Here is a 288,358-nt window from a genome sequence, read left to right on the forward strand (position 1 = left end):
TGCTTGCGGTGCACAGCAAGTTACCCTTTTGGGCTGCCCTATGCCAATGTGAAAGGGAAGGAATGCACAATATTGTTTTGCAATACGGTGTATTTCTGTTATTTCTCTATGCGCTGTCTTTGTTTTGGCAGTCCAGCACCAACGTAGGCACCCTTGTACCATAGTGCAAGGGTACCTCTGTAGCATACAGGATTGTGTTTGTGCTGGATGGGGCAACTACATGCACAAAGACAATCATGTGACCCTTCCTCCTCTTTCTATGTGTGCTGCAGAATGCAGCACATATGGAAAGAGGACACAATCTGGAGAAATCAAGTCATCTCCTAAGTGTGCCTCCCCTAAAGACTTTGCACATCCCCAAGTCTGCATTGTTTAGAAAATCTAGAAAAGTGAAAATATACATGGATGTTGCATGGGAACAGCTACTCCAAGCACCATGGAAGACCTCCCTATCGCAGTGTGAGGTAAGGCAACTCTTTGTACTGACTTGACTTATTCCAGATTTATGAGGCTATTTAAACCCACCAAAAGTTGTTTTGATTGACCGCATTCCAATGATTCATTGTTTAGCACCACTGATGTATCACTAAATGTTACACTAGTGCAGTGCAAGGACCGCATTATTATGACCCTTATTTACTTCTAAGTTCAATCATGCCACCCATGTGTCATGCTACAGCTGGCTCTGCCATTATACTCCCCAGTATTACTCAATCTATCACATCCTTGACGCATGCTCCAGGCATGTCATGATGGATACAACTCAAGTCGACCATCCAGCCTGATCTGGGCTGCAAATGTACAAGATGCGTGTAATGAGTTGGGCATACTGCCTATTTGTGTGCTTGTGCTGTTGTGTACTTGTGCCATGTCCTCTTTCATAGGGAGAGGTGCAATCATTCTAGGGCCCCAATGCTACCAGAAAGTGGAATTAGTACTAACCCTTAGCATAAAACTCCGCTCCACTAACGGAGTTTGTGGATTGTTGCCAACTCCGCATTCCACTTAGAATGCTGAGTTGCCAGAAAATCCCGCAACCGAGCAGAGTGTTTTTATGTTCGCACGCTCAAAATGCGTTTTTGCGTATGCAGGAGTGCCTTATTGGGTGCCTGCGATCGCCGAAAAGTTTGCCATCCGTTCGCTAACGCCATGAGATTTGGTAGCCGGCCGCATGGCCCTGCAACAGAATACGATCGCTAACATGTCATTTGGGCGCGCTATTGGACTTTCGGTGGAGTTTTGTGAAGAACGCAATCCCGAACATGCAGAATCTGCAATCTGGAGAAGGTTCTCTCCCCAGAAGCATCAAAACCTTCTCGAAATGACCATTTTGAATAATAAAAACTCCTCAGAGTGACATTTGGCTGTGCTTTTTATGTGCAAAGAGTCCTCTTTCTTTTTTTTCTTTTTTTATTAAGAGGAAGGAAGTGTCCCAGAGTCTCCAACTTACTGTCCCTGTCCAGCAGGCTCCTCCCAGTGCTATTTCTATCTCCTGTTCACTTTTCATTTGGATTTGGAGCTGGAAGGATCACTCCTTGTGTCTGTTGCATCATATATATCGTTAGATTTGAGGACTTCTGAATTTGTGATTTCACAAGTAAGTTTGAAAATTGGTGTCGTTTGTTTGACTGGGGTATTGCATCTACTTTTTTGTACTGTTTATCATTTTTTGAAAATGTATTGTGGTGGGTGGCCTGTAGTTTCAGTAGGGACATAGTTGTTTCTCTGTAAGTAGCTTTTCTTCTTTTTATAAAGAAAACATGTTGATCAGTTGACTACATTTTCTCCAACTTTTGAAATCAATTTTCAATATTTATTTAATTCACTAGCTGAGTAATCTGCCAGTAGGGCTTTCAGCCATTAGGCCCATACCTTCTTGTGGGTGCATGAAGCAGCTGGTTCTGTGGTGTCTGTTGATTTGAAACATCATTTAAGGCATGGATTGCATTGGATTGAAATCCAAAATGTATTTTTTTGCTTTTTCACTTTTTTTCAATTGTGTTAAATAAATGCCTTTGTTGTATTTGTGTAGATGTAACTTGCAAACCTTTTTTTAGCCCTGTGGATTTTTGTTTTGGCATTGTTGAATTAAAGCTGTGTTGTTGAACATGTCTCCTTTAACTGGCCAGTGTGTGAGTGTGTTTGTAATTGTGGGCCAGCATTTCCTTTGGATGAGCCTCACCGTGTGGCCAGGGGCCATTTTGTAAAGCCTGTGCCCATATTGGCCTGCTTGAGTGTATTGTATTCCAGGCCTCCTTCTTGTTGTGGTAGACTGGCCATGTGGCTGTCGGATATTTTGTGAAGGCAGCCAGTGTGCTTTTGCCATAGACCTGCATTGTCTGTCTTCCCTTTCTTGTTGCTGTGGCCTGGCCATGTGGCTGATGGCCATTTTGTGAAGGCAGCTAGTGTGCTTTTGCCATAGGCCTGCATTGTCTGTCTTCCCTTTTTTGTTGATGTGGCCTGCCCATTTGGCTGGTGGCTATTTTGTGAAGGCAGCCAGTGTCCTTTTGCCATAGGCCTGCATTGTCTTTCTTCCCTTTCTTGTTGTTGTGGCGTGGCCATGTGGCTAGCGGCCATTTTGTGAAGGTGCAGCCAGTGTGCTTATGCATTAGGCCTGCAAGCCTTATTTGTGGTGACCATGCCATATTGTTGGTTGTTGTTTTGCAACCATTTTTTTCTTCTTTTATCCAGCAAAAATTGTAGCACAGTTCACTACAATTTATACTAAATATGCAACATTATTGATTTGAATTGGTTCACTTTGTGGCCTAGTCTGCCAATGGGGTTTCCTACCAATAGACCCAGAGCTACTGTCATGGTTACATGAAACAACTATTTCTGCGGTGTCTGTTGAATTTAAACATCATTTAGGGGATAGATGGCAATGGACTAAAATTCTAAATGTGGTGTTTTTTTGGGAATTTCACCTCTTTTACGTGTGTTACATAAATCCCGTTGTTGGATGTGTGTCGTTATTGTAAGTTAGAAACCTCTTTTAGCCCTGTGGATTTTCGTTTTTGGCATTGTTTTGTTAAAGCTGTGTTGTTTAGCATGCCTCTTTTGTCTGGCCCGTGTGTGAGTGTGTTTGTAATAGTGGACGAGGATTTGCCTTGGCTGAGCCTACTCATGCTGCCAAGGGCCATTTTGTAAAGACAGTGTGTAGTAATGAATGTCCACACGTGGTAGAATTCAAGAGCCTTTATTAAGTTCTATATAACACAGGTGCCCCCAGCTTGACAGGATAGTCACAACAGAACATTCTACTGCTGCCTTCAAGTGACAGCACGGGCCATACCAAGTGGGAAAGAGGCAAGGGGGGAACAGGGAGGAATGGGTGAAACCAAGGGTAAATTACAACACATCATCCTCCCTAGGGAGACAACAAAGGGATGGGGAGATGGGCAGGAGACACGGAGGTGGGTGCGGAATGGAGAATGGGGAAGAGCGGGGAAAGGAGAGACGAGTAAGAGAGAGAGAGAGAGAGAGAGAGAGAATGAGAGAGAGAAAGGCAGGTGTACACAGGAGGACATCATAGCGCCAAAACCAAAGGTGGGTCCTACAAGGAGGACCCAGGCCCCGGTGGGACACCGGGATCTACCCTATATGATAAACCATGGCCTCTACCAGGCTTGGCAGAGTGCCCCTTGATAACTATAACAATGTCTATGACAGGGCGGGTGATAGTATCCTGAGAAACCAGGTTCCCTGCCCCCCCTTTCCTACCAATAGTAAACTTGACTGCAAGTCCCCTTCACCCTCCTAGTCATATCTAATGGTGACGGGAAGAAACTTGGCCAAAAGCCCCAACTTCCCGTATGCCCCGGCCACCCCTCAATTCTAAACAACAGAACGGTAAACAACATGCTCCTAGTAGTACATCTGTCTGTAATTGAGGAATCATGTAGACTCGGGTTACCATGGTTCTCATCCGTTTTAAGTTAGCAAGGAGGGTTACTTTAACCAATGTTCGTTAGATCAGTGTAGGCCCCTCCCATAGTCTGTCCCTTCCATTTACAAGGAAGGGAACGTATAATTAGGAAACGCAAGGGCCTGACGATGAACAGAACTTGTGCTCAATAGCAATTTCTAAATGCATCAGTGCACCCCTTAAGTTTGCTTCATGGTGAGGGTGAGATCCTCAGGCTGCCACTGGCCACGGCGGTCACTTTTACTATTTAGCTCTAGTCCGCCATGACTTGTACCCTTCTCCACTCAGGTGGGTGCCCACCCTTACAGATTTTTTTTTTTTCTTAGGAAATTTCCTGGACCATGTAACGCTGCGTTTACACCACTCAAATGTCCAGTTTCCTTCTCATCATAAGGATCAGCATCGGGTCTAACGACAGTTCTCTTACTGCTCTCAGCCTTTATACTCTCTCTTTGGTTCGCTCACACTTAAGTCCACTTTTCTTTCCTGTTGGCCATTGACCACATAATCCTCCACCACTTTAGTCTTGAACTCAGGCGACATGGTTCTTCGCCCCGTCTCTTTGCACTTGAATAGGTTACTCTTGCATTTTAACTTCTTCCTCTCTTTAGCTGTGGCACTTATGCGTTCTCCCTTCCTTTCGAATACTTCTTCTTCTCCAACTACGTCTTCACTGCTTATAATTTCCTGTTTCTTACGTACTTCCCTCTCATCCACCAAACATTGGTAAGATTCACGTTTTCCTTTCAGGTTGCCCTTGGCTATATATTCCCCACGTTCTTCAATACTTGCTGCACCTTCAACCATGGTGATCAGCGTGAGGACCTTCAATGCACCACCCTTAGTTATGCTCATGCTTTGCTTCTGTGCTTGCTTCTTCACTTGTTCTATTCTGCTTCCATCAAATGATATTCTCAATTTCTTTTGATCCTCCCACCCTAGCATGGTGGGTCCACTTTCTGTTATATATATGGCACTCCTAGTATAATTTCCCTTGTGCATTAAATCCATGACTTGGAATCCTATTACTTTGATGTCCTCCCCTGTATACGTCTTCAGGGATATGTTCGCCTCTTTCAATACATTTCCATGTTTTTTAACTAATTTACTATTCCATTCGCTCTTGCTTACCAAGCTTTGACGTGATCCTGAATCTAATATCATATCTGTCATTACTCCGCCTATGCAGATAGTACACCCCGGCTCTGTTTTACTTAGATTGACTTCCACGTTGCTCCCCGTTCTTTCCTTGCACACTTCTTCTCTTGTTACTTTTCTCCACGAGGCATGTGCATAGTATTCATCCAGCACACTCAAGATGTTCTCGTAAATATTACTGACGTTTGCTAATGACTGAACGCTAGGGAAACTTAATTCCGGATCTAAAGAGTCACCTTCCCCCTTTCCTTCCTTTTGTTAAGAATATGGCACTATAATGTCTCTTTATGGTGCTTCCTCTCGCCGTGCTATTTGTTCGAAGGCTTAATTATCCTTTTCCAAAATGTGCCCCGTCGCACTCTTATTAAGTCTACATCTCAGAGAAAAACAGCTGTTTTATGACAGATACTCACCTATTTTAATTTAAATACTCCTTGCGCATTGACCTCGCGCTGCGCGTTTTAAATGTGACTGCTCAAAGTCTCTTTACCACCCTGCGCAGTCCCACGCACCTGGCAGCTTCTGCTCTTGTTTATTTTCTGCACCCCTCAGTCCACGCACCTGGCAGCTTCTACTCTTGTTTATTTTCTGCACACTTCAGTCTACGTGGTTTTTACTTCTCAATAGAGCTGCTCCCCCTCGCACTCTGCCTTGCTTCACGTAAACTCAAAAATGCCGTCTCAGAGATACATCGCTCCCTGCCTCTCACACTTCTCCTCCTCCCAGCCACCAAGACTCACCAGATAAGCCTTGCTCAGTACAGTGTGCATACACTCCGGGTCTTCCTAATGCTGTTAGTCGACACCTCCTCCGCTAAGCGCCGAGGTGAGTCTCACTTCTTTCCTTCCGGCCGTTTTCCCCTGCGAGGGAATCTGCCCCTCAAGTGTGCCTCAGCTTTCCTTAACCCCGTTGAGTTGTCATGCGCCGTCCTATTCTTCCTGGAGATTTACATACTGCTTTATGTTCACAATGGACACCAGGTGGCAGTGCAATATCCCGTAAGCTATTGGGTATGCGCTGTAAAAATGAGAAAAATATCACCTCACACGCTCCTGAATGACGACGTTTATTTTGGCTGCACTTTGTTGATGTGTGGAGAATTTCACTTAGAACGCTGTTTGCGCTGAATCACCTCAAAATCACTTGCGGTACCAGAGAACACTTCGTACCACTGTCTTGCTAATTTCACAACTCAGAGACCGATGCTCTTCACCTTTGTTTTGCGCAAATTCCTTCCTTTATGAACTAGGTTTCCATATCATCACTGAAGCTTTTCTCACGATAAACCCCAGTCCAATTTTTTTTTTTCCTTCTTTGACTGTCACGTTTCTTATGCAACACATTCAAGGCTCATTTTATCAACTTTATAACCCAGTGTCCGAGATTTTTAATTCATTCCTTTCTCCGCTCAGCTCCTCTCACTAAGCTCAATCTGGTCACTTCATTAACTTTCGCCTTCTCTTGTGTTCAACTACCTGGGTCTTACTTTTCTTTAATATTTCTTTCCACACGAACGCCCAAGGTAAATCATTAATTCGTTATATCATATTTTCTTGTTCCTCGCCCCAGCTCATATCATTTCAAGGGAGAACACCACACTGGCTCTGGCTCACCAGTATTCAACAACTCGGGTCTTACCTCTCTTCAATTTCTCATATTCCATTAGAGCGCCCCAGTCACTTCATCAAATGATTTCCTCATGTTTTAATGCTCTGCTTTCCACATTTGCATCACCTGCTCACCTCACCAACTTTCGCTTAGTTCAAAGTGCGTCAGCTTATCAACTCGGGTCTTACTCCTCATCAGCTTCTATCTCCTCAGAACGCCCGACGTAGCACATCAAATCTTTTCTTCCCCAGGTTTTACCTTCATTAGTTTCAACTGCTCACCTCACGAGCTTTCGCCTCTTCCGATGCTCTTCAACTCGGGTCTTACTCCTCCTCACAAACTCACTTTTCATAAGAACGCCCGAAGTATATCATCTCTTAATATGCTTCAGCTGCTTTTTTCATGGATTAACTTCTACAGAGCTCATTTCACATTTTTTCACCAAGGCTTTTAATATCCCTTCAAAACGCGGTGGGAGCGATTCACTGCAATTTCGTCTCCCGCTCCGCTCAGCCTTCCTAATTAGCTTCAGCTGTTCTCCTCGCTATATTTCGTCGATTTCACTGCTCTACCATTCGGGTCTTACTCCTCTTCACCAACACATTTTCATCAGAACGCCCGACATAGATTTTCACTTTACATGCCTCAGTTGCTCATTTCACGGACTTTCTCCTTCAGTGCTCTTTTTCAACTTCATCACCAAGGCTCATAATTTCAACATCAAAACGCGGTGGGAACGATTAACAGCAAATTCGTCTCCCGCTCCGCTCCTTTCCTCATTATCTTCGGCTGCTCACCTGACGAACTTTCTCTCCGTTCAAAGTTCATCCACTCGGGACTTACTCCTCTTAAGCTTCTAAATCTCCTTGGAACGCCCGACGCAGCTTATCACCTCATTTCTTCATCTTATTTTCCTTGTCCAAGCTCAACTCACTCCAGGGGAGAGCACCCCACTGACCCTGGCTCAGCTCCGTTTCCTTCGTCGCCACAAATGTAGTAATGAATGTCCACACGTGGTAGAATTCAAGAACCTTTATTAAGTTCTATATAACACAGGTGCCCCCAGCTTGACAGGATAGTCACAACAGAACATTCTACTGCTGCCTTCAAGTGACAGCACGGGCCATACCAAGTGGGAAAGAGGCAAGGGGGGAACAGGGAGGAATGGGTGAAACCAAGGGTAAATTACAACACAGTGTCAGTATAGGCATGCTTGAGTTGATTGTTTTCTACGTCCCCTGCTTGTTGTGAGTGAATATGTGGGTAGTGGCCATTTGGTGGTGGCAGTTAGTGTGCTTTTGCTGTAGGCCTGCAAGTCTTTTCCTTTGTTCCCCTTTGCTTACTGCTTCTATCCATTGTTATTTGTCAGCTCCCTTAATGCTGCATCCCACCTGATGCACAATGCCAAACCGTTACATTTGTATTTTTGTTGTTCTTCTTCTTTCCTATCCTTCCTGAGTGTACTGTACAGCACACCATGAAAGCTCTTGTTGTTGTCAAAGTCTCACAAATAGCTACACTGTATTGTGAATTGTTTTAATCACTGAGGTAATAAATTCAATGATATTATTTATAACACTAACAAGTTAGACCACAGACTAAGTTATATTATATTTGTATGGACTAGTAGTAATTGATTCACACCAATGAATGCCACATTTCACTGATGTCCTTGCTTCTTTGCTTTTAGGTGCACAAAAGAGGGGGAGACAACATGACCCACTGTACTGCCAGACAGAAGGCCTGCGCACACCATCACGTGACATGTGACCACAGACATCTCTTCAACTTGTGCCACTGCGTGCTGACATCTTCAAGATGGCAACAAAGAAAGGTACCACGTCCAGTACCAAGAAAGTTCCCAGTGAGGAGAATGCACTGCCACTTACCAAGACCGATTTGTCGCCTAAGACCTTTTTCGGGAAACCAAAAGTTGCGCATGCAGCAGTGGTGTCCGGGGAGCAAACTGGGAGAAGCACCCCAGCATTAGTGGACCCACCCCACCAACCTAGGCCTAAGTCTGTCGCAGAGGCAGCCAGTTTAATCACGAGTCCAATGCCGAAGAGCAGTGATGTTGAAATTGACTTATTGTTATGGCAAAGTAGTACCCAATCAATGCAGACAACTCAGATAAGTGGGCAACAACAGCCGCAACCATCCCCAATAGTAGTTGTTCTTCCCGAAGTAGGAGCAGTTCACAAAATCGAGCTTCCTGCAGAGGAAGAAGAAGAGCAAGCCACTCTTTCAGAAGAGCCATTGTCTTCCAGATCTGCAGCAAGGAAAAGGAGGGTTAGTCTATCATCTTCTTCTGCAAGCCCCCCTTCTGATGATTTTGAGGCCACCCCAGTCTAAGAGTAAGACACGCCACGAGACAATGCTAGGGAAAAGGAAGGTTCCAGAAATCCTCAGAGCTATGGAGGTAGATGTAGAAGAGGAGGATGATGATGAGCCAGTCATCATGGACATTATTGCCGCCCCAATGGACACTGACATTACCCCATTCCAAATTGCTGTGAGGGATATGGCATGGATACCACCATCACAGATGATACCACCAACACCACCTCCAGCTTTCATATTTCGGCAGCAGCGACCTACATCCACCACAACCACCTCAGTAGAACTAGGTACTGCAGAGAGTCAAACTTCATGCCGACCTACCAGTTCATCTGACATTGCAAGTGTCCCCAGTAGTGCCAGAAAGTTGGTCTCCCCGGTTTGGGACTTCTTTTCGGTTAGCAGGAAGGAGGTGAATATTGCCATATGCTTAATTTGTGGACAAGTTGTTATTCAGAGTTAGCGTGGTTCAGACTATGGTACTGTACACCAAACAACCCATCTGAGAAAACACCACTTCATCCAGTGGGAGGCGCACCTTAGTGGCCAAAAAACTGCACGTGTTGTTGGTGGAGGCGATTAAGAAGAAGAAGATCCGATAAAGGTGGAAGGTGAACAAGAGGGAGAAATTGTATCTGTTACACAAAGCAGCCCTGTCCCCAGCAGTGCAGTGGTACCACTCACATCATCATTAGCAACATCGCACTGGCACAAGAGTCAGGCTGAGACACCAAGGGTTCCCAGGCAAGAGGGTACCGCAACAAAAACATTTGCATTGAGCCTAACATCTGGTGTCAAGAAGTCACCTGCATCATTGGCACCAGAAAAGAAAAAAATCCAGGCAATCATTCTCAGCATGTTTAGGTCAGAGGGGCAGTATGAAGGCAACCACCCAACGGCACGTTTGTACAATGCAAAGCTGGCTAAAATGTTAGCGCTCGACCTCCTCCCTTTTTCTTTTGTGGAAGGGGGGGTTCTTGAATCTGTGTCAGCCATCTGCCTGAAATGAAATGGACTCGCTGGAATTGGTTAGACCAGCTCCACAGTGTTCACAGTGTTCACACTAATCACCTGACAACAGACATGTGGACCAGTTACCAAGCCACATGTTCACCACTGCACACTGGATCTCTTTTGAGTGCCGCTCGGAGGCTTAGTTTGGCAGAGACTTTGTTTGGGGAATTTTACCCGCGGGACTGCGAGGACCGGCAGCCCGCGCGGCAACGTTACGTCCTCTTCCCGCGCCCACCGCCATTTCCCTATATCACTGGGTCTCCACCCCGCTTAGCGGGACGCGCGCGGGCACGCGCCGGGCGAAGCTCGGGCCAAGGATGGGCCCATTTCAGCCCGTTACAGACCGAGCAAGACCGGACCGGGCCATCTCTCTTGGCTGCTGCACTTTTGATCTCGTGTACCACAGGCACCTGTTCTTCTCTAGCTGGAGGATCTTCGTGGAACAAGCACTATGTCAACCCGGTAACCCAGAAGCAGAGCTACGGCGTCGAGTACCATGGTGGCAGGTACTTTGGACAATTTTTTGCTCAGAGCGAACTCTATCTTGACTAATGAACTAACTGTTCTAGAAAGACGTCTCTCGCAGGGAATTGAAAATGTTAGAAGATCTTCATTGGGCGTAATTGCTAATGCCAAAACCCCTGAAAAGCTTGGGGAATCCCCTACTGCTTTTCTTAATACTATTGATGAAACAATAACAACTGTACTTCAAGAGCTTAGGTCTAGCCCGTTATGCATAGAGATTCCCTAGCGGCTATACCTGAGGTTATTTCTGTACAACCGAACGATAATAATGTGTTACCAGGAGATAGCAATGATTCCAACTCTCTTCACCTACAAGGAATCCGGGAGGGGGCTGTCCCAAAAAGAAAACGCGGGGCACAGGCAAGGGGTGGAAAAAAGGCAAAACTAGACAAAGTTTCCACCAATAAAGATTCCTTAGGTTCCACAGAAGCTAGTGTGATTCCCGAAGCAACTAATGCTATTACCAATCCACCTCCTAAACATTGCCTATTGTGCAGCCTACTGCATTTAGATTTGGGGATGTCGCTCATGCCGGGGGTGAACCATTTACTCTCGCCCTCGCAAATACTTTGAACATTTTGATTGACCCCCTGGTTGCTAGACTCGATCGAATTGATCTTAAGCTGCAAACTATAGAAACGGCCACTCAGGCTATGGTACTCCAGTTGAAGTCTGTGGAAAATACCCAGAGGGCCCCTGATGCTAATAGGGTAGGTTCTTTAACATCCAATCCACCTCCTTTAGTAAATATCCCTGCACAAGTAATTCCTACCATTCCATCACAGAGCATCGAGTCTGCTGTATCGAATAATTCTCATAGGTCGGCCAGTAAACCTACTGCGAATGATGAGCTGACTAATGCTGATGGTAATAGACTGAGGTTAAAAAAGGTAGTTAATTTACCCCCTGAGGCTGCTCCTCATGTAGTGGTTCTTACTGGTGCCCCTGAGCTTAGCAACCCTACGGCAGAATCATTTCCATCTCTCAGGAATAAAGTTGCTAGCTGGTTGAGCACCTTTAGACCCCTTCCCCCCATGCCTCAAGCGAAATTTTAATGGTTAGAAGGGTTCAGTGGGTGGGCCATACCAACAAAACAATTAAGGGTGACTGCATCCTGGCAAATTTTAGGAATCCAGGCATTGTCTCACATATCTGCAATTGGCCGGGCAGTATGGATGACACTGCAATCCAGTGGCTCCCATTGTCGTTCTTTTACCCGCCTGTTAATACCCATCCTGAACCTGGGCTTGAAGAGGGTTGGTCAAGTGCGGGACCCAGGGGTCACACTAGAGGGTACAGGACCAATTTGTATGAACCTTTTATGACTGCCCACTACTCCCACACCAATAGGTATAGTTGCTTGGACCAGGTAGACTGACTGCGTCGTGATGTTACTGTAGGGAGTTGTCCTGGGGGGAGGGGTGCCTTGAACCATCATAGCGGTTGGGAAGAAGATAGTGTGAGGAACATTCAACCAGGGATGTTCGAGGCGGCATCATCTGAGCATTCTTCCAATAGTAAAGCTATGGGGCAAGTAAAAACCGATAGGGCTCTTACTCCAGCGACTGTTGCTGAAGGCACCTCCCCAGCCCAAGGATTGCGAGCTGATCACACCCCACTAAAAATCCTTTCCTGGAATGTGGCAGGTCTGAGCAACAAAGTGGCCTGTCCTGAGTGGGGTTCCTTTATAGACGCGAATGATGTCTGCCTCTTCCAGGAAACCTGGGCTAGGGAAGATCAATTCCAATCTGGCTTTGCATCATTCTCAGTCCCAGCCAGGTGGGGGGGAAAGGGCAGACCGTCAGGAGGGCTAACAATCTGGGTGGGAGCCCATCTGGGTTGCAGTGCGAGGGTTATGGATACTAGATCGGAGGATGTGCAATGTGTGGTCCTAGAGTGGCTGAATGGCTCTAGACTCGCTCTGGTCAATATCTACTCAAGACCTGTGAGTATTTCATCTGAGTCTAGAACCATTGAAGAGCTCTCTTTTTTTCTAAACAAGATCCCAAGAGGGGATCACAGTTGTGATAGGGGGTGATTTCAACTCTCACTTTGAGCCACTGACGGGTCTATTGGAAGGTGGAATTCAGGAGGAGGATGAGCACTGGAAAATCCCTCAAGTGGTGGGTCCCCCTCCAAGGTCATGGGTGCCGTTGGCAGTGCAGATTATGGCCCTGACTCTGAATCATTCAATCAGGGCCTGCAATGGCAGTGTAAAATCAGATATTCCCTCAAAGTGCACTTACAATAAACCAGGGCAAGAATCACGCCTGGATTACGTATTTGTCGAGTGCTCTGCTTGGCATAAGGTGCTTGATTTTAGGGTGGTACCTAGGGGCGAAAGTGATCACAATGCGTTGATCCTAGACTTTCCATCCCCAGGTATCCCCGTAGATAGCTGCAGCGAAGAGTGAGGTTTAGGTAACAGGGTTCTCCTATCAAACAATAGGCGTAGGGTGAGATGGGACAAACTGATTGCCCATCCGGACTTTGTGGCAGAGCTATATGCATGGATAATTCCGGTACTGGAAGCCGTTGGTGCCCTAAAGCTGCAACACCCCCCCACCCGAAGTGCATGTAAAGTTAGGAGAATTGAATAAGAATCTAGTTAATAGCTTAGCTGAAATTCTTAACCCCCCCAGAGTCTAGAGGGAGAAGAGCCGGTAATAAACCTACCTGGTATAATAAGGCCTGTAGAACGGCGAAAACAGAACTCCTCGAGGCTGTGAAACAAAATATTAACAGGGCATTGATAAAAACAAAGGAGGGTAGCATATCGCCACCTAATCCATCATGCCAAGGTCGAGTGGGGTAACGAGAACTGGGCAAACCTAACATCTCTAAGAGATGCTCGGAAATTCTGGCTGATTGTGAACACGGGGTCCGTCTACCCTGTATTGGCTGTAGCCACTAATATCTCTGCGGATGTGTGGGAAGAACATTTCCACACTCTGTACCAGGGGGAAAATATTACTGAGGACCTGGCACAAGGCGGATTTGTTCCATGTTCTAATCCTGAAATGATTGAGCCTGAATTCACAGAGGGAGAAGTGAGGGCTGCTATCTCCAAACTCCCGCTTGGTAAAGCCCCTGGGCAGGATAAGGTGCCTGGCGATCTTTTTAAGCATGAACCCAGGGTCTGAGCCCCTTACCTAACTGTTATTTTTAATGCCATTCTGGGAGGTATGGCGGTTCCTAGTACTTGGCTGGAAGCAGAGATAGTCCCTATCATCAAGAAGGGCTCTCCTCTGCTCCCAGCCAACTACAGGCCAATCAGCCTCATTGATGTGTCACAAAAGCTATTCTCTAGGTTGATTTTAGATCGCCTTTTAGATTGGATGGAGGAATTTGACATCTTAAGCCCTTATCAAGCTGGATTTAGAAAGAATGTGTCCACTACGGAGCAGATCTTTCGCTTAACCATGCTCTACTGGAAAACTGTTAAGATCGACGGCGGCTCACTCTACACTGTCTTTATGGACCTTCGTGCGGCTTTCGATTTAGTTCCACGCTGGAAACTGTGGAGTGTGCTCTCGGAGTTGGATATTCCTCCTGCTCTCTTGAATATAATATTCCGACTGCACACTGAGAACTTCGCACAGGTCAGGTGTAGGAAAAATCGTTCTTTGACATCTAGATTCCCCGTTGGCAGGGGGGTAAGACAGGGGTGCGTTTTGGCACCTACCCTGTTTTGCCTCTTCGTCAACAGGGTAATATCCCACCTGAATGCGGTTCCCAACAGTGATGATACCTTATTACTCTCTAAGACCCCTATGGGCATCCAGCGAGTCCTGGATGGTTTTGGGCTTTTCTGCCAGGAGCGGGGGTTGGAAATAAACACTATGAAAACTAAATATATAAATTTCAACCCCCCAATAACAACTCGTCCAAGCCCTGTGATAGGTGGAATTCGCCTTGAAAGAGTCCAGACGTTTGAGTACCTGGGTCTCACCATAAATGAAAATATGACATGGGGGCAACATCAAATAAAACTGCAACTTAAGGTGTCCCAAAAAGTGGGGGCCATTATCAAGCTTTTAAATAAATAAATCCGCCGTTAAACCAATTGGTCCACATCTGGAAATTTATAAATTGCAGGCACGAGGGGCTGTGATCCATGGTGGCGAACTGTGGGGTCATAAGTGTGCACCCGCGTTTGCCGCCGTGGAGAATATATTTTTAAGACAGTTGACAGCACTGCCACCCAGTACACCATTGCTGTCGCTCAGGCTGGACCTGGGCCTTAGACCCATAAATGAAGAACTGGGCCTCAAACCTTTAACTTTCTGGAGGAGACTCTGGCTTACCCCAGAGTTAAAGATCTATAGGCAAGAGCTCTCGGATGTTCTAAGATTTTCAAATGCTCGGAAACTTCCATGGTTAAAGTATATAAGAGAGGAATTTCAGAGACTAGGCCTTGCGCCCATGTGGTCTGACCCGGAACATGCTTGCAGAAGTTTATCGCGCAAGTATCTAGCCAATCTGTATCATGAAAGCAACTTAACTGCTTGTCTCGTGAATGTCAAAACTGGTACTCTGTCTGCCACGTTTTTAATGACTAAAGACTTTTATAAATTTGAGTCTGTTCTCGATGATGTTAGTCCAGTTATTTCCAGGAAGTTGTTTCTCCAATGGAGACACGGTTCTCTGCCAATCAGAGATTTCACGAGTAAGTGGTGTCCGTCGTCACTTAAAAATTGCCCTGGTTGCTCCTCGGACCTTGAAAATGAATTGCATGTCATGTTTTTCTGCCCTTTGTATCAAAGAGCCAGAAAGAAGTGGATTATCCCACTGTGCAAAAATTTGGGGATCACGCACTGTTTACAAGTATATAGAATACTCAAAACAGATCTTTCTCCTCTAACTGTTTTTGCTGTAACAAAATTTCTAGCAGCCATGTGGATCATTAGAAGGAAATTGGTGAACCCTGTTTGAAATAGGATCCAGTGGGAACAATTCCATAGTTCTTAGGAAGCATGATCTCGGATATTGAGATGGGCAGGGGATGTTAGTTGATCACATATTTATATATGTCTATTATTAGCTTAAAGACTGTGATGAAATAGCTCCCTGGTTATGTGATGATATAGACTATTTTTTATACTGTATTTGAATGTAATGTATTTCTTTTTTTAAACTGCTTAATCAAATGTGATTTCTTTTATGACAACATTGTCGAAATAAAGACGGAAATGATGAGGATCTCTTTTGTGGGGGTTAGAGAAAAGATATTTGCAAGTGTTGACACTGCGGAGATTTTTAATGCCACTCAGAAACATGCAACTGTAGCCATATTTCCAATGGAGAAATTTCATACTGCTGGAAACATTTAGCAAGACTTTGACAGCAAGGTCTTTGAATGGCAGTGACCAAGAGGGCTTAACATTGGTTTTGTTGCCATAGGCAAAGGCAGTAATATTGTTAAGGCCATGGTCGATGGTGGCTATTTCAGGGTCCTGTGTTTGGTGCACTGCATTAACATCATTGTTCAAGACTTTCTGAAAAAAGAAAACCGAGTCAGGAACTTTCTGAACACCTGCAGAAGAATATGCACAAATTTCAGCCAATCTTTTAAAGCCAGGAAGCAGCTGAGGATCTTTCATTGTGATAGTACAATGTCAGTTAAAGCTCTCATTCAGGAGGTGCTAACACTTTCTTGAACGTCTGTTTGAGCAGTACAGACTAGTCAATAAATATGTCATGAAAAGAGGGGATGCTACTGTGAAAGGCATGATCATTGAGATGGACCAATGGGAACCTAGTTAAATGCCTGACAGAGATGGCTGTACTATGGGCCAAGCTATCACATTGTTGCACATGCTACAAGAACAGCTGAAGGGGGTGTCTGCAATGTATGCAGGTGTTTAGGAAAAAAAGGGAGCATATGCGTTGAGAAATAGAAAGGGTGCAAAGAGGCATTGTGTCATCCAACCATTACATTTGTGCCAAAACTCTGGATCCAAGGTACAAACCATTACTTTTTCAGACAAGGATGTTGCCATCTACAAAAACTTGGATAGCTGTGGAAGGCAGTCAGCTGCAAAAAGAATGGCTGGGAATTAGAGGCCCGCTACTCCAGGACACAAGTACTGCAGGGTAGCCCGCTTCAAGTTCAACTTCAGAGCCTGAGGGCAGTGCAGTTGGCTCGCTGCAGCCAAAAACAACAACAACACCAAGATCAACATCAACAACAACAAGAACAGGAGAATCAACCCTAAAACAGGAACAGGAATGGTTTCTATAGCAAGGGCTTAAGTGCACTGCTGAGGCAAAGGCAAAAGAGGCCGAGCAAAGTGGAGCACCCATGACCATTGAGCGGATGGTCCAGGCCTATCTGGATGACGCTACAGAGGTCTACTTTGATCAAACCCCATTGCTGTATTGGTATGGGAAAAGGCACCAAGGGCCAGTGCTCAGCAGGCTGGTGATTAACTATCTGGCTTACCTGTCAAAAGAGTCTCTTCTGAGCGTGTTTTCAGTGCTGCTGGTGCCATTCTGACAGTGAGAAGGACCAGTCTCTCGCCCCAAAATGTGGAGAGGTTAACCATGTTCAAAATGAATCAGCACTTTATACCATCGGATTACACCATACCTGTAGTAGCGTAGCAGGAAGATGATGTAGGCGACTCAGGTCATGGAAATAGTGTGTTAGGTGATTTATTTTTATTTTTATTTATTTATATTTGAAAAGTGCAACAGCTACCCAACAAAGGGTTTCCCGGCGCTTTCCTGACTCGGTGGTATGCTATTACTGGATATAAGTTAGATGTTAAACCGCCAGGTCTTTAAGGCTTTTCTGAAGTTCATGTAGCTAGTCTCGTTTCGTATTGAGAGTGGTATTGAATTCCATAATGTGGGTCCAAGAAAAGAAAAAGATTTGCCACCCATGCGTGACAATTTGACCTTGGGGATCACAAAATGCTTAGCTGTAGCAGATCGAAGGGCTCGAGCAGGACAGTATGGGGACCCTAGACTTTGCAGGTATTTTGGGGCATTTTTGTAGAGATTTTATACATAAAACAAAGTGATTTAAATTTAATCCGATTTTCCACTCTTAGCCAGTGTAAATCACGAATATATTTAGAAGCCGATGTCATATTTGGAATTTTACATAACAGTCTGGCCGCAGCGTTTTGGACTGTCTGCAGCCTGCGAAACGTTGCCTTCGTTGCCCCTAGATATAATACATTACCGTAATCAAGCCTTGATGTGATTAAAGCATTGATTACAGTTCTCTTAGTGGCTTCTGGCAGCATCCAACAGATCTTTTTAAGCCATTTTAAGATGGCAAAGCAGGTAGCCGACGTCTTCACTGCTTGCTGATGCATATTAAGAGCGTCATCTATAATGATGCCTAGGTTGCGAGCCTGCATTACAGGAACCGGAAGAAGGCCCATTTCTTGTGGCCAATGTTGGGGGCCCCATAAGTCTTTGTCTTTGCCAAGAATCATCACCTCGGTCTTATCACCGTTTAATTTAAGAACATTTTCTTGCATCCAACCTGCAATTTTCACAAGTCCCTGTTTTAAAATGGATGAGTTTTCGTTTTTTTGCCGAGGAAAGCGAAAAGAACAGCTGAGAATCATCAGCATAGGAGAACATTTGTAGTCCCGTCTCTTCCACTACCTTTGCCAGCGGGCTCATATAAAGATTAAATAGAAGCGGGCTAAATATAGAGCCCTGGGGTACTCCATGTTTAAAAGTCTGAATGTCAGAGCACGCTGATCGGGAACAAACTTGAAAAGTGCGTTTTTCCAGCAGTGATTTAATCCAGTTAATAGCCGAACCTCTAATGCCCATTTCGTGTAGTGTCCTCATTAATACAGTGAGATACCGTATCAAATGCCGCACTAAGGTCCAATAACACTAGTGCAACCGTTTCGCCTCTGTCCAGCATGGCCCGAATATTCTCCGTGACACCGAGTAAAGTTGTCTTCGTGGAGAAACCTGTTCGAAAACCTGACTTTTGAGAGGGCAGCAGACCTTGGGCTGTAATAAATTCCGTTAAAGAACGGTGTACATGTTTCTCTAAGATTTTTGCAAATATGGATAGAAGAGAGATCGGTCTGAAATTTGATGGTAGATCCACTGCTGGATGAACCACCAGAGTTTGAAGATGAGCTCTACTTCCCTGACAACTGGGCTTTCGAGTTACTTTCTTCCTTGCTTTGATACCCCTAAAAAAGCCTCCCAAAAAGATATAGCTAAGGAATATTATTTACTTTAATTGTTTGTGTGTGTCATTGTCTTTCTGGTTTGAATAACAACAAATCCATCACCACCGACTTACTCTTTTATTGCTGGACTGGAGTTGTAACTGTATGAAGTCAGTGAAGAAGTAAGTCCACTCCTCCGAGTCCTGACTTGCCCTAAATCCATTTCCATCAAGCCAGACGTTGGAGAGAGAACAGTACAACACATGTGAAATATGTGCCTGCCTCGAATCCCTCCAAAGAACCTGACAATAATCTATCCTCCTTTGCGAGCCTAGAGGGACTGCCTCGGAAAAACAGTTAAATGATGGCATGCATTGAACGCTGACTCTGAGTGATTGGTGTTTGAGTTGGTGTGCATGATGTCTACTATTATTTAATCTATACACCAAAAAAGTGACTCATGTCAAAGTTTCCCTTCTTATTTATTTATTTATAAAGTTTTATATAGCGCACACATGATCCCGAAGGATATCAGAGCGCTTTACAATTGGAGAGATAGGAAGGTAACAATTGCAGTACAGGCATCAAAAGGAATACAAACCCAAACACATATCAAATAGGTATCCCAAACAAAAAGGTTACAGTCAAAAGGGTGAACAAATATTAAGATAATAACTGGTACATAGCGAACTGGGAGGGGAGCAAATGAGGAAGAATAACAACCAGCGCAGGGCTTAGGGTGTCCAAAGCATTAGAGCAGATGATCCGAAACCCTTTTAAGGTAAGAACTTGTTCATAAGGAATCTTTTTACTTCCAATTTGAAGACAACCTTGGAGAAGATTGTGTGTATTTCTGGTGGGAGAGAGCTCCAGATCTTCGGCATAAGAGCCAGAGAAACCTCAGTGACACGTTCTCTTTTTGAGAAAGTCTGTGGTTTCAGGAGCAGAGAGTTACCACTCCTCGAAGGCCTACCTCCTTCGCTAGATAACTGGGGTTTTTGAAATGGAGGGCTTTGTGAGACAGTCAGGCAATCATGAGCTGTATTCTTGCTTCATAGGGTAACCAATTTAGGGATTTTAAGACTGGGGAGATGTGCGCAGTTCTTTTGATACCCGTAACCAATCTGGCTGCAGCATTCAGTGAGGCCCTTAGTGAGGCCAAGGTATAGTTGGGGAGGTTGTTCAATACAAAAATTGTACTACTGCAGGCCGATGCATTGCATTTTTTATTCTGGACTCACTCGGGAAACTACAGAGTTGGACACCATGCCCATATCATACTCGCAGTCAGTCAGTAGGATCGGAGATGATTGATAGAATAACTCTGGGTTTTTCATGAAGTGGCCAAAAAGGTAAACAAAAACAACACCATCAGACCTACATGTCTGTGTAGTGGTGGAGGCGAGTGTGGTTGTATGATTGACAGCGAGGCATTGATTTTGTTACTTAATTTGGAAAATGCTATGTTGATGTGTGTGTGTATGTTTGTTAAGTGCAAAATCTAAGCTAAATGGAGGTTGGGTGGGCGGGCCTGCTCCTGTTTTTGGCGTTGACTGCTGGAAAAAGTGTAGGTATGATTTAGCCATGCATGCCGCCTCTGAAAGTTTTCTTTTTGCACTCCTCCTAAATTTATGCAGTATAACTTTTCTTTTCTCCTTGATTTTTCAATATCCTTTATGTTTTTACATCTACACTTACAGCCCAGCCTTTACCCTGTGCTATACTGGGAAAAGCAACTCACACTTACCTTACCAAACCTCATCCACCTGGCAGGCACCAAAGATTGACAGACGGACAGTCCATGAAAGGACCAAGAGGAATGCCAAGATGCAACTCCCAATTTGACAATAATTATAGTTTTATTTCATTTGATTCATTTTTTCTCTTCAATCATTATGACAGTGTGTGTTGCTTATATTTGACTCCTACAGATATTTTTTAATTTTCTTTGCTAGCTTTAAAAGGAAGCCCGGTACAACAAAACATAAAATGTATGTAATTTTGGTCTCTCTGGGGGCAGACAAGCAAGGCAATTCCATAAAAATTATTATTATTACTCTGCTGCCCTGTATTACTAGTCTTGTACTACTCATCAGGTAATCATCATGCATGCATTTCCTTTTCCTCCCTTAACAGATTTATGATGGCTGGTTGCCAAGATTATGTGTTGTCCATGTGTAGGGTTTGCCTTTGTCAAACCTTTCCCTCAAATCCCTCTTCCCAACCATTCTTCAAACCCTAACCCTCTTCCCCTGGGCTGTGTGATTTATATTGAGGTGTGAATAAATTAGATTTACACCAATTATTGATCACACACTTGCTGGCACAGATGTGGTGAAAGGAACACAAACTCAAAGCAGGGCGAGGATCTTCTTCTGCTCTAAGTTTATATACTTCACTTTAGCCCACACTGGCAACATTAGATTGCCCCCCATGCACAGTATTCAATATTCAATTTTTTTCTCCAGAGGGAAATAAATAATTGGTTGCCAGAATTGAGTCATCAATCATTCTAGTTCCAGCACTAAAGGTTGACAAAGCTGCTTGTCTGCTTCATCATGAGAGCTAGAGTTGACTTCAGTTTGTAACTTGTACTACGCTATTCCTCCAGGCATTCTGGTTTATTTTACTTTAGCATTGCTTATCATCATCATGGTTTTTGTTTGCCAGTCTTCTTGTGTATTATACTTCTACTACTCGTTCCCGAGTCTCGCACAAGTGACTGACTGTCTCATTTTCTTTTTTAGCAAATGCTACTGTCAGTGTCTACTACTACTACTACTACCACCACCTTGGCGCCTTGGGAAACCAAACCATCACCATGCAGCCATCGCTTTGCCTAAGTATAAATAAACATCAATCACAGGTAAGAAAAGAAGTTTGAGGGAGGCATATTAAATAATATGGAAATTAATTCATTCATTTACACACACACCCTTCCGTGTCCATAGGCTTTTTAGTTGCAGACTGCATAGACTAAGAGGAGAGACTGACAGTACTAGTAGGACTAGTCACAAGTAAGGGTACTGCATCTATCAGTTGGTGTGTTACACTATCTGCATTTTTTTTCAATCAAAAACTGCCTGCCACCCTCCTGCAGCAAAGGAAATTGTGTGAAGAAAAAGAGTAAACCCCCCAAAAACATTTACGTCACATGTAAACTATAAATAATGTATTCCCCTAACAAATAAACAAATGAAAAAACCCACAACACCTGACCCACCCATCTCCCTAACTCTAACCCATATCCATCATAAGAGTCCAATATTCATAAACCCCAACTTTTCCCCAATTCCCACCCACTCAAATAAAAAGATAAAACAAGGGGCAAGGTGATGGCGTTCTAGTGGCAGGCTTGCGGGATCTTGTTATGTTTATCCTCTCCTCTAGGTGCGCTATACAAAAGAGCATGCAGTGCTTAAATGCCTTGCAGTTGCATGCACAGGGGTGGGCAGCAGTGTTTAAAGAAGAAGTGCGGCGGGTGGCTGCTAGACCATGGCGCCGTACCACTAAAGGCACTGGGGGGAGCCTGGCTGGGTCTAGGGGCATTGGAGGAGGCTGCAGCTGCTGCCGCCTCCTCCTACTCCTCCTCTGCCAGAACCACCAGCCGACGATATTCCGTAGAGATGGCCTCCAGCTTCCGTTCCGGGCCATGGCAACTAACTCCTTCCTGTTTTGTTGTCTCAGTTGGGAAAGAGTAGCTATAACAAGAAAGAAAACAGACAATTGTCACCAATACTCTTAGCAAAACAGTGACACAAAATTAATCATACACATAATTATGGTGGCACAGTAGCACTAACAAGCACAGTACATTAACATCTGTGGCATCCTCCCCCTTCCTCAGCCTCTAACATTTGTGGGAGTTTCAGTTTCTTGTTTAGCTGAATTAACCTTGTAGGCATGCCATCTCAGTAGGCTTGCGCCCTAGACAGTCATACTTTTGTTGCAGACTCACGTTATATTTTATTTACTACTGTCTGCAGGTGGGGAAGCTGTAGTCTACAACTACACAATATTTTTCTATTATGACCATACTCTGTTACATCAATGGCAACTGCTCAATTTCACTTTCACCCTGACTACTACAACAAGGCAGATGATATCTTATCTGAATGATTATATATAGGACGATGTGAGGTACTATTGATTGATTGTGTAACCATTCAGCCGATAGGCCACCCATATCTGACACGATCGAAATTACATAGGTAGGGAGTGGGCCTTGGAGTTGGAGGGAGACGATTGATAATAAGTGGATATGGGTACATACATACAAAATAGATATGTTGTGCTTGCAAACTACTGTGAGTCAAAGGAGTGATCTGAAATACAACCTTGAATCAAAAACCTTGAAAAAACAGTCCTTGTTTCTCTTCCCAGCGATTTTTCCATTTCTCATTGCAATGCTCTTCTAGCATTATATTTTTTTATTCTAATCTTATTCTTATCTTCACCCTTGACTTTGCTACTCTGGCACAGTTTATTTTTCTTTTACATTCTCTTCATCCAGTGACAGTCTCCACCTATGCTATGATTGAATACCATCCAGGCATCCATCCATTCAATGTAAACATGGCTATCATTCTTCTTAATCTCTCAACAAACCTTTCACCAAAAACATACATATGTACATTTTTTTAAACCACCATCCGTGCATCCTTGCTTGAATTTGAGTGTGACCCATCAAACCCCCGGAGGATTCCTATTACCCGTACAGTTTCACCCCCCCCACCCCAGGCAGGCCTCCTTTCTTTTACCTTTTACCTATCCTTCAACCACCCATGTATCTGATTCCTATCAGCAACATATGCATCCCGGGCCCCCTTCCGTCACCCATGCATCCTTCTCTGCCAGTCATATATTACATGTCATCCGTCCTTCCTCCTTCCATCCTTCTTTCCCTTTTTTAGCAACCCATCTATCAAGGTTTTCTGACTCTTAGTCTTCTTCATAAAATTTTCCCAGCTGAGTTGAAGTCAGATAGAAGAGGCCATTAGTTACTCAACTCATGCTGCTAATGCTGTTGCTAATGCTATGTATAGGGTGTCTTTTTCAACCGTTGTTCACAACAATTTAGTTTCTCTCAACAGTACAGTGTACACCCTTGCAACAAGTGTGTATTGTCAATAAGTAAGGAATATAACTTACCACCGCCTGACACTGCTGCTGGTTCACCCACCCCTGCAGTTGCCGCATATGCTCCCTCCTGGCTGGCGTTGCCTGCCCTGCCGCTGGCCCCGGCACTGGTGGTCAGTACTCCTAGAAAAAACATTACACATTTTTAGATGCCATATATGAATCCCCCTATTTAATTTGTTTCACAAGCAAGATTGAAAATACAATATATACATACACCACGCACATCAGTAGCACAAATCTGGTACTAGAGTAGAGTATACAGTAGTATGTCCTATCCTATCAAAAAAAGTAAAATATCTGGTTGGGCCTTTTGTTGGTGGAAATGTTCGAAAAACCTCTCAAGAAGAGTACACCCCAAAGGACTGGACTCAGTGACTAGAGCTATTGGTGAATCTGAGTATAAAAACTTTTTTGAAAGAAAAAGAGTGGCCAACTGGGCTGACAATCAGACATGGGGTCTCTCGAGTCATCTCTCTTGGTTGGAAAACGTAATTGAGTCCTCCTCCTCCTCATACTTCCTTCCAGCCATGTTGCACTGTAATCAGTTGTTCTCAATCAACTGCTGCTAATAATAATAATAATAGTACTAGGCCTAGATGAGAAAAAGTAAAATACACCACTTTGGGGTGTCCAACGTGGCCATCATTTTATTTACTGATTGAGCATGAGAAAGAAAGTAAAAGAACGTCTTCTAATCTCAACAAACATGCGTAGAATACCTTAGTTGGGCATGCAATCTGCACAGCAGATTACTAGTATTAGTAGTAGTAAAGGACCAATGTGTTCTCTGAGTCTTACAATAGTACCACCACTAGGCAGTCCACAAAATATAAGGAGAGATGGAAAGCTGACTGAAAAACCAAAATAAATTATAAAGCAAGCTACAGACAGACTAACAGTAGTACAGACTCAGAGGTAGTTAGACTGATGTAAGAAAACAACAGACACTAGAAACATAATAACTAAGTAGCTAGGTAATGCAGGGATCACAAGAAATTAGAAACAGGTAGATCAAAGAAGATTTGGTAAAAAAATTGAATTAGGAAACAGATAAAAACAATAAGGTGTAGTAAAAGTAAGGGAAATATAATTATTAATATTAACAACAGCAGCAGCAGAGCCATCTGTGGAGGAGCGAGCCTGGTCCAGGAGGCATCTCCAGCTCCTGCCTCAGCAGACACCTCATCTTCTTGCCCCTGGATGTTGATCATATAAGACATAATAAAGAGACAAAAAGTCTATTGGAGTGAAACAAATAATACATTTTTTTGAAGGCTCTAAAAAGATTTGTTGACAGGCAACGACAATTGCAAAAAAAATTGAGCTATGTAAATGTAAATTGATACTTGTATAGCGCACTACTCACCCGCAAGGGTCTCAAGGCGCTTGTACGAATACCGCTGTGGAACCCATCCTGGCTTTCCCTGTGAGGTGTCCACTCCTGGGCACCCCCAAGGTGGAGGCCAGGCATCCTTAGCGTTGTGGGGGCCGTTGTGGAGATTAAGCAAGCTATTGCCCAGAGTTGCAGAGTGGGACTCCATGATTGGAATAGGCACCAAGGCGAGAATTATCAGGTCCGTGGAATTTTTTCTTGAGCCCAAGACCCGCCGAGGCGGGGAATTGAACCCTGGTCCCGGGCTAGACCTCTGCATCAGGGTCTGCCGCTCTAACCATTGAGCCACACTTCTCCGCTATCTAATCTAATCGACTAGTAAGATCATGATTGTGGACCGTCCTATCTCCTTACTTATTAATCCAGTGTTCCATTCTGATTCCAGAATCCTAAACCTAGGTACCAGCTAGCCCGCCTATTGCAAAGACATTGGAATGAATTGACAAAAATTATATTTGCTTCGTCTAAGTTCCTATCTCATTCGCAGTCATCAATTAATCAACCCCGTTTGACAGGCAAATTGTTCACTAAGTCTGCATTTCCATTTATCTTAGTCCTCAAAAATGCATAGATGGACGCATGCATCTTTCAGACACTAATTTGTTGGTTAGTTGCGGATGTGCTTAGTTGCTATATTATTCACTCAGTAACAAACTACAAAAGGTTCTACTAAAGACTGGAGTCAGCAGCACGTGACATAGGACGCGTCACACGTACCGCAAAACAATTACCAACTAATACTAAGTAACTAACTATAATAATTACCTACCCCCCACTATCAGAGTGACAGGACAAAGGAAAGGAGGCTCTCTAGCATTACCTAACTTAAATTCTCTAACTTCTCTTACATAATCAGCCCAAGCGAGCGTAAAGTTGCAAACAAGTAAGATTAGTAACGCCGAGCACCTGTCTAGAAGAATAGCAACCACATAATATAAGCATTCTTGCTATTAGTGAAAAAAATTACATTTGCAATAACATAGAACAGAACACACAATAGTGATATAATAAGCTACTCACCAAGACCCACAACCTCAACACCTAGCAGGTCAAGCTGGTCCTGCTCCCGGTCCAGGTTGTTGGACCACCGGTGAGACAGCTGGTTGTAGGTGTGCCAGACCTCAGAGCAGCTAAACACTGCCCGGTGTACACTCGCCACCAGCAATGACACTCCTAGATCCCATATCCGGAACCAGGCCTGCCGCCTGCTGGCAAGGTTTAGGGGAGGTGGCACTGCACGAAAAAAACTAGGGCAGAACCTCCACCTCTGAGAACAAGGCCCGGGCCAGCACCCTTTCCGGGCACCGTCTTCTGCAAGGACTGCGGCTCTTGTTTGCACTACCGTTAGCCATGGTTCTGGGGGGACGGGGCAGAAAAGAAAATGTAGAAGTAAAAAATAAAGTCAGAAAAAGGAGGGAAGTAAAAAAAAATAAAAAGCAAGTAATCAAAAACAGTACAAAACACGCAGTAAAAGTAGAAATACAATGCTAAATATATGCTTAGGAAGAGAGAGGGATAGATAATAAATTAAAAAGATCAGAAAAAAAGTTTTAAAAACAAAGGATTGAAAAGATTCGATAGGATTCAGAAACGGGCCACAGAACCATACAAAGAGTAGAAAAACAAGATGGCCGCGCCCATTGGTGACCGCGTGGTGAAGTTTGCACAATATTTTCCCACACTCAAACCGCAATGGCAAACATCAGAAACGTCTCACGAGCATGCAGAACAAGCAACTCTGCATGCTCTGATGGAACTCCGCGTACCACCGCAGATTTTTTTTACTGGTTTGCGAAGGTTCGCATAGAGCAGCTACGCAAACTCCGCCCAGGCTTAGTTAGTACAAGGATGTACCATTATGATGTTTGTGTATGATCTATGAGGAACTAATCAATTGTGATGTGTGGAGGGAGGTAGCACTCAGCTACCAGTCTGTGATTCAGTACAGAACCGACGACAAAAGTTTGTTTAGGACTGCTCACAGATTGAGACTGTAAGGTGTATGTAAGCTGACCCACAGGAAGTACACATATATTAAGATGTGGTTACAGTGGCACATCTATAGTCATGTTGCTTTAGGCAAAGTGAGCATCATCTGGCACACACTCTAAATGTGTTCTACACAGACACCTTACCTGCAACTACAAATGACACAAACCATTAGCTCTATTTTGCTTAGCATGTCTGAGCAGGGATCAATTTTTAAGGTCCCAATTTGTGCCGGAAGCTGGGACAGATTATGTGCATTAATGCTACCCTTTCATTGTTAGCAATCATGGAGAGTAGAGGTGTAATGGAATCAGCTTCACTCATGTTATGATCTACAACATATGTCCCAACTTGAATCATCATCATGTGTGCAGTTTGTTTTAGGGATCCCTAGATGAGAAATTTAAAGTTTACTGACTAAAATGGTTGCCAAACATACCTGCTGTGTTACACATTGTAGGTTCACAGAAATCAGATCAGTCCCTGTAGGTGTGTGACAAAATCAATGCAGGAACATGTCAACATGTATGTCAGCGGCACCTGGGAACAAAATAAATAATGGTAGTTGCAGCATATGTTTCAAGTGATGGACCTACATCTTCATAAGCAATGTGTTTGGGCCATGACAGACAACCAATGACATGCCTCCATGTTTGTCTGTTCATGTGTTTTTTAATCATAGGATGGACCATAAGATATTGGATGTGTTAGTCAACCATTACATATGTCTGTTGTCATCCAGTTACTGTGGTACTTGAGCATTCCTTATAGTTATAGAGCAAATGTCAATGTATCAAATAAAATTCATGATTCTGCCAGATGAATAGTCCCTCAAGTAGACACACACAACTGAAATGCTATGTTAATTTAATGATATGTGGCTACTAATGCAGCCTTGGATGATGTGTGAACATGAGCATGTTTGACTGTGGCTCACCATGCTTTCTCTACAAGACTGATGCTGGAGAAAATTTTGACATTTCTGTACTATTGCCTATGGTTAAATGTTATTAATGTCCCCCAATCATGTTCTACAGGCAGTATATAACAACCCCATATTCACTAATGGACACTGTGTGAGTGAAGGTAGCAACGTGCACAGCAACGTGTGCAGTTTTGTGATAGTCCAGATGGGTTATGCAGAGGCAAGCCACAATGCCTTTACTGTTTCACCTTATCCACTATCCACCCCTAGGTGGCATGCTTCATCATTGGGAAACCTCCTCACATTGCGAACCTAGTCGCAATGCGGGCTACAACTCCCTCTTTGAGAGGGAGGCGCTCAGGGGTGTTTTCAGCGTTTCAAAAGAAGTGTCCTAAAATCAATAGTTGAGTAGGGTGTGGTGAGGAAAGAAAAGGAAGATAGATGTGTGTGTCAGATAAAACTAACTCTAGGGTAAGCCAAACCATTTTATTGAATCATCTTGTAAAAGGGACATTCCAGCACTCTCTTGTTCTACTTTTATTTTCTATTTTAGACCTAGAGGCCTTGCTGAATTTTGTGGAGTTTGTCTCTGCAGGTCTTTTAACCTCCTCAGGTGTTCTTTTGTGTGTTGATTATTTATCTCAGGGTATCTAGAGAGAGAGTACCCCACTATCACCAGGGAACAGGGTACAGTGACAACCAGTCAGAGGAAAATCCCTGGGTAAACACTATTGTGAAGATTCGCTATATTTCCGTACCCTATCAGTCTAGGCATACATACACTCTTACTCCTGCAAGTGCAGGCCAGTCAATCACAATAATGGTGAATAGTTAATTTCCACACTAAAATTGAACGTTCACGGTCTCTTTAATTAAAATTATGTAGAAAAAAAGGATTTACACAGAATAACAGTTTAAAATTTCAAAGAAAAATCTTTGAACATGTACAGTAAAAAAATAGGTATTCATAACAATTCATTATAAACATTTAAACATTTGACTGGCCTGCACTTGCAGGAGTAAGAGTGTATGTATGCCTAGGCTGATAGGGTACAGAAATATAGCGAATCTTCACGATAGTGTTTACTCAGGGATTTTCCTCTGACTGATTATTTATCTCAGACTGCATGTACATGTACTGAATGTGCTAACTAATTCTTTCTATTTGCACCTTATACAGCATGACAGCTGATGAGAGCTACACATTTGAACTCCATCAGGAACGTTACAGTCATGGCAGGAATGTAGCAAAGGTATACAAGAAAATGTAAAACTGTATGTGTGTGCTTAGGCGGTGGGTCCTGGAATATTGGCCAACCAACCACACCCGCAGTGCCACCCTCACCCACAGGCCAGGACAGACAAGGTCCACACCTCGCCAGAGCAGGACCAAGCCAGCTCAGAGTAGCCCCAAGCAAGCCACAACTGACCCAAATTATTTCCACACCAGCTACCCCAGCAGCCAAACAATGTTTGGCTACATGTTCCAGGAGTCAACACTGACAGGAATCAGTGTGCCCCTACACCATTATCCACAAACTTCATAAACTGAAGTAGTAGAGTTAGTAGTCCTAACTTTACTACTACTAAATGTCTTCTGTGAATTCCAAAAGTAGTAAGTTTAGGATTTATCACAGTTTAGTAGTAGTAATGTTTGGAGTCCTAACTTTACTACTATAAATGCCTTCTGTGAATACCAAAAGTAGTAAATCTAGGATTTTAGCCCAGATTAGTTGTGTGAATCGGCCCCATAGTATTTTAGGAAGTTATTATATAGCATAGGTTTAGGTTAGTTAGTTTTTTTGTTTTTTGTTTTAGAATTTTTCTAGCTTTTAGATTTTTAGTATTTTATAAGGTGTTAATGGGTGGGGGTTAATGTTTAGGCTTTGATTAAAAAAGAAGTACCCAAAATTACATATTTGTTTAGAGTTTAATGTGTGGGTAGGATACATAGGTGTAGTTTATGTTTGTATTGTGTGTTAAGGAGCGGTGGGGGTTGATGTTTAACATGTATGTTGTGGTAAATGTGCAGCATAGAATAAACTTAGTTTAGTGAGGTTGAGGTAGTGTTAAGATAGGTTAGTGTAGGATCGATAGGTTAAGTTAGTTTAGACTTAGTTTAGTATACGGTAGGTAGCTTTAGTTAGTGATAATCACATTTTGATATAACAAAAATATTTTCTACTTTCACACATTTTTAATGGTTTACTACATAGGCAAACACAAGGAGATGATGAACGGAGCGCTGAAACCTTTCAGACACTCACCTCAGTCACTGATCTGGGTTGAATCCATCTTCATTCTTTTGATCACTTCGCCACCCAAGTTTAAACACAGCTATATGCAAATCAGTCTTGACCCTGTGCCCCATGGGAACAGTCCAGACCGAACTGTCAAGCCATGTCTTCCACGGACCACAAACAGGCATCCTGGGACCGGTTTCAGGGTAACACCCCATATCAGCCAAGCTAGCTTGAATCCAGTGACAAAGTGAACAAGGAACCCATGTCTGGGCATAGCCTGCCAATTTAGGGCAAACACAGCAAACACAAGGAGATGATGGACGGAGCGCTACAACTTTTCAGACACTCACTCCCAGTCACAGATCTGGGTTGAATCCATTTTCATTCTTTAGCTCACTTTACCAACCCAGTTCAGACACAGCTATATACAAATCAGTCTGGACCATGTGCCTCATGGAAACAGTCTAACCTAAACTGCCAAGCCATGTCTTCCCTGGACTGGAAACAAGCATCCTGGGACCAGTTTTGGGGTAACACCCCTCATCAGCCAGGCTAGCTTGAATCCAGTGGCAAAGTGAGCAAGAGACTCACGTCTAGGCAAACCCTGCCAACTTAGGGCGAACAAAGTAAACACAAGGAAAGGATGGACGTAGCACCGACATTTTTCAGACACTCATGCCCAGTCACAGATCTGGGTTGAATTCATCATCATTCTTTAGCTCACTTCGCCAACTGCTTCAGACACATCGCTATGCAAATCAGCCTTGACCCTGTGCCTCATGGGAACAGTTCAGCACAGACTGCCAACCCAGGTGTTCCCTGGACCAGAAACAATCATCCTGGGACCGGTTTGGGGTAACACCCCTCATCAGCTAGGCTAGCTTGAACCACTGGCAAAGTGAGCAAGTGATCCACATCTGGGCATACCCTGCCAACTTAGGACAAACAAAGCAAACACAAGGAGAGTGCATAAGAGTTGTCATTATTGCCTATGTTGATTTAAGTACATGATGTAGGAATTCACTGCAGTTTTTGTAGATATGTGTAACTTTGTAGAATGGCTATGGACAAGAGTCAGTCAACATTGACATGGAGTCACTTAGGGAATCTTCAACATCCTTTTGGCACTGTAAGGGGTCCTCTTTGTGTGAATGGATGCACAGCCCAACACAGATAGTCACCTACTATAGCACTGTCTGTAAGTTATGCTACATGTATAGTAGAGATGTATCTGTCACCCCATGGCACACATTCATAGCTGTTTTGGGACACACACTGGTGCCTGCCACTTACACACTAACCCTTGCAACATTGTATTAGTAATTCATTATTGTTTCCTTGTTTGTATCCATGAAAGTGGCCCCCACCTGCCCGGAAACGGCAATCATCCTTGGCATTGAGTACTTGCTAAGTGTGGCATTTCCTCCATGTGAATTAGTGCAAATTCTTGCCAAGTTACAATAGACAATTGTCTGTTTTTTCCTCTTAGCCTGGGGATGTTTAGCTTGGTTCCATGCTATGTGGTCTGGGACTTCTATATTGTTATGTTTGGGTATAGTACAATTGGTGTCATGTGTGGTTACATTCACACTCAATGTGACCTTGTCCAACAATAGAATGTAATAGGACTGTAGCACCATTTCTTTGAGATGGTAAGAAGTTCCCTTTAGGGCAGCACATCTACAATGGTGTAGTTAGTCCTATCTGCAACTGACATACAACATGCAGGTTCAAGGTAGTGCATTTATTTACATGTGTGTTCATAAACAAATTCACAGTAGCAGTTCTTGCAGAAACAACCCCAACATTGTTAGAGAGCCAAAGGTGCTGGACTCCTACCAGTCACCATTGGAAGACAACTTGGGGGTCCTCAGAGCCCAGGCTTGGGCTTTGGCTGATGGATTGGGCATGTTCTGCAATGGGCATTTCCTCTGGAGACCAAGCAACTCTGTCACCCCTTGCCGTGACCGGAGAAGGTATTATATGGAGTCCAAGAGTTGCTGAAAGGTGTCATCATCCATGGGGGCAGGATGTCATCTGCAAATGATTGGTCACCCTGGCCAGGAAGCTGGTCAGAAGGGGGTGTTGTTTCACCCTCTGGAATGGGATTGGAATATGTTAATGGAGATTATTCTAGATGTTGAAATAAGTTACTTTGACTGACATACAGATGTTATTCTCATTTACTTTTAGTTCATTATTAATGTGTAGGGCATATGTTACTCGTCGGAATTGTGGCCAGGGTTCATTGTATTTGCCTTTCAGATGGCATTATCCTTACATTGTTCACAGGATCACTGTGTGACACGGGTGATATTTTGTGTCATATCACACATTGCAATACAGTTACACTTGCTAGCCTGCTCTGTTGGGGAGGGTGAGTTGAGGTAAGGTCCAACCTGCTTTGGTGATAGCCTTTGTTTTTCATGATGGGTATACTGAATGGAGTTTCACTTGTTGACACCACTACTGTGCAAATTGCACCAAGTCACCATGATTATAGCATTGCCTGTGGACACTACTCATCTTTTGTTATATTTGTTGATCCTACACTTTGCGTTTCACACAGTACGCCATCCCAGTCTTTCTTGTTGGGCTGTCTTGCATGCATATTGTGCATTCATGTGGCCAAGGGCTCATATTTGAGATGCATCTACACAACGTGGCACAGCTAGCATCCTTGTTACACTGCAGGTATGTGTAAGGCCATGTACTTACCATGATGTTCCTAATTGTGTAAACGCGTGTGATTTATAGTACACATACAATTTTCCCCATAGCTCTGAACCATAGGCAGTGTGTACCATGTACCAACACTGAGGTGATAGGCCCAGTCAAACTAGGAAGTTTCCTACAGCTGATGCTCACCCCTTTTTGTAATTGCCAGATTTGTTTATCACACATTGCTTAACTCAGCCCCACTCGCATGTACCTGTACATGACCTCTCTGCCACTACTCTAGTTGACCCAGGGACTCAAATGTTTGTCACACACTGATGACACACAGATGATTATTTGACTCCTATGAGACACCAGCACACCTAATGTGAGTCACTATTTGCAAATGAGTAGCATGGCTGCCTGTATCTGAGGTCTATAGCTGAAGTTGTGGCCCGCATGCTAAGAGTTATGCTGGGATGACTGATGCCAACTGTTCCTCCAAGGGGGTCAGCACCTCCTGGTCCTCAAGCCCTCCAATCCACGTGGCTTCCTTTGTTTTTTTTGCCAGTTTCTCCTTGGTCCTACGCTTATAATCATGCCAGCACTCTATCACTATCCTTTGAGCTTGCCAGACACTATTAATCTTGGCCAATATGGACAACCAAATGGTCTCTTTGTTGCCTAAGGGGAATTTGGTGGTGACAAATAGTTGATGTTCATACTTTTTCACCTTTGTTATCAGAATTTGATTCTTCACCTCACTAAAATTACTCTTCCTCTTCCCCTGAGGGTCTGTCTGGACATACTGGCTGGTGCTGGGATTGTTGCCCTGGCTGATGCTGCCTGCTTCATCTCTCTCTTTTGAGCTATTGAGAATGTTTTTCCTTCTAATGCGTTACTCTTTAACAGAATTCTGATGCATGACGCACTCCAATGTGACTCAAGGGTGATTTGTTTGCTTCAAGTCCCACAAAGCAGCCTAGCATCACTTTTGCAGCACTTTCAGTTTTGTTTGTGGCAACCGTCCTATAGAAGCATAATTTTTTTTGACACCCCATGGGACCATATGCCATTCTGCACCATATTATAAATATGACGCATCCAAAGCATTTGGAAGTGTTGTACTGCAACATAAACTTTTGGGCTCATCGCTATCTTACTGCAAAGATTCATCAGTTTTCATAAACAAGGGCCCTAGCATTGCTCTGCATGGCATAGTAAATCAGAAGTAACGCAAGGCAGCGCAAGTACCTGCCTTGCAGTAGTCTGTCCTGGGAAGGCTTTACATGGGGGAGCATGGGTGTTCCATGTTTTTGGGTACATTCCCAGATTTACTAACACTAGTGAAGCTGTGAATGCATCAAAATGCTACACTTTCCCAAGTGAGGTGTACTGAGGAGAAATATGTTTATTTCTCCTCATTGTTTCCTTTTTCTACATGTGCTGCATTCTGTAGCACACATATAAAGAGGAAAAAGCCTCAGATTATTGTTTTTGTGCAGGAAGATGTCCCTTCCTGCGCAAAAACAATCCTGCCTGTAACACAGGTCCCTTGAACCATGGCTCAAGGGTGCCTGCATTGGCACTTGGCTGCACTCCTTAGCAGTATATGTGTCTATATGGTGAATTTCTGCCCTCTCCCTGTCACATAACACAGTGCAGCAAGTTGTCTTGATGTGTGGCATGACTTTTTAGTAAATCTGCCCCTCAGTTTCCCATTATGAGGCCTGATTCACAAAGTCAAGCTTCAAAATGTTAAAGTTTTGTTCTCCAGTGGGATTACTCCAACATGTGCAGGACATTTATACCTATAACAGGATTCACGGAGTCCACCTATCTATTCAGAGAGTGAAAATCAGTTATAGACATAGGTTTGTAGAAATACAAGTGACAGAATTTAATAATGTAGGTGAGTAATGCATGCAAATTGAACATTCACTCAAGTAACTTTTTCTACACAAGGCAAATATGTCCCTCTAAATAAACATAGGACAGTATATTTATGTGGAAAAAAGCACCAATAACCTACCAAGAACATTTTTTGAGCTGTTATGATGGACATGTGTGTTATATTCCATGTTTTATTTATCTTACTGTATGTTTATATGTTTAATGAACATTGGATGGGACTGTATTTGTTTAAGCCTCTAGGTTGCTAGGGAGTAATGGAATGTTGGGTTTCAGCTCTTCAGTTGAAGACTGGTGCTTGACAGGAGAACACTCTGGCAGATCTGAGTACTGTACTTATTTTTAAGATTAAACCTACTTTTATTTTATACTCCTACACTTGTGTTCATTGGATGTAACATAAATATGGCGACAAGTTGGTCAAGACAGCATTCCTTGGACCCACATTTGACTCTTTTCTAAGGAAGACCCTTAAAGAAGATCCTGCCAGAACTGCAGTGTTACCTGATTGACCTTCAACTTACTTCTTGAACTACAATCTTCTTGAACTCTACTTATAAACTCAAGAGTGACTCCCTGATTCATAAGATACGTCTATTTCATCTACTTTTACTATAGTATTATATTTTCTATTGGGAGCTTCGCTGCATGTTCTGCATGATTTCTTATAACATGTCGATGCAGGCTCATAGAAAAAGAAAGCAGTCGTGATGGCCTTCCTGCACTTCATTAAATCGAGCTGCTCTTCTTCACTTTAAGCTATGTGGAGTGGTCATTGAATGTTTCTACTCGTTGTTTATTCGTACATGATTTTTGGGAGTATGCGCTTCACACATTGAACTTTGCTGCTTACTGTTTGACTTACAAGGATCCTCAAGGAAGGGGTTTTGATACAATATTGGTGTCGCTAGCCAGCTAAGTCGGTATCTTTTAAATTGGTGGAAGATACTGTTGGCCTCACGCGACTTTTGAAATTCAAGTGGCGCTTACCGGACTCACCAAGAATCTCTACTCGGCTTATTCTTCGTCACGTTCCTTCGGAGACGCCTGGCCTTCACGCTTCACGCCTCATCACTACGACTTTGCGTGATTACATCACAAGGGTGACTGGTGCTCTGCGTGTGACATCATTACGCAGCGTCATCATGCTGCGTCATTCAACGTGGTGGCCATTTTCCTGATGGTTGTCTCCTGGCAACGCATTGGCGCTTCACGATAAGCCGATCCACTCAGTGTTTATACGATGAGCTGAATCACGCAGCTTATAACAGAAGGCTCCACTTCTTCACGATTTAATGATTTGATGGGGTATTTTGATGACAGTCTCACTTTTGAACACAGAACTGTTGTATCAAAAATGTATGTTGCAAAAAAAGGGTATAATATTCTTGGGTCGAAAGACCAAGGGAAATTTGGTATGGTTTTGAGACCAGGTACTAGCAATCCAATTTCTCTAGATTGTTCCAACAATGTAAACTCTGTGATCACTGAATGTTCTCCTTTAGAAAGAATTATTAACAAACATAAGGCTGTGTTTTCAGATGAATTAGGTTCAGTTAAGGGTTTCGAACATAAAATTATTCTGAAACCTGAGGCCATTCCGGTAATTCACAAGGTTAGACACATTCCTCTAAGTATCAGAGGAAAACTTAAAGATCATCTCCTTCAACTGTGTAAAGATGGTGTGATTGACCAAATAGATTCTTCGTTATGGATTTCTCCCATAGTTGTCGCACTTAAAAAGAATTGTGATGAACTTAGGCTGTGCATAGATTTAAGATCTTTGAATAAGAATATACAAGTTGATTGCTTTCCCCTACCACATATTCAAGACATGCTAGCCCAATTGAAAGGTACCAAAGTTTTTTTCCACGACAGATTTGAGGGCAGCCTACCATCAAATTGAGTTGTGCGATGAGTCTAAAGATCTAACTGCTTTTAACACCCCATTTGGACCTTTCAGGTTTTTGAGACTACCCTTTGGCCTAGCTTCAGCGGCGTCGGTCTTTCAAAAATTAATGTTTCAACTTTTTGGTGATGTAGAGGATGTTTTAGATTATCAGGATGACATATTAATTTCCACCAATACTGTTGAAGAACATCTCGTTAAGTTAGATCAAGTTTTGGGCATCTTGAACAAACATGGTATGATGGTTAAAAAACAAAAGTACAAATTTCTCTTGGATAAGGTAGAATATTTAGGTCATGTTATTTCACATGAGGGTATTAGTCCTAAACAAGACCTGTTGAAGGGAATTCGTGAATGCGGTCAACCTTCCAAAAAGGACCAGTTGCGATCATTTTTGGGTTTGAGTGAATTCTATTCCAGGTTTGTCCAAAATTTTGCTCTCCTTAGTGAACCTTTGAGGCTCCTTACAAGAAACAAAGTTACATTTGTGTGGGGTAATGAACAAAAAATAGCATTTGAAAGTTTGAAGGATTTAATAATAATTGCCCCAGCCCTTAAGCCCTTCAAAGAAAGGTCTACTTCCTACATCACTGTTGATGCCAGTAATGCTGGCTTAGGTGCAGTGCTTAGTCAAATGACTGACGGTGCTGACAACATTATTGCTTTTGCATCTCGCCAACTTACTTCATCAGAAAAAACTATAGCACCATAGAAAAAGAAGCTTTGGCTTGTGTGTGGGGTGTTAGGCATTTTTCACAGTATGTCAGGGGACGGGAGTTTGTACTGGTTTCAGATCATAAGTCTTTGATTTTTATCTGGAATGATAAGGGTTTAAGAAGTGCCAGCCCAAGATTAGGTTGTCTGTTTTCTAAACTCTATGACTACAATTTTGTGATGAGACATATACCGGGTGGAAAGAATTTCACAGATGATTTCTTGTCTAGGTGTCCTTCAAATGATTCCAACTTTGAAACTGTGCTGAGGGAACTATTTCTCAATTTGATTGGACTCAAGCATCATCATTAGACAATTGTCAAGCCATTTTCAAAAAATATATTTCAAGTGGGTGGCCGAGAGAAAGTCAAATAGTTAGAGATTTACTTCCTTTTTCCAAAGTTAAGGAGGAGTTGAGTATTGAAGGAGACTTCATTCTGAGGGGTTCCCTTCTCATTCCTCCAACGTCTATCAGAAATAAAATCATCACCTTAGCACACAAAGGTCATGGTGGGATCACTAGCACTAAGAAAAGGTTGAGGCTATATTATTGGTGGCCTGGAATGGATATCTGTGTGGACACATAGTTGAATAACTGTGTGGAATGCACAAATGCTGAGAAATCTCTACGTACTGTAAACAACCTCCTATGTCCTGTTGTCTTTCCTGAAAACCCGCGGGAGAAATTGGGTATAGATTTCCTAGGACCTGTAGGAGGGTTGAACCAAGGTTACAGGTTCATATTAACAGTGGTTGATTGCCATTGCAAGTGGGTTTCTTTTCAATTTTTGAAGGATCCTAACATGGAGAATGTGATCAAATTCTTAAAGCAACTTTTCAGATCTGAAGGTATACCAGCCTATCTCGTTTCAGACAACGGTGTGCAATTTGTTTCACACAACATGAAAGATTTTTTAAATAATCTTGGTATTAAAAATCTTACCACTGCGTTGTACAGTCCACAAGGAAATGGATTAGTGGAAAGAGTGAACCGTATTTTAAAAGATTCGGTACAGTTGCTTCATCTTCAGGGTTGCAAGTTCAAGAGGTAGTTAGTGACAGAATTTGGTCATATAATAACACTCCACACTCAACTACAGGAATGACCCCGTTTGCTTTGCTGAGAGGAAGGCAATCCTTCAATGAATTGTCTCCTGAATGGGTCATTAGAAAGGCCAATCCTAAGAAGGATATTCCCTGTTTTGATCAAATTAAAAAAATGTTGAATGTGCTCAAGCTAAATCAAAAATCGATACGATGAAAACAAACATGTTAAGGACATCTTGTCCATTGTTGGGGATAGAGTTAAAATTAGAAGACCTTTTAAGGTAAGAGGTTCGAAATATCCGGAAGCAACAATCATTCAAGTGAGTAAACATGCTGTCAAGGTGTCAGGGGGAAATGGTGGAGTAAGAGAAATATTGCTAAAGTTAAAAGTCTGGATTTAGGATGCAACATTTCTCAGGGTGCGCCTGGAGTTGCTAATCTTACTGGTAGTGTGGATGGCTCAATTGCTTTTGCGAGTGGAATGCAACTACTGGAGGGTGACTATGTGCTCAAGGAAAGGTCAGTTTCACTTGATGGTTTGGTACATGAGGGTTTGGTTTCAGGTGAAAATGCTGGAAATTGTATTGAGAATACTGATGAGTCTGCTGATGCCATGTTATCTTCTAATGTATCTGTTTCTTCTTTTAGGTCTAGCTCTAGATTGAAATGTAAACCTAAATACCTTGAAGATTATATTACTTAGTTTGTTTTGTATTTCTTGTAGGGGGTAGGTGTGTTATATTCCATGTTTTATTTATCTTACTGTATGTTTATATGTTTATTGAATATTGGATGGAACTGTATTTGTTTAAGCCTCTAGGTTGCTAGGGAGTAATGGAATGTTGGGTTTCAGCTCTTTAGTTGAAGACTGAAGCTTGACAGGAGAACACTCTGGCAGATCTGAGTGCTGTACTTATTTTTAAGATTAAACCTACTTTTATCTTATACTCCTACACTTGTGTTCGTTGGATGTAACAATGTGGTTTCTGGCAGGTGTGTTATAGCTGGGTGTCTTTTCTGTGAATTACAGTTTCTGTCATTGCTTTTAAAATACACCAGGTTTTTTTGCAGACTAAATGCTTGATTTGCTGAGTTACTCCCACAGTCTATGGGCTCCTGCAAATTATGATTTAAAGTATCAGGCATATGTAAAACAGTAGACTTGCCCACTACCTTGTGAGTGTGAGTAGAGTTTTAAGACGAAAAACAGCTACAGGTTACACTTTGAAAAATGTAATACAATTAATGAGGTTCTGGAGTATATAGTGTTAGAAATTGAGGGGCATTTTACTGGAATTGTGGCACAGGGAAGTGCAGCATGTTACCTTACTGCACTGCCCTACATCACAGGGAAAGGGCAGGAATGCACCAAGTTTATTGAATATGGTGTCTTCCTGACCATTACCCCTGCGTGGTGCCGTTGCTGCAGGCTAGGACCAATGAAGGCACCCTTGTACCACGGTGCAAAGGTGCTTGCATTACAAGCAGGATTGTTTTTGTCCAGAAAGGAGTACCTCCCTGCACAAAAACAGTAGAGGTGTTTTCCTCTTGCAATGTGTGCTGAAGATATTTCTCCTTTTGAGCTTCACCTGGGGAGGAGGAGGCTTTTGACACATTTCCAGGTTCCCAAGTCCTTGTAAACCTGGGAATGCATCAAAAACCATGGGAGTTGTGTGGGAACATCTACCACAACACCAATGGAACACCTCGCTTGCACGGAGTAAGGTAACCCATTGATTTGTGCTGTGTTGCATTACTCCATATTTGTGAAGCCATTCAAAGCCACGCAAACTGCTTGGCACAGAACATTTAGGCTTATTTACAGAGGCAATGTGCATTGTGCAACACACACACACACACACACACACACAGTAACACAACAAAAACACCACACAAATATAAGCAAAATGAGACCAAAACAACAAACATCCAATATGTAGAACTGTAGTTATGACATTTTATATAGACCAAAAATAGTGCTTAGAAGTCAATAGCGCTATGAGGTCATGCTGAAGGGAGGCAAATATAAAGTTCAGACAAGTTCAGACTGACCATGATGGAGGGCAGGCCAGCTACAGGACCCACGCAGGGACAACTGAAAAAGTAACTTGGATGCAGCAATCGTCAAAGGGTCAATGCACTCGTTTCAATTTACGCAGTTGGGTCGATGATTCATTATCGAGCCTCGCAGTTGGGTCCTGCGTCAGTGTTGAACCCCTTATGATGTAAGTGCCACGTTATCATTTAACCACTCAGTAGGGTCCCACGTTGTCATTGAGCCGCACAGGGATGTCCTCGGATCGGCAATGCATCAGTGTCAAAGGACCCTGTGTCAGTTCCGATAGGCACAAATTGTCACTGCATTGATTTTGAAGGAAACAGCTACAGAACAAACTTCCAGGTCCCAGGGCAGGATTGACACCTCAGGCAGGGTAGGACTCACAGATGGCAGAGTCTAGCAGCAGCAGAGTTGTAGGAAGTCTTTCATGGCCTTGAGACTTCAGAAACAAGTAACAAGACCGCAAGGCCTTGGAGTCACTCTGGGTTCAAGTGAGATGGGTCCAGCCCTTGTCCTCAGCAGGGCAGCTAAGTAAAGCAGAAAGCAATTCCTTAAGATCCGCAGTCAGGCAAAGAAGCAATCCTTGTAGCACAACTGTCTTCACTCCTGGCAGACTTCTTCACATAACCTGTAGTGTACTGTCTTGGTAGAGTCAAGGCTCTAGTACTTAGACTCAAATGTGCCTTTGAAGTGGGGGTGAGTTCAAAGCAGACCCTTGAAGAGCACAGGTCCCCTTTCATACCAGCCCTGTCTGCCAGGCTATGTGTTTGAGGTGATTAGCCATCAGTGTGAGAACAGGACATTGTCTATTCAGGTGTGTCAGCTTCATCTCCTTCTTCATGTGCAGGAAGAGCTATCAGAATATAGATGACTGTAGATGAGTTCTCTGTCATACCCACCTTCCTGTGTTTGTGTCTGTCTAGCGGAAATGCACAGCATGTTGCGGTCACCCATCCCAGACTTGTATTGGAGACAGGCTGCAAGGCACACAGAGTAGTAAGAGCAGAGAAATGTCAACTTTCTAAAAGTGTATGTGTGTGGGAATCACACTCGTTTTTTCAAGAATTTAAACAACTGGATAGATATGTGTGCTATGCCAGATTAACGCCTGCTTGCCTTGAATACAAGTGTAAGTGGCCTAGTTACGGAGGGCAGCTAGGACTCTGATATGCAACTACAGGTAGTGGTATTCCTTTTAAAACATTTTAATCATGTATACAAGGAATTTTGAGCATTAAACTTTCGAAAAACAGTTTTAAATTTGCATTTTTTTCATTGGCATATTTTTCATTGCATTACTTTATGTTTCCAACATTATGTGCAATACATTTACAAAGCAAAATACAGTTACATCATGACCCAATGCATTTCGAAACAATGTTCCTTCGTCAGGGGTTCTGTAAAGAAGACAAATGTATAAAGGAAACGAAGTAAAACGATGCCTTTTATATATTCGTTGCTTCCTGATTGTGGATTTTAAATGAACAGAATGGGAATTATTTTTGTAATTTATGAAACAAACTATTTATTGATTCTATTATGGGGTCAGGATGGTGAAACCACATTTTATGTAATCTTACCCATTTTGATGAATGTGGGGTTCGAAAACACACGTAATGTCGAACGATTAACCATGGGCATCTGTTGATAGATATATTTTTGTTTTAAAATGATGTTATATATCGTTTTGTCATAGAGATTATACCGTATGAAATCTTACCTAATGAGAGCAATACTGATATGTTGCTGGATAATCGTGACAACCTATAGATTAAATTAAATAAATTTAGGGTTCAGACTAATGCTATATGCTGATGTAGTTATTAGTCGAAAACAGTGTAGTTTTGCGCGTCTCACCTGTGTGGAGAGGAGCTTTTTCCAACAGGGTTGAAAAAAAGTAATGAATTCCACGAATGTGGAAGCTGAGAAGAAAAAGAAAAAAATAGTTTTAGCACATGCGAGTGCGGTAATTCGTGAAGATATCGAGAGACGCAAATTCGGGATCAACTTACCCGTAGTAACGGGAGAATTGGAGCCGTGGCGTTTAGCTTCCGTGTTCCGCCGGAATGAGTGTACGTTCTTCCTGGTTTCGCTATGCGGTAAATAAAGATAGACAGCGAACTAAACTCAGAATTTTATAAAAATGAAAATAATAATGAAAAAGCTGTGTAATATACATGCGATGGAACAGAGCATAAATGCTCAGCTTGACAAGGATCCAACAACAGACATAGCCAATATACTGAGTACAATTCTAGACCAGGCAGAGAAACTCAATTGGATCGACTTAAACATTAAACGTTACCTGTGGCAACAATTCCCAAGAAGACCCAGAATGTATTTTTTACCTAAAATACATACGATCTTAATAATCCTCCTTTCAGACCAATAGTTTCTGGCTGCGAGTCGATATTTGAAAACCCAGGAAGATTCATAGATAACCACCTTCAATCATTCGTACAAAGCTGGCCAAGCTATCTTGAAGACACATCGGATTTTTTGAGAAACCTAACGACAATCAGCCCTGACTCCACAAACGATTGGATTCTATGTTCTATTGACGTCGTAGCACTGTACACATCTATCCCTCACGCCCTAGGGCTTGAGGCAGTTGAATGGGCTCTATTGAAAGAGAATAAATCTGAAACCACCAATTGCTTTATTATTCAACTCTTGGAGTTTTGTCTAACTAATAGCTACTTCACATGGCAGGATAACGTTTACCTTCAACTCAACGGGACTGCAATGGGCTTTCCAGAAGCCTGTGTATACGCAAACACCTTCATGGCCAAATTCAAAAATGATTTTATCATGACAGATCAAACTTGGAAAGAAGGCTTGGTATATTACAAGAGATATATAGATGATATATTTCTAATTTGGAAGAATTCACAAACGTCATTGATCAAAAACATCAAAACTTTGAATCTAATTGATCCTAGGATACAATTCACTTATCATACTGATAAACAATCCATTCCATTTCTAGATGTGCTGGTCGAACTAAGAGGAAATCAAATTCACACCAACGTGTATAAAAAACCAACAGACAAAAACACCGCATTGCTCCACCAAAGTTTTCACCCAAAAGCTTTGATCAACAATCTTCCAGTCTCTCAATTCATGCGAATTAGAAGGATTTCATCAGAACAAAGTACTTGTGACCAAGCACTACAAGAGCAAAAGCAAAGATACATAGAACGAGGATATCCCCCCAAAAAATTGGATTCACAAATCACAAGAGTAAATTCAATAGCAAGATCTTCCCTTCTGGAAAAGAAATCAAAACAAACAAGCAAACGGTCAGTTTATGTATCAAAATACTCCTCAGCATCAAGAGACATCAAAAAGATTATTCTCAAAAGATGGGAAATCTTAGAAACAGAAAATGATTTTGGACCTCTTTACAAAGATAAACCTCTCTTCGCTTATAAATGCGGACAGAATCTCAAAGAGTTACTCACTACACCGAACAGACAATCAACTCAATCTACACAGAGTTCACATAAAGGCACAACAAAATGCTGGAACTGCAAAAACTGTAAAAATGCCATTACAGGCAATTTACTTTCTCATCCAAGAACTGGAGAAAAAATCCAATTGAGGCACACAGCGAAGTGTGATTCTGATCATTTAGTCTATACTAAAAAATGCCCATGCGGACTCTTATACGTTGGAAAAACAGAGAAGAAACTAAAAATAAGTCTCTCAGAACATAAAAGCAGAATACGAAATAAGAGTACCACCTCACCATTAGGAATCCATTGGAATGAGTTTCGCCACTCAATAGCACAATTAAAATTTAAAATAATTGAAGTAGTACCCCAAAAGCCTGGATTTATTAACTCAACAATTCTACTCCAACCAGAAGTCTTCTGGATAAAGAGGCTTCAAACGCTAGCACCACTAGGTCTCAGCGAGAAACTAGAGACTCCCAGGAAGTCCACTACACGCCAATCTCCATTGATTCTGAAATTCAACCACTCGATAAATCCACTACATGTAAATCTAAAAATGATGTTCGTAGATAGTTCACTATAAGTCTATGTTTTTGAATCAAACATACACATTTGACCTTCTAAGTAACACAATACCCTCGCGCTCATATTTAAAAAAAATAATTACAGACCATCCATCTATTCGAAATACACATTTCATCCGATACGATATCATAAACCCGACCATTCAAGATAACCTACTAAATATTTCGATTTCACTTAACATGCTTACTACCACTTGCAAGCATGAAATTTCATGTTAAACAATAGCTTACGTTTAATTTGATCTGCACTTATCAATTTAGCCAGGTAATATGTGCTATAAAACCTGGAAATACAATTATTAAACTGTACTTGAGAGTATGTAATTGGAACAATAAAGTTTCAAAAAAGTAACACTCTAGTCCTACTACAATATCTACTACCGCTAATAAGCATATTACCATCGTTCTATTTCTTAGTAAATGTAAATGTAAATGTATTTCGATTTATATAGCGCACGTTTCACCCAGGGGTCTCAAGGCGCTTGCTTAGGGAACCCGTCCTGGTATTCCCCTGTGAGAGATACCCCGGCAGGGTATTCACAAGGTGAAAGCCAGGCATCCCGCCGCGAGGGGCCGTAGTGGAGATTAAGCAAGCTATTGCCCAGAGTCGCAGAGTGTGACCCCGTGAGTCGAGTAGGCACCGGAGCGAGAATTGTCGAGTCCGTGGAATTTTTGAGCCCGAGACCCGCTGAGGCGGGGAAACGAACCCTGGTCCACGGCTGATCTCAGCTTCCGGGTCTGCCGCCTCTAACCACTGAGCCACACTTCTCCACAAAAATATATTGAAATATACTTTTGATTCAAGTTTATTTCTTGCTTAACACGATTCGAACAAAGTGTAAAGCATTACATGAATTCATGTGGACTAATCTCGAAATATGAATACGGTAATATACGTAACTCATGAAATGACCATCATTTCATTACTTTTTGATATTTAAAGTGAAACGTTCTTTATCCGTTTAAATAGGGACTTATCCATGTATATTACACAGCTTTTTCATTATTATTTTCATTTTTTTAAATTCTGAGTTTAGTCCGCTGTCTATCTTTATTTAACGCATAGCAAAACCAGGAAGAACGTACACTCATTCCGGCGGAACACGGAAGCTAAACGCCATGGCTCCAATTCTCCCGTTACTACGGGTAAGTTGATCCCGAATTTGCGTCTCTCGATATCTTCACGAATTACCGCACTCGCATGTGCTAAAACAATTTTTTTATTTTTCTTCTCAGCTTCCACATTCGTTGAATTCATTACTTTTTTTCAACCCTGTTGGAAAAAGCTCCTCTCCACACAGGTGAGACGCGCAAAACTACACTGTTTTCGACTAATAACTACATCAGCATATAACATTAGTCTGAACCCTAAATGTATTTCATTTAATCTATAGGTTGTCACGATTATCCAGCAACATATCAGTATTGCTCTCATTAGGTAAGATTTCATACGGTATAATCTCTATGACAAAACGATATATAACATCATTTTAAAACAAAAGTATATCTATCAACAGATGCCCATGGTTAATCGTTCGACATTACGTGTGTTTTCGAACCCCACATTCATCAAAATGGGTAAGATTACATAAAATGTGGTTTCACCATCCTGACCCCATAATAGATTCAATAAATAGTTTGTTTCATAAAATACAAAAATAATTCCCATTCTGTTCATTTAAAATCCACAATCAGGAAGCAACTAATATATAAAAGGCATCGTTTTACTTCGTTTCCTTTATACATTCTTCTCTTTATTTTGTCTTCTTTACAGAACCCCTGACGAAGGAACATTGTTCCGAAATGCATTGGGTCATGATGTAACTGTATTTTGTTTTGTAAATGTATTGCACATAATGTTGGAAACATAAAGTAATGCAATGAAAAATATGCAAATGAAAAAAATGCAAATGTAAAACTGTTTTTCGAAAGTTTAATGATCAAAATTCCTTGTATACATGATTAAAATGTTTTAAAAGGAATACCACTACCTGTAGTTTCATGTCAGAGCCCTAGCTGCCCTCCGGAACTAGGCCACTTAAACTTTATAAAAGTGGCATTTCTAAAACACTAATGTTAAATCCAACGTTACCAGTAAAGAGGATATTTCATCACTATTCCAAAGATATTAACCATACTGTGACTACTCCTTTCTAAACAGGAATTACAGCTTAAATGAGCTTTAAGGAATTCCTAATGCTAGCCGATGCGAAGAGTAGGCCTCACAGTAGTGAAAAAAGCATTTAGCTGTTTTTCACTACCAGGACATGGGAAACTTAAATGTACATGTCCTACCTTTTAGTTACACATCTCCTGCCCATAGGGCTCCTCTGGCCTACCTTAGGGGTAACTAATGTGTAGTAAAAGTGGAGTTTACAGCTTGGTAATTGGTTTTAAATGCAAAGTTGTAGTGGCAGAAAACTGCACTCGCAGGCCTTGCAATGGCAGGCCTGTGATAGGTTTGAAAGGCTACTTATGTAGGTGGGACAACCAGTGCTGCAGGCACACTATTAGCATTTAGATTATGGGCACTGGGTATATGGTATACCATTTTACAAGCGACTTATCGGAAAATTAATTATCCCCATCGTATATGCACAATGTCACCATGTTTAGGGGAGAAGCCCATGTACTTTAGCACTAGTCAGCAGGGGTAAAGTGCTCGGAGTCCTAAGGCCAACATAAATATAGAACAAAAAGAGGAGGTAAGCAGGCAAAACGTTTAGGGGAAGACCACCCTATGGATGGCAAGTCTGACATAAAGCATATGAAAAAAATCTGAATTGGTTCATTTACTATCAGGTCACCTTTGATTCCTCAGAGCTTGTTCAATGTTAGAGTGTGCACCTCCAGTCACCAAGTGTGACTTCTATTATGGGACTGACTATTAGAGAGTCCAGGTGAGGGAAAGGGTGGTTGTGAGGAAACTGCGAGGATAGAGACCTATAAGGCAAGCAATAAATACTCATAACTGACACTGTACAGATTCCTCCCTGCCCTAATGACTAAAGGACTCCTACAATATTCACCTGCACCGCTTGTTTGTGGCCCATGAGTGATGGAGGTATCTGTATAACAATCTGTGAGTGTTAAAGGCAAATGACTCTGAGCAACAAGCACACTTTGTATTCATATAATCAATGTACAATTCTTTATAATAGTGTACAGTATACCTACCAAACACTGCTCTGTAGTAGCTTGGAGCAGGTCTTGCTGTCGAGTCTGCAAGACAGTTGAGCAGTCACTGTTATGTCCTTACAAAAGTCCAACTCAGAGTAGTCTGTGTTTCCTGTAATCCGCTAACATTTCCAGTGTGAAGTCTATGCGTGACCTGCCTCTCAAGTGTACGTTAACCAGCAACAGTATTCTCATTTATATACTTGGTCCAAAAAACAGTATTTTCACTTTTATACTTGTTCAAAAAGTTATGCTCTCTGTACATCAATACAGATTGGCTTGAGGCGCACTTACCAAAGGCAGCCTTCACAATTCTTTTGAAACCCTTAAAAAGGCGGCTCTTATCGGACTCTTCAACGACTGTCACTTACCAAGAACCATGCCCCTGTCAAGCACAGCAAACAGTAGACTTGCTCAACGACTGTTTCCAAACAAAACAGGAGAAAAGGGAGCATGTGGCCAAGGGTGGAGCTCATTTTATACTAGAGCCCCTCCCAAGTTGAGCGCCGACCTCAGAACATGTAGTTCTCCTCCTGATCCTGCTCTAGTGAGTGCTGAAGGAGGGAGACATTCTGCTAAAAACAAAAGGAAAGTCGGTAGCCTGATCAGGAAAAGAGGTTGCACAGTTCGGTACATGTTCTCCATGTTTGTTAAATTAGCAATATTCATTTATCTTACTATGTGGACTAGCCTGCCCATGGGACATCCAGCCAGGAGGCCCAGTACTAGTCATGGGTACATGAAGCAACTATTTTGTTGTATATATTGTTTTAAAACATCATTTAGGGCAGGGAATGGTCTTTGGATGAAATTAAAAATGTGGATGTGTTGTTTTGGTTCACACTTTTTTGTTTCACGCTTTATGTCTGCAAAAAGTGTATTTGTCACTGCCGACCAGCTCGCTACTTCCCTGAGCAAGAACCCTCCCACCAGCACAACGAACCCCAGCCAAGCGGCCACCAACCTCACGAAATGGATAAGCGACTGCGCAGACGACCTCGCCCCTCTGAAGACCCCGCCGAACAGACCCGGCAGCAAGAAAGCCCCATGGTTTAACGACGAACTGAAGAGCTCCAAGAAGAACTGCAGAGCACTCGAGAAAACCTGGCGCAGAGACCCAACACCGGACAACATGACTGCCCTCAAGATCGCCACCCGAAAACACCACCAACTGATCCACGCCACCAAGAAAACCGCATTCAAGGAACGACTGGACAACAACGCACACAATAGCAAGGAGCTCTTCAACATCGTTAAAGAGATCTCCAACCCCAACGCCGGAAACAGCGACATCACCCCTTCGCAAGACCTCTGCAACTCCCTCGCCTCCTACTTCCACAACAAGATCTCGGACATACACAACAGCTTCTGCACTCAACCGACGCACGCCACGATCGAACTACCGCCCCCCACCACCACCCTCCACGCCTGGACTCCGATCAGCACCGAAGAGACCGTCCGCACGATGAACTCCATCCACTCCGGATCTCCGACCGACCCCTGCCCTCACCACGTCTTCAACAAGGCCGACGCTATCATCGCACCCCACCTGCGGGACATCATCAACACCTCCTTCGACACCGCCACCTTCCCAGGGAGCTGGAAGCACGCCGAACTCAGCGCTCCACTAAAGAAGCCATCAGCCGACCCCACCGACCCCACCGACCTCAAGAATTACCGCCCCATCTCGCTGCTCCCGTTTCCAGCAAAAGTCATCGAGAAGACCGTCAACAAGCAGCTGGCCGCCTTCCTCGAGACGAACGGATCCCTTGACTCCTCGCAGTCTGGCTTCCGGGCCAACCACAGCACCGAGACCGCCCTGATCGCAGTGACCGATGACATCCGATCCCTGCTCGACAACGGAGAAACAGCGGCCCTCATCCTCCTGGACCTCTCCGCGGCCTTCGACACTGTCTGCCACCGCACCCTAGTGCAGCGCCTCAGCAACGTCGGAATCCAGGAGAAGGCACTGGAGTGGATCATCTCCTTCCTCGCCGGAAGGACACAGAGAGTCCGCCTCCCCCTGTTCAGATCAGAAGCCACCGAAGTCCTCTGCGGCGTCCCTCAAGGCTCCTCACTCAGCCCAACCCTGTTCAACGTCTACATGAGCCCCCTCGCAGCCATCGCACGCCAGCACAACTTCAACATCATCTCCTACGCCGACGACACCCAGCTGATCCTCTCCCTCACCAACGACCCCGCCACCGCCAGAGCCAACCTTCACGAAGGGATGAAAGAGGTAGCCGAATGGATGAAGAACAGCCGCCTGAAACTGAACTCGGACAAGACCGAAGTCCTCATCCTGGGATCTTCACCCTCCGCCTGGGACGACTCCTGGTGGCCCTCCGCCCTATGCAACGCACCCAAACCAACAGACCACGCACGAAACCTGGGCTTCATCCTGGACTCCTCCCTCTCCATGACCGGAAAAGTCAACGCCGTCCCCTCGTCGTGCTTCAACATCCTGCGTATGCTACGTAAGATCTTCCGGTGGATCCCCACCGAGACAAGGAAGACGGTCACCCAGGCCCTCGTCACCAGCCGTCTGGACTACGGCAACGCCCTCTACGCCGGAACCACCGCCAAACTCCAGAAGAGACTCCAGCGGATCCAGAACGCCTCAGCTCGACTCATCCTGGACATCCCCCGGCGCAACCACATCTCCAGACACCTGAAGGACCTGCACTGGCTCCCGGTCAACAAGAGAATTACCTTCCGCCTCCTCACCCACGCACACAAAGCCCTACACAACGAAGGCCCAGGATACCTCAACAACCGCCTCAACTTCTACGCTCCCAAATGCCAGCTTCGATCGACCGGCCACGCCCTCGCCACCGTCCCCCGCATCCGAAGAGCCACCACAGGGGGAAGGTCCTTCTCCTACCTCGCTGCCAAGACCTGGAACTCCCTCCCGACTCACCTCCGCCTGACCCAGGACCACCTCGCCTTCAGGAAGCAGCTCAAGACCTGGCTGTTCGAGCAGTAGCGGACCCCCCCCTAGCGCCTTGAGACCCCCCGGGTGAGTAGTGCGCTATATAAATGCTTTGATTGATTGATTGATTGATTTGTGGTGTAACAGTTGATGCCTTGGGAGGATGAGTGGTGTTGTAAAATTTTTGCAACTCATATATTTTCATTTTTAGAATTGCTGCATTAATGCCAGTGTTTACTTCAGTGTTGCCATACTTCCTTTGTCTGGCCAGTGTGTGTGTTTATGTGTATGTGTTCACCATAGATCACCATTTGTCTTTTTTCTCCATGCCATGTGCCTAGGGGCCATTTTGAATAGTCAGTGTCCAACTGCCTGTATGTGTTCTTTTTTCCCCATTCCTAGTTGGTTGTTGTTTAACCGTGTGGTCGCCAACCATTTTATGTAGCTGGCCATGTGCTTTTACCACATGCCTGAATGTCTTCTTTTTTGGGACGATGCCTCCTTGCTTGCTGTTGTTGTTTGACCATGTGGCCTGCAACCATTTTGTGTAGCCATTCGGTGTGCTTTTGCCATAGGCCTGCATGTTGTTTTTTGGTGGCCATGCCTCCTTGCTTGCTGTTGTTGTCTTGACCATTCCCTACTTAAACCACTACCCAGCGCGGACGCGTGCAGCGGCGCGCCAAAGGCGCACCTAAGGCAAGCCCGTCTGCGCCCGTCCGCGCCAGGATGTCGCCCGTCGCCCAAACCCCTGGTTAGTTTCTTTAACTTGTGCGGCGCCTAAGTGGTCTGTGCATATTAACTATGATTTGTTACAACCGCCAGGAACTGCTTTCCTTAAACTTGTATAAGCCACTAGAATCCCGGGTAGTCTGTCCCACTGCCATCCCTTTTAGGAATGAATCTGCTAGGATAGCTGTCTCCTCTCTATCTTGTGGGGGTTCTGAGGAACCCATGTCCGAAAGTTCTTGGGGACTGAACAATACTAGTACGAACACGGACACTAAATTACTTACCGCTCTCTATCTTAATACTAGATCTATCCATAAACATGCCTTAGAGCTTTGGTGCCTATTGGATAATCAGAAACCTGACATTTGTTTCTTTACGGAAACATGGCTCCATAATCAGGCTTCTCCTGATATTGCCACGGCATTCCCTAGTGAATACCATTTGATTAGGCAAGACAGAGATGGAAAACGCGGGGGCGGCATTGCAGTAGCGGCAAAAGCCCCCTTAGAGATTACCCGGCTTGACTCGTTCTCCAACGATATGCTCGAAATCCTGATAATTAATATAAAATACAATACGGCATCGTTTGGCAGAGCAGCCCTGGTATATAGACCCCCGGGAGGAAAATCCGATTTTGCCAACAACTTGTTAGACATCTTAGCCTCTCACGTGCTGGCCACAGATAATTTTATTTTATTCGGTGATTTCAATCATCATGCAGAGCTACTATATGACACTGATTCTTGTCATTTAATCTCAACCCTGGAAACCCTGGGACTAACTCAGCGGGTACAAGGCCCCACTCACCAAGCGGGTCATTTATTGGATCTAATATTCTCCAATATGACTGATTTAAAATGTGACTCCCCATTGCAGATGATTTGGACTGATCACTTTTTAATACATTTTTATTTTTCTAAACCCTCCAGGTCATGGACCGCTAGCCATAAAGAATCCACATTTATTCGACCTTGGCATAAATTGACTCCAGAGGCGTTTCTGATGCATTTCAAGCCTCCGGACAACAGTTAATTTAAAAAGAATCGCCTCACCTTGGTTTACCGAGACTCTGAAAAGAGAGAAAATGGCCTGTAGATCAACGGAGAGATTATGGCGGAAGCTCAGAATGCCGGCAAACCGCAAGAATTATAAATTAATTCATTTTAACTATATAAAACATATAAAAGCAGCCAAATCACTCTATATTACGCAAAGAATAAATAGGGCCTCCCAATCTAGTAAAGAATTGTATAAAATACTTAGGGAGTTCACCTCCCCACAGGTGGAGCAATCAGTATTTGATCCCTCCTTGGAGTGGGTGAATTCATTGTCCTCCTATTTTCATAGTAAGATTCAGTCAATGTATTCTTCGTTTCCTTCCTCTCATCAAAAAGTGGCTTTAAATGGGGTGGCTTCGCCAAGTCCTGAGCCCTCCTTTGAAACCACCAACTCTCCATTCATGACAGAACTTGAGCCCACCTCCCCAGCAGAAGTGCTATTGGCACTCAAAAAAATTAAATCAGGATCTCCTACTGATCCCCTGTTTCCACGTAAGTGCAACGAGCTATTTCCGTTGCTGGTAGATGGTTTGACCAGTATTTTTAACACTTCCTTTGAGGGTGCTTCCTTTCCCAGTAGCTGGAAGCTGGCTCAAGTCAGGCCGATTCTTAGAAAACCTAACAGTGATCCCTCCATCCTGTCTAACTACAGACCAATATCTCTACTGCCTTACTTTGGGAAGGTCCTTGAATATTTAGTCAACAAACGTGTTTCTTCTTATATTGAAACGCATGCACTTCTTGACTCGTCGCAGTCAGGTTTCCGTGCCGCCCATGGCACTGAAACCGCAGTGATTGAAATAGTGGATAACATCCGGCTCCCCTTGGATAGGGGCGAATCAGCCATTCTGGTACTGTTGGATCTTTCTGCTGCCTTTGACACCATCTGCCACAGCATTTTGAAACATCGGCTGTGGGAGGATGGTGTCAGAGGCAATGCCTTGGCTTGGTTCGTGGACTATCTCAAGGACCGTCACTCCTATGTCAAGATGAATTCTAATGCATCTCTTACCGTCCCACTTTCTGTGGGGGTCCCGCAGGGTTCGATTCTTAGTCCCTTATTGTTTAATCTTTATATTTGCCCTCTGGCCCACATTATAAAATCCTATGGCTTCACTACGGTATCTTATGCAGATGATACGCAGTTGCTTATCACCTGCAGATCCAATCTCCAGGAAACCTGCGCTAGTTTTAAATGATGCATAGTTCACATCAATAACTGGATGAGTGAAAACAAACTTCAACTCAACTGCAGTAAGACCGAAATTTTGCTATTCGGCAAGGCCAAGACTATCTGGTCTCAGGACTGGTGGCCTCATGATCTAGGGTCCTGCCCTGCGCCTAAAGAAGCCATAAGAGACTTAGGGATCATGCTTGACGGTGCTCTCTCTATCAAAGCTCACGTCAATCAGGTTGCCGGAACTTGTTTCGGAATACTTCGGCAATTGCGTAAAATCTTCAAATGGCTTCCACCTGAAGCCAGAAAGCCTCTGGTCCAGGGACTGATTATCAACAGGCTTGTTTATGGTAATGCAATGTTTGCTTCCATAAATGAGAATCTGCTAACTAAGTTACAAACTCTCCAGAATATGGCTGCGAGACTAGTGCTAGGTCTGCCTCCTAGGTCTGCTTCCAAACCCATCCTTAAAAAGCTGCACTGGTTACATGTGCGCCAAAGATGCCATTTTAAAATCTTGAGTCTAACCCATAAACTCCTTCATGGCATCGGAGCTTCTTATCTAGCAAAAAAATTAGTTTGGTATAAACTGTCTAGAGCCCTCCGCTCTAGCTCAAAGTTCTTGCTGTCCCAGCCTAGAGTCCGGACGTTCAGGAATGGATGTCGGTCCTTCTCATTTGTGGCTCCTCAACTTTGGAATAAGTTACATATCCATCTCCTGTCCCTCTCCAATCATCTGGAGTTTCGCAGGGGTTTGAAGACGTGGCTCTTTCCCAAGTAAAGATCCCCCTGCGATGTGTTTCCACCTAGGCAGGTCAATGCCTTTCTTCTGCAAAGCGCCTTGAGACCTCTTTTGGTGATAAGTGCGCTATATAAAAGCATTTGACATATGACAAATGACATATGTGCCATATGAATCATAGGCTGTAAATAGGCTGTAGGCAATTTCCATTTAGTCATGGTTTTATTTCCGCAACAGCCCTCATCATCCAATGTTCCCTCCTTAGCCCATTGCTCTAGTTCATCTGCAGATGCAGATTGCTGTATGTCCAGCAGGTCTTGTCGGGCATCATGCCAAACCTCCGCCTGTGACTTCACCACATACATATATGTAATGCTTTGCTGCATTGCTGTTTCACGAGCTGTGTAATCTGCGAAGGCATTGCCTTGTCCTTTTTTATCAGTCACTTTCTTGTGTGCACTACATTTAACAATTGCTATTGTCTTAGGATATGTCAAGGCAGTAAGGAGATTGTGCACTAATTCTTCATACACTATTTGTGTCCCATGAGATGTAAGGAAGCCTCTTTCCTTCCAGAGTACCCCAAAATGATGTGCCACTCCGAAGGCATATCAGCTATCGGTGTAGATGTTAACAGACAAGTCAGTGCTAAGTTCACACGCCCTCGCCAATTCTATCAGTTCAGCTGCCTGAGCTGACTTCTGTGGGATGCGAGCTGTCTCAACTACCGTCTGAAGCATTGTGATTGCATATACAGCTGATGTCGTGCCATCTGGCAATTTCAAACAGGACCCATCAACCCATAATTCCCCATCGACATTCAAAAGGGGCGTATCTTGGAGGTCAATACGACCCTTTGTCTGATCCTCAGTAAGGAACATTCAATCATGGGACTCCTGTGACTGGGACTAAGTAGCTGGGAATGACAATAACGTTGCCGGATTAATAGTCGAACATCTTTTCAAGGTGATATGAGGGGCCAAAATTGTCAATTCATATCCTGTCAAGCGGGCACTAGTTAAATTCTGTGTTTTAGTTTGGTTCAAAAGGGCATCAACTGCATGGGGTACTAACACAAGCAATCTATGCAACAAGACTATTCCCTCACTCTGTCGTATGGACACAGCTGCTGCTGCCACAGAACGAAAACACCCAGGCAACGCACGGGCGATTGGATCATGGACAGCTGAAAAATATGCACAAGGACGCTGCTTATCACCGTGTGTCTGAACTAAAAATGAGAGAGCACAACTATCCCTTTCGTGTACATATAGTGTGAAGCCCTTGGTGTAGTCTGAAGTGCCTAACACTGGTACAGAACATAAAGCTTGACGTAACTGCTGGAAAGCATTCTGGCATTCAGTAGTCCATGGGAGGGGCATTGGAGTGTCTTTAGTCAAAAGGGCCAACAAAGGTTTAACAATATGTGAAAAACTAGGAATCCACTGCCTACAGAAAGAAGTAAGACCAATCAACGCATGAACCTCCTTCTGAGTGCAGGGCACAGGCATGTCTAAAATAGCTTGAATGCGATCTGGTGTGAGTGCACGTCCCTCCTTAGACAATAGGTGACTTAAATAGGTAACCTGCTGTCTACAGTATTGCAACTTCTTCCGAGAAACCTATTGATGGTGAGATGCAAGAAAGGAAAGCAAAGACAGTGTTCCTTCTTCACACTGTTCAGGGTTATCCGCTGCCAACAAGATGTCATCGACATATTGTATGAGAGCTACCCGTTTTGGCACAGAGAAAGAAACAAGCTGTCTTTTCAATGCCTAGCTATAAATGCTTGGACTCTCTGTATACGCCTGTGGAGCTCTACAAAATCTGAATGATCGAATATTCAAAGTGAAGCCGAAAAAATAACGGCTGTCAGGATGAATAGATATCAAAAAGAAAGCGTTTTTCAAGTCAATCACACTAAATGTGGTGGCAGTCTGAGGAACCATAGTAAGAAGTGTCGTGATGTCATAGACTACTGGATATTGGGGCACTACGATCTTATTAACCTCTCGCAAATCAATGATGAACCTGTATATTCTAGTGTCAGTATCTTTCGTCAAGATGAAAAGGATAGGACTATTACAAACATTGTAAGTGACTTCTTCCACAACTCCTACTGCAATCAAATCTTGAACAATGCATAGCAGAGCCTCCTTGCCTTCTCAAGATATTTTATATTGAGGCAGTCGAGGCAATGAAGTGCCCTCCTTTACTTGAATATGAACTGCGGGAATAACCATTTGCCCTACATCAGTGTCTGATGTAGCCCACAAAGTACTAGATAGTGATGCTAAAGCAGTGTCTTCTTTAAGAAGACAAGACCTCTCAGCCATAGGATAGTTGTCATTTAAAATAACATGCACACCTTCCGGGCAACAGCGCATCGTGGCCCAAAAATGTTTGAGCACATCGAGACCCACAATATTATCCGGTGTGTTAGGGGAAAGCAAAAATGGACATGCAGCAGAAAACTTATCAACATAAAATGCAAGCGGTTGTGACAGTGAGCTAAAGGAAGGTGTCCCATTGAATCCTATTGATGTTATTGTTAGAACCAATTGAAGAAATACCGTGTTTAATGTACATCTCCCTCTTTGGTGTCCCCTCGGGGGGAGCCGGCTTATTTCGCTCTAAATCCATATTGGTACCTCCAAGAAAGCAACACATCCTTCGGAGCGTGCTTGAAACAGGCATGCCAAAAATATTATAGTGTATATGATTTTATAACAAAGTAGTACTTAACACAAATTGCACTGTCCGAGAATTCAAAATTTTGAGAAAATCTCATCATTGCCTGCCTATATAAATTGCAATTTATATATACCCAAATCAAACCAGAATCTTTGGCCAAACAAATCAAGAAGTGTTGCATCCAATGACCTTATTAAACAAAAGTCTCCAGCCTCAAACTGCCAAGTTTTGAATCGACCAAATGGTCACTGGAAGACGAACGCCAAAAGGGATCTCAGTTGGAGACCGGCACCACCTGGAGGATCAAATCGGTAAAATCGAAAAAGCACTATGGCCTGCAAAGACAAGGGCCTCCTCATGCAGTGTACATCCTTAGCGAGATTCCAAACTTCCGTCGAGACCACTCCTTCGGGCATCCGAGTCACCGATGAGCCTCACGTTGGGTGCCAATTTGTGGGGTGGGCCTTACCGAGCCCACCGGTGCAGGGGTTCGCCCTTCTTTTCGCGCTGGTCCTTAGACTGACAAAATAGAAATTGTCATGGAAGCTGTAATATTAAACAAATAGGTTTTCAAAACCTCATGAGTGGAATTATGTCTATACACAACCCTCAGGCAATGTATGAGGCAGCACATGGAGTAGAGAAACCATGGTGCTTATATACTGTGATAGTTGCAGAGTAAGCATGGATGCTCAAAATGAGGCAGTACAAGTGTAAGTGCTGACATTAGTTAAAAATAGCCTGACAGTTAAGTTTGTAACAGGTGCATTCCAACCGCTACAAGTCTTTCTGATTATGTGCAAGGCTCTGGCTGAGTGCTGAAAGAGTTAATTATACTTGATGACTCAAGCGAAATAGAAGGGCAGGCAACAATGAGGACGGGAAAAGCATGTGGCGAGCACATGGCTAACTAAAATGGCTGCCACAAACAAAATGGCTTCTGCTCATGCTAACAGCGATCTCTGCCAGTTTTCACAGGACCGCTTCCCTTCTCGAAGTCCTCAATATACAATGTTCGGGTTCCTGGCATGAAGGTCCATCTCCTCTTCATGGTCGGTTATGAATGCTATTGAAGGCTTCTAGCACTCAAGTCTTCCTCTGTGGTAGGCTCCTATTTTATCTCATGTAAAGGGAAAGAAAAAGAGACATTATCAAAAAGAAATTAAATACTTACAGTAGTGGAATCGGTGTTGCTTGCAAGCAAATATACTTTAAGATACTTATCTAAATTTTGCTCCAAGTTGATGGAGGTTTGTTTTTTCTTTGTTTCTTATTAAATTCCTGAAAAGTTAAAGGAATAGATTAGTTGCTTGCAGTCAAGTGAATTTATGTTATGGACATTATTGATAATCAAGTTATGCACTTGGAGCATTCCTTATGAACACTACTGGTGGGTTCCATTTCCATAATACCCTTATCAGGCATATACATTGCAGTACAGCAGTTATAATATGTATCTTTACCTTAGCGCCAGGACACCTTTGGGTATAAGTGCGCTTTATAAGCTTTATAAGCACTGTAACATAACATACCATAACATGTTCTTTCTTTAACTAGGTGTCTAAGATCTAAGATTCCCCCCAGTTACCAGGATATACACAGAAGAAGGGAACAGATCAGGTGCATACACTAGACAAGACATTAGCGATATGCTATATCCAAGAGCTTAGGCAGAGTTTATAATTACCTGTTTTCCATATTCTTTTCACAGTGACACTATCTCAGATTGGGGTGAAACGTGGGAACACTTGTGTGCGTTCTCCCTGTTTTCTTCCCTTCTTTCCCGGGTCTCTGTTCCTACTATGACTACGTTGGGTACACTAGATGACCAGGTGAGATTGAGGAGTTATTCATCATCTGCATGACGTTCCTGCAGAAATGTAAGTAACCTTGACACTGGCAGAGGAATATGTGTTGCATAATGACAAATGTTTTGGAAATTAATCCCTCTCTGTACCAGAGTCAACAAAAAAGAAAATAAAGCAGGGAATACAAGAAAGATTTACAAGCTGTTAGCGTCACCAATCGCAACACAGAGGATACTTGGAATTGATAGTACGATCTGACGGAGCTGGCAAAGTAGATGGTAGACACTGGGCTCTGAGAAGCACCTGTCACAGGAGGAAAAGCATCTAATGCACCATGGCCTTCACCAATTGAGGAGCTTGTGGAATCTGTCCCCATACCAGAAGGTCTTATAGGATTGAATTACATTGGTATATCTAAACCGAGTCTGAGACACCAGGTGCCAGTGTGAATGACCCTTCCATTTTTTGTGGACCATGTATAGAGTACAGGTCGGGCAAAACCATCCTACCTACATGTTACCTGATAATCGGGCACTGTATTAGATGACACAGGTGAAGTGCATGGTGAGGATTGCAGTAGGACTTAACATATATAAACTACAGTGCACTAGTTGGCCTACCCAATGTGTAGATGTCAAGTCTAGACCTGTAAGATGCTGAGTATCGTAACATCACCTCTACAGTGCTTAAACAGAGTGAGACAGTGGAGGCCTATCATCAGACCTAGGATAGATACTATGAAAGAGGAGCAGGGCGGTGTTACAACACCCACACCTTAGCGGCAATATCAAGGCTAACACCAATATACAGTGTTTACCAACGTTGCTGTTAAGGTTGGCTTGGAGCCATACTTACCAACAACATCAGAAACAGCACTTTAATAAGCCCTGAAGAAGTCCCAAGAGGGATGAAACGCATTGGCAAAGCAATTGTGTGGTGTTTTTAAAAAGAGGACAAGTGATTTACAATAAAGGATTTACTGTAACTACAATCAAAATATACGACTGTTTGATATTTGCATCTGGGAAGTCATTTTGTTTGCAATATATTTCTGTATTCATCTAAATAAGTTGTACTATGGTAGCTACATAAATAGAATGTAAATTTCTCGAGTGCAGGGTCAATTTGTAGTTTTGGATAACGGGGGTTTTTAACCACCAAATTGGGATGTATGTGGGTCACATCCCAGACCTGCTGCACCGAGGTTTAGTATTAATTTAACAGGCCTACTTGATCGTGACGTCTGGAGCTGGATCATTTAAAGCTCTGACCCTGAGCTTTCGAGACTTTAACCCTGAGAATTGTTAAAGTCAAGGATAATGTGGAGGTTCGGGGGAAATCTGTGAATTCACTTAAAGCACAATCAGAATAATTTTGAGTAAAATCCATGTCCCAATAAATCACATTTCCGCACATGTCGTCCCACAGAGTATAGCGAACCCTTTAGGGTCTCATTGCCCCAAGGCACTTTCCTCATTTTAGGCAGTATCTAGGGTCGGTAATCCAGGATTTCCAGGTAACCATCTGGGCGCCCATTCTGCTACACATTTGACCATACCAGTATTAAAGAGGGACATTAACTTGGAGGCTGGGGAAAGCGCTGCTCCTAGAACCTCGGGTCCATTTTAGAGAGAGGGGGCCTAATGAGAGCCCAACAAGTGTAATCTGGGATCCCAGGGGGCCCTGTATCCTCGGAGTGTACGTTGCAACTTCCCTCAGCATGCAAACCCTATGTTTTAGTTTTGGCTGATGTTCCACCCCTGAAGCCATACATCCAGGAACATTTTCACAAGCTTAAAAATAAGAATGTTCACTGGATTGCACTAAGGATTGTCACTAGCAATGGATTGTCACTATTTGATGAAATGATAATGGAGTTGGGTGAAATAGGTGTGCTTCAAATAAGTATTCCGGGGATAGCATAGTTGTAGGCCCGAGGTAACGTCTCAAACCCTGGCCCTAATTTAGCCCTTAGCAATAATTTTTAACTTTTGAGTGACTGACTGGGGAAGGAAACTAATAGAAATGACTAATCTGAACTGATAACTTCTCAAAAGGAGCCCCAGGTTATTTTCCTGGAACATTGTGGGAGCACAAGAAAAATGTGGTGACCTTACCGGGCTTATGTCTCTTGGTACTTATGACATCATCAGTTTACAGGAGATGTGGGACCCTGCAGGGAATTTATATCTAGCTGGTTATGCCACCTTTACTAAGAACGCTGCCCCCTCCCTTAGTGGAAGAACAAGGGGGGGCCTGACTATGCTTATTAGTTTGAATGTAAAATGTAAAATGGAGGAAGTTACTATCAATTCCCCTCATCATATTTCCTACTTTGAAAATAAGATAAGGAGTTTATGTGTTAATATACATACAATATTATTGCAAAACCCTAGGGTAACTCAAATATGATCAAAAACATGATCCCTTGCTCACTGTGCCACTGGATTCAAGCTAGCCTGGCTGATGAGAGGTAATACCACAAAACTGGTCCCAGAATGCTAGTTTCCGGTCCAGGGAGGACCTGGCTTGGCAGTTCGGGCTGGACTGTACCCAAAAGGAACAGGGTCAAGACTGATTAGCATATGGCAGTGTCTAAACTGGGGTGGCATGGTGAGTAAAAGAACAATGGATTTATCTCAGATCTCTTGACTGGGGATGAATGTATGATTTAGTCAGAATTCCGTCCATCATGTGTTTGAATGGCACATTTTGTCTCTCCCAGCATGCATGGTGCTTGGTGTCAACGGGGTGCAGAGGGACCTTTTTAAATCCATGGTAGAATTATGTGCCCCCATTTTAACCTTACATTATCTCTAATTCTATCCCAGAGGCCTGGTATCACTTGGTTATAGTGCCAGTTTTTAAGAAGGGAGACAGAAAAGACCCTATTTGCTATTGACCTATTTCATTGGTTGATGCTGAGGTACAAATCAGGCAGGGCCACATTAGAGAGATAATCCCTGTGGGCTGATGAGCATTACATGTTGTTAGACCTCCAGTATGGGTTTAGACCCAGTAGGGCTAATAGGGGTTTGAAACATCTGGCCTTCACCATCCTTAGCTCTGCTTTTGATAAGGTGAACAGAGATAATCTCTGAGTAGAGCTGGGCCCGATGGGGGCTGAGCCCCCTCTCATAGCCTTCTTGAAATACTTCCATCACAGTCTGACACGTTTGGTTACATTCAGGAGCAACGTGGAATTCCCAGCACATTGTAATCTCAAGCATGGAGTTTATCAGGGCTGCATGTTGGTTCACTTCCTTTTTAATATGCATACTAATCATTTGTAGGGGGTGCCTATTGAACATAGTCTTGACATGCAGAGAGTGGGGCAGTGTATGCTGCCCGCTCTCCTTTATGCAGATGATACAGTCCTGACTGTGCATACAGCCAGAAGTCTTCAGAGACTTATAGACCTTTTTATCATATTTATGAAATGTTTGGATCCGGTAAAAAACAATTAAAAAATCTTATTATATGGTGGTTGGTCCAAAGACCACCAAAATCTCTAGTTTTTTAGTACAAGGTTGAGCACTAAGAAAGGTAGACAATTTTACTTATTTAGGGATTTTATTAGATTTAGGATTGAGCTGGCAGGCCCCAATTAGAAAGAATACAGGAACTCTTAAGAGGGCTACTGCTGGTCTAAATAGTTTCACAAGCCAATACAGACTATGCTAAGGGTCTATAAAGCAAAATGTATCCCCATGGTAACCTTCAGCTCTGAAATCTGGGGTTACGAAAATATTGCCTCAATACAGAGGGGATAAGTTCAAGAGGAGCCTTTTAGGTGGGGGGAACATACCCCCTCAGAGATCATCCATGAGGAATTGGGCATGGGTTATATTGAGGACTTTATTCTCCTTTTCCCTCTCTTATTGTGGTGTTCAGTCTGGGTTAAGGAGGAGTTAAGCTTAGGGCATGGCCGAGCAGGCGACTAAGATGGCCGCCTAACTTGAATGCTCCGGAGCCATCGCAGCGCCGAAGTCGCCCGACTGCGTGAATATGTGGAGAGAGGTGCCCTATAACACTTGACAGGAGTCCTGATGTCGGCAGACTGCGTTTGATCCCTCAATGAGGGCTGGAGGTGCCCGGAGAGTCAAGATCCACGCACTGCGCATCCGTGCCTGCCGCGGCATTCAGAGGCCCTGAGTCGACAGGGGATTTGGGTGAGCCTGAGGCTGGGGCTCGAAGTGCGTTCCCTCACTGTAATGCTTTGCCCTGGCGGCGCCTCTGCTCCGTCCTGCATGCTTCAGCGGGATCCAGGCTGCCTCACTGCGGACTCCGGGACTTCTGCTCAGACTATTTCATGACCGCACTCCTGCTAAGACGGCATGAAGATGGCAGATCCTTGGTGCAATAAATACCCAAACTCTCTGAATTATTCCTCTTATTCTGTCCCACATGGCACCTGGTCCAGAATTGATAATTGGTACCTTACACCGCAGCTTCTCTTGAATGTACAGCCACTTGATTATCTACCCCGTACCACATCTTACCATTCCCCAGTCTTGCTAGACATGGTTTTTTCATTGATTCTAATGAAGAGGTCGTTATGGAGTTTCCCAACTAATGCCTTATTGGACTCATTATTTCGCAGTGAAGTAGGGCAAGCTATCACAGACTTTTTTCAACTAAACACGGGCTCGGTGCGGTCCCAACTTGTATTATGGAACGCATTTGAGACCTTTATTCGGGGAGTTTGCATCTCAAAACACACTGGTTTATTGAGCTCAATTCAGGGTGAACTGGAAACGATAGAGAGTAAGTTAAAAGAGATTGACACTGCCATGCAATACTCTCCGTCATAGACACTCCTTAGGGACCGGTCCTGCCAAATACCTGAGTTTACTGATGCGGCTGCCCATGAGGTCAAGTTTATGGGCAAATATGCTACAGCCAGGGTAAATGTAACTGATGTAACTATGTAACAATGTTCTGAAACAATGTCCTATCTCATGTAAAGCGCTCTGATACCTCCGGGTCTAGCCAGCGCTATATAAAACATATCAAATAAAATAAATAAAATATGGTGAAGGGGTGTGGCCCGGTAAAACACTCGCACACCTCCATAGACCTCAATACCAGTTGATATACTTAACTCACTTACTTACAGACGCGGACGACTTGTTAACAAGCGGATCAGACATTAACAGAGCATTTCTCAATTACTATACCAAGTTATATCAGATGCGAAATCCACTTACAGGCCAAGCTCTGTCTGCCTACTTACAGGAAGTGACCATGGTCTGGCTAGACAAGGGTCAGCCAAAGTTCCTCACCTTCCCAACAGACGCGGACGAAATCAAACAAGCCATTAAAGACTTAACTAGCAGCTGTGCCCCGGGGTTCTGATAGGCTCTCCGGTGAATTTTACAAAGCCTATCAACAAGAGCTCACCCCACATCTCCTGGAAGTATCTGATGAGGTCCTGCTAAGTGGTTCACTCTCACCTGCGATGCGTGAAGCCATTATCACACTTTTACTCAAACAGGAGAAGTCCCCCCCATAAAAGTCAATCTTATAGGCCATTGTCACTGCTTAACCATGACTACAAGTTATTGGCCAAGATACTTGCCACCAGACTGGCGCTATTAGTCAACACCACCCTCTACACTTTTCAGGCGGGATTCATTCCGGGGAGGTCAACCGCTCAAAATCTTCACACAGTCTTCTCTGTAATAAAGCAAATGGAGTCCACTCTACTGGCGGCAGCAGTTATGCTGAATGTCAAGAAGGCTTTTGACTCCCTGGAGTGGTACTTCTTGTACTCTGTCGTGCTGAAATTTGGAATCCCTATTGGCTTTTTGAACCTCGTCCGATTATTATAGTCTGATCCTACAGCTTGACTGAAAGTGAATGGCATGATCACACCTCCATTTGCTCTGATAAGGGGCACTAGACAGAGGTGTCCGCTTTCACCCCTGCTTTTTATAATAGTAATCAAACCACTAGCTTGTCACATTCAGGAACTGCATCTGCACCGTGGGTTGCAGTTACAAACGGGTCCACTCGTTGCATCATTCTACGCGGATGATGTGATGCTATTTGTGCGTAAACCTGCAGATAATTTACCCTCCCTTTTACTGGAAGTGGTCCACTTTTGTGCATACGTGGGTCTGGTTATTAACGGGACCAAATCTGAAATATTCCCATTGACTCCTGCCGCGATCCCGTGACATGGAATTCCCTCTGAAGTGGTGTACTGACAAGCCTAAATATCTGGGAGTTTATTTAGATTGTAAAGCCTCAGAAGTCACCCGCTTAAATTACGGCCCAACGGTCGACCAGCTCGAGACACAAGTCAACAAATGGATTAAGTTCCCACTCTCTATGGCAGGCAGAATTGCCATCATTATAATGGTAGTGTTACCCCATTTTTTATAACTTTATTTAAACATCCCATTTCCCTCAACGTTGAACTTTTGTTCCACGTTCCAGTTACTTTTGATAAGATTAGTATGGGCGGGCAAACAACCGCGAGTGAACTGGGCCAACTTGGCCATGCCATTTGAATGGGGTGGGGTGGGTTTGGAGTCCCGGACCTCTATTTATATTATCTAGTGGCCCAAGTCGATTTTACATATTACTGGTTTCACCCTGATGCCCAGCTTCAATATCTCAAACCCAATGGCTCTCAGGTGTATCCCCAATCACTATCTACAATATTGCCCTTGGGCCTTTAGCGATGCTCTACAGAAATTCATACTGTCTCCATGACATGCTGGGCATGGTTAAAACTGCGTAAATACCTAAAATACATGTATTTATATTCTCCACATGTACCACTGGCCGATAACCCATGGATGTCCCCTGCAACAAAAGCTCTCACTAAATGGACGTTATCTACACATTGACTATCCAAGTTGGGCGACTTATTTCACAACTCTAAACCATGTTCGACTACTGATTTGGCCGCATGGGGACTTGCAACACATATGGACAGTTTCTTGCTCTATAGAACACAAAGTTCCCTTTTGAAAGTCCTCCCCGACTCCTCAACGGAACCAGTCAACTTTCCCCCACTCTCGCTCCTCATTACTTCCCCATACAGAGCGCATTTAATGTCACGCTTGTATCATCTGTCGCTTTCTCCCTGCCCATCTGTAGGCTCTAAAGTACGAACATCCTGGTAGCAAGACTTAGATGTTACTATCACTGATGACATTTGGAAATACTGCTGCTCCCAGATGCGCTATGTCTCGGGTAACTATAGACACAAATTACTACATTTTAAGTACCTTAACAGAGCCTACATAACTCCTAAGCTACTTGCAAAGATGAATCCTGCCTGTACGTGTTCACAATGTGGTGTCCCCGGAGCTGACTTTGTACATCTAGCATGGCAGTGTGCATCCGTGAGCGCATACTGGAAAGTTTTTTTTTGACAACTGTCACTCATGGTAGCACAGCTCATAACCCCCTCTCTGTTGATGCCCTTCTGGGATATGTTAAGCCGTTGAGGAAGATCATTAGAAGGTTTTCAGCAATGGCCTTGTTAGTAGCTAAAGGGCGGGTATCATTACACTGGGCTGGACCACAATTACCATTAGTAAAGTTACGGATTCATGATCTCACATATTTTAATACTATGTGTGGCACATTTGCCACACTTTTACCCCTCACATCATGCCCTGTGACATTTGGCAGCCACTTAAAGATTATCTACAGTCTCATTCCACGGATTCCCTTGGGGAATGAGCCTACCCACACATTGCTGGTGAGTTACTTTCGGGTAGACCAGGAAATGTGTTCATCCTTGGACATTTTTAATGAGAACAACGATCGTGAATATGCATTATGAATAATATTTTGACTGTACTCATTGAAATTGCTGCGATTTTCTTTTTTACTTGATCAGTATGTAAATTATTCTCCTATGTAATATTTTCTCTTCTGGTTTGCAAGATGACACTTCTCTCTATCATGATGGCAGTTGTTGGTCTGAGTAGTATGGACCACTCACTTGTCACTTATTTGATTGGTTGTAATGTCTCTTGGTTAAAAAAATCAATAAACAAAATTAAAAAATAATTTTTTAAAAGGAGGAGTTAAGCTTAAATAGATTAATTATACGTGATTGCTTAACCCTAGACATTAAGGGGGTCATTAGAGTAGCGGGCAGATCGCCACCGCCTGTATAGCGGTGGTGATCCGCCCGCCAAAAACCACCACCCGCACAAAGATTTCCCCCCGCCACATTGCCATGGTGGGGGGACCCCGGCAGACGGAAAGATCATCCAATCATATTAGCATATCTGTGGTTGCCGCAATGGAAACGCAGGTAGTTCTCGCAATTGGGGGCCTGTAGCTGGCCCCCAGGGATTCTAGGGAGTGGGGGGTGCATATGGGGGTACCCCCTGTAGTTCCATGCATAACAGGGCAGGCACCGCGCAGTGCCTGCCACGTTGTGCATGGAACTGCACAAAATGCCTTCTTGGCAGAGCGGCGGGCGGTGCCGCCGCAATGTCAAGAATGCATGATGCGCCCGCCAGTGTGACGGGCGCATCCTAATATCATCAACAGGATTCCCGCACCAATGGTGGGTGGTCCATCCTAATGACCCACATAGTTCGATATACTCTGGCTACAATACATACATTTACATTTTAAAGCTCTTGGAAGGACAGAGTTATTTACCAACCCTGAGGTCATTTCTAAAGCTGATATTGTTTGACTGAAGCAGGCCTTTTCTCTCTGGGTGGGCCAAGCAGTCGATTCGACAGTACTGCATTGTAAAATAAGTTTATGGCATAGAACCCTGTCTTCTGTTAGAGATGTCTAATCACCATCGGCGTCTAATTTTCCATCACTTGATGTTTGTAAAAGGTGTTTGGTTTAAACTGAATTATCTACTGGTTTGTGTCTGTTATGAGGTTTCAACTATGGACACCATGCATATTCTTTTTATATGTCCCAGATTCGATACTCTCCATCGCAAAATGATTAGGCCACTTTTGGTGCCTATGGATTCGAGACAGGCTAGACCTGCCTTTTTACATTTACAGATTTTATTCACACCTAAAACCTGTTTTTATGTTTTTTGGTTTCTGGCTGCTTTTTTTTTTGCTCTATGTAGTATTCTATTTTTAATTTGTATCCTTGTATAATGCTTCTATTCTCATCCTCTTTGGTTTTAAGGATTATCCCACCGAGTTCTCCTACAGCAACATATGTAGATAGATTATTTGCAAGTTAGTATTGTCTTTTTCTTTTTTTCTTCTTATTTGTTGATTACATTTTGTTGTTGTTGCTCTTTCTGTGAATATATACATATAGAGGCAGATTTACAAGCCCCTTGCGACACTTTTACGCCTCTGTTGAGTCACTTTTGTGACGCAGTGGCGGCTTAAACAATGCGCCACTAAGTGACGCATTTAGTGAGATCCGTCACATTGTAAAGCCCTGAGCTACATTATACCTGCGTCAGGTATAATGTATCCAGGGTGGGCGTTCTGTCGCAAGGAAACCCCGTAAAAGTGACACAGTGAAATCTACAAGATTTCACTGAGTCACTTTTACATCCCCGCTGAGTCAAAACCTTATGCCTGCTTGTAGCAGGTGTAAGGAGTGACACAGCACAGCAAGTACAGGGCACCCCTGAGCAGTGCTGAAGTTGCGTTCCGCTTGCGACACAACTCCAGCACTGCGTCACCTTTACGCCGTCAGTTGCATCATGCATCTCTCTATCCTTGCGCCAAGGTGTGCCGCACTGTAAGTGCTCTAATCTAATAAACAATAGGGCGACCCAATAATCCCCTTGGGACTGGGTATAATCAATCACAAAATACAGATGTCCCTAGAGGAATCATTTAACATTATTTCTTATTTCAACAAATGTCACAACCATGAACATCATTTCACTAATACAGGGTATTCTTCATACACACTGAATAATAAAAATAATTATTTATTCCAATGTATTTTTTCATTTGCTCTTTTCAAATTCCTTAGACTTTTTTTTTCTTTTCTTTTCCAAAATAAGTACAGCAACTACATATACTACTTATAATCTCTGTTTGATAAACAGTAGCATTCTAACACCTTTTGCTTATATGTACATTTGGTAAAACAAAACACCATATATCCAAATTAAACAGAACATTTCATATTATTTCAATTCTGTCTATTGAACATATAAATCCAAGCAAAACAATGCGGAGCATCCATGGTGGCACAAGGGGTTTCAACCGTCAAGCAAAATAACTGGTGCATCCCTGCTGATATACAGGGATGCGCCAGTTGTTATAAATCTGCCCGATAGTATTGTATTGTTCTTTGATCTTTGCTTACCATACTTTTGCTTACTGATGAGAATGTATGATGAAATGTTTTAACATGTATGCTTGTATGATTTTATAAACACAATTGAACCAAGTTAAGATGATGATGAGTCAGGCAGAGCAATATTACCACATGATTTTCTGCGTTAATGTCACTTCGCCGTTGCGTCACTTTTGTGACGCAGCGGCAGCGTAAACAATGCACCACGTTGCGACTTATTTACAACGTGACGCATCTAGGCAGATGCGTCATGTTGTAAAGCCCTGCGCCACATGAAACCTGCGTCAGGTTTCATGTGGGCGTTCTGTCGCAGGGTGGGCGTTCCCTCGCAGGAAAGCTCCCGAAAACTGGCACAGTGAAATCTACATGATTTCACTGAGTCAGTTTTACGACGCTGCTGCGTCAAATCCTTACGCCTGCTTGAAGCAGGCGTAAGGAGTGACGCACCACGTTGAGTATGGGTGGCCCCTGTGCATTGCAGGAGTTGCGTCTCGCTTGCGACGCAACTCCAGCAATGCGCCGCCCATACGCCACAAGATGCGTCACGCATCTTCCCTTCTTTGGACCATGGTGCGCCGCATTGTAAATGCGGCGCACCTGTGGTGGCAGAAGGAGGGAATTGCATGACGCATCTGTTCTGGCGTATCCCTGCTGATTTGCAGAGATGAGCCAGAACATGTAAATATGCCCCTTTGTTTGTGAGCATTTTTCAGTGAGGGGTGGTGATGCAAAATTGGTAAAGGACTGTTGTGTGTCTTCCTCTTATGTTTGTCCTGTAAATAAATGTAAATAGAATCTTTAGTAATCTTGCAAAGACCACCTCCATTAATAAAATGTATATATAATTTTAAAACCGGATTATCAGAATCTCTGTTTTGGTTCCAGGATACCAGAAGGTCAGAAAGTCTGATTCTGGATAGTATTTCACTTCACAAACCAGCTATTCTGCGGTTTCTCGCTGGAATGTTGAATAACTACATCGAATATGAAATACCAGGGTCTTTACCGTGCATGCTTTCACTATTCTGGGGAATAATCTGATGACATTTTCCAAGTCTTTGAAACACGTAGAAAGTCAGTGTAGGGGCCTGTGGAGGACGGGGCAAGGGTACAAAGCCGGCTCATGGCTGTCCAAGGGTGGAACACTGCCTGCTCCCTTCGGAGTGCTACAGAGCTTGGGTGTTGGCCGGGCAGTTATGCTGCCCTCGACCTTTGCATCTACAGAATTTGAGGAAGACCCAGTGTCTCTTGCCCTTTAATTATTGAGTCTTTGGTTTGAGGATCAAATAACTCTCGGCTCGAAGAGACCTCTTATTCACAGTTGAGTTATTTCACACGGAATTAACACTCTGAGTGAAACACCGCAACTCATAAGTAGGCCCTTTGGTTTTGGCACAAAATATTATTTTTCTTTGGCAATGAGTGACATCTTATTTCAAAATTTTCGAAAGGCATGTACATAATAATCTTGTGGGCTTGTGTTTTGTATTTATGCATATACAAAACGCTATTGCATTGTACGCCACGTATCTGATTCCTCTACACCTCCAGCCTACTCTTTCAATTACCTCAATGCTGCTTATATTAAATATAATGCATACCTCTTCCTCCCAAGGACTTAATTTGGTTTTAAGAGAGAACCACCCTCCCACCAGTGGCTTGGCTCTCCCATCTATGGAAGGCAGATCCTAAATCTGACAACTGAGAACCTGGAAGAGTTTGTTTACGCTCAATCCCATAACTTGGACCTTGTATTAGCACTTGTCTTGTACACTAGGGGCATGTTAACAAGGGGGTTGCACCACAGGAACGTCACTTTTTTCGACGTTCCAGTGGCGCAATGCCCTGCACCAAAAGAGGCATTAAGCCACTTAGAGTAGCTTAATGCTGCTATGTAAATATGGTACCCTTTCACACAGATTTCTGCATGAAAGGGGTGTGCAATTGGTGTTGCTGTGGGCGTTCTATTGCAACACCCATTGCTTTTGCAAGGATCTGTAAATCTGAGGCAGCGCCTTAAACTAATGCCATGCAAAAGCAGGTATTAGATTGGTGCAACAAGGAGAAATACTTTTATTTCTCCTCGTTTTAGCAGCACACATAGAAAGAGCAAATCGTCTTTGAAGATTGTTTATGTGCAGGAAGGTGTCCTTTCCTGCACATAAGCAATCATTCCCTGAAACACAGACACCCTTGAACTATGTTGCAAGAGTGCCTGCATTGCATGTTTGATTCCCTGCAACGCAGGCAACCTTGCACTATGTAGCAAGAGTGTTGTAGCAAGAGTGTCTGTGTTGGTGCGAGACAGCTATTTTTAGTACCAGTGCGAGGGAAAACATCGGGGTGCACCGTATTCTTGTAAATATGGTGCATCCCTGCGTTTTTTAAATGTCGCAGCGCAGCATTTCCTTATAAGTATAACCCTAAATGCCCCATTAGGCTTGCATCTTCTTTGACCACCTCCTCGCTAGCACATACAATTTTGTCTCACTGTACTTGTATTTTCTGAATCTTGCAGTTGCCATGTTAAATAAAAGAACACGTCCAATAGATGGATTGCTATTTTATTGAGTGGATTAGATTGGATTCTAAATCCACACAAAGGATTGCCAGATTGTGAGAGGATTGAAGATTGTTTTAGGATCAAAGATATGATTGTGTGCCTCGAACAAAATCTTCGCCTCTGAACTGGCAATGAGTTGGGAAGCCGGAAATGTTTCCTGGTTTTATGTGAATCCTATCGGCACTGTTATACTCTGCATGCACAGTTTTCCTGTGATTTTATCGGGCATTAAATTTGCATGCGGTAAAACTACCTGTGATAAAATCAGGTGTGATTGGACCCTGTAAACCAGATTCTACAGCGTACGTAAAATACTCGCCATCAGATTTGTTTAGGCCGAGATTAGAGCTAGCGTGCATGCGCTGCTCAGCGAGGCTTGTTGTAGTGGAGTAGGGATTAGAAGCCCTGCCCACTCTTCGCCCATATTTGCCATTGGCTTGTTTCATTGTCCGTCCTAAATGCTGGCTTCTGATTCATAAATAGGCTTGTTAGTCTCTCCTTAATACCGCCTCCTCTTCATTTGTCACCTCCCATGGCGACTGGCCCTTTTACTTTGGTTGTTTCACGGTACATGTTATTTAGTCTTTAACCACAATTTTCTTTATCCAGTTTCTCTGTAGTACTGCAGGCACAAAGTGTTTTGGTGTCTTTTTTACAACACTGCCTTCCATCCCGTTGCCCTCTCTCCCACTGTCCGTGACTTCGCCCCCCCACCCCTGCCCTCCCTCCCTCACATTGTCCGTCATGCCTACCATTTGCAATGCAATAGGTCTCGCATTTACGCGAGTTTGAGCTATGGCATTGTAAATGACAATGCCTTTTTTATGTTTTGGTTTTTAAAACATAAATAAAACGCAGTGTCATTTACAATGTCAATAGCTTAAACTCGCATAAATGTGAGACTATTGCATTGAAAATGCTTGTTTATATACCAGGCAGTAATAGTATACATGGGTGCGATTTTTCAACATAACACATGGTCATGAACTTATTTGTAAACCTCATGTGAAAAATTCCCATTCTTCCACTACTCACATTTTCCAAAACCTATCAGCCAGATTCATGAAGCCAAAATCGGCTCGCAAAGGGCCAGATTCTGCGAATCTGGCCCTTTGCGAGCGCTGTTTTTGCATTTGGGATTCATCATCCCAAATGCAAAAATCGCAAATTTTGAAATCGCTACATTGCGAAGAATTGCATTTAAGGAATCTCTATTTGAGATTCCTTAAATGCAATTCATGAACCCCTTTAGAATTGCGAATTCGCAATCCTGGGCCGCTATTTACTGCGAAGTCTGACTTCGTGGTAAATAGCGAAAACTTAGAAAAATGCACTTTAGTGCATTTTTCTAAGTTGGAGGTTACACACACGCATGTCCTTTGCACATATGTGTGCGCAACACCAGTGTAAATCACCGTTTCAGGCGTACTACAGGGTGTCCTTTGGACACCCTGGCACCCTTGAAATCGCTTCCTTATTGGCAATTCGCTAATTGCTAATCGCAAATAAGGAATGACTCCCCATTCATTCCTATGGGCCTTTGGCCCATAGAAATGAATGGGGAGTCATTCCTTATTTGCGATTCGCAATTAGCGAATCGCAAATAAGGAAGCAGTAGAAATCGCTATAAATTTTGCGATTCCTACATGCATCCCGTTTTGCGAGTCTTTAATAGCGATTCCTTAATAATCGCTATTAAGGACTCTCAAAAGAGGAGCATGATGAATCTGGGGGTATGTTTTTCCATTTTCGATTCAGTATTTGGGAATTGCATTTTGGGGCTCTATTTATTTTAATTTCTGAATCAGTATGGATTTGGTTCAATTTTACAAACACCTTGGCAAGACCACTGATCTCCAAAATACACTGACATGATAAAAACACAACTTGGGTAAACAGCAACATGACCACAAGTAAACTACTGACATTATAGAAACCTGTCTATGTCACTGTCCTCAAAAAGACCCACACAGAGCTGCAAGACCATACTAATTCCAGAGTGTGTCTAAATCTTATATTTTTATTAAAGTATTTATAGTTTAAATAGTTATCTTTTTGACAGTAATTATTGTTCATTGTAACAGACATACTCATAGCCGCTTTGAGTGATAGCGAGATCTAGGTAAGATGCATAGTAAGTAGTGAATTTGGACAATTAACAGACTAAACATACAAGACTAATTTAATATGCTTATAAGAGTAATAAATAGTAACTTATCAACACACTTACACTAGGGGCTATTAGGGAGGCGTAGAAGTTCATGATTCAAAAAACAAGGATATGCTAATGCCACTTTTTAACATTTGTATGTGTGGCTTTAAGGCTGTGTTGGAAGCTATTTGAGAGAAGACTGACAGCAGTTCAGCAGGGAGTTTATTCCAGAGGTAAGCTTGGAGTAGCTGGAATGAGCAGAGACTTGAAGCAGTGCATGGAGGTTTACATTGGAAGTTTGGAAATGCCCACAAATGTACATTTATGGGCATTCCCAAACTCCAAACCAAGGGGCATATTATCAAGACTGGCGATAAAATTATTGCTGCTTTAGCGGCAGTAAACTGCCGCTAAAACTGCGATAATTGGCTTGATAATATGCTCTATGGAATTCCAATTGAAGCCCATGTTAGATGTGAAGGACATCTAACATGGGCTTCAATTGGAATTCCATAGGGCATATTATCAAGCCTATTATCGCCGTTTTAGCTGCAGTTTTCTGCCGCTAAAGGGGCGATAATTTTATCGTCTGTCTTGATAATATGCCCCCAAGTCCTTTCTATCCTAAAAATGGGCAGAGATTTGCTCCAGAAAAGGGATGGAATACCTTCCCTTTGAGGGTGGGAAGGGTAACAAATCACCCTCACATTTGTTGGGGGTTTAGAGGAAGGGGTTTTTCTACAGCGAAAAAAGAAAAAGTCTGGCCCCTTTGTGGACTTCTCTGTGTAAAGATCTCTATGAATTCCAAAATGTAGTAAATGTGCAATGTCATGTAGATGCAAGTCTACGGATGTAGTATTTTTCATGAAATGGGCTGTTACAGAGCAAAGAGAATTGTGAAACTGGGTGATGGCTCACTAAGGTTGATGGCAGGGAAATCAAGTAATAGAGAGACTTCCAAGTCGAGGCCCGGAGGTTAAAATCCAAAGAGATCTGAAGCAATTAAAAGCAATGCATAAAAAGTTACTCTAGCAACTCAAAAAAGAGTCAGAAGAGAGTCTGTGGGTTATGCTTATATACGACATTAAGAGCAACAACAGTGCGCAATTCTAACCCACGATCAATATGCTACCAAACCCAACAGCCCATGGGAACAGTTCGCACCTGACAGAAGAGGCCTGAGCAAGCTTCCACTGTGATAATTTCAACAAGTAACCCAGCTGCAATACTAGTCCAAAAGTTACAACAGAGCAACTGAAGGTAGCGAGAATCCATGAGCCACACAATATTCAGGAATCCACCACAATTCTAAACTCTACCACCAAATTTCCAAGAGAATAGCTAAGGGCAGAAGATAGGGAATTCCAGGCCCTCATGAGAGCCCCATATTCTTGTTTAACCTAGACAGTGATTACTGGGCAGAAGTACTGAGTCCAGTCTTTGAATGAATTCTCCAAACAGAGTTAATTCCAGCATCATGAAGGGGCTCAATCATTTCCCCAATCAACAAAAAAGGTGACAGTAATGAGGCTAAAAACTACAGATTGGTAGCCCTGATAGAAAATGGTATCATTAATTTTTGTTTACACTTTTTCACATTGTGTATTTTGCTTTTGAAGTAGTGTATCTCTGGTCCTGATGAATGCCCGGTAGGCTATCACATCCTACGAAGGCTGAAACATGTTGACCGTTTATAACTTCTAAACAACAGTTATTATTTCACACTGTCTAACACTCTGTTTTTAATGTTGACACCATGACATTTCCCTAATAAAATGTTTCCTTATATCATGGTAGCCAATTTTATACTGCACTTTTGATTTCTCTCACATATATCCTTTAACACTGCAATTTCCGTCCCACACCACAGAACACACATATTCGCTGGTATGATTCATCACTGGTGGTTCTTTTGGTTTGGAGCAATATACGATACCAACAGGTGTGTGGCTCCTTAGCCGGACCATCTCTTCAGTAATTCCAGATGATGAAGCTCTGCCATTGGGTGGGCTGATGGGATTCATTTCTTTCTTCTTGTGAACACATCTCGGGAAGACACTGAAGCTTACTGTACTTTCTCGCCCAAGTCGAATGATAGACCAGTGACACTTTTTGTAGTTTAGCTATATTGTGATTGGGGGTATAGTGTCCTCTGGTCTTTAAATACTTTCCCCTCAGACCCTCCACTAATCGTATATAACACAGAAGATACGAATGCCAGGCCCTCATGAGAGCCCCATATTCTTGTTTAACCTAGACAGTGATTACTGGGCAGAAGTACTGAGTCCAGTCTTTGAATGAATTCTCCAAACAGAGTTAATTCCAGCATCATGAAGGGACTCAATCATTTCCCCAATCAACAAAAAAGGTGACAGTAATGAGGCTAAAAACTACAGATTGGTAGCCCTGATAGAAAATGATGCCAAATATTACGTCAGCCTCATACTACAAGAACTGACAACCTGGGCAACGGAAAATGCAGAAAATTCCTCTTAATAAAACAGGCTTTAGTAGGCACATGAGAACTACCTCTAACATTCTAACTCTCTCCCTGCTGATTGATGACACAATAGCAGCTAAACTGCTACTGTATGTCTGCTTCATCTATTACAGTTCGGCATTTAACTGCATTGATAGAAACAAACTGTAGAGCAGACTTACTAAATGGAATATTCCACCCCTTCTCTTGAAACAGCTAATCCTTCTGCACACAGACACATGGGTTCAAGTGAAGCTGAGGTCCTGGAGGTCAACTGTCAAGGATTCCAACCACAATCAGGCTGAAACAGGCCTGCTTGCTAGCTCCAATCCTGTTTAACGACTTCATGGCAGACCAGTCAATGAAAGGAGACTAGTCTTTTCGAATCTACCATACGTGGATAATCTAGTGCTCATCAGCTGAACACCAATAGGCCTTCAACACGTATTGGACACTACACTAAGCTACTCAGTCGAAAACAGCTTGAGCATGAATCTGGACAAATCAAAAGTCATGCACTTAAATCAATGAAGGGCTAAAGGAGTCTACCGCTGGAACTTGGTTAAACAATATCTAGAAATCATCCAAGAATACAAATACTTGGTGTTATTTTAGATAGTAAAGTGACCTTCACTGCCCACAAGGAAGCATTAAAAAGGAAAGGTACAGCAACAGCAGTGGCACTAAGAATCCTAAAAAACAAAACTGTTGGCACAAGCTGTTCTTCACTAGTCCAAGTTATACAGGCAAAACTTATACCAACAATCATTTATGGAAGCGAGGCCATAAGAGGGAGAGATGAGGCTATACTAGACGGCATAGTACCTGGAGCACTTCAAATGACCTTAAACGTACCAAAATACATTTTACCAGCCCAAATAAGATTAGAATACAGAGGCAAGGGCTGACCCACAGAGGAGTATACATCAAATGCTGGCATAAGATCAGAGCCAGGAACACTACACGTTCATCTATGGTCCGAACCGTTCACTCATTAGAAAGGCTCAGCAAGGGCCTATCTGGAAGACTCTCTAGATGAGTTAGGCCTGTTTTGCTCAAACATGATCCCAATGAATGGAAGGTGCGATTTTTATTACTAGCATATAATGCATATTGGAATACATGTTTTAAGAATCATTGTCTATTTTGCTATCTTTAACATTGTTATTTTTATGCAGTTTTAGTATGTATGCTGTTGTAACGGTTTTAATTGATCATGTAAATAAAGACTTACTTACTTGAGTAAAGGTAGAGCAATTGCAGATTTAAAGCTTCGAAAGCATGTATAAGAGATGAGAGATTTTCTTGAGGAGTGTTTTAAACAAGCGTTTGCAATGCAATTGGTCCCATCTTTGGAACCTTATATGTATTTAGCTATGCAGCGCATTCGCCTGAGTGCTGAAATATCTATAATAAACATGGAGGAAAAGTAGGCTCCAAACTGCATGACACTCCAGGTATGGGAACACATGGAGAGAAATATTGCCTTTCAGTGGGAAATGGTATAATCCAAAGCTCTGTTTCTAATATAAAATCAGGGCATTCAGTGGTCATATCACTGAAAATACAAAATTAAAAATATATATTATTTTCTATGGGTGCTTGTGGAAGACAATTTCTATGGACTAGAATCTGGAGAATGCTAAAGTGATTCTGGTATTTTACTGACCTCTGCTGGTCGTTGTCTATCAAGACAGTTAAATAGAAGTAGTTGAACAGGAAAAAAGTCCCTAAGCGGAAGCATACAAGTCCTAGGACTGATCTCCAGAGCCCACAAAGTACATACACATATAAGTATATTCAAAGGTATATACAAGAGGTCTTGAATGCTCGACCTAAAAATGGATGAGGGGTGTGGTAATAGAGTGACAGTTTTGATGATTTTTGGGCTGAAAGGGTCTAATGGTTCACAAAAGGCGTTAGCATTCTTAATTATAGTAGTAGGTTCCATTAATGTAGTCGGGGGAGGACACATAGTTTACCTGCGTTGGTGGGGCTAGAGGGTAGGGAGTAGGCCAAAGGGGTTTGTTTGGCCTGAAGAAGTAAAGCCACTGTGGTTTTAATGAAACACAACATAAGAAACATCATGATCATATTCACGGATATAGCTTCTTGGGCATTCACCAATATCTTCATTAATTGTACTTTTAAACATACACATATTTCAAAGATGCACATGTAGAGGAAATATATAGACAATGTACTCCAGACACCACCAGTTTTTCACAAGATGTAAGTGACTACATTTCAGCAAAGGTAAACATGTTTTTGCTTTGAGTCTTAAATGTGAGAGAGTGAATGGGTCAATGAGTGAGAGACAGTGGTTAGATAGGCGAGCAAGCGCCTCTGTGAAGAATTAAATGACATGTGCATGTTTCTGTAGGTATGTTTCTGTGGTTTACAAAACAACAGGGCGAAAAGGTGGCATGTTTATATGCGGCACAGTGCATACTGGTCATTTCAAAGTGTGAAATCGCATTGACATTTCTACAGTCACATTGAATGCCCTATTCCCCCTAGCGACCCCCTCATCCTCCAACCCATTTAACAATTCCAATTCTGAGGTTTGCTTCTTACCGGCTAAATGAAAAACCTATGCGTCATTCTGGTGTCGTGTTAAAAAAACGAAAAAAGCTTATTATTAAGATGAATCTTTAAAAAGAAAAGCAGTTGAATGCACTTATGCATATAAAAATCTGAATGCAGGAGCAAAACTAATTTTAATCAATTCTGAAGAAATGTGTTTAGCTGGATTTCACTCCACAGTACTACAGTATATGTGCAAAAATATTGTTGCCATGGAAACTAAAATCTGAACTAGAAGTGAAGACTATTATATGCATAAGATTGCCTTCTCGGAGAATAGTTGCGGATAACAATGGAATAAATCAAGAATTCTATAGCTATTATAATGCAATGTATAAATCGGCTGCAACGCCAACAAGCACTGACAAATCCAATAGGTTAGGATTTTGAATAATGACAAATATTAACTAAAACGCACGCAACAGATAAAGCATGGTAAGCAGCTGTGCAAGCAACACTGACACACATGGCAGCCATATCCCACGTCATGTATTAAGACCTAAGCATGCATTAAAAAGGTCACTAAAATCTGCTGAAATAAGAAAAACACAAAAATGCACAAATGCGTGTTTACTGGGACCAGACTGTCGCCAGGATTGCAGCTGCCTTTTTCCTAAGCTGCAGCCTGAGGTTGAGGGCACCAATACTTCTTTTATTTCCATTGTTCTGTAACAGCTTTTATGGGTTTGTACTCTTGGAAGGCTAGACAAATAAAAAAAACTCACTACTCCTCCGTTCTTCGCCCTGAAATCACCGTTATTTTGCCAAATAGCCACTCTTGTCCTTCATCTGTGACGCTTATGATATTAAGGCAGGCCTGGCTCGGACTTTCGTTTTGCGATGTTATCCAGCTTGTAGGCCGTGCTCAGGCTTCTGGTTTTGGTCTGATCTACATTTTTAACGAGGTCCCCTTTTGTTGGTAGGTCTGCGCCTTGTTTGTGAGATGAAGGAGCCTGTCAACAGAGAGGGAACAAGTATATTGATGAATTCCTGCATGAAAAGAGGCGCAATGGCTTCAGGACTTCCTCCTTCCAGCCGTGCAAACACACAGGAAGGAAGAATACATGAAGGTAACAGATGGTCCAATCACATCGAGGCAACCACGATTTGCATAGAATGGACTTCGAATGGCAATGCACACAGTGATGTGTGCTATTGCTTGATAAACACTTGGGCCTGATTTGCAAAGTATATGCACTTGAGGGATAACAATCAATTTCCCCTATATTAGCAGCATTACCCATATATATATTGTGTTAACATGATGTATCTATATTCTTTTTGCGTTTTATATGCTTAATGCCTAACCTATATCTGTTTTAGCTAGTTGATAAGGGTATATACTGCTCGTGTGTTCTGTGTACATCGAGTAGGCCGAGAACCATACAGACTCCATCTTTTCTCTGCCTGCGCCTGGCCGAGCAGTGATCACGTGTTACTCTCCAATAGTTGTCAGGCCCCATTTCTGTTGAGGAGTCCGATCAATGTCTCTATTATTCACCAAACAAGTCAATGGAGCATCTGCCCATGCAGCCACAATGCTGCCCCGTCAGACCCCCAAAGTTCTCCGTGGTACACCGACCACCAAATCCAATACAGTTAACTGCTTCAAAGCAATGCTCCACAGCGCGTTCCCAAAAACACCAATAACAATTCACTCACGTGGTGCACGCAGGTACAATTGCGTATTCTCCACTTCCAACTCCTGACGACCAACACGGTCAGCTCCTGGGTTACGCTCGTAGGACTCAGGCGAAGGGTCACTAGCAGCTGGGGCTCCCTGATCGCGAGAGCGGAGTAAGTCAGAATCTCTGGACAGTCCACCCACTAGACCAGGGCTCCCCTTTCTTTGTCCTTTCTACCCGGTTATGGGAGGCCGACCCCAACGCAGAATCCCACCAGAGTCGCCAACTGATGTACCATAAAAATAACATAAGAAGCTATACCTACCAATAGCCCCAATGCCAATTACCAAATAACCAGTCAGTTGGCAGTAAAGAAAGTTCAATCGTTTATTATGCAAAATACTCTATAGAGGAGCCTCTCCAACCCTCACACATCAGGTGCGTGGAGAAGACCGCTGGCTTACATTCAAAACAGCACATATATACTTTCAGTACAGTACATTAAGTCACCATAAATGGAAAAACACTACTTGGCTCTTGGGCCATATTTGGCACACATGATTAGTTCAAAGCTCTGCTCAGTTATTATTGGGGAGGTCAGGAGGGGTGACTCCCTTTTGTCCTGGTGCCCGGGAGAGCAGGCACGGCACCTTCAGGAATGCGTTGGTGTGGCTTGTTTGGTGCACACCCAGCCGGACTGCTCTCGGAAAAGCCCGTGGTTGTACCTGGGTAGCCTTTGGGACACATCTGAAGCGACGCTAAGGCAGCGGGCTTAGACAGCATAGTCCTGAGGGTGAACCAGGAGGAATGCGGGATGGTCTGTAGGACGGTCTGTGGTTAACCCCTGCCCAACGGTCTCTTGGTAGTCTCTGGACTGCCTGATTTTGATATCTGTTGGTCTGGAAAATCTGAATTGATTAGTTCTCCATGAACGAGAGTCGACGGGCTCCGTTCTTCTGTTTTGGAAAAGACATGTAGTTTTAAAAGTTTCCTTTTGAATATACTTATGTATGTATTGTCTTGTCTGTATTTTTGATTTCGAATGGTGAATGGAATGTTGAGACTGTATGAACACCGTTAAGAGTAATGGGCACAATCGTGGTGTTTACGACGGGATGTAAGGACCCGCTCATGGCGTTTTAGGCGCATTGTCACTTTGATCCCTCAACCGCGCACAACTTTGCGGTAAAGCTTGTGAAATATCCGTAGTCTTTGTCTGACGGCACAGTTGGGCTAAAATGAGCTTGAGCACACTTTCTTTTTTTGTTATTGGGATGTCGTTTGTGTATATATTCATTATTTTTTTAATATCATGTACAACTAGTAGCATTTGTCAATTTACACTGCCATTCTGTACATATACCGACACCATGATTCTTTCACTTTCCGTTTGTAGAGCCATCCCCTGAAGAAGGGCGGAGCCCGAAATGCATCGGGATTGGTTATAACTATGCCATCAATTTCTTTGAACAGAGACTTTATGTTGATTCATGAAACCATGATAATTGAATGCGTTTAAGGAATAAATACGCCTTAATGAATCATACAAATTTGTGTATTAAATTGATTCAGTGAATTAGACCTTTTGGTCTACACACGTTGTGCTCGGAGACGCTCCCCCCAGGCTAGGGGGTGGGCATCGTATTAGTTACTGTATGAACATAGCCATGTTTGAAAGATCGTTTTTCTGAATATGATTGAATTGTCAGTGAATAAGGATGCCGTGTTTTAGTAAATTATGTTTTGGATGTTGTTGCCGTCGAAAAGGCACACAATTGGATGAAAGTCAGCCTGCCCCGTCAGAGGGTATCCCGAGCTATGATATGTATGTTAAACATGGTATTTCACCTATTTTGTTTAATGCGCTGTGGCATAAATACACTAAACTGCAATGGCCCTTTACTGGGTCTTTTGATGAGAAAAAGATACATTACTTGCAGGATCAATTATTTTCCAAACGTAGTCGACAGGCAATGTTTGATTCTTTAAATATGTGGCAAAAGGAAGCAAAACGTAGACGCATTAGGGAGGAGAAGTTATGTAAGATGAAAGGAGGTCAGACAATTACACAGAAAGCTATAGCTTATTATAAAGATCAGATTGAGAAAAATATTGATTGCACGACTAGACAATTCAGGTTACAGGTGGATAAAAGCTATGTAACTAAGACTGAACCAGAGGATGAAATAGAGTATTTATTAGATGCGCGTCCACCTCCCCCTTATGCCCCCCAATGCATATATCCTGCGGTTCCTTTGACTCCAACCTCGGCTCCAATGGCTTCGGAACCGGTTGTATCTTCTTCCCCCGCCCTTTGGGAACTTCTTCTGTATTGTCTCCCTCAGCATTTGGATTGGCTACTTTAATGCCCGATGTGTTGTCCTCTCCCACCATGTCCACAGTTGTTTTGTCTCCCCCAACTCCAGCCTGGGCTTCTCAGTCTTCGAGCACGACCCCCACCCTAGTTGACCCAACTCCCTCTCGTGTTCCGGGGAATCTTGGCGCATGACGGTTGTATACTCGATCAGCAGTAAGGCTAGATGAGAAACAGATGGTTGTGGATTAGACGTCCCAGTGGATGCGGAATGCCGTGTATACTATAACTGATATATGGAGTACTCTTAGAGATTATGAGCCTGTTATGCAGCAACACGCCCTGGAGTATATGGCTACATGTCTTATTTCCTTATGGGAACAGTGTTTCCTGGACGGAAGAGCCCCTCAAGTGATGTATGATATTCTGGACCGGGCTCATAAATTTGAATTAAGATTAGAAGATGTGTACAGGAATGTCGAGACTTTAATGAAATATCAAGGACGGCTGCACTTGAAATGTCCAAATTGGAATTCCCAGCATCCTATGCGGGAAGTTCATCCTATTTACCATCCCGAAATACCAGAATTAAGAAATGATCAGGATCATATAACCAGAGCTCGTGTGGAGCCGCGATTTCAGGAGCAATGGGTCTATACCCCTTGGAAAAGGAGTGAGGTCCTTTCCCTGAAGTCGCAACTTCCTGACCCCCGTAAAAATCCGACTGCTTACTATAAAGAGCTCACCAAGGCTGCCTCTTCGGCTGTTATGACCCTGGCTAATATAGAGTTATTTTTCGGCTTACTAGTCCCTGTTGATGTGTGGCGTCAGGTGCATGATCAGGACCATGCCTCAGAGTTGGGCGGGACTTGGGGTCAGCTTAAAGAATGGGACACGGACCGAAAGCCTGGTGATAAACCTAAACCTGAAATATTGGCTTTGCCAGGTCAGATTAGTACCTGCATGCATTCCTTAATTCCGCCCGTAAGGTGGATTGGGATAAATTGACAGCTTGTAAGCAGAAAAAGGATGAGAGTGTTTCGGATTTCTTCACCACGTTTGAAGGAGTGTTTTTTGACTTTAGTGGACAGGACTTCTCAGTAGACGGTGGTGTACGGTGGTATATATGTTAATCGTTTTGTGACCAATCTGTTACCCGAGATCTCCGCGCGGCTACAAGCTGCTGAGAGATCTTGGACCACTTCCACACCTTCGGTTATACTGAGTATGGCTCTGTATTATGAACATAGATAAAACGAGAGCAAGGATAAGTCAGAAAAGAAAGCAAAAGATCTTAAGACACGAGTATTGCTACAGCAAGTTATCAGGGGACGAGGCAGAGAGAGAGGCGGTAGAGGGTCCATCCCGAGGGGGCGGGAACAGGAGGGGGCGGAGGTCTAGTTGTTGCTTTGGGAATAGACCAATGCGCTTAATGTAAACAGGAAGGGCATTGGCGAGCTCAGTGTCCATTGTTGCTGGCTCAGAATGGGGCAGTAAGAGGGAAAGGGAGAGGCCGAGGAGGGGTGGATCGAAGTGATATGCGAAGAGAAGAAGCAACGCACGGTGAGTCAGAAAATAATTACTTTAATAATCCGATAGGAAGGCAGTATTACAATGAAGATTGTGTGATTGAGGGGGCCGATGGGTATGTTTACACATAGGACAGCAAAGGACAGAGTGGGGGCCAGGTGTCAGTACCCGTTGATCAGCAAGGGCTTTATGTGAGAGGGCGATTGATGGGGACTTCTGAAAACTTTTTAGTTGATACGGGTGCGATGAATAGCTCTATTGCTCATTCGCTGGTCCCAGGGGCTGCTCTGTCCGGGTAGAATAATGTTTCGGTGGGATTTTCTGGAATCCCGGTGGTGAGCCCCATTTCTAAACCTATCCCGTTTACAATTGGTCCGGTCACAGTGGACTCTCCATTTTTGTTAACTTCGCATTGCAGAGAAAATCTATTAGGGTTGGATTTGCTAAAGAAACTGCATGCAAAAATTCATTGTTCCCCTGATGGTGTTTGTTTGACCATAAATTCTCCTGGTAAACATACACTGCAATGCTTCGCTAAAAATGAACCCCTCCCTCCGGAGCTCGCTGCAATCCCATCGACCCTGTGGGCGACCGGGGATACGGATGTTGGTCTATTGAAGATTTCACCTGTTTCCATTACTTTGAAACCAAATGTTCGTTTACCACGTATACCTCAGTACAAAATTTCACCCGCTGGTGAAAGGGACCTGCTCGCTATTATCCAGGACCTGATTGATAAGGGCGTAGTGGAAGAAATGGCTGCCAATGTATGTAATAGTTCTATATTGCCGATTTTGAAAAAGGTCCCTGTTGGAAGTGATCCCGACCATGTCGCTACTTACCGTTTTGTAATTGACCTGCGAGAAATGAATAAAATAGTGGTGCCACAGTACCCTGTGATTTCTGACATCACTTCTATTCTCACTATGATTCCTCCCACTGCCAAGTATTTCTCAGTTATCGATCTAAACAATGCTTTCTTTAGCATTCCGATCCATCCTGAGAGCTGTCATATTTTTGGCTTCTCCTTATCTGGGCGCAGCTTCTGGTTTTGTCGCGCTCCCCAGGGCTACACTGAGAGTCCTAGCATTTATAGCCAAGCTTTGAAAGCCGTATTGGATGATTTGACCCTGCCCCCTGGTAATGTGCTCCTCCAGTATGTAGACAATCTGTTGGTGGCTTCTGATACTGAGGAAGGTTGCTAGGAAGCCACTGTTAAATAGTTGTCTCACTTGGCAGCCAACGGTAATAAGGTATCTCTCTTAAAATTCCAATATTGTCGACAGGAGGTGACTTATCTTGGTCATCTACTGTCGAAAGAGGGGAGGAGACTAACCCCTGAACGTGTGACTACCATCTCTAATATGTCTGTACCTCGTACTCAGCGTGATGTTCGTGCATTTCTTGGTATAATCTCTTACTGTCGTCAATGGATTCCTAATTTTTCTCTTCTGACTAAACCTCTCTTGTACTTAACCACTAAAGATGTGCATGAACCTCTACCCTGGACTGATGAATGTCAGGAAGCTTTTGACTCTGTAAAATCTGCGCTTTGTTCTGCACCTGTCTTGGGTACTCCTGACTACCGAAAACCTGTTGTGCTTTATGTACACGAGGTGGACGGTTGTTCGCTTTCTGTGTTAACACAAGGATTTGGTGGTAAGCAAAGACCTTTCTCGGCGGTGTTGGATAACATCGCCAGAGCGCTTTCTAGCTGTTGCTGCAGTTGCGTTGGCCATCCGACAGTCGGAAGGAATCGTTCTGAATACTGACCTCACAGTGATGGTACCGCACACTGTGGATACATTATTGAACAAAACAAAGACCCAGCACCTTACGAGTGCGCGTCTTACTGGATACAAATTGACTTTGTTTGCTCCCCATATTACAATTAAGCGGTGTGCCACTCTGAATCCTGCCACGTTACTACCCCTCCCTTCAGACGAGAAAAATAATGACGTACATGATTTTATATTTTGGACCGAAGAAGAGACGAAGGGAAGGGTAGATCTCACAGACATTCCTCTATCTGAGCCCCAGGGGGAAATTGTATGTGGATGGCTCTTGTTTCAAGTTACCAGATGGCACGACAACAGCTGCATATGCGATTACAACCCTCAGCACTGTAGTTGAGGCTTCTCGAGTACCCTATCAGTCAGCACAGGCAGCTGAGTTAGTGGCATTGCTGCGGGCCTGTGAGTTGAGTGAAGGATTGAGAGTCAACATTTACACAGATAGCCAATATGTCTTCGGCGTGGCTCATAGTTTCAGTCGGCTGTGGGCGGAGAGGGGTTTTTTCACTTCCCATGGTCAAAGAATACAACATGGCCCTTTGATTTTACGATTACTAACAGCATTGACATTACCCGAGAAGGTGGCTGTAGTTAAATGCAGTGCACATAAGGCAGTAGTAGATGCAGTAGGTGAGGGAAATGCTTTTGCCGATCAGGTAGCAAAGGAAACTGCAAAATCCAAAATGTCTTTGATAATAGTAACTACCTCTGCTAGGTGGGTTGCGGAAACAGAGATGTTTGACAACACTATGGTGAGCGTCCGAGAGATATAGAAAGAAGCTACTCCTGCTAACCTGGCTCACTGGGAAAAGGAAGTGGGGAGATTAGATGAAAACGACTGTTGGATTGATTTGATGGAAAAACAGAGATGGTTGTTGCGCAATGCATCGGTTAATGCTGTAGTAACTATGGCACATGGTTCAGCACACATCGGGGCAAAAGGCATGTGTGCACTTTTGGATCCTGTGTGGAATAATCCTAATATCCCAAAGACTGCTGCCCATTTGGTTCAATCTTGCATGGTTTGTTTACGACACAATCCTGGAGGCAGGGAACCTGTTCTCAGTGGGATCTTTGCATCACCATCTTTGCCTTTTGAGGTGCTCCAAATGGATTATATCCAACTGGAGCATGTGAATATTCTGAAGTATGTCCGGGTCGTGGTGTGCGCCTTTAGTAAATGGGTGGAGGCCTACCCGGCCAAAGAAAACACTGCTCTGGCAACAGCAAAAGCTTTGATAAAGGAGTTCTTCCCACGTTATGGATTACCTCGGGTGATCTGGACAGATAACGGGGAACACTTTAATCCAGATCTTATCAGTTATGTTTGTAACGCGACCCCTGACCTTCTGGTAGGTTGCTCCCTCTCCGCTGCAGCACCACCAGTGACTCTGCCTTCCTGCTGCCGGCTCCTGTCTGCTGACTCGTGCCTGCAGCCCCCGTGCCTGACGCTCTCCCCTCTGCCGTGTGCCTGCGCCCCTGCCCTCTCTTATCTTTGTACCCCGTGTGCCTGTGCCCCCCTGTTTTTTGTACCCCGTGTGCCTGAGCCCCCACTTTTCTTTTTTGTACCTTGTGTGCCTGTGCCCCTGCCCTTTATTTTTGGGACTGCTTCGTACCCTTTTCCCGCCGAGTTTTCCCGCCGCTGCCCCCCCTGCAGCCCCGCCCCCTGTGCCCATTCGCTGCCCGCATTCCCGCCTCCCGCCTCCTAGCTGGTCCTCCCTCCCCTCCTCCCCTTAAATAGCGGCCGCTGCGCCTAAGGCAAGCCCGTCTGCGCCCGTCCGCACCTGGAGCGTGCCCAGGGCCAGAACCCCTGGCCCTCACAACACCCGCAACGCACGCCACCGCTACGATGCCAGCACCCTCATCGCACTCAACGACGGACGCAACCCCAACTGCTACAAGGCCACCCCCAAGCGCACCCACGGCCCCAACAACGCCGAGACCACCACAGCAGCGGAACCCAACCAACTACGATGCATCCTGCTCAACACTCGCTCCGCACGCAAGCACGCCGTTGAGCTCTGGGACCTACTCACCACCACTTCACCAGACGTCGCCTTCTTGAACGAGACCTGGATGAACGATGCCTCCATCCCAGGCATCGCAGTGGCCATCCCCGACGGATACAAGATCTCGCTCAGAGACCGCACCAATGGAGCCGGGGGAGGCATCGCCATAATCCACAAGAACACCATCAAAGTCTCCACAAACACCAACGACACCCTCGCCACCGCCGAACACATGCACTTCAGGATCCACACCAACCCCAAGACCACCCTCAGAGGCACATTCATCTACAGACCACCAGGCCCACAACCCAATTTTGCAACTCCATCACGACTTCATCAGCACGCACACCCTGACCTCCTCCAACTACATCCTGCTCGGCGACCTGAACTACCACTTAGAAAACAACAACAACAGCAATTCCTCCACCCTGATCAACAACCTTGCCACCCTCGGACTAAGACATTTCGTCACTACCCTGACCCTCATCGCCGGTCACACGCTCGACGCCATCTTCACCGCCAGCCCCCACGTTGCCTTCAGCCACACTTCCGAGCTCACCTGGACCGACCACCACTGCGTCCACTTCACCTTCCAGAAACCCGTCTCCACCACCACACTCTACCGATCCCCCGCAGACGCTGGGGAAAAGTCACCACCGACCAGCCCCACTGACCCCGAGGAGGGGGCCCACACCCTCAGACTCTGGATGGAAGACTGCGCCAACACCGTAGCACCCATGAAACAACCCACTGATAGAGACACCAGCCAGAGAGCCAGCTGGTTCACCCCGGAGCTCCTAGCCTCCAAGCGCACCTGCCGGAAACTGGAGAACATCTGGCTCAACGACAGAACACCCGCCAATCGCACAGCCCTCAAAGACGCCATCCACAAACATCACCACCTCATCAGGACCACCAAAAAGGCTCATTCAAAACAACACACACAACAGCAAAGAGCTATTCAACATCGTGAAAGAGCTCTCCACTCCCAGCTCCTGCACCAACGACATTCCGCCATCACAAGCCCTGTGCGACACCCTCGCTGCCTTCTTCCACTGCAAGATCACCAACATCCACAACAGCTTCACCCCCCCGGACGCACCCCTTGGACCTCACCACGGCGAATACCCCGAGCCCCACCGACCATGACCCCCTGACCACCTGGACCAACGTGAGCACCGAAGACATAACCAGGACCATGAGCACCATCCGCTCAGGCTCCCCCACCACATCGCCAACAAAGCCGTCAGCATCATCGCACCCCACCTGCGTAACATCATCAACCTCTCCTTTGAGACCGCTACCTTCCCGAAGAGCTGGAAACACGCCGAGATCAACGACCTCCTGAAGAAACCCAAGGCTGACCCAAGCGACCTCAAGAACTTCCGGCCCATCTCCCTGCTTCTGCTCCCTGCGAAAGTCATGGAAAAGATCGTCAACACCCAGCTCACCCACTACCTAGAAGACAACAGAATCCTGGACCACTCCCAGTCAGGCTTCCGCAGCAACTACAGCACCGAGACCACCCTCATTGCCGCCACAGATGACATCAGAATCCTACTCGACAACGGCGAGACAGCGGCCCTCATCCATCTGGACCTCTCAGCCGCTTTCGACACCGTCTGCCACCACACACTGCGCACACGCCTCTACGATGCAGGGATCTGAGACAAGGCCCTGGACTGGACCACCTCCTTCCTCACCAACAAAACCCAGAGAGTCCGCCTCCCCCCGTTCCACTCCAGAACCACCTCTACCATCTGTGGCGTCCCCCAGGGATCCTCACTCAGTCCGACTCTGTTCAACGTCTACATGGCCCCCCTCGCTCGCATCGCCGGACTACACAACCTCAACATAATCTCCTACGCCGACGACACCCAACTGATTCTCTCCCTCACCAAAGACCTCCTCACCGCCATATCCAACCTACACCAGGGCATGAAGGCCGTCGCCGAGTGGATGAAGGCAAGCCGACTCAAACTGAACACGGACAAGACGGAGGTCCTCATCCTCGGGCCCAATCCCTCAGCGTGGGACGACTCCTGGTGGCCAGCATCACTGGGAACCCCCCCAGCAACAACCAACCACGCACGCAACCTAGGGGTCATCCTTGATTCCAAGCTCAGCATGACCAACCAAGTCAACGCAGTTTCCTTCTCCTGCTTCCACACCCTCCGCATGCTCCGCAAGATCTACAGATAGATCCCAACGGACACTCGGAAAACCGTCACCCATGCCCTCGTCAGCAGCCGACTCAACTACGGAAACGCCCTCTACGCCGGAGCCCCGTCCAAACTCATCAACAGACTCCAAAGAATCCAGAACGCCTCTGCACGCCTGATCTCCAACATCCCACGCCGGGACCACATCACCCCGCACCTGAGAGAACTGCACTGGCTCCCTGTCGACAAAAGAATCACATTCAAACTCATGATCCTCGCACACAAGGCACTCCACAACACCGGCCCAGTCTACCTCAACGACAGACTCTCCTTCTACGTACCCAACAGGAAACTCCTCTCCGCTGTCCTGTCCCTGGCCGCCGTCCTGTGCATCCACAAAACCACCTCCGGGGGCAGATCCTTCTCCCACTGCGCCGCCAAGTCCTGGAATGCCCTCCCCATTCCCCTACGACAGATCGCAGACCTCCTGGTATTCAGAAGACTGCTCAAGACCTGGCTCTTCGACCACTAGCAGCAGATCCCCCCCCCAGCGCCTTGAGACCCTAGCGGGTAAGCAGTGCGCTTTACAAATTCCCTGATTGATTGACTGATTGATAATGGGTTGCAAATTAAGCAGAAGTTTCATGCTGCACAACACCCCCAGTCTGCGGGACTGGTTGAGAAGTATAATGGAGTACTGAAATTAAAACTGGCCAAAATTCAAGAGGGTACTGGGCTGAAGTGGCCCGATGCCCTACCATTAGCATTGATGTCTTTACGAGTTACCCCACAATCCCGATCTGGCTTGTCACTGTATGAGGTCATCTTCGGATGACCAGCCAATGTTTGGGGTGTCCCGAGACCCAGAAAGTTTTGTGATATTGATTATCCTATGATGACAGATTATCTGTATGCTTTGACTAAAGATCTCTGTTCCATTCATTAAAAGGTATCAGCAGTGTTGCAGCCCCTGCCGGAGGGTCCCGGACATCGTTTGGAGCCAGGACAGTGGGTACTGGTCCGCAACTAGCAGACAAAATCCAGCTTGGACCCTCGGTGGTCCAAGCCTCACCAGATTCTTTTGGCCACACGGACGGCGGTGAAGGTGGACGGCAAGAGACATTGGATCCATGTCTCCCACGTTAAAAAGTTGCCTCTCCCGCTTCCTTCTGATCAGTGGAACCAGGAGGGAATTTTGACCCAGGAGAGTGAACGAGCCCCTCGCTTTGTCCCTTTTTCTGATGCCCTGGAAGTTGGAGAAGGGCAAGGAGAAGGAGCAGTAGGCTCGAAAGGGGCTTCGTCGCCTGCACTAGTAATTGCCCCGGATTCTATTGCCCCTACAGTTGAACGAAAGGTTCATGAAATTCCTGTTGTAACGTATGTACCCTCCTCCGTTTTGTTCTCTGATCAGGAAACGCCTGGCCATGTTCGATACAATCTGCGGCCCAGAAAACAACACAGTACCCCAGATGAAGATGGAAGGAGATAGGGAAAGACTTGAGTAATAGGGTTTGTTAGACACCTTTCTGGGGAACTGAGGGAGACACTGGACTGAACACGTTGAGAGCCTGGAACATTTTGTTTGCTCTATTCAGAAAGAAAGACTGAATTTCCTGACAAAGGGGCCTAGATTGGGTTTTCTTCAAGAGTTGTGTGACAACATAACTCCCACGCGAGGATCTGTTTTGGTTTTCTTTGTGATGAACGATAGGATCCTCCCTGTGAGGCTCTACACGGACACAGGAAAGAAGTACCCTCTGGCAGGTTGGACTGCATTGCCCGAGTTTAGTTTTGGGCTTTTAGCTAGAATGTACCCTTTTGCCGGTTTTATTCCCAAAGAGGAACGTCCTGTTGCACCCCGCTATCACCCTACATATATGCCTATTTTTTCTAGTTGGACCATGCGTGTCAAAGTAGCCTTTGTGGTCACAATAGCGATTTTATTAATAATATTAATGAGTGTGTTTGAATATTTTGAATTTCGTCATCCTATGCATACTGTCCTGGGAACAACTACCCCGCCCCCAGAACATTTATTTTATACTTTAACCCCACATAATGAAAGGCACCGTCAGACTTATACTAAAAATGTATTTGTTGAAATGCTTCATCAAACGCATAGTGCTACGAATACAACAAACTTGGGTTTGCAGCCTTCTGCCCTCTGTAATGCACAAACATGATCTATTTATCTCTCTGCCATTATCATATTTAGGAAGTTGTGAAGCTTAGTTTAAGTTGTTATCTATGATGTACATGCATTATACTGTAGATGGATGTATGTCTTTACAACGCATGCTTTTTCCACGCATGCCTTTACAATGCAGGTTTTACAACGCAAGTCGTTACAATGACTTGCGTTGGGGGGCGCTGGATAGTGAATAGTTTAATTTACTATTCCAACTCCAGTTCCCGTGGATAGTAGAGAAGTTGTTGGATAGTAAATTAAACTATTACCTATCCTACAGCGCCCCCCAGCGCAATTCGTTGTAACGAATTGCGTTGTAAAAGTTGCGTGGTAAAAGTTGCGTTGTAAACGCTCTTTACCACTGTAGATACTAAACGATATTCGGAAAAAGACTATGAGGTGATCCTAGCCTACATAGAGGTACATCAAGGTTTTGACCCAGAGGGAAATGAAGGGGAAGGGTCATTAATTGCAAATGCCTGTATGAACTGAACACGAAAATGTTAGCTGGTTAAAAAATGAAATATTCGACTTTGCAGAGTTTAATTTTACCCAGTATTTTCAGCAATTTCAGGAAAGAAATGTTACAGACGACAAAGCAATCCAAGTGCCCATATTAAACAGTACTTCAGCATTCTGTGTGTTTAGGATGTAGGATACATTTCAGTAGGAGAAAGTCAATGTAATTATACTTATCGGCTGCGCACCTTCAGTAGTCCTCCGTTGTTGATTCCCCTAATGTATATTGCGTTTGTGGAGAAAATGCATATACATGGCTTCCCCGTGGTTGGGCTGGCCGTTGTTATTTGTCCATTTTGTATCTTCCAGTCTACATAGCCCCCTCTAATTATCATTAGGATCATCGATTAGATAAACAGAGTCTGCCACTTGTCAGAGATAAGAGCGAGATTGATACCACTGACATAGATCAGACAGAAACTCCCGAGTCGTATTTTATTGACATTGCAAAGTGGGTTTTGCCTATTTGGGGTCCCATCATTACCAGTAAGGAAGTGAGGCGTCTGTCTAGAGTAGTCGAAAGGGTGATCAATACCAGTGCAGGTATATTGACCAATCGAACCGTAGAGCTTCAAGCAGTGAGTCTCGTCTCGCTTCAGAATCGAATGGTTTTAGATGTCAACCTGGCCGACCGAGGAGGAGCTTGCAGTGTGATCGACAGCTCCTGTTGTGTATATATCCCTGACTCCGCCCCCTCTGTTCATCTGGCCATTCAAAAATTACACCGTTTGGCCTCTGAAGTTCATGCAGATTCTGGTACCTGGTCCTTATCCAGTTGGTTTTGGGGTCTGTTGTCCACCTGTTGATGGAAAATATTGATGGTACTAGCAGGTATAGCTGGTATCATATTCCCCTGCTATCTCTGCATACATTGTGGGCCTGATTGTTGCTCCTACTGTGCTGCTAAGCTCGCCTCTTCTGTGACTAGTCCTTCTCCAGCAGCAGTAAAAGCTCAATTAGTTCAGCAGGAAATAAAGGATATCATGCAGATTGATGAAGGGATTTTTGAAGACTGACTTCCCTTTTAGTTAGCTACATCATGCTAAAAGGGCAGTTCTGAGGGATAAAAATCCAATTTCCCCTCAGTATTACCCATATATATATTGCGTTAGCATGATGTATCTATATACTCTTTGCGTTTTATATGCATAACGCCTAACCTATATCTGTTTTAGCTAGATGATAAAGGTATATGCTGTTTGTGTGTTCTGTTTACATCGAGTAGGCCGAGAACCATAAAGACTCCATCTTTTCTCTGCCTGCACCAGGCCGAGCAGTGATCACGTGTTACTCTCCAATAGTTGTCAGGCCCCATTTCTGTTGAGTTACGCAGAGCAGCTGAATGCAGCTGAATGCACACCATTCTTCCTCTGTCCTGGGACTCAAGGTTGCATCTGGCTTTGGGTGCGATAAGCACATTCCTGAAGGCGCCGTGCCTGCACTCCCGGGCACCGGGACGAAGGGGAGTCACCCTTCCTGACCTCCCCAATATTAACTAAGCAGAGCTTTGAACTAATCATGTGTGCCATATATGGTCCTTCCTCGAGGCCCAAGAGCCAAGTAGTGTTTTTCCATTCACGGTGAATTCATGTACTGTACTGAAAATATATATGTGCTATTTTGAATGTAAGCTAGCAGTCTTCTCCGCACACCTGATGGGTGAGGGTTGTAGAGGCTCCTCTAAAGAGTATTTTGCATAATAAACGATTGAACTTTCTTCATTGCCAACTGACTGGTTATTTGGTAATTGGTATTGGGGCTATTAGTAGGTATAGGTTCTTATGTTATTTTTATGGTACGTCGCACTTGTAAGATAAGCTTGCAAATACATTAATTTCCAAGTGCAAGTAATTCACAAAATGTGAAACTGGAAATCGTGCTTTTTAAATGTTTAAGATTGCCGCAGCATGGTATAGATGTATAAAAGTAATGAATTTGTAGGTTTTCATAAACTGATCCTGCACCCATCGACACCAGAAAACAGTTGGAGATTTACTAATTTCAGTAGCAGGGGTAATATTGTTTCAAAGATGAGAATGGGCAGGAACTACTTATGAAATATGCTGGGGTATATGGAAAGAGGTTCCTCTGCAGGGAAACGTATTTTTCTTGAAAAACATATTTTCGAGATGGAGCAAAAAGAACAATACATTTTTGCTTGCACAATTCTGCAGTGACCACGATTATGAGTCAGGCAGAGATGAATTATGATGTGGAATTCTACTTCACCTTATTCAGAGTCAGGGGTGCAACTAGACCCGAACTTCGGTGGGGGGGGGGCTAAGACTCCCAGCCAGTGCTGGTCGCATATGGTGCAATGGTCTTTTTAGGCGACCCCTCCCCCATTTCCTCCTTCTCTATGAATTCCCTCACTAACACTCACCAACAATGCACCTCATCTCGCTATAGCACCTTTCTGACAAACATTTCACTTTTTTATGCCACTACTCATAGTTTACTCACACCCAGTTCTGATCTGCATGCTACATGTTGTAACAGGCACATTAGCCCTCTGCACTGTGTGGGTGACAGGAGTGCCTATGTGAGTGCACGTTGAGCAATGCAACAGTGTGCGAGTAGGGTGAGAGGAGTGACTGCAAGGTAAGTGAGGAGCCCATATGAATTTGGGTGCGGATGTAAGTGCAGGGTGGGACGAATGAATGCATGGTTAGTGATGGGCTTGTTTGAGTGAGATTGCAGAGTGAGCAGTGAGGGAGACAGGTGAGTGAAGTGTCCCATGAGTGCAGGGTAAGTAGTGTGCTCGTGTGACTGCAGGGTGAGGTACACGATGAACAGCGTTAGAGCATTGTGCATGCAGAGCGATCACTGTGAGTGCAGAGTGAGCGGTGTGCTCATGTGACCATAGGGTAAGTGGAGGGAGAATGGTGTGAGTTCATGGCGAGTGGCATAAGTGCAGTGTGGTCACTATGAGTGCAGGGTGAGCAGGTGGTGTGTGTGCATGTTGATCAATGTGAGTACATTGAGATCCCTGTGAGTGCAGGGTGAGTGTGAAAGTGAAGGGCGAGAATGAGGAGTGAGTTATCTGAATGCAGGGTGCATTCCTAGACACTTGAAGTAATTTAGAATGTTATTGATGGCTGGCGTAGGTTTCAGATATAAGTTAAACTATTGCTATTATGGTATTATTCAGGGTCCAGGGATCGAGAGTGGAGGAAATACATATTGTGCCCATCCTGCTACAAACTTCCAGTCTTGTGATTAGTATTGCCAGATCATTATATTGATGTCGGAGACGGTACAAAAATAAGCAGTCACCTAATGTCTATGTTCAGCACTTATCTGTGCATACTTGGAAGAGCATATATAAATCGAAAGCATTTTTATTTTTGTTCGAGGGCTTCTTGAATGATCAATGACTGATAATTAAAAGGAACAAAGATTGAAAATTCACTGAACAAATGAATACATACCATTTTATTTATAACCCTATTTAAAGTCAAGACAAGGCCTTTGCAGGCTCTTTCAACGACAAATGGCTGGAATTTTTCCGAGCCCCCAGCAGCGCAAGCTGCAGCAGCAGCCCCAGCTGAGACACACGAAGGGGGAGGGGGGGGGGGGCTGAAGCCATTTCATGCAAAAGGGCATTGCGTGCCTGTTCAGAGTGGGCTGGTGTTCCGCAACCACTTTTACCGGATATGGGAACATCTGAACTGATTTTTGAAGGCGTTAATATTTCCTGGAATATCACATGAAGGTTTTGGTGGCATCAGTAGCTAAGCATAATTCTTCTTTTTCTTTTCTGGCTGGAGGGCGAGCACACAATGCTCCCCTGCCGTAACTTACCATTTCTTTCTCTCCCCTACTCCCTACACCACTCTCCCTCCCCCACCCCCTTAAACAGTGGTTAGATTTACCACCTGCTCACAGCAGGTGGTAAATCTAAGCAATCACCCAGCATATCTGGGAATTCTGTGTGTTTTTACAACCAGTAAATCTGGTCCTACTTGGTAATTCTCTATTTAATGGCGCTTAACTTATAATTGCACTGTACTATCTAAGATTTGCTGCATGATACCCAAAACTTTGCATGTAAATGTACCCCCTGCTAGTATTGGATGAAGCTTAACTGTGTTAGGTTAATTGTAGACGCTTGTGAATTCATTATTTGAGTACATTTAGGGTTATATGTTATTTTATTGAAACAAATGTCATGGAATAACATTACTGAGAAACCATTTCATCTAAACTGTTTAGAAGATATTTTCCAAATGAATAGCATTTACTTTTTCATAGAAATCAATTCATAGAATGTCTGTCTGCCTGCAATTGGCTTCTGAATGCCTATTTTTAAAAGTATATACAATGGTTACAGGTCTTACTTTCAAAAACAGTTGTTGATTTTAGTGCTTTACTTCAGGGAACATTATTTAATATTTATATATTTTACATTGTCAAACAATTACTTCAGATGCTTTTAATTCCATGACCCATCCCCACCCTTATACACCATCGGCTGCTAACCCCTCACAACCCCTAAATAACATAAATCCCTGCCCCGTGAAACCCCTCACCAAACCTAAACTACACTCCCTGAAGCCTAAAAGCTCTTTCTTCCCCAAAAATCCACCATTCCTGAACCATAAAACCACTCACTACCCGTAACTGAACCTTATAATCCCCTTTCTATACCTAAACCCCACCCATTCCATACCCCTTTAAAACACTTCAGCAGAGGCAAACTCCAACCATTACTGAACCCTATTTAACCCTCACTGCCCTTAAACAACAGCCATCCATGACCCATAAGAACTCCTCATCACCCTAAACTACTCATCCTTGAACCCTGAAAACCCCTTTCAACATCTGAACTCCACACATCCCTGAATCCTTAAAACCCCTTAAGACCCCTCTCCACCCAAAACTACACTCGAGCCTGAACCCTAAAAACTCTTCATCACTCCAGCCACTACTCATAATTGAACCTGAAAAATCCTCACCAGCCCTAAATTCTACCTATTCATGAACCCTAAAACCCCTCAGCACCCTTACACTCCATCCACATCCCTGAAACCTAAAAACACGTCACACACCTAAACACCACTTATTCGTGAACCTAAAATTCTCATCACCCCTACTTTCCACCCATCTCTGAACCCTAAATACCATTTTCTATTCCCAAACTCCAGTCATTTTTGACTCCTAAAACCCTCTAAGCACTCTTAATATTAATAATTCCTTAACCCTAAAACCCCACAGAACTCGTGAACTCCACCCACGTTTAAAGTAAATTTTGGATTTTTCCTTAAAATAATCTTTCCTTAAAAATGATTCTATTCCTTCTAGAATTTGTTCAATATTTCCTTAAAATTGGTTGCCATGATTTGGTTTCCTCCACTGTAGTTTCTAATTTTTTGTTTTCCAATAATTCACACACCTCATACATCTACAGGAGTTATATATGATTTAAGAGATAGGGGGCCAGATGTACAGCCCTAAATTGCATGCACAAACAGGTTTGCGACCCATTTGCGCATGCAAAATGGCCCAGTGCCATGTACAATTACTATTTAGGAATTTAGGAAATTGCGAGTCGCAATTAGGAATTCCGTTCGCAAATCAATGTATGAATGTTTTGTGACCGCAATTGCAGTCTCAAAACTCTCGCAAATTAACACCTTCTTCAAATAGGTGGTAATGCAGTCGCAATTTGGAAAGGGTCCCCAGGGGGTCCCTTCCACTTTAGGACTGTCTCCAGGGACCACTACCTGCCCTTAAAAACTGAAACGAAAATGTTTCATACATATATTTTTTTTAAATACATACAGTTTTCCTGTAAGGGAAACGGGCTGTATTTTTTTTTTAACTGCTTTTTTTAAAAGCAGCCCCAGATATGGTGGTCTGCTGAGCCCAGCAGGCCACCATACATGGAAGGGCCTGTCATTTCCAATGGGCTCGCAAATTGCGAGAGGCTCATTAATATTAATGAGCCTTGCAATTTGCGACCCCAATCGAAATGGCAAACAGTGTTAAACACACTGTTGTACATGGCAAATTGCACCTCGCAAACTGTGACTCGCAAATGGATCGCAATTTGCAAAGCACAATTTTGCTTGTCGTACATCTGGTCCAGGATCTCTGAGGGTAAAGGCTGAAAGCAAAGAATTTTGTTGAAGCTTGGTTCATGCCACATCACTGTATTACTAATGCATTATTATGTTGTTGAAGTACCAAAGAAAGCTGATGCGTCATCATCAATTTCAACATTGGCTCGTCCTCTGTGGGCATTTAGCTTTCTCTGCCCACTCTCAGCTGCCCTACATTCTCTGTGTGCTTGCCCTCTCCCTCCTGCCCTCCATGGTCTGTTGTGCTGCTTCTTTACATACTGGCCTGCCCCACATGGTCAGCTTGCTGCCCTTGAAAAATCCATCTCTGTTCTTCGTTCTTGTTTATGTGCTCTAATCTACTCGCCTGCCCTCTGTGGTCCTTTGTGCTACCGTTGCCTATGCACAAATGAAATTCATGCTTGGTGCCCACCTCCCTTCCTGGGTCCTTGACTCTCCATCTGCGTGCCCCTGCCCCCTTCCACCTGTACCTTAACGTCAGCTTGCTCATGCTGGCCTCCCCTCTGTTGTCAGCTTGCTGCCCCTACCCCTGACTACATTCCCCCATCCTCTGCTATCCTTGTGAGTGGCCATGCCCCTCCCACCTTCTGTCTGAGGGCAATTGTTCTGCCCCTGCCCATGTCGGCTTGCCCTGAATGTTCATCAGGCTGCCCCTACTGCCTCCTTCCGACCCTTCATAATTAGCTTGCTGTTTTGCCAACCTTCCATCTGTGGTCAGCTTGTTGCCCCTGTCTCACGCCCCTAAACTGCCTCAGATGTCCATCAGCGTATACCTGCCCTCCGACCACCTGCCCTCCGTGGACAGTTTGCTGCCGTGTGGTGCCAGCCTGCCCTCTGAGATCAGCTTGCTGCTCCTAACTTGCCCCATTCTCCATGCTCTCTGTTCTCCATGTACAGTCCTTGCCCTCTACCTCTTTCCGTCCATGGTCCAAAGTGCTGTCCCAGCTCATACTGCACTTTGTGGCCAGTATGCTACCCTTGCTCCTCTCCCCCTTCACTGTTGTCCATCTGCAAGCCCCTCCACTCTCCTTCCTTCCCTCCATGGTCCATTTTGCTGCCACTGCCCCACCACCTGCTTTTCCTTCTTTTAAATTCCTAGAGCACTAGCTATAATTTCTATGAGAAAAAGAATCGCTTTATTTTTTGTTTTACAGTAAATGCTTTAGGTTTGGTATAGCGATTTTCATGAAAATGCTAAATTGTATTAACACAATGTGAGTAACATAATGTATTCAAGAAGCTCTGTATATTTCAACATTGATAATGTAGACCTTGGTTTCAAAATGGTTGTTGTTGCCTGTCACCATCTCATTCATGCACGTAGTCATTCTTTTGTCTTTTAAGTGTAGAAAATATATTTTGCAATCAATGTTTTGAACAAGATGTCATTCTCTCATGTTTAACAATGCTTCATTCTGGATCTTTATTTTGTGCTGTTTTAGAATAGTGAATGCTTTCTCAAGGTTTCACTTACTGGACCACAATTTGATTCTCATGAGAAATTAACCTTGATTGTAACAGAATTTGTACTAACTATAGTGTGCCACATGAGCACCAGAGAAGAGAATTATGATATATGAATGTGGGACTGCCAAAAAATTTGATTTTATTCTGTATCTTTCTTTCTGTAATATGATTGGCTGGGATTTCTAGGCCTTTGCACTTTTACACAAAATGTATGACCTTATTGTATTTCGTCTTATCAAATGAGCTTAACACAGAAGGTTCTGGGAGCACTCTCCCCTGATTCTTAGAAGGAGACACTCTGTCAGTACAATCTCTGATCCCTAAATTATTTACTGAGCTGCATTATACTCTGTTCTGCTATTTCATGATTTGTATTTTATTTCTTTTTCTTCTTGAGCAAAACGGGATTTTTATGTTATTGTGAATGTACGTCAGTTAAAACCTAAGCACTATTTCTTTGTGTTTCATTTTAATATTACATTCTAAATAATGTTCAGCAGTAGAGGCCCGTGGAGGGAGTTCCGTGGGTCGGTGAGGTGGGGCGGGGGAGGGGCAGGGTGGAGGGTAGTAAACACCGGAATATGGATGAACTCAGGTAAGTAAACATTTAAATAAATAAAACATTGCATTTATTTGCACCCTGCATTTCATTTTGCAATGCAGCCCGCGCGCACAACGAAATTCATATTATTTATTTAAATGTTTACTTACCTCCGTTAATCCATATTCCGGTGTTTACTAGCCCCCACCCTACCCCTCCCCCACCCGTCTCACCGCCCTGCGGAACTCCCTCCACGGGCCGCTACTGATGTTCAGTTCAAGTAAAACCATAAAACATAACTAAAATATAAATAATACAAAACATACACAGAGTAATATACTAACTACAAAATGGCATAAACCCCAGTTGGATTCAGAGGGAACAGAAGAGTAATACATAATTAGTAAAATTGTCTAGATCAATCCATGGTACTTATATCTTATACAGTAGACTGTGTATACACACTTTAATATCTCAGTTGGATTCCCTAATTTCAGGAGATTGGGACCAACCATTTCTTCCTTGGGAGTCTGTTGAAAAACAAATAGCAAATGACCAGTTTCAGGAGCTCGACAAAACACAGGGAATAGGCTGGATGTAAACTTAGGGTTTAACCACTTATTGTCAAAATTACCAAGAAACCATTCAATCAATCCCTTTAAGAAATTGGGTTGTTGTTTGACTGGGATTAGAGCCCTGGTCAAGCAGCAACCACAATCCTTGTCAGGGTAAGGCATAAGAAGATCCCAAATTAGCCTGTACTCAACCCCTGGTCCTTTGGCACAAAGCAGTTAGGCCTTACTTAGAGGCAATGAGTAAAGTATTTGTGCAACACTTTAGACAGAAATTCAGTGAGAACACCACTTAACAAGATCCCACACCGTATTAGAAATGTAGAGCTTAATTTAATACATGAAACAAGTCCAAAACAACAAAAATCATTTAATAGAACCAGAGATGATGAATTTTAAAGTTTTTAGAGAAAATTGCACCAAAAGACATAACACGCCAGCTGTGGTCATCTGACAGAATCCATGTGCAGGTGCAAGGTGGCAGCCAAGTAGCCCTTGGAGTCACTCTGGGTGCTGGGTTGAAGACATGCAGTTCCAGTCCTTCCCACCCAGGAAAGAGACAACAGGCAGCAGGTCAGCACAGCAGGGCAGGAATCCAGCAGAGTGCAGTACAGCAAAGTGGCAGCCCTCAACCCCAACCTCAATCATCACATCAGTCCTTCCTCCTGGAAAAGTATCCACAGGTCCAGACGTGCACTGAAGTACTGTGTTCTGAGATCCATTATTGATACTGCCTTTGAAGTGAGGGAGAAGCTTCTAGTGGTTTCCATTTGAAATCCCCATGCATCCTGCCTTACCTCTCCTGGCTCCAGACTAACTACAGGGTGGTTCGCTGCCCTTAGTGTGGAGGCAGGAATCAACCTATTCAGTTATCAGTGGTGCTATGCCCAGCTCCTCCTTTCCATCCTGCCAGTTCTGGCTCACCCAGCTACATCCACTCATGTGAGCAGAGAGAGGCTACAGGCATTAAATGAGTAGGCAAGGAAAATGCCAACTTTCTAAAAGGGAAATGTTCAAAATTGCAATTTGAAATCTGACTTCAGCAGGATTTTAACTTGTGATTTCAGAGTTACTAAACATGAACTGATTATCTCTTCCCATTTGGAAGTTACACTTATAAAATATAATGAGGCAATTCCAATGTTATCCTTTGGGAGAGATATGCCTTGCAATAGTGGTAATACATTTTAAGAGTGTTTCTCTACTAGGACATGTAAAACTTAAAAGTAAAATTCTACTTCTTAAATGTCTAGCACCTTGACCTCTGGGCTGTCCAGGGCCTACCGTAGGAGTAACGTATATGTATTGAAAGGAAGATTTGGGCCTGCCAAAAGGCCTAATTTGTTAGATCTGAATGGCAGTTTAAACTGCACACACAGGCTTGCAATGGCACACCTGAAACATGTTTGAAGGGCTACTTAAGTGGGTGGCACAATCAGTGCTGCAGGCCCATTAGTAGCATTTAATTTACAGACCCTTTGCTAGCACTTTACTAGGGACTTACAAATAAATTAAATATGCCAATTGGGGATTACCCAATGTTACCATGTTTTAAGAAGTGAGCCATGCACTTTACCAGTGGTTACCAGTGGTAATATGTGCTGAGTCCTAAGGCTAGCAAAAACGAGATCAGAAAATGGAGGAGGAAGGTGAGAAGTTGGATGGGGAACCACCCTAGCACTGAAAAGGCCAGCAGTCGTCCTCTAGGTCACGCGAAAGCCACCTTACTAGATCAAAAATCCAATATTTGTGTTTCAGTGTTTTTGCACTTCATCTACCAATATATCTACTGATATACTCTGAGTTGGTCATTAAGAACTAGTGAATAAAACCATGCCCTTGGAAACTGAAACCACGGGATAAAAAACCACAGGATATAAAAAACATTGCTCTAGTCTTTTACCTCAAATAACATCTTCCTATATTTCTCCAAAGTATCTAGGGGTCACATATGTAGCCGGTATAGAAGAGTTTTAAGATTAGCAACAAGAACAATATATTTTAAATCTAGATCAAAGTGAATTGAAATAGTGGGTGTACAGTGGTGCATGTTGTTATTTAAGTGACTTTATTAGGTTTTACATTGTGAGTACAAGGATTAACCACAACAATGCACATTAAACATGCCTGTGCATCAACCATACACTGAGCAGGCAACTCATGTGCAGGCCTACAAAAAACTGATGAGGTCTACTAAATTCAAAAGTGCAATACTGTGGTTTATCTCGTTGATAGGCTCAGTGATAGAACACAATTAACACAAGGCAAGTTTTTACATTGTAACAATAATGTAGTAGAAAAGATGGGAGGTTGCGGGCAGGTTAAAATAAGGAGGGAATGAGTGAGGGAAGCTAGAGTGTATAGGAGTGAGGAGGTGGATGGAGAAAAGGTAGAAAGGGAAAAGAGGGAGAAGACAGGAATTGGGGAGAGTATGTTCAAGGAGGGCAGCCCACCCATTACATGCACATAGAAATGAGATCAAAAAGTCCAAATGGGTGTGTAGTCCTTGGTCTAGAGCTGACAGTTCAGCTTCGAATCCCCAAGTGGGCATAGTGGTAACACAATGGGCTGGGGACTCTGTAGAGCGCCACTAGTGGCAGGTATAAGCAGTGTCATGGAGATTTGAGGAACCCGTGAATGCCGCTAGAATTTTCCCTAGGCAGTCATTCAGTCTCTCTATATTACATTCCTAAGATGCCATTTTGTACATGTTCTGAAGCGAGGAATCATATAATGGGCAAACACCTATGCAAGAAAGCTGGAATTACACATCGTTGCTATAGCCAGCTGCCTGGACAGTTGATTTATGATGTCAGGACTTTTTACAGTATTGTGGTGAAGAGTCAACTGAGGCACGGCGGATCTACAAAGGAAAACAGTATTCCTGATGATGGCTGTCACAGAAGCCCAATATTGGGCCAGCAAGAGACATTCCCATAACATGTGTACAATATCCCCCTCCAGGGATCCGGAGTGGCAGTAGGTTGCTGTGGAAAAAAGTAATGAACGTCTAAGTCAGAGGGACATCCAGGGCAATTTGCATTTTATTCCGAGTCTCTTGCTTTTATATACCAAATGGCTGACTGACTCTTCGCCATTTATTTTGCCTCCTGTAATGATTTAAACCTTTAATAAATCTTAATGGTTTTCATCATAATACTTGTCAGAGTTAGAAATTGGGTCACTAGTTTGCAGAGGTATGTAACCAGTCCAAGTAGGGACCACAATTCTACTCAGGGTTAGTCAGACACACACCCTAAACTAGCCTGTGCTCACCCTCTGGTAGCTTGGCACAGAGAAGTCAGCCATAAACTAAGAGGCTATGTGTAAAGTTTGTGTGCACACAACACACAGTACAACAGTGAAACCACCACAAAAAGACTCTCCACCAGATTAGAAAAATGGATTATAATGTTATAAATACAACAAGACCAAAACAACAAATATCTAATCAGTAGAAGTCTAAATATGAATTTTTAATAATTAAATGAAAAAATAGCATTTGGAATCAAATCGCTCCCAAAGAGTTCATTGGACCAGAACAAAGTAATGAGCTCAGGCCACCAGCGATGGAGCACAGGCCAGCTACAGAGCCCATACAAGATCTGCTGAGCCGAAGAACTTTAATCCTTGGCACAGCACGAGATATGTTGGTGATCTCCACTCCAATAGGTTGTTGCGTCACGAAACTGCGGCGATGCATCGCTTTCGATCAGCGAAGTGCAAGTTCCGATTGAGTTGGTTTGAATGCGATGCACCAGGTTAATCCATGCTGGAGGGGCAATGCGTGGATCTTCTCCAAACAGTGGTGGCAATGTGTTGGTTCCAAAGCAATGTTTCAGGAGCCGATGCAGTGGTTCTGAGTGCGATGCACCCCCTAGTCCCTGCAAGAGCAGAGATAGGTCGATCCTGATCTTGCAGCAAGAGATGTGTTAGTTCCGTTTGGTGCAATGGTGTCGATTCACAGGTTCTGGTTCCTGCAGTAGCAGTGATGTGTAGATTCCGATCTCGCAGCAGGAGATGCATCAGTTATGATACTTGCAAACGCATTGGTCCACATGTTCTGGAAGATGCGCAAGAGCCCTGTACTAGATTGGCACCACTTGGCAAAGCAAGAATTACAACAAATAAAGTCCAGGTGCTGAGATAAAGATTAAAGTGAATTATTTGATATCCCAGAAACAGGAGGCAATCCAACAATTCTTTGTAGAGTTCTGGGATATAGAGATGCAGGTCCAGGCCTTCTCACTCCCAGGCAAGATGAAGCAGGCCACAGGGCCCAGTATTTATACCCAATTGGGCCTGTGAAGTAGGAAGGCTTCAAAGAGATGCTTTGAAGTGAACCTCGCCTTTCCTGCCCTGGCTCCAGACTCAGTCTAGGAGGTTATGCAATTGTTGGAATGGGTGAATACAATGTCAATGATTACAGTGATATGTGCAGGCCCAACAACAGCAATACCAATAAATGCAATATCAACGTATGCCATACTCTGTGCTCGTACAACGATGACAGTACTCATCAATGCAATGTTAATGTATGTCATAACCTGTACCTGCACAGTATCGATGACACCAGCAATTTTAGATCAATGTATATCATAATGCATGCTCAAATGACGATACGGTTACTAGTAATTACAATGCCAATGTAAGTTATGACCTAAGCAAACCAAACTGTGTCAATACCAGTAAGAACAATGTAAATGTATGCTATGACAACTGTATGCACAATGTTAAGGATGTCGATGAAAATGATAACGTTGACTGCCATATTATTTTCAGAAGTTCCAATGAAGTCACATCATTCCTGTCGGATTCCCCCATGTGACCTCCCCATCAACTCAGAGTCAGAGATATGTAGTTCGACAAGTCCTATGACCTACACCCACACCTATCAAATACCAGATCACAGGTGGGGCTTCTCTTAACCTAAAGACAAAACGCTCCCCCAGGAAAAATGCTGATCGACCCCACAGATAGATAGTTACACCACTAGCAGGTCCAAGGAAATTGACCCAAATAAAACACTTTTTGGCCAAGGGCACGCGTTCCCCAAAATATCACAAAGCTAGATACCACATGTAGATAGAACATTCAACCAATCAAGGCATTACATGCACACCACACATAACAATCACAGGCTCCTCATGCCGGACATCTGGACATATACACACTGGCCCACACTAGCTCTCTCCGAGGTTGAGCTCCATCTGTGTTCCTGCATTTGTTGATTTATGAGTGAGATGCTTTTTGGAATGTAGAAAATTGCTTTATTGTACCTCCTGAACTGTATATACCGGCGTCCAAAACTTTGTACACTGAGAGATTTTAAGCAGAAGCACTCTGTTCAGGCGCTCTTGGCTGCAGCATTTGATTAAACCAGCTTCTTCCCATTTTGCCAAACCCTCTTGTCTTTTGATTTACTTAAGGTAAACTCATATCGGAACAACATTTTGATGAGCCAGCCAGGAGAGATTAGTTAATCGAGCCTGACTGCTGTTGCAGGAAGGACCACGTCTAAACTGATATGCATATGTGCCAAAAGATCGGTGAGCAAAAGCCATAATTAATTAGAAGGTCTGCTGAATCCACAGGGTGGAGGTCCATCTGGAAGCAGTCGTCATAGGGTAAGAGACTACATCTGATCCTTAGTTCCCACATGTGGCGCATGGCAAGCTAGGACAAGTTCGAACATCACTTTTATTTTTCCCCAATTCAGCATGCTAGAAGAAGGCAAAGGTAGCTACCTGACCTTTGGCCTTAACACATGGTATGCCTCCTCCCTGATTGTGAGTAAGGGATAGCTTTATAGAACAAGAGTATGCAGTTCCTAAGGGGGAACTTTAGGTCTGTACAGAAGTGGGGGTTCTCCTTTTAGAGGCAAGGCCATCACACACCCCAAGGGCTTTCATGCCCCTTGTTTGGGTCAGCACTGCAACGCCCAAAGGGATCTACAGGGGGGATCTTTGCCGGAGGTATTTTCTTTTTGCTGATGTGAGATAAGTGGAGTGGAATGGTGGGTCACGTGTTAAAAGAGTTGAAGTGGAGGGATGGTGTGCCCGATAAAACCAACTAAAGGAATTACATAGATTCTTTATTTACTGTGTGCCTTTGTTATGATAAAAAACAGAAGATTAAGGCCAAGAGCAGGGTATGATGACCATCTCAGGCCCGAGTTAGTGTGTGTGAAAAGAAAAAGGGTCAACATGGTTCATGCATATTTATTATTGAAGGGATCATGACATTTCATCAGGACCAAGGGATCCTTATCTACTCATGTAGGAGATGGTAAATGTGTATAATATCATACCCTAAAATAGTCTAATTTAAAGTATAGTATACCTTCTGGGGCAACCTATAGAGAAAGAGAAGCAACAACAAAATAAACAAAACAAGGTCAACTGGCACAATTATTTATTAACCAGGGTATGTAGAAGCTGGCTGGTACAGTTAGTTATCAACCAGTGTATATAGAACCAGGCTGATCACTACAATAAATAGTTAAAAACTGAAGTATGAGCCAATAGCACACCCATGCATGTAGTTATAGATCATGGATGCAGTGGTGAATAAAAAAGCAGGAATATTGATACAAGATGTCTTGAGGCACCCTGGCGCATGCTCACCTAGCAAAGTGCCAAAGCAGAAGCCGGTAAAACTGCCTGGTAACTCGTGACAGCAACGTACCTAATTGTTAAGTCTAATGGCTCAAGTCGTATGGGCTACGATGAACGCTCATTGGCGTTCCGGTGAACCCGTGGGGTGAAATGAAAGGTTAACCTGCATTTGTAGAGAACAAAGTCCTGTTTGAAAGTTAAACTGGGGAAGAGTGACACGGATGTTTCGGTGATACGGGCCCTTTATAAGTCATTGTAGTAACTGGTGCTTATGTTTGGGAAAGTGCCTGGATGGGGTACAAACAGTTGTGGACTTTCCCAGTGCCGCCATCTGCGAGAGGGACGGGAGTGGCCAACATGTGTCGGTAACTTGGGCCTGGTCAAAGTAAGGCACTGACACCTATGATAAGGGAGGTGCCTTAAGTTGTGCATTCGGTTTTAGTGATGGTTATCGGGAGGCACGAGCTGTAGCTGGATAGAGAAAGAACTGCAGGTATACGGGTAGCTAGGTCTCAGGTAGGGATGCGGGCAATACAGCCTATTGTTGGGGGGGATAGAGAGATGGTACTGACAGTTAGTGGCACTCTTTCGCTCGCCAACCAAAACCTCGTCCTGCTGATACAGGAAGTGAGTCAGCCTGCGGCAGATGGGAGTTCTTATCTGACTGCCTGAAGTTACATTGTCCGGGACTAAAACAAAAATGCCAAATTATGGAGGTAGTCTTGGTGCCATATTGTGTGTAGCGGGCTGCCGTGGTTCTCTAATTATTAACAGGGGACTAGTGAGAGGTGGTTTGTTACAAAAGAGGAGTGGGGACTAATGGCCTTTAACAAGCCTGTATATGTTACATCCCTAAGATATCATTGCAGTGATCAAGCACACAACTAGTTTTACTACCATTACCAACCTAAGATGGCACCCACTTGTAAGAGAAATGTTACTTTCCCCTTATCCAGAGGTTCCAGGTTCCTCCACCATGGTTGGTGCTACATTTTTGTGGAACTTGGTTCCGCTGAGTCCCAAGATGGCTGCCAACCCTTCCTGGTTAAAGTGTTGTCAGCCAATGAAATTTCAGTAGGGTTTCAGTAGGATTTTGGGCTCCCAGATATCTATATTTTTAAACCTCTCTTTAAATATCTCTGAAACTATTGAACAGATTTACAGCAAAACACAAACACCACACTTTGTTGACCGACATCTAGCTTTCTGCCAAATTTGGAGTAATTCTGTTCAGCAGTTCAGGCAGCAGTCGTGTTCAAAAAATGAAAACTCAGGGGCGTGGCCAACTGCACAGGGAAATGGCCGCATGGTAGCTTCGCTCCGTCGCGCCACTCCCGATAAATCTGATAATCTACGACTTGCCCCACCCACAATAGCCTGCTGAGGAGCTCGTTTCACCCTTGTGCCATCCTCTTGTCCTAAACCGAAAACTGGCTGGATTGCCGAGTCTGGGTGGCCGTGGGAAAGCAGAGCTGTGCTGTGGAACTCGGAGATGCTGGGCATGCCAAGCTTAGTTGTGTTTCGATTTAGATACCCGTACACAGGTTTCCTGAATCATGCCCTCATATAGACACAACTCTCATTGCCCTTAGTTAGGTGTAGAATCCCAGTCCTTATTTAGGCATTGCCCATGCAAACCCAATACAGGCATGGTCACCTACATCGGTCCAGCCCACGTAACAACGAGTTCTTAGAAACCAGACTCTTAAGCCATTGGGACTTCCCCTGCTTGGGTTATTGATTTCTCCAAGAACTCATTTATTATGCATGAACAAGTATTCCTTAGGGGTTCATTCATGACGTTCCACTGCCCAACTTTTATGACAATGCTAGTATTCCTAGGCACCTTCCAGGTATAAATATATCTTCACTTACCCTGGCCAACCACGGCTAGGCTACACAAAGTTTTGGAAGGAATTCGAGTACCTGCCTGATGCACTGACCTAACGCTGTCATCCTCCTCACAGAGAATCCAGCTACAGTGTTCTGACTCCCTTCGCGGGGTGTTAGAGATTGAGACCCAGAAAGAGATTCCAACCTCTCTCATTCTAAGGTATGGCGCAGACTAGAGCCTAGAGGGACACTTGGCAATACAAACTATAGCTAAACTATACTATAGAAAACAGCACCTACTTCTTACCTCGTACTACACTTAGGTTAGGTACACTGGGGTAGGACTAGTTAGAAGCACCAGACGAGTAATCACATTTTAGCCTGTGTTATTTATGGATGTACGTCGTTACAACGCGATGTTTTACATCGCAGTACTTTACGACGCATGTTTTACAACGCAAGTCGTTACCACGACTTGCGTTGTTGGGCTGGATAGTGAATAGTTTAATTTACTATTCCAACTCCAGTCCCCATGGATAGTAGGGAAGGAGTTGGATAGTAAATTAAACTATTTACTATCCTGGAGCGCCCCCAGCGCAATTCGTTGTTACAACTTGCGTTGTAAAAGTTGCGTCGTAAGGGAACTGCGGTGTAACATCCGCGTTGTAAAGGATGTTCCCCGTTATTTATGTATGCATTTATGAATATATGTCATAGCTTAAAGACAATGGTTCTGCACTATTATTTCTTCTTACTGCTCACACTGTACGTATTATATTTCGCATTCTGTCTTATGATTGTGTCAGCTCATATCATTTGCACGAGAAAAAAGACTGTTCAATAAACCCTTTTTATTGAAACGCCTTCTATCAATTTCTGTTTAACTCTGAAGAAACTAAGCATGCACGATTGACTGAGGTAAACTGTTATCTATTGTTTCCATGATTCTGAGAACTGTTCCGATTCTAAGGGAAACTAAGTTGTCATGTTTATGCGGTTTTTCAGAAACAAATGCCTTCTTGTTTATTCGAGAAGTTTCTAGTGACCTCTGAGTTATATACTCTATAGAGGCATACTGACCTTAGTCTTATGCAAACATTATAGTGTATATTATTCCAATGAGCAGAGCCTATAAGGGAAATAGGAACTACACTACAGCTTCACTTCGGTTTTGCGCGCCTAATTGAGGCCACGGCGGAGATCCAAGGCCAAAAATCGATGCCTGAGGGGTCAGACAGCATTCGTTGCTGCCGACGAATACCCCTGGTGAGTGCATTGCCCCCGCCTGCCCCGCGAAATCCAGCCTCATCTTTGAGTTGCTCCGCGGGCGAACGGAGGCCCTTAGACGCCAGTATATCCTGAGATGTGGGCTTGTATCTCCCGTACGGGCTGCGAAGATGTGTGGTGCACCCTTCTGCCTTGTGTGCTCACTCAGACCCATCTCTGCACCGGGGCACATTGGTGGGGCTGCACACACAGCTCTGCGGCAGCGGACCCTGCTCCTTTGGGCCCCTTGGGCCCTGCTGGCGAGGCGCTGTGCACCAAGGTTGCGGTGGACTAGAATGCGCTTTTTTGACTAGTGCCAGGGCCACCAATCCAGCTGGGCCCTGCTTACAGACTCTGATGCCATCCCTGGGGGCCCAGGTGCCAGGGGCGGCATTGCAGTGGCAAGGGATGGCCTGTGACCTACCCTACTGTGAACATTCAGGGATTGACGATGCCTAGGGGGCCCTCGCCACCAGGCACGACATACAGCGGGAGCAGCAACCATGGCAGGCCTTGATTTACCTCATAGCTAACTGTTTGGGCCACAGCCGCACCTCCGCATCGCGAGTGCAGGGAAATCGGATCTCATCAATCCTGTACTTGGGCCGCCATATGTTGGGCGGTAGTCGTACTCTCTTCCCCTCCCTCCCTTGCTGCTGTGGTAGCCCTTGGAGCTGCAGCACTCTTGGGTCTGGGACTGACTGGTAAAAATTGACAGGCCGTTGTGGGCTGATTTCACAAGCAGGCGGTAGAGAGTAGCCAGTGTAGCCCCAGCCCCCACCTTCGACACACCACATCCTACTGCACCACTAAGGCGAGTGGCCGCAGCAGACATGGAGTGCTCCAGGCCAAGCTTGAAAAATACGCGTGGCAGAAGGGCCAGGAGGAGAAGCAACCTGGGCCTGAATCCAGCGGAAAGCAACCAGACCCCACATTGCAGGGCATCCTTGCCGCGATAACATCGGTTCGCACCGCCCTGGAAGGTCGTATAGGCACCATCACCATGGAGCTCTCATTGATTAGAGTGGACATGAAGAAAATGGTGGGACGAGTATGCGAAGTAGAAATTACGAACAAGGACCTGTCGACAGACACTGACCTTCTCAAGTGCCAGGTGGCCGACCTTCAGACTACCCATGAAGCCATGGCACTGCAACTCGATGACTAAGAAGGCCGCATGCGGCGCAATAACATCCATATTTTCGGAGTGCCAGAACGTGCCGAAGGGCCTGCTGCGGATCTCTTTGTCTAGGACCTTGTCCTCAAACATCTGCAGCCGAAGGGCCTATCCCAAAATTTTTTTATTTATTTATTTATGTATTTAATGCATTTTTATAAAGCGCAGACTTTACCCGAAGGTGTCAGAGCACTGTGCAATAGAACCAGTTCAGAGTCGAAGCAACGCAGGCAAAAGGCACACAATCTCAAGCACAGCATGAACAGTCTGTACAAGCAAAAGTAAGAATAAATATGACAAATGTTACAATGACTAAAGAACTTCCTGGCGAACAATAGCAGGCCATAGAATCAAAACAATGCAGGCAAAGATAACACAATTTCAAACACAGCAAGCACAGGATGCACAAGCAAAAATATAAACATATTTGACAAATTTACAAAGAACTTCCTGGCGAGGTCTGAGAAGGAGGGAATTAGTTCTGAAAGTGTCTTTGGAATAAAAGAGATTTGAGGTCCACTTTGAAGATCTGGATGGAGGTGATGGCACGGAGCGAAGGAGGAAGCGAGTTCCAGGTTCTCACCGCATTACCTGAGAACGATTGTGCCAACGAAGTTCAAGAAGGAACTTTTCCGCATTCCGAGAGGGTCTTGAGCCTCCAGACAGTTTGAGTTTATTCGCCAGATAGCGAGGGGAGGAAGAGTGCAAAGCTTTGTGGGTGATGCACGCTGTTTTGTAGATAGCTCTAGCCTCGATGGGAAGCCATCGGAGGGAAGACAGGATAGGAGTGATGTGGTCACTTCGTTTGGACCCTGAAATGAAGCGAGATGCTGAATGGAGGACGGATTTGAGGGAGGAGAGGTGAGATTTGGGAAGGCCAGTCAGAAGAGAATTAAAATAGTCAAGTCTAGAGAGAACTAGCGATTGGAGCAAGGTTTTTAGGTCATTCTCTGGGAAGAACCGACGAATCCCCCATAAAAGTCACAGTTGATAACGTGCGCTCTTGGCCATGGAGTTGATGTGTGAGATTAGGTTGAGTCTTTTGTCAAGTATGACACCTAAGGATTTAGCGCAATCCACAATAATGGGTTTACTGTTGAGTAGATTTGATTGATCCATCCAGGCTTGAACAGGAGGCGGAGAGAGAGAGCTAGATATGAGAAGGAATTCCGTTTTGGAGGGATTGAGAATGAGTTGGTGAACTAGCATCCAGTTGTGAATAGTGTTGAGAGTAGAGCTGAGTAGTGAGAGATCATGAGGGGAAGACACCTTGAGGTAGATTTGGGTGTCATCCGCATAGAGATGGTAGAGGATTCCAGATTTGCTTAGCAGGTTCCCTAATGGTTCCAGATAGAGATTGAACAGAGTGGGAGCAAGGATAGAACCTTGAGGGACGCCTTGACCAGCCACCAGTGGAGACGAGAGACTATTTGCAATCTTGATAATTTGGGATCTGTCTGAGAGGAAACAGGCAAACCATTTGAGTACTGTGCCTTCCACGCCCGTTCTCTGATGAAGAATGTTAAGGAGGGTGTTGTGATTAACAGTGTCAAAAGCTGCAGAGAGGTTAAGAAGAATCAGAAGGCACGATTCCCCTGAATCGAGAATATGCAGCGCATCATCGATCACTTGCAGCAGGGCTGTTTCAGTGCTGCTTCTACAGAGGGAGAGTGGTCCACAGGAAAATCCAAGTCCATATCAGTTTTCACGTAGTTTTTTGTGGAAACACACTCAAAAAACTCTGGACCTCTTGAGTTTTTGATTAGTAAAGTTTTGAAGGGGGTAATGAGTGTGTTTAGCATCAATTCTTAATGTCCTTAGGCTCAATCCTTGCTTATATAGTCAGAGTCAGAAGTCCATATTGTGTAGAAAAGTTGCTCTTTATTAATTTAGATAAAAACATTAACAGCCGACACGTGTTTCGCCCCTATGGCGATTTGCGCCAGGGCTTTTTCAAGGCTATTTACAATATAGTTTGTTCTTTACAATTCTTCATCTTTTGTGCTAGTTTCCAAAACAGAATCTGTTTTTTCAAAATGTGAATTTGAGAGGGTACAATCCCTAAAGTGCGTCCTCGGCGGCCTGCTGGATAGTCCTTCCGCTTTCGCGATCACACTGTTTCAGTGCTGCAGTTTTGAATAAAGCCCGACTGGAACATGTCGAGGAGAATATTGTCCATAATGTGTTGGGAGAGTTGTTTTACAACACATTTTTCTGTGATCTTTGAAAGAAAAGGGAGATTGGTGATGGGGCGGAAGTTATCGAGGTCATTTGCATCTGCAGAGGGTTTTTTTTTTAGAAGGGGGTAACCTGTCCTGTTTTGAGGACAATTGGGAGGGATCCTTGACTGAGGAAAAGATTGACTAGCCTGGTCCAGTAGGAATGAGTGTTGGTATATAAATCAACGGCGATGCCACTGGGAATTGGGTCAGAGGAATGGTTGAAGGGTTTGGTTTTGCGGATGCATTTGAGGAGATCAACCTCTGAGATGGCGGCAAAGTTCTGCCAAGTGACTAAGGATTTTTGCTCCTCGATGGGGGTGGAGTGGGTGACCTGTTCCACCATAGATTTTACCTTTTGATCGAAGAATATAGTGAAATCAGTTGCCTTCTTTGATACATCCTCAGGCTTGATGGTTTGGGGAGAACAATTTGGGTTTTTGATGAGGTCTAAAAATTTTTGGGTCTGTTTTTAGCTGATTTGAGGAGGAATCTGAAATGTGGTGTTTTTTCCTGGAAGATGTGTTTGTGGTATATGGATCTTGCTGAACGTAAAAGAGAGAGGTTGGGGTAGATGAAGATTGTCTCCAGTACTTCTCCAAGATTCTAAGGTATTTCCTTTCGTCATAGAGAGCTTTGTTGAACCAAGGAGCTGATGGGGTGGGTCTTTTCCTTTTGCTTTGGAGTGGAGCAACCTTGTCGATTTAGACTGCGAGGATTGAGAGGCAAAGGGGAGTGAGATCGTTGACATCCGTATTGGAGTCTAGACTAGGAAGAGACTGCATAGCAGAATCACATAGAGTCTCAAGATCAATGATTTTTGTGTTGCGGAACCACGTAGAGGTTCTTTTGGGTTGGCCGAGAGTTAAAATGTGAGAGAGGTGAAAACAGAAGTGAATGAGGAAATGGTCAGACCAGTCCACACGGATGGGTGAAGCAGTGGTAATCTGGTCTGATTTGGAAATCACAAGGTCCAGAATTGAGTCCTTGGCATGTGTAATTTCTAAGCAGTGTTGGTCAAGATCGTTAGCGGAAAGAAAGGTTGCAAGCTTGTTGGCAGCCGAGTCTTCCAAAGAGCCCCAGTGGAGATTAAAATCACCTAGGAAGATCTGCTTGTCTCTCTGTGAATATTGGTCACCAATGAAGTCGATGAATTCCTCCATGAAGGAAGAGCAATTACCAAGCGGGTGGTAGATGGTATGGAACCTGAAGGGTGTGCCATGATGAACTTGGAATTCTAGGGAGAGGCATTCAAAGGTGCGAAAGAGGGTAGTGGGAGAGGCTTTGATTTGGAGGGTATTTCTGAAGATAATCGCAAAACCTCCCCCGATCTTGCCTGGTCTGTCGTTTCTGAAAATAGAGTAGTCAGTAGGTAGCAAAAGATCAAATGAAGTGTGAGAGAAGTCATTAAACCAGGTCTCAGTGAGAAAGAGCATGTCAAGATTGTGGTGAGTGATAGTGTCGGAGATTTCCAGTTTGTGTTTGGTTGCAGATCTGCAGTTATGGAGCATACAGTGTAGCTCTGACGCAACTGTTTTGGTGATGTGAGTGTCTGGACTGATGAGGGGGATAGGGATTAGATTCTTGAAAGAGGGGGAGGCTGGTAAATTCTGACAGAAGAGATGGTCTGAATGGCAAATTGAGTAGAGTTGTTAGGAGAAGCGAGTGTAGGGGAAATGACATTGATGGTCTTGTAGGTAGCCAATAGGTTGATAATGTCTGTGGAGGATAGATTGTGGTTGTCTCTATTGGGGCGCGGGAGCAAGGAACTCCTCGGGAGGTTGTTCGGGGAGGGGGATATCTTAGCACATAGGATTGAAATGGACGCTTCAAGCAGGAAATGGACGAGATGAGGGAATCAAGTTTAGTTTCCAGAGAGAGGTGTGCTGAGCACGGAGTGAAGGGTGGCTCAATGGTTAAGGGAGAGAGTGCACTAGACGAAGGAGGACAGGAGGAAGTGGGGGACCGGGGAGAGTGTTGGGGTGCGAGGGTCGAAGGTGGGGGAGGAAGTGAAGTATGCAAAGAAGGGCAGTGGGCTGTGGGGGGCTGGGGGGAGATATGTGATGAAAGGGCCTGAGGGGGGGAAAGAAGGTGGTAGAAAGGAGTGAATGGAGTTACTGAGATATTTTTACTGGTGTTGAGCAGAGGTGAAGAATAGAGATCATACCTAGGAGGAGAAAGTTGAGAAAGTTGAGAAGTAGAAATGGATGGCTGGAGGAGGAGGGGGGAGGGAGTGGGGTAATGGGAAGGCCATGGATATGGTGAGGTGAGAGGAGAAGGGGTTGAGCAGAGAGAAGAGGGAGGGAGGTCAAAGGGAGTCCACACGAGTGGGGAGAAGAGAGAGGGTGCAGGCCAGGTACCATGGGTAATGAAAGGTAAATGTAGGGGTAAAGGCACCAGGCAGAGTGGGGGAGTTGAGCCAAATGAAAGTTGTGGGAGGAGTGAGGGGCTGAGCAGTCAAAGGGAGGGAAGAGGGAGGAATTACCAAGAGGGGAAACAGGGTTGTGAAGCATAAGGGGGAATGTAAGAAGAGGAGAGAAGGGGGGTGAGATCAGTGGGAGGGAAGATGATGGGATTACCAATAGGGGAGGCAGGGATGTGAGGCATGGGAGGGGGGAGAGAAGGTTTTAGAGAGATGGGGATGTGAGAACAGAATTAAGGGTACAAGGAAAGGGGAAGAGCTTAGAGGGGTGAGGAGCAGAGGGGAGGGAGGGGGAGGGTAAGGCGAGTTGATCGGTAGTTCAGATTGTAAGAAAGGTGGATTAAAAAGGGGGAAATGGGAAGGAATAGGGGAGTTAGGGGGTAAGAGAAGGCAGTGGAATAGTGGGGAGATGCAGGATATAGGGATGAAGTGGGGTGTAAAGCAGATGAGGTAAGGGGGAGGTCCAGTTGGGAAGGTGGTAGAATGGGAGGGGAGGGAACGAGAAAAGGGGGGATAGGGTCAACCTGTGATTCTCGGGAGAGCGGTCTAAAGGAATGTGTGGGGGTCAAGGGGGGAGAAAGGGAGAAAAAAGACAAGTTAGAGGAAGAAGAAGAGGAAGAATCTAGAGAGATAGTAGTCGCAGGGGTGGGACGAAAGGAGTGGAAGATGTGGTCAAAGAGAGAGAGACAGGAGTCAGAATGTTCAATTCCATTGAATGTGCTCATCGAGTGCCAGGGAGAAGGGCCAGGCCTGGGGCGCGGCCTCGACCGCTTTTGGTGAGAGTCTTCAACTTTCGTGATAGAGATGTTATCCTGCAAGCAGCAAAAACGGCCCCCACCACTGTCCATAGACAATAGCAGAGTAACCATTTTTCCAGACTTTACGCTACGGGTCCAGAAACAACGTCGCAGCTTCCTGGATGTGAAGTGTGCACTGTCAGAACAAAGCATTAAATATGCCTTGCTCTTTCCAGCCAAGCTGCGGGAGGAATCGGAGGGGAAGGTGTGGTTCTTTGCTAGGCCTGAGGACACTTGGGACTGGCTTGAGGGGTGGAGAACAGTTGGCAAATGACAAGGTAAGCCAGCTGGTGACGGAGGCGGTGGTGACAGGTCAAGCCCGCAGACTGTGTCCCCGTCGGGTGGTCACTCAGAAATGCAGAGCCCAACAGGGTAAGGTTTGGAGGCTTGGCATTGGGATGGCTGGTCTTTGGTCAACGGGACTCGCAACATTGAGTCTTGACAGACACACTGCGCCTTATTGGCAATCCACCGCATACTATATCTTCAGTGCTCTACAAGGGTTTATATAGTTCAACTTTGCATTTATACTGGCCTCTGATGGGGGTGATGATGTTACTCAGGTGAACACACCTTTTATTGGTCCCACTGATGAGATTCATGGTTTGAAAGTGTAATAACTGTTCCTTGGTTAAATTGACATTTTTGAGCAAAGACCTGATAGGCACAGATTGTTCTGCCATCGAATGCTCTTCACTTGACCTCTAACAAAATGCAGATCCTAACTGTCCAGCATTGCGCTGCTCTCTGTTCCAGTGTTTCTGACATTGTTGTTCTTTGAATTGCTTTTTGACTAAAAGTTCACAATGTCCAATTCGCACACTGTGTGGTCGAATGCTGGGGATGCAAGACCTCACATGAATTGATGCTTCAGGAAGTGGGGTTGGACCACGTTCCCAACACTGTTGAGGGTTGGCGACAGGCACTCTGCAAGTTTTGGGTGACAAGTGGTTTTGTACCCGTTGTGCAGGGAGGCAGGGTGAGGGATGGGGGATTAGGAGGTTTGTTTTAGCTGCTTTAAATTATGCTTCTGTAAGATTATTCCGTGTGTTTCTCTTTTTATTGTAGGGTCCAGTTATTTTCTGCAACGATTTTCCTTCTTCATTGTAGTATGTAATAGGTATGTTCGTGTGTCAAGTAGTTCTGTGCAGCACTTCTCCTTTTCTAAGGCACTGCATGTCCACAGTCAAGTCTCTATCGCATCACCATGGGGAGAGCAGGAAGTGGGTAGGGAAGTGTCCATTAGTCCCCTTGCACATTCTATACACGGTCTGAGTTACTGACACATTCCATGCCCACCTACATTCACTTCCCACATGGTCCAGCCATGGGTATGCCCTCTGTTTCATGGCTCTACACTACTAATTTGACTATTCACACATGGGACCCTACTTAGCTCTTAAACTCCTCACATGGAACGTTAACAGCTTTGGAGATAAAAACAAGCGGGGTATAGTTCTCCAGTACCTAAAGCGACAGGCGTCCGGCATTGTCCTTCTCAAGAAAATACATTTAATTGGCAACTCATGCAGGGTTTTGAATAGGGATGTCGGTTGGTCGCTCACTCAGGGTTTACTTCAGGTTCTCGTCTGGCCAGTGTGCTCCTCCGCAGAGGGTGTCCGTATATGATACACAGGGCTTGGTCGGATGAATAGGGTAGGTATGTAGTGCTCTCTGGCACCTGGGAAGGACAGACTCTCAATGTTGTATCCACGTACAACCCCGTGGACTGCAACATCCTACTCTGAGAGACCTCGGGCGCTCTTGTTTGACTTGCCCTTGGGGTTATTGGTGCTGTTTTTCTTTTCAATCTAGCACTAGATGGCACCAAGGATCACCTCCCTCCTTTAAGGGACCCCCTGGTGGGATCTCAATTGGCAGAGTTCCTGTTCACTATGGGCCTGATGGATATGTGGAGATAGCTTAATCCTACAACCGTGCAATTCACATTCCACTCTGGGGCTCACGCTCAGGATATACATGTTTTCACTGAATCCAGGTGATTTGTGCGGGGAGTCTCTGACCATTCCCCCATCCTCACGACACTCACACTCGGACTACACAAGCACTGCACCTCCCTCACCATAAATCCCTGGGTGCTCAAGGTAACCCACATCATGGAAATGAAACTTACAGAAGCTGACTATTACTTTAAGGTGAATGTGAGGTCGGTCACCTCAGCCCATGTATTGTGGGGAGATGTTCGATGCCGTTATGAAAGGTAGAGCCTTATCGTTGATGGTTGGACACAAAAGGGAGTGTGTGAGTGACTGTATGGGTGAGAGTGGGTATAGAGTATCTGAGTATATCTATGAGTGGGTATATGAGTGTCTCACTGGGTCTGGCAGTGGGTGTGTCAGGGTCTCAGTGGGTCTGTGGATACATACATGAGTGGGTGAATGGGTTTATAAGTAGGTATGTGAGTCTTTGAGGTAGGTCTGTACAGTGTGTGAGACTCACTGAGTGAGCCTGTAAGTGGGTCCATTAGTACCATAGTGGGTTTGTGAGCGGGTACGCGAGTCCCCAGTTTGGGTCTGTGGATGGTGTAAGAGTCTCTAAGTGGGTATGAGACAGTGTGCATGAGTCTATGAGTGGGTCTCTAAGTAGGTTTGTGAGTCTCTGAGTGAGTCTATACATGGGTGCTTCACTCTCTGAGTGAGACTGTAAGTGAGTGCATGAGTACCTGAAAGGGTGTGCGAGTGGGTACATGAATATCTGCGTGGGTATGTGACTGGATGTATTAGTGTGTGAGTGAGTATGTGAATGGCTATGTAAATGTCTGAGTGAGTTTGTAAGTGCGTACATGAGTATGTGACACTGAACCACAAATGTGTACAAATATATACATATTTTTTCTTAATATTTAAACTTTCTGTAAATGTTGCATCCAGCCAATCAGAGCGTTCCCACTGACACACACTTTTGCAGTTTACCTTGAACATGTTGTGATTTAACCACGATCATCGCAAAACTGCTGCGAAATATCAGTGACCAGAAATATCACTATTTTGTTCAGATTCAATTTCACAAAAATTATTGAAGAGAGTTGCACCTTATAACAAAAAGCACAATCTGCATAACAATATACCAACATCTACCTGTCTGCCAAATTTGGTGTAATTCTGTCCAGCGGTACTGGTTGTAGGTTCGACAATGAGTTCATATGAGTATTAAGATTACAAAGGTACCCTTATTTTACACCCCTGTTTCTTGGTCCCCAATGCAAGGATCACCCCCAAAGTTTCCATGACACACAGAACCTGTTGACACTGTTTTTGGAAACTTTCATGCAGATTAGTCAAACAGCAACAGAGCCAAGTTAATGCGCTTCCTATGAAAACTAGGTCTTAACTATAACTACCTACTTGTGACCGCCAGTATGTAATATGTATAAATATATATATATATATATATATATATATATATATATATATATATATATATTACCTACTGGCGGTCGCCAGTAGGTAGTTATAGTTAGGATCGTTTTCCATAGGATATCCGCAACATTCTATTGGGAATAACTTTGGCGCCGAATGAGGGATCTGCCTGTAATTTTCCTTAACTTTGCTTCGCTCCTTCCCTGAAAGTTTCGGGGGGATCCGTCAAGCGGGGGCCGAGATAAAAGGGGGTCCCAAAACGTGTTTTTCCCATGTTAATTTCAATAGGGCGGTTGGACTCACTTTTAGCCCGAACGGCTGAATGGATTCCCACCAAACTTGGCAAAATTGTAGGGACTGGTACCCCGATGTGCCTTTGCTAGATCTCAAGATATATGCTCCAGTGGTTTTTACGAAAATTAACTTTGAAAAAATATATATTGGGCCACATTGGGCTATATATATGTTAGAGCCCAAATGTAGCCCAATGTAGCCCAAATATGGCCACCAGAGACAAAAAAAACAAATGTAGCCCACATATCAGCCAGATGTAGCCCAACTATAGCCCAATGACAGAATGTCCCAGAGTGTTCTAAAGAACAACTAGAGCGCTAACAGTCTTACTTATGACAAAAGTATGGCACACCTGAAGTCATCTTGATTGGAATAAAGTGTTAACACTTAAAACATTTAATTTGCAAAGGAACAAAATGAGGGGGTTTATTTTGCCATAGAAATTATGATTAGTGCTGAAGAAAGAAAAATTAGGGCACATTTTGAGTGACTTCTCAAATCCTCTTATATTTCATTAAAAAAATTCTGATATGCAGTCTCCCAAGATGGCCACCAGAGACAAAAGAGCCCAAATGTAGCCCAAATATCAGCCAGATGTAGCCCAACTATAGCCCAATGAGAGAATGTCCCAGAGTGTTCTAAAGAACAACTAGAACGCTAACAGTCTTACTTATGACAAAAGTATGGCACACCTGAAGTCATCTTGATTGGAATAAAGTGGTAACACTTAATACATTCAATTTGAAAAGGAACAAAATGAGGGGTTTCATTTTGCCATAGAAATTATATATATATATATATATATATATATATTAAACACACGAAGAGTTTTCCCCCTTAGAAGAGCCACACCAGCAGTTAGGGACAATTCCGTTTATTAACAGAAAGCTTCAGCAAAGCGGAGGAAAAACCACCAAAGTTATAGTTTGCCTTCAAATCTGCCTGACGCGTTTCATACTCCACGAGCATTTCTTCAGAGGCAAGGCGTCCATGCACAGTCATTCGCTAGTGTTCCTTATAGGGGTGTTCCAAGCTCACGCTGTACTGCACAATAGTCTCTCTGAAAATGACCTTTCTGCCAACTGCCGTCAGTCGGGTGACTGCAGCAGACACCGCATCAACGCGGTAGGGCTTCTTCCACGGCCGGGACCAGCCGTATTTATCAAACACACGAAGAGTTTTCCCCCTTAGAAGAGCCACACCAGCAGTTAGGTACAATTCCGTTTATTAACAGAAAGCTGCAGCAAAGCGGAGGAAAAACCACCAAAGTTATAGTTTGCCTTCAAATCTGCCTGACGCGTTTCATACTCCACGAGCATTTCTTCAGAGGCAAGGCGTCCATGCACAGTCATTCGCTAGTGTTCCTTATATTCATAACACCTGCCCAAGTGGGCGTCGGCTCTCGCAGAGCCTAATGGTGTATGTAGTTCCATATATATATATATATATATATATATATATATATATATATATATATATATATATATATATATATATATATATATATATATTCACTGAAAAAACCATAGGTTTCACACCAGTTATAGTTAGGAATTAGCATTTAAAAAACCTATTAAATTCACTGAAAAAACCATAGGTTTCACACCAGTTATAGTTAGGTGGAAATTTTACTCGCATAAAACCATTGAAATTCCCACGTTATAGTTAGTTGGACTCACTATAACTTGCGCGTGCAATGCACTGCTGATGACGTCACATATTACATCACTCATGACATGGTCAGTGACATCACTCATGACATCACTGATGACATCTCAAATGACATCACTGATGACATCATCCAGTGAATGTGTATTAAAAAGAGTAAGGGCCATCCCTAGAGACTCCCTAATCACTCCGAAATCTGCCATCAAGGATAGGGAAGATGAGAAAGGGAAATTCAGACTCATAACTCCCTTCTCGGCTGGAGCACAGGACCTTAGGTCAATGATGCGCAAAAATTGGCACATTCTCACCACTGACAGTATCATCAAAGATGATTTACCGACCCACCCGCTTATAACATTCAACAAAACTAGATCCCTTCGAGATTATCTAGTGACCAGCCACCTAGAAAAACCACTCCCGAAAAGTAACACCTTAAAATCGATGAGTGGGTTCTTTCCCTGCGGGAAATGCAAAGCATGCGCAGGAAGCAGGAGAGTTCTTGCAGTGGAGAACGTAGAGACAGGCAAAAAACTGCATATAAAACAGTTTATAACTTGCAGTACTCCCCTAGCAGTGTATTGTTTGGTTTGCCCCTGTGGCCTCCGCTACATAGGGAGCACCATTAACATGCTCAAGTTGCGGATCCTGGAACACCTAAGGGCCATTGACAAGGCCGACCAGGCTTATCCGGTCGCCCGGCACTTTGCCGAAAAGCATAATAGGGACCGCAGTCAGCTTCAGTATTTTGGGCTTGATACCATCAAAACCAATGCTAGAGGGGGTGACCAATTGCGACGTCTCCGTAGGCTGGAGTCACGCTACATCATAGACCTCTCTACTAAGTGGCCGAAAGGGATGAATAGCGGGGAAGAAATGGTCTTTCATCTAGGCAAAGCATAATAGATGATTGTTAGATCTATATGTACTCCGTTTCAATGGATCTGTTCTGTATTATGAAATTTAATTCTGTATGTATAGCACTGTATATATTGTCACTTAGATATAGGGGTGTGTATATAAAGTATATGTGGGTATATATCTACAAGAGGAGACATCTAGGATGAATTGAAAAAAAACCCTAATCTCGCTAATGGCTCCACTGTCCCCACCCGGCGGATGGGATGGAACCAATGTATACACATACCCTCACTGTTAAATAAGTGGCAATTTAATGGATCAAGGGGCTCTTTGATTCATTTGAGTTATGCCAGAATGATACTAACTGGATAGTTTTAGTGGGATATCCACGTAGTCTTTGGCACCTCGCGCTATCTGCTGGTTGCCTGAACATAGGTATATCTGAGCAATTATATTGTAAATATGTTGTACATAGGTTGTATATAGTAGGTCACCTCTCATTAGTGTAAGAGGACCATTGCCGATCCACGGCTGTATCAAACATTATATGGAAGACATATGTTATAACATACAAACTTTCTCCCGCAAAGACGCACATCTACCTATCTATAGGGAGCAATACGTTGAGAATATGCAATATATGGTGTTGCGAATATGTAGATAGATATGTATATATGTATATACTTACCATTACAAGATGGCGCGCACTGGGAGGATTGCAGTCCTCTGTTGATATCAACTGAGAGGTGTTACCTGTGTACGCAATTACCTATATTAAGTGTGCCGGTTTCTTCATGTGTAAACACACTGACGAAGGCCTAGTGCTGAAACGCGTCTGTGGCGTACTTGTAGTTAATAAACTACCGTGTGAGCAAGAAAACCTCCGAGTGCTGTCATTTCTTTCCCGGGATCCTGGGATGGTGAAGAGCGCAATATATATATATATATATATATATATATATATATATATATATATATATATATATATATATATATATATATATATATATTCACTGAAAAAACCATAGGTTTCACACCAGTTATAGTTAGGAATTAGCATTTAAAAAACCTATTAAATTCACTGAAAAAAACCATAGGTTTCACACCAGTTATAGTTAGGTGGAAATTTTACTCGCATAAAACCATTGAAATTCCCACGTTATAGTTAGTTGGACTCACTATAACTTGCGCGTGCAATGCACTGCTGATGACGTCACATATTACATCACTCATGACATGGTCAGTGACATCACTCATGACATCACTGATGACATCTCAAATGACATCACTGATGACATCATCCAGTGAATGTGTATCTTTCTGAAAAATAAATATTTTTTATATATGTATATCTAAAGGTTGATGGAAGAATAAATGGGTAAATAAATGTCTAAATGGATTTTTTTTTTGTAAAATTGATTGGTTAACTGACTTATTAAATGTATCTTAGTGAATACATATATTAGCGAGTAATGTTTAAATATTTAAATATCTGTATCTGTGTCTCACTTTGTGTATAAGTGGCTGCATGGGTTGGTGAGTAGCTACATGAGTGTGTATATGGGTTATTAGTTATTTTTTTGAGTATCAGTATCAGTGTCTGTATGGTTCGGTGGGGGATATTACTTAGAGCACAGATGCATGAATGAGTGACTCACTATTTGTATGTATTTTGAAGACAGTATGTGTGCAAGACTTTATGGGTGGATGATTGTGTCTATGGGTGGGTTAGTGAGTATGTGTTTTTATAATTGATTGTTTTAGAGAGTAAATATGTTTCCGTTTCTGTAGAAGTATGTGTAGTGGTGTGTATATAGCAGTATAATCAAGTAAATGTTTTTTTGATAGTTTATTTGCATGTGTGAATTTGTGTGTGAGTAACTATATGGATGAGTATTAGTGTGTAACAGGATGTATAGGTCTATGAGTACATATGATGAGTAAGTACATGCATGAGTGACTATATAGAACTGTTGGTGAATGAGTGGATGTGTATGTAGATGTTGGAATTACCTAATAAGTTGTTGTAATTGGTATTAGTTTCTCCTTTTTTAGGAAAATGTTAGTTTCTATTTTTGAATGTGTGTGTGTCAAAGGTTATTTTATGCTGATAGGAGGTCTGCCACTTTGTCACAAGGATGTTGTCATCAGTGATGTCATTTGAGATGTCATCAGTGATGTCACTGACCATGTCATGAGTGATGTAATATGTGACGTCATCACCAGTGCATTGCACGCGCAAGTTATAGTGAGTCCAACTAACTATAACGTGGGAATTTCAATGGTTTTATGCGAGTAAAATTTCCACCTAACTATAAATGGTGTGAAACCTATGGTTTTTTCAGTGAATATATATATATATATATATATATATATATATATATATATAAATATATATATATGTATACACAAATGTATGTTTGTGTGTATATATATATATATATATATATATATATATAACCTACTGCCAGTCGCCAGTAGGTAGTTATAGTTAGGACCCATTTTCCATAGGAAATCCGCAACATTTTGTTTGGAATAACTTTGGCGCTGGTTGACGAATATTCGCAAGATTTAAAAAACTGGTGGGGCGCTCCGGTCTGCTCCAATCCTAAAAGTCTTGGGGTGATTCGTGAAGTGGAGGCTGAGAAAAAAAAGGGGTCCCAAAACGTGTTTTCCCCATGCAATTTTCCATAGGTACTATTCATCGAGGCTACAGCCCGAACGGCTGAACGGAATTAGACCAAATTTGGAAAAGTTGTAGTCCTTGGCTCAGACTCGTGCCTTTTGCTTATATGGTGTAAATCTGTTCAGTAGTTCCTGAGAAAATTAAAATTAAAAGTACATATATATCTATGGCCTTGGTGGATACGCGCATCTTTCGCGGATTATAAGCACACCGTCCCGATCACGTGCATAATACTGATTGGCTGTGAAGTGGATGTCAACATTCGAAACCAGGAAGTGATGGCAGCCATTTTGTGCCTCAGTAGAAGTGAGGATCTAGAAATTAGTGGGACAAGTCTTTAAAACGTATAAAGGGGGCAGGTAAGAAATATTTTGATTCTCTAGACCTGCTTAGGGGGTGCCACAAGGACCCCTAGGGCCCCAAAAATATTTTTTTTGTTGTTGAAAAAACTGAGAAATGTGCGCTGGGTGCATGGATCCGCCGTAAAAAAAATAAAAACGAAGTGCGGGCTCCTGTGCTTGTTTAAAAATTAGCTACCTGGGAAGGAGAAATCCCGGGGTCTAAAATATTGCTTTTGAAGCAGGGGCCGAGAAAAAAGGGGGGTCCCAAAACGTGTTTTCACCATGCAATTTTCCATAGGAATCGTTCATCACGGCTACAGCCCGAACGGCTGGAAGAAATTACACCAAATTTGGCAAAGTGGTAGTCCTTGATTCAGATTCGTACCTTTTGCTTAAATGGTGTAAATCCGTACGGTAGTTCCTGAAAAAATTACAATTAAAAATACATATATATCTATGACCTCAGTGGATCCGCGTATCTTGCGCACACTCTAAGGGCACCGTCCTGATCATGCGCTGAATGCTAATTGGCTGTCAGCTGGTTGTTAACATTCGAAACCAGGAATTGGTGGCAGCCATTTTGTGCCTCGGTAGAAGCGAGGATCTAGAAAATAGTGGGACGAGTGTTCAAAATGTATAAAGGGGTCATGTAAGAAATAATTTGATCATCTAGACCTGCTTAGGGGATCCCACAAGGAGCCCTAGGGTCCCCAAAAATATTATTTTTTGGGGGAAAAAACTGACAAATGTGCGTTGGTTCATGGATCCGCCGGAATAAAAATAAAAACGAAGCAGGGGCTCCTGTGCTTGTTTAAACATTAGCTACTTGGGAGGGCCATATCCCGGGCTCTAAAATATTACATTTGATGGGGGTCCAGAGGGGCACTGTAGCCCGGGGACCGCCATTCCTCAGTGCTGCAAAATAAATGGGTGAGGGAGCTCAAAGGTCCGTCTAAGCCCGATAGAGTTGAAATGTAGGTGTTCTCAGTGGGAAGGTAGGTATTTCTATGATAATAAAAAAAGGAAGAGGGAGGTATGACAATAGCGTTGTATTTACAAGGCAACCCTGGATTTGAGGACCGATAGGAAAACACTTGCTAATTGCGGTTTATGTCAGATCCTCACAACTGTTCTCAAGTAGTCTTAAGTATATTTAATATGCGCTGTGGATTGATATGTTAAGTCCACAGTCTTATATTAATAAGCTTTTCACTTGCGAACATAAATTATGGCTGTATTTCTCGCGATATTGGGGGCACATTTGCAAGGATAGCATTAAAATGATCATAGCTTTAGCAATAGGAAAGTGTTGTTAAAGCGGCCTTAATGGCTTAATAATAGGCTTTTGAGAATTTGTGAGAATTCCAATTGTAGCCCAGGTTTACACCAGAACATGTTAACGCTATCCTTGATAATATACTCCCAAGTTTGCTATGGCAGGGCGAGAGCCTCGGCTCTCCCTCTTGCATAGCAACCAGTAATGTTGAAAAAAAAATTCAGTAACATAAGAAAGGATTTTGAAGTCCATTATTGCCGTTTTAGTGGTAGTTTGCTGCCGTTAAAGTGGCGACAATTTTAATGCCGTCCTTGTAAATATGCCCCTAAGTATTGTAATCTCGACAATTCCGTCTCCCTTTTAAATAGGCAAAACGTATTTAGTGAAGTGCATTATGAGTCGTGAAGCAACACTGTCTAATTGTGATCGATAAAAGAATTAGAAGAGTTGTGTACTTCTTTTGCTCGCAATGTGCATAGGGGCAGATTTACAAGTTCCTTTCGTCACTATTGCATCACTTTTAACATGGGAAAAGTGACGCGAAAGTGGTGCAAGGGGCTTGTAAATCTGCTACACAGTGTTCTGTCTTAGTTTGCTTTCCTTTCGATCATGTAGAGCATCCTGGGTAAATATAATGGTTTCTGTACAGCCGGTACCTTTCAACCCTACCCCAAACTGCTTACTGCCTGTTGCCAGAGTAACAGTTCATGGAACACTTAAGTGAGCACACAGGCTACAAGTTCACCGCACAATGTTGCTAATCCAAACAGTTACTGTGCTGGAGGTTTTAAAAGTTTCCATAGGAAAAGTTAATCGCAGCTACAGACTCTTGTAAAGAGCTGGTAAAGGGTTAGCTCAGTTTTATATTTCTAGTTATCAGTATCATTTCCATTTTAATTGTTTAATGTTTTCTAAGCATATGATTATCACACTAACTAATAGTGAAATGTTGTCAGAAATAGAAGATGTATATACTTTTTTATTAACTTTTATTAAAACAATAATAAATATCTAGAAACGTAACTTTAAAATAACAATATAATAAATAACTAGAAACATAAATTTAACATAAAAATATAATAAAATGTTCGATGGACTCCAATGGAAGGAGGGTAGGTAACCTGCAAAATAAAAATGAAAATACGTGTTTAAAATTAGATTGATGTGACTGAATGAGGTCAAAGTTCACAAATTAAGGTAACACTTGGCAATATTTGTTAATTTGCACGTCTGCAGTGTGCCTGATACATTCCACCTCTCTTTTAGGCCCGCGTTCAAGAGGTGTCTGTACGGAAGTGCCTACTGCGTCAGATTTACAGTATTTACCAACAGGTTTTTTAAATGATTCAGGGATGAGACAGAATTAGGTGAGAGATCACGTCCTTATGCAGGACAATATTTTTTACTTCAAACGCATTTAATCTGAGGCATTGTGTATCTAGGCCGCTCTGCTTACATTGTGTAAACACTGTGGCGAACTTGAACTCAGCTTTGGTTCTACACTGCAGACTGTATTAAATTCAGCCTTGATTTTTTTAATGACAGAGTTGACAGCAGTGTCCATACTTTAAAAGAGAAAGAGAAACAATGTGAGCGAGAGTGAGAGAGAGAAGGAGAGAAAAAACAAACATTAAAAGTGTGAGAGAGAGAAAGCAATAGATGGAGCAGTTCATACTGGAGAAAATCTTTGTAGCTCACCTTGTTGCCTCAGTTGTGTGTCCAAGCCCGTGCCAGTTCATAGTGCACCCCCAAGTTTAGTGATCTGAAAGATAGTATAGAGTTAGTAATAGCATAGTACATACAACTACACAAGTATATTTTTGCTTTATGTCGTTGTACACTCAGGCGCTGTTTTTCTTCCAAAGTACTATACTCCATGCACTCCGACTGCATAGCGGTGAGGTCTCATTACTGCGTACTCAGACTGTTGCACCCCATTGACTCCCAGAGTCTGAAGCTGAGTGCTTTTTCTTGCACACTCAGGGGCAGATTTAAAAGCTCCTTGCTCCACTTTTGCGTTACTTTTCCCATGTTAAAAGTGATGCAAAAGTGGTGCAAGGGGCTTGTAAATCTGCCCCTCAGACTGTTGCAACCTATTCACTCCCACTGCCCGGAGGTAATTGTACATTCGTACGTAGTCAAGCTGCTGCACACTACCCACTCTCTCCACCCACAGATGACTTGTCGTTGCTTCAGAAACAAGCTTCTTTGCTCACCTTGCGCCATTGGCGCGATGCAAAGAGGGTGCACCAAGTGTCGAAGCAGCCTTCTCAGATGTTGTTACGATGGCCACGCATCATCGCAGAATCCTCAAACGTTTAGCTTTGGAGCTGTTGGGTTGGGGGATCGCCAAGTTGTGAAACACAACCTGTAAGATAAAAAGGAAGTTAACATTGTGCATCATTTATTTATCAAAGGAGAGAGGAAGTGAAAGAGTGACTGAAAATAATATTTGCAGCTCACCTTTCTGTCACCGGTGTGTCTTTCACCATGTGCTGGGACATAATGCACCCTGAAGCTTTACATCTAAAATATAGTAAAATAAAGATGTTATGATTGGTAATTGTTACTATCTTAATGTGGAGTAGAATTACATCGCCCTTTCACACACCTTCCCTCCCGCATTTAAAAAACAACTATTTGTACAGTTCCAACTTGTTTAATTGGCTTAAATTTGTGTAAAATTACTATAGTAGTAATGTTTTTTATCCGGTTGAGAAAGCAAGTGGTGCGCAGTGATACACATGGTTTAGATCATCACAAGCGACGGACATTTAACCGATTATAAAAACTTTCCTGCTATTGAAAAAAAAATACAAATGCAATAAGATACGATATATAGGACTGCGTACGCCTAAATCGCTACATCGCCTTTTTGTATCCAGTCTTGTGCACCCCATCTACTCCCTCCTCTGCGCACCCAGGTCTGACTGCTCACCTTTTCGTGGACAGGGCACCTTCTACATTATGCAGTCCACCAAGAAGTCTCACATATGGTGCTGAGTCTTGATATCGCTATGGCTAAGGACATACTTGTGCTCTCATCATCATCGCAGGTTGCTCACACGCTCAGCCCTTACGGTACCACTAACTCAGTGACCAAAGAGGCCATGCTCGTAGTGGTGGGCCCCCCTGCTCTGTGGTTCAGGCCTACATGAGGTGCCTGAACCACTAGGACGGGCCATCACAGCGCTTGCAATGGGAGCAACTCAAAAATGGTGTAGAGCACTTGCGCCCCATCTTTTTTATTGCTAGGGTCACATGTGTAGTGATGTATGTGCTGGGGTATGCAACGGTTACCACGCATTTTTTACAACGCGGTACCGTTACCACGCTACTTTTACCACGCAAGTCGTTACCATGACTTGCGCTGGGGGGCGCTCCAGGATAGTAAATTGTTTAATTTACTATCCAACTCCTTCCCTAGAGTCCACGGGGACTGGAGTTGGAATAGTAAATTAAAAAATGTACTATCCAGCGCCCCTCCACGCAAGTCGTGGTAACGACTTGCGTGGTAAAAGTAGCGTTGTAACGGTACGCGTTGTAAAAGTACGCGTGGTACCGTCATACATCCATGTGCTGGATGGGTGTGGTGTGGGTGTATACCAACCATGTGGGAGTGTGTGTGTGCCGTTCTGACAACTAGACCTAGAAGTTAGAAATCCCTACAATGGAAATCTGGGCCATGTACGTACTGTTGTTGTGTTTTCCTGGAAGTGTAAGCGGAGTGGGCTGGACTGACGTATGCCAGTGCTGCACGAGGCTGTGAACGATGACTCCGGAGCTATAGGCGTGGTTCCATTGTGAGCTATATGAAAAATCTACTGATTTGGGATGTCCGTGTTATAGTGCTGCTGTCACCCGGGTCTTACACGAAAATGTGTCATTAAGTCTGTAAAGTCCTACAATATGGCTAACATGAAAGGTACGGGGTATCGCTGACCCTATATTCATCCATAGATGCACACCTAAAAGATGGTGCACAGGACGCATTTCTGCAAATATGAATGTTTGTTGTACATTCAGTGGAGTGTTGTAGCTGTAGTAATACAGGGCTGTGAGAGGTTTAGGTTGCAGTTTTTAGCACATAAAGGACAGATAATATATATACGTATGTGGTTATTCAGGTATACTGTCGAACTTGATGCTGTAAATCATTGTTCGAGGCTCGGAGTCGCGGCCACATCCTGTTATTGTAGAGTAATGACGTAATCAACGCATGCCTGAAAATGTACTGTAAATACGGTGCTCATGTAAATTGTTGATATAGTTTTAGGTTGACTTCGCGGTATATAAATAAGCTAAAAAAAGAAATATTACACATTTATAAATTGACTATACAATTTCTTTGCAGTATGGGAATGATCCACTTTGTACGTTCGTATTTGTAGAATGAGGGAGAGAAAGTTATATAATCAAAGTTTTTGTTATTGGCAGAGGTAAGATGGTTGCATACGCTATTTACAGTACAATATAATGTGGTAGGGCGCAAGAGCAGCATTTTACAAACATAATAACTACACAGACACAGATAGATAGTTGAAGTGGGTACGGGCACGTGTAATCAACTCCATTTTATTTGGTTGATGTTGTTAACAAGTAGAATAGTAATCATCATGTCTTACACAGATATTCAATCATAAACGGTTTATGACTTCTGCTGTACAAAGGTAGGCACACTGTATGCTAAATTATATACAGAAGATTATATCGTAAAGGGTTCATGAGTTATGGTACACTGAGGTAGGGGCGGTTTGTGTAGAGCCTGTGATGATGATTGTTCAGGCAGAACGCACTGGTAAGAATGTCTTTTGGCAACTGAATTTTGCCTCAAGGCCACGTGGCAATTATTTTTGGTGCACTTAGTTAGTGATACTGTCAGGTGCTGACTGGGAGCCAGCGTTATACAGAGCGCCTACCACAAAACTGTTGCGTATGTTCTGGACTACATATCCCAGAATGCTTGGAGGGGAGGAGCATTGTCTATATCATCCAGCAAGGCGTGGGCTGAGGCGCGCGTAATCGGCCGTTGTACCTGGTTCATCTGCATCGAGTCTCACGCGGGTTGCGTGGAGGCTCTCTCTCTCGTTTTGGATTCCAGTTGTGCTGCGGGTTGTTCGTCGGACCTTCGCGCCCGCTGTGGGAAGTGCTGGTTTTCTCCCTCTGGATTTGTACTTTCGGGCGTAGCTGGGAGCGCCGCGCTAAGACACACACACTCACCCGGGAAGGAAGGAGTTCTCGCTTTCCTTGTCCCGCCATGGATGTAAACAGTCTTGGTTGGTGTTGAATTCTTCGCGCTGAGGTAAGCGCTCTTCATCACTCCTGAGTAGCCTTGCTGACTGGAATCACTGAGGGAAGTGCTAACCTGTTTTCTGTTCTAATTGACATTTTTGGATTCCATGAACTCGCGCTGAAGTAAGCGCTTTCGTTTTCTGGAGATCCATTGTTTCTTTACAAAACAATCCTTCTACCGTAGGGGAGAGACTGCTTGGATGTTTGCACTATAGGAGCTGTGTACTTCTACGCCCCGCGCTATAGGAAGCGCCTGTTGGTTTTGTTCTTCTTATCATTCAAGGAGAAAACCCACTCCTTCAAAGGACCCTGAGTTTATTATTTTTGTTGCCTCATTTCATACTCATACTGTGGAGCAGTAGAGTACATATCCTTGGGCTCAATTATATCTCGTTTATGAATGGGAAGGAAGCCCTGTTTTGGGAGCTGGTTTTTCAGTTGTAATCTGGATGAGTGTTTGAGGGGCATGTATGATATCAACCTTTTTCCCTATTGGGTAGGAGTATGCTAGTAGAGTGGAATATTTATCAGTGTGGTTTATTGTTGTAGGAAGGCTCGAAGTCGGAAGCTGATGTCCCACATTCATAGATGTAAAGCTACTGTATTCTGCGGCCAGTGGAAACGTACTAGCAAGTTCTAGTGAGATCATATGAGAGTAGTGAGCCTTGACAGGATATGTAATAAAAATGTATTCTTTTGTTTCAGGTCTCCCACTTCCCACTGGTTCTTCACACATCCATTTTTTCCCTCGCCTGACTACCTTTCTACTCTGAGTCGGTTATATCCAGAGTTGGGGAAGTGTGGAGGTGGACCCCTTTTGGCATCATATGAAAACGGAGGAGTGGCCTTGATGCTGACAGATACATCTGGTGCTCAGTGTTTGCTCACCCAGCAATGATGCGTTGTTCTAGTGGTCTGTACTCAAAGCATTGACTGTTGCATACTGGACTGCATGAACTTTGAGTGGAAAAAAAGCTACCATCAATGGTTATCATTTGCTCTGCAAACTAGGTCTAGTGATTGCTCCCCATAACAAATTAAATAATTGCATTTCATGCAGTGCATTCTAACTTTCTCAAAGTGGGGACGTATGTCTGGTAGCGATGTTGATGGTGATGCCCCAGAGGTACTTGCTATTGCCAGTGGTGGAGATACATTTTGGCGCTGTGTTCTACATTCTTTGTGACCATAGTTCACAGGATGCTGGGATTAAAGGTGCTTGTGCATATTAGCAGTGCCACAGGAGTATTTTTTGTCTGTGTCTTAAATAAATCAAGGCTAAATTCCCTACTGTCTGTAGTGTAGATACAAAGGTGAATTCAAGTTGTGAATCCTACTGTCCCCACTGTACATCGAAGCCACTAGTCAGCACATTTAAAGAAGAATGCTTTTTTCACTTATTTTAACAAAATCTGAACACATACAGTATAATTGTCTCTGCATTAAGTAAATCAAGGCTGAATTCCCTACTGTCTATAATGTAGATTCGCTGCTGAATTCAAGTTGTAAACCCTGCAGTCCGCAGTGTAGATCTTAGGGAGGACTGCATCATCTGTAATCATGATTGAAATGAAAGATAGAACATGTATAGAATACATTATTGAAATATATATGTTTCAGGGACATTTACAAGGGCAGTATGTCTCATTCTGACATAAAACTGTTCACTCTTCTTTGCGATGATTTATGGTGCACTGAGTTAGTACTATCTTTGGCGTTGAGCTTGTATGTATCCTGCAATAATGCATAGTGCAGGGAGGCTGCACTGGGAGCAATGTTTTTTGCCTAGTGAATTCTGCCTTAATAAGGCTATGGGGAGATGACTTGTGATGCAGGGAGTTAGTGGTACTGAAATAACTCAGTGTGTGCGCACCCTGTGATGATTCGTGGTTCAGGGGGGGTCGCAGTGGTATAATGTCTCTTATCTAGTAGTATGTGTCATGTACATTCGCCATTCTACCTGACTCGTTCGCACTCACAATGAAGATCGAAGGCAGTAGTCATCACTGGCATCAAGAAATTCTTTTTGTCGTGTCTTTTAACAAAATCTGAGGACATAAAGTACAATTATATCTTCCTTAAAAAAATCAAAGATAAATTTCATGCTGTTTGTAGTATAGATTCAAAGTTGAATTCAAGATGTGAACCCTGGTATACGCACTGTAGATCGAAGGCAGCAGTCAGTAGAGATATCGACGAATGATTTTTGTCACTTGTTTTAACAAAATCAGAACATATACAGTAAAATTTTCTCTGCATTAAATAAATCAAGGTTGAATTCCCTACTGTCCGTAGTGTACATGCAAAGTTGACTTCAAGTTGTGAACCCTACTGTCCGCAGTGTATATCGAAGGCAGTAGTTGACACAGACATCTAGGGATGCTTCTTTTGTCACATAGTTTAACAAAATCTGAGGACACAGTACAATTGTCTCTGCCTTAAATAAATGGAGACTGAATTCAATGTTGTTTGCAGTGCTGATGCGCCACTGGTATCAAGTGGTAAACTCTGTTGATCGCAGTGTACATTTGAAGGCAGTAGTCAGTATAGCTATTGAGGAATGTTTTTTGTGGCATCCTTTAACAAAACTGTCTGTGCCTTACATAATTCAAGGATAACTTGAATGCTGTCCGTAGTGTAGATGGAAAACTGAATTCAAGTTGTGAACGCTGCTGTTCGCAGTGTAGATCTTAGGCTGCACTGCATTATCTGTAATGTACTCCATACAATGACTGTTGCATACGGGACTGATGAACTGGTATCAAGTGAACTCTGTTGATAGCAGTGTACCTTTGAAGGTAGTACTCAGTACAGACATTGAGGATTTTTTTGTCGCATCATTTAACAAAATTGTCTCTGCCTTACATAAATCAAGGCTAACTTGAATACTGTCCATAGTGTAAATGGAAAGCTGAATTCAAGTTGTGAACGCTGCTGTCCGCAGTGTAGATCGAAGGCAGTAGTTGACACAAACATCAAGGAATGCTTTTTGTCACCTATTTAAACAAAATCTGAAGACATATAGTACAATTGTCTCTGCATTAAATAAATCAAGGCTGAATTTCCTAATGTCCATACTTTAACAAATTCTGAGGACATAGTGGAATTATGTCTGCCTTAAATAAATTGAAACTGAATTCTATGTTGTCTGTAGTGCTGATGCGCCACTGGTATCAAGTTGTAAACTCTACTGACCGCACTGTAGATCGAAGGCAGTAGTCAGCACAGATAATGACGAGGATATTGAATCACTTATTTTAACAAAGTCTGGGGGGATAGAGTAGAATTGTCTCTGCCTTACATAAATCAAGGATAACTTCAATGCTGTGTGTAGTGTAGATCCAAAGATGAATTCAAGTTGTGAACCCTGCTGTCCGCAGTGTAGATCGAAGGTAGTAACCAATAAAGACATTAGTCTGCGGTGCTGTGGCTCTGAGTTCGCAATGGGCCTTTATCGAGGAGGCACGTGGTCATTGCGTCAGCCACGTGGCAGGGTAAGGACCTTTGCTGTGGCAGGGTCTTTCCTCTTTGCAGAAGTGAACTACGCCCAAGGCGTAGGCTAATTATTTATACTCTTATGCTGGAGTTGCGTACATTGGATCAGCCCACTCTGCTTCTGATGCAAGGGGGGAGACAACACAGGTATATGACCAAGATATTCCCCAGAGTCTGAGATAATATGGTTTGCATCCACTGTGCAGTACACACGTATCAATGGTATATCTACACACAGAAAAGTATTTGGTTTGTATAGTGAGTTGTGTATAGCATATCACCGGTAGTATTAGCAGTGTGTACATTATTGTTGATGTGCGAGTTCCTTCCCTTATACATAGTTGATTGCCACATCTCTGAACATTTATTTGTGCATTTTTATTTATTTATTTGTGCATTTTTATATAGCGCGGACTTTACCCGAAGGTGTCAGAGCGCTTCACAATAGGAACAGAAGTGGTACATGAGAACATTACAAGTGAACCAAATAAAAAGGCAAACGTTACAATAAATGAAGCAAAAATGACAATCGTGAGCCAGCAAAATACAAGAGGTAGCAAACGGTGCATTACAAAAGTGACAATCGTGAACCAACAAAATAAAAGAGGTAGCAAACGGTGCAATACAGGAGGAAAAAGTGACGTGTGCAAGTTACAAAAGCGTACAAGGTAAACATAAAACTATAATACTGCAATATATGGAGGGCACTCAAGCACAAGACCAAATAAGAAGGGAATGGTGGCACTTGTGCAGGTAAACAATTGTAGGAGGTAGAAAACAGTGTGTTACAAGAGAAAGTGACGGGTGTAGGTTACACATGAGTACTAAGCACAGGCAGAAAGATAGTACTGCACAATATGGCAGACTCTCAGACCACAAGAACACACTGGGAAAACACTACCATAGTCATGTAAAGTAGATTTATCTTTAATGGAAGGGCTTCCTTCGGATAATAGAGAGGGCATGAGTTACATTTGGAAGTGTCTTTGAAGGAGGAGAGCTTTGAGGTCAGTTTTGAAGGCCTGGGAGGAGGTGGTGGTCCGTAGCTGCGGTGGAAGGGAGTTCCAGATTCTCACCGCATTGCCCGAAAAGGATTGTGCCATCGTTCTTTCCTTCTTGAAAGTGGGAGGTTCAAGCAGAAGAGTTTCCGCATTACGTGATGGTCTAGAGCCTCCAGAGAGTTTCAGTTTATTCACCAGGTAGCGAGGAGAGGAGGAGTGCAAGGCTTTGTGGGTGATACAAGCAGTCTTGTAGATGGCTCTAGCCTCGATTGGAAGCCAGCGGAGGGTGGATAACATTGGTGTGATGTGGTCGCTTCTTTTGGCCCCATAAATGAAACGAGCTGCTGAATGGAGAACAGATTTAAGGGGGGACAGGTGGGATTTGGGGAGGCCAGTCAGAAGAGAATTGCAGTAGTCCAGTCTGGAGAGGACCAACGATTGCACCAGGGTTATAAGGTCCTGCTCCGGGAAGAAGCGACGGATTCCCCAAAGAAGGCGCAGATGGTAACGAGCAGACTTTGCAATGGAATTGATGTGGGGGGTTAGATTGAGTTTTTTGTCGAGGATGACACCCAGGGATTTTGCGCTGTCGGCAATGATGGGTTTAGTGTTCAGTAGATTCAGCTGATCCATCCAAGATTGCACTGGGGGAGGAGAGATTGAAGAGGAGAAGAGGAGGAATTCGGTTTTGGAGGGGTTCAGAATCAGTTGATGAGTAAACATCCAGTTATGAATGGTGTCAAGAGTAGAGCTTAGGATCGAGAGATCGTGAGTAGAGGCAACCTTGAGGTAGATTTGAGTATCGTCAGCATAGAGATGATAGTGGATGATAGACATTGAGCTAGTGTGCTGTTGAGGGGATATATTATTTTGGGAAGGTCTGTTGCCCTGTTTTGCAATGCCTCTAAAGTAGTAGGGGGGAGGTGTCCGGGGGGGTGGTTATGGTGGTGGTGGCGCTGGGTGTTGTGATTTTGATGGGTGTCGGAGGTGCATGATTAGTACCTCTATCACATATTCATCTTTAAATATGGGAGTGAGTTGGGTGTAATTCACGCAGTAGACAGTCCACCATTTAAATGTTGATGTTAATTTGTTACTGGTAAGTGGAGCTATCGCTTGTTTTTTTAGTGGTTTGTGATGATTTTGTTGGCGGAAGGAATCGTTTGAAGAGTGGTGATATTTGCAGTTTTTACTGGGTTGAGATTGTGATGATAATTAAAAAATATAGAAAAAAACAGATATGCTTAATGAATATTATAATTAGGAATTATCATTTAAAAAACCTTTGAAATTCACTGAAAAAACCATAGGTTTCAGGCAGGTTATAGTTAGGAATTATCATTTAAAAAACCTTAGAAATTCATTGAAAAAACCATAGGTTTCAGGGGTGTTATAGTTAGCTAGACAGTTCACTCGTACAAAACCATTGAAATTCCTCTGTTATAGTTAGTTACACTAACTGTAACTCTCGCGGCCGCAATCCCACCAGTGGATTGCGGGCGCAAGAGTTACAGTTAGTACAACTAACTGTAACGGAGGAATTTCGATGGTTTTGTACGAGTGAAATGTATAGGGGTGGGCGTAATTTGCGTAGTTCCGCGAAACGGTAAAAAAATCTCCGCAAACACGCACAAATTCCACGAACAAGCGGAATTGCTGGTTTGCAATGCTTTTTAGCTGTTCTCGATGGGTGTTTGCATGTTCGGGGAGAAACATCTCGCGAACACGCATTTTGAGAACGCAAACAAGCAAAAAATTCTGCGAAGCCACGGAACGCAGAATTGTGGGCAATTTCGCGTTCTCCGCAGAACACGAAATTCAGCAAATTCCGTGAGCGGAACGGAATTTACCGGCCTGGCCTAGAATGTCCAGCTAACTATAACACCCCTAAAACCTATGGTTTTTTCAATGAATATATATATATTACCTAGGAAATCTGTAACATTCTATTTGCAATAACTTTGGTGCCCGTGGACGAATCTTTGTGAAAGTTTCAAAATTAATGGCCAGCTCCAGTCCGCTCCTATCCTGAAAGTTTTGTGGTGATCCCTCAAGCGGGGCCCAAAAAAAGGTCCCAAAACTTGTTTTCCCAATGCAATTTTCCATAGGAAGCGTTTATCGCGCTACAGCTGGAACTGCTGAACGGAATTACACCAAATTTGGCAAAGAGGTAGTCCTTAGTTCAGATTCGTGCCTTCTGCTTAAATGGTGTCAATTCGTTCAGTAGTTCCTGAGAAAATGACATTTAAATGTACATATATATCTATGACCGCACAGGATCCGCGCATCCTGAGCGCACCCTAAGCACACCCTCCCAATCGCACACGGAATGCTAATTGGCTGTCAGGTGGTTGCCAACATTCGAACCAGGAGGTGTTGGCATCCATTTTTTGCTTCGGTAGATGCGAGGCTGAAGAAGTTACTTGAATAAGTGTGCAAAATGTATAAAGGGGGCAGGGTAGAAATATGCTGACCCTCTACACCTGCTTAGGGGGTTCTACAAGGACTCCCAGGGCCCCAATTTTATTATTTTTTTTAAATGGCAAAGTACACGAAGGGTGCGCGGATCCTGCTGTAAAAAAATATATATATATAATAGAGCTTCTTTCATAATTAGCCCCGGGAGGGCCAAATCCGTGGGCAAATTATTAAAATGGATGGGGGGCCCAGAAGGGCCCCGGGGACCACCACCCCCAGGGCTACAAAATAAATGGCAGAGGACTTCAAGCCTCCCCCAGCAAAATTCGTGGATGGGGAGGCTCAAGGGCCGCCCAAGTCACGGGGACCTCCACCCCATCGAGCTTTGTGTGTCCCCACCTCCTGGAGCCTTATTGTGGCCCCCGGGGACCAACACCCCCCCAGGGCCAGCTCCTGCAGTGTCCCGGGGTGCCCACCCCCGGGACACTGCTGTTTGCTATGGGAGGGTGGGAGTCTTGTGGCTCCCGCACTCCCATAGCAAACTTGGTTTGGATTTTGAAAGAGACAGCAGGGAAACCTGCTCTCTCTTTCAAAATCCAAACCAAATTGCTTTACCACATGGGGAGCTGCATGTTAGCAGCTCCCCATGTGGAAAAGCAATACCGGCTACCGAAGGACACGGGGAGACGGCTGGGACATGGGGGTATTGGGGCTCCCCCCACGTTCCCCAATGTTTTTATAAGCCCCGGGGGATGGTGTCCCCAGAGATAATAGAAATTCGTGATAGGTCCTATTCTTTTTAACGGTAAAATTAGGAGTTGCACACCCAGCGTGGTGCTCATTGTGGCCCCATGGTGTGCACGCGTTGGATGCACGACTCCTAATGTAGGGTGCACGACTCCAGCATGTTTGGTGCACGACTTCTACGCGTTGGGTGCACGACTCTGACGCGTTGGGTGGGTGACTGCAAGCAAAAATAAAATATATTTTTCAGATATACATCAAGCTTTTGTGTTTAGTTTTTGGGTGGCTCTAAAAAGAGCCCTTGCGTTTATTGAGAGATTTTGGTACCTACAAGTAAGTACCTATGCAGAGTCTACAATTCAAGAGGAAGACTCTGTTACCCTCATCTGTAAAATGTGCACCATCTCTCCTATAGATGTCATCTATATTAAAATGCAGATTGTTGTGGTAAATGGACCCCATCCTATAATCTCGGGGATAAGCAGAAACAGATTTATTGATATGTTTTCTAGCTTTCTCAATTTGTGGACAACATTGATTGGACCAGTTGCAATACTAACTTTGGCATATGTTAGAATAGACATAGGCAGTTTGGGGGAAAAGTGACATAAATTCTGTAAAGGTTTCCTTTATAAGCATTTCCAGACCTACCCCAGCGAAAGTGCCTTGGTCATTGCCACCACAGTGCACAATTATGAGGTCAGGGTGTTGGAGATGCAGAAAGGATTTAACCAATGGCATCAATTGGTGCCACTTAAACCCTCTCTGTCCAATCCATTTAATGTCTACATTTGGCAAAGCTAGGTCTTTGTCCATGCCTCTGTTTTCTGCATACCTTTTTCTCCAGAAAATATAGCTGTGTCTCATAATCCACACTCTAAGCATCTTGAAGGGAAGTCTGGATGCACTCAGATGGTCTCAATATGTGAAATGGCAGTTTGAGAAGTGAGATTTTTCTAAAATGGTGGATCAGATGCAATTTTGAAAAAAGAAAAGAAACGATGGGATGTTTGATATCATTCTAGTCTGAAAAGTAGGTTGCATGATTTTGTTTTTTAAAAGCATGTTTCCTATTGGTTAGGAAAAGGTATTTGAAAGGAACATTACATAGGATACGATGATATTTTGAAAAGTCAAGCAGACTTGCTGTCTTGATTAGCAACATTGTGTGCTGAACTTGTGACCTATGACTTTAGTTAACTGTTCCATGAACTGTTTCCATGGTAACAGGCAGTGAGCATATTGGGGGTAGGGTTCAAATTTAAGTCACTTGGAAAGGGCTAAAATGTGTAACCATTTGAAATGTGTGTTAGCTTTTGAATTAATGTGGGAAGCAATGTGATTTGATATTTACATGTGCATGTGTGCAGAATGAGAGGGAACGTTTTTTTGGTTTTGCTAAGAGCTGCACAGTACAGAGATTATGTATAAGAAAATCTGGTGTGTGACTGACATACTTCTTATTCTACTAATCAATTTGAAAGGTAACGTATTCTTTTGTGAGAGGATGTATGTGCTATGTTTGTTTTTAATAAGATTAATGTGTTTCTCCTGGTAAAGTCCAGGGAGTAGTCCTGCTTGTCTAGATTCCGTTTTTGAGACTGTGTTCCTAAATATGTGGAATGTGTGCCGTCATGTCACCTGTTTCAGACTACTAAATATTTTTTCTAAAGTGCAAGGGATACTGTTATTTGTCAAGAATCACACTGTGAGTCAGTGGGCATTTCGGAAAATTGTGAGGGTAGCATTTGGATGCTTAATGTGTTTTGAGACACAAAAGTGCTTAAAAACCTTTCATGGTGTTAAGTTTTGATAGAATTAGAAAATAGACATTGCTTATGTATTTTGAAAATGAGTTAGGCTTTAACACTGAAATGCATTAATGAAATATGTGGAATGTGTGCTGTCACCTTAGTTTTTTTGGATCAGTCAATCTGTTTTGATAAAGTCAAAGGGATAGTCTTGGTTGTCTAGAATCACAATGTGAGTCTGTGTGCATTTGGGAACTGTTGTGAGAGAAGCCTGTGGGTATTTCATGTGTTTGCAGATATATAACTGGTTAAAAATGTATGCTGTTGCCATAATTTTGGTAGAATTTGAAAGCAGTCATTGCTTATGTAAAATGTGTAAAACTTCCACAGTACAGTGCATTTCTAAAATATGTGGAATGTGTGCAGTCATGTCACCTGTTCCAGACAAGTAAATATTTTTGCTAAAGTGCAAGGGATACTGTTATTTGTCTAGAATCACACTGTGAGTCAGTGTGCATTTGGGAAAATTGTGAGAGAATCATTTGGTTGCTTGATGTGTTTGCAGGCACATAAGTGCTTACAAACCTTTCTTGTTGTTAAGTTTTGGTAGAATTAGAAAATAGACATTGCCTATGTATTTGGAAAAAGAGTAAGGCTTTAACACTGAAATGCAGTAATGAAATATGTGAAATGTGTGCTGTCACCTTAGTTTTTGTAGATCAGTCAATGTGTTTTGATAAAGTCCAAGGGATAGTTTTGGGGGCATATTATCAAGAAATTGAGTTTTAAATTATCGCTGCTTTAGTGGCAGAAAACTCCTGCGAAAGCGGCAATAATGGGCTTGATAATATGGCCTTGAGAGTTCCATTAGAAGCCCATGTTTTGGTGTCAACATGGGCTTCTATTGAAATTCTCAAGGGCATATTATTAAGTTCATTATCGCCGCTTTAGCGGCAGTTTTCTGCAGGTAAAGCGGCGATAATTCTAACTCTGTGCTTGATAATATGCCCTAATTTACAACAAGGGGTGGTGATGGACAGAGTCTCTGAATTAAGCAGAGTACTCTCACCCAGTCAAGAGATCAGGGCTAGATCCAACACCGTTTTTTAGCTCATTGCACCATCCCAGTTTCAGAACCTGGCTGTATGCAAATTAGTCTGTCCCTGGCCCAGTGCATCATGGGAACAGGGCAGACCAGACTACAAAAGCCAATTCTTACACTGGGACTTGGGATTCAAGCAAGCCGGGCCGAAGACGGCTGTAATGCCAGAAACCGGTCCCCGGAAGCTTGTTTCCTTTCCAGTGAAGAATTGGCTTGGTAGTTTGGTCTGCCCTGTTCCCATGATGCACTGGGCCAGGGACAGACTAATTTGCATATAGCCAGGTTCTGAACTGGGATGGTGTAGTGAGCTAAAAAACGGTGATGGATCAAGCCCTGATCTGTTGACTGGGTAGGAGTGTTCTGATTAACTCAGATACTCTGTCCATCACCACCCCCTTTTTGTAATTATTTTGGCCACCATGAGTGTGGAAGGGTATGCTCAGACATGAGTCCCTTGCTCATTGCACCATCAGGATTCAAGCAAGCCGGGCCGAAGACGGCTGTAATGCCAGAAACCGGTCCCCGGAAGCTTGTTTCCTTTCCAGTGAAGAATTGGCTTGGTAGTTTGGTCTGCCCTGTTCCCATGATGCACTGGGCCAGGGACAGACTAATTTGCATATAGCCAGGTTCTGAACTGGGATGGTGCAGTGAGCTAAAAAACGGTGATGGATCAAGCCCTGATCTGTTGACTGGGTAGGAGTGTTCTGATTAACTCAGATACTCTGTCCATCACCACCCCCTTTTTGTAATTATTTTGGCCACCATGAGTGTGGAAGGGTATGCTCAGACATGAGTCCCTTGCTCATTGCACCATCAGGATTCAAGCAAGCCGGGCCGAAGACGGCTGTAATGCCAGAAACCGGTCCCCGGAAGCTTGTTTCCTTTCCAGTGAAGAATTGGCTTGGTAGTTTGGTCTGCCCTGTTCCCATGATGCACTGGGCCAGGGACAGACTAATTTGCATATAGCCAGGTTCTGAACTGGGATGGTGCAGTGAGCTAAAAAACGGTGATGGATCAAGCCCTGATCTGTTGACTGGGTAGGAGTGTTCTGATTAACTCAGATACTCTGTCCATCACCACCCCCTTTTTGTAATTATTTTGGCCACCATGAGTGTGGAAGGGTATGCTCAGACATGAGTCCCTTGCTCATTGCACCATCAGGATTCAAGCAAGCCGGGCCGAAGACGGCTGTAATGCCAGAAACCGGTCCCCGGAAGCTTGTTTCCTTTCCAGTGAAGAATTGGCTTGGTAGTTTGGTCTGCCCTGTTCCCATGATGCACTGGGCCAGGGACAGACTAATTTGCATATAGCCAGGTTCTGAACTGGGATGGTGCAGTGAGCTAAAAAACGGTGATGGATCAAGCCCTGATCTGTTGACTGGGTAGGAGTGTTCTGATTAACTCAGATACTCTGTCCATCACCACCCCCTTTTTGTAATTATTTAGGCCACCATGAATGTGGAAGGGTATGCTCAGACATGAGTCCCTTGCTCATTGCACCATCAGGATTCAAGCAAGCCGGGCCGAAGACGGCTGTAATGCCAGAAACCGGTCCCCGGAAGCTTGTTTCCTTTCCAGTGAAGAATTGGCTTGGTAGTTTGGTCTGCCCTGTTCCCATGATGCACTGGGCCAGGGACAGACTAATTTGCATATAGCCAGGTTCTGAACTGGGATGGTGCAGTGAGCTAAAAAACGGTGATGGATCAAGCCCTGATCTGTTGACTGGGTAGGAGTGTTCTGATTAACTCAGATACTCTGTCCATCACCACCCCCTTTTTGTAATTATTTTGGCCACCATGAGTGTGGAAGGGTATGCTCAGACATGAGTCCCTTGCTCATTGCACCATCAGGATTCAAGCAAGCCGGGCCGAAGACGGCTGTTATGCCAGAAACCGGTCCCCGGAAGCTTGTTTCCTTTCCAGTGAAGAATTGGGTTGGTAGTTTGGTCTGCCCTGTTCCCATGATGCACTGGGCCAGGGACAGACTAATTTGCATATAGCCAGGTTCTGAACTGGGATGGTGCAGTGAGCTAAAAAACGGTGATGGATCAAGCCCTGATCTGTTGACTGGGTAGGAGTGTTCTGATTAACTCAGATACTCTGTCCATCACCACCCCCTTTTTGTAATGATAATATGCCCTGTGTTTGTCTAAAATCACACTGTGAGTCTGTGTACATTTGTGAACTGTTGTAAGAGAAGCATGTGGGTACTTCATGTGCTTGCAGATATATACCTGGATAAAAACGTACGCTGTTGTCAAGTTTTGATAGAATTTAAAAGAAGTAATTGCTTATGCGTTTGCAAAATGAGTTAAGCTTCCACAGTACAGTGCATTTCTAAAATATGTGGAATGTATGCAGTAATGAAATATGTGGAATATGTGCTCTCACCTTAGTTTTTGTAGATCAGTCAAAGTGTTTTGATCAAGTCCAAGGGATAGTCTTGGTTGTCTAGGATTACACTGTGAATCTGTGTACATTTGGGAACTGTTGTGAGAGAAGCTTGTGGGTACTTCATGTGCTTGCAGATATATAACTGGTTAAGAACGTATCATGTTGCCAAGTTTTGGTTTGGTAGAATTTGAAAGCAGTCATTGCTTAATTATTTACAAAATTAGTAAGGCTTCTACAGTACAGTGCATTTGTAAAATATGTGGAATGTGTGCAGTCATCTTATCTCTTACAAACTCTCACATTCTTAGAGTAAACTCAATCAATTATGAATTCATCCACTCTCTCTCCTTATAGTATTGTAATCATTCAGTCAGTATGCATGTACTCATGCAGTGAGCCAGGATTTAGAGCATGGAGTTCTTCAAACTCCTATGCACTATGAATGTAGTAGTCGAAGCACCTTCACACTTGTGCTTCCGGCCTACCATTCCCCAATTAGCATCCATACACTCTAGCAAATACCCTGTGAGTGCTCTTCCAATCCCATAGTGACTCTTTCAGTACCATGTACTAATCCATTCACTAAAGTAAAACTTAATCAATTATGAATTTACCCACTGTCTCTCCTTATAGTACTGTAATCATTCAGTCAGTATGCATGTGCTGATGCAGTGAGCCAGGATTTGGGGCACGGAGTGCTTCAAACTCCTATGCACTATGCATGTAGTACTCTAACCACCTTCACACTTGTGTTTCAGGCCTACAATTCCCCAGTTAGTATTCATATACTCCAGCAAACACCCTGTGAGTGCTCTTGCAATCCCATAGTGACTCTTTCAGTACCATGTACTAATCCATTCACTAAAGTAAAACCCAATCAATTAGGAATTCACCCACTGTCTCTCCTTATAGTACTGTAATCATTCAGTCAGTATGCATGTAGTCATGCAGTGAGCCAGGATTTAGGGCATCGACTGCTTAAAACTCCTATGCACTGTGCATGTAATAGTCTAACCACCTTCACACTTGTGTTTCAGGCCTACAATTCCCAGTCAGTATTTATGTAGAATGTGTTTGTATAGTAATAGAAAAGTATAATTTATAAAGTTATTAATATACATGTGTTTATGCTTATGTTTTACAGATATTGTTTATCATTATTACAATTAAGTTATCATGCCTGAGAAATTCAGAAAGAGAGCTAAAGGACAGTTAATTGAAGAAAACTCAACAAGTTTTGGATGACCAAGATAATGTGACTAAAAAAGAGAAAATGTTCTGCTAAACCACTAACAAAGTTATTAAAAATCTTGAGAATGTTGAAAGCACTGAAAAGGTTCCAACCTCAAAAAATAGTCAAACAAATAGAAAAGGAAAAAAAGGCAATGCACATTCAAAGGATACAACATATGGGAAAAGAAGAAAAAATCAATATAAGGAAATAAGTAAAAAATATTTTATAATTGAGTAGAACATAATTTGCTGAAATATATGAAGAAATATTAAAAGAGAGCACTGTCTTATAAAAAGAAGAAGCATATTGAATCTACTGTTGAAAAGGCTTTTGAAGTAAAGTGGAAATTATTTATTTTAGTTTTGAACAGAATTCGATCACTAGATAAACCAATCCATTCAATGAAGGCCAAAAGTAAGAGGAAACTAATTTTTGTGATTTTTCGGGGGGAATGGAAACACAATTCAAGTTCAGAATCTTTCTTTATTGAAGAGAGTTATTTTTAAACCAATGATTTGTTGCATGCAGTTGACACCAGTGGTCGAGCTTATGAGGCTAGAAATAGTTGTCCAATTGAGAAAGAGGAAATGACTCCCAGAAATGCAGAAGAAGTGATAGCTGATGAAGTTCTAGGCAGACGTCCTAAAGCCCCAGTGTTCACTTGGGATTGCAGTAGTATTTGTAGTGTACGACAAGAATCTATTGATCTTGTTCGCAAATTCTTACAAACATATACTAAAAGATTAAGCAAGGACTAGACCCTTGCAGAGTAAGAAAAAATACTGGTTTGCAAGGTCATTCTCTGGCTTGTCTTTCTAGGAAAGTGTGTCAAAGTGTTTTTCACCATTTCAGGATGTTGGCAGTACATCATACCCAAATGCAGAAGTTAGTCAGAAGATTGTATTATGCAAAAAGTCCAGCACTAAAGTTAAATGAGTTGAGTGATGCGTTTTTTGCATGGGTCAGTATCAGATGTGAAGAAGATTTGTGATGAAATGGAGTTTTGTTACTTTGGTCCTGAACAAGAGAGTGCAGAAACTGAGACATTAATAGAAGAAAATGTTGAAGAGAATGTGGAACATACTATTACAAAAAATTGTGACGATCAAATTACAAAGTTTAAGGTGATTTCAGGTGAAAGGCCAAATTTTTCTTGTATTTGTGGTCGGCGAACTCACTATAAAAATCAGACTAGGAGTGTTGATCTGTATTTAAAAAGTGAAAGAGAAAATAATATGTGGAAGGAATTTGCAACTGACTTGTTGGTCGAAAATTGTTTTGATTTGGGTTCTGATCAGCGTATTTGTAAATATTGTTATAACAAATTAGATGAGAATAAAATGCCCGCTAGAGCTGTCCATATTAATTTAGAGTTGGTTCTTATTCTTTCAGAACTGATAGATTTAAATACCTATGAGTCTATTTGAATTCAAAGTGTGCACCCGTTTCAGGCTATTGTTCGTATGGAGCCTAAAACAGGTAAATTGCCTCCTTCAGATTTACAAAGAGGATTAAAAGGAAGAGTTGTGTATTTACCGTTAGAAAACTATTGATGTAGAGAGTGTAGAAAGTGAACCACTAGTTATTCTAGTTAATGGTGTGCCTACTAAGAGTAAGAAAATATGGCAGGAGTTAGTAAAGTACAGAAGGCAGCTTTGTATTTGATAAAAAATAATAAGTACTATAAACAATTTTATATGGGAGAAGATGAAATACTTTTAGCAGAAGATACTGAAACATCAAGTGCACAAATTGAAAAAGTGGACATGTCAAGATGTGAAGAAGTCTATGAACATTACAGTGTACATCCACTTCATTCAAAATAAGTGATGGGGAACACTATTGAGTTGTTTCAAATGAAAAAAGCAAAGGGAAGTCCCATGAGTGTATGTGAAAAGAGACTGGAAGCTCGTTGTTTTCTACAGTTGTTTCCAACAGGAAAAGGTGGACGATATGATAAACGTCCTGTGCAGATTCCTGCATCTGAATATCGGACAACAAGATTATATGCAGAAGATCCAATATTTTGACAATGTATCCCTTATATATTTCATCTTTTGTTTAAAAGTGACTTATCTGGACTTTCATATGCAGTTATTCACATTTTGAAAACAGGAGTACATCAGCAAAATGTATCTACAAAGGATGTTATTGATAAAGTGCATCAGAGAGATAATCATTTAGAATCTCAGCTGATTATTCTGATGGCATGTCAGCATGGCACTAATGAATATTGGTACCATCGTCATGGAGAACTTAAATGTATGCTAAGGAACTTAGGAATCCCTACATGGTTTCTTGCCCTAAACTGTGCTGAGTATGCTTGGGATAATTTACTTGAATTCCTTCGAGAGGCAAATTCCAATATAAAACATATTGATTACAAGACACCTGGAGAATCGTGTTCTTTGAATCCTGTTAATGTATGCAGGTATTTCAATCATACATTTAAAGCTGTGATGTATTTTATCTGCAATAAAAAAAATCCTCCTCTTGGAGAAGTTCTGGATTTCTTTTGGAGAAAGGAGTATCACGCAAGAGGTGCTCCTCATATACATATGCTGTTATGGATCAAGGAAGCCCCCAAATTTGGAACAGATTCTGATGATACTGTTTAGTATTTTATTGAAGAATATGCCACATATGCTGTACCTAAAAGCAGAGAAGAAAACAACTTAAGACAAGTATTACGATGTGTCAGGGGGTCCCCTGCTCGGCGCAGGCTGAGCTAACCGACTCTTCGTCTTCCCCACAGAGCGGTTGCTACGGGCCCTTTAAGGACAGCCTGGCCTTGCAGTTCCCCGGACCACCTGACTTTGTCGGCCTATCAGGGCCGGCCTCGCGGCTTAAGGAGGTGGATCCGGAAGACGCCAGCGCTTGTGAGCCGCGGAGGATCACGTCGTGGGAATCCGACGTGCAACGCCAGGAGAAGCAAGCCGACCAGGACACCGAAGGACCTGAAGAGGACGTGGAGGTGCCCCTGCTGAGTGACGACGGAGACGGGAGCCCGACGGACGGCGTAGCAGAAGCAAGGAAGCCAGGAGGCCAACGGTTCTGTGTTCCGCCCAGCCACGCGAAGGAGGACGCGTGGCTTCTTCAGGTGCGTGGGCGTTTGCGTGCACTGTTTCATTGGAAGAGGGGAGGGACCGGGTAGGCAGCGAGGCGCTGTTTGGGGCACTACAAACTCCCTGTGCACATACTCACGGGTCGCTCTATATAGATGTCCTTGCTAAGCGGTGGTGGTTGCCTGTTCCCTCACTCCCTACCCTGACTGTAACCATAGACACTAGGACAGTCCACTAAAGCCCGTTATTCTCTTTTTCTTTGCATACGCTGGAGTCCGGATGCCTCCACCCAGGGGAAACTACGCCTGAAGCCTAGGATCCTGGACTTTGCCTGCGTTTATACACCTGCAACCCTGTGTTAAAAACATTAAAAAAACTGTAGAACTGTCGCCCAAGTGTTGGCTCCTTCCTTCTTGCACCCTCAAAGGTGACAAGTGGCGAGCCAGATAGGAGTATCCGTCTGATAGAAGATGGAGACCGTGTTAACTCAGATGAGCGAAGGGCATGCCAAACTTGAATGGGCGATAGGACAGACAAACGAGCAGGCTGAAAACGACAGAGCCTCCTTCACTGCCGCTATCCAACAGCAGTCCGAACACCTAACTAAGCTAGCTGAAGGGCAAACACAATTGTTGGCCGTTCTGGGACAAGGCAGAGTAGCAGCCCCTCCTGGAGCAGTAGTACCCTTACAGAAATACATCGCAGGAGACGACCCTGTGTCTTTTTTCCTCAATTTTGAAAGGGCGGCTAGAGCCAGCGCATGGCCAGGGGAGAGATGGCCCTTTTATCTCGCACCTCTCCTGACGGGGGAGGCCCAGGCAGCCTATCAATTGGCCAATACGGATGGGACAGCCACCTATGGACATGTGAAACAGATAGTCCTGGATAGGCTGGGGGTTGATGACGAGACACACAGAATACGCTTTAGGCAAGAAAGGGGAACCCCGACGGACGCTCCTAAGACTCTGTTCTACAAATTGAAAGACGCAGCGGATAGGTGGTTAAAGCCACAAGAGGGGAACATGGACAATGTCATGAACAAAATATACCTAGAACAGTTTCTAGAGGCCCTACCCTTTGGAACACAACGGTGGCTGCGTCAACATGCAGGGTTGACATTAGATCATGCCATCGAAATGGCCAACTCATATGCCCGAGCTCAAACTCGGCCTACATTTAGAGAACCCGAGAAACCCCCAGTTTCCAAAAGCAACCTGAAGCCTGACAAGAAACCCTTCAAGCCTCAAAGCGAACCGCCATCATTTAAACCAAGACCTCCAAGGCTTGAGCCCCCTGTCATGACTAGTCCCCAGTGTTATGAATGCGGCGAATGGGGTCATATAGCGAGGTTCTGCCGCAAAAAGAAAGAAAAAGAGGAAGAGCCCATGGAGGTGGGATACTTGCCGCGTGCTATAATGTATGCCCAGGAGACAGGACCAGCTTTTTATGTAAGTGTCCTAATTGACAATAAGAAAATCCGAGCTTTACTGGATTCTGGGTGCCGCCATTCCGTTGTTAAACAAAGCACTCTGTCCCCTTCTTCTCTACTGTTGGACCGTACGGTCCGCATCAAATGTGTGCATGGGGATGTTCGTACCTACCCTTTAGCCCAGGTCACTCTACAAACAGAAAAGGGAACCCAAGTACAGTGTGAGTTAGGGGTGCTACCCGAATTACCAGAGCCACTGATCATTGGGACTGATAATGAGTGGTTCTCCACTCTCATGGCTGAAGTCCTAGACAAGCAGGGTTATCATGGGATCCGGGAGGGTCTGTTGATAGAAGAACCCTGGGCCACTGACTCCAACTTTAGGGCGGCCCAACTGAACGACGCGTCTCTAACAACCGCTTGGCAGAATGCACAGAAGAACAAAGGGGTACAACAGCTCCCATATCCCTGTTTTGTTGAACAAAACGGACTCCTGTATAGAATAGGACAGGACCAGGCCACTCCCCAGTTACTAGTACCAACAACGTTCAGGGAACAAGTGATGTTTTACGCACACGCACACCTTCTCGCTGGTCATTCTGGTGCAGAAAAGACCACCAATTCGATCACAGAGCACTTCTATTGGCCTGGGGTGTACGCTCAAGTAAAGAAGTACTGTCAGGAGTGCCAAATATGCCAAAAAAGGAACCCCTACATTCCTCCTAAAGTCCCTCTTGTCCCTCTTCCAATCATAGGGACTCCTTTTGAAAGAATAGGAGTAGACATAGTGGGTCCTTTGCCTAAGTCACACCGGGGGTACCAATACGTAATGGTGGTAGTTGACTACGCGACACGTTATCCCGAGGCTTTTCCCTTGAGGGCGGCTACGACCGGCGCCATATCCCAGAAACTGGTTGAGTTGTTCACCCGAATGGGATTTCCCAAAGACATCATCACAGACCAAGGGACGCCATTCGTCTCTCGTCTTATGAAACAAGTATGTGGTTTGTTGAACATAAAACACCTTCGCACTTCTGTATATCACCCACAGACCGATGGTCTGGTCGAACGCTATAACGGGTTGATAAAGACCACCCTAAAAAAGCTATTGTCGGGCGATGGGAAACAGTGGGATCAGCTACTTCCATTGGCCTTATATGTGCTGCGAAGTCAGTACCAAAGCAGTCTCGGGACTTCCCCCTTTGAGCTACTGTTCGGACGGAAGCCCCGTACACTGTTAGAGATAACCAAAGACAGCTGGGAGAGGACCGGGTCCAAGGACGCTGAAGAGCTATTGGACTACTCACAGCAGTTGAAGTCCAGGTTGCATAAATTGAGGACCTTGTCCTATGAAACATTGGAGAAAGCACAAGGGAAACAAAAGTCCTTTTATGACAAGGGCAAGAAGTGGAGAGAGCTAAACCTTGGTGACTGGGCTCTTGTTCTTCTGCCCACTTCTACCCACAAACTTCGCAAAGAATGGCAGGGACCTTTTCAGGTAGTGAAGAAGATAGGAAGGACCACCTATGGCCTGCGACTGTCTCCTTCCCGAACGCAAATCTACCATATCAACCTACTTAAAAAGTGGTTGGGTCCCCCGCCCAAATCCCCTGCCTCGGTATCCCTTGCCACGTCCTCTGCTCATACCATTGACCAGGCGGTTGTGAGTCCCGAGCTTCTTGATCCCCAAAAGAAGGAATTGAGGGACCTGTTAGAAGCACATCAGTCCATATTCTCTGATCAACCTGGGCGTACTCCACTAGTGGAACACCATATCCCGACCCTTCCAGGGGTGACTATTAAACAAAAACCCTATAGAATCCCCGAAGCCAGACGGGCTGTAATAAAGGAGGAAGTACAGAAAATGTTGGAGGCAGGAATCATTGTTCCTTCCACAAGCAACTGGTCTTCTCCAGTGGTCCTGGTGCCGAAGCCCGATGGCAGTAAGAGATTCTGTATTGACTTTCGAGCAGTCAACAAGGTGTCAAAACAAGACGGTTATCCACTACCCAGAGTAGACGAAATGGTAGAGCGCCTTGGTGAGGCTCGATTCATAACAACTATTGACCTCACCAAAGGTTATTGGCAGGTGCCCCTGTCCCCACAAGATCAGGAAAAAACGGCCTTCATAACACCAGACGGCCTGTTTCATTTCACTGTCCTACCATTTGGCCTCCATGGGGCCCCTGCTACCTTCCAACGTCTCATGGACACGGTACTAGCCCCTTACCGTCAGTTTTCCGCAGCCTACCTGGACGATATTGTCATTCACAGTCCAGATTGGCAAACCCATTTACGACATCTAGGGTTGATTCTGAAGGCCTTGGAGAAAGCGGGTCTACACGTAAACGCCAGAAAATCGCGTTTTGCCTTTACACGAGTCAAATACCTGGGTTATGTTCTCGGTAACGGTCAACTGTACCCACAACAAGAGAAAGTTAAAGCCATTCAGGGTCAAAACTTCCCTACAAACCGTAGAGATCTCAGGGCCTTTTTGGGTTTGGTGGGATATTACAGGCGCTTTATTCCACACTTTGCCTCTGTCTCTGCTCCATTGACAGATCTCCTAAAGAAAACAGCCACTTCTTCACAATCCAAACACCCCTCTCCTCGTGTACAGGATGCTTTTCAAGCCCTAAAAGATGCCCTATCCTCTTCCCCTGTACTCATTACTCCTGATTTTGGGAAGCCTTTCTTTTTACAAACAGACGCATCAGGGGTTGGGTTAGGGGCTGTCCTCTCGCAACACGACACTGAGGGAAGGGAAAGGCCCATCCTATATCTGAGTAGAAAGCTGTTTCCTAGGGAGGTGGCTTATCCCACGATAGAGAAAGAGTGCTTGGCGGTGAAGTGGAGCATAGAGAAGCTCCGATATTACTTGGATGGCCGACGCTTTACCCTCTTCACGGACCATGCACCTTTACAGTGGCTCCAAAGGAATAAAGGGCGTAACGATCGTATCCTTCGTTGGTTCTTGTCCCTCCAGCCTTATGAGTTCGATGTCTGCCATAGGAAGGGTTCTGAACAGACCAATGCTGACTATTTGTCTCGTTACCCTCTTTCCCCCGAACGGGAAAAGTCTGGGGGAGGGATGTGTCAGGGGGTCCCCTGCTCGGCGCAGGCTGAGCTAACCGACTCTTCGTCTTCCCCACAGAGCGGTTGCTACGGGCCCTTTAAGGACAGCCTGGCCTTGCAGTTCCCCGGACCACCTGACTTTGTCGGACTATCAGGGCCGGCCTCGCGGCTTAAGGAGGTGGATCCGGAAGACGCCAGCGCTTGTGAGCCGCGGAGGATCACGTCGTGGGAATCCGACGTGCAACGCCAGGAGAAGCAAGCCGACCAGGACACCGAAGGACCTGAAGAGGACGTGGAGGTGCCCCTGCTGAGTGACGACGGAGACGGGAGCCCGACGGACGGCGTAGCAGAAGCAAGGAAGCCAGGAGGCCAACGGTTCTGTGTTCCGCCCAGCCACGCGAAGGAGGACGCGTGGCTTCTTCAGGTGCGTGGGCGTTTGCGTGCACTGTTTCATTGGAAGAGGGGAGGGACCGGGTAGGCAGCGAGGCGCTGTTTGGGGCACTACAAACTCCCTGTGCACATACTCACGGGTCGCTCTATATAGATGTCCTTGCTAAGCGGTGGTGGTTGCCTGTTCCCTCACTCCCTACCCTGACTGTAACCATAGACACTAGGACAGTCCACTAAAGCCCGTTATTCTCTTTTTCTTTGCATACGCTGGAGTCCGGATGCCTCCACCCAGGGGAAACTACGCCTGAAGCCTAGGATCCTGGACTTTGCCTGCGTTTATACACCTGCAACCCTGTGTTAAAAACATTAAAAAAACTGTAGAACTGTCGCCCAAGTGTTGGCTCCTTCCTTCTTGCACCCTCAAAGGTGACACGATTCCAAAGCCATCAATGTGGAAAATACTGTCGACGAAAGTACAAGTCTAAGGATACATTTTATACCAAATGTCATTTTGCATTTCCACGTCCTGTAATATCCAAAGGAAGAGTGAACATTTTTATGTCAGCTATGCGACATACCATTACATGAAAGTCTACCAAAAATATTTACAATTTAGGAAGAAGCGATGAGTCAAAATACATAAATGACTACAATCCAGTTATCCTATCCATGTGGAAGGCTAACATGGATATTCAGTACGTTGGGGACAATTCCATTGCTATTGCTCAATATGTAACATCCTACATTACAAAATCAGAAAAGACGTAATTGAAAGAAATGTGGGAAGTGATTTCTCACTAGAAGACTCTAAGTAAGAAATTATACAGTTTCAGTTTGAAGATGTTATCCCATCGAGAAATCGGAGCATATGATTGCTCAGATCGGTAATGATCTGCAAGTCTATACTCCAAATCTAGAAGAATAATTCGGGTGAGTCTAAGTCTTGCAGCAATGAGAAATCGGGTACTGAAATCTATATAAGAAACTGAATATTTAGCAGAAAAAGATCCAAGAAAGTACAGATATTTTGAAAACAAATATGTTGGATATATATTACCCAACCAGAAGTCATCATCTTGAGATCTTGTATCTCTATGAAGTGCTGCAAAACTACACTTTTAAACGGAATACTACAGAGAACATCAATGATGGAAAATATGGAGTGATTGGTTCCGAAGGATGTTTAGTGAAACAAACTAAAGGAAATTTGATTAATCACAGGAAGCTGAGTTGCAGCACTGCTGATAAAAGGGAATTTTACTATTTAGCTCTTTTGCAACTGTTCAAACCGTGGTGTTCAGAATTAGAATTACTTGGAGAATTCCAGAGCTATGAAAAGTCCTTCAATGCTTGTAAATATACTATAGAATGCGCTGTTTTTGCACAGAAGCTACAATTGCAGCTGATATTGCTAGAGACAGTTTTCAAGGCAGTCAAAGTTCTGCTGCGCTGAGTCAAGATTCACTAGGACAACCAATTGTTGAAAATGAAGCAGCAATCACCATGAATGAGGTGGAAACAACAATGCATCAAGCTCAAGAAGATGTAACGGACTTAGCAAACTTGGAAGAACAACTAAATGTTGAACAAAAACAAATATATCAGCAAGTGAGACAACAGATTGACCATGGATTTCTGCATGAAAAGAAAGAATGCGCATGTACATCATTTCAACCTATCTGAATGAATGTGAGTGGACAAGCTGGAACAGGAAAAAGTTTCTTAATTAAAGTAATCACCAGTTATCTACAGAAAACAACTGAGTCACATTTGTCTTGTCTTGTAACTGCTAGACCTGGGTGTCGAATTTTGTTCCGCTCGCGGAAATTGCGATAATTTGACATTTACACGTTCCGCAAAGAGCGCGAAAATGCCAGAATTTCCACGATCCGCAGTGTACCGGAAAAAATTTTCATGCTTGCGCTGTAAAAATACGTTCTCGCGTGCGCGATCGCCTTACCTGGATCGTGGGTTCACCGACAAGTTTTCCCGTTCCGGTCGCGTGCTCCACGAGATGTTGGATTGTTGGTAGCCATTTTGCGCTATCTCACGCCCGCTCCCGCGATCACGTCATTCGTCTCGTGATTATGCACCGCGAGAGTATGAGATCTCGAACACGTCATTCTCCACCGCGAGCGAGAGCGTGAGGACGGGAACACGTCATATCGAACGCGACAAGGAGCGAGAGAGCCTAAACACGTCATTCTCCACCGCGAGCGAGAGCGTGAGGACGCAAACATGTCATATCAAACGCGACAAGGACAGCACCCGAACACGTCATACCCAACGCGACAGAGAGCGAGAGAACACAAACACATCATTTTGAACACGCCATCGACATCCGGCGGAAGTAATGTGAAGCTCGAGAACTCGAACATGTAAAATTTTCGATTTGGGGAAGAATATCAGCTTTAGCAGCATAAAACCTTCTGCAAATGATGATTTGGATGACAAAAACTCCTCAGATTGACATTTGGCTGTCCTTTTTTGTGCAAGGAGTCCTTTTTTTAAATGGGGGGAGAGGGAGGAAGTTCCACAGAATCTCCAACTTCCTGTTCCTGTCCAGCAGGCTCCTCCCAGTGCTTTGTCCATCTCCTACTCATTCTGCCTTTGAATTTTGAGCTGGAAAGATCACTCTTTTTGTCTGCTGCATCATGGTCATTGGATTTGAGGATTTTTGAATTGGATATTTTACAAGAAAGTGGTTGTTGTGTCTGTTTGATTGGGGGCATTGCAGTTGTTGCAACTACAATTTAATATTGGTAACTATCATTCCTTTTTTTTTAAATGTTGTGGGTAGTAGTAGTCAGTAGGCCGAGAGCTAGCCATGGCCTCATGGGTGGGTGCATGATGAAGCAACTATTCCTTTGGTGTTTTTTAATGTATTTCATTTTCAAGCATCATTTAGGGCATGGATGGCATTGGATAGAGTTGGGAAATGTGTTTTTTTTGGGTGGGCTTTCTGATGTTGGGCCTGGCCATGTGGCTGGTGGCCATTTGAAGCCTAGGCCTGCAAGCTTCTTTGACCTTGTCTACCAACAGGCCTGCTTTCATCCAGTAGGCTCAGAGCAGGTAGCCACAGCTTTATTAATCAAGTGTTTATGTGTTGTCTGTTGAATTTAGACTTTGTTTAGGGCATGGATGGCATTGGATTAAGTTGGGAAATGTGTTTTTTTGGGGTGGGCTTTCTGATGTTGGACCTGGCCATGTGGCTGGTGGCCATTTTGAAGCCTAAGCCAGCAAGCTTGTCTGGCCTTGTCTGCCAACAGGCCTGCTTTCATATAGTAGGCTCAGAGCAGGTAGCCACAACTTTATTAATCAAGTGTTTCTGTGTGGTCTGTTGAATTTAGACATCATTTAGGGCATGAATGGCATTGAATTGAGTTGGGAAGCGTGTTTTTTTGGGGTGGGCTTTCTGATGTTGGGCGTCCTTAAGACATGCCTTTGTTGTGCGTGTCTGGTGTGTGTTGGTGTGAAATGCATGCACCCTGCAGACCTTTTTGGGGCCTGGGAATTTTTGTATTTGCATTTTGTTGCATTAAAAAGGCAGAGCAGTGTGCTTTAGCATGCATCCTTTGCCTGGCTTTTATAGGCATTTCGTCAGCTCCTGGTGTTTCCAAGGCCCCCTGCTTGTTCCTTGTGATTGGTGAGTGTCCATGTGGCTGGTGGCCTTTTTGTGGTAGGAGTTATTAGTGTCCTGGTTTTGCCATATAGGCTTGCGTGGGTTTTCTATTGGCTTACTGCTTCCATCCATCCACTCCCTTTGCCAGCAGCAGCTCCATGAATGATGTGATGCTCAAATAATTTAATGGCAAATAGGCTCTACCCCACTCCCTTTACATTTTTATTTTGGTGGTTCTTATTCTCTTTCCTATCCTTTCTGAGAGTGTAGTGTGTGTACACAGTAGTATAACATACCCTTGTTGACAAAGTCTAAGAAATGGCTAGACTATATCTTTTGTTTGCACTAGTACAGTAGTACATGAACCACAACAACAAATGCAACATTTCACTGATGTTCTTCTCCTGGAATATTTGCTTTTAGGTGCACAAAAAGCCAGAGGAGGAGGTGTCATCATCCTCACCCGTTGTACTGCCAGCCAGGCAGAAGTCCTGCTGCACATCACGTCCACGTGTGACCACAACTTGTTGTGCATCTGTGTCCTCCTGACATCTGAAGAAGATGGCCCAAAGAAAGGTACCAGGTCCAGTACCAAGAAAGTTGCAGGTGAGAAGAAGGAACAGAAAAAGGAAGTGCGATTTTTGGGACCAAAAAAGTTACTCCTGCAGCAGCGTTGTCCGGTAACCAAGCTGGGAGCAGCACCTCCGCACCAGCGGTCCAACCCCACCAACCTAAGCCCAAGCCCTTGAGTATCGCAGAGGTAGCCAGTCTACTAACGAGCAGCGATGTTGAAATGTCATTATCGCAAAGTAGTACACAATCAACGCAGGCGGAAACTCAGCAGATAAGTGTGCAGCCGCAACAACAAAAGCGGTACAAAAGGGGGTGGTGATGGACAGAGCATCTGAACCAATCAAACACTCACACCCAGTCAAAAGATCTGGGTTTGATCCATCACCGTTCTTTAGCCCACTCTGCCACCCCAGTTTAGACATGGCTATATGCAAATCAGTCTGACCCTGTGCCTCATGGGAACAGTCCAGCCTGAACTGCCAAGCCATGCCTTCCCTGGACCTGAAACAAGCTTCCGAGGACCGGTTTCTGGCATTCCAGCCGTCTTCAGCCCAGCTTGCTTGAATCCAGTGGCAAAGTGAGCAAGGGACTCACGCCTGAGCATACCCTGCCACACTTATGGCGGCAAAAGCGGTACAAAAGGGGGTGGTGATGGACAGAGCATCTGAACCAATCAAACACTCACACCCAGTCAAAAGATCTGGGTTTGATCCATCACCGTTCTTTAGCCCATCTGCCACCCCAGTTCAGACATGGCTATATGCAAATCAGTCTGACCCTGTGCCTCATGGGAACAGTCCAGCCCGAACTGCCAAGCCATGCCTTCACTGGACCAGAAACAAGCTTCCGAGGACCGGTTTCTGGCATTCCAGCCATCTTCAGCCCGGCTTGCTTGAATCCAGTGGCAAAGTGAGCAAGGGACTCACGTCTGAGCATACCCTGCCACACTTATGGCGGCCAAGGGGGTGGTGATGGACAGAGCATCTGAACCAATAAAACACTCACACCCAGTCAAAAGATATGGGTTTGATCCATCACCGTTCTTTAGCCCACTCTGCCACCCCAGTTCAGACATGGCTATATGCAAATCAGTCTGACCCTGTGCCTTATGGGAACAGTCCAGCCCGAACTGCCAAGCCATGCCTTCCCTGGACCAGAAACAAGCTTCCGAGGACCGGTTTCTGGCATTCCAGCCGTCTTCAGCCCGGCTTGCTTGAATCCAGTGGCAAAGTGAGCAAGGGACTCACGTCTGAGCATACCCTGCCACACTTATGGCGGCCAAAGCGGTACAAAAGGGGGTGGTATTGGACAGAGCACCTGAACCAATCAAACACTCACACCCAGTCAAAAGATCTGGGTTTGATCCATCACCGTTCTTTAGCCCACTCTGCCACCCCAGTTCAGACATGGCTATATGCAAATCAGTCTGACCCTGTGCCTCATGGGAACAGTCCAGCCCGAACTGCCAAGCCATGCCTTCCCTGGACCAGAAACAAGCTTCCGAGGACCGGTTTCTGGCATTCCAGCCGTCTTCAGCCCGGCTTGCTTGAATCCAGTGGCAAAGTGAGCAAGGGACTCACGTCTGAGCATACCCTGCCACACTTATGGCGGCCAAAGCGGTACAAAAGGGGGTGGTGATGGACAGAGCATCTGAACCAATCAAACACTCACACCCAGTCAAATTATCTGGGTTTGTCCATCACCGTTCTTTAGCCCACTCTGCCACCCCAGTTCAGACATGGCTATATGCAAATCAGTCTGACCCTGTGCCTCATGGGAACAGTCCAGCCCGAACTGCCAAGCCATGCCTTCCCTGGACCAAAAAGAGGCTTCCGAGGACCGGTTTCTGGCATTCCAGCCGTCTTCAGCCCGGCTTGCTTGAATCCAGTGGCAAAGTGAGCAAGGGACTCACGTCTGAGCATATCCTGTCACACTTATGGCGGCCAAAGCGGTACAAAAGGGGGTGATGATGGACAGCAGCAACCGCAACAACAACAGCAGTAGCTACAAGAACAGCAGCAGCCGCAAGAACAGCCCACAATAGTAGTTGTTGCTCCTGAAGTAGCGGCATTTCAGGAAATCAAGATTCCTGCAGAGAAAGTGGAGCAAACCACTGTTTCGGAAGATCTGTTGTCTTCCAGACCACCAGCAAGGAAAAGGAGGCTTAGTCCATCATCTTCTTCTTCAAGCCCTGCTTCTGATGATCGTGATGCCACTTAGGAGCCACCAGCTCAGTCTGAGAGTGATGCACGCCACAAGACAATGCTTCTGAAAAGGAAGGTTCCAGAAAAACTTAGAGTTATGGAGGTAGATGTAGAAGAGGGGGATGATGTTGATGAAGACGAGCCAGTCATCACGCACATCACTCCCGCCCCAAAGGGGATGGAGACCAACATTCTCACCCTATCCAGAAAGGCTGCTACTGAGCGGGATGTAGCATGGATACCACCAACACAGGTTACACCACCACGACCCCCAGCTGCCATATTTTCAAAGGCCTGGCATGGACCTACTACATCCAGCTCAACCATCTCAGTAGGTAGTGGTAGTAAAAGTCACAGTGTAGCTGCACAGAGTCACATTCCAAGCACACCCTCCAGTTCATCTGGTATTGAAAGTGGCACATCCAGCAGTGCCAGAAAGTTCTCCTTGCCAGTTTGGGACTTCTTTTCTCTTAGTCACCACAGGTGTACGGCGCGGTAAGCTTGGTACAAGTTATCGTACCGGAGGCCAAGCAAGTCATCTCAGAATACACTACACTATTGTGTGGGAGAATTACCTACTTCACTTAAAACAAAGTAAAAAAACTCAACCCATTGAAGTTGGGCGATATTATTGCGGTGGGAGATGAAGAAGAGGGAGGCATTTCTAGCCCTGTCCCCAGTAGTGTAGTAGTACCGCCCACATCCTCCTCAGTAACATCTGAGTGGCACCGCAGTAAGAGCCACACTCAGAGTCAGCCTGAGACACCAAGGCGACGAGTACTGCAATGAGAAAAACTGTGTCGTTGAGCCTAAGTGGGTTAATGAAAACAACAGCACCACAAAGGAAAGTAATCCAGCCTACCATTGAGAGCATGCCTAGGTTGGAGGGGCAGTTCCAACGCAACCACCCAACGGCATGGTTGTACAATGCAAAGCTGGCTAAAAAGTTAGCACTGGACCTTCTCCCTTTTTCATTTGTGGAAGGGGTGGGTTTCCTTGAATTTGTGTCAGCCATCTGCCCTAAATGGAAGTTTCCCAGCCGGTCCTATTTCGCAAGAATTGCTGTTCCGGCACTATATCACTATATCAGTGCTGTTCACAATATCCACCTGACAAAAGACATGTGGACCAGTTTCCAAGCCACAGATTACATGTGCATCACTGCACACTGGGTCTCTATTGTTGGGGTTAGAGATAAACTATCTGAACGGGGTGTTGCTGACACAGTTGAGATTTTTAAAGCTACTCGGAAATATGCAACTGTACCCATGTTCGCAATGGAGAAATCTCATACTGCTGTAAACATTTTGGAACAGTTTCGCAGCAAGGTTTTTTAATGGCTGCGCTCAAGAGGGCTTAGTATTGGTTTTGTTGCCACAGATAATGGCAGTAATGTACTTAAGGCCATGGACTTTGGTTCCTATTTCAGGGTTCCTTGTTTGGCGTACTGCACAAACATTATAGTTCAAGACTTTGTGAAAAAAGAACCCATAGTCAGCAACTTACTGACCATCTGCCGAATAATATGCACTAATTTCAGCCATTCTTTTAAAGCTGAGAAGCAGCTGAGGATCATTCAACGTGAATATAACATGCCAGTCAAAGCACTCATCCAGGAGGTGACAACACGTTGGAACTCAACGTATTACATGCTTGATTGTCTGTTTGAGCACTACAGGCCACTCAATGAATATGTCATGGAAAGACTGAATGCTACTGTGAAAGGCATGACCCTTCAGATGGACCAATGATGCCTAGTTAAATGACTGACTGAGATGCTTCATCCTTTTGAGGTCTTCACACATGTAGTCAGCAAGGAGGACTGTACAATGGGCCAGCTATCCCATTATTGCAAATGCTAGAGCATCAGCTGAAGAAGGTGTCTGAATCATACAAAGGTGTAGAGGAAAAAAAGGAAGCCTATGACTTGGTGGAGACCTTAGCCTGTCGCTTAGCTGAAAATACAAGGGTGCACAATAAGATTTTGTCACAAGAACATTACATTTCTGCCACAATTCTGGATCCACGGGCAAAATTGGGACTGAAGACATTCATTCCTTTTTCAGAGATGGATGTTGCCCGCTACAAAACTTGGATAGCTGAGGTAGCAAGTAAGTTGGAATATGAACGGCTGCCAATTAGAAGCTCGCTAGATCAACCCACAGGAAGTACTGCAGCAGGGCATGCAGCATCAAGTGCAACTTCAGAGGCTGAGGGCAGTTCGTTTGGCTCACAATACTCACCATCACTATCAACAACAGCAACAATAACTGGATCATTAGGCCCAGTAAAATCGTTACACGATTGATATTTACAGTTAGGCATTAATAAGCACAGTGCTGATGCACAGAGAAAAGAGCCCGAAAGGTTAGCAGTAGCACCCCTGAACATTGAGCGGATGGTCCAGGCCTATCTGGACGACCCAACAGAGGTGTACATTGTTTAAAACCCATTGCAGTATTGGTATAGGAAAAGGGCTGAATGGCCACTGCTCAGCAGGCTGATGATAAGCTATCTGGCTTGCCCTGTCGTAAGTGTTTCTTCCAAACGTGTTTTCAGTGCTGCTGGTACCATGGTAACAGTGAGAAGGACTAGTCTTTCGCCCAAATACGTGGAGAGGTTAACAATGAGGGCGACGCGGCGCTTTAGAACGCGGCAGTTGTAGCCACAGTGGGGGGCACCAGAGATGGAAATGCGGCGGCAAGCGGCTGCCAGACGGTAACACCGCACCGCTGGAGGGCGGTGGCTGGGGCCCGGGGCACTGGAGGAGGCTTCAGCTGCTGCCACCTCTTCCAAGACCACCAGCCACCGATATTCTAGTCAGATTGCCTCCAGCTTGTGGCGCCGTGCCTTGGCGGCCAACTCCTTCCGATCTTGTTTGGAAGGAGTAGCTGTATATCAAAAAGAAAAAACAAGACAATTGTAAAATATACTCTTAGAAAAACAGTAAGACAAGTTAATTATACACATAGTGGCATGGTAGCACTATAAAGCACAGTACATAACATTTGTGGTATGTGTCTATCCTCCCACTTGCTTGGGCTTTAACATTTGCAGGATTTTTTCAGGCATTCAACCAACCATGCATCAGATTCTTTACTATCAGACACCTTGGCAATTTGCATGCTTGCATCACACGTTTCCTTCTCTCTGTCAGTCATAAATATTAAATCTCGCCCGTCCTTCTTCCTTCCACCCGTCTTTCACTTTTTAGTTCAACACCAGGTAATCTGATCTGACTTTTAGTCTTCTCCATAACACTTTCAAAGTGGAGTTGAAATCACAGATAGATGAGGCCCTTGGTTACTCAATGCCTTTACTAATGCCAATTAAAGGGTATCAAACATTCACAACAACTCTTACTTACTGTTAGGGCATCATTACAAGCTAAAAGGGACTGCCTGCCATAAGGGCAAGGGTCCCATGGGGGCAACTAGGATGCGCCTCGCCACAGCGGGCGCATCCCGTATTTTTAACATTGTGGCGGGCGGTGCCGAAAGCACCGCCTGCCACAATGCTAAAAACACATGTTGTGCTTTTCCAAGCACAACATGACAGGCCTGCCATGTGGTGCTTTGATAGGCAGGGGGTACCATAGGTACCCTCCATGGGGGCCCGCAACTGGCCCCCCAAGCATACTCCGCATGCCTTTCTATGGCGGCAATGCCATTACGGAAAGGCATTACAAAATGCACATTATATGGCTGGCGGTGTGTTTCAGACACCACCACCATATTGAACCCTTTCCGCCTGGTCGACATGTCGACCGTGCGGAAAATCGGTCTTTTTATCCGCAGCGGACCCCCCAGCCATTGTAATATGGCTAGGGGGTCTTTTCTACAGGAATGGTGGGCGGTTTGCCCCTGCCAGGCCGGCGGTGACTACCGCCACCCCGGCAGGGGCAATCCACCCCCCATTCTAATGGGGCCCTAAGTCTCAACAGTACAGTATACATACAGTACACCCTTGCAGTTAGTGTAATGTCAATAGTTAAGGATTATGAATCTAACTTACCACCGCCCGCCACTGGTGCTGGCTCGCCCCCTACCGCTCCATCGGCAACTGCCGCATCCTCTCCATCTGCGTCGCCTTCGCTGCTGGCCCCGGCAATGGTGGTCGGTAGTGCGCCTAAAAACATTACACATTTTTTAGGCATTATATACACCTCCCCCTATTGGTCAGTAGCAAGATTGAAAAATGAGTTAATAGTATACAACATACATCACTAGTACAAATCAGGTGGTAGTAGAGTAGACACTAGTACTTATATATGGTCCCTAGGGTCATTCTAGCCTTTGCTTAGTTAGCCCAAGCCATGCAACCATTTTACCTTTGTGTCTTTTATTTTTGCACATGTGACGTTACTTTGCAGCTTGTTGTATAAGACACCTTGGAGCCCACATGACCTGAGTCATACTGCTACTGTCTAAGCGCTGCGTACAAGGTAAACTAAAACATTAACAAGCCACGTTTTTATGAAGTTCTGGTGTACTCTTAGTCCATATTGCTTATCCATAAATGCTACACTTTTTGGCACGGCTGAGAAATGGGATGGTGGTGCTTCCACCACTGTTCAGTTATCATGATTAATTTCCCAAACTATAAGTAAGTGTAACAATGTTTATTGTTTTAATGTTATTGATTTTCCTGTTGGTGCTGCATTATAGAACAACGTTCAGAGCTTGTCAATTCAAATTAAAAATTTGTAACTTAAATAGACTTGGTGGTATTTGGTGTGGACTTACACGAGTGAGCCAGCAAAAGGAAGGGTGTGCATGTGCATTGCTTCCACGACTGAGAGGTTGGGTGTGTTATGTTCTGGTTGGTCTACTTGTTGGGTATCTTGGGGGGAGGGTTCGGAGAGCTAATAGTTATGACAAGACACTACTATAACTAGTCGGGCAGGGGTTTGTGGTGGGTTCTGAACTTCTGATTGAGGTGTGTGAGGAAGGTCCAGCCTCCCATCACCAACATCCCATTTTCTTGTGCAAAGTTCTGTTTGTTCAAAGTCCCCACAACAGTAGTAGTATGTCCTATCCTATCAAAATAGTAATAAATCTGGTTTGGCATCTGTTGGTGGGAATTATGAAAAAGCCTCAAGATTAACAAAGACTCAAGATCAATAAGACAAGAAGTAGTACAAGAGGACGACCCAAAGGACTGGACTCAATGGCTAGAGCTACTGGTGAATCTGAGTTTTATTTAAAATCTTTTAAATAAAGAGTGGCCAACTGGAAAGCTTAGCTACTACTGTACAGACAGAGTAATAGTAGTAGTACAGAGAGTCATCATAGCAGAGGCAGGGATAACAAGATTTTCGAAACAGTACAGATCGAAGGATAATTGTTGGTAAAAAATAGCATTAGGAAACGGAAACAATAGTTCGGAAAAAATATGGTGCAGTAAAACCTATGGAATAAGAATTATTAATAAAAAAGCAAGAAGACTTACTAGGACCAGCAGAAGAGCCCTTGTTGGTGTCCTCCTGATGGTGTTCTCCCGTCGACTGCGTCCCTGTCTGCCTGCCCATGGGTGCTGAACAGGAAGGATATAAGAAAGAGACAAACATTGATGAATGGTGTCAAACAAATAAAATATTTTTAATGAACGGTCAAAAAACACTTATGTAAACAACAATTGCAATAACTAAATTGACCAATCTCATTTGATCAACAAGTAGTATCGGGGGATTCGCGGATCGACTACTTACTATTTATCAACACTAATCCAGTCTTCCATTCTGATTCCAGAATACTAACTAAACCTAAGAACGACGTACCACCTGACCTAGCCTACCTATTCCAGGCGTGCCAATTGTACATTAAGTATGCATTTCCACTTCTTTTAGTCCTCAACAATGCATATGGTCAAATGGAGGACACATGACTACATTTTTGTATACACCAAATTTTTGATTGATTGATGCTGATGTTCTGCTAGTGCTAATCCTATTACAATGCATTGAACAAACTAGAAAAGGTTCTAATAAAGACTAGGGTACTAGCAGCACGTGACGTAACAGAGGGGGCATCACGCATACCATTAAAAATTACAAACCCATACAAAGTAACTAAACCTAAGTATCAATCTGCCCCTATCTCTTAGTGACAGGACAAAGTAAAGACTAGAGTCACTATAGCATTACGTTACTTAATTTCTCTAAAACAAACTCTTACATAATCACGCTATGCGAGTGCAAACGCAAAGTTGCAAACAAGTAAGATTAGTAGTGCGGAAGAGCACCTTTGTCATAACAATCACAGAAGACTTTTAAACGTAATTTACCTGTAATGTAAGCAGCAGCATTCTAGCTGGTTTGGAAAAAAAAGATATTCGCAATATATAACACAGAACAGAAAAGCAGAAACAAAGTAGTAAGAATTAAATAGTTACTCACCAAGACTCGGGACCTCCACTCCTAGCAGGTCCAGCAGGTCCTGCTCCCGGTCCAAGATATTGGGCCACCGGTGCGTCAACTGGTTCTGGGTGCGCCGGACCCCGGAGCAGCGAAACACTGCCCAGCGCACCTTCCCCCACGACCGCTGACGCTCCCGGAGCCTGTACCCAGACCCAGGCCTGCCACCTGCTGCCCGGATTAAGGGGAGGTGGCGCTGCACAAAGAAAATGAGTGCAGCCAACTCCACCTCCCCAAATAAGGCCTGTGCCTGCACCCCTTGTGGGCACCGCCTTCCGCAAGGAAGGCGGTCGCTGCTCTGGCTCCTGCGGCGAGCCCTACCCTTGGACATGGTTCTGGGGTAGAAGAGAGTGAGACGGGGCGGGAAAGAAAAGGTAATAAAATCAAAAAAGTAAGTAGAAGAAATTAAAAGAGCAGGCAATAGAAAGAGTGAAAAAGTATCTAAAAAATACACAAAAAGTAGAGAAAAACCCAAAATATAGAAGCAGGAAAATAGTCAGCGAGATAATAAATAAAAAAGATTTTAAAAAAGTGTCTTGAAACAAAGGATTGGAAAGATAGAGGGAGTGTTTAAAAGCAGGCCCCAGAACCATATCAATAGAGTGAAAAACAAGATCGCCACACCCATTACGACCACGTGCACAAGTTTGCACAATATTTTCTCCCCGAGCTAGCAAAATGCGTCGTGAACACATAAAATCGTTCCCAAACAGGAAATGCGTACAGCGAATGGCCGCACCCATGAGCGACCGAATGGGTAAGTTGGCAAGACATTTTCAATGCGATCATGCAGAAAATACCGCGAACGGGCGGGAAAAAAAATTCTGCGTCTTCGCGACATTTCCGCATGTTTGCGGAGATTTTTAAAATTTTCGCGATAGTTTGCGAAAGTGAATTTCGCAAATTCCGCCCACCCCTAGTAATGGCTCCAACTGGGTTGGCAGCACACAACATTAACAGGATTACATTACATTGTTTACTAATTCTACCTGTGGAGCATGAAAATAAATTGGAATACCATAAGCTATCTGGAGAAGTTTGTTGTGAAGTTTCAAGAGGGCTGAAGAAAATGAATCTTCTGATTATTGATGAGGTAAGCATGGTCTGAAATGTAATGCTTGCTTTTGTGCATTTAAGAATGCAGCAAATTCTTAAAACAGAGTATGACGTGATTTTTGGAGGAAAACATGTCATACTTTTCGGAGATCTATTGCAACTTTCTCCCGTAGAAGGACAACCAGTATTTAAAACACTTGCGCATGAAGACACCAGAAAGTATTTGGGTAGCGTTGGAAACGTTAACATTTGGTCATATTTTGAATACAAAAACTCATTACAAATATGCGACAGGCAAATATGTTGATTATGGAAGTATTATTCAAGATATAAGAATTTTTGGTTTACTGACAGAACATGGCAAACAAGTTTTACAGAGTCGATTACTTTCCAATTTGTTTCAAATTAAAACATAGTTCCTGAGAAAATATACATGAAAATTGCAGAAAACAAATCTGTAATCTGCTTAATGCCAACACTGCGTGAGTGTTCTATATTCAACAATCAACTTTTGAAACTGGAAAATGAAGAAATAATGAAAAATGGAAGCCATCGATAAAATTGAACATGAAGGAATCACTATTATTTTGACAGAAAAATTGAAGAGGAATCCAAATACCTTGATCCTTACCAGGCAGGATTTTGAGCGTCTCATTCTTCCGAAACCGTCATATTGGCAGTCTTGGACACCCTCCGGGATCATGCTGACAAGGGCTCCCCCCAAGCATTGGTACTCCTAGATCTATCTGCCGCCTTTGACATGGTCGACCATGCTATTTTGGTCGATCGTGTCAAACTTGCTGGCATCCAAGGTGATGCTGCTAGTTGGCTCACCTCATTTCTAAATGATAGGTCGCAGGCGGTTCGCCAAGGGCTCTTCCTCGCTCCCCCACGTAAAATCACATGTGGAGTTCCTCAGGGCTCGGCACTTTCCCCTCACCTTTTTAATATTTACATCTCCCCCCTGATTCAATCCTTGAAAGAAAGGTGACAGTCTTCAATTATGCGGACGACCTACAGCTGGTCTTTAAGATAGATGGTTCCCACAGTTCTGTTGTGGATTTTCAGGCAACAATGTTACATATACAACAATGGATTGACCATAATCACCTTAAATTAAACCCGGGAAAAACTGAGCTTGTCTGACCGGGGACAGCCATAAGTTCTGGGGCCCACATTACTGCCCCCCAGAGTTGGGTACTTCACCTTCCCCTTCTATCTCGGTCAAAACACTGGGAGTCTCTCTCAATAACGAACTCACACTGAATTCTCAGGTGGGCACAGTGATCTCTAAGTGCTTTTTACAGCTGCGTAAGATCAGAAAGATTCACCGCTTCTTTACCCATGATGCCCTGATCCAGATTATAATTGCCAGAATTTTGTCACACTTGGATTATGCCAATTCGGTTTATCTGGGAATGCCACTCTACCTGTTCAAATGGCTGCAGGTGGTTCAAAACAAGGCAGCACGGTTGGTCCTTCGACAACCAAGATGGCAACCAGTTACGCCCGTGCTAAGGAAACTACATTGGCTCCCTATTTCTCAGCGCTGTGCCTTCAAAACAGGCTGTCTTGTATTCAAAACCCTGTATGGCAAAAGTCCCGCATTTATCAACAGCCTGATACATGGACACACTCCCATACGAAACCTCCATTCTGCCCATCTCTCACTGCTCACTATTCCAACCTTCAAACGAGTACGTCAAGGAGGCTGCAGATTTGCGGTCCTCGCTCCTAAGCTTTGGAACTCCTTTCCCTTGGAAATCCGGTCCAGCACTGACATTCTGCAATTTAGAAAGCTCCTCAAGACCTGTTTGTTTCTGCAAGCATACGAATAGGTATTCTGGTAGCTAACTAAGCCTATTAGCGCCATGAAACCACCCGGTGAAAAGGGAACACTATAAATGCAAAAAAAAAAAAGAAGAAGACAAAATTGGATTCTTTAGAAAAATTGATATCTAAAACTGCTGGTTTAGAAAAGAATTTATATGCATGTAGAAACTGTCAGGTAATTTTAAGGCGTAATTCTGATGTAGAAAAAGGTTTAGTTAATGGAGCAATTGTGAAAATTGTGGATTTTGTTAATTATTCGAATAAAAATTGAATTTGATCAGAATGAAGAAGTGAAACAAATTGGTCATTGTTCAGTTCATTTTTTGTTTGTTAAAGATTTATATGTCCGTGGAAAACAGTTTCCAGTTTCTCTGGCATATGTAGTGACTATTCATAAATCTCAAGGTTTAAGTGTAGACAGTGCTTTGGTGAACATTAGAAGTACTGTGTTTAAGAGGGTGTTGGCATATGTCGCTTTTTCGCGAGTCAGAACTTTATCTGGTTTGTTTTTGATTGATTTTGATGACACAAAGGTCACTGCGGATGCAAACTGTGTAAAGAGTATAATAGGTTAAGAAGAACCTATGCTCCCAATTTAGGTCAATATCCTGTATTTGAAAAGCGTGTAGTAGGTCAAAAAAGAAGGTATGAGATTATCTGCAGTGAAAGTATAGAGAAGGAAAAAAAACAAGATAATGTTGTCATTGCAAGGAAAAAGAAAAAAGACACGGTTGAAGAGATTGTTGGTTATCAGTTTGAAAATAGTTCAGGTGTCAACTGCTATGATAATGTAGTGGTCAATGTTGTTTTTTTCTTGAAGATTTGCAACAGCATATTATAGAGAATCGGGAAAAAACATTTTGTACCTTTTTGCATTCCATTTATGAAAAATTGAGAACTGATACAAGTACAATACAAAGCGTTTGTGATGTTCATAATCTTTTGGATGTACGTTCTGGTACTACACAATTTACACAGAATATCCAACAAGATGCTCAGGAATTTCTAATGTATATGCTTACCGTATTGGAAAATGAAGGTGTAGAAATTGAAAATCTTTTTGGCCTTTGTTATAAATTGGAACATCATTGTGAAAATTGTATGTATACATGTAGCACTAATGTAGACACTGAAAGATTTCTATATTTGACATTACCGGACTGTAAATCAGTGTCTTTCAATAAATTAGTTAAAGCAGCAAATCAAATCATGGAGTGTAGCCAATGCAAATTAGAAATGTTATCAACATTATTTATACAAAGATCTGCCTATCTAAAATGTGAAAAAGGCTGGACACTTTGTAATGATGCTCAGTTGGTTTTCAAACAACATTTACCTAGCCAATTACCAAATTCCTACCTAATATTTTTAAAGCCAAAGATTTAGGAAGATAATGTAGTGTAGTTCCTATCATCCCAATAGGCTCTGCGCATTGGAATAATACCTACAGCAGTAAAGGCCTAGACCAGACGTTAACTAGGTCTACTACTGTCGATACTAGACTTAAAGTTTTGGGTTTGCCAGCTTAGCTCAGAGTTCACTAGAAACTTTCTCGAATGTTCAGGAAGGACTTAACTTCCCTGATTAGACAAGAAGGGATTTAGTTTCTGACAACCATAGAACATGACAACTTTGCTCTCCCCTAATCAAGAGTAAATCTCGAGAGTCGTGTGAACAAAAGGCAAATTATTTTACTCAGTCAGTACCTGCATTCTTAGTCTCATCAGATTGTAGAGAAAAGGAAGAGACGGGCGTGTTCAATAAAAAGGTGTTATTTATTGATCAGTCTCTTTTCTCATACAAGAGAAATGGATCGATATTATTGCAATACTTATAGTTAAGTAAAGTGCATACATTAAAAGCAATAGTATAAAATAATACTGTAAAAACATTGATATGGTTTCTAAGCCATAAGATGTTTTAAAATGAATAAAATATATTACATACACATATACATTTGACTAAACGTACTCAACTGGTGTTTCTAAATACGCCTACCCCGTGTACCTGACCTAAGTCTAATACGTGGGCGGGAATAGAAAGTTACAGTTTAAGTTAAGTTTGTTTTTGCCAAGTGAATAACTAAAGAATTCTCTGTGAGGGGTTATTCAGTTCTGTACCTGGAAGTTTAGGATGAATTAGGGATGGTATCTCTCTCTCTGGTCTCCATATTCCAGGCTGCCTGCGAGGGCTACCCAGAAACGCCGGGGCTGGATTTCTCGGCAGGAGAAAGCAGCGCGTCTCTCAGCGCGTCAGGAAGGCGGGGCTGCTGCCAGCGGGGTCTGCTCTGCTCTTGGCTTCGGCAAGTATGGCTGCTCCGTCTCGTCACCACGCGTGTGTTTGCATAGGGCAAGATCGGTAATATTTATACCTTTAAGGTGCCGAGATTGACGTAAGGATGGACATAGATACGTCAATAAGGATGTCATACGACTTGCTCGTTAGCACATTCTTTAACTGAAGTTCTCGGTGAAATCAAAACAATGGCCGCAGGGTTTTGCCCAGGTTGTCATAGGTTTGATTTGTGATGAGAACTCCGTATGCCTTATCAGGGGCTGGAGGAATATCGCTTGTCTAATTAGATCGCAAGCGTTATGACCTAATCAGATAACACGTTCCTGTGCCGTAGTGTGACTGCGTCAGATAACGGTATCTGCATCATGGGGATTTTCTGCCTCATGGGCTGACTGCTAGTTAACTTGTTGGTTTGTTTAACTAGAATAGGGTCAGGAATAGGAGGATTGATTCAGAACCTATAGGAATACATCACACCCACTCCACGCTAACTATGTACATATTTACTAATCTTATGCATAGTATAACATAGTACAACATACTATAGAGTATAGTGTATACCTTACCACCCCAAAATACATAAATGCATTTTGAAATTTTTCAAATATACGGAAAAAATTGCAGACATATGTATTGTATGCACACAAGCCGTAGAATAATGCCAAAGTAATCGCATTTGTATACATTATTGCTTATTTGGTATATGAGAATTACACATGAAATGGCTTCTTAATACAGAAAAAAGGTTCGAAACCATTCCATCACAGAATAAAATATTTATGAACGTATCAGCGGGCAGCTAATGTCTATAAGCTATCTAAAATTTAGAAACCTTAGTTCTCTAAGAATAGTTCTTACTTTAAGCAGAAGATAGTGTCCCGAAAAATATGCAAAAATATTTGGGGCTGCTGAAAAATTGCTGTCCGTGAACTGGAGGGAAAATCTGTTCATGTGACTTTATTTTTAAAGTTGAAGGCCGAATTCAGGGAACGCCGTGTGCGAGCTTGCTCAAAAGTCTCTATTTCTGTTCTGGAGAGAACATCATATCATTCAGGCTTTCGAAAAAACTGTCAACAGCTTCCTGGGAAAGTTCCACTAACTCGGAAATAGGTGTAATCATGCATTCTTGCGCATGATTGTCTCCATTGACATTCTGATTTGCATTACTGACAGAAGGTCGTACCTGTTCGATGCTGCTTTCATCTTGAACTTCACTACCCATCAATCGTAGTGGTGAAGCTTCCACGAATGCCGTCATCAGGATTGGTAGCCTTTGAGGGCAGCACAAAGCATGAACCTTGATCGGGCTCAACAATGTTTCTGCATCCATTGGCGCATCTGATTGTAGCGTCAGACAGGTGTCTAACACGCATTCTTCTCCGCATAGCAGACACCTCAATACAGGTAAAACACATCTTTGCCACATTGGTCGAAATGATAGAAACCAAGTCATGTTCAGGTCTCTAAGCCGGGATAGTCCCAGGATTTTTGATATCCGGTCCCGGTATCCAATGGCTAGGATTGTTTCTTCCCTTGTCGCAAAAGTTTTGTCTGTGACATGGGTTGCCATAACGAAAAATAAGGACTAAGAATAGGATTCCTGCAATTAGTCCCAGGATCAGGGGAAGTCCGCCAAAAATCGAATGGACGAAATCTGGAAAAATACCCAGTATGGCTTTGAATGGTGTTAATGCCATCGAAAATACTGTCTTAAATACCTTTGAGACCCCATTGGTATCAGAAATATTTAAGATTTCATTCAGGATTTCCGCGAAATGTACGGGGGAATTAGTTGATAATAATGTATGTATCTCTGCAGTCGTCCTTGCGACTTGTAGATCATACGTTTCTTTTGATGACGTGAGCCTTGTAGGCGTCTGAAGAAGCACTGTTTTCATTCTGCTTAAAGTATCTATTCGAATAGAAGTAATTTTCAAATTGGGCCATGCCCTTGCCTCCCTGTCTGGAAAGGAGCTGGGGAACAACGAGCGTCCACAGCACTTGACCTTCGCAGTCGTAGTTACTAGATAAGTAGTCCCGGGCATAAGACTACAACATCTGCGGTCTACAATTAGAATGTAACTCCCATTATAGAGTCTTTGAAAGAATGGTTCTATTTCTGTTGCAGGTGCGCCTTGCTGGTGACATGAAAGGTTGTATGAATTCCCTTCACAGGCTCCATGCAAACTAATTCCGTTACACAGAAGTGTGCCACTTAGTGACATCGCACAATTGTTGCCACTAAGAAACACTTTCTGTCCTTTATTACTGACACATGCATGTGAATAGGGCAGGTTCCATGTTGTTTTAAGGTACCCCTTTCCCAATTTCTCGTACATGCCAGCCTGTATATATTTTTGGCAGTATTGAAACCTGAAGGTTGAGATTGGAATATTTATTATCCCATGTATTATCCATTCACTGACAGGTCATTCTGACATTGTCACTGGTAATCTCTCAAGTTTCTCAATGCTCAGGATTGTATAATCAGCACCCTTTTGTGCCATACTGATTTGTCTATCAGTAAGGTTAAAGATTTGGAATTGTGACGTTGTGTTGATTAAACGCCAAGGCACATAGCCAGAACGCAGATTTTGTAACGTCCAGCCAAGCTGTACAATAGAGCGCAATTGTGACTGACCGTGTTGTAATAACAGTAAGTCTTGCGATAATATGTCGATTGCTGAAGACACAATGCTGTCCAAAGAAAAAATTCTGGAGGACAGAGTCATTAACCCATTGTCCACTACAGAAAGTGATTTTTCCAAATTAATACGGTCAATTTCCCGTATTCTCTCTGCTGTTTCAATTTGAGTAACCTTCCAGGCCTCATTGTATGCTGCATATACAGAGGCTGCTATGAAACGTTTTTGACGCTGTTTGCGTGGTCCCATTATGAAATCACGCAAGTCAGCACCATCAGTAAGTAAAGTTAGGTGTTGCTTAATTTCTGCCAGTGTGGAAGTTTGTAGCCATTGAAGGCATAATTTGCCCACACTGTAGGTTGTTATTATCCCTGGGTGATGTCTTTGGGGATATCTAGGGTCTGGCCTGGTCATTTTGAACCCCTGTGTTTTGTTCAGGAATCTGTCTTGACAGTTATTAGTATCTGTGGGCCAGATCAACCATTGTTTCCAATCAGGATGTGTTCTGTTTTGGTTTAATATATGGTTTACGTCTATCTCTTCATCTGTAGAAGTGTTGCTAAACATTGTTGGTTTCGGAATAGACGGTTTAATTAAATCTTTGATTTTGGCTAAGCCAAGACAGGTGGTTTGTTGAACAGTGTCATTTAAAAATATTATTTGGTCTGGGATCATGCAGGCTCTAAACATAGATTCTATACCCTGCACTTGCCATTCTTTTGTACCCCAAACACTTTTCAATTCAACATTTTTGTCCCAATAATCAAAACCAAAGGTATTCATTTTTTCAAAAAATGAGTCTGAATATATCAATTTTGTGTTGGTTATCATGGTTTTAGTTCCTGTCTTGTTTGACAATTTAAAATAGAATGCTTCAGCATTACTTGTGTTAAAACCTGAAAAGTATGAATATTTGTCATAGAAGGTCCTTGAGCTTCCTTTTGGAGGGGTTGCACAATGTTCCCATTGATTATAATTTAAAACATTTCTAGGTTGTGCAGATCTATGTAAAAAATGGTTACCATAGTGGTTATAACAGTACATACTATCATAATTTGTAGAACCCTGCAAATAATCATGTTTAGTAAATTTAGCAGACATTACTAAGTCAGACATCATATTATTAATGCTTTCGAAGTCCCAATCATCAGCAAATGAGTTTGGTTTTACAAAGTCACTCAAGGAGATCTTAATTTGGTGTGGATATTTCAGGATCTCGACCGGACCATATATTTCATAGTCAGTGTTGTCCCAAGCTACCCCACCAGGTATCGGATTGGCTGTGAAGTTGGCTGAAGAAAGTTCTCTTTTCTCGACGTGTGAAGATGTGTGTGGTTTGAGGATCAAGTTGATTTTCTGACTTGCTGTGTCCATTTTAGCATATTTTCCCACAATGAAGCGTCCCAAAGTTAGTACCATGATGAGCCAAAGTATGAGGATAAATGCACCAAAACCCACCCAGGATTCAATCCATGGAGAAATCAGATATGTTTCTTTCAGTTGTTTCAAAAGTTCTTTAGCTTTATCTTTAAAGGTTTTTGATGATGGCTGTGTTTTTGATTCACTGAAGCCTTCAGAGGAATCATCGAAGTTTATGAAGTAGCCGGATGCAGTTCTGTCAATTGTTCCAATTGGTTCAGGATTTCTGTTTCTTGCATTTTCACTTGGTACTTCATTGTAGATTGGTGTGTCTCTGCTAAATGTTTTTATTTGGGTTTTCAGAGGTCTGAGTTCTATTGCATTGTTGCATAGTCCTTGTTGTTCTTCTGTAGGCGTTTCGAATGTGATGAGCCTCTTCGTTAGGACCTCTGTACTGGTAGCAAACCTTGGTGTTCTGCTACTTATTGGGAGTCCACTTGGCCTACTGTTTGTTATCGGCCACATGTTGTGGTTTTACCAGGTCGATGGATACAACTCGGTTCTCCTTTTTACCAGCAAGTGGCGGTAGTACAACTGATCTTGTCCCGTTGACAGACAAGACAGGAACTGCTTTTCTGTAAGAAGGCCCAAATTCCTTCTTTACCGCGATCTTCTCCCTGACTAGATCCCCGACTTTTGGAATCCAGACAGGTCTTGCTGGGACAGGTGGTGGTTCTTCAGTGGTTGTTGGCTGTTGTTTCAACTTTATGTTGCTCAGGTCTTTTCTTGTTTTGTTTAAGTCCTGCAAAATAGCCAAACGGTCTTTGATATCAAAGCTTTTTTCTTTCACCACTGAAGTCTGACTATCAATGTCAGAGATCATCATCCTAGTTCCAAATAATAATTCGTACGCACTGAATCCCTTCAGAGAATTTCTTGGCAAGTTATTGAGACTACGTTGGACACTTATTAGATGTTTGACCCACCCAGCTCCCGAACCTAATACCTTCGCCGTTATAGATTGCTTTATGTCACGGTTTTTTCTTTCAACAATTCCGTTCCCCTCAGGGTGAAATGGACAAGAGTACCGCAATTGCACGCCCATGCTGACCATGGCCTCCTTATAAGCCCGAGAGCTAAAAGCAGGACCGTGGTCTGAATGCAGCATGCCAATTGCGTATGTGCCGATAAAGACTCGCAAATCTTTTATAACAGTTCGGACGTCAGCCGAGTGCTGGTGATCTACATTATAAGTGGAACTAGCCTGTATATGTTAATCGCAACCCTTCCTTTTTACTCCTGATTTTTCCTGGAGTAAACCGACGAGGTATTAAACTGTTTCTCTCCCCACTGCGATCTCTGTTGCAGTTTGGGCAGTTTTTTACAAACATGGTGTGACGCAGGCTCATGCCTGGCCACCATTACCTTGATTGTAATTCTTCCAGAGAATCTTTTAGTTTGAGGTGTCTGAGACCCTCGCCCATATGTGCGTCTGCGATTAACAAGTTTCTCCTGTCCATGTTTGGAATCACTCTATCCCCCACTCCAGGGATTCGAGCAAAAGGGACGGAGTTTGCATCGATTATGTATGTATTATTGAGTGGATAGTTGATCGGTAACGCTGAGCAGTCGCCTTTTGATGACGTTTTCACCGCCAGCACTGTTTCACCGTCAATGTGTTTTAATGTACGCTTTTTTCGAACTACGGGAGCCGATTTAGTGGCTGCCACTGCGGCTGTTTCAGCCAATGAATTCCCTGCAACGTGAACGCCATCACGCTGATGACTCAGTGAGTGAGTCACGTGAGTCTTTGGTAGTTCTTTTTGTAAAAGAGCTATTTGTTCCCAGAGCAGTTTCTGCTTTATTGGTGCATCTGTGTTATCTTTGTAACCATTTTGAATCCATGTCTGCAAATCCTTGTTATATGATTTGACGCAGTAATATGAATCTGACACTATAAGTGTCGGGAATTCGCGATCCGCATTATCTAGCGCCATTTTCAAAGATAATATTTCAGTTTGTTGTTCTGAATTACTTTCTACTGAGTGTGTCTTTGTTAATAGAGGTTTTAGTTTACCTCCGCGCCACACTTCTTTTGTAATCTCACATGTGGGGTTGTATGCTTGTTCTCCCCAAACGGAGGGTTGAGCATGTCCGTCTGTATAGATTACACAGGCGTAATGTCGTAAAGGCAGAATATCGATTGGCAGAGGATATGTTTTTTCATATTCTAGATTTTTTAATTCTTCTAGTTCTGGATCAAAGTAGTAGTACACTTTGTCCGTTGTGATTGAATTCACCCATTGTCTCCATTCCGGATTCAATGTTGTTGTTGGTAAATTACATGGTGTTGTTAGTGCCTCAAAGGCTGATTCTGCTGTTCTGACTGTGATATGTCTTCCGTCAGCTTGATCTTTTTCTGTAGCTATTGCGGTTTGAACTGCATGAACAATTTTTTCTTTGTTGCTGAATTTCTGTTCAGCTTCTGTGTACAAGTGTGATTTGAATGCAATTGGTACCTTTTCTCCCTCATTTGAGGTCAGGTATGTGAATCCGCATCTCCCTGGGATGACTCGAATCACAAGATTGCGTGTGTTATCACGTGTTTCTAATTTTGTTTTAATTAACATGTCTGTTTGTAGGGATCTCAAAATTTCTGTGTGTATTTGAGTCCAATTGGATCTTTTAAAATCTGGTTTTATCAGATCATAAAGGGGTTTGACCCTTTCTGCGTAATTTGCAATGTATGTTCTTCCGAAGTTTAGGAAGCCTAGAATCGACTGTAAGTTTTTTAGTGTTCTAGGTGCTTGGAGTACGGCACATTTCTCTAGGAAATTGTCTGCCAGGCTTTTGCCTTCACTTGATAACTCATATCCTAAGAATAGGACTGTCAGATGGGCAATTCTGGATTTTTTAAAGTTGAATTTGTAACCCTCTGCAGCGAACCCAAGTATTATGGTGTTCACTCTTTTCAAGTGAGTCTCCAAGTCATCATCTGTTAAGTAAATGTCATCGACATAAGATAATGCTTCATCATCATATAGTTGTAGTAATTCTGTTACTCTCGCTGAGAATACTCCCGGGCTGTTCTTGTACCCCTGGGCTAACCGACAGAATTGTTTTTGAGTGCCATTTATTGAGAACGCAGTTAAATATCTGCTCTCTGGTGCTATGTTTTGACAAAAGAATCCATTAGAGATGTCTAAGGTTGTTTTGTATTTTTTGCGCACTATGTTATTCATTAGTGCAGCACTATGCGAGTTTTGCACTGCAAAAGTTTTGCAACATGAGTTAAGGTGTCGGTAATCCAAAACTAGACGATATGTATTGTCTGGTTTGGAGACCGGAAACAAAGGGTTGTTCATTTGTGAGGTGCAAGTTTCAATCACCCCCTGGTATTCTAGCTGATCTAGTATTTCATTTACCTGTTTTTTAGCTTCTTGCTTAATTGGGTACTGCCTTTGTGCAGTAGGTTGTGATTTTAACTGGATTTTGTGAGGAGGAGAGTCCTCATCCCATCCCATGTGATTTTTATATAAAGCAGGAGCTAGAGCCACTGCCCACTTTCTAGCAAGTGTGTATTTTTTATGAATTGGAATTTGATTTGAAAAGGCAGGCATAATTATTTCTTCGCCATGAGGGCACTCCCTGACAAACTCTGGTGGCCAGTCTTTTTCAGCCAGAAGGATGTCATAGCCCTTGGAGAGATTATCCCAAAATAGTCCCCTTATTTTTCTAGTCTTATCCCCCTCTATACGCAATGTTATTTCGTATATTTTGTGAGGTTTGCTAACTCTGGTGTCCGCAGTTTCCACTTGAAGATATTCATTCGTGTCCACTGTCTCCAGATGATTCATAAGGACTTTGCGAGCTATGCTCACTTCTGCTGCACTGTCTAGCATTGTCTGAGCCCACTCTCCGTTTTTCAGTTGTGTCCTTAGTATTCTCGGCATTGTTAACTACCTTGATACTGGCTACCTTCTTTTTTGGAAATTGTAATTTCTTTTTTAGTTGAGCAGGTTCCTTGTCTTTGGACTTGGTGTGCTCTTCTCTTTGTTCTGATCGTCCTCTTCTTTCCGATTTCTGCGAGGAAGTCTGAAAAGATTGAGAGGGACGTGTATCAATGTCTTGATATCTATCAGGCTTTTTTATATTATCCCTATTTCTAAGGTTATATCTATTCCCAGAGGGGTCACTTTGTGGTGACCTGTGTCTCTGGTTCGGAGATTTTTCTCTTCGCCTAGGAGACCTTCCTCTGGACTGGAATTTCTTTTCTTTAGGATTGGATTGTTTGTTTCCATCCCAGTTCTTTTTTGGTGATGTAGATTTATTATTAAAAAATATTTTTTCTGGACTTTCAATCAGTTGCCGTTTTACTGGTATTCCACCTAAACTATCTCTACCTAGTTCCTCATAGGATTTTTCTATGATTCTGGCAATTTCAGCTGGTTGGTCTGCTATATCTGTCTCTTTTAACCTCTGGCGGATCGCCACGTTTGCTGCTTCACCTTTTATGTTGGCTAATAATATAGCCGAGACCTGCTTGAAGTCTTTTAGTAATTTCATACCAAGAGTTAAAGCGGGTTCAGGACCATATTCATCTTGAATTTGTTTTAGCACATCTGGTATTACCGAAATGGATGGAACACCGTGCGTTTTTGTGTAGATGGAAGCAAAGACTGTACCCCAAGTGTCACAGTCCTCAATGTGTGGTGCGATTCCCATTGGAAGACAGATAGTCAAGTCAAGTCAAGTCAAGTCAAAAATACTTTATTCGATTAATTAAAATCATAAAAGTATACTACAAGCACAAAAACACATATAACAATGTAATAGGCGTACATTTCATTCATTTTTCACTTTTCATTTTTCACCAAGACAATACATTATGTAGTATACATTAAAAAGATGTTAAAAAGGACGTTTAAAAAGAACATTTATGCAGGATGGATCGGGTTCAGGTGTTACTTTAACTTGTAGATAAATCAAACCCCTTTATTTAAGACATCACTTTATATTCTAACGGTAATTCATTACCATATTAAAAACAATTAAAACTATACTGAGCAAATTTAATTATGCAAATCATAAGGAACATGTTTTATAGTATGCTACATCTCAATATTTACATAGTTCATTCAGCTGTTGAGGTATTCAGTGATCTAAGTCGTTTAGCTCTCATGGCTGCAACCAGAAAGCTAGCAACCCCAAACATTACAATAGGGGTCTCCATAATTTGTAAAAACAGCAATGCGGGTTTCACTTGCATAAATCCCCTGTTTCTCAAAAGCGGTAGTAAATATTTTTCTCTCCCCTCTACAAAAAAAGAGCAAAAAAATACAAAGTGGATCTGGTCTTGGTCAGAGAAAGAATCGCATTTACATGGGACATGATCCATTGGCTTGTTCCATTTCGGATAATCACCCAGAAGGAGGTGCATCTGATTGAATCGGAATTTTGTGAGAAGCCACCGGTGGTATGGCCTATTCACTACCCTCAAATAAGGCTGGATGGTCATGGTTGAAACAACAGTATAGTGAGCCCTAACGGTTGTTTTCTCTATTTCTTGGGCTTCACGAAGCATGTCCCTAGACTCTAAAAAATGTGTTTTAATCCATGTGACATCCTCTTTACATAGCCTCTCGGGATTACTATACAAATCAGGGCGACCCAAATGAGTAGCAACAGACTTAATATAGCTTAGCCATTTTATATCTTTAACTCTGTCTCTCCCCATGCAGTCTATAATAATTTGTCGGTTTAGCATCAGGTTCGGGTTCAGCCACATTTTCACCCAAAGAAGTAGTGGGGCCAGGTTAGGGGCATCCTCAATGTATCCTTGCCCTAATTCTGTCAAGACAGAGAAGATGGGTGTAGACTGTGGTAAGCCTAATAGTGAGCGCATGGACCTATTCTCTTCCTTCTGAATCAGTGCCAAGTCCCTGAATCCCCAAATCCCAGCCCCATATCTAGCCAGAGCCAGAGTTTTGGCTCTATACAGTTTGAGGATGGCTTCAGTTGGTTTACCCCCCAGTCTCTTAGCAAAACTCAGTATCGCAGCAAAAGACCGCCGTATAGCCATTGCTTTATTTGCGACCTGCGGGGTCCAGTTGCCCATGTCATCGAAGATGACTCCAAGGTATGTAAATGTTTTGACTTTGGATAAAATCACTCCATTGCATCGTAGGGTTTTTGTGGTGTTTTTACCTTTCCCAATGGACATAACGTGCGATTTTTCCATATTTACAACCAAGTCTAGATTTTCCATAAAAGCCCCAAACGAGTCAAGAAGCAACTGTAAACCATTGGGGGTTCTAGCAATGAGGACCGTGTCATCGGCATACATCAGTACCGGCAACGGTGACCCTCCCATATTGGGTATATCTGGGGTAGCTGTTTTTAGAACAGAATACAGGGAGTTAATATACAAAGAAAATAACATGGGGGCCAAAATGCACCCCTGTCTAACCCCTCTTACTGATCTAAACCCAGTGGTACACTTGCCTTCTGTAGTCATCCGTACTGATGCAGTCAGGTCACTGTGCAAGAAAGCTAAAAAATTAATCAAAGCAAGGTCCAGACCCAGCTCCGCAAGAATCGTCCACAGCTTCGACCTATTTACTAGGTCGAACGCTGTGGACAGGTCCATAAAAGCTAGGTGGATAGACCCGCTGGATGCGACAGTGTATTTACAAATGGTCATGTATAAATTAAGACACTGCTCCTCAGTCCCCCTTCCAGTTCTGAATCCATACTGAGTGTTGCATAAAATTGCATGTTCCTTTTCCCACAAATTAATTTTGTTTAAAATGACTTTACCTAGAATTTTAAATGAGGAATCAAGTAGCGATATTGGTCTATAACACCTGGGATCACCCCTTTGCCCCTTCTTAAAAATTGGTATAATAACCGAATGTGACCACGTGGTCGGAATGTCAGACAAATTCATACATGCTAAATTAAAAACATTCGCAAGTACTATAGACCATATGTAGGGATGTGCTTTATACAAATCAGCGGGGACCCCATCCGGGCCTGGGGCTTTCCCGCCGGCAGTATTTTCAATTGCGTTTAATACTTCATTTACCGTTACCCTTAGAGGAGTGTGTGTAGGTAAGGTATCTATAGGAGTAGAAGGGGTAGTAATGGTCTTGCTTCCGTAGATGTTTTCAAAGTGATCTAGCCATTGCTTCTCGGTGATATTAACTTCTAATGGCTCATTCTCTTTGCCACTAAACAAAGGAGAGTTCACTATAGACCAAAATTTTGCACTATCCCTTAAAGTAAGATTCTCATAGAGTGCTTCCCAGGCTGTGTGTTTTATTTCTCTTTTACGAGCCTCGGTCATACTCCTATATTCTTTCCTTAGTTGGGACACTTCAGTTATGTTACGTGGCTTACATTTTAGGGCTTCTAAGAGTTTTTTATGTGCCTTTGAGCAATCGGCATTAAACCATCCCTGTGCCCTTCGTGGCTTATCAGCTGGTTTGCTTGTAAGGGCCTTAGCAACATTTTTACATATGGATTCAAAGGCTTTTGTGACATTTCCTCCTGTGGTCAAAGGGTCCCTGCATATATTTAGTTCCACACTTACTTTATCACACAAATTGGTAAAAAATTCCTCAACGTTAATCCTAGACCATTTGACTCGTCTACCTTGGTCATGGGCCCGGATGACAGTGGGGTAGGTTAACTGATGGTCAACATTTATAATGGTTGGTTTTAGATTAGTCAGTTCCATAACGACCGGATTATGGTCACTAAATGCTGTTATAATGGCATTGTATGAGATGACATTTGTAAGAACACTAGGTGACCCAAAAATATAATCAATGATGGTATTACTCCCTCTTGCACTATAAGTTACCACTCTGTCTTTCGGATTCACAAAGGCGGGTTCAGACATATCCATATCAATCAACAGTTCTTCTAAGGCGCCCCCTTTTGCAGAGTGTTCGAAGTGCAGATGGGTCAAATAGTCATCATCACAGGAACTGCCGTCATAACAGTTGAGTTGACAGAGATGTGTGTTAAAATCACCTAAAACAATATAATAAACCAAAGTAGATTGACTCTTCTTATAATTGTTTAAAAATTCAGCCAACATTAGGATATTTTCGCTTCCTTGTAGCCCTTCTGTTGAATTATAGAAATTTACATATAGGAGTTTTTCCCCCATGCTCATCGAGACCTCCAGAATAAGACAATTAGGGGAATTAATATTTAAAATTTTCATCACCCCCATGTGGCTTACTGAGATTAAAAGTGCTAGGCCTCCCTTACTTCTGCCCCTATTAGACTTTTGAGCAGCTTTAAAGTAGGATACATATCCTTCTACCCAGAAGTTATTTTCAGTGTCCCAAGTCTCTTGTAGTGCAATCACATCCTGTTCCTTAATGATATCGAGCCATTCTTTATCATCTCTTTTGGCTTGAAGGCCGGAAATGTTCCATGTCATTAGCTTGACTGATCTGTTAGCCCCTTTAGATCTGGGAGGTTCCTGCGGCCCCAACTTGGTGCCCAGTCAGGTGTTAGTATCAAGGTTTGTAAGGGCATCAAAACGGTTTCTTAGCTCCAGGCCAGGGGTCTGAGCTACTTGTTGATTGCAATCTAGGGACAGTTGGGCGCTAAGTGGTTGAGTGGCCCAGTTAGCTAGTTGCGCTTTGTGTCTTGGGGTGTTGTTCCTATATCCTATATCCCGGCTGGCTTGTTGTGTTGGGCGGGGATAGAAAAAGCCCAGTGGGACCGCACGTATTTGCCCTTGGATGATGTCAGTTGCGTCCCAAAAAAGTCTTGTGCAAACGTGTGGATTCCTAAAATTGATAATGACACAATCGTCAGAGAAGCGTTTGGCCGTCGGACCCAGCCAGGTAACTCTTCTCGCCAAGCTTATATGTGCAGAAACATCACTCAGACCTGTACAGTTTTTGTCGCACCAGCTCTTGACATTTTCCATGAGAGTTAGTTGTGTTTCAGGTACTCCCGGGATTGGTCTTGGGACATTAACCAGAACTGCCACGAAAGGAGTAGCCTCAGGGGGTAAATTTACCATAGGCTTGGGATACACACCATTCCCTGTTCTCTTATGAGTCGTTTTAACAGCAGCCTCGTCCTTTGCCTCGCTATTATTTGTGTTGGGATCCAAGTTATTCTGTCTGGTAGGGTGCGGAATAATTCCGACAGATTTAGAATTGTTAGCAGGGATCACTGCTGGGATCAGTGGCAAAGGTGCTGCATTGGGCATTGTAATTCCGTTGTTAGTCACCTCCATAGGTTGGGTTAATTGCCTTGTGGCATGCGATGGATCTAAAGCTAGATGCTCTGTCACCTTTTGGAGCAACACGGAGTTCATCCTCTCACAACGGGACATAATACCTGCTACACAGTCTTTAAGAGTTTCGACTATGTCACTCGAGATCTTGATGAGTGTAGGTTCAATAGTGTGATGAGTGTAGGTTCAATAGTGAAGACAGATAGTCAGAATCCTGTGTTTTTCTAGCGGGGTGGTGTCAGGAAACACCGCCTCTATTTGGGTGATTTTTTGCGCTAGCCAGAATGGTATTTGTTCCCGTTTAGTCGGTACTTTACCTAGGCAGGACTGGATGTTCTGTGGTGTAATTTTATTTGTGTTCCCCTGGTGAGGGGTCAGCTGTGGGAGTTTAATCGCTGGCTGAATTGTTGAAGTCCGCATCACATACTGGACTAATTGTCTATGTATTTTTATTAATTGTTTTAGCTGTATTAACAGCTCTGCTGCTGGCATCTCATTGATGTCTGGATGTGGTGTGTATCCGGCTAGGACCGGCCACGTTGCTCCTGGTCTACCTAAAGGACCGAGCCTGGTGATGTGATTATTATGTTTTAGGGCGCCATCAAATAAGAGCAAATGCTCTTGAAATTTGAGTGGTACTTCCACCTCCTCGAAAGGAGTGTACGTTTCAGGAGGTTCCTCTCTTTTGTAATAGTGGAAGTACTTTGTTACAGCATTTGCTGCTGGAAAATGTATCCATGAATAGTATACCTCTGTCTGCCGATATTCGTGTGCCTCAATTACGAATATGACTGTGCCACCTCTAGGTGTCAGTGCATTTTCTATAAGTTTTAGAGTTATAGATCTCCTTTTGATGACCGGGATGAGTATTATATCCGGGTCTGCTGCCTGCATGGTAGCATCAGCTGCTGCGAGTTCAGTTGCTAATCTAACTGCCTCTCTTTCATCCTCATTGTCTGACATTTTACTGACAGGATGGTTATTTCTTTTGTTTGCAGATCAGGTTTCTTATGGAAACAAAGGTTAGATGCACAATATTTTGGAACTGTTTATCCTTCAACGTTGACTATACCAAGAACCATACATAGGAGTTCCCTCCTGCGAGGTCTGGCGGATATAACCTTTCACCCACTCCAGACGTCTTTGGAGTATTGTGGGAAAAGGGGTCTGAGTGAGAAAGCACGACTGAGTTACTCTAAATGTCTTACGTTAGTTTTATCGCCCTTTCCAAACGCGTTGGGCACCATGTACTGTAGTTCCTATCATCCCAATAGGCTCTGCGCATTGGAATAATACCTACAGCAGTAAAGGCCTAGACCAGACGTTAACTAGGTCTACTACTGTCGATACTAGACTTAAAGTTTTGGGTTTGCCAGCTTAGCTCAGAGTTCACTAGAAACTTTCTCGAATGTTCAGGAAGGACTTAACTTCCCTGATTAGACAAGAAGGGATTTAGTTTCTGACAACCATAGAACATGACAACTTTGCTCTCCCCTAATCAAGAGTAAATCTCGAGAGTCGTGTGAACAAAAGGCAAATTATTTTACTCAGTCAGTACGTGCATTCTTAGTCTCATCAGATTGTAGAGAAAAAGAAGAGACGGGCGTGTTCAATAAAAAGGTGTTATTTATTGATCAGTCTCTTTTCTCATACAAGAGAAATGGATCGATATTATTGCAATACTTATAGTTAAGTAAAGTGCATACATTAAAAGCAATAGTATAAAATAATACTGTAAAAACATTGATATGGTTTCTAAGCCATAAGATGTTTTAAAATGAATAAAATATATTACATACACATATACATTTGACTAAACGTACTCAACTGGTGTTTCTAAATACGCCTACCCCGTGTACCTGACCTAAGTCTAATACGTGGGCGGAAATAGAAATTTACAGTTTAAGTTAAGTTTGTTTTTGCCAAGTGAATAACTAAAGAATTCTCTGTGAGGGGTTATTCAGTTCTGTACCTGGAAGTTTAGGATGAATGAGGGATGGTATCTCTCTCTCTGGTCTCGATATTCCAGGCTGCCTGCGAGGGCTACCCAGAAACGCCGGGGCTGGATTTCTCGGCAGGAGAAAGCAGCGCGTCTCTCAGCGCGTCAGGAAGGCGGGGCTGCTGCCAGCGGGGTCTGCTCTGCTCTTGGCTTCGGCAAGTATGGCTGCTCCGTCTCGTCACCACGCGTGTGTTTGCATAGGGCAAGATCGGTAATATTTATACCTTTAAGGTGCCGAGATTGACGTAAGGATGGACATAGATACGTCAATAAGGATGTCATACGACTTGCTCGTTAGCACATTCTTTAACTGAAGTTCTCGGTGAAATCAAAACAATGGCCGCAGGGTTTTGCCCAGGTTGTCATAGGTTTGATTTGTTATGAGAACTCCGTATGCCTTATCAGGGGCTGGAGGAATATTGCTTGTCTAATTAGATCGCAAGCGTTATGACCTAATCAGATAACACGTTCCTGTGCCGTAGTGTGACTGCGTCAGATAACGGTATCTGCATCATGGGGATTTTCTGCCTCATGGGCTGACTGCTAGTTAACTTGTTGGTTTGTTTAACTAGAATAGGGTCAGGAATAGGGGGATTGATTCAGAACCTATAGGAATACATCACAATAATTTAGCCTCTGAGGAATTTATTCATATGATTTAATAGGATTACTGTTGGACAATTTTAATAAAAATGATTGCAATAATACCATTTGGCCTCAAGGAAAGGTATATATTTGAATTATAGACTTTTTCTTGCACATTGTCTCGGTGTATAGTTGTAAGCGACAACATTTAAAGTGTTTACAAATTTAAGTTATAACATTTTCTTAACAGTACGCAAATGTGTGATTTGTATTATATGGTGTTTTATTGAGGATGGATTCTTGTCTTTTTTTAAACAATCTTATTGATTGTTTTTTTGTGCCTGCTGTTATGTGATGAGTATGGTTGAAATCACTGTTTCTAGTGAAATTCAATATATTCTGAGAACAGCAAAAAAGGCAAAGAAAATAGTATGTAAAATATTAAAATTATGCTGTGCTGTTAAAAATACATTATTATATATCATAACTATTTTTTCTTTTCTTTCACAGATCCTAATTCTAAAATATGCAATTTACCACAATTAAGATTATAAAAAACAACTGAATAAAATGTGTAGCCTTTTTTAGGTGTATTCCTGTTGAGGTAAGTTTAAGTAAGTCTTAAAATGCACAATGGTGTGTGTTTGCACACAGTTGAAAAAAGGCAAGATGGATGGAGTAGATTTGTGCCAGAGAATTCCATTGCGGACAGGTATCAAATAGGACACAGCTTCACAGCACCTGTCTGCATCAAACATGATATGGTATTCAATAGAGACATATGGTGGACTAGTAGGGCCCAGGGAATTTCTGAATTAAAAGAGACAACATTTCTTAACTTAAAACACATCACTGAGTGTCTTAGCACATGTCACATCAGGCCCCATCCCTTCCCTTCAGTAATCTATAAACATTTCCTATAAGTTTGCCAAAACGTAAGTACTTATAAATTTATCTTGTTCTCTGTTTGCAGTACTGACATTTTTCTACTTATTATTCATATATTAGAAATTGGCCTAGCCATTAACCATAATACAAAATAATTTCTTTATATACTATGCATGTACATCATACTTGATACTTTTAGCACAAGATACTGTTTCATATTTACAAAGAAAGGAAAAGGCAGTCTGTGTACCTTTTCGTCTCCATGTAAATACAACCTTATTACACATACTACTTTGCGTTGAAGGGACGTTCTATGGGTGTTGCTGTGCATGTTTGCACAGAACACTCATAGAACAAGACACATCTTCAGGTTTATCAGTAACCAAACTATTTGAATGTGTGTATCATTGTCTCTGTTGTTGTATAACCTGCTGCATCAATTGGTCACTAATTACATGAGTGTCTATTTTAGTTATTGATTAGTTGGCTGAGTATTTATAAGGGAGACTGAGTGTATCTGTGGTTGCGTGGGAGAGTTGTAACTCCATGCATAGATGTGTGAGTGGTTGATTGTCTAGTCATATTGGTTTAGGAGTGCTTATGGAAACAGTTGTTTGGGTGTCTCAGTGTGTTTATTTGTGTGTTGGTAAGTGAATATATGTGTCAGTGGTACATCTCCAATAAAGTAGAAAAATAAAAGGCATTGTTATGAGAGTCGGTGTATATAAATAAGTATACGTAAGAGTCAGTGATTGTGAGAGTAACTGTATGAATTAGTGTATAATTGTAATAGTGATTTTTTTTAACATAGTAACTATGATTTACCATGTGTATGTATAAATCAGGTGTTGTGTGTATAACTGTGTAGGTGAGGAAATGTAAGTGTGATTGATTCTTTTCAGGAGTGAGTGCCATCACTGCATAACCGACTAGGATGACTGCTGATGTGTCAATGTCTATATAGGTGTATGAGTACATTTGATAGTGTTACCATTGATCAGTGGCTGCATGTATAAGTGATTGTGTGGGTGAATGGACAGTTGTGTGTGTAGACTTAGGAATCAGTGAGTGCGCATGTAGTAACTGGTATGTGTGTGTCAATGCTTTCAAATATGGTACTCTGTATTTTACAGTGAGTGATCAAAGGGTATACTAGTGTTCTGATGAGATGTATCAGATTGTCACGTGGATGATGTCATCAGTGATGTCACTAACCATGTCATGAATTATGTAGCATGTGAGCAGCCCGTAATGCAGCAGTGCATTACAGGCGCGTGAGTTATAGTTAGCACAAGTAACTATAACGGAGGAATTTCTATGGTTTTGTACGAGTGAAATGTCCAGCTAGCTATAAAACTCATGAAATCTATGGTTTTTTTCAGTGAATTTCAAAAGTTTTTTAAATGCTAATTCCTAACTATAACGTCTCTGAAACTTATGTTTTTTTCAGTGAATTTCAAAGGTTTTTTAAATGCTAATTTCTAACTATAACGTCTCTGAAACCTATGTTTTTTTCAGTGAATTTCAAATCTTTTTTTAATGCGAATTTTTAGGTGCAATAGTAGTTATACCTATTTTATTGTACTGAATTTCTACAGTTTGTTAACTGTTTATTTATAAATATTTTATTTATTAAACAACATTATATATTTGTCTGAAAATTGCAAAATAAAATTAAATACATTTAAAACTGAAATATTTTTAAATATTTTGCTTTTTTTTGTATTTTAATATATTTATATAATTTTCTTTTTACACAAAAAATTCACAATTTTTGGGGAAGTTGCGCACCCACAGCGTACCTACCGCAGCGGGTCCGCGTATTCTAGCAGCCATTTTTGGAAAAGTTGTGAAGGATACGCGTATGGTGAGCGACGAGTGCGTGTTTTTTTTCAGTTACGTCATATACGTACAATGTTACGTGGTGTGTGTGACCGGTATGCGACAGGTCCGCGACTCCTGCTCCCGCGCACACGATGCTTGCGTGGTGGCGGGCCCCACATGATGTCATATACATGCTGGGGCGCGACTACTGTGACATTTTTTATGTTCTAAAATGATATGTATGTGTCTTTAATGTACATATTAGGGCAAAAGATTATCTAAGGTGTTCATAAAAATAATATATTTCTACTTGTAATAATTGTATATTGTTTTTAAATATATTTTCGCGAAGTCGCGTTGGGTGCGTGCTTCGTGAGCACATAGTGCGCGGATCCCATGTGACCTAAAAAAAAGATTCGATTGGTTCATAACATTTCCCACTGTAACTATTGAAGGACTTCACCAATTTTAATGATTCTGTTTGGAGTAGTTGATGAGAGACATCTCTTCTTCCAGAGCTGGTTTTTGAATTTTTTGGGTGTTTTTAGAAAAATTGCATTAGAGAAATGGCATCTGTTCGCAAGCTCCTCATCATTTTTCAGATGATGATATCTTGGAGGAAGATCCACCCAAGCAGAGGCCTGAATCAGTGGTATGGACATTTTTCACCATTCCTGCCGGAAAAAAAAGGTCAACGCAAGAAAAGTCACATGCTTGCTGTGTGGCAGGGTCCTGTCGCGAGGCAGTGACAAGAAATACTCCTGTGGAACAGTGAGTATGTATAAACATCTGCGGACCATTCACCCGAAGAATTTGGCACGAGAAGAAATGAGGGATGCAGTAAAAAATCCACCACCAGGCATTGCTACACCTCCGGAGCGTCCACTTCAGCACCACCAGTAGACATTTGCCCAGAATTTGATTTTCTGCAGCAGCACTGCACTAAGTGCAAAACCATCATCTGTCATAGTGAACAGTCAGTGGACTCTATTTGTGCAGCTCAACGGAACCACAAATGCACATTTTTTTTGTTTTTTTTGTTTTTGGAATGATGTTGAATTCCAAAAGCTAACTGTTTACTTAGTTTCTTTTTTGTTCAATTTTTTAAAAAAACACCACAAAGAGTACAAAATTGTTAAATAACTACAAAAAAAAGAAGACAAAAAACAGAAGAAAGAAAAAGTTCAGAACTAACTTATCTGGTTCAAAAAAATAACTATAATTGCAAGATAATGTCTGAAAGTTTGGTTCAATGTATGTGTAGTGCATGATTGACTTAAAGAATGCATTAGTACTATATGGTGAATTTATAGGGGCAGATCTATGAGGAAGTGCTGGAGCGTGACACTGCAAGCCCTTTAGCTGCACAGCCCTGCAGCACTACTGAAGGACAGGGATGTGACATATTTACATGAATATGTCGCAATTCTGTGCTCCCTCTGCACTAGCACACAAACTGCAATCATGCAATGACGCAGGCACCGTTGCACCATGGTGCAAGGATATCTGTGTCGTGGGGAGATTGTTTTTGTGCAGGAAGGGACTACTTCCTGCACAAAAACAATCACTAAAGGCATTTTCCTCCTTCAATGTGTGCTGTGAAATCCAGCATGCATTGAAAGAGGAAACAAGAAGGAGAAATGAAAACATTTCTCCGTGTTGTGCCTCGCTACACCATCTCTAGGGTGGCGCACCATTCACATGTATCTACAGATTTACACTTTCTCGTAAGTCTTGAGATGTATTTTTACATGGATGTTGTGTGGAAACAGACATAGCAACACCCATGGAACGCCCCTTCAACGCAAAGTGCTGCGTTTGAATGGGTCCTATTTTGAAGGAGAGGAAAAGCCCTTCTGGGTGGCTATTCCTCTCCTTGTAAATATGGAGGAGTCCCCAGCGCCATCACTACGTTACAAAACGAGACGTAATGGTAGCGCAGGGGGCTTGTAAATCTGCCACATAAGTGCTTAGGTATTGGCAGAGTGATGCAATAAGAACATAGTGCTGGATGGCTGATTGACAACCTGCATGAGACTGAGAGGATGTATCCTAGGCTGCATGAGAACTACTTCAGTATTTAGTGGAGTGTATCAATAGTATGTACCTGCTTAGAGGTTTGTAGGGATTGTGCAAAGAATATTGTACATGTACTTGTATTGGTGCCTAGGTCATTCTATAAGAACATCAATAGTAACTAGAATGATGACAGTGTTATAAACAGAGCGCTCAGTTCATTTATAAGTGCTTAGGTATTGTCTCAATGCCTGAGTCATTCTGCAAGTGCATAGACAGTGACTAGGTTGCTAGAGTGCTAGTAGTTGACAGCAGGATACGTTTATAAGCACTTATGTTTCAGCAGAGGGATTAGATAAGGACATGCTTCTGACAGGATGATTGTAGGAGTGGACACAAACTCACAGTGTGATTCCAGACAAGCATGACCTTTACCTTGACTTTTGCAGGAATGACTCAGTAGTCTGCAAGGGTTTAAAGCACCACACACATTGTGCACATTTGACTGTAACACTGCTTGTCTCAATGCCTGATTCAGTCTGCAAGTGCATAGACAGTGACTAGGTTCCTAGAGTGCTAGTAGTTGACAGCAGGATAGGTTTATGAGGACTTATGTTTCAGCAGAGTGATTAGACAAGTACATACGTCTGTCAGGACGATTGTAGGAGTGCACACAGACTCACAGTGTGATTCCAGACAAGCATGACTATTACCTGGACTTTTGCAGGACTGACTCAGTAGTCTGCAAGGGTTTAAAGAACCGCATACATTGTGCATATTTGACTGTAACACTGCTTGTCTCCATGCCTGATTCATTCTGCAAGTGCATAGACAGTGAATAGGTTCCTAGAGAGCTAGTAGTTGACAGCAGGATAGGTTTATAAAGACATATGTTTCAGCAGAGTGATTAGACAATGACATACTTCTGTAAGGATGATTGTAGGAGTGCACACAGACTCACAGTGTGATTCAAGACAAGCATGACTATTACCTGGACTTTTGCAGGACTGACTCAGTAGTCTGAAAGGGGTTAAGGGACCGGATCTATTGTGCACATTTGACTGTACCACTACTTGTCTCAATGCCTGAGTCATTCTGCAAGTGCATAGACAGTGACTGGTTTCCTAGATTACTAGTAGTTGACAGCAGGATAGGTTTATAAGTGCTTATGTGTCAGCAGAGTGATTAGATAAGGACATGCTTCTGTCAGGATGATTGTAGAAGTGGACACAGACTCACAGTGTGATTCCAGACAAGCATGACTATTACCTGGACTTTTGCAGGACTGACTCAGTCATCTTCAAGGGGTTAAGGGACTGCATATGTTGTGCACATATGACTGTACCACTGCTTGTCTCAATGCCTGAGTCATTCTGTAAGTGCATAGACAGTGACTGGGTTCCTAGAGTGCTAGTAAGTTTATAAGCACTTATGTTTCAGCAGAGATATAAGATAAGGACATGCTTCTGTCAGGATGATTGTAGGAGTGGACAGAGCTGTTTTAGAGCCAGAGAACCAGGTCAGCAGACCTGTTTTAGAGCCAGACACCCAGGTCAGCAGAGCTGCTGTAGAGCCATAGAACCAGTTCAGCAGAGCTGCTTTAGAGCCATAGAACCAGGTCATCAGAGCTGCTGTAAAGCCAGAGAAACCAGGTCAGCAGAGCTGCTCTAGAGCCAGAGAACCAGGTCAGCAGAGCTTCTCTAGAGCCAGAGAACCAGGTCAGCAGAACTGCTTTAGAGCCATAGAACCAGGTCAGCAGAGCTGCTCTAGAGGGAGAGAACCAGGTCAGCAGAGCTGCTCTAGAGCCAGAGAACCAGGTCAGCAGACCCGCTGTTGAGCCAGAGAAACCAAGTAGGCAGAGCTGCTTTAGAGGGAGTGAACCAGGTCAGCAGAGCTGCTTTAGAGCCGGAGAACCAGGTCAGCAGAGCTGCTCTAGCTGACACTGACTGACTAACACTGACTGACTAACACTGACTGATTAACACTGACTGACACTGACTGACTGACACTGACTGACACTGATTGACTGACACTGATTGACTGACACTGACTGACTGACACTGACTGACACTGCATGACTGACTCTGACACTACTCACTCTCTACTACTCACTCTCTACTACTCACTCTCTACTACTCACTGTCCACTACTCACTCTCTACTACTCGCTCTCTACTACTCTCTACTACTCACTCTACTACTCTACTACTATCTCTACTACTCACTCTCTACTACTCTCTCTACTACTCACTCTCTACTACACACACTCTACTACTTGCTCTCTACAACTCGCTTGCCACTACTCTCTACTACTCACTCTCTACTACTCCACTACTCTCTACTACTCACTCTCTACTACTTTACTACTCTCTACTACTCTCTCTCTACTACTCACTCTCTACTACTCTCTACTACTTACTCTCTACTTCTCCCTACTACTCACTCTCTACTACTCTCTCTACTACTCTCTACTACTCTATCTCTACTACTCTTTACTACTCACTTTACTACTCACTCTCTACTACTGTCTACTACTGTCTCTCTGATACACACTCTCTACTACTTGCTCTCTACTACTCGCTCTCCACTACTCTCTACTTCTCACTCTACTACTCACTCTCTACTACTCATTTTACTACTCACCCTCTACTACTCCACTACTCTCTACTACTCACTCTCTACTATTCAATCTCTACTACTCTACTACTCTCTACTACTCGCTCTCTACTATTCACTCTCTACTACTCTCTACTACTTACTCTCTACTACTCTCTACTACTCACTCTCTACTACTCTTGCTCTACTACTCACTACTACTCACTCTTTACTACTCTCTACTACTCACTCTCTACTACTCTCTCTCTACTACTCTCTACTACTGACTCTCTACTACTCTCTCTACTGCTCTCTATTACTCACTCTACTACTCACTCTCTACTACTGTCTACTACTCTATCTCTGCTACTCACTCTCTACTACTCCCTCTCTACTACTGTCTACTACTGTCTACTACTCACTCTCTACTCTCTATTACTCACTCTCTACTCTCTACCTCTCTCTACCTCTCTCTCTACTACTCTCTCCCTCTCTACCTCTACCTCTACACCTCTACCTCTACACCTCTAGCCTCTCTACCTCTCTCTACACACACACATATGCACATATATTTATCCATATATATGCATTTATATATGTATGTGTATATATATTTATACATACATATATAAGCATATATATAATCTGCATATCATCTATATAAATACAAATATAAAGGCATGCATACATATATATATATGCATATATATGCATGTTATGTACATGAAAGTTTGAAAACCACTAATAAAAGCAAAGCTAAAAAGCCACCTAATTACAAACAGAATTACTTTAACTTAAACAAGGGCGAGACATATTGCATTTTCAATGCTTGTTTACTTTGGCTCCATCAAGAGGGCATTCAGATGTGTCACACATATGCCATACATTCTGAATTTTAGCACTCTAGTTGCTCATTAGATCACTGTAATAAAGCTACTGCTCACCAGGGAAGTCTACTGCTGGTATTCAAAGAGTGCATGTTTCAGTCTGAATGTTAAATTTTTTTAATGAAATAGAAGAGGATTTGAGAAGTCAAAATGTGCCCTAATTTTTCTTTCTGCAGCACTAATCATACTTTCTATGGTAAAATGAAGCCCCTCATTTTGTTCCTTTGCAAATTAAATGTTTTAAGTGTTACCACTTTGTTCCAATCAAGATGGCTTCAGGTGTTCTATACTTTTGTCATAAGTAAGACTGTTAGCGCTCTAGTTCTTCTTTAGAACACTCTGGGATATTCTATCATTGGGCTATACTTGGGCTACATATGGGGGATGTTTGTGCTACATTTGGGCTCTTTTGTCTCTAGTGGTCATCTAGGAAAACTTATTTGTTATTAAGTTTCCTAATTTCCTCATTTACTACAGTCTCCTCAGTAGGAAAAACGTTCAGTGTTTTACACTCTAGTTGCTCATTTGATCACTGTAGTAAAGCTACTACTCACCAGGAAAGTCTGCTGCTGGCATTGAAAGCACATGGCTCAGTCTGCATGTCAGAATTTGTTTTAATGAAATAGAAGAGGATTTGAGAAGTCACTCAAAATGTGCCCTAATTTCTCTTTCTACAGCACTAATCATACTTTCTATGGCAAAATGAACCCCCTCATTTTGTTCCTTTTTAAAGTAAATGTTTTAAGAGTTACCTATTTATTCCAATCAAGATGGCTTCAGGTGTGCTATACTTTTGTCATAAGTAAGGCTGTTAGCACTCTAGTTGTTCTTTAGAACACTCTGGGAAGCTGCAGTAGAACACAAAGGAATCAACTGACAGTCTCTGCCCTTGTTGGATGTACATGTTTTACTGAGAATGTCAACTTCATTCTGACATGACTGAGAAAGATAATGTGAATGTACAGAAAATATGCTCTCAGTTTACCTTATAGATAACCTTCCAAACCTCTGTGGGAAAAGTATGGGAAAATAGTTTTCACTCAAACATGATTCATGCTATCCCAGCAGAAGGTTTTTTCACATGGTAAAATCACCTTAGAACACACCACAATTCCTAAAATGAGTATGGTATGGTACCATCAACACATGAATTATAATGTAACTAAAGTCTTAAAACCTTCTATTAACTGCAATGCTTTTTGATGAGGTGCTATCATGTATATTGGTCCCAAGATGGCTGCCAACACTTCTTGGATGAAGTGCTGACAGCCAATCAGATCTCACGATGAGATGTGTCGTTAGGCTCCGCCCAGATATTTATGTAATTTTTCCTTTAATATCTGAAAAACTACTGAACAGATTTACACCATTTAACCAAAAGGCACGAGTGTGAACCAAGAATTACCTCTTTGCCAAATTTGGTGTAATTCTGTTCAGCAGTTCGGGCTGTAGCTGCAATTAAATGTTCCTATAGAAAACTGCATGGTGAAAACACATTTTGGGACCCGCCTTTTTTCTCAGCCCTCGCTTGACAAATCACCTTGAGACTTTCAGGATAGGAGCAGTCCAGAGCGCCCCACCAGTTTTAAAAATTTCCCGAAGATTCGTCAACCGGCGCCAAAGTTATTCCAAATACAATGTTGCGATTTCCTATGGAAAATAGGTCCTCACTTTAACTACCTACTGGCGACCGCCAATAGGGAATACATATATATATACATATTTACAGCTGCATTGCATGCTGGAAGACCGAGTTCGTCCAGCACTGATCAACAGCTGAAACAACTTAAGGCGGGGCCGGGCACACTCCAATCAATTTTGGAACTCCGTGAAATACGAAAGAGGGAGCTGAAGTAACCCAGGCAGAAAAGGCATCTGAGGAAGGCATGAGTTAAACGCCGAAATGCATTATGCTGTAAACCTGCGCTAATTAAAAGGTTACCTGGTACCCCCGCTGTGTCCTTTGGTCCTTTCGTCTGAAAGGGCTTTCTCTGCATCAAATTCAACGAGCTATGCCTTAGCGCGTGAAATGAAGGACCCGTCTCGAAAAGCGACCGGCAACAAGTAAAGGCAACATGGCAACATGACATACGAAAACCAAGGGATTGGTAGTTTGCTGGCCCATCTCAGGAGCACGACGGACAGGAGCTGCTGCAACCCGCAGTCCGTGAAGTCACGGGGACGCTGGATCACGGTATCTCATTGTCACGGCCCAGCCTTGAACTGCTCTTGGGGTTGAGGCGTTGGGGACCTGAGGTGACCTTTTGCACTTTATTTCTGGGACTTTGGTGGCACAAACTCAGCCTTCTCCCCCTTTCGAGGCTTAACAGGGCGCATTGAAGCGCTACTCCGCGTTTTGGATTACAGCTGCATTGCATGCTGGAAGACCGAGTTCGTCCAGCACTGATCAACAGCTGAAACCACTTAAGGCGGGGCCGGGCACACTCCAATCAATTATGGAACTCCGTGAAATACGAAAGAGGGAGCTGAAGTAACCCAGGCAGAAAAGGCATCTGAGGAAGGCATGAGTTAAACGCCGAAATGCATTATGCTGTAAACCTGCGCTAATTAAAAGGTTACCTGGTACCCCCGCTGTGTCCTTTGGTCCTTTCGTCTGAAAGGGCTTTCTCTGCATCAAATTCAACGAGCTATGCCTTAGCGCGTGAAATGAAGGACCCGTCTCGAAAAGCGACCGGCAACAAGTAAAGGCAACATGGCAACATGACATACGAAAACCAAGGGATTGGTAGTTTGCTGGCCCACCTCAGGAGCACGACGGACAGGAGCTGCTGCAACCCGCAGTCCGTGAAGTCACGGGGACGCTGGATCACGGTATCTCATCGTCACGGCCCAGCCTTGAACTGCTCTTGGGGTTGAGGCGTTGGGGACCCGAGGTGACCTTTTGCACTTTATTTCTGGGACTTTGGTGGCACAAACTCAGCCTTCTCCCCCTTTCGAGGCTTAACAGGGCGCATTGAAGCGCTACTCCGCGTTTTGGATTACAGCTGCATTGCATGCTGGAAGACCGAGTTCGTCCAGCACTGATCAACAGCTGAAACCACTTAAGGCGGGGCCGGGCACACTCCAATCAATTTTGGAACTCCGTGAAATACGAAAGAGGGAGCTGAAGTAACCCAGGCAGAAAAGGCATCTGAGGAAGGCATGAGTTAAACGCCGAAATGCATTATGCTGTAAACCTGCGCTAATTAAAAGGTTACCTGGTACCCCCGCTGTGTCCTTTGGTCCTTTCGTCTGAAAGGGCTTTCTCTGCATCAAATTCAACGAGCTATGCCTTAGCGCGTGAAATGAAGGACCCGTCTCGAAAAGCGACCGGCAACAAGTAAAGGCAACATGGCAACATGACATACGAAAACCAAGGGATTGGTAGTTTGCTGGCCCACCTCAGGAGCACGACGGACAGGAGCTGCTGCAACCCGCAGTCCGTGAAGTCACGGGGACGCTGGATCACGGTATCTCATCGTCACGGCCCAGCCTTGAACTGCTCTTGGGGTTGAGGCGTTGGGGACCCGAGGTGACCTTTTGCACTTTATTTCTGGGACTTTGGTGGCACAAACTCAGCCTTCTCCCCCTTTCGAGGCTTAACAGGGCGCATTGAAGCGCTACTCCGCGTTTTGGATTACAGCTGCATTGCATGCTGGAAGACCGAGTTCGTCCAGCACTGATCAACAGCTGAAACCACTTTAGGCGGGGCCGGGCACACTCCAATCAATTTTGGAACTCCGTGAAATACGAAAGAGGGAGCTGAAGTAACCCAGGCAGAAAAGGCATCTGAGGAAGGCATGAGTTAAACGCTGAAATGCATTATGCTGTAAACCTGCGCTAATTAAAAGGTTACCTGGTACCCCCGCTGTGTCCTTTGGTCCTTTCGTCTGAAAGGGCTTTCTCTGCATCAAATTCAACGAGCTATGCCTTAGCGCGTGAAATGAATGACCCGTCTCGAAAAGCGACCGGCAACAAGTAAAGGCAACATGGCAACATGACATACGAAAACCAAGGGATTGGTAGTTTGCTGGCCCACCTCAGGAGCACGACGGACAGGAGCTGCTGCAACCCGCAGTCCGTGAAGTCACGGGGACGCTGGATCACGGTATCTCATCGTCACGGCCCAGCCTTGAACTGCTCTTGGGGTTGAGGCGTTGGGGACCCGAGGTGACCTTTTGCACTTTATTTCTGGGACTTTGGTGGCACAAACTCAGCCTTCTCCCCCTTTCGAGGCTTAACAGGGCGCATTGAAGCGCTACTCCGCGTTTTGGATTACAGCTGCATTGCATGCTGGAAGACCGAGTTCGTCCAGCACTGATCAACAGCTGAAACCACTTAAGGCGGGGCCGGGCACACTCCAATCAATTTTGGAACTCCGTGAAATACGAAAGAGGGAGCTGAAGTAACCCAGGCAGAAAAGGCATCTGAGGAAGGCATGAGTTAAACGCCAAAATGCATTATGCTGTAAACCTGCGCTAATTAAAAGGTTACCTGGTACCCCCGCTGTGTCCTTTGGTCCTTTCGTCTGAAAGGGCTTTCTCTGCATCAAATTCAACGAGCTATGCCTTAGCGCGTGAAATGAAGGACCCGTCTCGAAAAGCGACCGGCAACAAGTAAAGGCAACATGGCAACATGACATACGAAAACCAAGGGATTGGTAGTTTGCTGGCCCACCTCAGGAGCACGACGGACAGGAGCTGCTGCAACCCGCAGTCCGTGAAGTCACGGGGACGCTGGATCACGGTATCTCATCGTCACGGCCCAGCCTTGAACTGCTCTTGGGGTTGAGGCGTTGGGGACCCGAGGTGACCTTTTGCACTTTATTTCTGGGACTTTGGTGGCACAAACTCAGCCTTCTCCCCCTTTCGAGGCTTAACAGGGCGCATTGAAGCGCTACTCCGCGTTTTGGATTACAGCTGCATTGCATGCTGGACGACCGAGTTTGTGCAGCACTGATCAACAGCTGAAACCACTTAAGGCGGGGCCGGGCACACTCCAATCAATTTTGGAACTCCGTGAAATACAAAAGAGGGAGCTGAAGTAACCCAGGCAGAAAAGGCATCTGAGGAAGGCATGAGTTAAACGCCGAAATGCATTATGCTGTAAACCTGCGCTAATTAAAAGGTTACCTGGTACCCCCGCTGTGTCCTTTGGTCCTTTCGTCTGAAAGGGCTTTCTCTGCATCAAATTCAACGAGCTATGCCTTAGCGCGTGAAATGAAGGACCCGGCTCGAAAAGCGACCGGCAACAAGTAAAGGCAACATGGCAACATGACATACGAAAACCAAGGGATTGGTAGTTTGCTGGCCCACCTCAGGAGCACGACGGACAGGAGCTGCTGCAACCCGCAGTCCGTGAAGTCACGGGACGCTGGATCACGGTATCTCATCGTCACGGCCCAGCCTTGAACTGCTCTTGGGGTTGAGGCGTTGGGGACCCGAGGTGACCTTTTGCACTTTATTTCTGGGACTTTGGTGGCACAAACTCAGCCTTCTCCCCCTTTCGAGGCTTAACAGGGCGCATTGAAGCGCTACTCCGCGTTTTGGATTACAGCTGCATTGCATGCTGGAAGACCGAGTTCGTCCAGCACTGATCAACAGCTGAAACCACTTAAGGCGGGGCCGGGCACACTCCAATCAATTTTGGAACTCCGTGAAATACGAAAGAGGGAGCTGAAGTAACCCAGGCAGAAAAGGCATCTGAGGAAGGCATGAGTTAAACGCCGAAATGCATTATGCTGTAAACCTGCGCTAATTAAAAGGTTACCTGGTACCCCCGCTGTGTCCTTTGGTCCTTTCGTCTGAAAGGGCTTTCTCTGCATCAAATTCAACGAGCTATGCCTTAGCGCGTGAAATGAAGGACCCGTCTCGAAAAGCGACCGACAACAAGTAAAGGCAACATGGCAACATGACATACGAAAACCAAGGGAATTGGTAGTTTGCTGGCCCACCTCAGGAGCACGACGGACAGGAGCTGCTGCAACCCGCAGTCCGTGAAGTCACGGGGACGCTGGATCACGGTATCTCATCGTCACGGCCCAGCCTTGAACTGCTCTTGGGGTTGAGGCGTTGGGGACCCGATGTGACCTTTTGCACTTTATTTCTGGGACTTTGGTGGCACAAACTCAGCCTTCTCCCCCTTTCGAGGCTTAACAGGGCGCATTGAAGCGCTACTCCGCGTTTTGGATTACAGCTGCATTGCATGCTGGAAGACCGAGTTCGTCTAGCACTGATCAACAGCTGAAACCACTTAAGGCGGGGCCGGGCACACTCCAATCAATTTTGGAACTCCGTGAAATACGAAAGAGGGAGCTGAAGTAACCCAGGCAGAAAAGGCATCTGAGGAAGGCATGAGTTAAACGCCGAAATGCATTATGCTGTAAACCTGCGCTAATTAAAAGGTTACCTGGTACCCCGCTGTGTCCTTTGGTCCTTTCGTCTGAAAGGGCTTTCTCTGCATCAAATTCAACTAGCTATGCCTTAGCGCGTGAAATGAAGGACCCGTCTCGAAAAGCGACCGGCAACAAGTAAAGGCAACATGGCAACATGACATACGAAAACCAAGGGATTGGTAGTTTGCTGGCCCACCTCAGGAGCACGACGGACAGGAGCTGCTGCAACCCGCAGTCCGTGAAGTCACGGGGACGCTGGATCACGGTATCTCATCGTCACGGCCCAGCCTTGAACTGCTCTTGGGGTTGAGGCGTTGCGGACCCGAGGTGACCTTTTGCACTTTATTTCTGGGACTTTGGTGGCACAAACTCAGCCTTCTCCCCCTTTCGAGGCTTAACAGGGCGCATTGAAGCACTACTCCGCGTTTTGGATTACAGCTGCATTGCATGCTGGAAGACCGAGTTCGTCCAGCACTGATCAACAGCTGAAACCACTTAAGGCGGGGCCGGGCACACTCCAATCAATTTTGGAACTCCGTGAAATACGAAAGAGGGAGCTGAAGTAACCCAGGCAGAAAAGGCATCTGAGGAAGGCATGAGTTAAACGCCGAAATGCATTATGCTGTAAACCTGCGCTAATTAAAAGGTTACCTGGTACCCCCGCTGTGTCCTTTGGTCCTTTCGTCTGAAAGGGCTTTCTCTGCATCAAATTCAACGAGCTATGCCTTAGCGCGTGAAATGAAGGACCCGGCTCGAAAAGCGATCGGCAACAAGTAAAGGCAACATGGCAACATGACATAAGAAAACCAAGGGATTGGTAGTTTGCTGGCCCATCTCAGGAGCACGACGGACAGGAGCTGCTGCAACCCGCAGTCCGTGAAGTCACGGGGACGCTGGATCACGGTATCTCATCGTCACGGCCCAGCCTTGAACTGCTCTTGGGGTTGAGGCGTTGGGGACCCGAGGTGACCTTTTGCACTTTATTTCTGGGACTTTGGTGGCACAAACTCAGCCTTCTCCCCCTTTCGAGGCTTAACAGGGCGCATTGAAGCGCTACTCCGCGTTTTGGATTACAGCTGCATTGCATGCTGGAAGACCGAGTTCGTCCAGCACTGATCAACAGCTGAAACCACTTAAGGCGGGGCCGGGCACACTCCAATCAATTTTGGAACTCCGTGAAATACGAAAGAGGGAGCTGAAGTAACCCAGGCACAAAAAGGCATCTGAGGAAGGCATGAGTTAAACGGCGAAATGCATTATGCTGTAAACCTGCGCTAATTAAAAGGTTACCTGGTACCCCCGCTGTGTCCTTTGGTCCTTTCGTCTGAAAGGGCTTTCTCTGCATCAAATTCAACGAGCTATGCCTTAGCGCGTGAAATGAAGGACCCGTCTCGAAAAGCGACCGGCAACAAGTAAAGGCAACATGGCAACATGACATACGAAAACCAAGGGATTGGTAGTTTGCTGGCCCACCTCAGGAGCACGACGGACAGGAGCTGCTGCAACCCGCAGTCCGTGAAGTCACGGGGATGCTGGATCACGGTATCTCATCGTCACGGCCCAGCCTTGAACTGCTCTTGGGGTTGAGGCGTTGGGGACCCGAGGTGACCTTTTGCACTTTATTTCTGGGACTTTGGTGGCACAAACTCAGCCTTCTCCCCCTTTCGAGGCTTAACAGGGCGCATTGAAGCGCTACTCCGCGTTTTGGATTACAGCTGCATTGCATGCTGGAAGACCGAGTTCGTCTAGCACTGATCAACAGCTGAAACCACTTAAGGCGGGGCCGGGCACACTCCAATCAATTTTGGAACTCCGTGAAATACGAAAGAGGGAGCTGAAGTAACCCAGGCAGAAAAGGCATCTGAGGAAGGCATGAGTTAAAGGCCGAAATGCATTATGCTGTAAACCTGCGCTAATTAAAAGGTTACCTGGTACCCCCGCTGTGTCCTTTGGTCCTTTGGTCCTTTCGTCTGGAAGGGCTTTCTCTGCATCAAATTCAACGAGCTATGCCTTAGCGCGTGAAATGAAGGACCCGTCTCGAAAAGCGACCGGCAACAAGTAAAGGCAACATGGCAACATGACATACGAAAACCAAGGGATTGGTAGTTTGCTGGCCCACCTCAGGAGCACGACGGACAGGAGCTGCTGCAACCCGCAGTCCGTGAAGTCACGGGGACGCTGGATCACGGTATCTCATCGTCACGGCCCAGCCTTGAACTGCTCTTGAGGTTAAGGCGTTGGGGACCCGAGGTGACCTTTTGCACTTTATTTCTGGGACTTTGGTGGCACAAACTCAGCCTTCTCCCCCTTTCGAGGCTTAACAGGGCGCACTGAAGCGCTACTCCGCGTTTTGGATTACAGCTGCATTGCATGCTGGAAGACCGAGTTCGTCCAGCACTGATCAACAGCTGAAACCACTTAAGGCGGGGCCGGGCACACTCCAATCAATTTTGGAACTCCGTGAAATACGAAAGAGGGAGCTGAAGTAACCCAGGCAGAAAAGGCATCTGAGGAAGGCATGAGTTAAACGGCGAAATGCATTATGCTGTAAACCTGCGCTAATTAAAAGGTTACCTGGTACCCCCGCTGTGTCCTTTGGTCCTTTCGTCTGAAAGGGCTTTCTCTGCATCAAATTCAACGAGCTATGCCTTAGCGCGTGAAATGAAGGACCCGTCTCGAAAAGCGACCGACAACAAGTAAAGGCAACATGGCAACATGACATACGAAAACCAAGGGAATTGGTAGTTTGCTGGCCCACCTCAGGAGCACGACGGACAGGAGCTGCTGCAACCCGCAGTCCGTGAAGTCACGGGGACGCTGGATCACGGTATCTCATCGTCACGGCCCAGCCTTGAACTGCTCTTGGGGTTGAGGCGTTGGGGACCCGATGTGACCTTTTGCACTTTATTTCTGGGACTTTGGTGGCACAAACTCAGCCTTCTCCCCCTTTCGAGGCTTAACAGGGCGCATTGAAGCGCTACTCCGCGTTTTGGATTACAGCTGCATTGCATGCTGGAAGACCGAGTTCGTCTAGCACTGATCAACAGCTGAAACCACTTAAGGCGGGGCCGGGCACACTCCAATCAATTTTGGAACTCCGTGAAATACGAAAGAGGGAGCTGAAGTAACCCAGGCAGAAAAGGCATCTGAGGAAGGCATGAGTTAAACGCCGAAATGCATTATGCTGTAAACCTGCGCTAATTAAAAGGTTACCTGGTACCCCGCTGTGTCCTTTGGTCCTTTCGTCTGAAAGGGCTTTCTCTGCATCAAATTCAACTAGCTATGCCTTAGCGCGTGAAATGAAGGACCCGTCTCGAAAAGCGACCGGCAACAAGTAAAGGCAACATGGCAACATGACATACGAAAACCAAGGGATTGGTAGTTTGCTGGCCCACCTCAGGAGCACGACGGACAGGAGCTGCTGCAACCCGCAGTCCGTGAAGTCACGGGGACGCTGGATCACGGTATCTCATCGTCACGGCCCAGCCTTGAACTGCTCTTGGGGTTGAGGCGTTGCGGACCCGAGGTGACCTTTTGCACTTTATTTCTGGGACTTTGGTGGCACAAACTCAGCCTTCTCCCCCTTTCGAGGCTTAACAGGGCGCATTGAAGCGCTACTCCGCGTTTTGGATTACAGCTGCATTGCATGCTGGAAGACCGAGTTCGTCCAGCACTGATCAACAGCTGAAACCACTTAAGGCGGGGCCGGGCACACTCCAATCAATTTTGGAACTCCGTGAAATACGAAAGAGGGAGCTGAAGTAACCCAGGCAGAAAAGGCATCTGAGGAAGGCATGAGTTAAACGCCGAAATGCATTATGCTGTAAACCTGCGCTAATTAAAAGGTTACCTGGTACCCCCGCTGTGTCCTTTGGTCCTTTCGTCTGAAAGGGCTTTCTCTGCATCAAATTCAACGAGCTATGCCTTAGCGCGTGAAATGAAGGACCCGGCTCGAAAAGCGACCGGCAACAAGTAAAGGCAACATGGCAACATGACATAAGAAAACCAAGGGATTGGTAGTTTGCTGGCCCATCTCAGGAGCACGACGGACAGGAGCTTCTGCAACCCGCAGTCCGTGAAGTCACGGGGACGCTGGATCACGGTATCTCATCGTCACGGCCCAGCCTTGAACTGCTCTTGGGGTTGAGGCGTTGGGGACCCGAGGTGACCTTTTGCACTTTATTTCTGGGACTTTGGTGGCACAAACTCAGCCTTCTCCCCCTTTCGAGGCTTAACAGGGCGCATTGAAGCGCTACTCCGCGTTTTGGATTACAGCTGCATTGCATGCTGGAAGACCGAGTTCGTCCAGCACTGATCAACAGCTGAAACCACTTAAGGCGGGGCCGGGCACACTCCAATCAATTTTGGAACTCCGTGAAATACGAAAGAGGGAGCTGAAGTAACCCAGGCAGAAAAGGCATCTGAGGAAGGCATGAGTTAAACGGCGAAATGCATTATGCTGTAAACCTGCGCTAATTAAAAGGTTACCTGGTACCCCCGCTGTGTCCTTTGGTCCTTTCGTCTGAAAGGGCTTTCTCTGCATCAAATTCAACGAGCTATGCCTTAGCGCGTGAAATGAAGGACCCGTCTCGAAAAGCGACCGGCAACAAGTAAAGGCAACATGGCAACATGACATACGAAAACCAAGGGATTGGTAGTTTGCTGGCCCACCTCAGGAGCACGACAGACAGGAGCTGCTGCAACCCGCAGTCCGTGAAGTCACGGGGACGCTGGATCACGGTATCTCATCGTCACGGCCCAGCCTTGAACTGCTCTTGGGGTTGAGGCGTTGGGGACCCGAGGTGACCTTTTGCACTTTATTTCTGGGACTTTGGTGGCACAAACTCAGCCTTCTCCCCCTTTCGAGGCTTAACAGGGCGCATTGAAGCGCTACTCCGCGTTTTGGATTACAGCTGCATTGCATGCTGGAAGACCGAGTTCGTCTAGCACTGATCAACAGCTGAAACCACTTAAGGCGGGGCGGGGCACACTCCAATCAATTTTGGAACTCCGTGAAATACGAAAGAGGGAGCTGAAGTAACCCAGGCAGAAAAGGCATCTGAGGAAGGCATGAGTTAAAGGCCGAAATGCATTATGCTGTAAACCTGCGCTAATTAAAAGGTTACCTGGTACCCCCGCTGTGTCCTTTGGTCCTTTGGTCCTTTCGTCTGAAAGGGCTTTCTCTGCATCAAATTCAACGAGCTATGCCTTAGCGCGTGAAATGAAGGACCCGTCTCGAAAAGCGACCGGCAACAAGTAAAGGCAACATGGCAACATGACATACGAAAACCAAGGGATTGGTAGTTTGCTGGCCCACCTCAGGAGCACGACGGACAGGAGCTGCTGCAACCCGCAGTCCGTGAAGTCACGGGGACGCTGGATCACGGTATCTCATCGTCACGGCCCAGCCTTGAACTGCTCTTGGGGTTGAGGCGTTGGGGACCCGATGTGACCTTTTGCACTTTATTTCTGGGACTTTGGTGGCACAAACTCAGCCTTCTCCCCCTTTCGAGGCTTAACAGGGCGCATTGAAGCGCTACTCCGCGTTTTGGATTACAGCTGCATTGCATGCTGGAAGACCGAGTTCGTCTAGCACTGATCAACAGCTGAAACCACTTAAGGCGGGGCCGGGCACACTCCAATCAATTTTGGAACTCCGTGAAATACGAAAGAGGGAGCTGAAGTAACCCAGGCAGAAAAGGCATCTGAGGAAGGCATGAGTTAAACGCCGAAATGCATTATGCTGTAAACCTGCGCTAATTAAAAGGTTACCTGGTACCCCGCTGTGTCCTTTGGTCCTTTCGTCTGAAAGGGCTTTCTCTGCATCAAATTCAACTAGCTATGCCTTAGCGCGTGAAATGAAGGACCCGTCTCGAAAAGCGACCGGCAACAAGTAAAGGCAACATGGCAACATGACATACGAAAACCAAGGGATTGGTAGTTTGCTGGCCCACCTCAGGAGCACGACGGACAGGAGCTGCTGCAACCCGCAGTCCGTGAAGTCACGGGGACGCTGGATCACGGTATCTCATCGTCACGGCCCAGCCTTGAACTGCTCTTGGGGTTGAGGCGTTGCGGACCCGAGGTGACCTTTTGCACTTTATTTCTGGGACTTTGGTGGCACAAACTCAGCCTTCTCCCCCTTTCGAGGCTTAACAGGGCGCATTGAAGCACTACTCCGCGTTTTGGATTACAGCTGCATTGCATGCTGGAAGACCGAGTTCGTCCAGCACTGATCAACAGCTGAAACCACTTAAGGCGGGGCCGGGCACACTCCAATCAATTTTGGAACTCCGTGAAATACGAAAGAGGGAGCTGAAGTAACCCAGGCAGAAAAGGCATCTGAGGAAGGCATGAGTTAAACGCCGAAATGCATTATGCTGTAAACCTGCGCTAATTAAAAGGTTACCTGGTACCCCCGCTGTGTCCTTTGGTCCTTTCGTCTGAAGGGGCTTTCTCTGCATATATATATATATATATATATATATATATATATATATATATATATATATATATATATATATATATATATATATATATATATATATATATATATATATATATATATATATATATATATATTCAATATATGTTTATATAAATATGATTTTTATAAGAGCGATTTTTTTTAAATCGCAAACAATTAAATATAATGTAAAATATGTTTTAGTAATAGGTATATTATATATATGCATGTCTATATAAACATGATTACACATTTATATTTATGTGTGTATGTTTATGTAAGTATATCATTATGTATAGTAAAAAAATTTACTTACATTTAAATAACGTTATGATGATGTTATTTATTAAAATAGTTAAGGTTTGCTATATTAAACTCTATAAAGGTATTATAAAATTATATTTTTGTATGTTTTTTAATGATGGTAGTGTGAAACAATATTCTATTTCGATTTGTGTTGTACTTAGTTTTATAAGTATAGGGAAACAATATTTTTGCAATCAATATTTGTGACACAATATTTCTTTGTCTTACGATTGTTGTGAAAGATATTGTGTCAGTGATCTATTCTCTAGAAAAGTGAACAAGTAGAATGATGGCTATCTTAGCAAGGGTTGAAAGTTTTGTTTTATCGTGCTACTATTTGAAGTAAACCTTTTATGTTTGCAATACAAAAATGCATAAAGAATCCAAGGTAATGAACGAAGAACTAAGGGCCACATGCATCATTGTAGGATTTTGCGATTCCTAAATTGCGAAAATTAAGGAATCGCAATTTAGGAATTTAGGAATTGCAAAATCCTATGCATCAAGAAATTATACAAGTTTTAGCGATTCCTTCATTTTCTGTATTTGCGATTCCTTAATTGCGAATCGCAATTAAGGAATCGCATTACATTGAGTCCTATGGGCCTAGAGGCCCATAGGAATCAATGGCAAGACATTCTCATTTTGCGAATTTGCAATTAAGGAATCGCAAAATGAGAATGCAAATTCCAAAGGACCCCCCCTGCACCCCTGAAATGTCACGTAAGTACATTTTACTCACACACATGTCCCAAGGGCATGTGTGTGTGTAAAATAGAAGTTTAAAAAATGCACTTTTGTGCATTTTTAAAACTTTTCGCAAATTATCATGAAGGTTGACTTCATGGTAATTTTCCCCTTCCTAATTGCGAATTCGCAATTTAAAAAAAATCATGCATAGCATTTAAGAAATCGCAAAATTAGCGATTTCTTAAATGCTATAGCAATTTAAGAAATCGCTAAAAATTGCGATTTCTTAAATAGCGAAAAATGGAAAAAAATTATGCATCCCAAAAATGGTTTTTGCATTCGCAAACGGCCGATTTTTGCGATTCGCACCGTTTGCGAATGCAAAAACGAATGATGCATGTGCCCCTAGGTCTCATGTTTCTTTGTATTTGAGTGTCATTTTAGTGAATGAATGAATAAAATTGTTAAAAAAGTACATACTTTTGTCCTAGGGCTCTTTTACTTTGAGAGAAAGGTCAAAAGCTTCAGACCACACTGAAATTGAATTCTCAGCAAAGCAGAAAGGTTTTAAGTGATTTTTAAAAAATAAGAAAATTTCTTTGTGGCCAAGGGAATTTTGGAGGGTATTTCTAAATCGTGGAGCCACCATAAAAATACTCTGTCCCTTGTTCAGGATTGAAAAACAAGGGAAACACGTAATAAGGGCTCTTGTAATCATTTTAAAAACCTCTTGCAATAGTTTTTTTTCCTGAATAATTTACTATAAAAATGGAGAACTCCTGGCAAATGTGCTTTTACCAAAAGCATAAGGCCTAGAATTTAGTGTATTCTCCACTGGAAGCCAATGAAGGGAATCGGTTAAGGGTACGAGATATAGACTTAAACCATCCCAAATTAAAAAGTGCCCAAAAGATGCAAACCTGACCAAACTTTAGTTTCATTCTTGGATTGTTAGGAAGACCCATAAAGCAAACGTTGGCATAATCCATTTGGGAGTTTATGTTAGTATTAGCCAATGCATCTCTTAATATATTAACAGACCTGAATTATATTTTTCAGAAGTTTTAGTTGCAAGAAACATGCAGCCATCACTGCATTAGGGCCTTATTATGAGTTTGGCGATCCAACAGCCGGACAACCGCCTCCACGCCTGCCAGTAGCCCACGGCGATGACGTTCCAAAGACCGCCATATTACAAGTTGAGCTTGCTGTGGTGGTGAGTACTTTTTCCAAATATATTGATGCCTGTGTGTGCATTTTGAATGCATGTATGTCCGATGCACACATATGCAAGAGACATGTTGAAAAATACCATCTACCCATTGGCTTGGCCAATATGTTGGTAGTCCGGGCAATGGGATATGGTTCAAAAAGGACTCACCTGTAGACCAATCGCAAACAGGGTCATATTACTTGGGGTGAAGATCCTGCTGTGAAGGAGGGACCTGAAGAAAGGGATCCATGTTGGAATCTGCCTTGAAGAACAAGAACGGGGTGAGTGTGCACCCCAAATCCTTTGTCACCTCCACCTTGAAGCAGGTGGTCAGACTGCTTTGGTCAGCTTGTGGAAAAAGCTACTCATAATATGAATAACATGAATTTCGTTCCGTGCCCTGCATCGCAAAATTCGATGCAGGGCGTGCTACGAAATTCGTTTTATTAATTTAATTGTTTACTTACCTGCAATCATCCATATTCCGGTGTTTATCACACACCCCTGCCCCCCCACCCCACCTGTCTGCCCCACCGCAACTCCCTCCACGGGCCGCGGCTGGTCAGAACAGATTTTTTTGTGTTCAAGAAAGATATAAACAGGTCAAAAACTGTTCCTCCTAATCTCACCCCTCCTAAATCTGCTTGACTAAAATGGAATCGTCCAATGTATCAAACATGATTGACAGGTCAAGCAGAATAAAGCAAGAGGGGTGTCCACTGTCAAGAGATAATGGAATAACATAATCTCATTATTGTTACGTTATTTATTATATCAGGTTCATATAACATGGACCCAGCTCTGCAGGGCCACAAAGTGCCTTTCGAAAATACATGGTTACCTGCTGCCACATTCCCATTAGAGATTCATGTCACATGCTCAGAAAAGTGAGTATGTAAAGCATCATAATGTAATCAAGAGCATTGCAAATGTACAAACATAGCTACAGTAAATAATTATATTTTAGGCTCAAGAGGAAATGACCTTCGATTATTGTGGGTCACGTGTCCATTAATTTCATGCAGATGTTGCCGAATTGCCTCTTTGAGCTGTGTAGGGTGGAGGACACAGCCTGTTTTTTGATAATAACAATATTAAGCCTTAATTATAGTCCTAGATGCTATGAAATGAAAATGGAATGAAAATATGTTTTATGAAGCGCTCGAATGCCCGAGGGCGTCTTGGCGCTGGTAGCACAACAAATAGATGGTTTATGACAGCTGATTATGTATGAGTTTAAAAGCCAGGTCTTAAGATTCTTTCTAAAAGCTCACAAAGAAGAACTGGTCTTTAAGTTGGTGGGTAGGGCATTCCACCGTGTGGCCGTGCCATACATGAAACCTCTACCCCCCCAACGCGGTCTTTTAATCTACACAATAATCACTGGAAACGTAAATGCCAGATTCCCTTAAACTGGGGGGTGTGCACCTCTGCCAGTGAGTGGAATCTGAACGACCTACCCAAGAGAGTAGCGACAAAAAAAAAAAATACCTTCCGCTCTGAACAATACGGCTCTATGAGAGTAAAATAAGCATGCAGTCCCAGTCCTTTTCTAGGAAGGTGCCCTGGAATTGATTCACTGAGCATTTTCCTTCCTTCCTTTTTTCTTTCTTTTATTTTTTAGTTTTTCATGTTCTTTTTTTATTCAGCTTTTGTTCCTTCCAGTCTTTTTAACCCTGCTTTCATTTTTTCTCTTTCATCTTTCTTTCCGTCTATTGTAGTTTTGTTTTCGTCTTCTGCACTCTCATACTCTCTGCTTCTGAGTTTTTTTTCTTCGCATTTTTATCACTTTTCTGTTCTAATCGTGTTTGTTTCCCTTGTCACCTCACCCCAGCCCGTGGAAGTGGCATGGTGTCTTCTTTCTTGCTGTCTTATTTATTAACTTTTGACTCTGTCTACCTCTTGCTTCTTTGTTATGGGCTGCAAGATACATATCAAAGTTAAGAAAGATAACTAAGGACCATTTTATCTTATCAGTGGCACTCCGCAAAAGCTAGCGTAGTGTGTGCTTTCTATGTCCTTGGGCATAGCCCTTGTTTTTCTTATGGAACATTCACTAATCCAACTGAGCTCTTGAGTGTTTCTTTGCGGATACTTCACAAAACGTCAAATGGCGTCTCCATAAGTGGGTGGCTGCTCAAGTGAGCACATTTCAGGGTCACATTGTTACAGCATGAAATGTATAATAAAAAAGTGTCCCTCTTTTGTGTTTGGAGGGTAGTTTAAACATCTTTGGCTTGTCATTATGTTTTCAAAATAATGCCTTCGATTTTCTGGTCACGTCTATATGCCATCAAAGATTGTTCTGTGAAAATAACTTTTAGTTTCTCACTCTTGTCTATCAGTCTCTGGTGTTTGAGAACATATTTTTGTATTTGTTGACTGAGTGCTGCATTTGGTCTGCTAATTTACACTGCATCTGTGCTTAACCCTCTGGTAGCTTAGCACAAAAGCAGTCAGGCTTAACTTTGAGGGAATGTGTAAAGTATGTATACAGCACGCAAACAGTAATAAAGTAAAGACACAGCACAAGAAATATCCCAAACCAACTTAAATAAATACATTTTATTAAATAAAATGACATCAAAATAATACAATCCCAAGCAGTAGTACAGGAGTTATGAATTTGTAAACTTTAAGGCAAAGATAGCACGTAAAAGTGCGAAGCACCAATGGCTAGAATCTGGTTGCTCCGGATCAGGACAAAGTCACACGAAGTGACTGACCGCAACGGAGCTGGGGCAAGATAAACTATCTGGTGCAACTCGCTGAGAGTTGTACCACTTGTCCTTGCTGCAGGGGTTGAGATGAAAAGCTCTGCATCATGCTGCGTCGAGTCCGATGAGCCACCATTCAGGAGTTGTATGGTGGTGCAATGCGAAAACCCTTGTTTCATCCTGTGTCAGTCTGCTTTCGACCCAGTGAACCCCTAATCAGGATCTGCAAAGTGCTGCAAGTTTAGGCCCTGAACCAGTCTGCATCAGAACTGGTGAAACAGCTGATTTGGAGTGGCAGGAATCTGTGAATCATGGCCCAACATAGGTCTGCATAGTGCTAGATTGGAACCTGCGCAACCTACAGTTAAGGTGTGACATTCTTTCCTTGATTCAGGGTACTTTCTGTGAGAGGGTAATCATTCTTGGCGAGGGTAAGGAATCATTTAGAATACTTTTGATATGAACTGGGGGTGAAGCCAACTGCTATTGAAGTGAATACCTATCCTAACACCTTAGTGTTTCTTCAAACTAACAACATCAATCAATGGGTATTTGGTCTCCCATGGTAAGCCTCCTCACTGCCACCCCAATGTATATTTGGTAGGAAAATCTGATCGTGGTGGTGGCCCGCATAAAAGCACTTAGAGGCAGATTTACCAATATTTGGTGCAATGCAACGCAGCGAGACAACTTGCTGAGCTGTGTCAAATGGAGAGGGCAGGAATGCACCATATCTACTACGATATGGCAAATTTCTGCTCTCCCTCTGCGCTGGCACTTGTGGCTGACAAGCACCCTTTTGCCATTGTGCGAGGGAGCCTGCATTACATGCAGGATTGTTTTTCTGCAGCAAGGGACACCCTGCACAAAACCATCCTCTGAGGCTTTTTCTTCCTTCTATGTGTGCTGCAGAATGCAGTAAGCATAGAAAGAGGAATAACAGGTGAAATAACATATTTCTCCTCATTACGCCTCTCCCTGGAAAGGCTTACAATTCTGACTAATTTCCAGGTTTACTAGTGTTGTGGATGTGGCAACACCCATGGGTGGATGCGTGGGAACACCAATGCTTCACCCATGAAACTCCTTCCCAGGGCAGAGTAATGCAAGGCAGCAACATGCACTGTCTTGGCGTACTCCATATTTACTATTCCACGCAGAACCATGCAAGGTGGATCTGTGTGCCAAAGTAAATTTCACTTAAGGGCTTGCTTTGCCTTTGTGTCACCATGCGAAAAAACTTGAAAAAACTGGCCCTCGGTTTCTAGCACTATAATGTTATGTATCAATTGTCTAGCCTAGGAAGTATCACTGAAAGCCCAATTTTGTTGTATGTATTACTTGTACTCTGTTTTCTCTTTCCTGCCATCATGTAGATGCAATCCAAAGCACCACCAGATTAAACACAATTTGAAAATTATGGGGCATGACTCGCTCTAAGAAATAGTTATTGTGGTCTGTTTTATGAAACTGCTAGCCAGGATTCATTGTCCTAAATCTAGCTCTAGACATTTGCCCAGAGATGACACCAAGCCACTTTTACACTACATTTGTCGTGCTTGGTATAACAACTGATCACATTCAAAGATGAGTGGTATTGGTTCAAGTTTGGCTAATAATGATTTAAAAAAGGAAAGCCCTGGGGTGGTAACATGGAATCCGGTTCACATGATGCTATTTGGACAGCTTTTTGTAGCATTCCATGTGAAAACATTAGCTCTCAGTACATACATTTTTCTGGTAATTTCTGACCATATGGGAAGATTATTCAGGAATATATTTTTCATTGGTGCAAATGATTCGGTTGTGAGACTTGCTAAAATATTCCATGGACAGTACATATAGTGGCTGGCTGTTTACCGCTGTTGACAGTGTCCTTTCAGATAAACTCCAGAGATTGAATTAAAAAGCATGCAGCAGATTTTGCTTGCATTCAAAGTGCCTTCCATTCATATGCAAATTTCTAATGGTTTTCATTCGTTTATACGAAGAATAAACATTAATGCATTTAGGGGCCCTATGCTCACTTCATCGGAAGGCAATGGCTGGCTGCTTATACTAAATGTGCTTTTCCATAAGCTATTACACTTCCACTGTCCCTCTTTCCTAAAACCGCAAATGACTGTACTGTCTTCATATAGGTATTAATACACGCGCAATGTCAATCAGTGACCCTGGCAAACAATAGCGGCCGTACAGCGCTCACCATAGTGAATATAAAATAACATTTCCTACTTCGATGGCTATGTTTGTTTTCAGCTCTAATGGAAACAGTATGCTTTTTTGAAATCAGAATGTAAATGGCAATGTACTAAACAGACAACCATTTTCTCAATAAAATGAGAAAACATTGCTATTTTCCAGACTGCTGATCTGAGAACATTTCTTCAAATAAGGTGTTTTGAATAGCTTGCAGTGCTATTAGAATATATTGCTTTGAATTCTAATGGATGATCATTTGTTAGATGTTCATGGAGTGCTTTTGGAGACCTCTGAACATTCATAGTTATTTTATTTCTTATAAATGTAAAAAAGAAGTTTGTGTTTCCTACCTGCATCTCTGCTCATTACAAGAGTGGCTGGCAAAGTGGATGCCTTATAAATATGGCAGATTCTTGCACAGACATTTATAGTTGTAGAACATCTTTTTAAGTTAGAGACATTTTTTCCTGGTGGGCTTTTCTTTTTCTTCATTGCATTCGCCCCCTCTATCACCAGTGGCAGCAGGTTCAACTACCCTTGCTGGTGTCCAATCTACACTAGTACATGTTATGTACTAAGTTAGAAATGTGTGTACTGTTGACCTATAGCTCACTTTGAATGCTTTAACTGATTTCTTGGAGCATACTTTTACAAGGTAAGTGTAAGTGTCCTGGGTTCGTCTGCAATATGGCTGAAGTTTTCGCTGATGAACCTTAAAAAGTTTGGGGCTGCTTGCATTCCCATCCAGAGGTTCCCTGGCTTCTCAGTTTGGAATAAACTGTACCTTTTGAGGGAATACCTGCGGTTTTGAGACTGACCAACCTCAGGTCGGCTCTCTAAAACCGCAATTCCAGTGGGACCACACATGGTGTGGTCGAAGACCACCATTTCCCTATGGGAGCTTGTGCGTCGGTCGTAAACCGGCCGCAGCACAAGCTCCCATAAAGAAATGGGAGTCACTGTAAATCCATAAACTTTGTGGCAGGCACCTCATGGTACCTGCAACACGGGGCATGGATTTACCCTAGGTGCCCCCTCAGCCCACAACTGGAGGCCGAAGAGAGAGGGGGCCCTGCTAGTGGCCCCCAAAGTCGCTTTACGACAGGCTTTCCATGTTGGAAAGACCTACATTAAAAGCCTGTCAGAAACCTGGGGCTGGGAGGATTTCCAACCGACATCCTAATTAGGGCCTACATTTGTATTTAGCATTTCTAAACTTAAAACCAAATTATGTCAAAACGTTTGTTTTACAACAAATTCGAAAAAAGAATACACATGTATTTATAGTTACACATTAATTCCTATTTTTTTTTACATTTTTATTACTTATTAAATATATATATACATGTATACATATTTTTTATATTTTGTTGAACATTTTACATTTCTATATCTCATGAAAACGTTGAATTGGTTAACATAGTCCTTAATATCTTTAAATCATTTTAAACATTTTCAGCAACTTTAAAATAGACTACATAAATAATGGTAAAAAGTTAAATCATAACACAAAAGTCTTAATAAAAAATATGAAGAACATGATTTATGTTGATACTAAATCCAATAAAGCAAACATTAGAAAAGTTTAAAAAACACAGAAGCAAATGTACTATTTTAACTACAGTCCCATAAACATTGTCGGAAGCTCATAAATTATTTCGGGTCGCATATCCTATTTTAACTCTAGCAAACATTATTAAAATTGTACATATATCAAGGGGTAGGGAGAGTAACTATTCGAACTCCAGTCCTACTTACATTTGGGACAGTGCATATATTTGGAGGTGTCAGATTTACGTTTCTTACTCCAATTGCACTAGCATTGGTACAAGTACATATCTTTGGGGAGGAAGGGTGAGATATACAACACTAGCACCAGTCCCCCAAATATATTGGAGTAGGTGAATATATTTGGAGTAAGGGGCAGATTTTTTTTTCTACCTCCAGTCCCACAAATGTTGCTGAAAGTATGTATAATTGGGCGAAGGGGTAAGATTTACTATTCTAAATTTACCCCAACATAAATTGAGAATGTGCATATATTTGTGTGGGTTTACACTTACAGCTATAACTCCAGTCTCCCAGAAATTGCAGAAATTCACACATTTTGGGGTTGAGGGAAGATAACATTTACTATTCTAACTCCTGCCAAACTTAAATGGGGAACAATATATATATTTGGAAAGGTCAGATATTGTGTTCTACATTCGGTCCTATTTACATGTCAGAAAGTGCATATTGTTGGTGGTGGTGTGGTGTACTGTTATAACTCCAACAAAACGTAATTTGGAGAAGGTCTATATATAAATACATAAATAATCTATTTGACCTCCAGTCTTACTTGCATTGTTTAAAGGGAATATATTTGGAGGAGATCAAATGTACGATTCTAATTCCATTCATAGTAACCTTTCTAAACCTAGAAAGGGGGCTGATTTATTATTCGAACTCCAGCCCACTAATTTTGAAGAAATGTATAGATCTGGGAGTCAGCTTAATTGTTCTAACTGCAGCCCAGCTTTAACTGGGGAAAGTGCATAGATTTGGGGCAGGGTAAGATTTACTATTCCAACTCCAGTTCCACAAACATTACAAAAAGCACATGCATTTGGGGCATGTGGAAGATTACTCTAAGTCTTGTCCCACTAACAAAAGGGGAATTTCAAAGAGTGTGTGGGTGTGGGTGTTGGAGTTGCAATTCCATATACTAACTCAAAATAAGGAGAGCTGTAAAAAAATTTAAACACTGAACACATTCTGTTAAATATGACATCAATATCACACATTAATATTATTTAATATAAATTAGAAAGATTTAAATGCATTAATGTATTATTGAATGTATTTCGTTTATCAAAATGTCATCATATATAGTAAAAAACACATTTGAAATGCATTTTAAAAGTTTTACACTGTAAAAAGATCTGAAAAAGTAAAATTTCATCTTCATTTTTATTCAATTATTTTTTATAAACAATTGTACAATCACATTGAACCACAAATAATCCAATTTAAATAAAAAAGGTCCTATTTAGATTGCTAATTTAAAAATAAATTATAATCATATAAAGTGTCTTATGTTTTTACTCATTACAACTATAAATCAATGAATCCCTATACTTATTTAAATATTGTATGGGGGGTGACTACCAGCCGAAGATGACAGCCCCCATGCCTGAGCTCTGCAACTCGGCCCTGCACCATCCACCTCAATCCACATAATGGGTCGAAACTATCAGCAGCCTGAGTAGGAGTTGACAGCACTGTAGTCTTGTCCTCCACCGGGGCCCAAGCAAGAAGGAATCCGCCCACCCCTGGAAGCTCTGACTCCATGGACAGGTGAAGCCTACCTGCTGAGCCTATACACAATGCAAAGGGGTGACACAGTATCCCTCAGAACCTGGGAATGTATAATACAATTAACAATTGGTTCTGTCTGGTGAGGCAATTTCTTTGTAGCTCATAACATTTATGTAAATTAGTGAATCTGGTGAGGACGCTGGAACACATATAAAGTGACAAAGTAATCTGTGATTTCAAAAATAATTTTTTACTTAAACTTCATCAGAGGTTTTTTTTTTCACAACAAAATTACCATAGGAACAGGCTGTCTGATAATTCATTTAATGAAGTGGGGCAAGTAAGAAATATTAACAGTGAAAAAAGTGCTCAAGTGACAGAATCAGTGTCTTGTACATGTAAGTGGAACTATATACATTGGTAATACATTTAGAAGTGAGGAGTGGAGTTTGAGAATAGGTCCAATTTCAGCAGTATAATACAAGTGTCTCTAGCTTAAGAATAGATCCATAGTGATTTGCAAGCTGCAAGACCTATTGATATATGGACATCTAAAACCGTTGACGTTTCGAACCTGACAGGAGCATTATTAAGGGGTTCTCATGTTAGGACAAAGGAATTGAGCGGACAGACTGAATGATGAGAATTCAGGGTAAATATGTGTTTGGAGCGTTTGTCGTAAAGGGGCCAGTGGTGCCCAAACGTAACTCACAGAATCCACAAATTAATCGATGCCAATGGACGTATCAACGAGAGTTGAGGTAGACATGAGAGTCCTACCAGTTGGCCTTGGGGTAAGGACTGGACCTAATTACTATGTGCTTCTGCCTAGGTCAGCATTTAATGCAAAGCAATAAAAGGAACTCATACCTGGACTGATTGACTCTGACTAGACGTATTTTGAATAGTAGTGCGGCTCCTAAAGTAAGAAGAGGAAAAGAACTGGACTTTGTAATAAATTCCTGCATAAACCCCCTAGTCTAATCATTTACAGTAAAAGGCTGGCGAAGAAGCATACCTTGTGGCACTGAGTAAACCAGGCGCTCCTGCAATTTAAACATGGCTCTAGTGGTTGCCCATGGTCGATATGATCCAACCTCCTATTAACGGGCAAAGTCGAGATATTTGCGACCAAATCATGAAAAACGGTCAATTGCAGAAGGGAAAGAAAGTGAAAACTTAATGTGGAGTTCTTGGATAAAAGCGATGAAGGATTTCAAGCACCTTGTTGCCACGAAAGCAAGACGGCAGATCATTCGATGCTGTTTGCTTAAGTTTAAGTAAAAAACTATTTTTAAAATCACAGATTAATTTGTCACTTTATATGTGTTCCAGCGGGGTCTTCAGATTCACTAATTTACATAAATGTTATGTTCCTTACTTTGTAGGTCATGCCCAGGGGAGCCTATGAGGGGCACGTGCGCTCACTAACTGGAAAGTTGATCCTCCCTGCGCACCACAACACAAATGTCATAGGAAAAGATAAAGAAGTACTGCAACCCACCTAGGGCATAATAGATAAATTTGCCAGGCCAACTTCCAGCACCAACAAGAATGAGGGCTGAGACCATGAGGCCCTTTTCCAACAGGATACCACAGCTTCTGTACTCCAAGACTCACTGTGCTCACTCGAAGTAAAGATAGGCAAGCTGAGCCTGATTCTGTCACTCCTGAGTCAAGACCTGCGCAATGCGGTGAAAAGATTGACTGAGGTAGAGGGCCACCTCTTGAGTGCTTAAGAATCATTTTGCCCACAACAAACTGCAATGTCCACCCTCCAGTGCAAGGTGAGCATACAGCAGGCCAGGGTAGAAGACGCAGATAGAATATCAAGGAGAAACAACATCCACATAGTAGGGAGCCCTGATGGAACAGAGGGTCCCCATCTGGTTCCCTTCCAAATGCACTCATCACTAATACAACCAAAGTTCATACCATACTTAACTACAACCCATCCATACACACAATCCCCACTCTAATTACTCATAACAGACCCCTTTTATCATTAAAAAACCCATACTAAGCCTTCCATCATTTGTACAACCAACGCCCTCCTCTTTTTTCTACCACAATAACACAACAACACGACACTTACATGCCAGAGCCCCATTCATTTAACTCCTGCAGCAAACAGGTCTAAAACAACTAGTCTTAAATATACTTCATCCCCCTACAGACAACATACACTCTACTGATAAACACATCATGGCCCCTTTTACCTTACAGCTTCCACTCACAAACAATACTATACAAACAAATCCATCTGATAAAACAAATACATCAGCACCTCTTTTCACTACTCCTCAAAAACAAAATGTATCATGCACATCAGCACAGCAAAATCTCACAAGCCCAACTTCTCATAATACATACAATCACAAAATACAATCATACACCCATCTTTCAAATTACACAAATTAACAAACTCTAATGCCAAGCTTTCCCTCTTCCACCACACCTAACACACATACAGCAACACAGCAACTCTATTCCAACTGCCTATCATTCAATGGACAAAATTAGAACCTTAAGACATGACCCACATGCTGCACCATCACCACTGACTCATACACCTTCCACCCTAAACATACACAAACAATATAAACAATGTGCCACACATCACAACTTTGCTTCTACTTATCTACTGCACAACAAGGTTACAACACAAAAACAACACAGCTCATCATCTCACTCTCAAACACCGTCTCTCCCACCTGCACATGCAGACCCATAAAAATGCCTTCTTAGCATACTAGATGAGGAACACATTACAGAACATATACACGATTGCTATTCTCATGCAGCTAATACCAACATAAAAAAATTCTTCATACAGCTAATACCAGCACTAAAACACACCTGCAACTGTTAGATATAAAATTCCCTTTCACATAATGCCTTTTTGTGCTGTTTTAGGTTAGTGTGTGGCTAAAATATGCATTTGCATCCACGCTAACCCACTGAATTATCCTTGCAGAATGTAAGCTTTAGTTAGCCAGTGTGCATCCATTTTAAATTTCGCAATCCATATTAGACTGTGCCTGGGTTAGGCCTCAGTGCTCATACTGCTTGCCTTAGCAGAACACTGTGTTTTGGTATTATTTCTCCTGTTGTCCAAGGCTGTTTCCTAGACTTGCTAATGAATAAGGTATTCTGCCATTACATTACTAGCTGAATATGTAGCTTCTGCCCCCACCTTAGGAGATGCTGAAACCCAACACCTTGGCCTTATAGTCCTAATAACATGTTCCCATCTGGCATGTTAGCTCATCTCTCTGTGCTCCATTGTTCAGGTCCGGCTCAAGCCAGTACTTTTCCATGCTGGTCGGGGTTCAAGATGGCTGGGAAGCCCTTTTTACCTACTGTAATCTGCTGGGAAGTCAGTCCCCTCAGCGTCCATCTTAGAGTGCAGGTCTGACCGGGGCGCTCTCTGCAGAGAACTAAAAATAAAGGCTGTTTATATTCTCTACTGTCTGACCGACTCTTCCCTTGGGAAGGCATAGCAGTTGGTTGAATATATAACCCGCTGGGACCTTAGAGGGCCACGTCCTTCACTAACACACACAATACTGATGGCTCTTCTACAAAACAAAGTCTCACTGTCAGCAAAACACATTCTCTAAACTGTCTACTAATAAATGCTCGATCACTCTCTGAAAACAAACATCACATCTAGGACCTTCTCACCGAGGCCAAATCAGACATACTATTCACAACTGAATTATGGTTGGGAGATGATGTGGCTCCAGTCTTGCATAAAGCAGTTCCTCTAGCTATCAAACAATCACCCAAAATCATATACGCAAAAAAAGGAGGTGGTCTAGCTGTTTTGTTCAGGCAAACATTACATATCACTAAAGTTGACAACATCTCCATAAAGAATTGTGAGGCTCTTCTCAAAAGAAGCAATCCTACACCGTCTGCCTCCTGTAACTTCCTGCTCCTTTACAGACATCCACCTAGCAAGACGACATTCCCAGATGCACTAGCCACAGCTTTAAACCTGATAACAATACACTCTAACCTATGCTTTCTGGGTGACCTCAACATTTGGTTTGACAAACCCAATATGACCCATCCCCAAAAAATAATCACTGGCCTAGATGCAATGAACCTGCATCAGATTGTCCACAAACCCACACACATCGCTGGACATATCCTAGATGTCCTTTTTGCTAATACAGAACTAGTTATCTTTCAAATTATAACTCCGGTCACATGGTCAGACAACTATTGTTTGCTTTCAAGCATAAAACAACACTAAGCGACTCACCTAAAACCACCTTACGTGCATTCACCTATTGCCCGTAGAACAAACTCAATTAGCAACACTTAGAAACACAATTAACCTCCAGTACAGATCTGAAACCAATAAATTCTGTTAAAAAAACAATATGAGTGGTTACAGGAAGCTTTTAATATCCTGATACCACTCAATACCACACACCAGAACAAAAGAAAACAAGCGCCTTGGAGAAATATGGAGATAAAAAACATGAAACTGCTAATTAGAAAGCTGCAACGTGCCTGGCTCAAAACAAAAAACAAACAAGACAAACTTCACCTACAGACAATTAACAGATTATACAAATCAGCTATCAAAAAATCAAACAAAACGTACTATTCAGACAGAATTCAAAATGCTAAATGTGCAAATAAAGAATTCCATAAAATACAAAATGAATTTCGTAAATCTAATTGCCTTGAAGGAACTCATTCTCTAACTCAAGATTTATGTATATTTCTGTTTGCCTACAGTAATATGTAAGAATGTATATGTTACGTCCTTCACTGATAATTTCTGTTTATCAGTCAAATTAAATAGCAAAAACAGGGCGGAGTCATTCAGATAATGCCACAGTTCTTGTCCACTTTTGTGCATTTTTAAGGTCCATGCAAATTGCATTACAGAATGTAACTGATTTTGACCATGATACAAAACAGATACTTCATGTTGAACAATGTCAATGATGGAAGCTACAATATTATCCAAAGTATATATACAGGAAGGCAGTGTATTAATGCTTTTATCGACTACTGGAAGAACTTTTTCTAAATTAGCTTGGTCAATTTGGTGCAGACGTACTGCTGCTTTCATCTGCGACAGCTTCCAAAAATTAATTATATGCTAAATAACGTTTTTTTCCAGGGGATTTTGGACCCAATAGAAAATCAGCAAGATCGATGTCTCCTGATAAAAGGGAAAGATGCTGCTTGACAGAGGACAATGTGGAATGTTCCAACCATTGTTGACATAATAATTTCCCTCCCTAATATGTGATAACCGAATGGGAATGTGGTATAAACGTGGATCAGATCTACTGTGTGTAAATCCTAGTGCAGTATTGAGAAAGTGGTTTTGACCTGCATTGTAGTTCATTGGCCACAATATCCATCCCAAGGCGTCAATAGTGGAAGAGTTAAGTGTGCCATTCAGAAACATGACAGCTAAGTCTTCAATTGTATAGTTGGTATATGTTTGAAATGTGTCATAAGGGGTCAATGATGGAATTGAGGGAATATTTAGGTTTTTGGCCGTGGCTAAACAACACAAGTAGTCTGTGGAACTGTTGCATTTAAATATATCAGTTGAGATGGTATCAGACATGCACAATACAAAGATTCTGTGCCCTGCACTTGCCAATTTTTGGTACCACAAATGGATATCAAATCAGTCGTGGCCTTCCTATATTCCTAACCCTTCATGGACAAATCATTTATGAAGGACAAGGAATAAACTAATTTTGTGCGGGTCAACATAAATTTAGTGTGGGACGGTATTGTTAGTTTATAGAAATAGGAATGAGGGGCAGAAACAATGTAACAAGAAAAATACATAAATTTACTCTGTTGGGAGCTTGAACTCTCCTGTAAAGGTGTTGGGCAATGCTCCTATTGGGTACATTTAAAAAATGGTCTCAAAGTGTTGGTCTTGTGTAAAAAATGATGGCCATAATGTTGATAACAGAACAAATTCGCAAAGTTTGCCAAATTTAAATACAAATCTTCAGTGTCAAAATCAGTATAATATTTCAAGTCAAAGAACAATGAATGAACAGCATGAATATCACAGTCATCAGAGTGTATGTCACGTAAAACTACATCACCTAAGGAAACACGGAAAAAATATGGTATGTTCAAAAGTTCCATCAGGAATATTGTATGGTACTTTATCCCAAACTATGCAATCAACAACTGGGAATGTTGAAATATTAACTAGGGTTTGATCACATTTCATTTTGTGAGACGATGTATAGGGGGACAGAACACCGTCAACTAAGTTCACAGCAGATCGTTCAGGTAAATAATGGCCATTAATCAAGAAGAAAAACACAGTCACAAACCCAAATCACATGAAAAGGAACACCATTGTCAGCACCATCCAGACGTATGTCCAGTGAGGGACCAGGTAAGTCTTTTTGAACCAGGGGATGAAAAGACTGGTACGAGTAGGGGTTCTATTACACATGTTGAAGACGAAGATGATTCAGAAAAAAAGTTAGTGTGGTACTTATAGTAACCACTGGACCCCAGCGGAAACAACAGTGGTTGTGATTCAGTAGAAGGTGAATGGACTGTACTTTAAGGAATGTCAATTATAACCTCAACGGGAGGAGAAGCATACTAAATATCCACAGTTATGGCTGTAGAAGCTAAAACAGGCAATACATCCATTGAAGTTTCCATCTCCTCCACCATTTGTTGGGGAGCAGTTGAAGAAACAGAAGCCATTGGATTCAGTGAAAGATCCCGGCATGGAATGCTGGGAGGCTTACTATTCAGTATCGGCCATATGGTGTAGCTTGACATGTTTGATGGAAATATAACGATTCTCCTTTCGACCAGGCAGTGGAGGCAGAATCACTGTACAAGTGCCATTTAAGCCAAGGACCCTGACCGGTGCACGGTAGGATGGACCAAATTCTTTTTTGTTCACCATCTTTTCTCAGACCAGATCTCCAACTTTAGGAAGACAGACAGAAACAGGAATCAGCACTGTTCATCCTTGCAAGAGGGCAATCCTGGCTTTTGCTTGTGAATCACAAGCTTTTTGTAGATCATGCAACATTGCACAATGGTTTTCTACGTCAAAGGTTACAGCAGCCGCCACAATGTCTAGACCATCAAGGTCTACCACAAACATTTTAATGCCAAAGAGCATTTTGTATGGGGTCCGCCCACCCAGAGTTCTGTGAACGTTGGACTCCATAAAGATGAGACAGCCACCCCCTGCCAGTACCTAAAACCCTTGCTGTTAAAGATTGCTTTAAGTCATGGTTCATCCGCTCCACAACAGAATTGCCCTTAGGCCGATATCAAGACGGGAATTTCACCTGCACCCCCAGAGACTTTATCGCATCCCGTTAAGCCTCAGAGGCAAACATAGGAACTTGATCAGAATGGAAGGTGCCACAGGCAAATGTCCTAAGGCAGATACACAAATCTTGTATAACAATTTGAACGTCAGCACTGTGTTGCGGCCAAACCCAAAGGAATCTAGGGGCAGATGTATCAAGTGTTTTGCATGTCGCAAATGCTGCGAATCGCAATTTCGCAGCGTTTGCGACATCAAAAAGTGCAATTGGCATGTATCAAAGAAATCGCATCGCATAATAAGAAATCACATTTTTTGCGAATTCTTAGTGTGCAAGAAGTGTCTATTCGCAGAATAAATAGCTATTTCCAATTTTGCATGTCCTTAAGTTTGCGAAAATCGCAATTAACAAATCGCAAGCTAAGAAATCGCAGCAGTATGTAAGAAAATATCGCAAATAGCGATTTCTCAAAAATCGCATTTTAAGAAATCGCTATTAACATCAAGTAGAAGCAGGTGGTAAAAAAAGATATAAAACGGCTCCCAGAATGCATCCTCTTACTTTTCAAAATGGCGGGACTGTACCTGATTGCCAGGAGGCTGCGCATTTAAGCTCTTGCCCAGAGAAGACAAAGACAGGAGAGAATCTTCAGTATACGCATTACGCTGTTCCAGCAGACTCAGGAGGAGATCTATGAAAAATACAGGCTACATCCTCACACCATTCTTGACCTGATAAATGAATTGGAACCTTTTTTGGCACATCCAACAGGCAGAACACAATCAATACCAACACATGTGCAGGTATTGTGCTCACCGCACCTTTTGGCTTCTGGCTCTTTTCAAACTGTAATTGCAGAGGTTGGTGGAGTGTCACAGAGTGCCCTATCACGTTTCTTTCATGTGTTCCTGGACATAATGCTAAGGAGACGAGAACATCATATATATTTCTCCAATACACAACAAGCCATACAGGAAACAAAGTTGGATTTCTATCAAATTGCAAGATTTACACATGTGATTGGATGCATTGATGGAACCCATATTGCCATCACTCCACCTGCAGCCATTGAATATGTATTCCGGAATAGAAAAAGCTACCACTCGCTAAACATCCAGATCATATGCAATGCCAAAAACATTATCAATGACATTGTAGCCAAGTTTCCAGGGAGTACACATGACTCTTTCATCTTCAGACATAGCGCAATTCATAGACGTCTTAGTGCTGGTCAGTTTGGAGATGGATACCTGCTAGGTGAGTAACACTCATACAAACATCCATCCATCCATCAAAATGAAATGGAACATACAGTTACTTTTTTCTCTGTTACTTGCAGGTGATAGTGCCTACGCAGTGCGTGATTTCATACTTACCCCATACTTGAATCCTGCAAATGCAAGTGAAAGACGGTACAACAGGGCACACCGGTCCACACGTGGGGTAATTGAACGTACATTTGGAATATTGAAAAGCCATTTCAGATGCATACACAAAAGTGGTGGTGCATTGCAATACAATCCAGAGACATGTTGCAAAATTGTGACAGCATGTGCAATGCTGCACAACATGGCAATTCGTAAAGGCACAGAAATTGAAGTGAGTGACTCTGACTCATCTGATGATGATGATAATCCTCCACCAAGAATGGCAGTGGCAGGAGTAGAAGCCATGGCTGGCCGTCAAAGAAGGACAGAGATTACACAAAATTATTTTTAGGTAAGAAAAAACTAAACACAAAATCAAGTTTGCAATTGTAATTTTAATTCACAACATGCAAACTGTAGTACTATCTATTTGAAACATTTCTTTGTATTTTTGTTAAATGAAATATCCATACGTGGTAAAGAAAAGAAAACAGTTTCTCAAAGCATTTCTGCTGCATGGATCATTAATCATAGTCATTTCTTGCGCTGGCGGCTGGAAGCATGTTGCTCCCGAGAAGGCATGGCCTCTTGCTCAGGTCTGGTAGTGGAACGCCTTCCACTTCTGCGTTGGACCATTATGTTAGTTGGGGTAGGGTTTCTACTACTCCTACTGGAGTTGTCCTCACTTTTTCCAGAGCATAGGAGAGCGCTTGCACCTTAGTTGGTGGTTTGCATGCTTTCCAAGACCGATGTCATTTTGTCCACACTCTTTGCCATTTCCCGTGTGCAGTCACTTAGTTCTCGCTGCATGTTGATGCTGCGCCTTGTAAAATTGCTTGTGACTGCACAAAGCCTGTTGATGGCCTTGGGTTATGTATGCATTCTGTCTTGTGCAGCCTTTGCAGCCCTGTTACATGCTTTTTCAGTTTTGACCAGTGTCAGGCAGAGTTTGTCAATTGAAGCAGCCATGCCTTCCTGATTTTTGTTAGATTTCAGAAGCTGCCTATTTATTGATCGCAGTGCCTTGTGTTGCAGGCGCTGCACCTGAAGCATGTCCTGCTCAAGGCCTGCGAACACTGTGCCTCCTTCACTTTGTCCTCTGTTGCTCCCACATTCCTCCAGACGGAACGAGCGTGCCCTCCTTGGAGTTTGGGATTGCTGTTGCGAGTCCTGAGAGGACACTGTAACTGTCTCATGGGGGACTGATTCAACTTCAGAATTTTCTTCCACTCCCATTGGTTCCAGAGGTGCAACACGTCTGCGCTTCCTGTGTATGTTCAAATTGGGGACAGGGGCATCAGTGACTTCATCCTCATTTTCAGATGTCACATGAGGAGGAGAATTTTCAATGACATTTTCTGTCCTGGATTCTCTTGTCTGTTCTGTGGATGTAGAGTGTGAAATATGAATTTGTGTTTCTTTACAATTAAATGATTTCATTGCAGACTACAACTTGTACTACACTGCTTCAGAATGCCAAAGTACTACTTGGTAAAATGACATGTGTTACTATGATGATGAGTATTACAATCTCAATAGGACTACAACTCCCATAATGCATTGCTCAATTCTAGTTTCACAGTGTAAGTGGACTACTATTTCTCTGACTATGAGTTTCTGCACAGCACACACACACATTCTTTACACACATACATGGATGCAATTTGCATTCATCTTACCTTGTGTAGTTGCTGTGGGTTCAGAGCTGTCAATGGTAGCCACTCCACTCACACTCTCAGGTAATAGGGTGGATTCTATCAGTTCCTCGTGGGGTGCTGGTTGGTCCACAGCAGAAGTTCCACCACCTGTTTTGTTTGCCTCTTTAATTCTGTCAGCAAGTCTCTCCTTAGATCTGAGTCTCATATCGTACCACCTTTTTTTAATTTCATCAATGGAGTGAGTGGTGACTCCAACAGAGTTAACTTTTTCCTGGATCTCCAGCCAGATTTTCCTTTTCCTGGAGTCAGGCACTTTCAGTGCTTTTTTGCCAAACAGGTCCTCATGGTTACACACCATTTCTTCAATGAGTACTTCTTGCTCCTTTTCTGAAAACTTCTGCTTTCTTTTCCTCTTCTCCAAAGCCATTCCCTCCTGTGCCTTTTGTGACTCCATTGCTCTCCAAACAGGTCTGCTCTGCCTCAGCACACTCTTCCAACTGCCACTGGGTGTGGTTCTGTGTAGCAGGTGCAAGCAATCACTGGAACTTCCTGGTTGTGATGTCATCAGGCTGTTCCTGCATTGCATGATTCCCATTTTTGCGATTTCTTAAATTGCGAAATTCGCAAATTTAGGAATCGCAATATTATCGCAATAAAATCTGCGATTTTTATGGAATCGCACATTTCTCGCAGAATTCTTCATACATCCCATTTTGCGATTCCAAAATTGCGATTCGCTAAAAATCGCAATTTCGGACTCGCAAAATGGAATCTTGATACTTCTGCCCCCAGTGCACAAATCAATGCAACCAGGATATGTGTAAAAGCAGTGTCAGATGTCAAAGGACCGCAGTGATCAAGATAAATACAACCAAAAGGTTGATTAAAGATGTAAAATTGAGTATGTTGCAGACGTGCATAAGTAGATGGCTCAATTTGTTGACAAATGTCACAAGAAAGAACATATTTACGTGCCTGATGATATAATCCATGCTACCAAAAATGTTGCTGTAAAAGTGAAATTGTCGCAGTTACTCCGGCATGTGCAGAAACCACGCCTTCATGAGCGGCAATGATCAAGGAAATTCTACGGTCCCCGTTGGGAATCAGCCGATCCCCAACGGATGGGATAGTTGCAAATGGGACTTGACAACTGATATGAATAACATGAAGGAAAACCTTGGGGAAAATCTGTTTCCTTCTTCATAGCAGTTATAGCCACCAAAATATCATCATCCTTTTTAGTCATAGACCTAGTGAATGCTGCTACTGAACAAGTGGCTACTACAAATGTGGCTGCCTCATCAGCCAGTGATCTACCAACAACGTGTGCTTCCACACATTGGTGGCCCAAAGTATGCATAACATGTGTGAGTGGCAAATGTTCCTTATGAGCTGCCATTCGAGCTCAAAGCACATTATGCTTAATTGCGCTACCATTAGAATCATGAAAATCATTTTGTGTCTAGAAGAACAAGTTGTCATTGAAGGATGGTACACAGTTAAGCTAATTGCACACTACAAGGGTATACACCCGTTACAACGGATCTTTTACTCCGCACTACCATTACAACGCGACTTTTATAATGCATACCATTACAACGCATTGCGCTGGGGGGCGCTATAGGATAGGGAATGGTATAATTTACTATCCAACACCTTCCCTAGGGTCCACGGGGACTGGAGTTAGAATAGTAAATTATACTTACCACTATCCAGCACCCCAAAGCGCTATGCGTTGTAATGGTATGCGTTGTAATGGTCGCGTTGTAATGGTAGGTAGTTGTAACGGTATGCGGAGTAACGTCATACATCCACTACAAGTGTTGGAACCTCCTGGTGAGCAAACTCAGGAGCTAAAACCAAAGCACGCAGCTCTGCCAATTGAGCAGTGCAATCTCCAAGAGACTGTGTGTGCACCAAGGAGGATTTAAAATCCCATCAACAATCTTCCCTGCCAAAATTGCGCAGGCTGCTGAATAAGAATGTTTAGAAACAATGGCTGGTTGTGCAGATCCATCAGTGTAAATAATGCATTTATACTGATCAAGTGGGAGTAATGATAAAGGAGGATGATTAATAAGTATGGGCATAATCCGCAAATTCGTGCAAATTTGCAGATTTTTTTTTACGTGTTTGCGGTCTTTTTGCGTGTTTGCGGGCCGCTTTTAGCGCATCGACCGCGAAGTGACCCATGCGGTCGTACATGGGGACGGCAATCTTGTCCGGGTTGCGTATTACCGTTTCCTGGAGCTATTTGCAAGCTCGCGTTGTGCGCGGGGCGCGATTATGTGTTCGCGTGCGTTTTTGTGTGCTCGCGGAGGAAATATCACTCAAAGTTACCCATGCGGTCCTCAATGGGCGCGGCCATCTTGTTTTTCATTCATTGCTATGGTTCTGGACATGCTTTTTCAATCCTACCCTAATCTTTGCAATCCTTAGTTTCTTTGAACTTTTTTGGGATTTTTTTTCTCATTATCTATCCCTCTCTTTTTCTACATCTATATTTTGTGTTTTTTTTCTCCTTTTGGTTAATTTAAAGCTACTTTTTTACCTCTTTTCTTTTCTTTACTTTTTCCCTATTCTTTCCTTTTTTTTCAGCTGTCCAGGACCATGGCAAAGGGAAGAGCAAGGGGAAGCGTCTCGCACCCCGTACCCGGCTCCCTTGCGGTGCGATTGAGGGGGGAGGATGTAGTGGCCAGGGAGGTTTTTAGCACAGTGGAGGTGGCCGCACTTAATTTTTATGTTTAGCGCCACCGCCCGAAGACCGTGGCAGGAGGGTGCAGGCCCGTTCAAGGGTATGGCCTCCGGGAGCGTCGCCAGCTGTGGGATAAGGTGTGCCGGGCCATGCGTAGGGAGTCGGGGGTCCGGCGCAGCTATGACCAAACAACGCACCGGTGGGCTGTCCTCCTCGACCGGGAGCAGGACCTGCTCCACCTGCTAGGCTTGGAGATCCCTGGCCTTGGTGAGTAGCTATTTAATAACTACTTTGTTTTCTTTTGCTCTGTGTTATATTGCTAATATATGTTTTTCCCGAAGAGCAAGAATGCTGTAGATTCGATTACATTGCAGGTAAAATAATCTTTAAATAGCTTCTGCGATTGCAGGTGCTCGCCTCCTCAGTGGCGTTGCTACTATGCTTACTTATTTGCAACTTTGTGCTCATTTGGCCTGAATATGTATGAGTGTACTACTTTACAGAACTGCGTAATGCTAGAGAGACTAGAGACTCAAGTCTAGTCCTTCCTTTGTACTCCTGCTGCCACTAAGAAGAAGAGATAGTGGTGGATTGACAGGTTGAGTATATTGTGACTTGTTATTAGTAGTAGGAAATTTTGTTAGTGGTCTGCAATCATGATGACGGACTGTGTCTGTCACGTCGCGTGCTGCTGAATGCTGGCAGTTGTAGTAGAACCTTTTTGTTGTTGGTTTAGTTAATGATTTACATAACTTTCCAAGTTGACGGTCTGCGAATCCAGCAATACTGTACTAGTATCCTCCTAGTTGACAGATCAGATAGGTCAATACATGTAGTGCAATTGTTGGTAATTTGTTTCCCCGAGATAATTTTAGATTGTGGTCAAAGAAATCAAATATTTCAAAAAAACAATCATCTATGTTTGTGTTTTTTTCATGTTCACATTCAGCACCTCCCAGGGGCAAGAAGAGTACACCCCAGACTCCGGCGGAATAAAGTGGGCAGGAACGGTCCTCTGCAGGCTCTTCTGCTGGCTCCAGTAAGTTGTTCTGTTGTTAATATAATTATACTTCCCTAACTTTTACAGCTCCTATTCTTTCCAAACTGTTTCCTAATTCTATTTTTTACAAAATAGTCTTTGATCTTCTTGTAGACTGTTTCTACATTCTTATCCTGCCTCTCTACCATCACTCCCTGTGCTACTACTATTTACTATTATTATGAGTCGGTCTCTGTAGGTAGCTAAGCTTGCCCAGTCGGCAAACGGTGTTAAACAAAACTCTGATCCAGCAATAGCTCTAGAGACACTGAGTGCAGTCCTCTGGGTTGCCCTTGCCATGTATTCCAGTCTTCTTAATGTTAGTGCTTTGACAATTTCCAACAACAAAATGTCAATGTCAACCAAGAATAAGCTAGTAGTTGGCTTTTTGATTTGATAGTAGCACATACCATACCGCTAGTGTTTCAGGGACTATTCTGCACATACAGAAGTGTGGACAAGAGAAATAGGACATTATTGATGATAGGTGCAGTTTGACTTTCCACATACCTCAGTCAGAAGTAACTGTGCAGGACACGGGAGCCCGCACCTTGTTGGAACTTCAAGTCCTCCTGGTGGTGATGAGGAGTAGTTGGTTCTGTCTGTAATTAGAAAAATGTTGCACGTTAAAAAGCAAGCATTCATCAGTTGTGCCAAAAAGTGTTGCATGTTATGGCTAAGCATATAAGTTAACACCCTCCCCAAAACCTTGACTTTTCTTCAGTCCCAAAAATTAAAAATTGTATATGTATTAACATTTTCTCTTCCATTACGAGACGAAATAGGGGGTGGTGTATGGCATCAAAAAATATGACATGTTTTTTCTAGGCGTCACAACATCGGATGCGGCACTTCCCACCACCAGTGCCGGGTGCCAGGAGCGCGGAGTGGTCCACTCCAGGGGCGGATGCGGCGGCGCCACAAGTGCCACTAGGTGGAGCTGAGGTGGATGGTTCAGCAGCGGCGGACAGTGGTAAGTTATTATACTCCTTACTCTTTGACATTATAGAGTAGGCTCGCAAAGGAGTGTATGATGTACTGTACAGTAGACAGTACACTAGTACATGTACACTGTACTGTTAAGAACAATTACTAATTTAGAACATTTTGCCAATCACAGAGAAGACAGTCAACCTTGACTTAGTAATAGCATTAGCGGCGGTAGTTCTCGGGTAAGCAATGGCCCCCTCTATTTTACTTCAACTCAGCTTGGAAACTTTTATCGTGAAGGCAAGTCATATCAGATGATCTTGAGGGATGTGAAGAACGAAAAGGGAAAGAAGGGTGAAAGGAAGGACGAGCGAGTCGTAACATGTATGACTGTAAAGAATTATACGTGTTTTTGAATGCAGGCAGAGGTGGCTGATAGGAAGGAATCTTATGCATGGCTGCTTGAAGCAAGGATGGTTGGAAGAGAAAGAAAAGATGACTGCCTGTGTGGGTGAATCAGAAAAGGCATGTATGGTGTGCATTGCAATATATCATTTGGGTCAAACTCAAATGCAAGTCAAGACGGTGGTGTACCAAATAAAATGAAAAGGGTGTTAGTTGGTTGTTGAGAAAAAGTAAACTTGGTACAAGTTGAGACATTAAGAAGAATGATAGATGTTTACTTTGGAAGCCTGGATGGTATCTTCTTCTTCCTCATAGATATCAGAGGTGTAGGTAGTAGAGAAGACGCTCAGCGGATGAACAGTGTTACTTTGAACAGCATGTCCATGCCAGAGTAGCAAAGCTGAGAAAATCCAAATACTAGAAGTTGTGATTGTTCAGAAAATTTAAATACTCCCTTGACTAACAGTACAGTAGTTTACTTTGCAAGCACAGCATATATTGTGTATGTATTGTATAGTTGACATTATATCAAGTCAAGTCCCTTCCTCCGGCAATTATGGGTACCACACTCACTCCCTATGTTAATAATTTTCTTTCATCTGTGTCATGGGTGGACTATTGCTGTTGTTCACTCAATCTATCAAAACAAAGCACCTAAAGTCATCCATCATATCAGCAAAGATCATGTGATCTGCAGGATATATGATCAGAAATGAATAATCTTCATTTTCGTTTTGTAGGGCACTGCGAAATATAAATTACATTGAGCAGAAGCCCTTGATGTAACCGAGTATGGCCAGTGCCACCCCTATAGAAAAGTAAGAGCTTCCTATCCCCACCTGCATATACTGCTTAAAGTAATGCGAGTCTGCGTCATCATGGCTTGTGTCTGTTTTTCTTGGGTGCAAGTTGAGTGAGCTGGCATTATGCCGGCTACCACAAGTTCATGTACAAGTAATTTCTTTTGCAAAACAAGAGAAAAAAAGAAGAAGACTGGTGTAGTTTCTGAATCTCTGACTATGTAGTAGTGAGTCCATAGTACTGCTAGTAGAATTCCTGAAACTCCCACTAATGTCACAGGCCTACAAAGACTGCAGAAAGATACATGCCAAAATGTTATACTGTGCTTGCAAGTTGCTAGTGTTACTGTGAGACAACTTTCTGTTGAATAATTTTGACTTAATGGTAAAGACTATTGGCTACAGTATTTTTCTTTCCCGCAAGGAGATGGCTGTCTGGGCCAGGGCACGCAAGCTGGAGGCCATTTGTGCCGAATATCGGCGGCTGTGGGCTCGGGAGTAGGAGGAGACGGCAACTACTGCATCCTCCTCCAGTGCCCCCCGGTCCACCAGTCAGCAACCTCCAGTGAAACGGCGCCGTGGCCCGACAGCCTCCCGCCGCCGCCGCACAGCAGCATAAACAACAGCTGCCCCCCCCCCCAGAGCCTGGATGGCACGTCTGCGCCACCTTCAAAAGCAAGTCGACTACCTGGAGCGATTGGCAGAGAAGCAACAGCGCCAGCTCCAGGACCTCCACAATGAGGTGCGGGACCTGTCCACAGGAGGACACCGCCGGAAAAAGTGACTTTCCCTTGCCCCTTTTTTAAAGACTGTTGGGGGGGGGGGGAATTGAGCGTTGGGGAAAGGGACTTGAAGGACATTTGGACATTGGTTGGGGTTATGGAGGGGGGGTGAGTTGGTTAGTTTATTTTTGTTAGAGGAAATATATTCATTTATTTTACATACTTAAACATAGTATACACGTTCATATTATTTTGTGTGGTGGTGGGCAGGGGTTAGTGTACGTTTGCTTTCTTCAAACTTACCAGCATGGATTATCTAAACGTCCAAACATGTACAAAAGTGCAACTAACAGAGTTAGTGAATTCAATTGCCCTACTAGTACTTTACTAGTACTACTGTGACACTGTCAGTCTCTCCTCTCCTCCGAGTCCTAGCCCATTATTCTACCTCCCTAAAATGCTTATCTTACCTGTGATTCGTGTTTGAGAATAGGGCTAGGCACAGGGCTGGCTGCATGGCAAATGGCGATTAAGGTTGGGTGTTGACTTGAATCCTGGATTGTTGAAATATCATTGTTGTGCTGGTAGTAGTAGTGGTACACACTGGCAGTAGCAGCATATGAAAAAAAGGAAATGAAACATTGATTGGCCTGAGCGTAGCATTAGAAACAGTACAATAGATAGAACGGTAGAGAACAGTGCCATAAATTATAGCCTAAGCAGTGCTAAAGTATTCAAAAGATAACTAAGTACTAGTTGCGTGGAGTATGGCTACAATAAGAAATAGTATTAAGGCAAATGACAAAGCAACGTAAGCATTAAGCATTCGATTCGTCATGTGTAGGAGGAGGATGTTGTTGATGATCAATCCACAATGGCGCACATGAAATTCTGATTAGAATGATTTTTCTGTTGCATTGACCTTATCCTCCCCAGCAAGTGTGTGGAATTTATTGTTGTCATTTAGTCACACCTCAATGAAAAACCACAGAATCCGGGGGAAGAGGGTTAGGGTTTGAAAATTGGATGGGAATGGGGGTTTTTGGGAAAGTTTTGTGGAGAGAGGAAAAAAATAGCATGGATAAAAAAACAAATGAAGAAAAACAAATCTTTGGATTCGAAGATATCCATAAATCTTTTAAGAGACATAAAGGAAGTGCACTATTGCATGCATGAATTTGTTTGCTAAATGGATGGTTAGGTTACTGAAAAGTAGTACTTACTACAACTTACTAGTAACTATGAAGAAACAATTTGACAGTACAGGGCTGCAGTAATAATTATAATTACGCAATTTCAATTGCCTCTCTGCCCTCAGAGAGAATAAACACTTATTAGTACATTAAATTAGTTTTAAAAATAGCAAAGAAACTTATCAAATAGCTGGAGGGATGAGTTGGAAGCAGAGAACAAACAAACGCACAGAGTCACACTCGTAGAAGTTCAAGTTCACAACAATAACACTTAAAAGGTAAGGAGAAGTTAAGAGGATACTGTAACTGTATGTTGTAGTTGTCCTATTGAATTTGTGAAGTTGCATGCATCCAGCCATTCCTCTTATTCGTTGTACTCCTCCATTCCATCTGACGCTCCGTCGATCAAACTTGGTGACCAGACACACTGTCCACTGCCTGCCTGATGCGGAATTGCGGATCGCTAAAGGTAAGCCTGAGTTAATCGTTTGTTCCATGGCACAGGGTAAAAGCCGGCCTGTAATTGTTGATGGAAAAACAGGAAGTGATATTAAAACACGACGGTGAAAAAAATATAAGGTACGCTGTGTAGTGCAAAAAAAAACTTTATGTTTCAGAGGTGACAGTATTACATATAATCATCATTTCGAAAGTGTGTACTCTGAGTCTCCTTTTCAAGGATAGTAATTAGTAACTATGGCCGATTTTTGCGGATCGTGCCAAAATGCTCTCTGCAACTAGGTCCAAACCCCCTTTTCCACCATGGATTTTCTTCAAACCACTTGCAATCAAAATTAGACCTTCCCAGCAGTGCTACCAGACCCCTCAACCCACCCCCAAAAATCTAAAACACCCTTAAACAGCCCCCAAAAACATGCAATACTGGTATCCCCAAAACATGGCAAATCGCGCAGTTAACAAAAAATTGCTGTTTTCAGCACTTCCACTACTTCGATCCTCTTGAAACTTACCAGGGCACTTGTTCCAGCGATTCCCATGAATCTCAGCAAGGCAGAACAAAATCGATCCACTGGAAGGTGTACGACTAGTTTTCACCCAAACACATGCGCCCGCAAAACACCAAAAAAGGCCAGGATTCAGCCAATTCTGGACCAAAAAACGCCAAACCCCCTAAAACCTTGCCAACATTATTATGAACGAGCCTACATCGGGCCCTGAGCCCTAGACTCCGCGGGAACCCTACCAAATTAAACCCAAAAACCCTAGTAAACCGCACTGAACACTAAACCCTAGATATGATTTGTCTGTCTGTGTCAGGTTGCTTCACTCAGTGGTGCCTGCCTTGACCGTCTGCATGGCCCTGCCACAAGCATGGGCCAAAAATCCGTTACGCTCAAGAATTTGTGAATTTCTGGCAATTTCGCGAGCCATGCCGCCAAAAACCATCAAATTTAGCGAACGTAACGGATTTTTGGCCCGTGCTTGCGGCAGGGCCATGCAGACGGTCAAGGCAGGCACCACTGAGTGAAACAACCTGATGTAGCATACCTAGGCACTTTGTCACAGACATACAAAGCATATATCTAATTGTATGCAGCAAGCCACATAGCCCCAATTTTACATGAACTGCTGTCTGGACTCCGCCTGGCATAACAACACTACACTACCTCGACCACTCCATACCACGACTAGATAGACATGTAGTTCTGCTGTAGTAGTTGTTGCAGACTGGTTTACCTCTTTGCCACTCACGAATTGCCCATAGTTCTTCCGTAAACCGACGCTGATGATCCATCCATCCCAGTGAGTGACTGTAAAGAAAAAAGATATATTATTTAATCAATCATCATGGTATATTGGCAAACAGTAAGTCCAAGGACATTTTGCATATTGGAAAATGCAACGTAGTGGCCCCTGCAGTTGAAGTACAATTTGAATTAAACAAGGTAAAAAAAGCAGAGTAGACTTGAGTTACATTTAGTGTGTAAAAGATTAAATAATAACAGAAGGCATATGATTCATTTCATGCACAACAAACAAACAGCAATTGCTTTCATCAGAGCCAGACAGCCATTGCTGTCCACTGCATGCCATCTTCTTCTCATTATTCATTACCTGTTCTACTTTTTGTCCGCATCTTCTTCTGAAAGTGAGGGCCCACAGGGCGGCCTCTCCTGTCAATTTCAGAAGTAACTGTCAGCAATCAGCAAGCATGTAGTCAGTTATTCCAGTCCCACTTGAGGGGACTCGTCTACGATGACAAAGTTTCTTTATTCTGCGTAATCCAGCCATCTGCCTTGAGGGAAATGGATAGGGGTAGTCTGGAGGAGGAGGAGGATAGAGGAGCATGATTGAGTTGTGAACTTGTAAACCTCAGAAATGTAGACTGCGGCACCTTCAAATCAATAAGGAAATAAGATGAAGACAGTGCTGCTGATGGACTTGTTGTGATTAGGTGATTAGAGTTTTGTTGTGGTAAAAGTTGCAAAACAAAGTAAGACACACAGGAATAAAAGTGAATAAGGACGAAAAAAAGGAAGTAATTTTCAGGCCTCGGTGTCAGGAAAGTAGAGGTGGTCCTCAAACTCTATGAATTGAGACGGGAGTAGGTCAGCTAACAGAGAAGAACTTCCGTCACCTAAGTCGGTGTCCTCTTCTTCCTGCGTGCATTCACGTATTTTGTAATCTGGTGGTATGAAGTGCTGATTCATCTTGATCAGTGTTAACCTCCCCACATTTTTGGGCGAGAGGTGGGTCCTTTTTGAAGTTACAATGGCACCAGCAGCACTGAAAACACGTTCAGAAGACACGCTTGCGAGTGGGCAAGACAAATATTTTAGAGCCAGGTTGGTGATCAGTCGCCATAGAGGCCTTTTCCTATACCAATAAAGCAATGGGTTCTGATTAACAAAGACCTCTGTTGGGTCATCCAGATAGGCCTGCACCATCGACTCAAGTTTCTCCAGGGTTTGCTTCACTTTGCGTACCATCTGTGGCCTTTGCCTCACTGGAACAAGCAAACCCTTGATGAGTTAGCCAATCCGCTTCCGACAATATTATGGCTGGGCCTGGTGCAGGTGAGGAGGATGATACGGTTGCTGGTGTCGTTAACGGCTGTGAGGGAAAGTGACTCCCTTCGGCCACAGATTCAGAAGTGGAAATTGACGCCGGATGGCCTGCTGATTCAGTAGTACTTCTGCCGGCTCCTTCAATGTTCTGCCTCTACTTTTCGAACCGAGTGGCTGACAGAGCTAGCCAATGTTTGTACTTTGAAACATCTGCTTCATTCAAAATAATGAATACTTTTCTGGCCACGGCCTTTTTGTACCGTGGATCAAGAATAGTGGCACAAATGTAATGTTGTTCTGTATGCATTTTTTTTAAGCCTTTCATTGTCAACTAGGGGGCTTAATAACCTCTCCGCCAACTGATATGCATCTTGCTTTTCAGCATCATCTCGGAACGTTGAAGACACCGCCTTCAGTTGGTACTCTAGCATGTGCAAGAATGGGATAGCTTTGCCCAAAGAACAGTCCTCCCTGCTGACTTCACGCGTGAAGACCTCAAAAGGACGAAGCATGTCTGTCAGGCTTGCAACTAGCTTCCATTCCTCCAACTCTAGCCTCATGTCTTTCATAGTAGAACCCAGTTCATAGACATACTCAATGACTACCCCCCACTGCTCAGACAGACGCTCAAGCATGTAAAAGGTTGAGTTCCAACGTGTTGCCACCTCCTGGATGAGTCCTTTGACTGGCAGTCTACGTTCATGTTGCATGCTCCGCAGCTTCTTCCGGGCCTTAAACGAATGGCTGAAATGTGTGCAAATTCTTTGGCAGGTGGTCAGTAACTTGCTGACTGTGATTTCTTTTTTCAAGAAATCTTGCACAACAATGTTAATACTGTGCGCCAAACACGGCACTCTGAAATAGCCACCTTGCTGCATGGCCTTAACTATATTACTGCCATTTTCCGTGGAAACATAACCAATAATGCGATTTCTTGGATGCAGCCATTCATAGACCTTCCTGTCAAACTCCTCCAAAAGGTTAGGTGCAGTATGAGATTTCTCTATGGCAAACATGGCTACTGTTGCATGTTTCCGAGTAGCTTGAAAAACTGTGTCTGTGTCAACACCTGCTTTTAACATGTCTTTAACCCCTGCAAAAGAGACCCAGTGTGCAGTGATGCACATGTAATCAAGGGCTTGGCATCTGGTCCACATGTCTGTTGTCAGGTGGATAGTGTGAACAGCACTCTTCTGAATAGCTGCGCCAATCACCTCCAGCACATCTTGGTGTAGTGCTGGAACAGCAACTCTGACAAAATAGGACCAGCTAGGAACCTTCCATTTAGAGCCGACTGTTGCCACAAATTCTAGAAAACCCACCCCTTCCACGAAAGAAAAAGGGAGAAGGTCCAGCACTAGCATTTTTACCAGCTTTGCGTAATACAGACGTGCCGTTGGGTAGTTGGGTTCAAATGGCGCATGTGACCAAAACATGCTTCTAATGGTGGGCTGGACCATTTTACGTGATGATGATGATGATGCAGACTTCTTCAAACCAGTTAAGCTCATTGATGTACTTTTTCGCATTGGTGTCTCTCCTAGACTATTAGTGTGCCTCATACATGTTGCAGGGGTAGGGGGTGTGGGCGCTACCAGTGAAGTGCTGCTGCCAGGGGTACTGGGTGTACCAGAAAAAATGTCGGTCGGTTCTTGACTTCCCCCATGCACGATCAGCCCCTCGTCATCATCAGATGCAATGTGAATGGATACATTTGCATCAGTTCTACTTTTGGCTTCCCAGATGTTCCTTAGGTGCGCCTCCCATGGATAGTGTGGTGGTTTTGGAGATGACCTCTCTGGCCTCCGGTACCATAGTTGGTACCAAGCTTATCCCGACTAACTACTATTTTACAAATCGAACAAACGACCATGTTTTCCACCTTTTTGCTAACACTTAAGAAGTCCCAAACTGGGGACTGAAAATGTCTGCTGGTGATGGAGGTGCTACTTTCAGTTTCAAGGCCAGATGAAGTGGAGGATGGGCGTGGCTGAATTCGACTCTGTTGTGCACTTACAGCACCACTACTTGAGGTAATGAAGGTCGAGCTGGATGGAGGTCCCTGCCGACCCTTCTGACGAGAAAATATGGAAGCTGTAGGTCGTGTTGGTGTAGTAGTTAACTGCGTTGGTGGTGGTACCAGTGCCACGCCGCCCACATCCCGCTTAGCAGCATTTCGGGATAGGGTCAAAATGTCTTGCTGAATGCCCGCTGGGGCTGGAGTGATGACTGTGACGACTGGGTCGTCGTCAGACTGTTCATCAGCAGCAGAATACACCACTTCTTGTTAGTCGTCATCATCACCCATAACTGAAAGCCTTGCGGGAACCTTCCTTTTAGGCTTATGGCGTGCCTCCCTCTCAGACTCCAATGGTGGGTTCCAATCAACATCAAGATCATCAGAAGGAATGGGGCTTGAAGAAAAACTTGTAGTAGCCCTCCTTGACCTTTTTCTTGCTGGGGATCTGGAAGAATATGGATCACCATCAGGAGGAGTGGCTTCCTCGGATGATACCTCCGCTTCAATCTCGATTTCCTGATGTGCCCCTACTTCTAAAGGAACAAGCATTGTGGGCAGTTGTGCCACTCCATGCGCCTCTATTGTGCCTCTCCTTGCGCCTCTCCTTGCTCCTCTCCTTGCGCCTCTCCTTGCGCCTCTACTTGCGCCTCTCCTTGCGCATGTACTTGCGCCTCTCCTTGCGCCTCTACTTGCGCCTCTCCTTGCGCATGTACTTGCGCCTCTCCTTGCCCATGTACTTGTGCTTTTACTAGTTGCACCTGTGGTTGTCATTGTGTCTGTGGTTGTTGAACACTCTTCGTCAGCTGAGTTACACCCGGCGTTGATTGGATGCTACGTTCTTGCGATGAGCCAACATCACTGGTCGATGGTGATTGAACAATTAAAGTGGCTGCCTCTGCAACACTCATGTGCTTGGACCTAACTCGGCGTGGTGGCATTGAGCCCAATGAAGCGGAGGTGCTGCTCCCAGCTTGGTCCTTGGCGGACACAGCTGCTGCTGCAGGCGTATTTTTTTTTCCCCACAAAAAGGTGTCTGTGGGCACACCAGTCTCCTTGGTAGGTGGTGCCACTTGCTTCTTCTGCTCCTTCTTACCGGCAGTGGCACTGGCAACTTTCTTTGTAGGGGCGCTACGGCCACCTTTCTTTGGGCCCATCTTCTTCAGATGTCAGAACAGCAGGCAGCAGTTGCACGAGTTGCAGAGTTGTCTGTGGCCACATGTGATGTCACGTGACGTTGTGCTGCACACACCGCTGCAGGGCTTCTTCCTGGCACTGGTGGTTCTCTTGTGCACCTAAAAGCAAAGTAAGCCAGAGGTACATCAGTTAAACACCCCAAAAAGTCAGGAAACACACACAAATCACCACAATCCAGTGTCATCCATGCCCTCAATGATGTTTAAATTCAAGACACCCCACATAGAGACTGGGTCCATGGACCACTGAGTACCCCTGGGCATAATGGATGAAAGCAAGGGAAACTGGGTGCAGGCCTGAGCACACTACCTGGCTTCAAAATGGCCCCTTGACCCCCACCCACATGGCCAGGCTCTGCCTGCACCAGGCCTCAAAATGGCCCCCACCCACATGGCCAGGCCCGAACACCACCCCAAAAAGTAAAAAAAAACAAAAATCACCACAATCCAATGCCATCCATGCCCTCAATGATGTTTAAATTCAAGACATCCCACAGAAAGACTAGGTCCATGGACCACTGAGTACTCCTGGGCATAATGATTGAAAGCAAGACAAACTGGGTGCAGGCCTGAGCACACTGCCTGGCTTCAAAATGGCCCATTGACCCCCACCACATGGCCAGGCCCTGCCTGCCCCAGGCCTCAAAATGGCCCCCACCCACATGGCCAGGCCCGAACACCACCCCAAAAAGTCAAAAAACACACAAAAATCACCACAATCCAATGCCATCCATGCCCTCAATGATGTTTAAATTCAAGACACCCCACAGAAAGACTAGGACCATGGACCACTGAGTACTCCTGGGCATAATAGTTGAAAGCAAGGCAAACTGGGTGCAGGCCTGAGCACACTGCCTGGCTTCAAAATTGCCCCTTGACCCCCACCACATGGCCAGGTCCTGCCTGGACCAGGTCTCAAAATGGCCCTCACCCACATGGTCAGGCCCCAACACCATCCAAAAAGTCAAAAAACACACAAAAATCACCACAATCCAATGCCATCCATGCCGTCAATGATGTTTAAATTCAAGACACCCCACTGAAAGACTAGGTCCATGGACCACTGAGTACCCCTGGGCATAATAGTTGAAAGCAAGGCAAACTGGGTGCAGGCCTGAGCACACTGCCTGGCTTCAAAATGGCCCCTTGACCCTCACCACATGGCCAGGCCCTGCCTGGACCAGGCCTCAAAATGGCCCCCACCCACATGGCCAGGCCCCAACACCACCCCAAAAAGTCGAAAAACACACAAAAATCACCACAATCCAATGCCATCCATGCCGTCAATGATGTTTAAATTCAAGACACCCCACTGAAAGACTAGGTCCATGGACCACTGAGTACCCCTGGGCATAATAGTTGAAAGCAAGGCAAACTGGGTGCAGGCCTGAGCACACTGCCTGGCTTCAAAATGGCCCCTTGACCCTCACCACATGGCCAGGCCCTGCCTGGACCAGGCCTCAAAATGGCCCCCACCCACATGGCCAGGCCCCAACACCACCCCAAAAAGTCGAAAAACACACAAAAATCACCACAATCCAATGCCATCCATGCCCTCAATGATGTTTAAATTCAAGACACCCCACAGAAAGACTTGGTCCATGCACCACTCACTACACCTGGGCCTACTGGCTAGTGAGGCTTTACAGGCACCCCAAAATAAAAATAAAAAAATCCACATATAACAGTGAGCTAAAATTCCATGACATAAATGAGATTTAAGTTCAAGAAAACTCACAGAAACAGTTGTATCATGTACCCATGACTAACCCTGGGCCTACTGGATACTGTGGCTACCCACAATATATTTTTTTTAAGTTGTGAAAAAGTTTTAAAATTGTAGTTGCAGCAACTGCAATGCCCCAAACAACACCAACTTAATTGTAAAATCTCAAATCCAAAAGTGATCCAAACTCCAAGGTCCAAAAAGTCCTCAAATACAAATATCCAGCAGCAGCCACAAAAAGTAATCCTTCCAGCTCCAGATCCAAATCAAAAGTGACCAGGACAGGGACAAAGCACTGGGAGTAGCCTGCTGGACAGGAACAGCAAGTTGGACACTCTGGGGCACCACCTTCTTCCCACCCCCCCCAAAAAGGGACTCCTTGCACCAAAAAGTGCAGCCAAATGTCAATCTGAGGAGTTATTCTGATCAAAATCAACATTTTCAGAAGGTTTATGCTGCCTGCGGTGGATTTCTTGTGCAGAATTGCAATTTTTACAAATTCAGGAAAGCGAGCTGTTCAAATCTCCTGCCAGAAGCACCGCATCTACGTGTTCGCAATTGTTTACTCCCGCGATGCGTGATCGCGGGCCCTTATGACGTACTTGCGTTGTCAAACTCTCGCTGCGCGAGATGGCAGGCCGCGATGACGTAATCGCGGTTGAAAAACTCGCGCACGATCACGCAGCAAGATCCAAAATGGCGCAGCACACGCAAACTGGGAGAAAAACAAAGCACCTACAGTCATCCATCATATAAGCAAAGATCATGTTATCGGTAGGTTATATGATCAGAAATTAATAATCTTCATTTTCCTTTTGTAGTAGTCAAGGCCCGGGGGGGGGGGGGCAGTGCGAAATATAAATTACATTGAGCAGTAGCCCTTGATGTAACCGAGTATGGCCAGTGCCACCCCTATAGAAAAGTAAGAGCTTCCTATCCCCACCTGCATATACTGCTTAAAGTAATGCGAGTCTGCGTCATCATGTCTTGTGTCAGTTTTTATTGGGTGCAAGCTGAGTGAACTGGCATTATGCCGGCTACCACAAGTTCACACACAAGTAATTTCTTTTGCAAAACAAGCGAAAAAAAGAAGAAGACTGGTGTAGTCTCTGACTCTCTGACTATGTAGTAGTGAGTCCATAGTACTGCTAGTAGAATCCCTGAAACTCCTACTAATGTCACAGGCCTACAAAGTCTGCGGAAAGATACATGCCAAAATGTTATACTGTGCGTGCAAGTTGCTAGTGTTACTGTAAGACAACTTTCTGTTGAATAATTTTGACTTAATGTTAAAGACTATAAGCTACAGTATTTTTCTTTCTTTCTTCATATAGATGCTCCAAAAAAGCTCACCCGCAAGGAGATGGCTGTCCGGGTCAGGGCACGTAAGCTGGAGGCCATTTGTGCCGAATATCGGCGGCTGTGGGCTCGGTAGCAGGAGGAGACGGCAACTACTGTATCCTCCTCCAGTGCCCCCGGGTCCACCAGCCAGCAGCCTCCAGCGAAACGGCGCCGTGGCCCGACAGACTACCGCCGCCGCCGCACAGCAGCTGAAACAACAGCTGCCCCTCCCAGAGCCTAGATGGCACGTCTGCGCCGCATCCGAAAGCGAGTGGACTACCTGGAGCGATTGGCAGAGAAGCAACAGCGAAACAAAAGGGGATGATGGACGGAGCGTTTGAACAAATCAAACACTCACCCCCAGTCAACTGATCTGGGTTTAATCCATCACCATTCTTTAGTTCACTCAGCCACCCCAGTTCAGACATGGCTATATGCAAATCAGTCTGACCCTGTGCCTCATGTGAACAGCCCAGCCCGAATTGCCAAGCCATGTCTTCCCTGGATCGGAAACAAGCATCCTGGGACCGGTTTCGGCTGCAATGCCAGAAACCGGTCCTCGGAAGCTTGTTTCCGGTCCAGGGAAGACATGGCTTGGCGGTTCGGACTGGACTGTTCCCATGAGGCACAGGGTCAGACTGATTTGCATATAGCCATGTCTGAACTGGGGTGGCAGAGTGGGCTAAAGAACGGTGATGGATTAAACCCAGATGTTTTGACTGGGTTTGAGTGTTTGATTGATTCAGATGCTCCGTCCATCACCACCCCCTTTTGTGCCGCGAGAGAAGCAACAGCGCCAGCTCCGGGACCTCCGCACAGAGGTGCGGGACCTGTCCACAGGAGGACACCGCCGGAGGAAGTGACTTTTCCTTGCCCCTTTTTCAAAGACTGTTGGGGGGGTGGGAATTGGGCGTTGGGGAAAGGGACTTAAAGGACACTTGGACATTGGTTGGGGTTATGGAGGGGGTGAGTTGGGTTAGTTTATTTTTGTTAGGGGAAATATATTCATTTATTTTACATACTTAAACATAGGATACGCGTTCATATTATTTTGTGTGGTGGTGGGCGGGGGTTACTGTACAATTGCTTTCTTCAAACTTAACAGCATGAATTATCTAAACGTCCAAACATGTGCAAAAGTGCCACTAACAGAGTTAGTGAATTCAATTGCCCTACTAGTACTTTACTAGTACTACTGTGACACTGTCAGTCTCTCCTCTCCTCCGAGTCCTAGCCCATTATTCTACCTCTCCAAAATGCTTATCTTACCTGTGATTCGTGTTTGAGAATAGGGCTAGGCACAGGGCTGGCTGCATGGCAAATGGCGATTAAGGTTGGGTGTAGCAGCATATGAAAAAAAGGAAATTAAACATTGAGTGGCCTGGGTGTAGCATTAGAAACAGTACAATAGATAGTACGGTAGAGAACAGTGCCATAAATTGTAGCCTAAGCAGTGCTAAACTATTCAAAAGATAACTAAGTACTAGTTGCGTGAAGTATGGCTACTATAAGAAATAGTATTAAGGCAAAGGACAAAGCAACGTAAGCATTAAGCATTCGATTCGTCACATGTAGGAGGAGGATGTTGTTGATGATCAATCCACGATGGCACACATGAAATTCTGATTAGAATGATTTTTCTGTTGGTTTGACCTTATCCTCCCCAGCAAGTGTGTGGAATTTATTGTTGTCATTTAGTCACACCTCAATGAAAAACCACACAACCCGGGGGAAAAGGGTTAGGGTTTGAAAATTGGATTGGAATGGGGGTTTTTGGGAAAGTTTTGTGGAGAGAGGAAAAAAAACACAGCATGGCAAACAACAAATGAAGAAAAACAAATCTTTGGATTCGAAGATATCCATAAATCTTTTAAGGGACATAAAGGAAGTGCACTATTGCATGCATAAAGTTGTTTGCTAAGTGGATGGTTAGGTTACTGAAAAGTAGTACTTACTACAACTTACTAGTAACTATGAAGAAACAATTTGACAGTACAGGGCTGCAGCAATAATTATAATTACGCAATTTCAATTGCCTCTCTGCCCTCAGAGAGAATAAACACTTATTAGTACATTAAATTAGTTTTAAAAATAGCAAAAAAACTTATCAAATAGCTGGAGGGATGAATTTGAAGCAGAGAGCAAACAAACGCACAGAGTCACACTCGTAGAAGTTCAAGTTCACAACAATACCATTTAAAAGATAAGGAGAAGTTAAGAGGATACTGTAACTGTACGTTGTAGTTGTCCTGTTGAATTTGTGAAGTTGCATGCATCCAGCCATTCCTCTTATTCGCGGTACTCCTCCATTCCATCTGACGCTCCGTCGATCAATCTTGGTGACCAGACACACTGTCCACTGCCTGCCTGATGCGGAATTGTGGATCGCTAATGGTAAGCCTGAGTTAATCGTTAGTTCCATGGCACAGGGTAAAAGCCAGCCTGTAATTGTTGATGGAAAAACAGGAAGTGATATTAAAACACCACAGTGAGAAAAATATAAGGTAAGCTGTGTAGTGCAAAAATAACACTTTATGTTTCAGAGGTGACAGTATTACATATAATCATCATTTCGAAAGTGCGTACTTTGAGTCTCCTTTTCAAGGATAGTAATTAGTAACTATGGGCGATTTTTGCAGATCGTGCCAAAATGTTCTCTGCAACTAGGCCCAAACCCCCTTTCCCACCATGGATTTTCTTCAAACCACTTGCAATCAAAATTAGACCTTCCCTGCAGTGCTCCCAGACACATAAGCCCACTCCCAAACATCTAGAACCCCCCAAACAGCCCCCCAAAAACATGCAATACTGCTAGGCCTCAGTTTAAATTGTGCCACAACGCTCTCTGCAACTAGGCACAAACCCCCCTTTTCCACCATGGATTTTCTTCAAACCACTTGCAATCAAAATTAGACCTTCCCAGCAGTATTCCCAGACCCATAAACCCACTCCCAAAAATCTAGAACCCCTCTCAAGCAGCCCCCCAAAAACATGCAATACTGCTAAAAAAAACTTTTCCACCATGGATTTTCTTCAAACCACTTGCAATCAAAATTAGACCTTCCCAGCAGTGCTCCCAGACCCCTCAACCCACCCCCAAAAATCTAGAACACCCCCAAGCAGCCCCCCAAAAACATGCAATACTGTTAGGCCTCAGTTTAAATCGTGTCAAAAGGCTGTCTGCAACTAGGCCCAAACCCCCCTTTCCCACCATGGATTTTCTTCAAACCACTTGCAATAAAAATTAGACCTTGCCAGCAGTGCTCCCAGACCCATAAACCCACTCCCAAACATCTAGAACCCCCCCAAACAGCCCCCCTAAAACATGCAATACTGCTAGGCCTCAGGTTATATCGTGCCAAAACGCTGTCTGCAACTAGGCCCAAACCCCCCTTTTCCACCATGGATTTTCTTCAAACCACTTGCAATCAAAATTAGACCTTCCCAGCAGTGCTCCCAGACCCCTCAACCAACCCCCAAAAATCTAGAACACCCCTAAACCGCCCCCCAAAAACATGCAATACTGGTATCCCCAAAACATGGCAAATCGCGCCGTTAACAAAAAATTGCTGTTTTCAGCACTTTCACTACTTCGATCCTCTTGAAACTTACCAGGACACTTGTTCCAGCGATTCCCAAGAATCTCAGCAAGGCAGAACAAAATCGATCCCCTGGAAGGTGTACGACTAGTTTTCACCCAAACACATACGCCCGCAAAACACCAAAAAAGGCCAAAATTCGGCCAATTCTTGACCAAAAAACGCCAAACCCCCCTAAAACCTTGCCAACATTATTATGAACGAGCCTGCATCGGGCCCTGCGCCCTAGACTCTGCAGGAACCATAACAAATTAAACCCAAAAACCCTAGTAAACCGCACTGAACCCTAAACCCTAGATATGATTTGTCTGTCTGTGTCAAAGAGCCTAGGTATGCTATGTCAGGTTGCTTCACTCAGTGGTGCCTGCCTTGACTGTCTGCATGGCCCTGCCGCAAACATGGGCCAAAAATCCGTTTGCAGGCCTGAGCACACTGCCTGGCTTCAAAATGGCCCCTTGAACCCCACCCACATGGCCAGGCCCTGCCTGCCCCAGGCCTCAAAATGGCCCCCACCCACATGACCAGGCCTGAACACCACCCCAAAAAGTCGAAAAACACACAAAAATCACCACAATCCAATGCCATCCATGCCCTCAATGATGTTTAAATTCAAGGCACCCCACAGAAAGACTAGGTCCATGGACCACTGAGTACCCCTGGGCATAATGGTTGAAAGCAAGACAAACTGGGTACAGGCCTGAGCACACTGCCTGGCTTTAAAATGGCCCCTTGACCCCCACCACATGGCCAGGCCCTGAATGGACCCGGCCTCAAAATGGCCCCCACCCACATGGTCAGGCCCCAACAGCACCCAAAAAGTCGAACAACAAACAGAAATCACCACAATCCAATGCCATCCATGCCCTCAATGATGTTTAAATTCAAGACACCCCACAGAAAGACTAGGTCCATGGACCACTGAGTACTCCTGTGCATAATGGTTGAACGCAAGGCAAACTGGGTGCAGGCCTGAGCACACTGCCTGGCTTCAAAATGGCCCCTTGACCCCCACCACATGGCCAGGCCCTGCCTGGACCAGGCCTCAAAATGGCCCCCACCCACATGGCCAGGCCCCAAAACCACCCCAAAAAGTCGAAAAACACACAAAAATCACTACAATTCAATGCCATCCATGCCCTCAATGATGTGTAAATTCAAGACACCCCACAGAAAGACTTGGTCCATGCACCTCTCACTACCCCTGGGCCTACTGGCTAGTGAGGCTGTACAGGCACCCCAAAATAAAAATAAAAAATCCAGTAATCCACATATAACAGTGAGCTAAAATTCCATGACATAAATGAGATTTAAGTTCAAGAAAACTCACAGAAACAGTTGTATCATGCACCCATGACTAACCCCTGGCCTGCTGGATACTGTGGCTACCCACAATATATTTTTTTTAAAGTTGTGAAAAAGTTTTAGAATTGTAGTTGCAGCAACTACAATGCCCCAAACAAACAACACCAACTTACTTGTAAAATCTCAAATCCAAAAGTGATTTAAACTCCAAAGTCCAAAAAGTCCTCAAATACAAATATCCAGCAGCAGCCACAAAAAGTAATCCTTCCAGCTCCTGATCCAAATCAAAAGTGTCCAGGACCTGGACAAAGCACTGCTGGACTGTTACAGGAAGTTGGAGACTCTGGGGCACTTCCTTTCTTCCACCCCCCCCCCCAAAATAGACTCCTTGCACCAAAAAGTGCAGCAAAATGTCAATCTGAGGAGTTATCCTGATCAAAATCAACATTTTCAGAAGGTTTATGCTGCCTGCGGTGGATTTCTTGTGCAGAATTGCAATTTTTGCAAGTTCAGGAAAGCGAGCTGTTCAAATCTCCTGCCGGAAGTCAGCTGCGTGCCGCATATACGTTTTCGCAATTGTTTACTCCCGCGATGCCTGATATCGGGCCCTTATGACGTACTTGCGTTGTCAAACTCTCACTGTGCAAGATGGCGGGCTGCGATGACGTAATCGTGGTCGAAAAACTCTCACGCGATCACGCAGCAAGATCCAAAATGGCAAAGCACACGCAAACCGGGAGAAAAACAACTCAGCGAACACAGAATCACGGTAGGTCAACGCCGCGCGCGCGATATTGTATTTTTCAAGCGCGACCAAGCAAAAAAATCCGACAGCTTCCGAATTTGCGGATTTTTGGTCAAATACACAGGATTCGCAGACCGCGAAATTGCCAAAAATCCGCAAATTCCGCGAACGAAACGGATTTTACGCCCAAACTTAATGATTAACATGTTCATATTGTAAAAACTCCTGCATCTGTAAAGAAGTATCAAAGATAAAGTTGACATTAGCCGACGTCAAAAAACTAGCCCATTGTATCCAACGTGGATGCAAGGCTTTGGAATTAGGGACGCTAGTCTTCATAACTTCTTGTAAAGCAGGTACTGGCGAGACCATGAAAATAAGTTTACCTTGAGCCAAAGAGCGTTCCTTAGGAATCGCTATCCTGACAGCTCTCAAAATATTTGTGGTAGAAGAGAAATGCATCTCAGCTGGAGTATATAAATGTGATTTATAAGCAATGAGGACTGGGTCCCCCTTGTTGAATGTCAAGTAAGTGAAACCTAATGCACCTAGTACAATCCTTGTTACCAAATTTGTTGAATTGCCTGTGTAGACAAGAAGTTGGCCACAAGCAGATCAGACTGCAGAGACTGAAGAATGGCAATATGTTCTGGAAGCCAACAGGAAGTTGCAAAAGAAGGTTGTATCGATGAGTAAAGAGTTTTAATTCACTGGGCATAATCAGAAATGTATGTCCTCCCGAAATTTAAAAAAACTACCAAAAACTGCAATTTTTTAAGTGTAGATGAGGTTGCAATTGAGCATATTACTCCAGAAAGTAGGGGCCAACCTCCTACATTAATTGCTGAGTTTGTAACCAAGAAAAAGAACCACCAAAAAGGCAATGTGAGACTTAGCAAAATTGAATTTGAAACCAAAGTTTACAAAATGTGTGATAATGCAGTCACATACAAGAGATGCAGTTTTAATTCATCATCCGTCAAGTATATGTCATCAATGTATAAGAAGGCATCAGGGTTGATCTCATGCAAAAGAAACATAATGTGTGCCGCATACACACCAGGGCTATTCTTATATCCCAAAGGCAATCTCGTATATTGGCGCTGATTGCCCAACTTACTGAATGCGATCAAATCACCGCTCTTAGGAGCCAAAGAGAGGCTGAAGAAGCAGTTCAAAATATCCAAAGTGGTTTTGTACTTTTTCACATGCTGTTGTTTACTAATGCAGAGCTATGTGTGTTCTGAACCACAAAGGTACAAACATGACTGTTCAAATGTCTGTAGTCTAAAACTATACGATATGAAGCATCCAGTTTCAATATCAGAAAAAGAGGATTATTCATCGACAAAACACAGGGTTCAATCACACCCTGATGTTCCAATTGGGTCACTATGTCACTTACGGATGCTTTAGCGTCTCATTTGATTGGATACTGTGGTTGGGACTGAGATGTGGAACGCAAAGGAAACAAATGAACTGGAGAGGCCTCATCCCAATCTGCATGATTGCGATATAATGATGGTGCTAAGGCTAAAGCCCATTTGGAGGCATAAGCCATTTTATAGTCATCAGGAACATATTGTGAAAAAACTAGGTGGAATAACATCTTCCTCTCTAGAGGAAGCTAGGACAAAAGGGGAGGCCAATCAACCTCCGCCAACTAAATATCATAAGAAGAATTGAGATTTTCCCAAAACACTGCTTTAATCAGGCGTTTAATATCACCTTCAATTTGGAGGCTTACTTAATAAAGCCAATCAGGAGGGGCAACTCAAATGGCAGCTATTTCTACGGTAATGAAAGAATCAGTTGCTTTCGCAACCAGACACTGATGGAGTGTCTGACGCAGTATGGTAACCTCTGCTGCGCTGTCAAGGAGGGTTAACGCCCAACTCCTGTAAAGGAGCAGGGTTCTCCCCATCTGAGGCATACTTTGCAGTCAAAGCGGCAACTTTTTTCCTCTGAAATGGGGCACGATATTAATGTGGTTCCCCCTGCTTGACTTTTACATCAAACTGGGGCAGCGGGTCGCATCTTGAGTGCACAGACTCGCCTTCTCTGCGATCCTGTCATCCTCCTCCACTGAATTGTTGAGCTGATGATTCTTAAAAGGAACAAGGAGAACGAGGATCAGGAACCTGGAACCTCTTGGGTGTCTTAATGTAATAGCGGTCATGCAAATCATATCTACTATCAGGAGCGTCAGGTGGAGGCGAACCTGCACGAGAACTAGACTTCTGTTGTTGCTGCCGCTGATTTCTGTTCAAAGCCTTTTCAGGAAAGACTGGGCAACCATCCTTTTCAGGAGGGTACTTAATTGGTGGTTGACTAAACTGTTGAATGCCTAAGCTATTTCGACCTAAAGTTGTATATACATCCGCTATGATAATCTGCTGATCCACTACTGCCACCACCGCTTGGCATTAGTGTACTTGTAACCAAACTGCTTCACCTTCAGTGTTGGCCAGAATCATATCAGAGACTATAGGGAACATGCCTACTAATTTTATTCCCAAATCCAGGGTTGGACCAGCCTTGTGTTCATCTTGAACCTTTTTCAGAACGTTCGGAAGAACGATCATGGAGGGGGTGCCACAGCACAGTGTATACACTGAAGCAAACATCATACCTCAGGTGGTGCAGTCACTTAACCCGTTCAGCGCGGCGCGAATTTTCGCGCTGTGCTGAACGTTCTTAAAAACGGGTGTGGTCATGACGGAACGGTTCCGTCATGAGCACAGCTCAACCGACGCTCATGATGGAACCGTTCCGTCATGAGCATGGAAGGGGTTAAAGCAGGAATCAAACCACTCAGCAAACTCATTGTAAGGATCCTGTGTTTTTCTACATGAGTAGTATGTGAAAAGACAGCTTCAAGTTGTGCAAATTTTTGTGCACGCCAAAATGGCAAGTCATCACGGTTTTGAGGCTGGTTGCCCATCACTGAATTAATCATGACGCGACTAATAACAAGACCACCAACATGTCCTGGTGGCTGAGGAGCGGCTTCAGCCAGTGCCACTTGAATCGCATGTGACAGAAACTGAATCACACTTCTGTGTATATGAATCAGCGTACTAAGTAACTGACGTAGCTCTGTGAGTGTAACATTAAGATAATTTGGATGCAGTGTAAAACCCGCCATAATGGGCCAAGTGGCCGCATCGAATGACAAGGGGCCTAAACGGAACACAGAAAAAGGGTTAGGAAGGGCACCAGTAAACCAGATGGTATCTTCCCAGGCCATCAATGGAACTTCGAGTAATTAGCGATAAGCCTGCAGCACTGCAGCTACTGTATATTCATGAAACAAAGTATCATTCCCATCCACTGCCGGAAATGTAACCCAGGAGTATAATCCCTCAAACGGTGAGCTGGATCTGCCTCGACAACAAAAATAATGTTAGCCCCCGCATTGGGGACTCCACGTTGAGTTAAGAATGCCGTAACTGCTGTGCAGTTAGGCACTGCAATAGCGACTGCCATAATAGAAAGCATAAACCAAAAGAATGGCAGAGCAAAACCGGGTTAGGAGAAAGTAACAAATCCTTTTAAACTTCAAGCTTGAAAAAACTATAAATTACAAATATAGGAGGCTAAGCCCTCCCACCACGGACGTCTCCGGAAACCAGTGAAAGTGTGTTATGGACAAGCACAAGCGCTACTCGGGGGTCTCGTGAATAAGTACCAGAACAAATGTTGGTGGCACCATGTTGCAGGGATTGTGCACAATGACAGAGATATGCACAGGTATATGGGACCTTGCTGTATAGGGACTGAGTCTTCCTACCACCTTAGTTGTCCAAACAACAGCTGCATCGGTATGTTTTGTCTAAGGGCTAAGCCCTTGCCAGAACAAAATAACAAGGAGCATTGTTGTTCGACCTTCCACATAATGTTCGGTCAAAATCCCAGGAACAAGCAGAGAGTGAACACAGCATTAAGTTCTCATGTAAAAACAGCTATAGAAAATATTGCAAAAATAAAGATGTGTAGTAACATACGCAAAGCAGCAGGCAGGCTGCAACATGCTCACGCTAACTTTGTAAAGACGACAATGTCTCTATGGGCCACGTGACACCAGGAGGCATGAATTTGATAGCCCAACAAGTCAACACTTATTTGAAGCACAGTTTTCCCCTCTTTGCGCCGAATGTTGGGGTTGCTGAATACCAAGGCTGCATAGTCTTAATCCATCCTCATGCCGCTTTCATCACCCACCATACACTTCCTGCCCCTTGAGTTCACTCTCAAAAGCTCTTTTTCATCCCTTTTTTCTTTCTTTGTCACTGTTTTTCTTTCTTTCTTCCTCTTCTTTCCTTTTTTGTGTTATTTTCTCATTTACTCTGTGTCAAGGTCATCGGAGGAAAAATAAGTGTTGGTCGCCAAACACATGAGTGCCGGTGGTCCTCACCTGCAACTACCGGCTCAAAATTAGGCACTGCTGCAATATTTGATATGTTAATAATGTGGTCTCTGTATTTCGAGTTCTTTACAAACTTGCATTGGACGATATGTAAAACTATGGTGTGCTAGTTTCACTGGAATGCAAGATGGGCCGACCTCCCCAAAAAATCCTCATCCAGTCTGAAGGCAGATTTTTGGGCTGTTTTATTTGTATTTTGCACTACCTTGTTGTGGTGCTCATAGGCTACTGCCTTACTCCGTGCTGCCCCCGTCAGTGTGGTCACCAAGGATCGGTATTTTATCGGAAAAATCTAGACCGAATAAAGTCATACAAATCCTTTGTATTCTGCGAATCCGCTGATTTTTTTCTGCAAGTTTCACTGGCTGTAGCCATTAAAATCTCCTGTTGCTCTTTATCCTTTTCAATCTGTTTAGAAATGATTAGGTTCCTGGAGAATCCTGGCAAGCTTGCGTGGCTGGCACTTGTGCCGTGCTCATGGATAAATAATTCCACCGTATGCAACAAACCTGGAATATAATTGTCACTCCAGGAATCTGAGCCTTAATGATTCAATATTGAGACATTACGTTATAATTGAATGCAAATTAATTGAACAACTATCTGGGAAAGAACAGATGGCCTGTAATACTGGTTTTCCAAAGAATAATCTGTAAATCATTTTTGTTATCTTAATAGCATCAAGAGTTGCTGCAGGGTTTATACTGTAAGAGACAGATCATACACAGGCCAGCAATATATATTTCATGCCCGTTATTAGTGCCCTCATCACAGTGTGCACGAGACAGGACTGGGGCCCAAAAGCAGCTCTGGCAAAAATGTTCAAAGCAGCTCTGCTCCCTTCCTCCTAGTTCTCTCATCTCACCTTTTCTTTCCTGTTTCTCTCTCTCCTGCTGCCCTCCAACCCCACGTGCCTGCTGTTATAATCCGAGGAAGCGGCACAATGTGACCGGAAGTGCCCCCTGTCCTAAAATCAGGCCATCAAAGGCTCCAGGCCTGTGGATGTGCCTGCATGCTATTTGAGAGTGATGAGGAGTTGGGTGATGTTATTGTAGCCTTTCACTCCTGAGACCCGCCTTCTTGAGCTTCCTTAAGAAGAGCTAGCTAGGTGCAACTTGGGCATTCCAGTGTGTAAGGCCTGGTTCAGATGCTCCGTCCATCACCACCCCCTTTTGTACCGCTTAGTCAAATAAAGGCATGATTAGTAACTGTATAACAAGTTTTCACTGTGATTCTGGTGTCGAGGTTTTAACACATTGCATAGATTAGTTGGCACTGAACCATCTTTCCAATGGTATACTTGCGAGAGTTTAGGTTCAAAGTTTCATCTAGCATGAAGCCCAGAGATTGTTTTGCATTACAATAATGTCAGGTTGTAGATCAGCACATTGAGTCAGTGCAGCACGAGTGGCTGTCAAGCCAAGAGATAACAGGAGATTGGTTTCAAATGGTCTTCGTGTCAGATGAGAAGTCATACATGATTGACTGTCTTCTAGTATCTGTACCCAAAGGAGAATGTCCCATGGGGAGGAAACTTGTTAAAAGAATTGTGTGTCATCTGCATGGAGAAGATAACAGATGCCTTCGTGTATCTAGGCATACATAACGAAGGAGGGAGACTGTCGCTTCTAAAACTTATGTTTGGATGAGCAATACCTTCTTTACACGGTGTTAGTGATCCGTAAAAATCGTGTTGGTTATTTCTGGAAACCGATTTCTGTATCTTATATTTCAAATGGCTGTTTAAATCCAAGCTACAAACATTTCTGTGAGCTTAATTTCAGTATCTCATTTCTGTTTACTCTGTCAATGTTTTAAAACATTTCTCACACATCACATGCTCATTGGTGCTCCAGTCTTTTTGTGAAATACCTTTGTGGGTGGGTTTTTCTTGGATAATTTCTGAAATTGTTTATTAGCATGCTACACATTCGCTCGCTGAGCCTCATTCAGCTGACACGTATAGATTCAACATAGACTGGACACGGAAGAACTCACAAGCAAGGGACCACAGGACAACAATCACATATATATAATCAAATCCTGACAATACATGCCCCAACACATCTCCAATTTTTATACAAATAAGAAACCACACAAAATAACAAAAGAAAGTTTCAGGATAAAATAACAAAATAACAAACGTAAAACAACAACGTGACAAATACTGCACTAAACCACCAAGGCACAGCATACATCATTCACCATACATTATTGTCAACATCGCAGAGCAACCTAATCTAGAACAATGAATTTTTATCAATGCAGGAACACGATCTTTTTCATGGCACAGTCGCTGGAAACTGACTTTCACCAATATTGTTTGCAGGGGAACCCCAGACCACATGCCCACACTTGAAGCATCACTAAGAAACCTGTACTCCACTGCAAATAATACCACTCATGAAGAACGGACCATCCGGTGGAATACTGCACGTTAACACTGAGATAGTTTACCTTTTACAGACACAGCATACCTGTGTTAGCAGTCACATGCTATCACAGTGGAAAACACCCAGTACTTCTGTAGACAACAGCACACTCTGTATCTTGTCTCAACCTCTATCCTTACAGGTCTACAAATTACAAGACTAAGACAAAACAAAAGAACCACCAATCTACTCACAACCAATAACACAACAGACACAGCACCAATGCACACTTCAAGCTAACTACATAACATACTTTAATTTGACTAAAAACATTAATATACAATGGTCACACACTGGCCTCCTAGTTATTACATGCAGGCACAGCACCATAATTCCTCCAAAAGATCACATAATTGGCATCTGACCAGCTACGAACAAAAGAGAAAAAATAATGGAAACGATCCATCTTTGCAGGATATTTAGTTAGTCTTTCAGAAGTCCATCAATATATGCTTTAACATGAAACAGCAATCCATGAGCTATAAACAAATGCTACACACTATCATTAAAACACAAGAGCACACTTACATACCACAACTACTGCCCCAATACTCACTCAGAAGAGCACCATATCAAGCTCACTTTACTTTCAGGAAACATACTCTCCCAGAGCTCCATGGCCAGCCCATGGGAAAAGAAAGGAGAGGGCATGAGAAATGTATATTATCCAATAACAGCTTGCAGAGAATGAGGGTGGAGGGGATGGGGGTCAAAATACAAAAAAGAAATACCACTTACCTCGTCCGCTGGCTGCGTCTCTCCTCCGCTTATTCGGTACAAGGAAGCACCCAGACTCCCCATAGCCAATCACAATGCTGTACTGCAGCATTGTGATTGGTCTAAGCGTCATGGATCGGAGCTCAGATGGAGACTGGGGACCTGGGCATGTTCCCCACCAGACTGTGTAATGAAGCCTGGTGGGGAACATGCAAAGTTCGCCTGACTAGTTGGTCAGGCCGGCCAAGCAATCATGGCCACTTGGAGCGTGTACCCCACTCCTACCACTGGGCCTCTAGCCCCTCTCCACCTTAACACTGCCCCAAACCTGTGAAAAAAAAATTGGTAATATCTATGTTATTATCATTTTACTTTTACTGCTCAAAAAGCGGTGGGGCGATCCTCCTCCACCTTAGTGGATAAGTCGCCCCTCATAAAATCTTCTGGGTTACGTACCAGGTGGGAGGCTATTGGTAGCTGAGTTTGGAGTCTGTATGTAGATTTAGAGGCACTTATTGGTTTGCCTCCTATGCTATCCACCTCAGGCACAACTACCAGTCTGGCTTCAGATCATTCTGCAACACTGGTACTTCTTCCTCAGACACCATAGACAATGTGCTCCTAACCACAGATGAAGATGATAGCTGCCTCCTGGTATTGATGGACCTCTCAGCTGAATTCAGCAAATTCCATCATCTCATAGGCACTTTTTAGTCTCCAATTTTATTCACCAGCAATTTCCTTTACTGGTTTTCCACCTACCTTTTCAACTTACACCAACTAGCCCAACTGCAACAAGGTGAGGGCATGATGGCAATACTGGTAACGAGAACCCCTTTCATGAAACCAACAGACAAAATGCAGCTGACATACTTTCTTAGACCCTTACATGGGGAAACCTGATGGGTAAGACATGGCATTCTTGCAGGCCTTCTGCAAGGATTGGCTCAAACATTAGCAAGCCTCAAGGACATTTTAACCTGTTGAAGACTATTGTCCCATTTATAGTAAAACATAATTTGATGAACCTGGAGTAGCTAGCACCTTATGTGATCAGTAGACAACTAAATGTGGTTTCATATAATTTTGGTGAATATTCTATGTTTAAATTTAATGAGACAGAATAGTCAGTACTGTAAATATTTGCTTCAGACATCCAATGCCTCAAATACTGCCTGCACTGCATTCAGACCTGGAATGTTGGCACCTACCTGAAGCTCATCCTACCCAGGACAGTATTCCAGAGCTCCAGTAACAACTTGCAAGAAACAAGGGGAGAGGATGTACCCTTACGGCTAGAGCAATCGACCTCGAAGCTGGGGAAGCGTGTTTGAGTCTCGACAGGGACGCTCAGCATACTGTGATTCTGGGAAAATCACTTAATCTCTCCGTGCCTAACAAAAAAAATGAATGTGTCCATCTGTAGCAAAACTGGTGCTCATGTAAAGCGCTCTGATACCTGATATCTTCGGGTCAAGTTGGCGCTATAAAAAACAAAAAAACAAAAAATAAAAAAAACACTTACATGAACCCTAAAGCCTTTAAACCCCAACTTTCACTGAATGTCAAGCCACTTGGATTCATCCTGAAGACCAACCTCACCCTCAAGGAACCCATTGCCAAAAAATAAACATGGCTTGGTACCAGCCCTCTTGCAAAGAAAATGAAACTGTTTATTTAGAAAGTGACTTTAGAACTAATGTTTAAGCCCTCATATTTTCACATCTGGGTGTTGATATTGCCCTACTCCATGTTCGTTCAAACTCCACAGTGGCAACTCATAAGGGTGTCCTACACGCTTAAGCAAATCTCATTCTGAGTCTGAAGAAATATGAACACATCAACCCTAACCTGATAGAACTCAATTGGCTTTACTTGTCAGTCAGCACCATCTTCAAAAGCAGCTGCATCATTTTCAAAGCCATCACTACCATCACCCTGCTTATCATACAGAGAAGCTCACCATCTCTGGTGGTATACCTGTGGTCACTACACCATCAGACTACAGACTAAGAAGTTTAAAAAACAGGGCAGCAGGCCGTTTCCATCTATGCACCCAGGATGTGGAACAACATTCCTACATCCATGAGGATTTAGGTCTACTCCAATGGTTCTCCAACCTAGGAATACGTTCAAGATGCACCTTCAAAGAACACTACACCACCATGTGTTAACAGACTACAAACCAGCTTATTCCACTATCACTCATTGACTTTATGCTTGATTTTGATCATGTATGCTCCTCTGCCTTTTGGCTATATTTACATGGTTACGTACATGTTGTCCCCATAAAGTTTGACAAATAGCTGAAGAGTGATGAGTGTTGGTAATGGCTGCACGTGGGATTGCCAGAATGAGAAGAGTAATGTTGGCCTTATTGACATTGCAGGGCTGTTGAAAGGTTCTCATTTCAAATACAGATTTGAAGCTGCCCCTGGACTACAACCAAAAGAGGTAAGTAAAAAAATAGACATGTAAGCTTCGTACTAGTACACCAAATACGATGGGAGCTGTCAGAAGAAGTGTTGTAGTCAGTACAAAATTAGAGAAAGGGATGAGGTTTATAATGTGATTGTTTCCTGGAATTCAGATCTAGATACGGTGGAACCAAATATTAAAGCTTGTCTTACCGTCCAATTTCTTCTTTGCAACAGTTGCATAAATGGCTAAGATAAACAGTCCTCATGACTTCTGAACTCATCCTGGGCAGAGCTCTTTCCAAAAAGGTCAAGAAGTATCAACCACTTTATTTTACGCAGACTCTGGTGCACATCATGGATCTGAGACAGTCGGCAATTCATCCAATAATTAACTTTTATGTTGTGCAGCTCACCCAGTAACCTTCACAGTATGTGTCTTACCCTCTAGTATGGTTTTTACAACTTGTAAAAAAACTACAGTTCATAGTGATACAACTCAAGTTAGTTTAATTCCAGCTGATAATACAGATAATGGTAGCCAAGGAATCCTGGAAACATTGTAATGTCTTGGAATATACAGAGGGAGTACAAATTCAATCCCCAGCCAGGCACAACCCATACACTACTGGGAGTAGGACAAACTATTCAGCAAAATATAGTTATATCATCTCTTGAAGTAACAGTGCTAACAGCTCAGAATGAACACAAAAAGTAAGGTGTTAATAAATACAGCATGTAACAATCCACGTTTAGACTTGGGTGCAATGTTGAAGGTATTGAAGTGCAGTCCACTTCATGAAAGCTCCACAAATGAATAATGAAACAACACAGAGTCAAGTAATAAGCCAAAGCAGAAGAGACACACAGATAAGAGGAAATTTCAATAACAGAGAATATGATTGTGTTAAATTCAGTCCAACAAACTGTTGATAAAGTTTGAGAAAAAAGCAGAACCTATTAAGGAGATCAGAGAATTGAGTATGAAAATTGGATCTCTTGTTGGTGGAATGCAATTTAAAATCTAAGCAACTTCTACTTAAATGGAGTCTATTAGAGAAAACATAATTGGTTTTGGAGAAAATTTGCAACATTTAGACATTTTTTACAGTTGAAATAAAATTAGGAGTAATTGAAGAATGGAATTTTCGGAATCAGATGCAGCTTTAAAATCCTTTCTGACTCAGTGCCTAAAGAACAACAATCTAAAAACTACAAAACATTCCACAGATTGTACTTCAAAGTGTAAGTTGTGTGTATACATATATGTGCACTCTGACTGCAGAGTCTCTGCACACTTAACTATAGATTTTAGTAATAAATATGAGAGAAACACATGGGACTGGGTGAGAAAAGGGGTAGACGTACTACTAAAGGGGATTAGATTATGGAGGAGTAAGAGGGGTTTTGAAAGGTCAGGGGGGTTTTAGGGAGAGAGTCACCAAGCCCACACAAGATTAAGCCAATTGCATTACTCTGGGAGTGGAGATATGCAATTTACACTTTTGTAGGAAGTTTGCATTCAGAGTTTGTGAATACCGAAAGTAGTAAATTTACTACAAAGTGTAAGCATATTCAAAAGTGTAGCTTACCTTTGTGAATAAGAACCAGATGTGATTAAGGTGTGATTAGAGGGACTGCCCAGAGTGTGTGTGGAGTTTGGTAGAGTTATTGGGAAGTGAAGGAAAGCCACTGGCTATAAGACAATATTTAGAAAAGGACCATGGACAGACAATTACTGGAGGTAGCTGGGATAAAAACAGTCTATTTGACAGTACATGGAACTTTGACATTTTATTTCAGGAGTTGTTTAGTTCCAGGGCTACATTATTTCAGTTCAGGAGACACATGTACAGTTTCGTGTAATCCATTTGCTTAATTTTAATTGACAACAATACCATCCGCATTCTGGGAGAGTTCTATTTCTAAAGGAAGAGCAATGCTGGTCACAAATTCTTCTTGGTTTACTGTGCTAATTACTAAAACTGATATAATGTCATGTATGAGGTTATCCAGGTGCTGAAATAAAAATATAAATGGGAGATGGGCAGCTCCTATGGTACAAGTCAAGGAGAATTGCCGTCACTAGACTTAGACAGATGAAAGTGGAAGTGCAGAAATGTAGACATTATTATATTTTGAGGAGACTACAATGTCAATTTCTACGGTAATACCTAACTAAAAAGTGCTAAAGGTATCAATTATTCATCTGCACGTCTATGATCATTCAAGGATTTGTCTATACATTTTCCTGTATATTAACCATTTGGACATTTAATTCATCCCATCAGAATTTCCCAAAAATACATTAATTGTGAGTCCAAAGACCATTCGCAAACAACCTCCCTTGTGGGCCCCTGACTCAAAGAGCAGTCTTGACCCATGAGGAAATAGTCACATCCCTTCCGAATGCTTGGGAACACAGTTCTGAGCTCCTGAATCCGGTCGCCTTGAAAACCTGTACGAAGACTGGCGCTCTAACCTTACATCTCCCGTCTACCAGAAAGATGCTGGGCTGGTTTATGCATGGACCTGTCAGTGAGTCAGCATTGCAAAAAACGAGGTTGGGGGTTCAGTTGTTGGCTGCCTCCTTGAGGCGATTTCTCATGCTTTTACGATTTCTAAGCAAGCTGTCCCTGGTCCGCTGTGACTATTGTGGTTGCAGTTGGCTGTAGTGAGAAGGACCAGCGCGCCACTTTGGGACACACCCTGTCTACCGGGGCACTCATCAGGTTTAATTTTCATGTTCCCCATCATTAATCGGCTCCCATTTTGTGATTGCCAGCATCCAGCACCCATTTTGTGCTTCCAATACAGGCAACTAATAGAAATAGAAGACATACGTGCTGCTTCTCTTCACCCCGAACTTCGCACTGATTTCCATGGAAATAGAAAGAGGATTGGTCTATCCTCCACGAGTGCCGGTCATCTTGGATAGGACAATTTAAATAAATCCTATATACTAGGAATAGACGAGGTACGCACTGCTCTTTTTCCCCTGAACCTCACACTGTTTGCCATCGAAATAGAAAGAGGAAGGTCTATCCTTCACAAGTGGTGGCCATCTTGGATAGGGCAGTTTCATTTGATCCTGTATACTTGAGTACAATGTTCTCCCTTTAATGACTTTTAAATCTACTGTGTATGTAAATAAAATGCTATGCTTGCTACGATTATTGGAAATATCTAAAGTCAGCAGATATTGCTTGTTTTGCCATCCTAATAACTCAATATTGATGGTCCTATATTCAGATAGTTAGCTAGAGGAATTTGAACATTTAGAGGCGGGCAATCGGGACCAGTTGGTTGCTCACCTTCCTGCCCTCTCTACTCTTTCCTGAGTTAAACCATCGCATCCCCCTTGGAACCATCTGGGTTGCATCACTTTTCCTACACTATTCATCCTTTCCACCTCCCTCTCCAAGTATTTGAACCGTAATACATCATTAATCATTAATCACTGACTTACTAGTACAACTCTCACGATGACCTACCAACTTTAACACTCCTTAAACCATGGCATGGCCTGCCTGACCAGAACCTAGGCTGCTCCCCTTATCCCCTGCTTCACCACCATAACCACACCCATCAGAGGCACTCCTCTAGCTGGTATATGGAATAGAGGACACTACTCCTATTATCATCTGGAGCCATGAACCCTAGCTGTTTACACTGCCCATTTTTTCAGTTAGCAGTTGTGATTAGCTTCGATATGGATTCAAATCCTCAAGTTCCAATTCTATTGATTTAGAACCATCTGGCCAGAATGCTTTTATAATCAAATATCCTCCTGACCTATTAAAAAATGCATCAAAAAGCTTTAAATATAGACTCCTAAAATCCCACCCAGAAACCCTGATCTCAGGTCCCTACTTCTGCATAAAAAAGGTGCTACAATAGGCGATCTTATCTTCTATACGGAAATACATGCTTAATGGAGGAAGCCCTCTATTCACTGCTCCAGATCACCAAATCCAGGAAGACTCCTCATGGACTTAGACTTACCATTGCCCCCTCACTGTTATATAGAGCAGATGCTACCATTTCCCTTTACAACAATGGGACTATCCTTCCTCAATCCTTAGACCGCAACCTAGACATGTTTGACAAGATTTTCCCCATCAACAAGAACTCCGTGACTAGCATTAAATCCTCCCCCTCCCAAGGACACGGTAGTTCCTCAGGCTGCCCTCAAAATCCTCAAAGTGTATAATCTCACATCCTCAACACCTCATTCAACCCTACCGTGTCCCCTCCTTTGTCCCCCATAGGGACCACAGTGCATATTAGCAACTATCCATCTACTCCAGGTGGGCATGAGTCCCTCTCTTCCATCTAAGAAACTAGTATGCACGCTCTCCACTCTTCTAGAGCAGCTCAGACTTGCTAAGCTCCATAAGTCACACCATCAACCTAGCTATTCCCTTGAATACCAAGCCCACTACTGCTGACTTTGCGACTGTACCTAGGACTCTCACTATATCCAAATCAGTGACACCCCTGAAATAGGAACACCCGAACTGGGCTAACAACATGATTCCAATAACCCCAGTATTGCCTCTTAACCAGGGGTTGCACCTCTCACCCTCTAACTTACTCTTCAATTCTACCTTGCTTCCACAGGTTCTTCTGGGCCATATATTTCTAACCCTTCATCCATAAACTCATCCTCCCCAGCCCATGGCCCAAGTCCCTGAAACCCATCCCACCTCACTTCCACAGACACTTCCTGGCCAGTTTCTTTCTATTACTTCATCCCCTAGCTCATCCCCCCTGCCAGGCCCCCTGGCCCAAGTCTGAGAAACCCGTTCCAACATCTAATTGGAAGCCAGATTGGATAGCATCACATATTTTCTCCAACAACTCATGGTGGATGTTCAAAGCCTATTACACATTACCTCCGAGTGGAGGTTAAGCTGGGCCTCAAAGACTAATTGACATAACCACACACTTCCCTCTAACTCCAGCACAAGGCTTACAGCATGCCCCCCCCCCCATCAACTAGGACCTCACCAGGCATGGTTTCTCTGCTTTAAAGTTGGAAAACCATACCCAACGATAATGACTCCTCTCGGCTCTTCAGATTAAAAGATTCACTGTCTGACAAGGATATTAATTCCCTCCCACTCTCATATGATACAACGCACTCCGCTAACACAGTTAAAAAATAGAGGCAATCCACACGGCCCCTTACCGAGAACCTAGGGTAAACCCCAGATCCTAAAATAAGAACATCCTTACTAGAGCCACCATCACTCTTTCTACCACAGTGGTAACCAATTCAAAACTTAAATGCATGCTTCTCAACTGAAGATCAGCAGTAACACATTCTGCAGACATTGCTGCCCTCATCCTTGCACATTATCCTGACCCCGTAATGCTGACAGAAACCTGGTTAAACGACTCATCTGCACCTATCCTTGACATACTAGTATCTCCTAACTATGACATCATTAGGTCACATGGGTCTAGTGAACAAAGTGGAAGCATCACTTGTATACATTGTAACTGTCTTTCAGTCAAACAATCGCAATCTGCTGTCTTGTCATAATGCAAATACCTGTGCATCGAGGTTGCTTGTAGCAACAGGCATTTATGCATTTATGCCACGTGCTCTACCACCCTCCACAAAACAACCTTTCCTTCATAGAACACATCATGGAAATCATCTCAACTGACACAGAACTTCATGGCACTCAGATCTTCCCGGGAGATTTTAACCTCCACTGGAATGACATGAATGACTCGGCAGTCAATAGCCTCAAATCCTTATCGATAGACCTTAACCTAATACAAATATGCAACAGCCTTACTCACATCAAAGGCTCCCTTAGATCGAGTCATCGGTAAGGTCAGCTCCATTCTTCTTGAATCTATCGTCCCATGTGACTGGACAGCCCACCACTGCATCACCTTCCTCATCTCAGATTCTGTGAGAGTTATTAACGTCCTGCCAAAGAAACCCAGACACTGAAAAAGATACCTATGAAAAATCAACTTGTGGGATCTGACTGCCCCCTCCTACGGACATGTTGAATGTCCATGACCTTGCAGACCATTATAACCACTTCATGACAAGCATTCTAGACTTGATAGCAACTCTGAAGCTAAAAAGAATATCCTCCAAACTCTCCAAACTTTGGTACAATGGTAGTTTAAACACAGAAAGAGAAAATCTGAGACTATCAGAAAGATTGTTGAGATCCTCCTCCTCCTCCCTCAAACGTCTCAACCAGCTGAGATCATTAGGAAATATTTACAACAAACTTATTAGATGCTCTAATGCTACCTATTTCAGAAACCAACTATAGTGAGCAAAAAACAGACCAAAACAACAGTTTGAACTCATCAAGCTTTAATCAAACAGACAACCTAACCTTTCCTCAGTAGGTCCCTCTACGCAGGCTAAGTGTGAAGAATTTGCTGACTTCTTCCTTGAAAAGACAACTGAGATTGAATCTAAACTTTGGTCAGCCTTGGATCACCTACCGATCACACCCCCTATTACCCTCTTTCCACCTCAGTCTGATGTGACCCTGACTGTTCGGGTACCCCCCAACCCAAAAACAAAGCTTTCTGGAGCATTATCCAAATTTGGATAAAAACACTATACTCATTTGAGCTACTCTAAAACTATCTATCCACTTTAACAACCCCTTGCCATCACACTTCTTCTCTGTGATGAGATTCTCCATTCTCCCACTGTGGACTAGGATGGCCAGTTCCTCACTACTGCAAGGTACTATTCCAGATCGCCTTAAGTCTGGGCAGGTCACCACTATTCTAAAGAAACCATCAGCAGATCACTCTGAACGACAAAATTTCTGTCCAATTGCCAACATTAGGAAATGTCCCCCTGAGCACAGCTGGGCAAATCACGGAATGCGATATAGCAAGTCTGCTTTAAGGCTTTAAACAAGGGTATAAATGAAAGTCTTCATGTTAGTTGACAAAGTTTATTGATGAGGCGATAATATATGAATCATATCACAACTCTGTAAGGTCAACATAAATGCATCTGCACATGAATTTCCAGTTTTTCAATGCATTTCGGGCACCCCTTGCCCTTTGTCAGGGATAGAAATCTGTACAAGAATAACAAAGCATTGAAATTTTTAGAAGCCAGACAAAATGAGTAAGCTGCTCACCTTCACCATGGTGAGTTAGGAGTGTGTCATAACATGCAATGAGCACCGGACTCTGCTCGCTTCATATCAAGGATAGTCATGAACGTCCAAAGGTCTCAGTGCAAACATGCCGGGCTCGGCAACAGAGCATGTGAAAATAGTGGTAAGTATAAAGCATCCGGAAATGATGCAAGTGCCAAAATAAAGTGAACATGGGTTAAAACCGAACGCATGAATTCGTGGATAACCACTGATGAGCTCAGTTCACGAGTGTTCAAAGTGCATATCTAAAAAAACATATAACTGGCAGCTATAACATGATCAAACCAATGAATAACCAAACGCATGACTAGGTGGATTAGCACCGGTGAGCTGGATTACAATTGTGAGATCACGAAGTGTTTAAAATGAGTGCCTAAAGAGTAAAGCTGGTGGGTGTGGTGTAATAAAACAAAATAAACATCAAGCGAAACGAGCTGTGCATGGCTGGGCTGTTTTTCTTACTTGAACGCTGTTACAAGGATTCACGCAGGATGCCGATAATGAGCCAACAGTGTTGTGAGCAAGACGCTGTTAAAAGGGTGCAGGGATAAACGACAGACTTCCCATTTAGTGTGTGACGTTATGGCAGATATGGGCGCCATGTTGGAAGGGCGTAACAGTGCAGACAAACCCAATGGAACAAATGTTAACGGGATGAACAGTGAATGCATGTGGGTGCTCAGTCTATAAAAGAACAACATATACAAGCAGATAAACCCAATAAAACAAGGGTTGACGGAAGGAGTAAAAAGTACGTCTGGGTTGAATACACAGTCTAATAAAGGAGCAATGTATACTGGCAGATCCTAACTTTATGGGTAAAACATCTAGCAACATCAGTGATACACAAAAGTAGAAACTAACAACGTTGGCAAATACCAATGAACAATGTCTCTTATTAGAACAAAATGTGTACCATCTCAACATTATAAGGAACAAGCTACTGATTACAGCAAGAGCAACCTCTGCAGGCTGCCTAAGGTGTTACTTTCTAAAGTGACATGATGGACATATTTCTGAGTGCAAAACAGTTGCGCTGTGACAAAATTGAATAGATGCAATTAGAAAAAAAATCGAATCATGTAAAGGACAGGTAATCACCAACGCAGGAAAAAAGAAACACCTAGAAGTGTTGCATGCCAGTAAAAGGGTGCAAAGAATAGGTTGCGTGTGAAGCATTATACAAGTGTGAAAGCAGCCAAGTCTGAGAGATAGGGTAATGTGTTCCCAATGAAAAGAGGAGGAATGTATCAGTGAGTCAACCTCAATTAGAAAAAAAAATGTTTGTATGAATGTGTAAGTTTACGTGCCTGAGCCAACTATGGACAAAATCCCACAAAAGACAATGAAACAATATGCTGATAATGAGTACATCATAAATAACATGAGAATTCCATTCGGTCATTAAGACCACAAGGTTTTATAGAGTCCAAAAATGTGATCCAGTAGTTCTCTGTCTGAAGGAGACAGTTGTTATTGTCTTTACCTTACAGTTGTTCTACAACTTCCAAGATGATGAATTTCAACTCGCTTATGTTGTGGTTGTTTTCAACGAAATGAGCGGCCACTACAGATTTGACGTTTTTCATCTGGATGCTGCTCCTGTGTTCGTGTATACGAGTTTTGATCTTTCTTTCTGTTTTGCCCACATAAACTAGGCCACATGGGCATTTCAGCAAATAAATGACATTAGTGGTGTCACAGTTAGCAGTTATGTGCAAACGAATAGTGGTACCTTTCATGGGGTGAGTTAATACAGAACTTTTGATTAAATTGTTGAAGTTGCTGCAATTGTAACACAGTGATGATCCTTTGAATGTTGATTGTAATGCACTTTTGGGTGGTTGTGTGATCAATTTCTTAATGTTCTTGCCTCTGTTGAATGCAAAGATAGGAGTTTCACCAAAAATACCCTTGAAATCTGGTTCCAAATTTAAGTTAGACCAGTGGTTATTGATAGATATTTTGAAACGCTGGCTCATTGTGGAATATTTTAAAATTACTACCATGCATGATTGTTCTCTCTTCTTAGTTTGTGTCATCAGGTCTGTTGGGGATTTAGCCATGCTTCTCCCTCTGGCTTCCTCAAGGATCTTTAGAGGATAGCCAGGTTGTTTGAATCTGTCGAACAAGCCTTCAGATTGCTCTTGCAGATCAATGGGATCAGATACAATTCGCTTTACTCTTAGGAGTTGTGAATACGGGAGGTGGTTTTTGAGGCAGTTTTGGTGAAAGCTTTGGTAATGTAGTATGTTGTTCCTGTCCGTTGGCTTTCTGTACACAGTAGTCTCCATTCTCCTGTTGACTCTGTTTATTTGTAGGTCAAGAAATGAAATACTGATTTGTTGGATGTCAAAAGTAAATTGAATAAGGACATTGATAGCATTAAGCATGTTCAAAGCTGTCATGAGGGTGGTGTGTGACCCTTTCCAAAGGATGTTTATATCTTCGACATATCTCAAGAAGACTATGGCATGATAATTCCAAGTGTCCAAGCTCAGGATAAACCGTTCTTCGAATGTGTGCATGAAGATATTGGCGTAGTCTGGCGCGGCACAATTGCCCATTAAAGTGCCAGTAAGTTGGAGATAACACTGGTTTTCTCACTTAAAATAACTCTGATAGAGAGTGAAGTGAAGTAGTTCCATAAGGAACTGTTGAAAATCTTGGTCTAAGGTGGAATTGAGTAAGGTTTTTAGGTCTCGTCTATTATATTCCGCAAGGAATAAATAGACGAGAGTATTGAGGTCAAACCAAGCTCTGAAACCATCGCGGATTTTGGACAGTGCCTGTGGATTACTCGAGCGGAAAGCGCGTCCACATCAAAGCCATCAGCCTCCCTCCCACAGGCATCTGTTGCTTCCTGAGCCTGCGCTCCGCCTCAGGCATTCACCCCAGCGCGCTCTCGGCCTCACTTCTCCTCCCCCCTAATTAGATGCCTGCTGTTTCCTTTTACTTTCACAGCCGCTAGGCTGTGCTTCACTTCAAAGGGATCCACACCCCGCCCCCGCAATTTCCCGGCCACTTTTTGTTAACTTGACATTTTGCCAGTGTCTTTGGCCCAAAACTAAAATGGTGTGATTGCCATTGGACGCTTCTAAAATTCATCCGGATTTCATCAGCAGTCGTTATTATAGAATTTCATGTTGGCTTTCCGTCTCCTACTACCATTTTTAGTGAAACAAAAGTTGACATGGTGGTACGTTTTTTTTTATTATTACATTTTCCCTTTGTAATTACTTTTGTATGACATTGTTGTAAAGCATTTAAACGGGGCAGTAATAGTGCACTTGCATCATCAGCCTTTACCTCCCGGGTGTATTAATGGCTTGTGCTGCATTAAGGGCCTTTCGGTTCCACTTTTGCTCTAATTAATGGATTCTTGTTTATTTAACATATTCTCTGAATAGTCAAAAGTCCCAAAATAAAAGATAAATACATGCAGGGTTAATGAGACAAACTCGCACTTAATCCTGAGAGGCAGAATTTTGATGCACATTTTATGTACTTTCCAAGGTGTGGATTATATGCACATAACTGTCATGAAACCCGTTTAGCAGTCTGGGTATCTGGAGATGTTGAGTAGCAGTTTAAAAGCTTCTGAACAGCAGCGATCTTCAACTGCTAATAAGGTTTTATAAAAATTCACGGGGACAGTGCTGACAGAGAACGCTACCCAAATGCAACAGCACAAAGGCAATTCTAATACGTGGGGAGCTCAACATTTGAGCTAGGGTATACACAGCCATGGAGAAGAGCTTAATGTTACTGATGGCGCCATTCAAATCCAACCCCTACTCCATGAACACCCCTCCCCGTGAGGAGGTGCGTTCTTTCTGTTTTGTGTTTATTATTTTGTTACCTTTCTGCAGATGCTGTTGGCGTGACGATTTACCCACATGCCCTCGTTCCGACCACATGATATGTACTCTCACCACTCAGCACCACCACAGCATCACTCAGCACCACTACAGCATCACTCAGCGCAACACTAGCATCACTTAGCACAACCCCAGCATCACTCAGCGCAACCCCAGCATCACTCAGCGCAACCCCTGAATCACTCAGCGCAACCCCAGCATCGCTCAGCGCAACCCTTGCATCGCTCAGCGCAACCCCTGCATCACTCAGCGCAACCTCAGCATCACTCAGCGCAACCCCTGCATCACTCAGCGCAACCCCTGCATCACTCAGCGCAACCCCAGCATCACTCAGCGCAACCCCAGCATCACTCAGCGCAACCCCAGCATCACTCAGCACCACTACAGCATCACTCAGCGCAACCCCTGCATCACTCAGCGCAACCCCTGAATCACTCAGCGCAACCCCTGCATCACTTAGCGCAACCCCTGCATCACTCAGCGCAACCCCTGCATCACTCAGCGCAACCCCTGCATCACTCAGCGCAACCCCAGCATCACTCAGCGCAACCCCAGCATCACTCAGCGCAACCCCAGCATCACTCTGCGCCATCACAGCATCGATCTCTGCAACCATTCAACAACTGGTTCAAATATGTTCTCTCAATGTTTCAAGCTTTATTATAAATGTCACAAAAATATGTTAATATTTCACTTCTGTTCTTGGATTTTCATCACAATAAAATACACTGAACATAATCTTCACAAAAGTTATTTACAAAAGTTTAAGCTATTGCCATTATAAATTACAATCTCTTTTATTTAAGTATTAATTATTTAAAAAAATTAAAAGCCATTGTTATTTGTAATATCAATACATCTAAGTCACGTAAATACAAAACATGTTGCATTACAAATGCTATAGGTGTCACATTTGCGAAAGTTATAACTATTGGCACTGTAAATGTCATTTTTTCGATAGCTTCCAAACCTAAGTTGGGTGGAATGGAGGTGTAGAGGGATTTGACGTCCACAGTACACAGCCATAACTCTTCATCTGCCTTGAGTGTGACTTGGTTGATTTTCTTGAGAAAGTATCTCTGATATAGGTACGCATACTGATGACAAATGGTTGCAAATTCTTATCAAGAAATGTGACCACTGGTTCATGTAGACTCCCTCTAGTGGAAACAATGGGGCGAAAAGGGGAAAGAGATGATTATGATATGGATGATGATGCCTCAAAAAGGACTGTTCACATCATTTATGCAGTCAACACAACCCTTAGCATGTGCCCACCCTGCCCCCCAGTGCCGGGGCACTGTAGATGGACAACCTCTCAGGGCCCTCATGGACACAGGGGTGTCAATCAAAATATTACCCGTAGCTCTACATCAGAAGGAATCCCCTGTACCAGCACTTCACCCCACCACCACCGAAAGTTAATCTTTTGTCATCACTACATGACTTCCACTTGCCATCACCTTCATCACAATGATTGGACACAGAGGACAGTCCACAAAAGCAAAGGTGTCCATCACCAGAGGTGGATCTGATATGCTCATCAGCTGCCACATGGCTAAATGCCTGGAGTTAGCCCAGTTCTCTTCTGGGATCCATGAAAGTGCAGTGAACTCTCTCCTCTGTGAGTTTGAACACATCTTCCATGACATTGGCTGCTTCAAATACTGAGTAGTCTGCCTGCATATTGATCAGTTGATCCAACCTTTTGACTTGCACCACCGCTGGGTGGTGTTTCATCTTATACAAAAAGTACAGGAGGAGATACAGAAGCTAGAGGCTGCGGAGATAATTGAGAGAGTGGAGGTATCCAGGACCTGGGTTTCCCCAATAATGGTTGCCAGAAAACAGAAGCAACCTGGAGAGGTATGAACATGTGTTGACATGAGGCTTCCGTAAAGAGGGAAAGACACAAAACAGTGACCATGGCAACATTATAGGGGAACTGTCAGGCTCCTGTTGGTCCTCAAAGATGGACCTGAGGTCCGGCGACTATCAGATCCTCCTGATAGCACGTGAGTCCCAGCATGTGATGACATTCTCCACCCACCTTGTTTTGAGGCGGTAGAAACGCCTCCATTTTGGCATATCCAGCTCCATCGAGGTGTTTCAGGACATTGTCAGGGGAGTGCTGGCTAGTCTTCACAAGCCTCAAATATCAGCGGCGACATTGTTGTCCATGTCCCCACACTGGGGGAGCTCCTTCACAGACTGAGAACAGTGTTCAATTGCCTCCGAGACTGTAGGCTCACCATGCACATGGAAAAATGTGAGTTCCTCAAGGAAGAGATTTGCTTTTTTGGCTACAGTCTCTCCACCAAGGGAGTTCGGCCAAAGTCTGTGATGTCCAGTCAGCACCAGCTTGACAAATGTCACTGGGGTAAGAAGAATTTTGGTAATGGTCACCTATAGCATTTGGTTCATGCCCAACCTCACCCAACTCATCAGACTGGACCTCACCAAGGCATCGACCACCTGGCACTGGGGCACCAAGCTAGAACAATATGTATAGGACACCAAAAGAGCACTGTCAGTGAACACCATGCTTGCCTACTTTGATCCCAACAAAGACACTGAACTGGCTGTAGACGCCATCCCTATCAGCCTGGGAGCAGTTCTGTACCAAAAACAGCAATGCTGGAAGTTGTCCCCCATTGCATATGCCAGCCGTGTGCTAACCCCTAAGAAGCCGTTGTATTTCCACATAGAAAAGGAGGCAATTAGAATCCATTGGGGGTGTAGGAATTTCAACAGCTACCTATATGGCCACTCGTTTAAGGTTAGCCCAGATCACAAATCACTGATCTCGCTATTCAAGGGTTCTGTGGCAATACCTCCAACGCGAATTGAAATGTGGATACTCCAGCTAAAAGAATACCACTTCTCAGTAAAGTAAAGACACAGTGCCCACAACCCTGCTGACTACCTGTCACGACACACACAACCAGCCGCGCTCCAGGAAGAATAGGAAGCTACTGATGCAAAGCAGTATGTCAGGATGGGTGTGGAACAATCACACCCAATTCCCGTCTCCTTAACCGACATCATAGAATCCACTAAAACAGCCAACTGTATTTTACAGGCCCTAGCAGCGACCCAGGCACAAGCCTGAGGAAGGGTAATATCCCTACATAAAAAACGAGATGGGCTCACTATTATAGTAGATGGGTGTCTATTAAGAGGCCCCTGGCTCTTCATACTGGCCAGCCTGACCCAGCAGATGGTGGATCTTGCCTATGGGTCCCACCAATTGGTCATCAAGACCAAATACAGACTGTGCTGCGAAGTGTGGTTTCCCAGTTTGAACGACTAGGTTGAACAGTCAGATAATGTGACCTATGCCAAGCTACCAGAGTTTTGGACTCCCAGCCACCTATCCTCGCCAAACAGATTCCGATGGCCCAGTGTCAGTGCTGATTTTGGAAGCCTCCCAGATGGCCAGCATTTCTTAGTAGTCACTGATGACTTCTCCACATACTCAGAGGTCGAGATAGTAAGGAACACCTCTGTCGAAGAGACTGCAGCCCACATGTAATCGATTCCACCAGATCACTAGGTATAATGTTGTACAAATCCCTGAATATGCAAGATCATATCAGGGCCACCACCAGGGGAGCTAACTACCAAATAAATATACTGAGGAAAGTCAACCTTTTCTTGCTCCGACAGGCTTTCATCTATCAGTCCAATCTGGGGTCCTCTCCCGTGTTGATTAGGGGGCAATTACTCTGGCAGGTGTACCCAAAGTAAAGATAGTTCCACTAGGGGACACACTGAATGCAGCTGCTAGGCCCATCACAGGATCCAGAAGATTTTACCATACTACTCTGGACCTCAGCCATCTAAAATGACTCCCATTTAAAGCTAGAATTCAGTTGCATGGCACACAAGGCCCTTAACCAGAACACACATGTCTACCTGGCAAAACAACTTGAACTATCTGGAGGTAGTCGCTCCTCAAGAAGCGCTAGCTCCCTAATCTTGAAGCCACAGAAGTTAACAAAAAAAAAAACCTTACAACTGCTTCTTCTCTGGCCTAGCCCCAAGAATATGGACACACTGCCACCAGAAACTAGGACAAAGCCCTCCTCTACCTTCTTTAAAAACGAAATAAAAAAACTTTTATTGAATAGATTCCTTCAATAATTATCTTTAGTCACTCAGCTTGATCATTGACAGATGGACTCCTCCAGGGCCGGACTGGGAACCACAACCAGCCCTGGCAAAGTGCTCGGCCGCCCCCCCTTACTCACTCGGCACTTTAACAAAAACGGCCCCCAGGGGCCAAAACCGGCTCCGCCCCGTGTGGCGCACTGGGGGATTGCCCGGTGCCCGCTATGGCCAGTACAGCCCTGGAATCCTCTGGATCTTGGATCTTCCTAGCCGTTTTTGTATGTTGTATCTGCTTTTGTTTCTGCATTGCTCACTGCATTTTACCTCTTTCATTTTCTCTTGTTTGTATTTCCTGACTGTTATATGTACAGTGGTCTGATAATCTGAAGGGTCATGTTCGTGCTTTATAAAACTCCGCAAATAAATAATAAAAATAAATAATGACCACTCGTGGCCTCATAAGGAAGCTCTGCACAGACATTGGACCCCCCTTCAATGGTCAGGATCTCACCAGCTACCAACTGTCCTGAAGAACAAAGCACCGCAAGCTCACCCCTTGCTGGCCTCAAGCTAACAGAGAGGTCGACAGATTCATGAGGACTATCACCAAGACCAACCATATAGCACAGGCTGAGCAACAATGAATTGAAAGGGCCATCTAAGCATTTTTGACAGACTAGCACCTGACCCCTCATACTACCACAGTGGTAGGACCCAGTATTCACTGCTTTTGGGTCGAGGACACAATCCCACACCACCTGACGTGGGAGATGATCCCAACTCGAAGCAGCCAAGCACACCCCTACAACAAGAACCGAACCGCTGGGCATCACAGCGTCGGCGATCCAAGACTTCAAACATCTGCGTAGGAGGCAGGTTGCTAATGAGTGACAAACACCCAGGGAGCAAGTTCTGACTCCCATTCGAGCGTCACAAGTGATCAGGTACAAAGATTTAAGTGACCATGGTGGCAGCGCCAAGCGGTCAAGAGACAGTCACCTGGAACGTGTCCATTTTAAAACAGTACCATGGATGTCCAGGAGGGCCACCCACACACTGGAACTTTCTCCTAGTGGATGACCACCCGCCAGCGAACCTGATTGGCCTCAATGAAAAAGCCAATCCATCCAGCATTCGTCCTGAATGCCCAAAGGCCCACAGCATATTCTGAACTAACACCACCAGCCTCCTAGCTGCCGACGGAAGGAGGTACTAGGAGGTCCGCCCCCTTGCAGGATGGACCAGACCGCTGCTTGCCCCAGTACAACCTGCGGAGAAACCTCACTCTGTCCTAAACGTTTCAAGACTATGTGATGGACTTGTAGGACAGGAGACCAGGCCCTAGGTTCTACTGTCTAAAGCGGCCCATATCCTTTAGCCCGAACGTGCAGTTTGTTTCTTTGTTTGTTATTGGTCTCCCTCCAGGGATATTGTAATGTTTTCTCTGTTCAAATATAGTGCTCTGTTTTGTATTATTGGGGTAAAACAGGAATGTACAATTGTAGACTGAGGGTGTTGTCTCAAGCGCCTCAGGGCCAGTGTGGAATGTTCCGAGGTCACGGGACCCCAAGGTATCAATAAATGGGCGGGGCCGCCCTTCGGCAGTTCCGCTCCAGATGATCACCAGTGTGCCGGTGATCCTTTGTCACGCGCCTCACAGCACGCACATTACCCCGGTGCGCCCTGGGCACGCGGCCGGCCGCCTGGGAACATACCAGCTTCCAAATTGTGCAACCCCCAACCTCCAGCCTCTCTTCGACTAAGCATGGGTGTCTTCTCGTCCATTGGCTCATCTCTATCCATATGAAAGTTTTAATTCCATTTGTTAGTGCTTCATCATGTGAAATCGAATGTGGGGACGAGACAATAGTATTTATTAAATATGTGTTCTGACTCTGTTTCTCTGTTGGTTGTTGTGTTCTTTGTTCCATTAAGGCTGACGGTGGATTTTCGAATCTAGATATACCCAATAATAATATTTTGCACAGGTGCTCTACGTTGCCTTACAATATGTTTTAAAAACCTTTATTTATTTTGATTACCGGGAATGTAAACATGCTTTGCATATACCAGATGTATACTTTTTTTGTATTTATTGGAAAGCCTCATCACATAATAACTGCTGATAGGTCACCGTGTAGTAAGCATAGTAGCATACGATTTCAATACATTTGTGGCGAAGTTCACACCGAGATAGTGACCCAAGTAGGTATTCCCGTTATAACTTTGCCAGATCTTTGAAATCAACATTTGAAGCCTATTTGTCAATACCATCGCTAATGCTTTGCTGCCTCTAATAATCGACAAAACGAAGTTTCATATTTCAGAGACGCTTGACAGGTGTGTTGATGAATTAAATCTGTTCTTGCTGCATTTCCTATACGATTCAGTGGTGCACGTGTCTCTAAATCATGCTTCCCAAGTCTCATTTCATTTACGCCTGCTTTGCTGCCTGGCCTCTGCTGATATTACCATTTATTGTCCTTCCGTGGACGATTTATCAGCAGCGAACACTTTATGTTCCTCGTAAGAGTATTTCCATGTTTGCCAGTTAACAACTCTGAGCTGTACACCTGTTTATTGGAAGTCTTCAATGTTTTTATTTTTTTGAAGTCTAATGACTTAATGTAAGTGTGAGCCAACTTGAACTTCACATAACTCTCCCTCATAACTTATTTACTTTTGATTTAATTGAGGGGGTAAGGGGGACCTCAGTAATTCTTACTATGTGCAAATTGATTTCGACGGAAACGTTATTTAAGTCAAAATTTGTCGTGGATAGTGTTATAAATACGTTTTTACCATTCAGCTATATGAGTGTTCTAATTATGTAAGTGGCTTTGTTTTTCTTGACTTACTTAAACCCCTACTTGTTTGTGGCTCTGCTGCACCCTCATGTTTGTGAGTGTGAAAGAGTGCACTGCTGGCACCTGCCCGCGCCTCTTTGGCACACATGAAAGATTCCCTGGTACCGAGTTCCCAATAGCGAACAGTACATATCGTGAATTATACCGACCTCAAACATTACAAGAGCTGCACCTCTATACCAAACAAATGAAATACCCTGAAAAAACGAACGTTATAAAGAAGCCAACATTTAAGGGCAGAAAAGAGTCATTAAAGCACAAAAACCTAAAATAACAGGAAAGTCCCATAATACATTACCACTTGAATCTTAGTTCCTACCCCACCGTGCTCACTTAACTTATCTCAACAATGCTGTTACACACGCTTTCCAACACGAAACATGCTTTCGCAAATGCAATACCGCATATACATAAGGCAAAATCTCACAAATTAAGTTGATAAAACAGCATGGACATCTACATTTATGAGAACAAAAACATTTACCAACAGAATACACATCCATCATACACTGACATATAGGAAGGATGTTAAGATGTAATTCCACACATCCTGACAATAACTGCAAACCAATTCCTAATGTCCTAAATCGAAGTCATTTTTTCATTTTTGCAAAATACATATTTCCACACACAAAAAACATATACATTCACCATTTTAATCCTATATCACTCAAGGTACCTTTGAGTCACCATTATGCAGACTATTTCACTCACCCATGCACATATTCCCTTTTTTACTCACATCTCACTCTCAAGTTCCACTAGTGATGGTAGTGTGGGAGCGAAAGCCAAGGTCGTGCCCTAAGGAGGAATTTCCTGTCTTTTCATATTATGTTTTGCAGCAGAAAAAGGAGAAGCCCACTGTTGGTACTTGGCTTATAGTAGTAGTAAATATATATTTACCACTGGCAATAAGGTCACTAACGGGGTCTAAGGCTCAGAATACGTCTCAGAAAATTATTCCCATGCTCAACACTTGGAAGCTTGTCTGCGAACAGGTAGGCTTTACTTCAGAGGCAGGTATGTAAAGCATTTAAATACAATGATTCAGTAAATAAATAAGACACATCACACAATAGAAATCCAACACCAATTTATAAAAATAAGAACTATTTGTATCTTTAAAATGACACCAAAAATGAAAAAGATCCAATGTAGGGAACCGTAGATATGTATTTTTAAAGATTTAGCACTGTATAGCACATAGAAACCCATTGCGCCTATTGGGACATCTGGTCGTGCTAGACCAAGACAAAGTCACAGTTCCAGGCTGACCACGATGGAGCCCAGTGTGGCCACCAATCGCTGTAGGTCTTGGTCAAAAATCTGACTTGGAAACTTTTCTGGAGCTTTTCTTTGATGCTCTTCACCAGGCCGGATTTGGTGAGGGTTTGCGTGCTTGGGTTTCCACCAAACACCATGTCAAACTCTGGAAGTCGGGCCTCCGGAGCTTTTCAGAGGGACAAACATGGATGGCAGGCCAGTTCGCGGTTGAGGGTCGCTGGATTGGCTGGCCAGGTCTAGTCGGTCCATTTATGGGGCTTTATTCCAGGGCTAATCCAAACTTCTTCAAACTTCTCTTTGAAGGTCCTTTTAAGGTCTCGAAGAGTCCAAATCTTACTCCAAAGGTCTGGAAGCTCCAAGATGGTCCTTGAAAGTTTGGGACCTTAATTCCCACAATCCACTTGGACAAAACCCTCACAAATCCACTGGTTGTACTCCATGCTGGGGATTCTTTGCGCTGATGGTCCAGGTGAGTTCTTCTGTTAACCTGTAGCATGCAGGGAGTCCACTCTTTAGTCCTTTTGAAGCAAGTTAGGTCCACAGGGCTGTAGTTCCAGTTTGTGCAGCAGGCACAGTCAGTCAAAGTACAGGGCCTGCTTGGTGCAAATCAAACCTCTCAGCATGGACCCTTCTTCCTCTTGTTTCAAGCAACAGATCTGGGAGGCACTGCTCCTCACAGATACTTATTCAGTAATCTCTGGGGTCACAAAGGGGGACAATCTTGTCCAATGAGGTGCAGGACAACACCCAAGAGCATGACCATTCCCTCCAAAGTGTGGCACCATGGTCTTCCAGAAAGCATATGTCTCCAAAATTTAAAATGGATGAAGTCTCGGCAGAGAGGCAAGAGCTGGCTAAACCAACCTCCAGGATGGCTCATCCCCAAATTTTCCGTCTCCCTGGCATCTGCACATTTCTTCCTGAAGCCTACCATCTGCCTGGATTCAAAGAGTAGGGGTGTAAAGGAAACTGGTTTCTCCTGCCTATCTCCTCCTTCTATTGAAGATCTTTGTTTACGACCCCTCTCCTTGCTCTGGTATTCCTATGTAGCAGAGCCCTCTACCTCCCAGAATGGCTGTTTCACTTGAGGAGCTACTTATCATCTCATCAAAGGAGCCGGCTAATCCACTTAAGTCTGACCAATCCGTACAGATCACTGGAAGGGTAAACTTTGGCTTGCGGGCAGAAAAGTCTTATTTCTTCGTGTCTGTACAAGAAAGGATACATTCATCAATAGTATATTGTTGGATTTATTAACCAATCTAATAAGTCCTTGAATGGTATTTTTCTGATTCTCCTGTTTTAATTAATAACATCTTGCCAGTTAACCTATGAGGCTGGGGATCTGCAATGAAGAAAACGACTTGGGCAATTTCTCTAACACAAGGGCTTATAAAACATCTTTTATACAGACCCTCCTATATCTAGCGGACCCCAACCCCTGGCATACCTAGGGGAGAATTTAGGGGTTCTGAATATGTAACAATATTGCAGATCCTCACCCACAGTTTACAAGTTGTAAACTTGTAAAACACTACACAGTGCTCCTAGCACAAACATTGATTTTTGGAAGCACATTACTACAATGTGGGAAGTGAAATATGCAATATCGATAAACACGAGGCGGAAAAACTTTTTTTATACGGGTCCTTCTTACAAGTGCCTGACCCACCACCACTGGGATCTGGTCAGGCAGAGCCCAGGTACAGCCAGAGTCCAATTACCACCAGTATCAGTCTGTTCAAAGAATCTGGGGTGCCCGGGGAATAAGGATAACTTAACATCACCCACTAAATGCCAAGAAGAATGCCATCCACTCTTGTTGTTTTTTTTGATTTTCTCTCGGGGGTATATTGCCTAAATCCTTTCACAGGGCCATCAGTTGTTTTTTATTGTAGGGCTGTGTTTCCCCAGGCATAGAGGGTAAATCCCTGGGAGATAATTAAAGTTAAGCCATTTCCATTCCCTAATAAGGCACTCAGGCCTTGACCTTCCAATCACCATTTCTGTTTATTGCAGTCTGCACCTTGGGCATAACACATCTCCATGGAAAAATTGTCTTAGAGAGGCACCTTTAGAAAGGAGATAATTACATCTATCCAATTGTCTCCGTCCCCAAAAAATATTGTACATGATCGTAGCCAGCCTGCCACTTCTGAGCTGGAATGCTACACTTGTCCACACAGGAATTAGTTTACATGGGGATAATCCTGGCATAAGGCACCCCGTTCCAAGGGGACAAAGTTATTGGGCACCTTTTCACTTCCCTGGGACCTGATTTTGCCCTGCTCCCTCCTTGATCAGCCACTGTGGACAAGAAAAAGGCTACTAGACACGAGGGTTACCTGGTGCATGTCTTTTTTCCATGCAACCTACATCAAATGTGCATTGAGAGAGGCACCAGAAGAAATGAGAGAATCACCCAGTGGGGCTACCATTTATATAAAATAGTAGGGCGCGATGGCGCCAAATTCACCATATATGATGCTGCACTTCTCCCCGGAGTTACAAAAGCAGGAATGGAAGGCCTTCCTTCTTGCTCAGTAGAACACGAATCCAACCAATCTTGGAGCTGCTCTCATCAGTCTGAGAGAAGCTCCAGGATTGGTGGGAGCATGCCAGCCCATTGCTCATTTTGAGGCTGGGGGGCTGTGCCAGCAATCCCCTAGCTGTTTTTACAGTGCAGTGATTGCTTGGTGTACAGTGCGCATATCGGGCGGCCTGTAGGTAGCAAGCCGGCCAACCTGACATGTGCACTTAAAAGGACAGCAATAATCCTGCAATAGCAGGATTCAGCCCTGCCCCTTGCCCCATGCTCGCACTGTATACAGCACGAGCTGGTGGCAAAATAAAATGGCATTATTATACTATATTAATTTTGCATGTTTGCCTGCGAAGGTCGTAGCAGGCATGGTGACGTTCCTCCACTCTCATGGAGGAGCAGCAGCTGGATCACCTCTTTACATTGGTCCCTCTCCCCAGCCACATGGTTTCTTTCTCAGGAATTGTGACAGCACCCCTCCCAGTTTCCTTATGTACTCATAGAAAAAGAAGCACCGACCTAAAAAAGAAAAAACTTTAAATTGACAGTGAGGCACAGACATATTCAATGACAGTGAAGCAAAAATAAAATCACTCTCTAAGTCCTCGAATATTATTGGTCTGATTTGCAGCGGATTAGGTTTTGTGCAATCCAAAAGTCTGGAATTGTGTGCAACTTGTACATGATTCATTATATTACTGGGTAAGCAAAAAACAATTTTCTACACTTTGCTCCTATTTTCGGAGTAAGATTTTCTGGCTGCAAATTGAAGATGCAAAATCCTGTTCTCTAATGATGTTTTGAGTGCACAGAGGAGCTTAAGCGCAAGACAGATTTTGCAGTCTGATCACAATCATCATCATGAAGTTTTTTTTTGTGTCCCCTTCTAGTCTGTTTCCTGTCCGTCAGCTCAGTCTGCTTTCCAGGTCAACTTAGAGGCTTATTTATGAGAGGCTTGCGCCGCCAAAACGTCAGTTTTTTTAACGCTCTGGTGGGGCATGACTTTTAATGATATCTATGAGGCGATGCAAAGTCACCCTGCTGGCTTTGCATGGCCTCATAGATCTGGAGTAAGGCAAGGCAGCGCAAGTTGCTGCCATGCCTTACCCTGCACCATGGAGGCATTCCATGGGCATTGTGGTGTGTTTCCCATGCAACACCAATGGATTTTGATGCTGCCCCAGATTTACTGAATCACGTAAACCTGGGGCAGTGCCAAAACCTGACCTCTCACTAGAACAGGCGTAATGAGAGGAATTATTTTTATTTCTTTTTGTTTTTTCCTCTCTCCATATGATTTGCATTCTGCAGCACACATAGAAAGAGCAAAACAAACTCTTAGGATTGGTTTTGTGCAAGAAGGTGTGCCCCTTCCTGCACGAAAACAAGCCTGCATGCAAATGCAGACTTGCCTGCAGTAGCGGTCGGTCGTGGGAGTGCTGCCGGATGGTGACGTGGGGAGGGGGAGGGGCAGGGTGGGGGGTAGTAAACTATGGATTACGGCAGATTACAGGTAAGTAAACATAAAAATAAATAAAACTAATTTCGTTGTGCGCACTGCATCGCCATATGCAATGCAGTGCGTATAGAGCATTAAGATCATCAGGTGGGAAACTGACGATGGTGCCACTGGCAAAAAAAGCCAGTTGGGGAGGTAGAAGCTTTGCAGCTAAGGCATGGAACGGCCTTCCAGTTCACCTCAGGAATATGACTAATCTACTGGCCTTGAAAAAAGCGTTAAAAACATGGCTCTTCACTAATTAATACTCATGGACAGGTCTCCCATCAGTAGGACTTCATACAGCACCAGGACACCTTCGGGTAGCAGCTGCGCTATATAAATGGCAATAACAATAACAATGCACTGTATTTCATCAATACAGTGCATTGCTGCCCTTTCACA

Source organism: Lissotriton helveticus, chromosome 4_1, assembly GCF_964261635.1.
Source record: "Lissotriton helveticus chromosome 4_1, aLisHel1.1, whole genome shotgun sequence".
In the NCBI taxonomy this organism is placed as follows: Eukaryota; Metazoa; Chordata; class Amphibia; order Caudata; family Salamandridae; genus Lissotriton; species Lissotriton helveticus.